Below are 250,585 nucleotides of genomic sequence, written 5' to 3'. Positions count from 1 at the left end.
CACATCCTCGACAGTGAAAATAACAAATAACACGTTTTACAGTTTAGAGTAAAATTCCAATCATTTATATTTCACCTCTGTAATATTCTGGATATTGATAATTGGAGCTTTTTGTATATATTAGAGCTATTTCTTATATTTTGTAAACTTTGTAATATATTGTATTATTTAATTTAGTTCAGTCTGTTACTGTTGTTGTCTTGGAGCAACTGTAACCACATAATTTCCTTAGGGATTAATAAAGTAATCTGACACTAATTTCAGCAGAGTAATGCATCTTGCTACAAACTAAAAATGGTCCAGGAATGGTTTGAGGTTCACAATAATGAGTTTGAGGTGTTGACTCAAACTCATTTTTTTAGTCAACACCACAGTTGAGCATCTGTGGGATGTGCTGGAAAACAAGTCCTTCCATGGACATTCATGTCAAAATATATGCGAAATATATGAAACTATCTAATCTCTACGCCTGGTACTGCTTGAATCCACAGCACTCCCTCCTTCCTCTTACTCAAACTGAACAGTTTTGCAATACAAAATCCTGTCAGAGTGCTCTGCAAACCCAAGTTTTAGCATGCATGTTTTACTACAAAGCAAGGGAGGGCGTGAGTGGAAAGTAGGAAACAGAACATGATCTTGCTCAGCAGGAATTTACTCTTAACAAGCACCAGAGAACAGTGGAGAAAACAATTCTACATACAGTGGAAAGTCATCAGGTATGTGTGCACTAAAAAGTGTTTAGTTTAGTGCTTAATTTACCAGCTATATCATATGAAGAGTATCAAGTGATTACTTCACTAGTACTTTATAAGTTTATGTTAAGAAAAGTATTGTTACATTTCTTCCATGCTGATTGCTGACATGTCACAGTGAAATGTTTATAAGTTTATAAGATCATGATACAAAGCAAAAGCATGTAGTGAGGTTAATGTGTTAAGTTACTGCTCAGTGTGGACAACAGTACTGTGAGCTCAGAACATCACACTGTAACTTTAAGATGTCCAACTAGGGCTGCTGGAGTCTCCTGTTTACTTTGGATAAAGGCTGCACAGAAGAATTACTGAGGTATCTGGCCCAATCAGCTGTACTGAAATTATGTTAGAACACAAATAAATTATTGCTGGTTTAAAGGGGCAAAACTATGCAACCATTACTTGGTCTGTAAAGCAGTTTACAACAAACCTGAACAAGCTTAGAGGAACTGGGTAGCTTACTCAGGATAAATAACTGGACAACTGGTCCCCCAGTGCCTTTTTACTTCCTTCCACAGGAAAGACTAAGAAGTTCTATTGTATGACATCTTGATTCTTTACTCCACACCCTGTGTTCCCTGCAGTACAGTACAGTACAATACAGCCTTTTTGTGAGTTGCTAACACAAGTTTACTCTTCTTGCTTCAGGTATGTGCTTTTCAATCTTTCCAACATTTAAAATTTTAAACTTGTTTCTGGATTGTGTAAAGTGTTAAAGAATTTTTTTCTGTCCACATTTGATCCTGCAGTGCTTTCTTTCAGAAGAAGAAGAGAACAAAAATGGGGTGCAGAAGAAAAGTGCTTCTTGCTGCAATAATTTTCATGCTTGTCTGCTATAAAGTAAGAATTGTGTTTAAAAAAAATATTCGAAGGTTAGAAAAATTATACATTTAAAAATGTCTTTTTAAATGTGATACACCTCACTTAAAGGTGGCCGCAAAGGATACAAGATTACTGGATGTCCAAAAGACCACAGATGTTGTAGATGACCAGTACAAAGGATGTCGTGAAGAGGCCATGAAGAAGTTCATCGAGTCAGACGTGTTAAAAAAAGAACTAAGCAACAGTGAAGGATTTCAGAAAGCGTGGAATAAAAGTAACGAGTGTTCAAAGCAGATCCCTGGAGGAAGAAAAGAGCATACTGCTGCACTTTCAGTCTATCTTAAAGGAGACCAGCCTTTCATACTAACACTGAACAAAGCAATAGAGACAATGGGTGGAAATGTTAGCATCTATAAAAACCGATTCCAATTCAAGTCTCTTCATTTCCTGCTGATGGACTCCATGAGGCTGCTGAAGCCAAAGGAGTGCAAGAACTTTTATGTTTTTCGAGATGGTAAAAACAAACCACAGAAAGGCTCCACAGTGAGATTTACAAGTTTCACTTTAGCTTATTCAAACTATGAAGAGCTAAAGAGACTTGAAGATGTCAATGAGAATACTATTTTAAATCTCACTTCTTGCTTCTTTGTCAACCTGAAAGACTATGTGTGCGGTCAAGAACAGGATGAAATACTCTTATCTCCAGCAGAAGTTTTCACTGTGCAACGAGTGAAAACAAAAACTACATCGGATGATGACGAATACCTTGAGATTGTTTTAAACCACTCAGGACTGAACAGCTCACACAACTGTTACATGTTTTCACGGTAAGGTTCATATTCTCTCAATTAAAGTGAAATATTTTTCATATTAATTTCACAAATTTTGATCTTGGAACTGCAGTGTGGTGTTAAAGCTATAAATGTTTACCATTTAAAGCACATGAAAACATTTCGTATGTCCAGCTACTTAAAAATGCATATGTATCTCAAATAAATTATAAATTTCAACATTTTCTGAATCTCAGAGGTTTTACCATCTGGAAATGTATCATGTTCGTGTTTTAGTAACTAAAAAAAAGATTTTACAGTAATCCCCCTCTCTGCTTTGTTTCCATGTCTTCAGGTCTCCTCCAGCTGCTGTCTCCACCCTGTGGCTTGTATCAGTGCTTGCGGCCTCATCTTTGTTTTCTTTAACTGCTTAGTAAGAACATTTTCCTGAGTGTTATCATCTACAGTACTGCTTTGTTTATTCATTTTACAATTTGTTGGCACTTTATTTGGCAGATTGTAGTATCTATCAAATAAAGTTTTAAAGTAGGCTGCCAAAATATTATCAAATATTCTTTTCTGCTTGTCATATGTTATGAATTACAGACCCAATTCACATATATTATTTATGCATGTGTTTATTATTTCTTGTACTTGTGTACTTTAAAAGAATGAAAACAAATGAGAGATGGGAATTACTTGCAGCTGTTCCAGGATAAATTGAGACTGAGTATTGTGGAGCTTTAACTCCTCACAGCAGGAGTGTTTCCAGGATTTTTTTAATGGGCTGTCATGAGAGGACTAAAAACAAGGCAGAGTGGCACATAGAAAATCCAAATAATTGAGAAATTTAGTTTTTAGGTTCAGAAAATTGGTGTAGACCATGCTGGGTTGTCACATGTAAATAACCTGTGAGTCTGACGGATGAACTGAATCTTTGAACCAAAAAATAGAATTTAGAATCTTAGGTATCAGTTTTCTCTCTTTCTTTAATTAATCTGTGAATTCATCCATTTTTACATTTTTGTCAGTGAACATTTTCTAAGTTGAATATTGTTTACAACTTCCTTCAGTGTGTATATATCTGTAAATTACTAGCTCACAAGTTTTAGAATGCTTTTTTTAGTCGTTACAGTCAGCAATGCTCTCCCTCTCAAACTGCTTGTAAAGACACCACGCCTCAAGGATTCCTTCTGTTTCCCTATCAAATAAACAACATGCAAAAATCAAAAGGCTTTATAACAAATTTAATGTGATCACACAAACATTTTACCTACAATTAACGATTTTTTTTGTTTTGTTTTTACAAATATACACATTAAGTCCTACTTCCCCAAATTAAACACCATAATACGTCACTCACCCAGTAGCCGGACAATAATTACTGTCTAAATGTAACACTCATCATTAGACTTCACATTAATGACACACACAAACACACATTCACACTGTAAAGGCTAAATATGTCTTTTTTTTGTATTCATGTGTGAGTCAGCAGCAAAATATTTAAATATTATAATACATATTATTATTATTAACAAATTACTTACATTAATACCTACATACTGTTAGAACACCTATATACAGAAAAACCACACAGTTCACACGGCACATGCTTCCTGCAACTACATCAGCAAGCACTTGTGAATTAACATGTACAAACATGAAACACAGGTAACATCTGAACACCTCCAAAAACAGTGTCACTAAAACTGATTTAAAGACATTAAAGTCAGTAAAGCAACATTACTTTTGATGCTGAAGTTGATCAGAGCCACTGAGATCTACAATGATGTCAAATGTGTTAATGTAATCAAAACCAACAAGAGAAAATGAATTTTTTTTAGACCTTTTATAAAAAGTTCTCACTTTTTACCTCTGGGTACTCAGTAATGGAAATATTTAAAATTCTTTGTTATGCATTTATGAGAAATTAAATGTAGTCACAGTTGTATGGTGTGATTTAGTGCCTTCCCCCACCCCCCAAAAAAGGAAAGAAAAAAAAAAACCACCACATTTGTAATTTCTCACATGATCACATAATTCAATTTATACACATACGCCCACAACATTCATGTAGACAAAGCAACGAAAAATATGAAGTTTTGACATTTTATTAACAAAAATATATTCAGAAACATGTCATAATAAAAAAAATGAAACTATTAAACATTTTAATGACTGGAAGGCAGTAATAGTAAAGCAAAACATTTCATAGTTATATTTATTCTAAAATTAGAATTCATTCATTCATTCATTTATTTATTCATTTTCAGGCACAACAAATACCTATATTGAACATAAAATACACAAAACAAAAAACAAAACTTGCCTGAAAAAGGAGTGGGACGAAGAAAACTTATTAAATCCCACCCCTATACTCACTCATCAACAAAAAAAAAACAATAAACTTCCCGCAGCTACGCCCATCATTGCATACAGACCCATCAACAGCCCCGGGCAGATACAAGCATCTAAGCGGCAGCTCGCAACCAACAATTAGAGCCTTCATAACTGAATACAGAATATATAAATTATAAATTGCATTACCACAGGTAACAGGCAGTAATAACTACAAGTAACAGACACACATACATATACATACATATATATCTACACACACAAGTACATATATGTACATACATACGCACACTTTATTTTTTATTTTTTATTTTGGAATCCATACCAGCAATGGTAAGAGGACAGACATTACAGAGCACACTAAAACCCATCATTGAGTATACTGTGACCAGACCAACTGTTTGTAGAGAAATTTAAATCTATGAATATTTTTGCATTGTTTCAATTGTAAACTCAGACTGTTCCAGATTTTCACACCACATACAGACACACAAAAGCCTTTACGGGTTGTTCGAGTTCTGGGTAATTTGAATTCTCCAAAGCCTCTCACATTATAAACATTATAAATCTAGTTTGTAAATTTGCCGGTAAAAGTTTAGTAAAAGCTTTATACAAAATTATGGATGTATTGTAATTAACCAGATCCTGGAATTTAAGTAACTTTGCCTGAAGAAAGAATTTGTGAGTATGATCTAGATAACCAGCCTTGTGAATAATACGCAGTGCTCGTTTCTGTACTGTGACTAATGGATTAGTTGTATTTTTATATGTATTTCCCCACACTTCCACACAATATGTAAGATATGGAAGAACCAGGGTACAGTACAGAGTACGAAGTGCATCTTTATCAAGGAATTGTTTCACTTTGTTCAAAACTGCGAGGCTTCTAGAAATTTTGGTTTTTATGTGTCTGACGTGGGGTTTCCATGAAATTTTGTTATCAATTATAACTCCCAAAAATTTGTTTTCACTCACATTATCAATTGGTACACCTTCAATAATAATTGGTAATTCTATATTATATTTTAAATTACCAAAAAACATTGCTTTAGTTTTATTTATATTTAATGATAATTTATTTATGTCCATCCATTTTTTTTATTAATTTTAGCTCCCTGTTTACAGTCATTACAAGATCAGTATAATCATCGCTACTGAAAAATATGTTGGTGTCATCTGCGAACAGTATGAGTTTAAGTACTTGAGAAACATCAAAAATATCATTTATGTATACGTTGAAAAGTTTTGGTCCCAACACTGACCCTTGGGGAACACCACATGTAATACCAAGTTTCTCTGAATGGTAATGCCCTATGCTAACATATTGTTCCCGACCTGTTAGGTAACTTTTTAACCAGTTACCAGCTTTCCCTCGAATACCATATCTTTCCAATTTATCCAGTAAAATTGAGTGATTGATTGTGTCGAAGGCCTTTTTGAGGTCAACAAAAATACCAACTGCATATTTATTTTTATCCAGTGTATCAGTAATTTCTTCTACTGCCTCAATTATCGCCATTGAAGTGGTTCTTTGCGTTCTGAAACCATACTGACCAACATTTATTATTTGATGTTTTTCAAGGAATTTTTCTAATCTTGAATTAAAAAGTTTTTCTAGAATTTTTGAGAATTGAGGCAGTAGAGAAATAGGCCTATAATTGGTAAAACTGTGTTTGTCATTACTTTTATATAGTGGTATTACTTTCGCAATTTTCATTTTTTTTGGAAAACAACCGGACTGAAATGATAAATTACAGATATATGTTAAGGGACTAGCAATATTCAGAATAACCTGTTTAACTACAGACATATTTATGTCATGATAATCCATTGAAGACTTACTTTTACATTTTAATGTGATATTTATTACTTCTTGCTCATTTGTAGCTGAGAGGAACAGTGAAAAGGGATTTGATTTTATATTACTGATATTTTCATTTTTATGACACGGGATGTCCGCTGCTAGTTCAGGGCCAACATTTATGAAGAATTTATTGAACCCATCGACAATATTACTCATGTTGTGATTTTCACCATTTGCATCAGTAAAATATTCAGGATATGATGTTCCAGAAGATCCTTGTTTAATTAAGTTGTTTAACACATCCCAAGTTCCTTTTATATTGTTTTTATTTTCATATAATCTTCTTCTATAATAAAGTTGTTTGCTCGTTCTTATAATATCAGTCAATTTATTTCTATATGCTTTATATCTTTGTTCCACTTCTTTTGTTTTTACTTTGATAAACTGTTTATACAGATTGTTTTTCTTTTTGCAAGCATTAATAATTCCTTTTGTGAGCCAAGGACTTTTTATCTTTTTTTTCTTTGTCATGTGTTCGTTTACAGGACAATGTTTATTGTACCACATAGTAAAAATATCTAGAAAATTATCATAAGCCTTGTCCACATCTGACTCTTCATACACCGAACTCCAATCTTGTTGTGCTAAATCGAAATTGAAGGCATGAATTGCTTCTTCATTTATTGTTCGCTTTGCTATCATGATCTTGGTATCTATTTTTTTTAAATCACAGTCACACAAAGTAAAAACTGGTAAGTGGTCAGTTATATCACAGACAAGCAGACCACTATTAATTTGGAAATCCATGACATTAGTAAAAATGTTGTCAATAATAGTGGCGCTATGTGAAGTTATTCTGCTTGGCTTTGTTATTGTTGGATATAGTGATAAGCTGTACATTGTGTCAGTAAAGTCATCAATGGCTTTTAACCTTGTTGGATTTAGCAAATCAATGTTAAAATCACCACAGATAAATAGTAATTTTTGGTTCACCGAAGCAAACGTTTTTTCTATCCATTCATTAAAAGTGTCAATACTTGAACTGGGTGTCCGATATATACAACTTATTATAACATTTCTCTTTTTTTCATTCATAATCTCAATAGTCAAACATTCCAAAATTCCATCAATAGCCATAGACATAGTTGTTACAACATTATATTTTATAGAGTTATGAACATATATAGCAACCCCGCCGCCCGCCTTATTTAATCTATTCATGTATTTTAAATCATATCCATTCAAACAAAAATCTATTCCTTTATCGACATTGAACCAAGTTTCAGTGATGGCTATAATACTAAAGGGGCGAGAAAATTGTTGCAAATAGTCCTTAATGAAATCAAAATTAGAGTACATACTTCTGCTGTTAAAGTGAATTAATGAGAGCTTCCCGTCTAGGTTAATTTCTTTTTCATATTGTTCCTGAGTGAAATAATTACAATTTTTAACAAAAGAAGAGAGAAAGTTACTTTCAGAATCTATTTCTGGATCTATTATATTATGCTCCTTATATTCACAATCTAGATCAATTACTTTCTGTTGAAGAACTAATTTCAACGTGTCAAGAATAATCCACAAGAGTCTTCATCAAAAAATTATATGTCTATGATGTATGTGTGTTCAGGATTAATGCACCATCGCTTCCTTTGTCAGCTGTCAGGCACAATAAATGGCCCAAATCAACAGCCAGGGCTTTACAACTACATACCTGTTTTTCTTTTTATTGGTTTGTTTTTAACCACCAGCATAGAGGCTGTCATTCTTCTCGTTCTGCGCGCAATTTTAATCCTTCATAATAAGTAAGTAAAGATTATTTGTAGAGCACTTTTCACAGGCATTAAATTCACAAATCGATGTACAACAATTAAACAAAATTAATTACAAGAGAAGCATTTTAAAACAGAATCAAAATAAATAAAAACACACATAAAAAAAATTCATCAGAAGGCCTGATTAAATAAAAATGTTTTTCAATTTTGTTGTTTTTTTTTTTCTTTTTAAAAAGACCTCACAGAGTCTGCTAAACAAAGCCAGAGTGTTAAACTGTTTCAGAGACCCTTGGTGCCACAGACTGAAAAGCTATCTTCCCCCCTGGTCTCTTTTCTTGTACGAGGGGCAACTAACAGACTTTGAGTCATAGCTGGACTGGCCATCGGGCATACCGGGCACTTGCCCGGTGGGCCGCTGGTGATTTTTTGTTTTTAATGGACCGATAGATTTTTTTTTTTATATATATATATAGGAAGGGTATATATAATGAAAGGTGTTGGATTGGCCAGTTGGTCATGATCGACTTTGGGCTGGACCAATTACAGCCGAGGAGGCCGGATGGACCCTCCCCCTTGTTTAGCAATCACGTGGCTTTCACGCATTGCATGCCGGGAACTCGTGGCAAAACAATCCAAGTACCGCATCAAATGCAAGCATTTGCAGCACCGCAAAACGTTCATTCTCCGGTTCCAATACCTTCTTTTTTTTCTTTGCCGCACAAAAAAGGAATGTACAAAACAAAAGGAGAACAATGCCGGTCCGTACAAAGACAGACTTGACGAAAAGACAAAGAAAAGATACGAGGAAAAATCAAAGGAGTGAAAGGGTCAGACCCTTACGAGCACACAGAGTGGACAAAAGACGTCAGCGTGCTGCCCAACTTTCACCACGCTCATATTTATAATTATACGGTTCTTGGAGTGAGTGCATACACTCATGAAGTTTAGTAACTTCAGGTCACTGCAACAAGCCCAGGTACAGTTTGCCGACGGATGGGTGCAGGACCTTGAAATGCACCGTGTAGAACGAAAGACCATCGTACCTATCATAAGTTTACCAGTCTCACAAATCGTCTTCATAAATACACATTCGTTAACCGTTTATTAATAGGACCTTTGAGCTCAACGGTAATTAACTAGTAGTGGAAATAATCTCTGGTAGCATCACAGAAATGTAGCAGTGACAATAATATTGTATGTTGTAATCGTACTGGACAATTAGTGATACAAAACAACTGTTTTATCCTGTGAATAAAAGTATATGTTTTTGTCAATGTACCATGGTAATAACAGAAGCGAAGCGCAATATTGTGTCAGGACAATTTACTATTTATGCACAATAAATAAAGGAGCATAGCGCGACAATTTCTGTTCAGCGCCAGACTTGCTTGTAACCTATATCACCAATTATGTTATAAAAATGACGCATTAAATACTACAAAACTCTGACCTTTGTGGGAATGCTTGGAGCAGACTAACATGTGAGCTGGAGTGTTCTGGGACGTTATATTCGGCATATCCAGACCATCCGTCTGCTCTTACTTCGGAAACATGGCTTAAAAAATTTCTCTTCAACAACGTAATCCGATAAAAAAAAAAAGATCTCTCTACCCGTCGGCTTCCCGTGGCTGTCATGCGACCGGCTATTGCAGTTAATAATACAACAGCTTCTTGACATTTTTTGTGTTTCTTTTTATCGCTGTGTAACTGAATTCAATTGAAAGCCTGCGTGCGCTAGTACCTCTTGCCACAAGTTCCCAGAATCCTTTGCGGTTTTACCCCTGAATGACGTCACATTTTCAATCTTTATCCTGGTGGCCCGGTCTCTAGTCAAAATGCCCGGGCCGATTTTTTGTCCCAGTCCAGCCTTGCTTTGAGTTTGTGGTTGAAAAAAAAAATCCACAGGAAAAAAAAATGAAGCAATCAGTTCAAAATAATGTAAATGAAATAAATAATCCACAAATAAATAATTCACGTTTAGCTGGAGTGCGCTCATTGGATCAAAAATACCCTAACTATCTTTATTATTCAGCTCAGAGTTGGGTTTTGACCTGTTTCCACGAGTGCTCTTGTCTTTGCTCAGGATGCTGGTGCACACGCTGCTCTGGTGACACGGTCGAAGTCTTGTGCTTTGGAGCTCCAGCTCATCGTAGCTCGACACCCGGACAAAAGGACACCAGCGGAAAACCTGCTTGAAACCAGCTCGAAACCTGCAGCCAACGAAACGCTGACATGCAGTTATGCTCTGATTAGTGTTGGTGAGGTGATGACTGACTTGGACTCACCTGCTATTGAGGCAGCAGTAGATGATGGGATTGTACATGGTGGAGCTCATTGCAAGCCACAGCACTGACAGGTAAACCTGCTGGATGTACTTCCACTTGCTCAGACGCTTGTTGAGACCCGTCGCGATGAAGTAGACATGATACGGCAGCCAGCAGAGGGCGAAGGTAACCACTACAATAATCATCATCTTCACCACCTGCAGGACACAAGCCATCAGCAGGAGGGCAAATCAGTAGGCGGGCCCCCGCCCCCAGAAGACATTCTGACATTTCACAGGAAAGCGGAAAAGGAGAGGCACCAGTAATAAAATGAATGATGGCTTAATTCCGTTCAGCTGCTTCTATTTTTGGGTGCTGGTATTTTGCATGCTGGCTCGCTGCCACACTGTCATGTCTCGCTGGGGCACTTGAAAAGAACAGAGCCTTCATTAGTGTCAGGAGTGACACGTGATTTTCCTGCTGTCAAAGTGCTGCAAACGGGTCTGTTTTACAGCACAGTGATTTTTGACAGACAGCCTTCTTCAGTGTGCAAAATGGCAAATGTAACATAAGTAACTGCGAGAAAATGTGCTGGTATAACATAATAACACAAAATCCTTGTCTGGGGAATTATGAGATAAACTGAGATGTGGCATCTGAGACAATACAACATGGGAAAAAATAATCAGAAGTTTTGCAGCAGGCTGGTAGCATCACAAAAAAACTACAAAAAAATGTTTTAAAAAAATATGTACAAATGACTATATATCATAATCCGAACCATGAGTAGAAACAGGAATAAATTATTCTTTCCAGCTTTAGTTTCTTAAAGGTACAGTAAAGGTGTCTTTAAATCACGGTGGTCTGGCAAATCTAAAGCAAATATTTGATTGCACAGGATTTTATTATATATGGGGATGTACCAGTGCAGTGAAGGATAGTTGCAATTTAAACTGGAGCTGAGAATATCTGATGTGCTGAAGGAAACCAAGACATCGAATCTTTTTAACAATAGTCTTTGCATAAATGATAGAACACTGACACAAGCCCTTCAACTGGAAAATTACCAGTTATTATTATTATTAATACCAAATGGTTCCAATTGGTATCAGTCAGTGAGGTTTTGATTAGGAGGAATTCCACTAGTGCTGAATGTGTTTTTTTTATGTAAGCTCTGTAGCTTGGGAACGCCTTGGGGAAGAGATTGAGACCATTTAAGTTGTATAACTCTAAAGATGTAAGCGTGCAGCAGAAACTCAAATGGATGTGGGTAATTTGTTTTCTTTGTTTTCGTTCTGGTGTGTGTATGACCTCCTGCCTTGTTTGTGTATGTCTTGTCTTTTACCCCAGAATGGCTCTAATGAGAATGAAAATAAAGACTAAAGAAAGAAGTAAGCTGCTTTATTTGTCTTCCTCACTAGACAGTGAAACAAAAAAAATCTACATCTGAGTTGTCAGACCACAGAATATCTGAATAAAAATCTGATGTTGAGTTTGTAATTACCTATTGGCTGCTCACTGGGCTGAAACTGAGCTAAACAAAAAAGTGGAGGATGTAAAACTGAATCTGAGCTGATAGATACAGAGAAACGCTGTTGGATGATTGATTTGTCACTATACTTTATACCTTTCACACTACATATAGTTTAAACCGTATCCAGCAAATCTTCATATTCAAAAGCTACATTTTTGCTACTTTAGATTAATTCAACTTTGTCACACTGAGCAATTTTTCCGTATTCAAACTTCCATACTATCCATACCTGCATCCTAAACATCATTCTTAGCAGGAGAAATATCAAATTATGAGTGCAAACATTTCTCTAAATGCTACTTAAGCATGCAATGTCTGGCACCGTGGTAGCTCAATGCACAGCGTAGGAAATAATGAGTTTATTGACCATTTTTATCTCTCTGTAATTATAATTTCGATTCATTGAGTCCAGGATGGCTGTCATGAGGAGAGGGAAAGGTCAGGGATGACGCACCAGTACCCAGGAGGTTTCAGGTAGGATGAAAGAGAGAGCACCGCAGAACGCATCAGCAAGTTACAGCACAATGCAAAGCTGTGGGGGGTTAAAAAGAAGCAGGCAGCGATTCATGAGCAGAAGTGCATCTGCAACAGCATGCTTTCTTATCTGATGCAGTGCCATGAAATATTCTTAAAAGACTCCTGCAAGCAACAGACTTTTTTTTTTAACTTTATAGAAGTATGTGGTTGTTTTGTTTTCTGTCCCCAGTTTGCAGGAAAAAAGTGCCAAATATGGCTAAAACCATATATGAGATCATTAAAATCAAGCTGCATGGGAAACTGTTGCTGGGTCAAAGACAAACAAAACCACAGATTTATTCCTTTTAATTCCATCCAAAACACCCTTAATCAATGAATACTTCCAGTGTCTGACCCTTAGGGTCCCTCTTTGAATAATCCTACATGGAGCATTTATCAATGAACTGACTTTAATCCCAGGCCCATCTTGATAGACGCTCGTCATGACATCTGCAATGACCTTAATCCCTGCTCAACCCAGCGCTCACAGTAGCTGCTGGAAAGTACACTGTGCCGTCTGGCTGAGGAGTGAATCGATTGCCTCCGGATCCCATCCTCTGCTATCAGGATGTGGCCAGTTTCTTTACTTCTGTGTGATCAGGCTGTTTCGACGTGTTGTGTTTGCAAAGGTCAACATTAGTGCCCGGCAATAAAGAGATAGCTTGTGCCGGTGCATTTGTCCTGGTTTTCAGATAAAAGCTGAACCTCTGCTGCGTCACATTTTACTGATCAAAGCTGGAGGCAGTCAGCAGACATGCTCGTATTTATTTTTTTATATATTTCGTTTGATTGTTCATTGTGTTAGGATTTCCTTTAAACCTGCAGATGTGTTATCAAACATCTGCACTCTTATAGTTGTTGTGCACTAGCATATCATTGCTTCTCCGGGGATGTTTTAACACAGTATTAACTTAAAGCATTTCAACATTTCATTACTTGTTGTATCAAATTTAAGATGGAAAGACTTTGCATGTTGCATTTCAGTCACAGAGCTGGTAGTTTTCCACTCTGGTTTAGGTAAGTGTTTTTTTTAATATATATATATATATACATATTCTCAAATAGGAGAAATAACTTTGCCATTTTTCTTGGTTAGCTACAGTAAACGTAGAAGACCTAACATTTGTCTTTTCTGTAAAATGTGATATTTTTTCCTTCACGCAAAACTGTGTTTTTATTACAGCCATTTACAAGTTATGTTAAATTCAAGTTTGTTTTTCCCCATAAACATTTTACACTATTAATCAAAAGTAAATCGTTAAGGCAGAGGATGAATGCATTGGATGAGCACAGTGATTACCTTCCTTTTGGCCTGTAGCTGTCCTTGGTAGTTATCAGATGAATCTCCAGGGATCTCACCTCCCCATAGTGTCACCCCCACAATGGTATAGGTGATGCCCATCACCACTAAGGGCAGTATGTAGACCAGAACTGTAACTATGATATGATACCTGTGCAAATAATGAAGCAGATGCCAAGCTTTTAAAGGAAGCTGTCTGACGTTGCTTGACCAAAGCAGCTTTAGTGGGAGTGATAGCAAGCTAAGAGAAACAAGACAGCTGAAATCTGAATTGATAAGGATGGTTAAGTTTTCAGAGAAAAACAGAGGAGGGTGTCAGTGTGATCTCACATGAAGGAGTCTTCGGCCATGCGGGGCCAGGCCACGTAGCAGACGGTCCTTTGGGGCAGAGTTCGGATGGTGGAAAAGTAGCAGAGCGGGAAGGCCAGAACCACAGCCAAGCTCCAGATACAGACAATGACCCCCAGAGTGGCTTTAGCAGGCAGACGAGGCTTCATAGGGTGGATGATCGCCATGTACCTACAACCGAGAGCCCACAACTTAGTGAGTGAGTGAGCTCAGCTATCAGTTGATGCCCACAAGTGTGAGTTTCTCCATGGTAGGTGGGATGCAAACCCTGAAATGGCCGTTACTGTGGCAGAATACTATGATTTACCCAAGACCTCATTAGACCCAAAGACCCATTTTCAGGCATTTAAAGCGTGTAATTCATCAGCTGTAGTTTATTTTTAAAGTCAGATTAAAGATGGGAAAAAATAAAACTGTAACAATTTTAAAATAAGTATTTTCAGACCAAATTCAGACAAAAAAAATAAACGAAACAGTAAATAAAATAACACTGAACACCACTGTTCAGCTGCAACTTATATACAGCGGGGGGGAATAATCTAACTAATCTAACCAAACTGAAAAAAAAAAAGTGTTCGTAAAAAGAGGTCACTGAAAGGGCTCTTGCGTCTCTCCAGCTTAATAATAACACGGCCGTACCTGTCGATGGCGATCGCGGTCATGGAGTAGATGCTGGCAAACACGGCGGTGACTGGAAAGAAGTTGTGGAACCTGCAGTACACCTGGCCGAAGTACCACTCTCCGTGAGCCGCGTAGATGAAGTTGATGAGCGTGTTGAAAGCGGCCATGGAAACGTCAGAGAAAGCCAAGTTCAGCAGGAAATAGTTGGTGACAGTCCTCATCCGCTTGTGAGCCAGAATAATCCAAATCACTATCAGGTTCCCGAAGACCGCCACGGCCAGTACTGTGCTGTAAGCCACCGACCACAGCGCGACGCGCCACGGAGGCTGCACGAACTGGTTGGTCAGACCTCTGGTTGTGTTTTCCATTCCTCAGGTGTGCTCGATCCGATCTGTTTCGCTCAGTCTGCTGCTGCCAGAGGTCTCTACAAAGATGCGCCACAGACGCGCGACGTGCTCAAAGGACATGTGACCGGTGAGGCAGAGAGAGTTCTCCACATGCGTCTGCCATCGTTCAACAAATCAAACAAACATATAAACTCTCTGATCGTAGTTTTCACATTTTAGTCTGCACAATTAAACAAGCACACAGATTTTTAATGAGAAATTGATACTTTATTCTGTTCTGTCTGTGTCTGTTATTAGAAACACACATTGTTTTTGGTTGAAGTCATGGACCTCTTTAAGCTAAATCACATAATTCAAAGGCAAATAAACAACTAATTTAATAAAATGAATAATAATAAATTTAATAACTGTTATTGGCTACTTGCACTTCCGCAGTACCATCACATCCACATTACAAGCCTTTGGAATTGATCACATTCCTAATTTCATATGGAAAAAGTGACAGACAACGAATCTGAAAGACAAGGAAATGTTCTACATTCATAAATTACAGACTGCTAATCACACTGGTTTAAATGACGATTGAGATTTTACAGTTTTTGTTTGTTTTTACTTTTCAAATTTTGTTTGTCCCTAGAAATGCATTTGTATTATCTGTGGTTGATGGTATTGTATGCTGCTTATGTACATTTGGTTTAAATGTAATAAATATTTTGGATATCATGTTGACACCCTTTTGGTATCCTGCATCCAGGTTTTGAAAGTTCTTTCTATTGGTGGAGCATCGCTGGTGGACGCTTACCACTGGTGGAACATGAAGATCCAGCATTTCGATGAACTGTGTTGATGAAAGCTTATCTGCTTAAAGATGTTGGAGTATTCTTGGTCAAACGTGACAATAAATGTTAAAACAAGTATATTTTTTTCCTTTTTTTTGCTAAAATTTTGGTCATAACTCCAGGAGAAATCAAATAAATTTCATTGTAAAACATAAAAAATGTTGCTGTAGCATTAGATCTGTCTGAAGCTTTAAATCAGCCTGAGGGTGATACTGTTAAATCCTTAATAACTGTTTCATCCAAAGCAAAGCTCGTGGTGTCAGGATTTTATGGGTTTGTCTGTATTATGTAAGAGGTTTAGCCAATGTGAGAGCCCAATAGGTTAGCCTGACTTAGTGGTTCATGTACAGAATCTGTTTGTAGAGAATAAAGCTCAGTAAAACCAGTAAGTGTCGAATATAGTCTCTTTAGGGTGCTACATACAGTATCTCACAAAAGTGAGTACACTCCTCACATTATTGTAAATATTTTGTTATATCTTTTCATGGGGCAACTTTGAAGATATGACACTTTGACACAATGTAAAGTAGTCAGTGTACAGCTTGTATAACAGTGTAAATTTCGTGTCACCTCAAAATAACTCAACATACAGCCATTAATGTCTAAACTGCTAGCAACAAAAGTGAGTAGGTGAAAATGTCCAAACTGTGCCCAAAGTGTCAACATTTTGTGTGGCAACCATTATTTTTCCAACACTGCCTTACATCTGTTGGAAATTGAGTTCACTGGAGCTTCACAGGGTGCCACTGGAATCCTCTTCCACTCCTCCATGATGATATCATGGAGCCGGTGGATGTTAGAGACCTTGCCCTCCTTCACCTTCCATTTGAGGATGCCCGACAGATGCTCAATAGGGTTTAAGTCTGGAGACATGCTTGGCCAGTCAAGTACCTTTACCCTCAGTTTATTTAGCAAGGCACTGGTCTTTTTAGAGGTGTGTTTGAGGTTGTTATCATGTTGGAATACTGTCCTGCGACCCAGTTTCTGAAGGGAGGGGGTTGTGCTCTGCTTCAGTATGTCACCGTACATGTTGGCATTCATGGTTCCCTCAATTAACTGTAGCTCCCCAGTGCCAGCAGCAATCATGCAGCCCCAAACAATGGCATCCCTCTACCATGCTTGACTATAGACAAGAAATGCTTGTCTTTGTACTCCTCACCTGCCACACACCCATAACGCCATCTGAACCAAATAAGTTTGCCCTGGTCTCATCAGGCCACAGGTAATCCATGTCCTTAGTCTGCTTCTCTTCAGCAAACTGTTTGCAGGATTTCTTGTGCATTATCTTTAGAAGAGGCTTCCTTCTAGGATGACAGCCATGCAGACCAGTTTGATGTAGTGTGGCGCATGGTCTGAGCACTGACAGGCCGACCCTCCACACCTTCAACCTTTTCAGCAATGCTTGCAGCACCCCTACATCTATTTTTAAAAGACAACCTCTGGATATGACGCTGAGCATGTGCACTCAACTTCTTTGATTAACTATGGTGAGGTTTGTTCTGAGTGGAACCTGTCCTGTTAACCTGCGTTATGGTGTTGACTACTGTACTGCAGCTCAGTTTCAGGGTGTTGGCAATCTTCTTAAAGCCTAGACCATCTTTATGTAGAGTAAAAAAAATTTCAGATCCTCTGAGAATTCTTTGCCATGATGTGCTGTGTTAAACTTCCAGTGACCAATATGAGAGAGTGTGAGAGCAATTACACCAAATACAACACACCTTCTCCCCATTTGCACCTCAGACCTTGTAATACTAACGAGTCACATGACACTAGAATCGAAAATGGCTAATCGGGCACAAATTGGACGTTTTCACCTAGGAGTGTACTCACTTTGGTTTAGGCAATGATGGCTGTATGTTGAGTTATTTAGAGGGGGCAGTGAATTTACACTGTTATACAAGCTGTACACTGACTACTTTACATTGTATTAAAGTGTCATATCTTTAATGTTGTCCCATGAAAAGATACAACAAAATATTTACAAAAATGTGACGGCTGTACTCATTTTTGTGAGTATTTCTTGTTTCAGATTAAGGTGAAATCCAATCTTTTTTGGATGTAGGAGTAATTTATGAACACCTCTATAAAAGATCTATTTTCTGTCTCTGAGCTTCTTCATGACAGTAGATTAAAACAGCAATTGTTTTAATTTTACCTTGGTACATCGCAATGATTAAGGTCAAACTGTTATTAAACCCAAACGTTGCATTTGTTAATAAAAACTTACTTTGTGTACTGAAAGTTTACTCATTCTCACAGGGTCAGACTTCCGGCCTATTCTGACGTGATTTGCTTTTCATTGATCAAACTTCACACAGAGATCAGACACTTGACAAGAAGACACATCCATACCCCCCCCCCACTGCCGCCCCCTACTAAATAACTGATGCCTGAATTATTCAAAGCAAAAAGAGGGTGAAAGTTTAGGTTACAGCTAATGATACTATCAGCTGTTACTAAATAGCTCCTGACCTTTTTAGTATGGGAGTAAGGGCGTGTTTACAACAATTTCGAACACTGACATTTTAAAGAGGGAGTGGCCCAGAAGAGGTGGCCTCTGGGTAATGAGTTCTTGCTGAGAGGAAACAGACTTTCTGACCTTCTTTTGGTCTTTTCACAGTGTGCACAGCTTAAAATGGCCCACAGCCTCTATTATAAAACCCAGCAGAGTGCAGCCTTTCAATAAATACATATTGAAAACAAGTGAATATGGAAACATCAAACAACCCACGTCACTGAAGAGCTCATAAAAGCAAGATTGCTCGAGGCGCTTTTTGAGGTAATTGCAGTCATACACAGCAGGAGAAAAACAAAACACTTACTGGGCATTAGAATTGTGACGCTGATGTCTGCGTGGCAACACATCAAATAACTGATTTGTTATTAACATTAGACAACCTCAAGTGAATAATGCAACACGCAGCACTGGCAAAGCACAAAGCAGGATTTTACAAACACAGATTTCAAGAGTCCTCCGGATACACTTGTCTTTTTTAATAGTTTATTCATGATTTTATTTAGCCAGAGTCAGTGAGACAATGTGGAGGACTAGAGGACAGTTGCAAGGAAAAAGGAGGAGTCAGAACGTAAAATACGATTTTCTTATTTTTATATATTCATATCAGCTGATATTATGAACAGGCTCAGTATTTAAAAAATGGTTTCAGTTCGCCCTCCCTCAATCATAAAATCATGCCAGAAATACAAAAGAGCAAAGAAGAGCCCGTAAGTAGTAAGAATGTACTACTCAAGGTCAAGGAAGCATTTCCAAATGCATAAGTGTATCCAGCTGACCTGGAGGTAAAATACAGCTGTCAAAACGAGGTATGAACAAACTGACCTAATTAAGTGAGACACAACATTATACTCACTGTTGAGCTAGTTAATAGGTATGCCCTCGTTGTCATCTGTTGTGATTTTATTTTGAAAGGATGCTTCCTGTTATGCTGCAGAGTGCACGCGAGAGTTCAATAATAAAAACTAAGTGTTGTTCCGGTGAAAAGCCGATGCCCCACGTGTGATTATTCCTCCGTCTAGACAATATAAGTATCTTCAATATTCATGCAGATTCCGCTGGAAGACCCGTCTCTGCTAACAGGTTATGGGCCCAGGAAAACATTGAAGCTACGCCAGGGGAAAGTTTACCACCAGAAAAGTCGCAAAGTACAGCGTGTTCGGTGAGGGCTAGCGTGCTAAGTTAGCACCATGAATAAGCGTGCTGGTGAACCCAGTGGCCGATGGGCAAGGTTGGTTTTTGACGGAGATGAGAAGAATTATGAACTGTGGGAGACAAAATTTTTGGGACATCTTAGATTACAAGGTCTAAAAGACACAATATTGAAAAGCGATGACGACGAAGATAAGAATGCCCAGGCCTATGCAGAGTTAATACAGTTCCTGGATGATAAGAGTTTATCGCTCGTGATGAGAGAAGCTGCCGATGATGGACGCGAGGCACTGAAAATTTTAAGAGACTATTATGCAGGAAAAGGTAAACCAAGAATTATCAGCCTTTATACCGAACTGACTTCTCTGAAGAAAGCAAGCAGTGAGAGCGTCACGGAGTACATCATACGCGCAGAGACATTTATTACCAGTGTTGGTCAAGTTACTTGAAAAAAGTAATCAGTAACTAATTACTGATTACCTCCCCCAAAAAGTAATCCCGTTACTTTACTGATTACTTATTTTCAAAAGTAATTAATTACTTAGTTACTTAGTTACTTTTTAAAAACACGATTTACAACCTGAAGAGGTGATAAAGCGATAGATCTTTCAGCCCAATTCTACTTTTTCTGCATAATCCATCATACAAAATGTAATCAAATGGAAAAGTCTCTTTTTAACTTGTTTTATTAGTTTTAACCTTTTAACTTTATGCATCAAGCAAAAATTTAATTATATGCAACATTCTCTGACTGGAAGAAATTAGTTTAACATTTAAACCTATTTTCTGCACATTCCACCACATAAAATAAAATATTTTGTGTGTTTACACTCAGTCTTTCAAATAGATGCAAGTAAAACACAGCAGAAAATAAATAAAGTCAAAGACTCAGCGGTCCTGTTGCTCTATTTTCACCTGTAAAGCAGGAGTTGGGTAGGCGGAGGTTTACCCTGGTGCAGGTGTGCTGCGGTCAGTGGAAGGATATGGCAGCTCTGTGAGTTTCCCATTACGTCGTAGCTACTCGGTGCTTCCTTGGAAGTTTAGGGTTTTTTTCGCTGTAAAAAGAAGTTTTCTTCCCACGCACAGCGGACACTAATGTTTTTGTCACTTTTTATGGAATCAAACTCAAAGTAAGGTCAGTACTTCCACGTTTTAAACGCTGCATGCTCATACTCTCTCCCACAATCGATATGTGATCCATTGTTGATCTGCACACAGCTGTTGTCACCAACGGCGCACTCGCTTACGTCACTGTCGTGAGACATTCTCGCAAAAGATTCACGGTTTTAGTAACGCAGTAACGCAGCGTTCCTACGGGAAAGTAAAGGTAATCTAATTACCGTTTTTGCAATAGTAATCCCTTACTTTACTCGTTACTTGAAAAAAGTAATCAGATTACAGTAACGCGTTACAAATAACGCGTTACTGCCCATCTCTGTTTATTACAGCCCTGAGAAATGCTGGAGAGACACTTAGTGATGGTCTGCTTGTAGCGATGGTGTTAAAAGGTTTACCAGAAACATTTAAACCTTTTTCCGTTCACATTACGCAAAGTGAATCAGAAATCAAGTTTGCGGAATTTAAAACGAAACTCCGCAGCTATGAGGACACTGAGAAAATGCGCTTAATGGAACAAGAGGATAACATCATGAAGGCGAGAGTGCAACCCAGCGTGAGACCCGCAGCAGCTGCTAATGACCACAGGAGAGACATGTCAGACATGGTCTGTTTTAAGTGTGGCCAACGGGGACACAAGGCCAGAGCATGCCGCTACAGACAGTGGTGCAGTCACTGTAGGAGCAACACCCATCGAGAGTCGACTTGCAGGAGACGACAACGGAATGATGAAGCACGCATAGCCTCGGAGGAGGGCGACAACGCAGAGAGCGACGACACCTATGTCTTCCGGATGAGCGATGACTACGCGGCACCTCAACAGCCACAAGACATCAGGACCAAAGGCCTAATGGTGGATACTGGCGCAACATCACACATCCTGAATGATAAAACAGCGTTCAAGAAATTTAATGACGACTTCCAGCCGGGAACGCACTGTGTGGAATTAGCTGATGGCACCAGGTGTAAAGGAGTGGCTGAAGGCAGAGGAGATGCAGAGGTGTGCTTGATAGACAGCAGAGGGAGACAGTGTAAAACAACACTGAAAGACGCCCTATGCATTCCCTCATTTCCACAGAATATCTTCTCTGTGAGAGCGGCCACCACGAACGGAGCCACTATCATCTTTAAGAAAGGAAGGAACGTCCTTCAACACAGAGACGGTACAAAGTTTCACATCCATGAGCACAACAGACTTTATTACCTTGAGACTGTAAGTGAGTACGATGATAAGTGTAATAATTGTTTTGATGTGCAGACATGGCATGAAATTTTGGGACATTGCAATCATAGTGACATTCTGAAGCTACAAAATGTGGTTGAAGGTATGAAAATCAAAGGGAAAACTGACAAAGAAAGTTTGAACTGTGAGGTGTGTATTCAGGGAAAATTTGTCCAGACTAGGAATAGAAACCCTGACAGGAGAGCTGAGAAACCTCTCGAGCTGGTACATACGGATCTAGCAGGGCCGATAGATCCAGAATCACGAGATGGACACAGATATGCATTATTGTTTACCGATGACTTTTCCGGTGCAGTATTTGTATATTTTCTCAAAAACAAAAGTGAAACAATGCAAGCAACTGAAATCTTTTTGGCCGATACAGCCCCACTCGGGAAGGTAAAGTGTATCAGGTCAGACAACGGCACAGAGTTCATGGCAAAGAGTTACCAGGTATTGTTAAACAAACATGGAATAAGACATGAAACTTCAGCCCCATATTCCCCTCACCAGAATGGTACAGCGGAACGTGGCTGGAGAACACTTTTTGATATGGGGAGGTGCATGCTTATTGAGAGTGCCATACCAAAGGAATTATGGACGTATGCAGTTCAAACAGCGGCTATCGTGAGAAACAGATGCTTTAACAACCGGACAGGGCAGACACCTTACTTTTTGCTGACTGGGCGGAAGCCCAATCTATCCAGAATGCGAAAGTTTGGGTGTGAGTGTTATGCTTACAAGCAAAACAAGGGTAAGCTGGATTCTAAGTGTACAAAAGGGATTTTTGTAGGCTACGACAAAAACAGTCCAGCATACAAGGTTTATTTCCCAGACAGCGCCAAAGTGCAAAAGTTTAGGCTGGTTAAGTTTGTAACCAAACACAATGAGGAAAAGCAAACACAAACTGATACGACATCTGAGGATGAAGACATACAGGTGAGGGAGAGACCAAACGTGAACAGGGAAAGCCCCAGTACCAGTTCACAGGAACCAGATACTGACAACCAACCAGAAGTGAACAGTCAGATGCCACTTAGTGATGAGACTGAAAACTCCAGAAGGTATCCTTCTAGAACAAGAAAGAAACCAGATTATCTAAATGAATATGAGTCAGGAGAAGACATTGATGATCAAGTGCTGACTAACATAGACTACTGTTACAGACTGATAAGTAACTCACCCGTGACATTCAGTGAAGCTGCAAGGTCACCCAACTCTAGAGAGTGGAAAGCAGCTATGGATGAAGAAATGCAATCCTTAAAAGAGAACAACACCTTTACCCTAACAATCTTACCTGGGGGAAAGAAAGCAGTGGGGGGTAGATGGGTATATGTGAAGAAAAACAGTGGTGATGGATCAGAAAAATATAAAGCACGGTACGTAGCTAAAGGTTACAACCAGTGTTTTGGGATAGACTATGATGAAACTTTTTCTCCGACTGCTAACCTGACAAGCATAAGAGTATTGATGCAGTGTGCAATACAAGAAAACCTGATTTTGCATCAGATGGATGTAAAAACCGCATACTTGCATGCACCAATAGATTTTGAAGTGTATGTTGAGCAGCCAGAAGGCTATGAAGTAAAAGGAAAAACAGATGAGAAACTGGTCTACAAGCTGGAAAAGTCACTTTATGGGCTTAAACAGTCAGGCCGAAACTGGAACAGGACATTACATGACTATTTGATAGAGAACGGTTTCATGCAGAGTCCTGTAGATCATTGTGTTTACACAAGGAAAACAGGAAAAGAAAAAGTGATCATGATCATATGGGTTGATGATATTATTATTGCAGCCAGTGATGAAAGGGTTTTGAAAACTGTGAAGGAAATGCTAACTGCAAGATTCAAAATGAAAGATATGGGGAAACTCAAACATTTTCTTGGTATTGATTTTGAGCAAACCCAAGATTGTGTAAAAATGTTACAAGAGAGATATGTAGAGAACATACTGGAAAGATTTCAAATGCAAGACTGTAAACCAAGATCAACTCCTTGTGAACAAAGGTTGAACTACAATGATGATGCTGAGAAAATGAACAATGTCAGAATGTACAGAGAGGCAGTAGGTAGCCTTATTTACTTGACCTCTTGCACACGACCAGATTTGAGTTTTGTTGTAAGTAAGCTGTCACAGCACTTCAAAGAACCAGCTGTGGAACATTGGGCTACTGTGAAACATGTTCTAAGGTACCTGAAACAATCAAAAGACAAGACATTGTGCTACAGGAAAAGTGACAAAGATTTGAGAGTACAAGGTCACAGTGACTCAGACTGGGCTGCGGATGTGACTGACAGGAGGAGTACTACAGGTTACTGCGTAAGCCTGAATGAAGGAGGTACTTTGGTGTCATGGCGAACAAAGAAGCAGCCAACTGTTGCCTTGTCAACTTGTGAAGCAGAGTACATAGCTTTGGCAGCAACAACACAAGAATGTTTGTACTTGACACAACTGTTGCAAAGCATGTATGAGCATCAAAAGAGACCGCCAAAGATTTTTGAGGACAATCAAGGGACTATTGCATTGGCAAAGAATCCTGTTAACAGACAGAGGTGTAAGCATATCGATATCAAATATCATTTTGTGAGATCAACAGTTAATGCTGGAAATTTGATATTGGAGTATTGTCCGACAGGTCTGATGGTGGCCGATGTTATGACAAAGCCAGCAACAAAGGGGAAGTTATTGAAGTTTGAGAAATATATGTTTGGAGTGTAAACAAATAGTAAAGAAAAACTGTTTCTTTTGGAATGCATGTAAAGCTGACAACGTGAGTGCAAGTGGGGGTGTTGAGCTAGTTAATAGGTATGCCCTCGTTGTCATCTGTTGTGATTTTATTTTGAAAGGATGCTTCCTGTTATGCTGCAGAGTGCACGCGAGAGTTCAATAATAAAAACTAAGTGTTGTTCTGGTGAAAAGCCGATGCCCCACGTGTGATTATTCCTCCGTCTAGACAATATAAGTATCTTCAATATTCATGCAGATTCCGCTGGAAGACCCGTCTCTGCTAACACTCACAAATCAAAACATTTAACAGCCAGAGGTGAAATAAACACCACCCCCCTGCTGTCACCAATGGCGTGTCCAGCGGGGTGGCCTGGGGGGGCACAGGCCACCCCCCAAACCAGACTGGCCACCCCAAAGGCAAAACAATAAAATTCAATCAAATATCAAATGTCCGATTATGTTTTCACGGTGACGCTCAGATATCCGAGTGTAAGTGAATGCAGCATCGCTTCTGCGCTATGCGCATCACGTTAGCAAAGGTAGGAGAGGCAAGCGCGAAAGATGGCACTGCAGGAAACAATTTTTCGGTGAAAGAAAATGAGGACAGAATAAATGTCCCGGTAAGTAATATTAAGTTTGCTGAGTTTAGTAAACTTCGGTGAAATTAGAATACCAAGGAAAAAAATAACACTTAAAGAATTATTGCAGCTGTGGAATATTTCAGACAGTATGCTACTGAGGGCAGCTAACATAAGAGTTATGCGTTATAAGATATAATCTAAGTCGTAACATTGCTGTATGGAGCTGCAGATTTGGTTGCAGGTTAACATAGCTGGACTGGCCATCGGGCATACCGGGCATATCCCCAGTGACTTATTTTTTATTTTTTTTGTAATGGCATGAACAATGAGAGGTGGTGGATTGGCCAGATGCAGGTCGATGTGTAGAAATAACTCCGTTGTTTGGTGGTGGCTATGACGGGGCTTCCACAGAGGCAACAGGTGGATGAGGGAAGGGGAGGCAGGAGGAGAGACCCGAAGCAGCCACCAGTCCGAGTGTCAGGTGAACTGAACTTCAGGTAAGAAGTTATGACCTGCAGTCTATCTGGGTCAGATATAAACCAAGTTTAGGTGGAGTTTATTTTCATGTTGCTGACTTTTTACTGTCAGTTGCAATAACTCATACTGCGTTCTAGCCAGTTTGACGGAGTTTTTATACAGCTGGGTGGGTGCTATGATGTTACTGATAGTGAACTTTATTTTATTCATAAGGTTAGTAGAGTTGCCAACGGCTCCTTAAAAAAATGGAATGGTCCCTCATTCAGAGAAAATATTACACGTTTCGTATTGAGCTGGGAAGAGACGCAGTTTGTCCCGGACTTTAGCTAGAATGGAAAAAAGGCACAAAGCTGGATTTATTCTGTCTTTATGCTGCACAGCTGCCTCTTCTTCTCTCATTCTCTCTCCCTCCCTCTCCTGTTGCTACTTCAATCATGAAACTGATCAATGATCAGCTGATCGGCTTTTCTCTCTTGTTTATCGCCCACTTTGCGCCAGAAAGAGGAAACCAGCAGATGTTGCGCTAAACAACAGCAGCACGTTTAAGCTTGATCGGCTGTTGTTAGAATGTATTTAATATTAATTTCTAGTATCAGCTGATGTTTGCTGGAGCCACAGCTGTAAAGCTGCTGGTCATGATGTCTGTTTAGATATGTGGTGAGAGGGAAACATGAAGATGAAACCAGGAGATGTCCTTACTGAACCATCAGAGCTGAACAGGTGATGGAGAAACAGGTTTACCTTTTAGGTGACATGAATGAGTTGAAGGGAAGTTATGAACTGTTTCTGAGAGACAAATAACACCAGGATCCTTTTTTATGTAGCAGACAGCTGGTAACTGTGCAGGGGCGGGTCTAGCAAAGTTTTGCCAGGGGGCCAGGTAGGGCATTAACAGGGAAAGGTGGGCACAAAGAAATACTTTTCTTTCTTATTCTCATTTAAAATACCTAGTTTTTATTAAATAATTATCTAAATCTTACAACCAAAGTTTTTATCTGACGTAAAATGTATAGAAATCATACATATACCAACAAGACTGTACATCACTGTCACAACAGGGTTTGTTTTCAGTCAAAGTCTTTATGGCTTTACTACCTGGTGGGTCGGTCTGTAGTAAAAATGCCCAATTTTTTTGTCCCAGTCCAGCCCTGCAGGTTAATACTGGCAGTGTCACCATGCCAGCTGACTGTATTTTATCATCAGCCAGTGTTGTTCTTTATCAATATTACCAAAGTTTACGATAAGGCAGCATAGAAAGTATTTACTTGCTTTCAGGTTTCATTCAAATGTTAGTCTTTTCAGTTGTTTCCCCACTTTTTTCCTGTTTCAAAATCAAACACCAGTTTGTGAGAAGATTATCTTCTTTTTTTAACAGGCAGATAAAGTTTTGCATTGGCATTGGCTAATTTGTCAATTGTTTGTTACAAATGTTCGTATTTTAATTTTCAAAAATGTTTTTGCCCAAAACATATGTGCACTATATGTCAGTAAAAATACTATGCAAATATTGTTGTCCTTGACTGCTGAGTAAACACTGACAAAGCACTGATTGTATCTCTTGTACTTTATCAACGCAGTATCTAAAAACTTTGCACCGTAGTGGTTAAAATCTCATTCTAATAAGAGTTAAAAGTGCATTTGGTTATTAGGTTTATAGGATTATTGAATTATGGTTAAGGGTTGGTAGAATTTTTTTTTAAAACATTATCTGCCAATTAAATCTGCCACCCTTCTCCAAATCTGTGCCCCTACCTGGCCCCCCCAACAAAAATTTTCTAGACACGCCACTGTACACAGATGGTCTGAATTTGTGAAGCGAGTGGTATCGCATTTATCGAAGTCGGCTCCTCGTTGTTTTTTCTAAGCCACGATTAGGCTCATTGAGAGCAGGCATGTGCATGCAGACAGTGTTTGTTTTTACATCTGGTGGGTAACGTCCCTCCCTATATTTTTGGAACAGTACCTCTGAAGCTTGATTTAGATTTCTGCAGGAAATTTACGTTCTAACTTCAGATGTAACACCTCTTAACACTAAACCGGTCCATCATGCTGTTGTTTCCAGTTACAGCGTATATTTCCTGCTGAAGCATATTTCAGGCATAAGACAGAAACATTACAAAAATATACACCTGCAGGCCACTCTATTGTCTTTATTTGACTAAATGCACTAAATTGCTGCCACAAGCTTTTGAACACATGTACCTAATAAAGTGGCTGGTGAGTGTCCTCAGTCCCAGCTCGGATACAGATGTGTCGGTGTGTCTTTGTTCCCTGCAGTAGTGCCCTCTCCAGCTCAGTCATCATCCACATACCCCAGGACACTGTCCGAGCCAAAGAGATCATCGCCTACGTCAACACGCTGAAGACTCAGGTCAGCTATTACGCAGAGAGGCTGTCTCAAGCTGCCAAAGACCAATCGGCCAGCGGACTGGAGTGGACGCTCGCCAGTCTGGTTGACAAGGTACTAAAAGTGTTTGACGTTACGTGGGGACGCTTCATATTTCATTCATACCCTCTTCCTTTCAGACCCGTCAGCTGGTGGCAGTGTGCGGCTGCAAGCTGCTAGCTTCAGCTATTTAGGCCCTGAACGCAGTACGAGTACATCGCAACCAAAGCTTCTCCTTCCGCTGAGTCTGAACAAGTAGTGCTCCGCAATGACCAGGATACGCTGAGAGCAAAGTACAGCGATCACAACAGCCAGTCGTCACTGCACGTGGACTGGCACGAAGAGGAGTGGGTGAGTTGATCAGCAGTTATTGGCTGTTTTCTGATTCCAGATTTTTTATTTCTTTAGCATGACAACAGACAAGCTTAGTTTCTTGGCACACATTGTGGATACAGCTTGATATCTTAACTACACTCTGAACTCTGTTTTTCTTTTCTTGTTGCTTCTTCTTCTTCTTGAGTCATCCCTCTCATGTTGATTTCCAGCTCAGGTCACTCCTTACTTTTAAGAAGTTGGAGGATTCGTGAGCAGATTTTTCCTTCACCATATCAGCCGACTTTATTCTATGAGAAAATACTCTTAAATGACTCGTCTTTAAAAAGTGTTCAGTGTTTTATGTCTGGTCTGTGTGTCATCTTTGTCTTTACAATGTTGCAGCAATACTTTAGTAATGATATGATATGATATGATATGATATGATATGATATGATATGATATGATATGATATACCTTTATTAGTCCCACAAGGGGAAATTTAAATGTTGGTTTAGTGTAAGCTCAGCTTTTTAACTAATGTAAGAAGTGTTATGACTGACTCGTTTTTAATACCTAAATCTGGCCTCAGTGCACAAACCTAAATGAATCGGTACATATGAAAGCGCCCAAGTCACGAGCTGTGTTCAAGGACATGGATAAAACAAAAAGGTTCAAATTTGTGCCCAAAAACCCCACAAATCAGTGTCACTGTTTTAAAATCTGCTGCGAGACCGCTCTAAATGTCAGCTTTTTCTTTACGTAAAGACTGGGGTCTGTAACATATCAGCTCGTTTCTTATTTATTAAAGAACATGCCTGACACCAGGCTTTTGAGTTAACGGCTCCATTCGATCTCTGCAAGTATTTTTAAGTATTTTTAGGTTCTTTCCATCAGGATTTGTGGCTAGTTCTGGAGCTTGACCCTAAAAGATTTCAGTGTGTCGGTGCTTCTGCTTTCCCTGTTGTCCTTCTCTTCCGTCTTTATTTCTGTTTCTGTCAAATTTAAAAACAACTGCACTCTGAAATACACACTCTTTGCAAGATGTTGTCTAAACTAGTGGTTGGAAGGCATATTTGTGTTTGGTCTCTGATGGTTTATTTACACTTTTTGCAGGCCACGCCCACAGACTACAGCGCCATGATGAGCAACAAAGCCAAGAAGTCTATTGACTTCCTTCTGATGCAGGACACCGCCCCGACGATAGCCACGGACGTGTCACTGCAGTACCGCCTCGACATCGTCTTCTGCCAAACGGTCACCTACACATATTTTAATTATTGTATGTCTGAGCTGATGCGTTTATCCTGGAGTGACTCAGAGTGAAGGAGAAGGCCAAGAAGAAGTGTAAATATCATAGAAGCAAGGAGTTCAGAGCTCTACGACTTAGTGTCTTTATGGTATTTATGTGTGTAATGGAGACCAGGGGTTCCATTACCCTTACTTGTATTTTTATTAATTGACTGACTGATTTGTATTTAAAAACCGTAATGAAGAAAAACACACACTGGTTGATTGTGATTCTTTATTAGGCTTTTTGGGTTGTTATTTAAGTGACTCGTTAAAGGTGAAGAGACAGGGGGACTGGCCATCCTACCTGTGTCAGGAAAAGAACCTGTGTTAGAGCTGTTCACATTTAATCATTTGTCTGTAACCTAAATTAGTTGTATATGTAAAAAGAGAAGTGTTAACAGTACTCACTTTGTAAAGAGTAAAAGCAGCTCAATCACCTGCTTATGAGCTCCTGGAGAAAACCAATGTGCCAGGCTAGGGGAGTGTGTGTTGGAGTGATTTTGTTAAAAGTTGTCATTATTGTGCTTGGACCTTGTCTTGAACTGTATGTTCAGATATTTTCTGTTCCTCCCCCACATGTAGGATGTTGGGGATGTTACTAGCTATAGTTTTCAACTGCAGGCACAATCTATATAAGATTCTGGTTTCCTTATTTGGTAAGGAATGTTCACTTCCTGCCCTTTATGGGCTCACCATGTAAATGGTGGACTGTTAGAGAGGTTAAGCCATATACGAGGTTGAGGGGAGATGACCCTTTTATGACTAGAGATGCGGTTAAAACGTTTGTAAGCAGGAAGTCACGTATACAGACACACATACACTCTCTCTCACTCACACACACACACACACACACAGTGCCTTAGCTTTTACCACACAACATATGGGGTTTACAATGGGCGGTTGTGTAACTGTTTTCATTCAATAAAAGGCTGCGAGTGGAGGCTGGAGTTGGAGTTGTCTGAGTTTGGGTGTAGAGCTTGCAACTCTGAGAATCCGACCAGGCTTCCCCTGCACAAGTAAAAACCAATCGAACTCTGATTGTCTTACTTTGTTCTGAGTCAGCGAGGGCTGAAACCTAACTGTGGTTAAGGTGTTTTAATGCAGCGGTCCCCAACCGCCGGGCCACGGACCGTCGTTTGGTCGAGAGATGAGGCTCGGGTGTGAAATGTATGGTTTTCAGAGTTTTTAATCGTTTTTTATCGTTATTTTGTTATCGTTTTTATCGTTAACTCTGTTTTCCTGGGTCTTTCACGTGTGTTATGAATAAATCTTCTTTTTTTCCGGTACCGGTACTAGTTTTATTTTGTTGTATTTATCTGTGACACCTTAAAGGCCGGTCCGTGAAAATATTGTCGGGCATAAACCGGTCCGTGGCGCAAAAAAGGTTGGGGACCGCTGTTTTAATGTATATAGAAGAGACTGAAGTTTATATGTTATGGAGTTATTTATAGGACTTGTTACAAATCTTCATATGTCTATGTGTTGGTTATATTGTAGTGGTTTTCTTATGGGGAGGGTTTTGTTTCCCTTTGGTTTGCTGACCCCCAGACTTGGTCTATTCCAGATGCTCACCTGAATCAGGTAGAGTATAACAGGAAGCCATTTGCTTTTCAGAAGGGTTGGATTCTTTGCTGTATCACCATGTGTTCTCATTAATAAAGTACATTTTACTCCAGTCTCGTGCTATTTTAGTGGAAGTGACCCATGACCGTCGGCCAAAACTGACAATATGACTATTAAAAGTCTGAGTAATACTGTAATTTTCTGCTGCTCATTCCTGTGCAATATCCCATCTGACCTCCCGTCATATTTCTTTTCAAGATTTTCTTATTTAATCACTAGTGTACATATATTTATAGATACATATATATATATATTTAGTCATCTTTTCTCTTTTACCACGTCTTTCAAATATTTTGCTCTTTACTATTTTTCTATTTTTTATTTTATTTTATTATATTTTATTATATTTTCTTCTACTGTACCATGCTGCTGAGTGACTGCTGCTCGTCAAACACATTTCATTGCAATGTTGACCCTGTGCTAACTTGCATATGACAAATAAAACTGAAAACTGATAAAACTGAAAACAGTAAAGGCAAAGGGAACACATCAAGTAAGGATTTCACACTCCCACTCACAACGGCACTTTCAAAGCATAAAGCCAAATGCTTCAAAATTTCATTTTGAAGCATTTTAAAAATGAATGTGTTTGAGTTTCATTGCTCCAAAGCAATGTTTTCATATAAGCAAGATAACAACCAGTTTGCAACCATGTAAGTACAGTCCTCTATTGTGAACAGACGTGTTGGCAATCTGTCTGCGTTTATAAATTAGACAACAGTTATTTGCAGATCTTCATCAATCTGCCTGAGAGTGATTGCAGTCGGTCAGGTTGCCTCCAAGGAGGCAGTTTATTATTTTCCTTTCCTAGTTGGACAGATGGCTGTTGTTTTGTTTTTACTGTAGTGTGCTGGGCCATTAATGGCTCAGGGGCTGCAGCGTATCTGCGCCAACACCTAAGGCCAACGTGGAATCACCGGTCAGACTAACATAAAGAAAGAATCTGTTAAATTACACATTTGTATTCATTAAGTCACAGACAATGAAAACAAGCAGAAATCAAGATGTAATATTTTTATAATTTTATTGATGTTAAATTAAAGTCCCAGCTTAGTTATGTTATCAGTGCAAGTCACTTCAATCTGTATAGCACCAAAGGAAACAATGGTGTTTTCAAGGTGCTTCACACTGTAAGGTAACAACTTACAGTATTAAAAAGAAAACCCCAAAAGAACAAACCCCTCTGAGCAAGCACGAGGCGACAGTGGGAAGGAAAAACTCCCTTTTAAGAGGAAGAAACCTTCGACAGAACCAGGCTCAGGGCGGGGTGGCCATCTGCCGCGACCATTCCTGGGGATTTCAAAAATGACTTGATCTGATCTAAATGTAAAACTAGCTCATTTAAAGTGTCCAGTGAGTTTTAGAAAATATTTTGCTGTTGATATCACGATGTCACTATAAAGTGGAAACTTTGTTTCTTCCCTTACACCTCCCAAAAAATGCCCGCACCGATGAGAAGCACTTAGATATGCAACTTGGTTCTGTGAATATCTTTCTTTTGAAAGTTTTAACAATATCTTCATCAAGATTTTGGAAGTTTAATTGCCAGAATGTCACCAAAGATGCATGCTTCCATCTTTTACAGAGGGATTTGAAAACCCTCTCGCTGAGTTTCTTGAACTTCTCTGGTGGGATTTTGTCGTATCTGGCCCTGATTTCAGTCCAGATTTTCATGGTAAGCCGGTTGGAGATAGCTTCAGCACTTTCAATGCTGAAGACTGTGCCTGATTTTTTTGAAACCTGGGAAATCAGTCCTTCCACAAAGATTTCCACTGAAAATCTGCATCTTTCTTTCTTTTCATATGATTCCAGTCTATCAGTAACTGTTACTGCCAACAGGTGTTCTTGGAATACTGAAGTAGTTATGATATTAAATATTGGTTGTTCCATTAAATTCATTGAATCCTCCTCCCCACTCCTCCCCATTTCCAATGATATTAGTGACAATTTATGTAATTTGTCACAAATATCAGTGAAAATCGCATTAGCAATGCAGTCAAAATAATTCTGCACTTTTCGGTCTAAATGCAAATCCATCCCCTTGAATTTGTCCAAGAGTAGATCCAACAAACGTTTTTGGTGAGAATGAGGGCACTTTAAAAGTTTACCAAGCTTTGAAAGCACAGCCTGAATTAATGTCTCTAACCATCTTTCAAAGTCTGTTTTTTCAGGTGGCTCACAGTCTACAGAAGATCTGTGATGCTGTATCTTTTTATATGACTCCGTTTGACTTACGTTTGTTAACGGTGGGATGCTGGCTTCATGTTCAACACAGGATTTCTGCTGCTGGGGATCTGGAATTGGATTGTTTTCTGGTTTTGCAGCACTGTGTTGGTCAGCATTTTGACAGCTTTCTTCTGTGTTAGCTGTTTCTTGGCTGTTAGCATCTATATTCTGTGCTGTATCAAACTCCTGCTCAGCAGAATCGTCCAAAAATTTCACACGTGACAAAACCGTTTTGCCAGTAGTGGTGTGGACAGAACAGTTTTCATGTACAGGGGAGTTCTGGGAAGACCTCAGCGGTGATACTGCTAGTGACTGTTCACACAGGTCCATTACGTCCTCTACAAAACCTACAAGCCGCTTAGCGGTGACGCAATCCGGATAGCCTGAGGTAAGCTCTAACAACTGCTTGTTCGAAAAACTACTGACCAAGTTATCCAAGAGGGATACCAAAGCATGTACTGTAGAATTATCCCCATTGGTCTGAACTGTTTCATCATTTGTCATTGTGTTACAGTTCGAGCTTGCCATTTCACTTTTTTGTTTTTTATGTCTAAAATGTTGTTTTGTGTTAAACTCCGTGTTTGAACGTTTAAAGCGCTGCTGTCCCGCTGTGTGAATGCGTTTCAACTGAACAGCCAGGTCTATATATAAGGTCGGTTTAAGGTTTCTTTGTAACGTCACCTGACGTTTCTTTGTAACGTCACCAGTCAAAGGACTGGCCCGGCTCGTCATAACGAAAGGGGCGGGACAAATCTGTTGCTTAGCAACTGAAAAAAAGGCACACCGCGCTGAATGCTACATCCGGCCTGCGACGGTACACCGCCTCCGCACCACCGTTTAAACATGAAGTGTGGATGTTAGAAGATCCCAAATATGGTGAGCTACTGGGAAATTACTCACGTTTTTGTTCTTGAGAGTGAGCGATAATAAGCGACATTTTATTGAGAAATTACAGTAGTCTGTCTACAAAAACTACAAAAATGACCTAAATAAGACAGAAGTACACATTCATTTTTATCGTTTTGTCAACAACAGGGCGCATGAGGTTTGTTCAGTATTTGTTGTGTCTACAAGGCTCAGGCGCCCCCATGAAGTGTCTTATTTGTATAGTTGAAAGCATTATAAAGGAACGCAAAACTAAATTACATATAATTATAATTCTTGGCACTTTCTGGTGTGTGTGAGTTAGTGTTTCTCTTTTATGATTTGTGGGTCCAGCATCAAATTCAGAATCCTTCCCATCACACATGAGGTCTTGAATAATCATCTTATTTTAAAGACCTCGTAGTTTGATAGTTTGCTCTCAGACTGTGGGCTTCCTTGTGGTTTTTAGGATATTTAGAAGTAGAAGGGGATCATCCTTCTGTGGAACCAGCTCCCAGTTTGAATGCAGGAGACGGACACTATCTCTACTTTTAAGATTAAGTTTCAAAGTTACCTTTTTGCCAACGCATATAGCTAGGGCTGAATCAGGTGACCATGAATCCTCCCTTAGTTACCCTGGGACTACCCTGCTGGGGGATTCCCACCATGTGTTTATACACCTCTCTGCATTCAATAATTAGTTCTTGTTCATCTCTGGCTCTCGTCCACAGTGTGTCTTTTGTCCCCTTTTTCGTCTCCTCATCCCCAAAGGGTCGCAGCGGGCTGCCCCTCCCTGACCGTGGTTCTGCCAGAGGGTGCTTCCTGTTAAAAGTGAGTTGTTCCTTCCCACTGTATTGAGGTTTTTTCTTTTTAATTGTAGACTTTCTACCTTACAATCTATACCACCTCGAGGAGACTGTTGTTGTGATTCAGCTCTGCATAAATACAATTAAATCGAATTAAGTGGGTTCAGCTGTTTTGTGAAATAAATGTGAGTGACATGGTAAGTAATAGCCTGCATGTAACTCATGGTAAGAAGAGCAATATCGCCCCCTCCTGGTTCAACCTTTTTTTCTTTGCAGTAATCTTTCCAATAATAATACATATGCACTAACCTCATGCTTGCTGTTAACAATAGCCTAAAGACACAAAATCAAGTTTAGTTTTTTCCTTAAGTTTATGTTTTTTTTTATATGGTTGGCATTTATTTTGTTTCTTTTTAATAATTATATTGATTCTATTGATTGTTTGCCAAGCACTGAGGTCTCTGCTTAGACTGTGCTACTGGGATCACTGATTTAAAAATGAGGCAAAAGCACCAAAGTTGTGCTCAAAAATAGTACAGTGAGCTACAAGCTGTTGCTGTAGTAATTCTAACACACTTATTGTTTTTAAATACATACATGTTTAGTTCTTTTAAACCTAATTATATATATATTTTTTTGCAAAAGTGTCACCTAAACACCCAAATATACGTAATTCAAAACTTACTTTAATTATTACCCATTTGGCTGGTAACATGGACCCAGTCTGATGGATAGTTACTGAACAGATAGTCTTTTCTTTAAAGGCTGCATTCAGAGCAAATCATTGTAAAAACAAGACAAGTCAATAAAAAACAAGTAATAACTATAATACTAAACTACAATAGAGAGAAAATCCAGTAAATATAATTATATTATGTAAAAAATATACAAATATTTACCTCTAATTTAAAAAGACATTACAAGGGTACTAGTTTCATTTTAATCTAAACATAATCTAAATTGACACTAAATCAGTTTAAATATTACAGCTGAAGGTGATTTTAATAAATGTACTGCTGCTTGACTTTGTTTTACTACTGCAGTATAATTTATCATGTACAAAAGCTCCAAATGTTGTTTCTCTGACTTAATGTTCTGATGACGTTTGTGTTACTTTGCAGGAAATAGTCAGGACCCAGATGAACCTGTGCTGGAATTCAGTGTGGGTGAGTAATATGAGCATTTATGAAGGCTGTCCATGACCTGTAATTAAATTTAGCGTCATTAGTGCCACTCATTGCAAGTGACAGTGCACATGCTTTCAGCATGGAGTCTGCTCTTATGGTAGCAAAATAAATTCAGAAAATCTCCATCAAAAAGCAGCTCAGCAGCAGAAATATATATGGTCAGCTGGTTGTGAGTTAATGAGCATGTGAAATCAGTGTGAACATTTTGAAACAACAACTCTCCAACCTCGTAATTGTAAGACTGCCTGTGCAGCCACAGGAGCCTTCAGAGAGTCTTCCTGCTTGTCTCTTGGGTTGATTTGCTCATGTTTTCTCACCCAGTCAATGACTGTAAAAGGGCTGGACTAATTGGAGGCAGGTGTAATTGATTGCACTGATATGCTAGTCTACTTATAGCCCACATTACAAACACTGCTGTGTTATTTTGTCTCTCAGTGCAGGTATGTAATGTGACAAAACCTCTAATGATCTGATATGTTTGGGATGGATGGGCTGTGAATTATATAGTGAATTGTCTTATTTTGTCGCTCTGTGCAGGCTTTCTACTTACAGGGTGGTGGGTCTCAGAGGACAATTGCTACCCCTGTTGAAGTGAACAACGTGTGGAGTGCAACTGGCTTTGTGGCATAGCTGGCTCTGGCCTTGGACTGTGTGTTTTTACTTTGTACCTAAATGGGACACTGGACTTTTAACTACTATTCATTGTGTTTATAAATAAAATTTTAGAATTTTATTGACTGTCATCTTTTTGCCCACGGTTGGTCAGACCTAGAATCTGTGTGTGTGTGTGTGTGTGTGTGTGTCATCAGCAGGGTTTTGCATAAAAGAGTGTGAGCAGGTCAAAAGGTCAATTCATTTATTGTAGTTTTATGGCAGCACCCTCTAGTGGCCTTGAAGCAAACAGTCTCCTAACTAAGCCATGGCATCTCTGGTCTCTCCTACTTTTGTGTGCTCTGCTGGAGGAGCAGCATTGGATCTAGTGATACTGAGTAAGCTGATTAGGACAGGCCTGGAGAAATGTGGTTTGCATGAAGTATCAGGAAAAAAACAACCTTGTATTGTAAAATAATAATACACGAATAATAAATACTTTTCATGACATTCAGATTTCTGGACTCACGAGTTCATAGAACATTAATGTTACGAAACATTGAGAAGTCTTAAAACTACATTGTATACTTATTATTTATTTACTTTAATCAGATTTGACTGGTATTTTTAAACATTACGTTTTTGTTCCTTCAACTATTGTATTTAAGCTTATGACTCACTCACAGTATGTTTATATAACTGCCTAAAAAACGGTGAGGATGTGGCCGCAGTGGCTGAGAAGCAAGAACTTTGCTTTGTCTTTTTTTTTTTTTTTTAAATTGGGAAGCATAAATGAACATACCAGAAAACCCTGCACGAAGGAGCCATATTTGTTTTTTGTGTGTGCATAAGATGACGCTTTAGTATTATTACACATATAAGGATGTTAGCATGCAACACACAAACTCAAGTGGTGTTGCCAAGATAGTTGCTGACTGGCAAGAAACTTCTAGAAGAAATCTGGTGACAGTCCAAAGCACAAATTAGATATTCACTGAGATATTCAACATCTCTTTATCTCAGTCGGTGATCCCCACATGCTTCAAAGAGTCCATCATTGTTCCTGTCCCGAAGAAACCCCACCCTGCTTCTCTCAATGACTATCGCCCTGTAGCCCTCACTTCAGTAGTGATGAAGTGCTTTGAACGCCTGGTCAGAGACTTCATCATTTCTTCACTACCAGACACACTGGACCCACTACAGTTCGCTTACCATCCAAATCGTTCCACAGACGATGCCATCTCTCATCTCCTCCACACATCACTCACTCACTTGGACACTAGAAGGGGGAATTATGTTAAAATGCTCTTCATAGACTACAGCTCTGCATTTAACACCATAATTCCCTCCACACTCACCACCAAGCTGGAGCATCTGGGACTCAGCTCATCTATGTGTCAGTGGATCTCCAACTTCCTAACTGGCAGACCACAGGCAGTAAGGATGGGCGGACATGTCTCAGCCTCCACCACTCTCAGCACTGGAGCCCCCCAGGGGTGTGTTCTGAGCCCCCTGCTGTACTCTTTGTACACATATGACTGTGTGGCCACTACCAGCTCCACCACCATCATCAAGTTTGCTGACGACACCGTCGTGGTGGGCCTGATCTCTGATAACAACGAGACGGCCTACCTGAAGGAGATTAGGAATCTGGAGAACTGGTGCCAGAGGAACAACCTCCTTCTAAACGTCAGTAAGACAAAGGAGCTGATAGTGGACTTCAGCACTAAGCAGGAGAGGAACTACCAGACCCCCGTCATCAACGAGTGCCCAGTGGAGAGAGTGGACAGCTTCAAATACCTCGGAGTTCACATCACGCAGGACCTGTCATGGTCCTGTCACATCAACACCGTGGTGAAAAAGGCCCGACAGCGTCTCTACCACCTCAGACGCTTGAGAGACTTCCAACTGCCCTCCAAGGTGCTCAGGAACTTTTACTCGTGCACCATAGAGAGCATCCTGGCGGGAAACATCTTAACCTGGTTCGGGAACAGCACCATGCAGGACAGACGAGCTCTACAGAGGGTTGTGCGGTCAGCTGAGCGCACCATCCGCTCCGAGCTCCCTGACCTGCACTCAATCTACAGCAGGCGGTGCTGGACCAAGGCCAGGAAGATGGTGAAGGACCTCAGCCATCCCAACAACAGACTGTTCTCTCTGTTGAGGTCAGGAAAGCGATTCCGCTCCCTGAAGACCAACACAGAGAGACTGAGGAGGAGCTTCTTCCCGCAGGCGATACGGTCTCTCAATCACACCACCACACAGTACTGACCCACACATGTGGTTCTTACACACACACTGGACTTTCTGGACTTTGTTTTTGCACAACACTGGTCACTATATTCTTCATTTCCGGTTAATACTTGTACAGCTGCTGTTATTGTGTATATATTTATTTATATTTAGATTTCTTCATACATTCTTATATAGTTCTATATTGTGTATTGTGTATTTTGTTGTACAGTTATTTTATTTTCAACTTTAATTTATATACACTCAACAAAAATATAAACGCAACACCTTTGTTACTGCTCCCATTCCCCATGGGATGGACGTAGAGACCTAAAATTCATTCCAGATACACAATATAACCATCCCTCCCAAACAGTGGTCACAAATCAGTCCAAATGTGTGGTAGTGGGCACATCTGCTATATTGAGATAATCCATCCCACCTCGCAGGTGTGCCACATCAGGATGCTGATCTGACATCATGAGTAGTGCACAGGTGTACCTCAGACTGCCCACAACAAAAGGCCACCCTGGAATGTGCAGTTTTTTGCGCTATTGGGGGTCTGGGGACCCAGAACCGGTCAGTATCTGGTGTGACCACCATTTGCCTCATGCAGTGCAACACATCGTCGCATGGAGTCTATCAGATTGTCAATTGTGGCCTGTGGAATGTTGGTCCACTCCACTTCAATGGCTGTGCGAGGTTGTTGGATATTCGTGGGAACTGGTACACGCTGTCGTACACGCCGGTCAAGCACATCCCGAACATGCTCAATGGGTGACATGTCCGGTGAGTATGCTGGCCATGCAAGAACTGGGACATTCTCAGCTGCCATCTGCCCTGAACAATGTGAACCATGATTCATCCGTGAAGCGCACACCTCTCCAACGTGCCAGACGCCATCGAATGTGAGCATTTGCCCACACAAGTCTGCTACGGCGACGAGCTGGAGTCAGGTCAAGACCCCGATGAGGACGACGGGCATGCAGTTGAGCGTCCCTGAGACGGTTTCTGACAGTTTGTGCAGAAATTGTTTGGTTGTGCAAACCAATTGTTCCAGCAGCTGTCTGGGTGGCTGGTCTCAGACGATCTTCGAGGTGAACCTGCTGGATGTGGAGGTCCTGGGCTGGTGTGGTTACACGAGGTCTGCGGTTGTGAGGCCGGTTGGATGTGCTGCCATATTCTCTGAAACGCCTGTGGAGACGGCTTATGGTTGAGAAATGAACATTCAATGCACGGGCGACAGATCTGGTTGGCATTCCTGCTGTCAGCATGCCAATTGCACGCTCCCTCATTGCTTGTGGCATCTGTGGCATTTTGCTGTGAGACAAAACTGCACATTCCAGGGTGGCCTTTTGTTGTGGGCAGTCTGAGGTACACCTGTGCACTACTCATGATGTCAGATCAGCATCCTGATGTGGCACACCTGTGAGGTGGGATGGATTATCTCAATATAGCAGATGTGCCCACTACCACACATTTGGACTGATTTGTGACCACTGTTTGGGAGGGATGGTTAGATTGTGTATCTGGAATGAATTTTAGGTCTCTACGTCCATCCCATGGGGAATAGGAGCAAAAAAAAAAGTGTTGCGTTTATATTTTTGTTCAGTGTATGAAGACGTGGATTCTCCTTTTCACATGTTAGCATGTTGTTTGGCTAGCTGTGGCTTACATTACCACAGCTGTGATAAAATTATCAGGAGTACTTCTATGTCTATGAGGGGAAAGCTTTCCTTGTTTACATATAATATAATAATGATACAGATAATGAAAGTCAGACAAAGTGGATCATGTCTTTTACAAAGTGCATAAATAAATCAAGCAGATTTTTTTTTGGTTGTGGTTTCTGAGTTGTGAAATGTCTGCAGCTCCGGAGTGGACTGTATTTGATTTGTCACATTGAAAGAGGGCCAGAAAATTACATAATCAGTGAAGCCAAACACATGTCTCTTTCCTAATATGGGCAATGTCTTTAGTAAAACTCAGCTGTAAGCATGTCTCCAGGCTCTGAATTGAAGGATTTTAGCACACAATGTTATGTGTTTTCAAACTCACAAAATCATATTTTACGTTCTTGAAGCAATAACCACGTGAAACTGAAGTTTAAATACTTTTCTTCCCTACATCCTGTGTGCAAGAGTCAATTATAGCATCATTTGGAGAGTTATATTTCATTTAGCATGTTATCGCATATCTGAAGGGGACCTAAAATAAAGCACAGTTCAGTCAGAGGGTCTCTTATTGATTGAAATCAACTTTTCCTGCTTTTAGGAGATAACTGAAAGTATACATGAAAGTGCCTTATCTTTTATAACCACAGGTTTTTTTTTATAATGGGTGTTTGTGTAAACTGTGTGTCACGGAAATAAAAGGCTGCTGTGGCGTGATGGTTCTTCGTAGTGGTCTGACACCGAGGGCAGAGGGGCTGCTCTGAGATCCTTCCCTTGCTAGCATGTGAAAAACCGGTTGAGCTGTTCGTCTTGTTTCATTAACGGGAATAAGTCTCTAAAGCAGCGGGGCCTGTGGAAGCGCAGACCCAACACTTTCCAGTAGCATAAGATTTTTTGCCAAGAAGTGCGACAGCAAAGAACTGATTGTCCAAATATAAGTTTCCTTACTTTTTCTATGAAGTTTATATGTTTGTAAAAATAAAGTAAACCATCTGCTCTAAACAGGTTTACATAGACTCAAGATTCATTTTATCATTTTCTTGAAAATGTGTTTTTGGGGTGTTTTGCAAAACTAACTTTCCTCAGTCACACACTTTTTTCCTTCAGTTAAAAAACTTGTAGATCTGGCATATTGATCGATCACAGGTTTGATAGCTTATCTCTGGACAGTCAGCTTAAAGAAGAATTTGCAAAGTTCATTGTATTTATTTAAGATCATTTTTGACAGCCACAGCTGTGACACATCAATGATTTTTATAAGATATTTATCACAGACTGACAGAACTACGAGAAACACCTTTTAGTTATCGTCCTTTTTAGTCGTCTGAAAAGTTCATATAAAAGCAGAGGTTTCTCTGTTTTAAAGACACAGAACATTTTTAAGACACAATCACACAAGTAGATATTTCAAGAAGACAGTGTAAACAAACATTTAGGGGCTGTGGTTTCACATGTTGCTCCACCTATCATGCGTTAGAGTCACCTTCCAGTAAGTTTCCAGGTCACTTACCCAGTATATGTACTCAGACTGGAACCAGTATGTTTGAGATTCATACAACCAGAAAACTGTCTCCTCTGTTTATTATGTGAATTCACACTATTGAGATCCTGTTTCTCTTTAAACTTTATTCTACCTTATTCTAGTTGCTCCGACCTTTGCTGGTTAACTACTCCCTCCGTTTTCAGCTGATTTCCACCATTTAAACTTGAATCTGTTCTGCTCCCTGTGCTAATGCCAGCTGTATCTTTTGGTGGTCATACCTTTCATACTTTTTGAGATATTACAGTTTTTGCCCGTTGCTTGAACACTACAAACCCATGCTTAGACTAAAGTAACACAACTTGAAGCTTTTGTTACCATACCTCAAACACATGTACCCCTACCTTAAACAAAAGCGCTGCTTTGCACCCTAGTTGCAATTATGCAACACACTTACTCCTTTATGCAACACACATGGTCCTGCATGCTACACTCTATTTCATACATAAGACACTTTGTTCACAAAATGAAATTTCAGGGTGCCATTTGGAAAACACATGTACCCAAAATACAAAACACATCGGGTAATTGCAACCACTCAAATACACACCTGAAGGCACTTACTTGTAAAAATGAACACCAATTAGCCAACTACAAAAAGCCCTCAGTTTAGCCAATTCAAGAACTTTGCAAGCATGGATGGAGGGAGAGCAAGAGGAGGAGGAGGAGGATGATGAGGAAGAGGAAGAGGAGGAGGAGGAGGTCGAGGTCGAAGTCGAAGAGGCCATGCACGGACCCATATTTCTGATGATATAAGAGCAACTTTGGTGGACCATGTCATCAACCATGGCCTGACTATGAGGGAAGCTGGGCAGAGAGTCCACCCACATCTAAGCCGCTTCACAGTGGCATCTGTAATAAGAACATTCCGACTAGAAAACAGGTCTGTCTTCACCTCTCTACCTTCTACTCCACTCAGATGGTTTTTATAGCACTGTTCTACAGTATATACCATTACCATATCAAGTGTACAGGGTATTGCAGGGTGCTAATGCTCCTTTTGCAGCCAAAGTGGTAGTTTCTGTGAAACATAGCATGATTACTTATATTGAAGTACAGTGGATGACACAGTACATACAGTAAAGTACTGTAAGAAAAATAAGCAAAGCGATGACAATATGTGGTTGTATTTCTCTAGACTGACTCGAAGACCTTCTGGGGGAGGACGCCAACGCCTGTTCACACAACAGCAGGAACTTGCCGTTGTGGACCTAGTGAGGGCAGACAATGCCATCCGTCTCCACCAGCTACGAAAGCAAATACTTGCAGACAGGCAAGTGTTCAACAGCATAAACCATGTGAGCATCACCACCATCAGACGCATCTTGGGAAAACACAGCATCACCATGAAGCAGCTCTACAGAGTCCCATTCGAGAGGAACAGTGACAGGGTCAAAGGACTTCGAGCTGAATATGTACGGGTAAGTGTAACTGTCCTTTAAATGTACAATACAGTATTGGTGAAATCCAGTAGCAGCTGAATATGTACCATATCAGTACCACATGGATCCATTCTGAGAGCTACACAGGTACCTGTGTGATGGGGTTCTGTATGTGTAGCACTGTAGTACAGTAATATGTTCTCTTGGCCATGGATGGAGTTGCACAGCCTCATGAATTCATTTTCATTGATGAAGCTGGATTCGACCTGTGCAAAACAAGACGACGGGGTCGTAATGTCATTGGTCAAAGGCAATTGTGCACGTCCCAGGGCAGCGCAGGGGAAATGTCACATTGTGTGCCGCCATAAGCCTTCGAGGGCTTCTGCATCATCATGCAAAACTAGGTCCATACAATAGCCAACATATACTCACATTTCTAGATGCTCTCCATAACATAGTTGTACAGAACAGACCAGATCAGCCCAGGTTTGTTTCCATCAGGCTGCTCTGGTCCAGGCCTGGTTCTCCAACCACAACCAACTTGAAGTGGTATACTTGCCCCTTACTCACCATTTTTAAACCCTATACAGGAATTTTTTTCGGCTTGGAGATGGCGTGTATATGACCGCCAACCACATGCCCGCATGCCTCTTCTGCAGGCAATGGAACAGGCCTGCGGCGACATTCAGGTGACAGCAATCCATGGATGGTTTCGACATGCAAGAGGATATTTTCCCCGGTGCCTAGCGAGAGAAGACATTGCTTGCGATGTCGATGAGGTCCTGTGGCCAGACCCCAACAGACGGCGGGATCCATGAGCCCACGTATGCACAATTGTCATGATTTTTTGTGTTTACAGTATGGTGTTTTTTCTATTACTGTATTATGGGGTTTTTTGGGGGTTTTTTTGCTTTCTCTGAATTCATGGTAAATGGCCTGCATTTGTATAGCGCTTTACTCAGTCCCTAAGGACCCCAAAGTGCTTTACACTACATTCAGTCATTCACCCATTCTCATGGTACTGCAATGTACAATACTGAGTAGGCCTATTTGTTGTTTTGGTTGTTTGAAAATGTGTCTCCTGAAAATATGCCTTCTGAATAAACAATGAAAGACTGCAGTGTTTTATATAAAGTAGACTAGTGTGCTCCCCCTGATCTGTAAGTGTTTGCATATGATGCAAGTATGTGTCATTTTGTCAACAGTTACATTTTGACAAAGGAATGTTAGGTTTTGATAGCAGAGTTTAGGTTTTGAGAGTTTCAATTTGGCACAGATGTGAATGGTATATTTCCCAGTGTTGTGTCGTGTGTACCCAGAGGTTGCCCTTTGTTACAAATTAAAGTCTACAAATCAATGACATCACACTGGCCTATGTTTATTCAGTCTATGATTACATGTCAGTGAGATCTTGGAGCTGCCAGCATGCAAAGCTGCAGCTTTAGAATTTAGGCTCTAATCCTTTTTTCCACCATTTTTTTTATTTTTCTTCTTCCTTTGTTTCTCAGACATGTATGTTTTTTTTTTTTTTTTTTTTCTCCCATCATTTCCTCTTATTGTCCCTTTACATACTCTTTGCCTCGCTCCAGTCTACTGCCAGAGTTTCAGTATTTTATTCACTTAATAGCAGGACAGAATACCACGTGACTGTGGCCTTGTGTTATACCCTCTCTGCTGCAGTGATGCTGCAGACAAACACAAACATCGTGATCAGACATTTAAGAAAAGCCTCTTACAGATGAAGGTCTGTGTCTCTTGACCTAAACACATAATCAAGTTAAATCTAATTTATGTTCATCAGTGCCCCTCACACTGTAACTTAAAGTAATACATTTGTTACTGGTTAATTACAGAAGCACGTTTGTGAGCATAAAGATGTAAGCCTTGGACCATCGGGATGAAATGTGGTTGGGAAACTTAACAAGCATTGATAAAGCTTCATCAGTAGTTCGAACAATGCCTCAAAACCTTCGCTCACCACAGGTGGTTAGCAGACTGTGGTTGTACCATGCAGCCTAATAACATGCAGTAAATTGCAGGTTAAAGCAGTCTGCTTACACATTGTTAAACGAGGGAAGGGAACTAATGTGGCTGTCACATGACCCTTTTGTCCCATTTCATCCCAGCATTTGATTAAATTGCTGCTCACTACTTAAAACTGATCACATAAAACTATTTTTCTTCATCTTTTAATGATTACCAAAGTCTGTGAATCCCCAAATTGTTCAGTTGTTCTTTTTGCTCCCTATGAGGTCACTTTTACCATGTGACAAAAACAACACCCCACTGTACACACTTGAGCCACCAGCAACTTTATAAATCCCCAATAAAAAGCTGACAGGTTGCAATGATGTTCCAAATAACTTATTAAGAAAACAACTAAATACACAGAAAATATTATGAAAACTGGTTTATTTTATATCTCCTAGTTTGAAGTGAAGCAATAAAAACATGTATAAAACATCACAAACTGTAATATTATACAAATGCTTACGTCCTGCTGATGCAATGGAGACATCTTCCAGTGACAGTCTTCATCCGTGTGAGTGTGAGGAGGCTCCTAAACCCACCGACACAGAAGTGCATGTTCACAACTCCCTCTGTGCAGGTGGGGTCAGGGCCCTCCTCACCCTGGGTGAAGAGGGGTGGTGCTGTGGCCAGTCAGGTATGAAGTGCTGAGAGTGGATCTTTGGTCCTCTGTGCAGCTCTGTCCACTCTCAGCTGCCCTGCAAAGCAATAACACGAGAAAGACGTCATTTTAACACAAAACAGCATTTCCATTGTTGGTAGCTGCAGCATGTTGTTAAAATGCAATTTTAAACTCAACATATACACACAATAACTATAACTAAACTTAAACCTACAGTACTGTAGGACGATGATTTACACCAGCTATTGGAAGGATTTAGTCTTCAAGACAGTTTGTAGCCAATGTGAGGTGATAACTTACATAGCTGGAACACAGCACCACTCTCCAGTTTGTCATTTGGTCATCCATCCTTCTCATCGGGTTGGGGTAAGGCTGTCTTCTGGGTGGAGTATCTCTCTGTGTTAGCTCGGTCCTGGGCGTTGAGTGTCTGAAGTGCTGAATGCTGGGAGAGGACAAGTGTAAAGCACCTGAAGACAAAAAGACAAAGAGAAAAGCATGAATTCACAGATCACAGAGTTGTTCACTTTACTTTTCTTCTGTTATGTGTTTTTACCTTACCTCTGATCCCTGAGCCACAGGCTATACCTTATGTAAAAACAAGAGACTACAGTCAGTTCACGACATCATTTTAAACCTTTTCTACTTATTTGTGTTGACATTAAGTACGGACTTACCTTTGTCCTGCATGGTGAGCTAGAGCTTGAGAAAAAAATGTTAGTCATTTACAAACACTGCAAAGGCCAACTTAAACATTTAAAGCTTAAAAACAAGTTCTAACATAATCTAGTCAGAGTCGCTGTCATCAAGTGAAAGGTTAAAAGGCCTTTCCCAGAAGCGTCTGACACCAACAGAACCCGAGGATGTTGAAGGGCCATAAAACGTGTCATCACTTACCTTGCACCTCTTTGCACTTACCTCATCAGTGCAGGTGTCGTCTCCGCTTCTCTTTGCTGAGGAGGTGAGAGCTGAGGTTGAAGGAGAAGCTGAGAGAGTAGCGGAAGAAGGAGCAGGAGAGGAAGGAGCTGAGGGAGCAGGGGAGGAAGCAGCTAAGGGAGCAGGAGAGGAAGCAGCTGAGGGAGGAGCAGAGGAAGCAGGAGAAGCTAAAGGATCACCAACCGGGAAGAGTGGGGCGTTGGCCTGGCCGAAAGGCGGCATGGCGAACGGGGCAGCACCTGGAGCAATAGGATGTTGCCAATCGTGCCAAAACGGCTCTGGAGGGAGCTCCTGGATGAGAGGGGAATCAGCTCTCTCATCCATGGTGTCATACCCCGAGTCGTCACTAGGCCAATCGGCCCACTCTTCTGAGTTGTTCCAGTCAGAGGAATTGTCAGTGTCTTCACTCACCTCTTCGACGTCCTCAGGTATGTAGGGAGGGTACTCACCTTCCTCTTCACTGTCATCAGGATCCTGTGCTTCAGGAGAAGAGGGTGAGGATGGGAGAGGGATATACTCACCATACTCACCTTCACTGACACGCTCGGTATCAGAGTCATCCAGGATCCTGATGACCTCTGGAAGGCCTTCTTCTGCAGGACGCTCAACCACGTAGTCGAGACGACCTGTGAGGAAACAAGTTTAAAATAACATTAAGAATGTAATAAACATCAAGTGCTAAAGGAACAGAGCTACATCTGTTAGTTTGAGCAGACGATGAGAGAAAAGCATTTTAGGCTACATTTATGTCAGACTGAATGACACTTCTACTTGTTCATGCAAGCAAAAAACAGCTAAGTCAACTAAGTTCACATCATTAACTGCTATATAATAAGATATAGTAGTGGCATAACATAAGGATACCATTATTACTACTGTACTATGATTACTGTTTTCATATTCTTTTTTATATTCATTTATTTTTGTTATTTTTTATTATCATGTTTTGTAGCAGGGGAAAAGTTATAGTTTATTTCAATAAAGCCTTTGATCCAAGAAGAACAGGATGTTAGGAAGGGACCGGGATCTGGTGTGTTTACACCTGTGTGTTCTGACGTCATGACATGCTGAAGATGCTGTTACCACAGAGACTGATTTTGGGGCATTTTACAAATTTTAGTCCGTTAAGCTATTTTTAACCAAATCATTAAAAAAGTGTCAAATTTGAAGCCTTCAAATCAAAGTAACACCTTTTTTTTCAAATTCATACACCAGTCGTTAATAATTTCTACACCTCTCCCGGAAAATTTAAAGCATACAAACAATTTACGGGGAAAAATATTGGAATAAGCATATTTTGATAACATTAAAACTTGATATTCACACTGGAACTTATTAAATTATTACAGTCATTTAGTAGCTCTTAAAATAACTGAAGAAATGTTAAAAGTACCTGCAGCGAAGTCCAGGGGGCTGTCGAGTCCACGACGAGCCATCTTCAGGCTTTGCTGTATGAAAAACAAGTACAAACAATCCAAAGATGAAGTACTTGTTGTGGCGAGCAAGTCAAATCCGCTTTCAGTAAATATTTTCCCGAAAACTTAACTTTCCACAGGCTGAGGTTGGAGCAGGTCAAAACAAGTCCAATAGCAAGTGTAAAGGGACGAATGGAACCTTGTGCAGCATTTATATACCCTCCGCAGGCCATGGTTACGGTTGCCAACATTTTTCTTTTAAAAGCTAACAATAACTTAGCGTTCTCGCTACTCACTATGCTGTTAAACAGCTATATGTTAGCAATGACAACATTTAACAATGCTAGCCGTGCTGATTAGCCTTAGGATTGCTTGAGGTTGTTTCCAGCTCTAGTGGTCATAAGCGAACTTAGTTCTGTGCCAGCTTTTAGCACGAAAATCAATCTTGTAAAGCTCACTATTAAACTGACAAAGCCTTAGAGCCTAGAAACTATGATACTTAAAACTGTGCTATGTTTGTCTCATAGCATATAGCAAGACCCCATAACTGACCTTTGACCTCTTCTCAAGATTAGATAATGCTATATAGAGCTATTTTAACACTATGTTTCTTACTGCCATTGTTTGACAACATATAAGCATAAAGGAAATGATATATGGAGATTCTAAATATCAGGTTATTATGACTTTATTATAAACTTTACAGTAACAGTTCGGAACTATTAAGCAAGCTTAGTTTTGGAAAAATCCCATTTGTGATCAAAACTTTTTACTTCATATTTATTACTAAATAATTCAATAAATTATACTCAAGTACTGAATAGTCACAAAAAATAGTAATTATGCTGAAAATTATGTTAAAGTGGTTTTCGACTGAGCATATAAACAAAAGCCTGGGAAAAAGTTCTGTTGAACAACACACATATGTTACCAATATTGTAGCCGGTGTTATTTAATAATTTGTTTTATTTTTGATACAATTTCAAACTTTATTAACCTTTTCAATAAAACAAAGTCTCAGATTTAATTATTCTGAAACTAAGTTTAAGCTTCCCAGAACGTTTTGTTGCAAGTTACATTACTGATATAAGAAATATAAAATGTTTGTATTGTTCACCCACAAGTGCAGTCTCTGGCTCAAACACAGAAGCTTGATATGTTTGGTTGTCAGTCCAGACATTCCTAAAGAAAGTTGTCCTTCTTCAGCTCCAGACCTTTCTAGATAAAAATGGCATTAGTGAAGTATTTCAGTCTGGTTTTAAAAACGCACCACAACACTGAAACTGCTCTTGTAAAAGTTTTTAATGACCTTTTAACTTTTCTGACTTGGGAGATTTTGCCATTTTAATACTGTTAGACCTCAGTGCTGCATTTGATGGGATTCTTATCGCTCGGCTTGAGCACTGTGTCAGAATCAAAGGGACTGCTTTGGAGTGGTTTAAATCTTACCTGTCCAACCAAAGTTTTTCTGTTAGATTGGGGGAAACATCGTCCTCAGAAGCCTCACTTTCTTGTGGGGTCCTCAAGGAGTCCAATCTTGGTCCAGTTCTCTTTTCTATTTATATGCTCCCCATGGGTTCAATTTTTTGAAAAACATGGGATCTCATTCCATTGCTATGCAGACAACTCACAGATTTACCTGCCACTGAAACGTGAACCTGTGAGTCGTCTGAAGGGTTTGCTAGATTGTTTGGAGGATGTTGAGGATGGCATGGATGGCTTTTAACTTCCTTAACCTAAATGAACAGAAAACAGAGGTGATTGTGTTTGGTCCCTGTGACCGCTGTGACTTTGGCCCTTTAGGAATTCATAATAATAATAATAAAAACCTTTGCAAGGAACCTAGGAGTGTTTTTTTTTACTCTAATCTAATGTTTGATAAACAGATTAATGCTGCCTTTGCTGTAACTGCTCCTAAGCTCCCTTCACGTCAGGACTTCCCCAACATTGGACACTTTTAACTGACCATTCATCCTCCTCTTTCTCTCATTTTTTACATTCATCAGGTCCTCAGAGTACTCGTTCCATCTTCCCAACACACTCTTTTCACTGTTTAGCACATTTCCATCTTTATCCATCTTACTCCACAAATAGTCTTTTCCTTCGGGGCCGACAAACTGACAACTTTCAACATAATCCATTTGATTTCCAGCTTCAAACTCGTGATAATGACGGATACTCTCTTCACCCTGAAACAGCATTCATGAAATCTTCCTTCAAGATTACAACTACTTGATTTACAGTGGAGTGAAAAAGTCTTTGGCTTCTTCCTTATTTCCTTTTTTTGTATGTTTTTCACATGTGAAAGTTTCAGATCAATAAACAAATTTAAATATGAGGCTATTTAAAAAAAACAAACATCAATCATCCAAACAATTTATTCAAAAAATGGAATTTTGAAACAAGTGAGCTGTAAATACAAAATTGCAGTTGCACTAAAACACATTTTTGCATTGTCCAACTTTCTTATCTCTCGTCTGCTCTCACAGTGAGTCACACACATTTGTATTTACAGAGCACACTTTGACAAGTAGTCTAAACTCTGGGTGAAGTGTGTGATCACACCGAGTCCCAGCTGGTTTGAGGAGCAGACTGAGTCTCTGCAGGGTTTAAACTCAGTCCCTGGAAAACAGACACAGTCCAGTTATATCTGGATGAAAACTGTCTCTGTGAAGGCAGTTTTGTTTTTGTTAACACTCCCTCAGAGAGGGACAGCTGGTTCATGTTTATTTAATCCCATTATCCAAAGACACTTCTACATCATCATCCACAGTTATGGGTCAATGACAATATCAAATAACAAGATCAGAATAACAACCTTAGGATTATTGAGATTTGTACTTACTGTGGTTTCATCCATCTGAGTTTTGTTCCCTAAAATGAGAGAAGAAAGTCAATTTCAGTTTTGTTTTAAAATTCAAAATCATTCAATCTTAAATGTACCTTTATGTCTTGTCCTTATATTGACTGTTGCAGCAGTTATTAAAAGCGCTGCTAATCCCACAGAGACAACAATGAACCTCAAAGAAACAAAAAATCTGTCAAACACAAAAAATGTGATTATTAAAATTATTTGGTTGCAGTTTTCTGTTCCGTGTAAATTCCTTTCTTTTAAAAATGTAACAGCATTTTATTAATAAATGTGCAAATTTCTGTGATATGATTTGTATTTAAAAGTATTTATATACAAAGTTAAAGTGAGTTTTCATTTGCATATCATTTCAAAAGCTCAAATAAATTTAAAATAAACAGATATTTATGCAACCAGCTTAATCTTCAGTCCTGCTTTTGAAGGACTCTTCATTGTTGGGGTTGTTTCTGATTTTGTGCTTATTTCAGTTTTTCTGGCTGGATTCTTTGTTGTTTTTGTGTCACCTGAATAAATGAAAAAGTAAAAGCACAAAAGTTTTTCATGTTTCTCATCTGATGTAAACATGAGAAACAATATTCTACTTTCACACTTGAAATATTTAAGTAAATGTTTGATGTGATTTTACTTATATTAACAGCTGATCCTGATCTCACCTGTTTCCTCACCTGATGGCTGACGGTCGAAAGTAAACAGCTGCACTCTTCTTGTGTTAGTGTCAGTCACTTCACATTTCAATATTTTATGACGTGATGAGTATAAATAATTATTCTTCAGAAAAGACACAGTGGCAGCGCAGTGAGTCTGTGAAGTCACTATTTCTTTGTTCTCTTTGTCCACATCTCGACCTTCAAGCAGCCACTTCACTGTGTGATGACACTGTTCATATGTCAGCACAGAGCAGCTTAACGTCACCGTATCAGTGTCCTTATGTTCAGTCACTGGTGAACATAATGTAACAAAGTGAGACAAACAGAGCGGAAATTAGTCAAGTTATCTTAATCAGTTTCAGTATGATTATTGAGCATTTTATGTCCTGAAAATGTCATGATTCGGCCGTGTGGCAGGCAGGATGAGGACCCAAATTGCAAACTCACAGACACGGGGGATAAACTCAAAATGCAGCTTTATTGCTGACAGGTGATAAACAATAACGATGATACAAAAGCAATGCAAAACTACACTAAACTGGGAAAAGCTAAAGTAACATATACCGGAAGACACGGGGAGAACCACACACGGCATGAGGGAGAACGCGACGCCGAACAGAGGGAGACTCAGACAGAAATACACAGAGGGTAAACGAGGAAAGTGGGAACACACGGGGAACACAGGTGACACTGATAATCATAACGAGACAGGGCGGGGTGAACTGAACATGACATGTACAGGCACAGAGGTTCAGACAGGAGGAGAGAGAGCACGGGGAAAACACAGACATAACGGGCTGGGGAAACATGAAACAACCACAAAGGGAGACGAGGGCTCATAAATACATAGAGGGCACACAGGGGGGAGAGAGAGCACGGGGAGAACTTAGACATAATGGGCAGGGGAAACATGGAATAAAACATAAGGAGAGACGAGGGCTCACAGATACACAGAGGGGCACACAGGGGGTAAAAGCCATGAAGGGAAAACACTTAGGGAACAACACAACAGGGCAACTCAGAAAACATGGCCTAAATAAGGAACGAAATACAAAAATACAAGGAACTAAGAATACTGGGCCCTCATGGCCCAGGACCATGACAGAAAAGATTTGAACTGAAAATATTTTGATGTAAATACTCACAGGTAATAACAGAGAGATCAACCAAAGACTGATGAACCAGAGTATGTGTAGATTGTATTTTGTCTAATTTGTATTGTCGACAATAATAACAACCAACATCCCCGACTGTGAGCTTCTTTATGAGCAGAGAACAGTTCACTGTAACTCAGTCTGTCTGATTTAGTTTTAGCTTGTTCACCAATCTGTCCAAGTGTGATCAGCTCTACGTAGTCCCATCACAGTTATTCTGCTCATCTATCACATTCACACAAGGCAGAGTGACGTCATCTCCAACTTTAATAAACATGGAGGCTTCAGTTACAGATACTGTTGAGAAGATTGAAGAGAAATATGATAGACATTAGAATACAGCACTTTTACAGTTAGAGTGAAGATATTTTAGACACAAGTTCATAAACAGAGCATGCTCAGCTCTCTTATTTACTGTAAAGGTTGTTGACTGTAATAATATGAACAATATTTAGTTTGACTGCTATTTAAGTGTTTCCTGTATTCTTACCTGCGATCTGAATCATGAGCATCAGACATGAAAACATTTGAATCCATCTGAATTCATCCATCGTGCTTCTCTGTCTCACTTCTTTCTTGTTCTTGATCTCGACTGTCACACCCTCTGAACTGATGACTCTGTAAGACTGTTTGTACTTCCTGTCATCAGTGAGATGTCACTTCCTCATCACAGCTTTAGGGATCCAGTTGTTATTTTTGCTGATGATAATGTTTCATAGGTTGAGTATGTCAGCTTTTCATGTGTCTGAAATTCATGATTTTTATAAACATAATTTATTGTAATGAGAAATCACATTCAGCAGGTGCACTTTGTGTCTATTCCCACAGAGCATTTGTGACAGACTGACAGTGATTTAAATACTGATTGTTAGGATGAATTGAAGATGATTAACTGATAAACAGAATCCAGTCAAGCTATTTGGTGATTGGACTCTGATGGCCTTCACGGCTGATTGGATTCCAGCTGATGAAAGAATTTAGGCAGGACCCCCCACAGTCCAGACATGGTGGTGGTTAAGATGGAGAATTGAATGGAGCGCTGAGTAACATGTCTGGAAGGGAGATTGAAAGATGAGCAGGGAGATTTAAAGTACATGAAGTGGAGGCTGATTGTCTTGAAGAAGGCCGGGAGAAAGACGATTGGACTTGACCAGTGATGTCAGCAATCAGCTGGACAGTGTTCGAAAGTGGAAGTGATGAAAAGCTCTGGCCACTAAACACCCAGGAAGTAGACAGAAGTGTGATTATAAGTCTTCCTCATTGTACTCGTGAAGGCTGAACTTAAGCTTCATGTGTTTCACTCCCTGAAAATAAACAGACGACTGAGGAAGTTGAGTGTGTGAAGTTTAAGATAAATGTTTCTATTAATGCAGCTTCTCTTTCTTTAAAATGTAAGAAAATGAAAGCACATAACAAGGTTCTGTTGAAGGGTCAAACACCTCCGCCACCACAGTTGGACTTTTGATGTCTAATAGATCATTTGATTACACAGCTGCAGCTACAGAACATAAAGCAGGTCTGAGACGCTCCTCTTCCTCATTGTTGAACTGAAGACGTTTCTGAGAACTGAAAGTGTTTTGGTGAGAGTGTGGCTACAACAGCAGCAGAGCTCATGAGGTTTGACTTTATAATAACGGACAGTTAAACATCAGAAACACAAACTATTATCACAATTGTTGAACGCTGACAGTATGAAATCGGTTTAAGGGTTTAGAGAGTTTGTGTTCAGTCTTTCACAGTTGTGTGAGGAGAGCAGGAAGGAGGCAGGACAGACTCAAACTATCTGTTGGTGTTTTATTGATATATTTAAAACAGAAATTGTGACCAAGCAAGCAGAAGATGTGTACCAGGGTTGTGAAGCAAAAGTTTCTGGACACATCTGTGCATCCTTGATTATAACTCCTGCAGCAAGTCTCCTCTCCTCTCTTTCCTCTGAGTTAAAACATCCTTTAACATGGTTTACTTGGTTTACTGAAAATGATTTGCAGCTCATGAGCAGGAGGACACAGGAGATGAGGAGGCACAAAATTGAAAATTGAGACAAGTCTTGGGAGTGGTGTCATTAAAGCTGCTGGTAGAGTGCTCAAAGCCTGCGCCGACCAGCTGGCTCCTGTGTTCACCAGACTATTCAACCTCTCCCTGACACATGCCTCTGTCCCTCACTGCCTGAAATTGTCAACAATAGTCCCAGTCCCCAAGTCCACCACCATCAGTAGCCTCAGTGACTACAGACCCATCGCACTGACTCCAGTGGTTGCAAAGTGCTTTGAGAAGCTCGTCCTAAAACACATAAAGGACTGCCTCCCACCCAGCTTTGACCCCCACCAGTTTGCCTACAAGGCAAATAGGTCCACAGAGGATGCAATTTCCACTGCTCTCCACTCCGCTCTGCATCACCTGGAGAATCCTGGGACATCAGTAAGGATGCTCTTCGTTGATTTCAGCTCAATACTATCATCCAAGACATTCTTATAGACAAGCTGGTAAACTTGGACTCCCCCCCTCCACATGTGCATGGATCAAAAACTTCCTCACAGACCGTTCACAGTCAGTCAAGGTTGGCAACCAGCGATCATCCACCCTGACACTGCTGTTGATCATCTATGTGCAATATCTCAGTCTTTCCATGTTCTGTGCAATATTTTTGGCTCATGTGCAATTATTTTGGTCCCAGTCTGTTTCAATGTTTCCTACACATACACCATGTATATAGTTCCACTCACATATGTATACATATACACTGTTTTTTATTTTATTCTATTTATTTAATTATTTATTTATTTTCCGCCTTCGTTGTATATTGGTTTCTCTTCTTACTTTAGCACCTTTGTGGTTCAGCTACCCAATTTCGCTGTGCAAGAAACTGCACAATGACAATAAAAAGCTCTAAGTCTAAGTTTCTAAGTCTCTAACAGGTGACTGTGCAAATACTGGAAAACTGAGGACCTCTGGCGGATAAAAGGAATAATACACAAAAAAGTGCTCAGACATAAACTGTGAGAGTTTAAAATTTGTTCTGCAAAAATAGAATTTCACCAAATTAATAGAAATGCATATTTTCCAGATTACATTACTATAAAAAAGAATATTCAAGATATTGATTCAGATTCTATTTAATCATCATGAAAGACATGTTATAAAACTCATACTGGACTTTTGACACTGCACATATTTCACTTACACAAACTATAAAGGCATTAAAGGCATTTAACAACAGTCATATTATAAGAGAGGATTAAGACTTGAATACACATCTTCTATCAGATTAAAATAACAACAGCGTGAAACACAAAAACTATTAACATTGCTTTAAAGTTCTCATCTAGTTTATATTTACCTATAAAACCAGATGAGATGACATTGATAATATAACAGCAGTTTTCTCTGCTGAGTTGATGTTGCTGATCAGTGGCTGGATGACAAAAACAAAACATAATCAGAATCAGAAAAATGTATTAATCCCTAAAGAAATGATGTGGTTACACAATGATAATAACATCATAAATGTTGCTTTGGCTCATTGACCTCAGGTATTTGAATTTCTCCACCTATATTACCTCTACTCCCTGCAGCATCTCTGTTAAACCTGTCTCCCTCTCATTCACACAACTTCTCTCCAGAACACTCCTCCACCGCTACAGGCCGTCTTTCACCTGTTTCTTAATGTTGTCCACAAACATAATAGACCAGAGACTCCTGCCTGACCTCAACTGTCAACCTACCCATCATCATAAAAATGAGAACAAAATAAAGAGCATAGATTCCTTTCAATACTTTGGATTTCTTTTCTTTTGACAGAGGAAAAATTCAAAATAAGATGAACAGTAAAAACAGGTAATAAATAATAAAAATAGAAGCTAAGGAAGATCTTCAGAACACAAATTTGAAACTCAAATACAACTCAAAACTCTAGGACCATGGCACTGAATCCTGTGTGCTGTTCAATAGTCTAGCAATAGCAATAGTTTTAGTTGTATGTTTTCTATCCAGCCTTCTCTTAGAGCAACTGCTCATATCCATAGCAAAGAACTCCTGGTACCAATTATATTTTCATTTAAAAAAAGGAAAAATTAAGTGTATTATAATGTAGCTGGGCACTGTCCCAAAAACTGGTGTTTCTTTAAATCTGTTGGACCCATAAACAATATTCAAGAATTGTCTTTCCATTAAATGCAAATTCATTTTTTTCAACAGCTTGAACTATGTTATTTTAAAATTGACACTAGAGCAGAAGTCACTGCATCATTTCATCATCAACACGACCTGAAAAAAGCTGTCTGATATATAGATAAAATAATAACAAACAAACAAACATATCACTAAACAAAACACCTTATCTTGGTTTTCTAGGTGTTGCTGATGGTGACATAGGAAACTTCAGGATCCACCTAAACAATGAAGAGAAAAACATGCTGACTCCTCAGTAATATCCATCCATCCACTTATCCTTTTTAGTGTCGCGGGGTTGCTGGAGCCTATCCCAGCTGTCATAAGGCGAGAGGTGGGGTTCACCCTGGACAGGTCGCCAGTCTGTCGCAGGGCCAACACACAGAGACAGACAACCATTCGCACTCACAACGCAAAACATGCTAGGTGTGTTTTATCATGATTCATATAATACTGATGATGGATTTTTAGGCTAATAGTTAGGCTAACACATATACCACTCATCTTTTCTTTCCTCACAAAACCGATAAATCCTCCACTTCTTTTAAGTGTCTCCCAGCGCAATTCTTAGCATATTTGGTTCCTGCAACTGGTCCGTCGGGTTATTGTCTCCCCAGAAACACGTTGTGCTTTTGGAAATCAGTTTTTTCCTATTTCCGTTGTCGTTTTTCCTCTTTTCGTTGTGTTTTGTGTGCTTTTGCAGCATTTTTCTTATTGCTGGTGTTTTCTTAAGTTGCAGTGGCCTCTCAGGGCCACCGTACAACTGAGTTGCTAGTCTCCACTATGGCCTAATCTCCTCATGTGTATTTAAAGCCCCAGTTTGCTTCTGTTCTTTGTTATGTTCTATGTTCCTTAGAGGCTAGTTTGTGACTTCCAGGTTTTTAGTGTTGCCTGAATTATTTTGTGTTTTGCATTTTGGCCTGCTAAGGTCAGCAATAAAGCTGCTTTTTGAGTTTAACATGGATTTGAGTTCTGCACTTGGATCCTACTTTGCCAACAGCTATCCTTGAAAATATGTCTCACTGTAATGCAACATAAACAACTCTTCATTCATCACTTTAATTTCTCAGAAATGATGTCTCAAGATATTGCATTTGTGTTTTGACCTCTTACTTCAGGTTTTACGATTCATGGTGTGGTCTACTGATTTTATTTTTGGCCTAACTTTCTTATCTTTTGGATGCTTTTTACAGTTTTCAAACTTGGCTTTTTCAGTTTTTTCAGGCATTCATTTAGAGCAAAACTAGTTGTGGGCAGATAACAAATGAATAGAAAAACATTTTATCTCCAGATGACATTATTGTAAGCAATAAAAAGGAAGAAACTGATACAGATTTAATGGTATTTAACGGTCAATAAACTCATGCTACAAAACCCATAACGGTCATTTAGAAATCTAAAACAAACAAAAGCCGAGCGCTACCCCCAACTCACTAATTGAATAAACAAGAAAAAAATGATAGAAAATAATAAGGCAGTTCTCTCTTTCTGCTTCAGTGCTTAGTTAAAAGTCAAAGTATCAACACACTAAATACAAAACTTGGCAGTTCTCTGAAATCACACACCCAGATCTGTCATAGATGGTTTGGAGGCCAAGGACGGGCCTGCTGCTGCTGTCAGCTACTGCCGGGGAGACTGCTGGAGAGGATTTTTAAAACAGCCACTTGATGATGGAACCAATCAGCAGCTGCCAGCAAAATCCAGCCACTGTGATTCAAAAGATGGCCAGAGCCGTAACAATAGGATTAAATCTATTAAACTAGATAAGATTATACTGATAATACAACAGCAGTTTTTTTCTGCTGAGCTGATGTTGTGGATCAGTGGTATCTGACAGAAACACCAGAGCCTCCAGTGCTTTCATACTTTATTGAAACATCAACTTTATCATAATGTACCTGTGAAAAACAAGCAAAAAACCCAAAACCAAATGTATCAGATTGTGAGACAAATAAATTGGCATTGTGTTTATTATTACCTGTGGTTTCAGTTATATTCTTTCCATTAGTTCTTAGTTTTCTTTTCTTTTGTGTTTTTGAGTGTTAGGTTGAAATTGTTAAATGTTACCATTATTGTACTGCCAAGGTCTCCCCTTCCTAGCAAGTAAAAACCCGGTTAAAGCTGTTCGTCTTGCTTTGTTCACGGGAACAAGTCTGAACTAGCGGGCCTGCTGAAGCGCAGACCCAACATTGAGTGTTTCTTTTCTCTCTTTATTTTACTGAGAGGAGAAAATGCACCACAATGACGTCCAACAAAACAAACGATATAATCTGAGGTTTTTTATGCAGTTATTTTCACTTTTATTTTGAAGGTTTGTCACATGGCTTTTTGTGTTATTGCTTCCTACTTTAACTGACCTTATCTGTGCTTTTCATCTTTCTCCCTGTTTTGTAAATATTCCAGAGTTTTCCTTGTCCCTTTCTCCTGCTGGATTTACTGGATTTTGTATTGTGTCTGTGTTTTTTACTTTTCTCTGTGTTTGCATGCGAGATAAACATAACTTCACCGTTAATTTATAAGCAGTGTTAATTTAATTTTCCAAAACTCTCACGTATGGTTTTTCATATCCTCCCAGTTGTAGACATCTGACTCTCGATTATCTGCTGAACCACTTAAACTCAGGAAATCCAAAATAATCTCATGAACATCATCTGCAGTTATTAGAAAATAACAAGGATGAGAAAAACAACCAAAAGACTTTTAACTTGCTGAGTTACTTACTGTGGTTTGATCCATCTGTGTTTTCTGACCTAAAATGAGATAAGACATTTTTTCTGTTTCAAATCAAACTTAAAAATCATTCAAATTCCTCAATATTAAATTTACCTTTAGTTCTGCTCCATGTGTTGACTGTCACAGCAGTGATTAAAAGTGCTGCTAAACCCACTGAGACAATAATGAACCTCGAAGATACAGAAACATCTGAATAAAAGAAAACATCCAAACTTGGCATTACATAATAAAAAAATCAATAACTTTATATCAAACAAATATTTTAAAATAAATGTGATTATATCTCATGAAACATTTTCATTTTTTCTTCTTATGTCGTCCTTATTTAGGTTCTTCATTTATTTAATCGGGCACATTTAAATCGAAATTATTATGTTCCACTAAATATTATCATTAAAAAGGATTACAAGAGTTTACATGACATAAGGATGTGTTATGTAAGTACCTTGTGAATCATCCTTCATTGTTGTTGTGGTTGCTTCTGCTTCAGTTGTGTATCTCTTGGTTTTTCTTGTTGGTTTCTGTGTTGTTTTTTTGTCATCTGAATAAATGAAAAAAGAACAATCAAAAGTTTTTTCACATTGTTCGCGTGTTAGAAATACATCCATCCATTCGCTTCCGCTTATCCTTCTTAGGGTCGCGGGGGGTGCTGGAGCCTCTCCCAGCTGTCATAGGGCGAGAGGCGGGGTACACCCTGGACAGGTTGCCAGTCTGTCGCAGGGCCAACACACAAAGACATCATTCGCGCTCACATTCACTCCCGCATTCACACCTATGGGCACTTTGGATTAATCAATTAACCTATCCCCACAAGCTGACAGAGGCGAGGCTGCCGGACACTGGCGCCACCGGGCCCTCTGACCACCACCAGTAGGCAACAGGTGAAGTGTCTTGCCCAAGGACACAACGACCGAGACTGACGGAGCCGGGGCTCGAACCGGCAACCTTCCGATTACAAGACAAACTGCCAACTCTTGAGCCACGATCGCCCCAAAATTATAAACACAACAAAAGCTATTTTGCCCAAACACCTGAAATACATCTAATTAATATTTTAGCTATTTTTAGTTGTTTTAAACAGCTGATCGTGAGCTCACCTGTTTCCTCATCTGAGGTCTGACAGCTAAAGGTAAACAGCTGCACACTTCCTGTGTTAGCATCAGTCACGTCACACTTCATTTTCTCATATCTTGATGGATAGATATAGTGAGACTTCCAAAGGGTCACAGTAGTGGAGCAGTCAGTCTGTGAGGTCAGTATTTCTTTGTCATCTTTGTTCATATCTTGACATTTAATCAGCCAATTCACGGTGTGATGACACTGTCCATATGTCACCACAGAGCAGTTTACAGTTTTTATCAGTTGCTTTGGTGCATTTCTCACAACAAAATTGATCTCTGCACCACTACTAAGGCTCTTCTCAAAACAATTGGTGCAAACTGCAAAACATGGTGGATAACTCGCAAAAGTGAGTCACCTCATCAAAAAGAAAAGTCAGTTGCTCAAAATAAGTAGTCAATGCTTCAAAAGCAAGTCCCTTAATCAAAACAGATAATATATTCATCAAAAGCAAGTACTTATATCAAAGTGTCAGGGCTGTCACAATTACAAGTCATTACACCAGCACCTTTGGTCACAAAATCAAATGGTTTGAACAGGTTCTCATTGTGACGGATTTCTTTGTAGGTGCTTCCCAATGACTAATAATAAAAAGATTAACCTGAGACAGATGAACCAGAGCGTTTAGAGTTTGTATTTCTCCTAATTTGTACTGTAGGCATGAATAAAGACCAACTTCCTCAAATGTGAGCTTCTTAATAACCAGAGAACAGTTCGCTGTAACACTCAGTCTGTCTGATTTGACTTTGTCTGTCCAAGTGTGATCAGCTCTACTGTTGTTTTGTGTCTTGAAACAAAGGTCCATTCAGTACTGTCACAGTTATTCTGCTCATCTATCACATTTAGACAAGGCAGAGTGACGTCATCTCCAACTTTCATAAAAATGGATATTTCAGTTTCAGATACTGTTGAGAAGATTGATGAGAAATATGAAAGATAAATTAGAATGCAGCAGTTTTACAATCAGAGCGAAGATTTTAGACTCGGGTCTGTAAACATGTCCCATATTTCTCTAAAACAACAGTACATGCTCAGCTTTCTTCTTTACTGTAAAGTTTATTGACCATAGTAATACTGATAATATTTAGTTTTGTTGCTAATAAAATGTTTCCTGTATCCTTACCTGGAATCAGAATCATCAGCATCAGAGATAAAAACATTTGAATCCATCTGAATTCATCCATCGTGCTTCTCTGCCTCACGTCTTTCTTGTTGTCGATCTCAACCGTCACAGTCTCTGAACTGATGACTCTTTTTACTTCCTGTCATTAGTCAGATCTCACTTCCTCACTGCAACTTTAGTCATTTGTAGTTCTTTCTTCTTGTTGGTATTGAGTATGTGAGCTTTCTCTGAAATTGATGAATACATTTAAATATTAAACAAAGATGACACAAATAAACACAAAATGCAATTCCTAAATGAAGTTGTTTATTATTAAGAGGGGAAAAACCTATATGGCCCTGTGTTAGACCAAGTTAAATGTGCGACAGTGTCAAAGTGCTATAGACAAGGATGCAGGGATCAGGTCTCCAGGGAATCTGCAGGGAAAAGCAGGGGGAACACACTCACTCTCCTTCTGTCTCTCTTGGCGTCTCACCAGTCTCTCACTCCTCTCTCGTACCAGAATTTCTGTAAGGAACAAGGGCAGGTCCAGGGTGTCTGTACACAGGGAAACGACGTGTTAGCACAAGATTCAAAATCCAAGAGAACTAGATTACTAGTGTCCTAGCCAGGACTTCACTAACATGAGTCAAGCAACAATCCAGCAAAGAGCAGTCTAACTTCTTCCCGTAAGTAGAGGCTGGTTAATGAGACGCAGGTGTTCACCATCTCCCAGGTATGTAGGCCAAAGGCGGGAGCCCACAATGGCCTCCGCCCAGGCGATAGAGGGAGAGAAAAACAATACCAAAGCCCACTTGTAGCAGAATATTTCTCAGGCAGACGGTGACACTATAGTTTTTAAACATAACAAAAATCAGACGACGACTGGTTTGATTTAACTGTGGTGATGTTTAGATTGCTCGAGTTGAAAAACGTGTTGCCGTCCAGTTTGTGTGAAGTCAGCATTACAAAGCAAATGCAACAACCTATTAACAAAAAGTCCTTATATTTACTGTGATAGTTGACCTGCTGCACTCTTGGTCTTAAAGCAAATTAGTGTTGTTTTAAGCTTTAGAAAATGAGAAACAGTAATGTTAAATATATATGTATCACAATGGAGTGGACTTTGAGAGATAGTTTTATCTACTCTGCAGCATAAGCTGAAAAACCAAGGCAGGATCCATGAAGCTGAAACACGTCAGCAGAAGGAGGAAAAGGTGGTGAGGCAGGAAAAAGAGACTAAGAAGGTACCTCAGGCCACCAGGGTGGAGAGAGACTCACGGTTGAATTATGAGGTACAGTAAGCCTGAAAAGACAGGAGTGCTTCAGCTCGCTGTGTCGTTGTCAAAGAATGACAAAGAAAGAATCTAGTTGTCGTCCTGCAGAGGCAGCCCTCTCCGCCCATCCCAACCTTGCAGAAAAAGCTGGCAAATCTTGCGCCATCTAGGCCCTCCTCTGTTTTTAGCCAGCGCTCGTCTAGAACTCTGAGTAACTCATTGCAAAGACTGCAAATTTTTTCACATTTTGCCCTGTATGACAACTCTATAAATAAATAAAAATGCATTCACAGAATTGCTCAGTGTCAGCACCAAACCACCCACCACCCAATGAAATTCCCAGCCAGCAGGGTAAGATTTGTGCAAATTATAAACCTTTATTTTCCTGATCCCTGCCCTGCCTTCAGTCCCCTGTCGTGCTTCAGATGATCAACAGGAAGTGTTCAGTTTGCTGTCAGCCTTACGTTGGTGTCTGAGGAAAGAGCGGTGACAACTGGAGGTTCAGATGGGTTGCACAGATTCACACGAGACCCACTACAATCTGGTAAACAGGTATTGCAGTCAGGCACCACTGAACAGCAGGGTAATGTGTGCAGGAATAAGATGCCAGAACAACAGGGATTTCTATCTTTTGTGCCAGGCTTAGAATCAGTCATTTAGAGACGCTGCTATGTTGAATTTAACCCAGTTAACCCCCAGATGTGGTGAGGCAAAGACACGATACTAACTCTGGGCTGTTAACGTGTGATCTTAATTTGATATTCGTAGTGAAGAATGTATTCAGTACAATGTTTTACAAGACATTTATTCATCTGTGCTTGTATTCAAGTTTACAGCAAATCATCTGAGAAATGCCTTTGAACTGGTGCCTGTTTCTGGGCTTTTCTTTTGTCACAAACTGCTCACAAAGAAGGACGAATGCTTTAGGAAACAAAAGCTTTAGAATGTATTCTGCAAGTACAGGTCAAACGTAATAGCCTCATTGTTTTATAGCAATGCTGAATTAACTTATGTCACTGCAGGACAGTGCAGCCAGTGGGGCTGATTGTTATAGTCACTGTGCACGACAAGAAAGCATTTGACATGGTGAACTGCTGCCACGGTTTTAGAGAGACGTCTGTTTGTTATTAGAAGTAGTTGTTCTGTTTAATTTGGGGTTTTTCTCCTTTGCTTCTTCGTAGAAGACGACCAATCTGCACATCGAGAAGCTGTCCTGTCTTCAGCTAGGAGTCCTTCTCCAGCTGCTGCACATGCTAACAGGCAAAACATCAGGGAGTAATACAAGCTTTTAATGCTTATGTGAACCACAGGCGTGCTTATAATGTATCAACCTGCAGTGAGACTGTAAAAGCAAAATCTTTCTTGATTTAATTTTCATTGCACAAATAATAACAGATTCAGGAATGTATTCAAGGAAGAGACTGGCAAAGAAAGAGTGGGATAGTCAGGGAGCTGAAGGAAGGAGTACTAAAAGGCTAGGTGCACAGCAAAGAGAGAGGTGTCACTGGCACAGGAAAAGGCTTGTAGTGAGTTGTATGTGAGGCTGGACACTAAGGAGAAAATGATTTTTAATGAATGGCAAGGCACATAAATTGTGCTGGAAGAGAGTAACCAAGTATAGAGATGGAAATGTGCTAATGTGAAGAAAGTGTGTTGAGAAGGGAGAAGGAGTACTTTGGACGAAAATTGAATTAGAGAAGGAAGTGAGGCAACTCTGAAGAGGATGGAGACGGGAGGCATAGAGAGGGTAGGAGTGAAGGCTATGATAAGGTGCGAAGAGAGTAACTGTGGTGCTGCATAAGAAAGTCCTGAGGGGCAGAGAAGTATGTGATGGGTTGAGATTACATCAGAGAGAGGCTCTGAGCCCCTTCTTGTTTGCACTGGTGATGGAGAGGCTGACAGATGAGATCAGGCAAGAGTCTCCGTGGATGATGTTTTCAGACAACCACAGAAAGGATTTGTGGATGTAGTGAAGGTGGACATGCAGGGGGTTGGTGTGACTGAGGAGGATGCTAGAAATAGAGAGATGGAGGCGGATGATCCACTGTAGCGACCTCTAAAGGGAGCAGCCGAAAGAAGAAGCAGCACAAATAATTCTAATCATGCTTTTCTTTTATTCTCAGTACTAAGCTATGTAAAGGAAGTCAAGGTTGTTTCCTCCTACAATCACTTTGGTCATGCTGTTCTTACAAGTGTGGAGGTGCCAGATGGTTTAGACTTGTTTAGATTGGTGCTCTGTCTCCCTTTATCCAAACTAAAACTTTGATGAGGTTTTTTATCTTCACTAAACACTTTTTTGCTTTGTGTTTATTATTGTGCTACTGCAAGTATTTCATATATTAATCAGTTGATTGTTACTGTAGGGCAGCTCTAGGACAATCCCTGATGTGATGTAGCTTGCTTTTATCCAGCAGATACGACATCTCATGAGGAGGTTCGAACCCTGTACCCTGACCCTCCTGCTGACGCACAAAGTCTGGACATCCAGCAGCAGGCCCTTCTACGTGAACAACAGCACAACAGTTTCTATTTCTTTTAATATTGGAAGTCAGTTATTCATTAATGAATACAAATGGTGACTGAAGTTATTTAGACAGGACATTAAACAATAAACTTCCAATAAATTATGAACAATGTGTGACTGAATGTGTTCAGTGAAAGACTTTGAAAATATCGCAGCATAAAACCAGTGTAAAAGTACTCAGACTACTTTTGGGGGTATTTATTTGATGATGCAACCAGAAAATGTGCAGGTTGTGAGTTTAACATTTTCAACACTGGAGAAGAAGTACATGTACACAGACTAGCTAATGACAAACATTTTTTTTTAAATTAACCTTTATTTAAACAGGTTGTTCATTTTTCTGAGCTTATCTGGTGTCCAGTTTCGGTGGCAGTAGCATAAGCAGAGAAGACCCAGACCTTACTCTCCCGAGCCAGCTCCTCCATTATTTGGGGGACACTGAGGCATTCTCTGCTGAGTGCTGTGATCTCCCCAACATGTCCTGGGTGTGTCCTGTCTGTCCTGGTGGGACATGCCTGGAACATCTCACCCAGGAGGCGTTCAAGAGGCACCCTTGTCAGATGCCTGAACCTCCTCAACTGGCTCGTTTAGATGTAGAGGAGTAGCAGTTAACTCGGAATGAGACAGACAGCACCTACTGCTGGGGTGGGCCTACAGGAGGGAGAGCTCATGTCGTCTCTTCAGGACACATCACTGGACCCCAAGAAGCTCTCCCCTGAGCTCCCTTTGGCTGCTGGGGTCAGCATACGTTCAACTTTAAAATCACTCTTGGTTCTTGGCTAGCTTTGTGTTAGCATCCTTTGTGTACTGATGCTTGCAAGAAGCTAAAGTTGCTTTGGCAGAATTTTCTTTCTCATATATGCACACATAAGGAGAGAGATGTTTTATAAGCTTTAGTCATCACCGTGCACTTTTCCTGATTCACACAAAATACAGCAATCTGGCACCTTCCCACAGGGTCTTGCACGAGTATTAAACATGTTCATTTGTGCTTTGGACTGTCACCAGATTTCTTCTAGAAGTTTCTTGCCAGTCAGCAACTATCTTGGCAACACCACTTGAGTTTGTGTGTTGCATGCTAACATCCTTATATGTGTAATAATACTAAAGCTTCATCTTATGCACACACAAAAAACAAATATGGCTCCTTCGTGCAGGGTTTTCTGGTATGTTCATTTATGCTTCCCAATTTAAAAAAAAAAAAAAAAAAAAAAAAAGACAAAGCAAAGTTCTTGCTTCTCAGCCACTGCGGCCACATCCTCACCGTTTTTTAGGCAGTTATATAAACATACTGTGAGTGAGTCATAAGCTTAAATACAATAGTTGAAGGAACAAAAACGTAATGTTTAAAAATACCAGTCAAATCTGATTAAAGTAAATAAATAATAAGTATACAATGTAGTTTTAAGACTTCTCAATGTTTCGTAACATTAATGTTCTATGAACTCGTGAGTCCAGAAATCTGAATGTCATGAAAAGTATTTATTATTCGTGTATTATTATTTTACAATACAAGGTTGTTTTTTTCCTGATACTTCATGCAAACCACATTTCTCCAGGCCTGTCCTAATCAGCTTACTCAGTATCACTAGATCCAATGCTGCTCCTCCAGCAGAGCACACAAAAGTAGGAGAGACCAGAGATGCCATGGCTTAGTTAGGAGACTGTTTGCTTCAAGGCCACTAGAGGGTGCTGCCATAAAACTACAATAAATGAATTGACCTTTTGACCTGCTCACACTCTTTTATGCAAAACCCTGCTGATGACACACACACACACACACAGATTCTAGGTCTGACCAACCGTCTCCACCGTGGGCAAAAAGATGACAGTCAATAAAATTCTAAAATTTTATTTATAAACACAATGAATAGTAGTTAAAAGTCCAGTGTCCCATTTAGGTACAAAGTAAAAACACACAGTCCAAGGCCAGAGCCAGCTATGCCACAAAGCCAGTTGCACTCCACACGTTGTTCACTTCAACAGGGGTAGCAATTGTCCTCTGAGACCCACCACCCTGTAAGTAGAAAGCCTGCACAGAGCGACAAAATAACACAGCAGTGTTTGTAATGTGGGCTATAAGTAGACTAGCATATCAGTGCAATCAATTACACCTGCCTCCAATTAGTCCAGCCCTTTTACAGTCATTGACTGGGTGAGAAAACATGAGCAAATCAACCCAAGAGACAAGCAGGAAGACTCTCTGAAGGCTCCTGTGGCTGCACAGGCAGTCTTACAATTACGAGGTTGGAGAGTTGTTGTTTCAAAATGTTCACACTGATTTCACATGCTCATTAACTCACAACCAGCTGACCATATATATTTCTGCTGCTGAGCTGCTTTTTGATGGAGATTTTCTGAATTTATTTTGCTACCATAAGAGCAGACTCCATGCTGAAAGCATGTGCACTGTCACTTGCAATGAGTGGCACTAATGACGCTAAATTTAATTACAGGTCATGGACAGCCTTCATAAATGCTCATATTACTCACCCACACTGAATTCCAGCACAGGTTCATCTGGGTCCTGACTATTTCCTGCAAAGTAACACAAACGTCATCAGAACATTAAGTCAGAGAAACAACATTTGGAGCTTTTGTACATGATAAATTATACTGCAGTAGTAAAACAAAGTCAAGCAGCAGTACATTTATTAAAATCACCTTCAGCTGTAATATTTAAACTGATTTAGTGTCAATTTAGATTATGTTTAGATTAAAATGAAACTAGTACCCTTGTAATGTCTTTTTAAATTAGAGGTAAATATTTGTATATTTTTTACATAATATAATTATATTTACTGGATTTTCTCTCTATTGTAGTTTAGTATTATAGTTATTACTTGTTTTTTATTGACTTGTCTTGTTTTTACAATGATTTGCTCTGAATGCAGCCTTTAAAGAAAAGACTATCTGTTCAGTAACTATCCATCAGACTGGGTCCATGTTACCAGCCAAATGGGTAATAATTAAAGTAAGTTTTGAATTACGTATATTTGGGTGTTTAGGTGACACTTTTGCAAAAAAATATATATATAATTAGGTTTAAAAGAACTAAACATGTATGTATTTAAAAACAATAAGTGTGTTAGAATTACTACAGCAACAGCTTGTAGCTCACTGTACTATTTTTGAGCACAACTTTGGTGCTTTTGCCTCATTTTTAAATCAGTGATCCCAGTAGCACAGTCTAAGCAGAGACCTCAGTGCTTGGCAAACAATCAATAGAATCAATATAATTATTAAAAAGAAACAAAATAAATGCCAACCATATAAAAAAAAAACATAAACTTAAGGAAAAAACTAAACTTGATTTTGTGTCTTTAGGCTATTGTTAACAGCAAGCATGAGGTTAGTGCATATGTATTATTATTGGAAAGATTACTGCAAAGAAAAAAAGGTTGAACCAGGAGGGGGCGATATTGCTCTTCTTACCATGAGTTACATGCAGGCTATTACTTACCATGTCACTCACATTTATTTCACAAAACAGCTGAACCCACTTAATTCGATTTAATTGTATTTATGCAGAGCTGAATCACAACAACAGTCTCCTCGAGGTGGTATAGATTGTAAGGTAGAAAGTCTACAATTAAAAAGAAAAAACCTCAATACAGTGGGAAGGAACAACTCACTTTTAACAGGAAGCACCCTCTGGCAGAACCACGGTCAGGGAGGGGCAGCCCGCTGCGACCCTTTGGGGATGAGGAGACGAAAAAGGGGACAAAAGACACACTGTGGACGAGAGCCAGAGATGAACAAGAACTAATTATTGAATGCAGAGAGGTGTATAAACACATGGTGGGAATCCCCCAGCAGGGTAGTCCCAGGGTAACTAAGGGAGGATTCATGGTCACCTGATTCAGCCCTAGCTATATGCGTTGGCAAAAAGGTAACTTTGAAACTTAATCTTAAAAGTAGAGATAGTGTCCGTCTCCTGCATTCAAACTGGGAGCTGGTTCCACAGAAGGATGATCCCCTTCTACTTCTAAATATCCTAAAAACCACAAGGAAGCCCACAGTCTGAGAGCAAACTATCAAACTACGAGGTCTTTAAAATAAGATGATTATTCAAGACCTCATGTGTGATGGGAAGGATTCTGAATTTGATGCTGGACCCACAAATCATAAAAGAGAAACACTAACTCACACACACCAGAAAGTGCCAAGAATTATAATTATATGTAATTTAGTTTTGCGTTCCTTTATAATGCTTTCAACTATACAAATAAGACACTTCATGGGGGCGCCTGAGCCTTGTAGACACAACAAATACTGAACAAACCTCATGCGCCCTGTTGTTGACAAAACGATAAAAATGAATGTGTACTTCTGTCTTATTTAGGTCATTTTTGTAGTTTTTGTAGACAGACTACTGTAATTTCTCAATAAAATGTCGCTTATTATCGCTCACTCTCAAGAACAAAAACGTGAGTAATTTCCCAGTAGCTCACCATATTTGGGATCTTCTAACATCCACACTTCATGTTTAAACGGTGGTGCGGAGGCGGTGTACCGTCGCAGGCCGGATGTAGCATTCAGCGCGGTGTGCCTTTTTTTCAGTTGCTAAGCAACAGATTTGTCCCGCCCCTTTCGTTATGACGAGCCGGGCCAGTCCTTTGACTGGTGACGTTTCTTTGTAACGTCACCTGACGTTACAAAGAAACGTCAGGTGACGTTACAAAGAAACCTTAAACCGACCTTATATATAGACCTGGCTGTTCAGTTGAAACGCATTCACACAGCGGGACAGCAGCGCTTTAAACGTTCAAACACGGAGTTTAACACAAAACAACATTTTAGACATAAAAAACAAAAAAGTGAAATGGCAAGCTCGAACTGTAACACAATGACAAATGATGAAACAGTTCAGACCAATGGGGATAATTCTACAGTACATGCTTTGGTATCCCTCTTGGATAACTTGGTCAGTAGTTTTTCGAACAAGCAGTTGTTAGAGCTTACCGCAGGCTATCCGGATTGCGTCACCGCTAAGCGGCTTGTAGGTTTTGTAGAGGACGTAATGGACCTGTGTGAACAGTCACTAGCAGTATCACCGCTGAGGTCTTCCCAGAACTCCCCTGTACATGAAAACTGTTCTGTCCACACCACTACTGGCAAAACGGTTTTGTCACGTGTGAAATTTTTGGACGATTCTGCTGAGCAGGAGTTTGATACAGCACAGAATATAGATGCTAACAGCCAAGAAACAGCTAACACAGAAGAAAGCTGTCAAAATGCTGACCAACACAGTGCTGCAAAACCAGAAAACAATCCAATTCCAGATCCCCAGCAGCAGAAATCCTGTGTTGAACATGAAGCCAGCATCCCACCGTTAACAAACGTAAGTCAAACGGAGTCATATAAAAAGATACAGCATCACAGATCTTCTGTAGACTGTGAGCCACCTGAAAAAACAGACTTTGAAAGATGGTTAGAGACATTAATTCAGGCTGTGCTTTCAAAGCTTGGTAAACTTTTAAAGTGCCCTCATTCTCACCAAAAACGTTTGTTGGATCTACTCTTGGACAAATTCAAGGGGATGGATTTGCATTTAGACCGAAAAGTGCAGAATTATTTTGACTGCATTGCTAATGCGATTTTCACTGATATTTGTGACAAATTACATAAATTGTCACTAATATCATTGGAAATGGGGAGGAGTGGGGAGGAGGATTCAATGAATTTAATGGAACAACCAATATTTAATATCATAACTACTTCAGTATTCCAAGAACACCTGTTGGCAGTAACAGTTACTGATAGACTGGAATCATATGAAAAGAAAGAAAGATGCAGATTTTCAGTGGAAATCTTTGTGGAAGGACTGATTTCCCAGGTTGCAAAAAAATCAGGCACAGTCTTCAGCATTGAAAGTGCTGAAGCTATCTCCAACCGGCTTACCATGAAAATCTGGACTGAAATCAGGGCCAGATACGACAAAATCCCACCAGAGAAGTTCAAGAAACTCAGCGAGAGGGTTTTCAAATCCCTCTGTAAAAGATGGAAGCATGCATCTTTGGTGACATTCTGGCAATTAAACTTCCAAAATCTTGATGAAGATATTGTTAAAACTTTCAAAAGAAAGATATTCACAGAACCAAGTTGCATATCTAAGTGCTTCTCATCGGTGCGGGCATTTTTTGGGAGGTGTAAGGGAAGAAACAAAGTTTCCACTTTATAGTGACATCGTGATATCAACAGCAAAATATTTTCTAAAACTCACTGGACACTTTAAATGAGCTAGTTTTACATTTAGATCAGATCAAGTCATTTTTGAAATCCCCAGGAATGGTCGCGGCAGATGGCCACCCCGCCCTGAGCCTGGTTCTGTCGAAGGTTTCTTCCTCTTAAAAGGGAGTTTTTCCTTCCCACTGTCGCCTCGTGCTTGCTCAGAGGGGTTTGTTCTTTTGGGGTTTTCTTTTTAATACTGTAAGTTGTTACCTTACAGTGTGAAGCACCTTGAAAACACCATTGTTTCCTTTGGTGCTATACAGATTGAAGTGACTTGCACTGATAACATAACTAAGCTGGGACTTTAATTTAACATCAATAAAATTATAAAAATATTACATCTTGATTTCTGCTTGTTTTCATTGTCTGTGACTTAATGAATACAAATGTGTAATTTAACAGATTCTTTCTTTATGTTAGTCTGACCGGTGATTCCACGTTGGCCTTAGGTGTTGGCGCAGATACGCTGCAGCCCCTGAGCCATTAATGGCCCAGCACACTACAGTAAAAACAAAACAACAGCCATCTGTCCAACTAGGAAAGGAAAATAATAAACTGCCTCCTTGGAGGCAACCTGACTCAAAACAGTTGCAGTCCAACTCAGACCGACTGCAATCACTCTCAGGCAGATTGATGAAGATCTGCAAATAACTGTTGTCTAATTTATAAACGCAGACAGATTGCCAACACGTCTGTTCACAATAGAGGACTGTACTTACATGGTTGCAAACTGGTTATCTTGCTTATATGAAAACATTACTTTGGAGCAATGAAACTCAAACACATTCATTTTTAAAATGCCTCAAAATGAAATTTTGAAATATTTGGCTTTATGCTTTGAAAGTGCCGTTGTGAGTGGGAGTGTGAAATCCTTACTTGATGTGTTCCCTTTGCCTTTACTGTTTTCAGTTTTATCAGTTTTCAGTTTTATTTGTCATATGCAAGTTAGCACAGGGTCAACATTGCAATGAAATGTGTTTGACGAGCAGCAGTCACTCAGCAGCATGGTACAGTAGAAGAAAATATAATAAAATATAATAAAATAAAATAAAAAATAGAAAAATAGTAAAGAGCAAAATATTAGAAAGACGTGGTAAAAGAGAAAAGATGACTAAAAATATATATATATATGTATCTATAAATATATGTACACTAGTGATTAAATAAGAAAATCTTGAAAAGAAATATGACGGGAGGTCAGATGGGATATTGCACAGGAATGAGCAGCAGAAAATTACAGTATTACTCAGACTTTTAATAGTCATATTGTCAGTTTTGGCCGACGGTCATGGGTCACTTCCACTAAAATAGCACGAGACTGGAGTAAAATGTACTTTATTAATGAGAACACATGGTGATACAGCAAAGAATCCAACCCTTCTGAAAAGCAAATGGCTTCCTGTTATACTCTACCTGATTCAGGTGAGCATCTGGAATAGACCAAGTCTGGGGGTCAGCAAACCAAAGGGAAACAAAACCCTCCCCATAAGAAAACCACTACAATATAACCAACATCATAGACATATGAAGATTTGTAACAAGTCCTATAAATAACTCCATAACATATAAACTTCAGTCTCTTCTATATACATTAAAACAGCGGTCCCCAACCTTTTTTGCGCCACGGACCGGTTTATGCCCGACAATATTTTCACGGACCGGCCTTTAAGGTGTCACAGATAAATACAACAAAATAAAACTAGTACCGGTACCGGAAAAAAAGAAGATTTATTCATAACACACGTGAAAGACCCAGGAAAACAGAGTTAACGATAAAAACGATAACAAAATAACGATAAAAAACGATAAAAACTCTGAAAACCATACATTTCACACCCGAGCCTCATCTCTCGACCAAACGACGGTCCGTGGCCCGGCGGTTGGGGACCGCTGCATTAAAACACCTTAACCACAGTTAGGTTTCAGCCCTCGCTGACTCAGAACAAAGTAAGACAATCAGAGTTCGATTGGTTTTTACTTGTGCAGGGGAAGCCTGGTCGGATTCTCAGAGTTGCAAGCTCTACACCCAAACTCAGACAACTCCAACTCCAGCCTCCACTCGCAGCCTTTTATTGAATGAAAACAGTTACACAACCGCCCATTGTAAACCCCATATGTTGTGTGGTAAAAGCTAAGGCACTGTGTGTGTGTGTGTGTGTGTGTGTGTGTGTGTGTGTGTGTGTGTGTGTGTGTGTGTGTGTGTGTGTGAGTGAGAGAGAGTGTATGTGTGTCTGTATACGTGACTTCCTGCTTACAAACATTTTAACCGCATCTCTAGTCATAAAAGGGTCATCTCCCCTCAACCTCGTATATGGCTTAACCTCTCTAACAGTCCACCATTTACATGGTGAGCCCATAAAGGGCAGGAAGTGAACATTCCTTACCAAATAAGGAAACCAGAATCTTATATAGATTGTGCCTGCAGTTGAAAACTATAGCTAGTAACATCCCCAACATCCTACATGTGGGGGAGGAACAGAAAATATCTGAACATACAGTTCAAGACAAGGTCCAAGCACAATAATGACAACTTTTAACAAAATCACTCCAACACACACTCCCCTAGCCTGGCACATTGGTTTTCTCCAGGAGCTCATAAGCAGGTGATTGAGCTGCTTTTACTCTTTACAAAGTGAGTACTGTTAACACTTCTCTTTTTACATACACAACTAATTTAGGTTACAGACAAATGATTAAATGTGAACAGCTCTAACACAGGTTCTTTTCCTGACACAGGTAGGATGGCCAGTCCCCCTGTCTCTTCACCTTTAACGAGTCACTTAAATAACAACCCAAAAAGCCTAATAAAGAATCACAATCAACCAGTGTGTGTTTTTCTTCATTACGGTTTTTAAATACAAATCAGTCAGTCAATTAATAAAAATACAAGTAAGGGTAATGGAACCCCTGGTCTCCATTACACACATAAATACCATAAAGACACTAAGTCGTAGAGCTCTGAACTCCTTGCTTCTATGATATTTACACTTCTTCTTGGCCTTCTCCTTCACTCTGAGTCACTCCAGGATAAACGCATCAGCTCAGACATACAATAATTAAAATATGTGTAGGTGACCGTTTGGCAGAAGACGATGTCGAGGCGGTACTGCAGTGACACGTCCGTGGCTATCGTCGGGGCGGTGTCCTGCATCAGAAGGAAGTCAATAGACTTCTTGGCTTTGTTGCTCATCATGGCGCTGTAGTCTGTGGGCGTGGCCTGCAAAAAGTGTAAATAAACCATCAGAGACCAAACACAAATATGCCTTCCAACCACTAGTTTAGACAACATCTTGCAAAGAGTGTGTATTTCAGAGTGCAGTTGTTTTTAAATTTGACAGAAACAGAAATAAAGACGGAAGAGAAGGACAACAGGGAAAGCAGAAGCACCGACACACTGAAATCTTTTAGGGTCAAGCTCCAGAACTAGCCACAAATCCTGCTGGAAAGAACCTAAAAATACTTAAAAATACTTGCAGAGATCGAATGGAGCCGTTAACTCAAAAGCCTGGTGTCAGGCATGTTCTTTAATAAATAAGAAACGAGCTGATATGTTACAGACCCCAGTCTTTACGTAAAGAAAAAGCTGACATTTAGAGCGGTCTCGCAGCAGATTTTAAAACAGTGACACTGATTTGTGGGGTTTTTGGGCACAAATTTGAACCTTTTTGTTTTATCCATGTCCTTGAACACAGCTCGTGACTTGGGCGCTTTCATATGTACCGATTCATTTAGGTTTGTGCACTGAGGCCAGATTTAGGTATTAAAAACGAGTCAGTCATAACACTTCTTACATTAGTTAAAAAGCTGAGCTTACACTAAACCAACATTTAAATTTCCCCTTGTGGGACTAATAAAGGTATATCATATCATATCATATCATATCATTACTAAAGTATTGCTGCAACATTGTAAAGACAAAGATGACACACAGACCAGACATAAAACACTGAACACTTTTTAAAGACGAGTCATTTAAGAGTATTTTCTCATAGAATAAAGTCGGCTGATATGGTGAAGGAAAAATCTGCTCACGAATCCTCCAACTTCTTAAAAGTAAGGAGTGACCTGAGCTGGAAATCAACATGAGAGGGATGACTCAAGAAGAAGAAGAAGCAACAAGAAAAGAAAAACAGAGTTCAGAGTGTAGTTAAGATATCAAGCTGTATCCACAATGTGTGCCAAGAAACTAAGCTTGTCTGTTGTCATGCTAAAGAAATAAAAAATCTGGAATCAGAAAACAGCCAATAACTGCTGATCAACTCACCCACTCCTCTTCGTGCCAGTCCACGTGCAGTGACGACTGGCTGTTGTGACCGCTGTACTTTGCTCTCAGCGTATCCTGGTCATTGCGGAGCACTACTTGTTCAGACTCAGCGGAAGGAGAAGCTTTGGTTGCGATGTACTCGTACTGCGTTCAGGGCCTAAATAGCTGAAGCTAGCAGCTTGCAGCCGCACACTGCCACCAGCTGACGGGTCTGAAAGGAAGAGGGTATGAATGAAATATGAAGCGTCCCCACGTAACGTCAAACACTTTTAGTACCTTGTCAACCAGACTGGCGAGCGTCCACTCCAGTCCGCTGGCCGATTGGTCTTTGGCAGCTTGAGACAGCCTCTCTGCGTAATAGCTGACCTGAGTCTTCAGCGTGTTGACGTAGGCGATGATCTCTTTGGCTCGGACAGTGTCCTGGGGTATGTGGATGATGACTGAGCTGGAGAGGGCACTACTGCAGGGAACAAAGACACACCGACACATCTGTATCCGAGCTGGGACTGAGGACACTCACCAGCCACTTTATTAGGTACATGTGTTCAAAAGCTTGTGGCAGCAATTTAGTGCATTTAGTCAAATAAAGACAATAGAGTGGCCTGCAGGTGTATATTTTTGTAATGTTTCTGTCTTATGCCTGAAATATGCTTCAGCAGGAAATATACGCTGTAACTGGAAACAACAGCATGATGGACCGGTTTAGTGTTAAGAGGTGTTACATCTGAAGTTAGAACGTAAATTTCCTGCAGAAATCTAAATCAAGCTTCAGAGGTACTGTTCCAAAAATATAGGGAGGGACGTTACCCACCAGATGTAAAAACAAACACTGTCTGCATGCACATGCCTGCTCTCAATGAGCCTAATCGTGGCTGCAAGTCACCGGGCCGTTTAACCTGCAGTTAATTGCAAAGGTAAGAAGTACATGGAAATACTGTTAAATGCTGTTGCTGAGGACGTGAATTTAAATTGTTACTCAATGCTGATACTTTATGTAGCTTTCTTACAGTATTTTCCAGATTCCGGTAATAAACAGAGTCAGATTTAGGGAGACTAGTCTTCTTCTTCTGGCATTTAAGGCTGAACGGGGAGTTGTGGTATAAAAACGTATAGTTTTGTAAAGTTGGCACAGTTGCTCAAATTAGCCAAGCATGATCGACCTTTTTAATCCCCAACCTGCTGGCAGAAATGTCCACCTATTAAAAAACACATATCTCTCTTCAGAACTATGACGCCTAAATAAAAAAACCTTAGTTTATATGGTGAAAAATTATTTGAGAGAATCTTGAAGAGCTGCTGCTCCTCCACATCGAAAGGAGCCAGATGAGGTGGTTCGGGCAACTGACAAGGATGCCCCCTGGATACCTCCTGGGCGAGGTTTTCCGGGCAGACCCAGGACACGCTGGAGAGATTATATCTCTCGGCTGGCCTGGGAATGCCTTGGTGTTCCCCCGGATAAGCTGGAGGAGGTAGCTGGGGAGAGAGAGGTCTGGGCTTCTCTGCTTGGGCTGCTGCCCCCGCGACCCGGCTCCGGATAAAGTGGAAGAAAATGGATGGATGAATGAATCTTGAAAATGAACAAGTCTTCCAGTACAGAGTAAAATGTGAGAGTGAAAATATTGCGTGTACTTAAAACCCCTGGAGGGTCTTGGGTCGATTTGTGGCTATTTTCAAATTTTGATTACATGCCATTTGCACAGTGTTGAATGGACTATAGCCAAATTCTCCAAAAAAAAAGTTTGATATGATTTTATTTCAAAATTCAAGTCTGACTTCCTTCAATTAGCTTCAGTGGCTAAGCTACAGACAAACTTACACTATTGTGCTTAGTGGTCGATTTGTGCCCCATTGAAACCCATTATAAACGCTATTTTTCACTGCAAATTAATTACGGTCAAAGGGATGGTTGATGTTTAGCGTTCATTTTCATTTTGCAGGACGGGCCTTAGAGTTGTAATTTTTTTATTTGTCCACCGGGTGGCGCCCTTGCTCCACATTTGACCCCGGGCTGGAAAACAGCGGGCTGCTTAGATAGACCTGCGGGAAATGAAGCCTCATTTCCGGCGTGCAGCAGCGGCTTCGCCCGCTGATCGGGCGGGACAATTTTTTGGTCCCTAGGACCGTGAGAGGGTGCTTTTTTTTTTTTTTTTAGTCAACAGGAAATGACGTATTTGTTGTCACGTGGTATCGGGCGTGTGTGCTGGAAAAACGGGTCCCCGGTGATCGTGCCCCGGTAACAATGGCGTGTCCAGCGGGGTGGCCTGGGGGGGCACAGGCCACCCCTCAAACCAGACTGGCCACCCCAGGTGCCACCCCAAAGGCAAAACAATAAAATTCAATCAAATATCAAATGTCCGATTATGTTTTCACGGTGACGCTCAGATATCCGAGTGTAAGTGAATGCAGCATCGCTTCTGCGCTATGCGCATCACGTTAGCAAAGGTAGGAGAGCCAAGCGCGAAAGATGGCACTGCAGGAAACAATTTTTCGGTGAAAGAAAATGAGGACAGAATAAATGTCCCGGTAAGTAATATCAAGTTTGTTGAGTTTAGTAAACTTCGGTGAAATTAGAATACCAAGGAAAAAAATAACACTTAAAGAATTATTGCAGCTGTGGAATATTTCAGACAGTATGCTACTGAGGGCAGCTAACATAAGAGTTATGCGTTATAAGATATAATCTAAGTCGTAACATTGCTGTATGGAGCTGCAGATTTGGTTGCAGGTTAACATAGCTGGACTGGCCATCGGGCATACCGGGCATATCCCCAGTGACTTATTTTTTATTTTTTTTGTAATGGCATGAACAATGAGAGGTGGTGGATTGGCCAGATGCAGGTCGATGTGTAGAAATAACTCCGTTGTTTGGTGGTGACTATGACGGGGCTTCCACAGAGGCAACAGGTGGATGAGGGAAGGGGAGGCAGGAGGAGAGACCCGAAGCAGCCACCAGTCCGAGTGTCAGGTGAACTGAACTTCAGGTAAGAAGTTATGACCTGCAGTCTATCTGGGTCAGATATAAACCAAGTTTAGGTGGAGTTTATTTTCATGTTGCTGACTTTTTACTGTCAGTTGCAATAACTCATACTGCGTTCTAGCCAGTTTGACGGAGTTTTTATACAGCTGGGTGGGTGCTATGATGTTACTGATAGTGAACTTTATTTTATTCATAAGGTTAGTAGAGTTGCCAACGGCTCCTTAAAAAAATGGAATGGTCCCTCATTCAGAGAAAATATTACACGTTTCGTATTGAGCTGAGAAGAGACGCAGTTTGTCCCGGACTTTAGCTAGAATGGAAAAAAGGCACAAAGCTGGATTTATTCTGTCTTTATGCTGCACAGCTGCCTCTTCTCTCATTCTCTCCCCCTCCCTCTCCTGTTGCTACTTCAATCATGAAACTGATCAATGATCAGCTGATCGGCTTTTCTCTCTTGTTTATCGCCCACTTTGCGCCAGAAAGAGGAAACCAGCAGATGTTGCGCTAAACAACAGCAGCACGTTTAAGCTTGATCGGCTGTTGTTAGAATGTATTTAATATTAATTTCTAGTATCAGCTGATGTTTGCTGGAGCCACAGCTGTAAAGCTGCTGGTCATGATGTCTGTTTAGATATGTGGTGAGAGGGAAACATGAAGATGAAACCAGGAGATGTCCTTACTGAACCATCAGAGCTGAACAGGTGATGGAGAAACAGGTTTACCTTTTAGGTGACATGAATGAGTTGAAGGGAAGTTATGAACTGTTTCTGAGAGACAAATAACACCAGGATCCTTTTTTATGTAGCAGACAGCTGGTAACTGTGCAGGGGCGGGTCTAGCAAAGTTTTGCCAGGGGGCCAGGTAGGGCATTAACAGGGAAAGGTGGGCACAAAGAAATACTTTTCTTTCTTATTCTCATTTAAAATACCTAGTTTTTATTAAATAATTATCTAAATCTTACAACCAAAGTTTTTATCTGACGTAAAATGTATAGAAATCATACATATACCAACAAGACTGTACATCACTGTCACAACAGGGTTTGTTTTCATTCAAAGGCTTTATGGCTTTACTACCTGGTGGGTCGGTCTGTAGTAAAAATGCCCAATTTTTTTGTCCCAGTCCAGCCCTGCAGGTTAATACTGGCAGTGTCACCATGCCAGCTGACTGTATTTTATCATCAGCCAGTGTTGTTCTTTATCAATATTACCAAAGTTTACGATAAGGCAGCATAGAAAGTATTTACTTGCTTTCAGGTTTCATTCAAATGTTAGTCTTTTCAGTTGTTTCCCCACTTTTTTCCTGTTTCAAAATCAAACACCAGTTTGTGAGAAGATTATCTTCTTTTTTTAACAGGCAGATAAAGTTTTGCATTGGCATTGGCTAATTTGTCAATTGTTTGTTACAAATGTTCGTATTTTAATTTTCAAAAATGTTTTTGCCCAAAACATATGTGCACTATATGTCAGTAAAAATACTATGCAAATATTGTTGTCCTTGACTGCTGAGTAAACACTGACAAAGCACTGATTGTATCTCTTGTACTTTATCAACGCAGTATCTAAAAACTTTGCACCGTAGTGGTTAAAATCTCATTCTAATAAGAGTTAAAAGTGCATTTGGTTATTAGGTTTATAGGATTATTGAATTATGGTTAAGGGTTGGTAGAATTTTTTTTTAAAACATTATCTGCCAATTAAATCTGCCACCCTTCTCCAAATCTGTGCCCCTACCTGGCCCCCCCAACAAAAATTTTCTAGACACGCCACTGGCTGTCACACATGATGGTCTGGTCCTTTTGTTAGGCCTCAGTGTACTCCACCCTTGCCACGTCAGAAGCGCGAAACTAGTAACTGAAAGATTCAGCAACGTAGCGCGTGTAAACTACTGACAGGCCAACGTACAGGCCTCATTTAGCACCGCAGTATGTTAAAAAAGATTTAAAACATCTGTTATATAAGTTAGGTAACTACAAAGGTGACTGAGTATGGTAATGCTGTGTGAGAGGGTGAACCCAAGATCTGTGTTTGACTCTGTTAATTAATGGATGAATATTGCTCAGTCGTTCGTGTTTGTTTTTTGTTTTGTTTTTTAACTTTATGCTAATATAGCTAACAATGAGTCGGGCAGCACATGTGCATTTTTTTCCAAACCACACTATTCCAGCCTAGTTTTTTGTCACTGTGAACAATGTTACCCATGTTTGTTGTTGAAAATACCCTAGTTTAGAAGAGAGTTTAATTATTTACTTTAAGTTAAGAGAAAAAACTTTTAGTGTTCTTGGAAAGTAATATTGTTAATTTTTATTCTGACCTCGTTCATCAGAGATTAACTTTTGCCCTTTGGACCAAATCTGAAGTGTCTCCTTTTTCAGAGACACTGACACAGCATGAATTTGGCCTATATCTCCTTTACTTTAAAACAGCAAACACACTGTACAACATTTGAAAAGCTTTTGCTTTAATATCTATGCATATCTACACAATGCCTGGTTTATTATTGTTGAAGCATTGTCAGCATGCACTTCACAGAGGCTAGAGCTCAAAGGACCTGCACCATACACAGGGTCCTAAAGGGCAAGGCCTCATTGGTAGCAACAAGAGCAACATTACTATTTATTCACTTAGCTGATTTAAATATACATTTTGTACTTCTGGCAACACTTCCAGCCATGTTTAGATCACTCCCATATCGACTTGCATTTGCTCATCTACATGTAGGGTGACTCTCCAGCTTTAGTTTTAGTTTGCGTCTCCACAAAATGTCATGTGATGGGACAGTTGCAGACACCAAAGTACAGGTTGTGTTTGCCAGATTTCACAGTATACACAGATGCACAGTTTTACCACAGAACATACCTTAATATGGTGTGTCTAATTCAGACATATAGATCTTCTTTCAGCTGTTTTCTTATCAACAAGACAGGTAGTTCTGCATATTTTATTTATTTATTTATTTGTTTTCCAGATGCCCTTCCTGACCCAAAGAGACTTGTGTCTGCTCCTGGAATCAAACCAGGGATCTTTCACTTATTAAATGTATTTGTATACATATATGTACAGTATTTGTATAGCGCTTTTCTAGTCCCTAAGGACCCCAAAGCGCTTCACATCCAGTCATCCACCCATTCACACACTGGTGATGGCAAGCTACATTGTAGCCACAGCCACCCTGGGGCGCACTGACAGAGGCGAGGCTGCCGGACACCGGGCCCTCTGACCACCACCAGTAGGCAACGGGTGAAGCGTCTTGCCCAAGGACACAATGACCGAGACTGTCCAAGCCGGGGCTCGAACCGTCAACCTTCCGATTACAAGGCGAACTCCCAACTCTTGAGCCACAATATTAGAAAAATGAGTAAACCACTATTCAATGGAGCCACTTTGTGAGCTACTTCCTGACAAATAGATATAAAAATTAAAAAAGAAAGCACACATTCACACAACCAAAAACAACCAACAACATAAAAACAAGGAAAAAAGGAAGAAATACAGGAAATCAGAGCACCATTAGCCAGCAAAGCCTGCGGGGTAAAAGCAAAAGATAAAATCAAGTGAATTGAATTGAACTGACAGACAGAGGCGGAGAACGAGAAAGAGAGAGCGACAGAGTGAACGAGTGAGAGGAAGCAGCTTATCATCAAGCGACGGATCAAAGAGGATTACATCTCTAAATGGAGCTTAGGTCTTCTTTCGAGAGTTGCAGGGTGTGAGAAAACGTACGGTGGTATGGAGAAGAAAGATTGCAAAGTTGTGAGGTAATTAACATTTTTAGACTACAGATTCATCAACTAGATTCATTCATTTGAATGATTCGTATGATATTGATGAAATAGATGTCCAAGAACTGCTGCTGCTAGAAAACTACTGTAATTAAATCCTACCTATATCACTTTAGACTGCTTCACCTTTCTTTAGGCAATAAACTAAAAAATTAAGCAGACTTTTTCCCAAAAGCACCCATGCTTTTACTGTTTGTTTACTAATAAATTATCAGATATATATATTTATTTATAGTTAGCAGTGGTGGTGGAAATGCTTGGAGTGTTTTGATACAGCTGCAATAAAGCATCTGCCGAGGTTTGGGTTCCTCTGAAGTGAAACATCTTATGTGCCATTTACTTGTTGTTGTTGTTGTTGCAGCACCTCAAAGTTGCACCACAGGCCAAAGAGCAATGAGAGCGGCTCCTGCTGGTTTAGCAGAAAACAACCGAGTGACTTCCTGTTACATCACAAAAATGAAATTTGAGCTGAAGAAACAGATAGAGGAGGGCAGCTGTAAGAAGGTACAAACATAAGGAAGCTTGAAGGCGGGCGCAGTCAATCGAAGCAGTCTGTACTTGCATGTGGGTTGGTTTGTACTGTGTGAATTGTGAATAGCTAAGCAGCTGCTGTGGGCTGAAAAGTGTTTTTTTTAGGTTATGAAATAGCACACTTCTGCCCCGACACAACTTCCCCTCTGGGTTCAAAGGTTGATGAATCCAGTGAATGCTAAACAAGGTTGAATTTTGACGTGAAAGGTAAGACGTGGAGTCAATTTAATGTAGTTTTATGCTTATTTTATTGGCTGTATTGACAGAGGCAAGCTGCCAAAGTCTTAAAAACCAGTTTCTCAGATTTTACTACTTTATTTTTCTCATTTACTGCTGCTGCTGTTGTAGTAGATGTAACTATGCACTTACTAGTGCTTACAGTCACATTGTAATATGATTGTATGACAGCACAGTGTGCTCCTATTTATATTTCTGCCATCACTTACATTGTAAATAGCAGATCCAGTTCTTCAGCTGGGATCATATCTGTGATCCAAAACCTGGAGTATAATGAGTATAATGACACTGCAGCATTGAGATGGTGTGTGTGTGTGTTTGAGTTTCAATCTTTACATGTATATTTCTGCTGTTATTTATTTATTTTTTTGTTGGAGGTGAACCTGAATTCATCATTTGTTCCACTAGGAACACCTTGATTCTGTTCCAGCTTTCCTTAAGCTGCACCTCAAAAAGCTCAAAGGTTACACTCCCTTTAGTCAATGAATGACTGCCAGGACATCATCGGTACTTTTTTTTGGTTTGTTTGTTTGTTTATACAACAGAAAAAGAGAATCCAACATTAACCTAGCACCCTCTTTTTTTTCTCGTGGAAACAGATGGAGTCTGTGTCTTTCCCACTGCTGTCCAGGGTTGCCGTTTGTGGTGGCACTCATGGAAATGAGATGACAGGGGTTTACATGGTGAGACATTTGCAGAAAGAGAAGATAGATAAAATTGGATCTGTTTCTGTCTCCACTGTCCTGACAAACCCACGGGCTGTGGAGATTTGCAGGAGATACGTAGAAACCGACCTTAACCGCTGTTTCACAGAAGCCTTGCTAAAGTAAGTTCAAAAACGAAACTGATGCCAAAGCTTTATGTAGGTAATGAAGTTTTAAAGGTTTTGGCTAACTGCGCTACACTGTGAGAGCAAAGTAAAACTTTTCAAATCTGCCATGTGTGAGAGACGTCTTTGTTTTATTTTCCCGATTCTAGTTCCCCTGTAACAGATTCATCACCCTATGAACTGAGGCGAGCTCAGGAGCTGAACGCTCAAATTGGGCCCAAAGGAAGCAAAGAGGCCATGGACCTGATCATAGACATCCACAACACCACTTCCAACATGGGCCTCTGCTTCATCTTTTACTCCATAGACTGGTTCACCCTGCACATTCTCAAGTACCTACAGGTACAAGAGTACTACAAACAGATATTTCGAGTCATGCACTTGGAATTTGCACCTATAATGTTTCTGATAAAGAAAATATGCATAAACTGTGAACTACTAGAGGTCTCATATCTTCAAGTTCAAATAACTTAAATTTTGCTAAAAGTCAGGTTAATCTTCGCAGTGATGGTATGGTGAGATAGCAGCAGCTGTTTTCAAAAGCAAGAATGCACAAGGCAAGGTGGATCCATGCCTTTATGTTGTTTGAACCAAAGTCTGACCCTACTATCAATATGTTGCATCAGAAATCAAGACTCATCAGACCAGACAACATTTTTTTAAATCTTCTGTTGTGCAATTTTGGTAAACCCATATGAATTGTAGCCGCAGTTTTCCAGTCTTAGCTGATGGCAGCAGAAGACCACACTGCAGAGATGCTGTTCTGCATACCTTGGTTGTAACACATAGTTATTTGGGTAACTGTAGCCATCTTGTCAAATTGAAGAAGTCTGGTTATTCTCTGCTGACCTCTAGCATCAACAAGACATTTCCATCCAGTAAAATGCTGCTCACTGGATATTTTCTCTCATTCAGGCCATTCTCTGTAAACCTTAGAGATGACTGTATGAGAAATTCTCACTAGATCAGCAGTTTCTGAAATATTCAGATAAGCCTGTCTGGCGCCAACAACCATAATATATTCAAAGTCATTACCCTATTCTGATGCTCAATTTGAACTTGACATCTCTACGTGCCTAAATGTGTATTGTTGCCATGTGTTATCATGTCATTAATAGCACAGACAATAACAGATACAAATACAATCCTGTCAGTAATCCTCCCAAACACCAAAGTTAACCCCATTAAGCTGTATAATGTGTTGTCTTCAAGCACCAATTTTAACTAAACTGTCTGAGGAATTTTTCTTAGTCTTTGTTTTAATGTTTCTACTGGGTAGTAGTATTTTCCAATCAAAAAAATTAAAAGTATGTCTGTGTTGCTTGTACATCACTCATGCAATTATGTTCTTAACTCAATAAAATCAGGTTATAAAGCTATAATCAAAATCCGGGATAAACATGTAGTTTATTTTAAAGCTCAGCCTATCGTACCTAAGCACAGTGTGCAGTCGACAGTAAACATATTTGATTTTCAGAGTAAAATGGCTTCTGTGGAAGTTAGAGCAATCCAGCTGGACATACCGATCGCTGAGGCTTATTCTTTAGAATCGGTCGGCAAGCATGGCTTTGGTAAGTGTGTCTGTGTGCATCTTTTGCAAAGCTGAGCTTATTAAATATTTAGATGATTGTTCCCCTTGTTCTTTGCAGCAATAGAGGCCGGCCCACAGCCCAATGGTGTGGTCAGAGCAGATATCCATAACATGGTGAAAGAGGCAGTGGATCATATATTCAGTTGGCTTCAGGAATTTAATTCTGGTAAGATGCTACCGCTTTTAAAATGCCCCTTCTTATAAGCTTTGGTTGAAATATTTATTTAAATAATTTTGTAGTCTGCAGTTGTTCAGTTAGCTGCATTTTTTTACAATTGCCATGGCAATATCTTCAGCTGTGGCCAAGCTTTTAATTGCTGCATGCAGGAGAGCTATCACGTATCACACAGAGATTCATATAGTCAGCAGATAACATAGTTGAGCAGGCTACACCAGGTCACAAATCTAAATATGAGAATAAACAAGAATGTTTCCCATTACACAAACAAACAAAATAACGAGGTGAAACATATCGGATGCATATGCTTCCCCACATGTGTAATGTACTGTGTAATTAACCAATTAATTATAGAATACATCCTGTGGCTGGAGCTTCACCTCACCTGATGTTTCAATGGGAGCAGGGCCTAAAGTGGCCTCTGCAATTTGCTATATATAAATATTTGGTTAATGGCACATGTTTTTTGTCATTTTGCTGCTGTATGCTACAACAGTTGGTTCAAACAGTCATCACATGAATAAAGTGCAGACTTTTTACTTTTATTGAAGAAGTTTATCAAAAGCATTGCATTAACTTTTGAGGTATTACAGTCGTTTTTCAACACAGTTCCCTCATTTTCAGAGGGGTAGCTTCACTGGAGAAGCTTTAAGTCATCACAAATCAGTAAATCAGACAGTGGGGTTAACCGTGAACAATTATGCAATGGCAAACAACAACATCAGGTGGACCTACAGTGGCAAAATCAAACCATAGCTCTTTGTGAAATGACTCCATTAACTCTGCAACTTTTATCCTCATCAGGAAGCACATTTGAAGGGGGTGAAGTGGAAGCATACACCTTGGTGAAAAGCATAGATTACCCGAGGAATCCAGTTACTGGGGAAATCACTGCTGCCATACACTCCCAGTTACAGGTACAGTACAAGATGGGTGCACGTTTTATAGTCTAAGCTTTCACACTTTTCATTATCTGAGTCTAGGTCACAGTTGCAGCAGTTTTAGAAGCACCTAGGTGCTTCCAAGCTAGCTGAGAGACTTAAAACCTCTCCAGTCTATCCGTCTAGCTTATCCTTATCCTCGGGTCTCCTGCCCATTAGACATGTCCAGTGTCCACAAAATAAATACTGAGTCCTTTGGCAGAATCCCTCACACCCTCAAGTATCCTTGAGAGGTTGTCTAAAGGTTTGGCCTTAAACAAGCCTTCCTAACCTGGTTTCATCTGAACATTTACATTCATGAATTCAAAGACTGTCAAGCAGTAAATGTCGTATTTGCATGTCTTTCTCCAGGATAATGACTTCAAGCTTCTGCAGCGGGGCAATCCGATATTCATGTCATTTTCCGGGGAGACAGTGAAGTATGATGGCGAGGACCTCTACCCTTTCTTTGTCAATGAGTGCGCCTACTACGAGAAGAAGATCGCTTTTCATTTAGCTCGAAAGATAAAGTTGACACTCCCACCCATAAAAGTGACAGGCTGAGAGTGCTAAATTTAAATATCCCAATTTTAAATTATAATAAAGTAGGAAATGAGAATTATTCTGATCATTTGAAATATGCAAATGAACAAACGTGATGTCATGACTGACAAATATAAGGTGTCTAAAACATAACTCCATCCTCCAGTGCAGTACAGGAGCTCTGCTAGTCCCTCTGTTAATATGTAAAATGAAGCTTATTCGAGCTTTATCTGAGTGGTGTGTTGCACAGGCTCTAGAGTTGGAGTCCACGCATTTTATGTTTTTTAAAGCTAAATTTAACGTGCAGAAATCCTTTTTGAATGAATGACTGAATAAATGAACATGAATGAATTTTAACTATAATCTTCTTAGCATTGTGTATTTGATTTGGGTTTACATAAAATAAATGGATCAGCTCAATTATCAGCAGGAATATGCTCATCGGTCAGAGCAACTACATGCTCCAGTGTGTTTATCAAGTACACTTTACAACATTGGTTTGTCCTAACTTTACACTGTGAGTGATGAAATGATCAATGAAAGATGCAAAAGAAATCTATCATATTTATCTACTGTGCTTAAAAAAGACTTTGATGATTTCAGTTGTCTCTGTATACCTTACACACGTTTTTAAATCTTTCAACAGACACTTTATAACTGTGTTAATGAAAATTTGTTATAAATAAAGTTAATTGTATAATACAAGCATGTAGTAAGTGGTTCTTAACACAGTGCACAGCTGCAATTGAGAAGCCTTTGTTTTAAAGTAATGATCAAAAAAGCCCATAAAACAAAGAATTTTACTTTGACCTTGAGCACAGTTCAGATGAAGACCCATTAAGTGGTCACGGTGTACAACTTTGAGTGAAATCTGACTAAAACTCTGGGATGAGAAGTGATTCTTGTCAACTGTGGACGAAACAGATGACCGACACCTCTCAGATCATCAGCAATATCTTAAATATTTCTACAATCAGTTCCAAATGTGCAAACACTTTTTTAACTACTTACACTAAAATCTGACACTGCAGGATTAGCTGTAGGTCCTGTTCTTTGGAGCAAGCTGCCTGCTGACCTGAGATCAATTGGATCTTGAAAAACCCTTCTTTTTCACACTCTATAGGAGTGCATTTTTCTTTTTCAAATTTTCTTTTGTTGTTTTCACAAAATATATCAAATTGCCATTGTTCTTCCTGAAGATGTGTAAGACAAGACAAGACATTGTAAGCTTGTAAGTAAGAACTCATCATCTTTACTCGTCTCCTTTAACCTCCTAAGACCCAAACTCTTTCATGGCATGCATTTTTAATTTCTGTTTGCTGATTGGGATCTGATGAATGTAAAAACAGAATTACCTGATCTTTTTTTTTTTTCTTTTACCTGATTTTTGTTTGAGAAAAATTAGATCCACATAAGAGGTCATTCATTTAAAATTTCGATAGAACAGTGGCAGTATGTCCTCGTAAGTGGATATCAGGCCCTTGTAGAGCAAAATTTAGTATTTTGGTCTAGACAACCCAAAATGTGATGACCACATATGTGAACGCCAGGTCCTAGGAGGTTAAAAGGGATTACATGAAACAAAGATAAAAGTCAGCAAATGCCAAATTTATTAAGACATAATCAGTACAGTGTGCTTCTGGATACATAAAAACATTTACAAAAAGCCAGAGTGTATACACGTCAGACATGTAACAAATCATTCTGACACAAAACATTACAGTTTGTTTTGTTCAGTGCTGACATATTACTCATTTTGGACTTTTGTACACACAAAAATGTGTAAGTGGTCACAGATTCAAGAGGATTTGAACTTTTTGGAAAATTTGATTGTTATTTTAAAAAGTCACACTGAAACGCTGACATACTGTATCAACAGTAAACATCTGAAAGCTTACCAAAGCCGTCAGACAAGTAACTGTTTGAAAGGATGGGCGAACCGACTTAAACTCCAGCCTGCAAACATTTAGGTGGTGTTGAGCAGCAAACCCTGTGTAAAATGGCAGTATAGCAGATCATTTGGGGCTTAAGGTCACAGGTTTGTGTGGCATCACTTTAGCTTTTTTGTTTGTCTTTTTAAATATTCAAACTAACTAAATTAATACATCTACAAACACAGGCGACAGATGAGTGGTCACATTTGTGATGACACTTAGAAAATACCACAGGCTGAAATGAACAATCACCACAGACGATGATGAAAAGGCATGCACAGGCTGGATATTTTAAATTATGTAAAAACAGAACTGCAGGAAAAAAAAAAAAGTAAAACAAATAAAATAAAATAAACTCTTGTTTAATATTTTTTCATGCACAGAGAAAGCTACCATGTCCTGGATAACTCCAGGTGTGAAGTTAAGGGCAATGTGGTGAGCAGCTTCAGAAGAAAATGGCAACCAAAAAGAAGGCAATAAAATAATGCACAAAAAAACATGGTTTACACCAGAAATAGTAAGTGATCTGCAACCCTTAAAGATTAAAACCATTAAGAACATGCTTTGGGTAAAACACAGGTTAGAAATGCAAGAAAAAGCACTGGTTAAATAACTCAAATGGTATTAAACCAACACTCCTTTCTACAGGTCTGAGATACTGTAAATTTTTTTTTTCCTTTTTTTAAGTATGAAAATTCTGTTACAGATGAAGTGAAAAGCACCCTTTATCCTAGTTACATCCTCTCCTAACAGGAAACCATTTTCTGAGGATGTAATGAAACCCGTAAGCTGTCTTAAACTGTATGATTGTCAGTCTCTCTTTTACGCTACCCTGTAAGCGGTCATGCGAGTGTAATTTTTGCGGTGACTTTTGGCCGCCCACAGGAACAGAGCAGCTGCCATCATCTGCAGAGGGAAGGATATGAGGGCAAGGTAAAGAGACCAGCCCAAAGTGCCCTCCACCCCATCAGGCAGAGGGAAATTCTGGTGGACCAAATCCACCCCGGCCAGGAAACAGCAGACGGTGCCCAGAGAACACAGACCTGAGGAGTCAAAAGCAGTGATGAAGGAACGGGATGAGATCATGTAAACGTTTATGTTTGTGGTCATTTGGAAAAAGGACTAAGCTTCTAATGCAAAGCAGAAACAAATCTAGCAGATGAACTCCACCTTCGTTGTACTCTGGCTAAGACCAAAGTAAATGAATGAAAGCAGAGGGAAGTTTTTTGTTGAACAAATGTTCTGTGCAGTGGTTTTCAAAGTGGGTTCTGGGGACCCTCAAAGGTCGTCAGTCTCAAAGCCTCAGGAATAAGCACCGCTGGTTTTGGATGATTTGCATACATTTTGACTTCTGTTGTGAATCTTTGTAGAGACTGCGATGTAACCTGGCTGACATTGGTGCTGACATTTATCTCGGGGCAAGTGCATTATTTGTTAATTGCCGTGTGGTCGTGTCCGAGGGTTTTACACGCACTGCCAGCCAAGATCAAAACAAACAGAATTCTGAGACTTTTTTTCCCCTCCTGGGTCCCCACTCGTTGTTATGGTCAGTTTTTTATGGGGCAAACATATTTGTCCCTCAACTTTTTCCACTTCTCCCCTCATGTCAATTCCAATAGTTTCAACAAACTCCCTCCAGGAACTTGGTGACAATCATACCGATGCTATGATTGTTTTCTCTCACTGATAAATTAAGTAAATAAGTAGCTGGAAATTCACAGGAGGAATCGATGGCACTAAACAGGACAATCACAGTGGTTGCAGGCTGTGTGAACCAGGCGTGTAGTTACATTTCTAGGAAGGTGCACATCAGGTTAAGCTGTACGTTATGGTGTAGGATTTTATAGGGTTCTGGGTATCTATAGCCCTAGTAAGCCATGCACAGCTGAAGCCGAAAGTCACTACAGAGGGGTGTACTACCAAGTATGTTCATAGCCAGGATTACTTTGTGTAAGCTAGCTTCACAAAAGTTAAAGGTCCACTCAGAGATAATAGGTATCACACTGGTGGGCATTGACCATCTTTGTTCAACCGGGCTTTGTGCTTCAGGTTCTCACATAAAAAAGGTCATTTGACACATCATTGGACTCCTCTTCAAAATGGATTGGCTGAATCAATCGGAGATGTTATCAGAGAAACGGGTAACAGGGACGTAAATGTAACAATATGGTGGGGAAAAGAGGATATTAACACTTGCTGCTCTGTGTTTATTTCTACCTTATAGCTCCAACTCTAAAACTTTAAACTGGATGCAGTGAAACATTAAAGGTTTCTCACTATGGTCAGTTAAAACACTGTCTCAAAGTCATGTGGAGTCATGTGTATAAAGGGCATTTGGAAATCACCTTTTAATCACTTTTTGTTGCCTGATCAAAGAGACACTAATTGTATTGAATGCACCTGTAACTTGTAAGTTCAAAACTGCATGCCAGTAGCTGCAAGTCCAGCTGTGTAAATGACATTCAGCAGCAGATAAGGACCAACCATTCAGTCTGCTTGACCTAGAACTGATTGTGCCACTCGTTTTTGTCAACATTACTCATGCAGTAAAAATAGTAAGAAATTAAACTGTCAGTTCAGAAAAATGCAAGATATTATAGTTTTTATGCTCATAAATGTGTGTGTTTCTTTCACCTGCAAGAAGATGGAGCACTCCCACACAGAAGGTCGGGGTAAAGCTGCGGCACAAGCAGGCACAGACCCCAACGAGGACACTGAGGAACACCAGTGCCAGAGACACCAAGGGCAGCAGAAACTGGCACCTCCACAAGTCTGCACAACAATCATTGCAGGTTAAACTCAAACTCTGTCAATAATTTCTAATGTTTAACAAATGATGTGCGAGTAAAGACAGTGAAGGGAGCAGATGTGACCAAGATGGGTTAAAAAAAATGTAAGAATCGTTTAGTAAAATGAAAAAACAAAAACAAAACAAAACATATTTTATGAACTACAGGTCTCCCTGGATAGATTGAGGGAGAGTAAGGATACACTCACATGTTCTTAGCAGGTCTTCTTCTTCCTCATTTCCAGGTTTATACTTTGTACCTAACTGATCAGAAAGACTAAAGCTTGAACAGCGGGTTTCCATCTTCCGATCTAAAGCCAAAAAAGTCAGAGAACACAAATCCAACTAAGTCTTCTCATTAATTAACAATGTAAAGCATTTAACATGGGACTGGGCATTATAACAATCAAGTGCACTGGTTAAACCAATGCTGAGTGCAGAACAGTCAGTGACGTAAATCAATGTGCAGAATTAATCTAAATAAAATTCCTTAAAGTTAAAAATAGAGTTTAACAGACAAATCTTGTTCCAGATTTTCTTCTTAAATTTAGAAGGCAGCACTATCATCAAACAAAGTATTGGTCAGTGAGGACGCTGAACAGGTGTGCCACTGTGAGTAATACCTGGAGATTTGAACCAGTATGAGGGGCTGGCTACCAGGATACACCTCCACCATAGTGCCCGAGTGCCGTTGGGGTATACGGGTTCGCTGTGCGTTGTATTATTAACTTCTGGGGTATTGTACTCATACCAGTGCTGAGTCCCCACAGCCACGGAGAGGTACACTGTGGCCAGCAGGCTCAGCACGGAGCCGATAACCAGAGCTGTGGCGTACCGGTTATCCACCATGGTAGAGAAGAAGACAGCTCCTTAGGAGAACAAACACAGTCTGCAGTGTCAAATGAGGTTTGGCTTCCTGAGATGGAAGGCTAACAATTAGTTGTCGGCTTGTTGCTTTGGCTCCACGGCATGTGGTCAGTAGGCACTGGAAGTGTCACAGTATCCGAGCATTGTGCTTTCTTCAGTTAAGCTGCATGTTTGCTGCAGTTTCGATTAGGTCCACAGAAGCGTTCACAGCCTGCCGAGGAATCCAACATAAAAAATACATAAGCAACAAGTACGCAATACGAGGTGGTTAGCGTCGTTTGTAGCTTAATTAGCCAGTAATTAGTGATCATAACTGCTTTGTACCCATAATTAATGTTATTAACGTTAACTCTGCTTCACATTGCTAACAATAACAAAGTGTTATTGTCAGGAAGTTAGCATCCTACTTGCCAGCTAACGCTAAACATAGCTTCTTGCAGCAGAGTGCGACATTATCGAGTTATTTAACAGACACCTGAACGTTACAGATTTCACTCGAGCTCTTTTTTTTTTTTTTTTTTTTTTTTTTTTTACCTCATTATTGGCCAAAACCTTCCAGTTATAGCCTTATCTTATCTTCTCTGCTCTATCAATTTGTAGCTGACCACCGCCTTCTTCTTCGCCTGTTTTTTCTTCTTCGTTTGATGGAATGAGTTTGTGCATTATGGCCACCTTCTGCTTCGGAGGAGAGGTGTCGCGAAATCTGATGATAATCCCAGGTAAGAGAGTTCGCAATAACAGTATTGTCGCGATATCTGTGGAAAGGGTGACGCTTTAATAGTAATCAGCCAGATTCCGTCATAATTTAAAAAAAAATCATAATTCATAGTATAAAATATGTTTTAATTATGAATGAATCTGACTAACGCAAGATAGAGCGTTGGAAACTGAATGTAGAAACCATAACCAAGCGAAGTGCCTACAAACTATAACAATTATAAATATTACATAATACATTTGAAACTACACTTATTTATAAATGTAATCTTTTAATTGTCGTGGTTATGGTAGATATTGCATCACATATAGGAGACCAGACATTATTCAATTTATGCTTAGTTCAATTAAATGTGATTTGTATGGCACCAAGTCACAAGAACAGTCATCTCAAGGTGCTCCCAACCAACACTGCCTTGACACAAACTGTTTAGGTTCAGGAATAGTCACAGATATGTATGCAGTTGGTAAAACCTCAATTTTACTCCTAAAAAACTTTAACACACACACAAAACCTTTTCTAGTCTTGCTTCAACATGCTGAACAGAAAATAGTGTGTTTGTGTGTTATTTAACCCAACATGTAACTGGTGCTGGCAGACCCTTTGTACATATGAATAGTAAATCACTTTTTCCTCCATCATCTGACCTGCTGCCAGACCAAACCACTGGCTCAGTCTTAGCTGTTCCTAATCCCATAGTCCTGACATGAGCCAGCCCCACTGATACCTAAAGTAGGGGAGTTGTCTTTTGTAATAATAATACATTGTCATTATAAGCCACATAAAAAGAGCAGTGTAAGTGCAACTGCATATATTTTGCACACTGTGACTGTTGCAGGTGGTGAGATCTTTCAGTAAGCTAAATCAGTTTAAAAGCTATTTGAGCTTCACTAGGTCTCAAATCAGAAACATATTTTATTTTGCTAGACTTTGTTAGAAAATTAATATCCAAATGATTATTTAAGTTATATTTACCAATACTTTATATAAAAATACAAGTTTTTCTTTTCTTTTACACCATTTAATAGATGAGAATTTAAATTTACTTACCAAAAAGTATACACATATGTACCAGTCAATGTAAAAAGAAAATCTAATAACACTATAAATGGATAACACATATCTCATCAATCTTCTAAACATCTTCTCATCTTCTTTCAGAAAATTGATCCATGTTTGCAGTATTAAAGTGGCAGGGTCGAAAGTGATATATTTTTCATGGGACTCCAGATCCCTGGTGGCAAAAGAGGTAAAATCAGTCGAAAAGTCCAAGGTGCTTGTCTCAAGGAGGGCTATCATTTAAAACAGGCTACATCAAAACACATGCGTGCAGCCTGGGACAAGCGGCCTGATAACAAGCAAGGAGCCTCATGGGAGATATTTTTCCTGCTTTACCAAACTGCTTTAAGTTACCTGGTTGAAGATTAAGTTTGCACTCTAACATGTAGTGGTGGTGTCTTTATGAACTTCTAACAGGAATGACGCATAATGCCTTCTCCTAAAGATTAAACGTGACCCTTCACATCAAGCTGCACAGAGACCCAATAAAAGGCATCATTTTTTATCGGGTTATATCTAACACATTATATTTTTACATTAATGCTTTCTGAGAGTTTTAAATGTTTTCTTAAAACACCAAAAGTCTGAATATTTGCAACAAATTGTACAAAGTTTATATCCTAGTTGTTTTGTTTAGTAACTTGAAACTAGTGAGCTTATTTGTGTAAACAAAAAAACGATGTGATCCTGTGAGAGGTTTGAACTAAAAATTATTTCAACTAACCAGTGAGAGCAGATTCTTTAATACTCAGTATATGTGGAACTTTACCAATGGTATTTATTTTACTGATATTTGGGCACAATTACATGCAAAAACAAATAAGCCACCTTTAGCAGTAATAACTTGAAGTAATTATTTTCTGTATGATGTTATCTGTCTGTCACATCATTGTGTTGATCTGTGGAACCCAGTACTTAAAATCTGGACTGGCTCTCTGTTTAAAAAGTCTAGTCTCTGATCCCATCGATACTACCCAGAAGGCAGTGCAGAGCTAGGATGGAGCCAAAGGGTGAAAGTATTCACCCACTTCTGCCTATCTATCCTGCCTACTCTGATAAAGTATCTGGCGCTAGGTAGCCTTGCAGGTCCGGTATCCTACTTTACTTATCTTTACTTTAAAAAAAAAAAAAAAGAATGTCCACAATTTAGACTTTTTGAATGCTGGATATTTTATTAGAGCAATTTAACAGGAGAAAAGCTCGCTTTTCATACTCATTTACCCATTTGCATCTCCCCTCTTTCACTTTTATCTTTAGACATCCAATCACCATTGTTGACATACAATCACATGACTTCATAATACAACAGAACCAGGAAACAATATTTGATTATATTTCACAGATACCACATTCTGCCATATAAACTATGCAAAACAATTACACAAATAAGCAAAGCAGTATTGTAGAAAACAATAACTGTTTTTACTAAACAGATAAGGATAAGGCTGCAAACACTAATACAAGCCACAAGGTGGAGACAACAGCTTGAGGAGACCTGAAGACATGGAAGCAAAGCAGAGAGACAGATTATTACTACTACTAATAATAATAATTTACTTTTTTGTGTGTGAAGTATTTTTATTATATTTTTATTATATCGAATTGGCACATGTGACATGTTTGTATCTCCTTTAAATATTTAAATACTAGTTGAACTAGCAGTTCTAAGCTTAATATTTGAAGAATGAATATACAAAAAAACTCACTTTAATTGAGAGAATATGAATCTTACCGTGAAAACATGTAACAGTTGTGTGAGCTGTTCAGTCCTGAGTGGTTTAAAACAATCTCAAGGTATTCGTCATCATCCCATGTAGTTTTTGTCTCTACTCGTTGCACAGTGAAAACTTCTGCTGGAGATAAGAGTATTTCATCCTGTTCTTGACCGCACACATAGTCTTTCAGGTTGACAAAGAAACAAGAAGTGAGATGTAAAATAGTATTCTCATTGACATCTTCAAGTCTCTTTAGCTCTTCATAGTCTGAATAAGCTAAAGTGAAACTTGGAAATCTCACTGTGGAGCCTTTCTGTGGTTTGTTTTTACCATCTTGAAAAACATAAAAGTTCTTGCACTCCTTTGGCTTCAGCAGCCTCATGGAGTCCATCAGCAGGAAATGAAGAGACTTGAAGTGGAAGCGGTTTTCATAGATGCTAACATTTCCACCCATTGTCTCTATTGCTTTGTTCAGTGTTAGTATGAAAGGCTGGTCTCCTTTAAGATAGACTGAAAGTGCAGCAGTATGCTCTTTTCTTCCTCCAGGGATCTGCTTTGAACACTCGTTACTTTTATTCCACGCTTTCTGAAATCCTTCACTGTTGCTTAGTTCTTGTTTTAACACGTCTGACTCGATGAACTTCTTCATGGCCTCTTCACGACATCCTTTGTACTGATCATCTACAACATCTGTGGTCTCTTGGACATCCAGTAATCTTGTATCCTTTGCGGCCACCTTTAATTGATATATCACATTTAAAAACCCATTTTTAAATTTATAATTTTTCTTACTTTCTAATATTTGTTTGAATCATGATTCTTACTTTGCTGCAGGCAGCTGTGAAAATTATTGCAGCAAGCACTTTTCTTCTGTACTCCATTTTTTGGCCTCTTTGTCTTCTACAGAGTGCAAGAAAGCCCTGAAACATCAAATATGGATAGAGAAAGTTCGGTAACACTTTACATGGTCCAGAAACTTGGAAGTGACAAAATCTAAAAGACTGAAAAGACTAAAAACTTACCTGAAGCAGGGAGAACAGCAAGGGGCCCATCAAACTGCAGGAAAGCGAAAGCGAGGGTTTGAGGAACTGGAACAAGTTATCATACAGCGCAGCCCTTTAGTCTTTCCTGTGTAAGAAAGTAACTTTAGTGAGGAACATTACTGTGTTCCTGTAAGCTGGTTCAGGTTTAGCCCCTTTAAGCTCGACCATAAATTACCTTTATAGCTCTGATCTAGCATGGCTTCAGTATAGCTCATGGGGGCAAATATCTCAGTACCTCTTCAATGCAGACTTTATAAAAAATGAACTGGAGCCTCACAGATGAATATAAATAACATTTAGCCTTTACAGCGAATGTGTGTGTGTGTACGCAATCAGCTTTTATTTCATTGATGTGTAGCTTAATGATGAGTCTTACATTTAGACAGTAGTTATCGCCCTGCTGCTGGACCAGCGATGTAATATGTTTTCAAATGTAACATAAGAAAAAAAACTTACTGATGTCTGAAATGTCTGTGTGATAAGATTAAATTCATTGCAAAGCATTTTACATTTTATATGCTCTTTATTTGTCAGAGAAATGGAAAGATACATCAAGGTGTGGTTTCTTTAGAAGCAGGAAGATAATCACTAACTCAGGAAACACACTGACGGCATGTTTATCGTAAAAATCCGCTCCCTGAAAAATCGTCACTGAGGAAAATGTAAAAAGTGAAGAAGTTCACTAATGTTGAGAGAAAGTTCAATAAAGAAATTGATGTTGAATTTAGTTTTATGGATAGAAAATTTCAGTTTTTCTATCACAGTCACAGTTCATTGATAGGCGGCATTGGCTATGCTCAGGAGCCTGAAAATTGAACCCAGTGTATTTTATGCCAATTTTCTGCACCCCTTTATAAATTTTTAATAAACGTTCTGATTTTCTATGTGCCACTCTGCCTTGTTCTTGGTCTTCTAGTGCCAGCCCATTGACAAAATCCTGGAAACACTCCGGCTGTGGGAGTTAAAGGTGCCACCATAAACTCCAGAATACCCAGTCTGAATCCAGCTGGGAAAAGCTGCAAGTTATTCCCATCTCTCGTTTCTTATCATCCTTTTAAAGGCACACAATGCTTAACAAGAATCATTGAAATTATAACACATATTATCCATGAATTCAGCCTATAATTTTAACATATGACAGAAAAAGAAAACAATATTTGATTATATTTTGGTAGCCTAATGCAACACCTTATTTGGCAGATAGCACAATCTGCCAGACAAAGTACCAACAAACTGGAAGAATAAACCAAGCAGCATTGTAGATGATAAAATTCTGAATGATAACTGTTTTTGCTAAACAGTTAAAGAAAACAAAGATAAGGCCGCAAGCACTGACGCAAGCCACAGGGTGGAGACAACAGCTGGAGGAGACCTGAAGACATGGAAACAAAGTAGAGAAAGAGATTATTGTAACAGCCATCCATCCATTTTCTGCCACTTGTCCGGCCTGTAGATATGGAAATAAAACTGTAATAATAATAATTTACCTATCTCTCTCTGTGACAGTTATGAAAGGTTCCAGTTCTCCTGAGACCCTGAATTATAAGCAGAATATAATACTTTAAGCGATGTGCTGATGTGTGCGTTCGTTTACTAATGCTGTCAGCATTATCAGGCCAAACTATTCAAACCACATCCAAAACCCTACCAGGGTTTCATAATCCTGTTTGGGTTTTTTCACTTTTTATGTCACCTCATGCTTTCCAGCTGGGAAATCTTTAAGTTTATCAAAACCTCGAGTATAATCCAGTCATTTCTTTGTATTTCCAGCATTTGTTACATCCTGTAACGGAGCAACAGGCTGTTTTATACAACACCAATTATTTTCCCCGCTTGTTAGAAGTGTTCAGCTACATTTAAAAAAAAAAAAAATTAAATACCTATTGAGACAAATAGGTATATTTTACAATTTTCTTGTGTGTCTTGTGAAGTATTTTTCTTATATGTACTTTGGACAAGTTAAATGTTTGTATCTCCTTTGTGTGTTTAACACCACAATGAAAATTATTTAAGCGCTTCAAAGTTTAATGTTTGGGAAATGAACCTACAAAATATTTCACTTTAATTGAGATAATATGTGTCTTACCTCGGAAAGATAAAACAGTTGTGTGAGCTTTTCAGTCCTGAATGTTTCAAAACAATCTCAACATATTCTTCACCATCCTCCACAGTTTTGCTATTTACACCATCCACAGTGAAAACCTCTGCTGGAGATAAGAGAAATGTATCCCCTGCTTTAGTGCAAGTGTGTTCTTCCAGACTGACAAAGAAACAAGATTTGATATTTAAAATGATGTCCTCAAACAGATCATAATAATTGTTTGGCTCTTCATAGTTTGAATGAGCTAAGGTGAAACTTGGAAATCTCACTGTGGAGCCTTTCTGTGGTTGGTTTTGACCACTTAGCAGAACATAAAAGTTCTTGCACTCCTTTGGCTTCAGCAGCCTCATGGAGTCCATCAGCAGGAAATGAAGAGACTTGAAGTGGAAGTGGTTTTCATAGATGCTAACATTTCCACCCATTGTCTCTATTGCTTTGTTCAGTGTGTTTATGAAAGGCCGATCTCCTTTAAGATAGACTGAAAGTGCAGCACTATGCTCTTTTCTTCCTCCTGGAATCGGTTTTGAACACTCGTTACTTTTATTCCACGCTTTCTGAAATCCTTCACTGTTGTTTAGTTCTTGTTTTAACACGTCTGACTCAATGAACTTCTTCATGGCCTCATCACGGCATCCTTTGTACTGGTCATCCACAACATCTATGGTCTTTTGGACATCCAGTACTCTTGTATCCTGTGCGGTCACCTTTAATTGAGGTGTATCACATTAAAAACTCATTATTTAGTGAATAATTTTTCTAACCTTCTAAAAAAAAAATTTGTATGAAACACATTTCTTACTTTGTAGCAGACAGCTCTGAAAATTATTGTAGCAAGAAGCACTTTTCTTCTGTACTCCATTTTTTATCCACTTCTTTTTCTAGAGACTAAAAGAAAGCATTGCAGGATCAAATGTGGGTAGAAAAGAGTTCAACACTTTTCACAGTCAACTTGGATTTGGAAAGATGTAAATAATCTAATATTTGTTTGGTTTTCTTGGAATATGTCAACTTAAAAATGTAAATGTTGAAAAGACAGAAAATCACATACCTGGAGCAAGAACCAAAAAAAAAAAACTTGTCTTAGCAACTCACAGAAAAGAGTCTATCCAATTTCTGAGCAGCGATGAGCACAACACACTCTGGGGAGTAAAATAAGTTATCCTACAATGCAGCTCTACAGTTTTTCCTGTAGAAGATTGTAACTTGTCACTGTGGGAAATGGTGTCCCCTTATTGGCTCTGCCTCAGATACTGAGTTCCTGTAAGCTCCTTTTTTTTTTTTTTTTTTTTTTTTTTTTTTTGGCGTAACTGGTGAGGCCAAGTCCCACAGTACTTCTTCAATGTAGACTTTTTCTAAAATTGAAAAAAAAAAAACTCAAGCAGTTCCATGCCCACTTTTAAATTTTGTACTTTTTCCCAAAAAAAGGGGTTAACTACAAAATTGCATTTGTTACTGTTTGCTAAAGCTAAAGCTCAGGTCGGCAGAGCACTTTGACAGCACTTTTTATTACTAAACTCTACAATTTGGGCTACTATTAGGTGGATTCACGCAATGTCAGGTTTAGAAGACAGTCAGTGAATGGTAATTTTGTTGAATAATAGTATTAGTAATGATGAAAAGATGATAACTAAATTAAAACTAATTCACGAGGACAAAAACTATGATGAAATGTAATGACACTTAAAAATTAAATAAAATTGTTCTGGAGAGATAAGATCCTATTATAACTAATGAAGTTGTGTAGAAAGGCAGGATGAGTTTGGAAGTCCTTGTGTAGTAAATTTAGACAAAAACATTTTGATCCACCCACCCAGGGTGGGGAGGGAGGTTCAGCTGACTAAACCTACTGTAATCTTAGTAAACTAAAATTAGACTAAAGCTAAAAAAAAAAAAATTAAAAAAAAAAAGCTGTTTCTATAGCTATAATAAAACAAAGTAAAGTGATTTCAGGATTGGTGGTCCAGACAGGACTTCAATTCAGATGTTTAAAGTTGTGAATAAGCAAACAAAGACATGTTTGGTGTACTCGATTTAACATGCCTCCAGAGCTTTTAAAAAGGTCCCAACAAGTGATAATCAAACAGTTGCTCCCCGCATGAGGTGGAAACCTGTGTCTGTCTGTGTGTGTTGTGTGTCTGTGAGAGAGAGGCTTTTGTATCACTTAATTATAAGTGTTACATTTAGGCAGTCATTACTGCCCTGCTACAAACCTGTTGGACTTTGTAAATGTAACACAAGGAAAAACAAATGTATTTGTCTATTTGTGTGATCAGATTATATTAATTGCAAAGCTATTTCAATTTTCCATGTTGTTTATTTGACCGGGAAACAGAAATTCCTGGTGTCTTTAGAAGCAGGAACATTTGCTGCAAGTTATTCCCATCTCTCATTTCTTATCATCCTTTTAAAGGCGCACAATACTTGACAAGAAATAAAGTTTGCAATATATTTTTCTAACATGCATAAAAACAAGATGTAAATTGAGTCTATAATTCATAACATATGATAGAAGCAAAAAACAAAATTGCACAATACTTTGGCAGCCTGTTGTAACACCATATTTGGCACATACCACAATTTGGCAAATAAAGTGCCAAACAATTATATGAATAATCAAAGTAGAATTGTAAATACACTCAACAAAAATATAAACGCAACACCTTTGTTACTGCTCCCATTCCCCATGGGATGGACGTAGAGACCTAAAATTCATTCCAGATACACAATATAACCATCCCTCCCAAACAGTGGTCACAAATCAGTCCAAATGTGTGGTAGTGGGCACATCTGCTATATTGAGATAATCCATCCCACCTCACAGGTGTGCCACATCAGGATGCTGATCTGACATCATGAGTAGTGCACGGGTGTACCTCAGACTGCCCACAACAAAAGGCCACCCTGGAATGTGCAGTTTTGTCTCACAGCAAAATGCCACAAGCAATGAGGGAGCGTGCAATTGGCATGCTGACAGCAGGAATGTCAACCAGATCTGTCGCCCGTGCATTGAATGTTCATTTCTCAACCATAAGCCGTCTCCACAGGCGTTTCAGAGAATATGGCAGCACATCCAACCGGCCTCACAACCGCAGACCTCGTGTAACCACACCAGCCCAGGACCTCCACATCCAGTCTCTGACCTGATGACCTTAGAGATCGGGAACCGGAATGTGGTTTCAGCAGGTCAAATATGTACTGGGGCTCTTGAACATGTAGGGCCCTAAAGGTTAGAACTAAAATTTTTAAAAGAAATGTAAACCTTACAGGCAATCAGTGAAGGGAGGCTAAAACTGGAGTAATATGAGATCTTTTGTTGGTGCCTGTTAAGAGTCTTCCTGCAGCATTCTTCACAGTCTGAAGACTATTTAAAGCTGATTTCTTAAAACAAGTAAAAAGACCACTGCAATAATCCAAATGGGAAGGGGAAAAAAAGCATGAATAATCATCTCAAGTTCAGCCTTTGACACCATTAGTCTGAGTTTTGAAACATTCCTTGGATGATAAAAACAGTTCTGGACCCGCTGTTTGGAATGTTGCTCAAGGGAAATGGAGCTGTCAAATATGGCACCAAGGTTTCTAAGGCTCAATTTAGCAGAAGGCTCTAAGCTGATATGCTGCCTAATTTCTGAAATCATATTGTTTGGAGCAATAATTAAAGTTTGTTTTATCACAGTTTAGCCGGAGTAAGTTGTCGTTTAACCATTGCTTGATTTCTGTCAGGCAATTACTTAAACTAGACAAATTATAAAGCTCAGAGACTTTAAAAGAACAGTATAACTGAATGTAATCTGCGTAGAGATGATAGGACATATTATTGCAGCTCCAATTTAATTTGGCCTAGGTGGAATAGATATAAAGCAAAAAGAGAATTGGACCCAGGACAGATCCCTGAGGCACCCCACAAAACAAAACTGTTGATTTGGATCACTTGATTCATACAAGCAGTAAAAGATCTTTCAGATAAGTATGACGTGAATCATTTTGACATTGTATGAATAATTGCAGCAATATTATAGATGATAAAACCCTGAATGATAACTGTTTTTGCTAAACAGCTAAAAAACAAAACAAAGATAAGGCCAAAAGCACTGATGCAAGCCACAGGGTGGAGACAACAGCCGGAGGAGACCTAAGGACATGGAAACAAAGCAGAGAGGGGAATTATTGTAATATTCATACATGCACACATTTTCTGTGTGTATGTATGAATATTACAAGCACAAGTTATAACAGATGCGACAAACATTTTATTATATGCACTTACATCTAAAATTAAAAATTTTTTTAAAATATTTATATCTTTAAAAATATTTTGAAGTTTGACTTTGCATTTCGATACTAAACATTTGTAAAACTAACATGGAAATTGTCAAACTTTTTCCACTTTAATTGAGAGACTGTGACTCTTACCGTGAAAAGATGTAGCAGTTGTGAGAGCTTTTAAGCCCCGAATGTTTCAAAACAATTTCTACATATTGAGAATCATCATCTGCCTCCACAACTTTGCTATTTATGTCCTCCACAGTGAAAACTTCTGCTGGAGATAAGAGTATTTCATCCTGTTCTAGACCGCACACATAGTCTTTCAGGTTGACAAAGAAGCAAGAAGTGAGATTTAAAACGACCTCCTCATACAGATCAGTTTCACTTTTTAGCTCTTCATAATCTGAATAAGCTGAGGTGAAACTTGGAAATCTCACTGTGGAGCCTTTCTGTGGTTGGTTTTGACCACTTAGCAGAACATAAAAGTTCTTGCACTCCTTTGGCTTCAGCAGCCTCATGGAGTCCATCAGCAGGAAATGAAGAGACTTGAAGTGGAAGTGGTTTTCATAGATGCTAACATTTCCACCCATTGTCTCTATTGCTTTGTTCAGTCTTTGTAATAAATTGTGATCCCCATTAACATAGAGTGAAAGTGCAGCACTATGCTCTTTTCTTCCTCCAGGAATCCTCTTTGAACACTCGATACTTTTATTCCACGCTTTCTGAAATCCTTCACTGTTATTTAGCTCTCGTTTTAACACATCTGACTCGATGAACCTCTTCATGGCCTCTTCACCACATCCTTTGTACTGGTCATCTACAACATTTGTGTTATTTAGAAAATCCAGTAGCCTTGTTTCCTGTGCGGTCACCTTTAATTGAGATTTATCACATTTAAAAACACATTTTTAAGTGAAGAATGTTTTAACCTTCTAATATTTGTTTGTACAAAACTTAATTCTTACTTTGTTGCAGGCAACTGTGAAAATTATTGCAACAACAAGCACTTTTCTTCTGTTCTCCATTTTTTGTCTTCTTGTTCTTCTACCAACTGAAAGAAAGCACTGCAGGATCAAATGTGGTCAAAAAACAGCTCTGTGACATTTTACATACGAAGGACATACACCAAGTCTGGACTGGATACTACAGTTCTCTGTATTTGGGTCTTGAACACTCATCTCTCCATTGCATTCAAAATTCAAAATGTTGCTGCAAGTCATTTAACCGATATTAAAGGGACGATTACGTCACTCATGTACGTAGTCTTGATTACATAGCTTAATTTTTTACCTTGGCTTTTAAGTTCAGTTTGAGTCCCATCGGGGGTTATTTTATGTTGTGATGCCTTAGTTTTACTTTGTTTTGAGTTTTAATTCATTGTCTTCATTTTATTGGTTTTACTATTGAAATGTGCCATCCAAATAATATTAAAATTGACATTGACACAGTCCAGTAAATTTGAATCTTTCTTTTCTACCTCCTGGAATTCAGCAAGTTAAAAAATTTAAATGTTGAAAAGACTGGGTACATACTTGAAGCAAGGAGATTGAACTCATATTAGCAACTGCTGGGAACCAATAAGAACAACAGCCTGGGAAGTGAGACAAGTTATTTTACAATGAATTCCTTAGTCTCAGTCTAGTTCCCAAAAGCTTGTTCAGATTTGTTGCACAATGATTTATAACCAGAGTAACACTTAGATAATTTAGCCACTTTAAGCCCAGCCCAGTGATAGCATATCTTTGTATCTCTGTTCTAACATGATTTTAAATACCTCAGTGCTTCTTCAGTGCAGTTTTTGCCTAAAGTAAACAGGAGGCACCAGCAATCATAGTTGGAAAATCTGGGTATCTTGAAATTGAAGGAATGAAAATGCACCAAACAATGTGAATAATCTGGTCTCACAGAACTGTTCACCCCACTGGGCAGTAACAAATTAACTTAACTGAAAACACTCTGATGTTGAAATATCTGTCCACTTCTACATTTTTCTGTTTTGCCCACCTGAAGAGCTAAACTAGAAACTTGGAAATGTTGAAACATGCCCTGATTCAGCTTGGATGAAACATGCCCACTGACACTTTTTCAGTGCACTTTATATTTCACCCTGCTCCACCCTGACCTTGAAAAATGACTGACAGTCAAGCACCAAATCTTGATTTAATTTCTTTAGTGGAGAGTACTCACAGACATCCAGCAGAGGTCTATACTCCGATTGCAGCTGATTTTCTGGAACTACCAGTTGTTTCACACTTCTGTCTGTAGCATTACAAAGGCTGGTACACATTCAAATCCTACTCTGCCTCTCCACTCACTCTCCGGTGTCTCCCAGTGTCTCTCATCCCGCCCACTAAACCCTTTTTAGTCCTCTGGCTGATAGACGTCTGTCCTGATTGGTTGATGCCAGTGTCCTTCAAGGCCATGAGCTCACACAGGTGTGAGCACTAAAAAATCAACAAATTTGCAATGAAAGCATGCAATAAAATTCACAACAGTTAAAGATGAACTCATGCAATACAAAAAACAAACAAACAATAAATCAATAAGAAGACTTCCCCGACAGTGCTGTTGTTGGCAATATCATCATCTGCTGGCTCAGTTACAAACCAGTCTATCCTACAGCCTTACCAACACATTTGAAGACATTTGATACTTTATATTTAGACATTAAATGCTATTTTGTAGAGTTTTATTTGTTTATCATTAGATCAAGATAAGGATGTTTCTGGTCATAAGTCTGAATATTTGTAAGAAATTGTGCAAGCGTTATAAGTTGTCTTTTTTTAGTAACACATAGGTAGTGGGCTTTTATTACGCAGCATATATGGTGCTTTAAAATGGGACTTTGTTAAAGACTTCATTACAATAGTCACAGTCTAATGGAAAAAATGTCTTTGCATAAATGTTTTTAAAGGTGTTTACTGTATTTTATAGGAGAATTGTTGCACATTGTCAGGTGTGTCTGTCTGTCACAAAAGTATCCTATAAACATTCATTATTATTTTTACTTTAACCATAAGGAATAAAACCTTGAAGTCATATGCAAGATCGTATGCTGACAGCATTTAGCTCTACTGTTAAACTTTTCGAACTGTGGACTCGTAGCTTCTTTTTAAACTGTAATAAACTGTGTTTTTGTCTTTTGGATGCTCACCTGTCCTTCATCTTTCCTCATGTTTGGTGTCTCACTCTTAATTCTAGTCTGCACTATTAATCTCCTGTGCTCTCTCCCATCTTGGTAGTAAAAAGAAAGCAGTTGTTTTGTGAAGACTGTCTTTTCCCAACTGTTGTGAGTACAATAGATTTTTCAGAATTGTATATAAAAGATTATACACATATTTGCAGTATTGAATAAAGTAAACAGGCAGCTCTTGCACAAAGCATCAGGGATATTAAATTTCATCAGTTTATTCTGGCTCTACTTGTAAATTTTGTAGTGCTGTCAAAATGAATGCGTTAACGCAAATTAAGCCACCATCGCAGTAAACGCGATTAAGATTTTTAACGCAATTAACGCATCTGGAGTGAAGAATGACTCAAAATCCCTGAAATTTCTCTTTCAACGCATTTCGGGCAGTTTGTCCAAGTAGAGTTACCTTCGCACATGCGCAAATGGGCAGTTGATCTGGTAGTGACGGGCAGCTGAACAAATCAACTCAATATGGAAGATGATAAACGCACATTGGCCCTCTTGATGGGAAATTTGTGTGTTAAAAACAATAACAAGGCGGAACAGTCGACAGACAAAGTATTATGCACATTGTGCAAGAAGGATTTTCCTTTTCACTGAAGCACTTTCAGCTGAAAATATCACATTGCCGCGAAGCATACGTTAGTCGGGGATGCTGCAACACGTTGACTGACACAGTTGTCAAGTGGATTGCAACAAACTGCAATGCTATTAATATCGTTGAGAACACGCGCTTGACGCAGCTTTGGTTCCTCTTTTCAAGGACTTGAAGTGCCTCCCCAAGAATGACAGAGAGAGAGTCGATAAATGTTTCAGTTTTTTTGTTAACATGAATGTTCAAGATGTTCAATAAACATGTTAAGTGTGTATATTTTCCCTTTTTCTCGAGTCTGTTTGCTCATGCAAAATGAAATGCGATTAATGTAGAATAGAAATTAATGGTATTTAATCGTGATTAATCAAAATTAATCCACAGTAACCCTGTGATGAACCTGATTAAACACTTTAATTGTTTGACAGCACTAATATATATGATATACTTACCTATTAGTATATAGGTTTTTTTATGTTTTATTTCACTGGAAAGAACCTGTGTTAAAAGACTGAAGAAAACTATTCAAATTCTCTTTGAATGTAAGCATACATTCTTTGTGTTTATTCTGCATTTACTCCATTATATTGCATGAATGTCAGTTACAAGCTTAAATATAAAGTTGAAAAAAAAGTAATTGCAACCAGGATATTGATCAAGTAATTGTGATTAATCAAAATTAATTACAGAAAATTGTGCGATTAATTAGTTATTCTTTTAATCTATTGACAGGACTAAAATGTTCATGTCTTTGTTTACTCACACAAACACGCTCTATATGTAGTGAGGTTCACTGTTTCTCAGGGGCTGTGATTAACTTCAGTGTCAAAAGTAATTTACTGATTTTAATGTCTTTAAATGACATTTTAGTGACACTGTTGTTGAAGGTGTTAATATGTTACCTGTGTTTCATGTTTGTACATGTAAATTCAAGTGTGCTTGCTGATGTAGTTACTGTTAGCTGCATGTACCGTGTGAACTGTGTGATTTTTTTTCTGTATATTTGTGTATTAACAGTATTTAGGTATTATATTTAAAAAATTTGTTGCTGTCTCGCAGACAAATACAAATGTCATTTAGCCTTTACAGTGAATGTGTGTGTGTGTGTGTGTGTGTGTGTGTGTGTGTGTGTGTGTGTGTGTGTGTGTGTGTGTGTGTGTGTGTGAGATCATCTTTAATACCAATAATGTGAAGTCTAGTGATGAGTGTTAGTAATTATCGCCCTGCTACGGGACCAGTGATGTATTCTGTTATTTAGTTTGGAGAATCTGTTGGAATTTTTAAATGTAACATTAGAAAAAGGAAAAAAAATACATATTTGTGGGTAAAATGTTTGTGTGATCAGATTAAATTCATTGCAAAGCCTTTTATATTTTGCATGTTGTTTATTTGACAGGGAAACAGAAGCAGTTTGGCAGGAAGAGCATCAGCGACTGTTTAGGACAGAGCGCTGTTGTAGGTCCTTCAAATCAGTCAAACTGTCAGTCAAGTGTAGTTTACTGTAGCAACATATATAGTAAAAAAAAAACAGGCAAAATAAAAACCATATATAGTAAAAAATACTTTTCTATAGTATTTTCGTTTTTGAATTGTACACTAAAGACTGTAGCTGCACGTGAGCCTGAAACGCAGTGTATTTCACACTAACCGGCTCGGACAGTCTCGGTCGTTGTGTCCGTGGGCAAGACACTTCACCCGTTGCCTACTGGTGGTGGTCAGAGGGCCCGGTGGCGCCAGTGTTCGGCAGCCTCGCCTCTGTCAGTGCGCCCCAGGGCGCAGGGCGGCTTTGGCTACAATGTAGCTTGCCATCACCAGTGTGTGAATGTTTGTGTGGATGGGTGGATTACTAAACGTGTAAAGCGCTTTGGGGTCCTTAGGGACTAGAAAAAGCGCTATACGAATACAGGCCATTTACTAACATTCTGCATCCCTTTAAAATCTTTATCAAATATTCTGAAGTCATGGAGTCTATAATTCATAACATATGACAGAAGCAGAAAATTGCTGCTAAGACAACTAATTCAACACAGTGTGTCAGATAACATGTAAAACAATTGTATGAAGAATCACAGCAATATTGTAGATGATAAAACTCTGAAACTCTGAATGAAAACTGTTTTTGCTAAACAGCTAAAGAAAACAAAGATAAGGCCGCAAGCACTGATACAAGCCACAGGGTGGAGACAACAGCTGGAGGAGACCTGAAGACATGGAAACAACGCAGAGAGACAGGAAGAGATTACTGTTGTTGTTGTTGTTTGTTGTAATAATAATAATAATAATAATAATAATTTACCTGTTTCGGTCTGTGACAACTGTGGTAGTCTCATGCACTCCTGGAACACTGAATTAGAAAAGACGAAATAAATCAACTGATGATGATGATAATAATAATAATAATAATAATAATAATAATAATAATAATAATAATTTACCTGTTTTGGTCTGTGGCAACTGTGGTAGTCTCATGCACTCCTGGAACACTGAATTAGAAAAGACGAAATAAATCAACTGATGATAATAATAATAATAATAATAATAATAATAATAATAATAATAATAATAATAATAATAATAATAATTTACCTGACTTGCTGTGTGACAGTTGTGGTAGTTTTCTGCCCTCCTGGAAGACTACATTGGAAAAGAAGAAATAAATCAACGGATAATAACAGCAATCATAATAATAACAACAACAATAATAATAGTAGTTTACCTGAATTGCTCTGTGACAGCTGTGGTAGTCTCTTGCCCTCCTGACCTCCTGAATTGGATAAGCAGAAGAAAATACTTTAAGTAAAATGTGCTGACACATTATCAGGCCAAACTATTCAAACCACACCCAACTCCACTGGAGAAGTATCGTCCCTGTTTTTGCCACTTTTCCCCCAGTTATTACTGTGTACTTACTCCATAAAAACCAACATAAAAAACATATTTATATATTTAACATTACATTGAAAGTTAACTTTGCAGTTTCAAGTTTAATATTTGTAAGATAAAAAAAAATTTCACTTTAATTGAGACAATATGAATCTTACCGTGGAAAGATGTAACAGTTGTGTGAGCTGTTCAGTCCTGAGTGGCTTAAATCTATCTCAAGGTATTCGTCACCATCCGATGTAGTTTTTGTTTTCACTCGTTGCACAGTGAAAACTTCTGCTGGAGATAAGAGTATTTCATCCTGTTCTTGACCGCACACATAGTCTTTCAGGTTGACAAAGAAGCAAGAAGTGAGATTTAAAATAGTATTCTCATTGACATCTTCAAGACTCTTTAGCTCTTCATAGTCTGAATAAGCTAAAGTGAAACTTGTAAATCTCACTGTGGAGCCTTTCTGTGGTTGGTTTTGACCATCTTGAAAAACATAAAAGTTCTTGCACTCCTTTGGCTTCAGCAGCCTCATGGAGTCCATCAGCAGGAAATGAAGAGACTTGAAGTTGAAGTGGTTTTCATAGATGCTAACATTTCCACCCATTGTCTCTATTGCTTTGTTCAGTGTTAGTATGAAAGGCCGGTCTCCTCTAAAATAGGCTGAAAGTGCAGCACTATGCTCTTTTCTTCCTCCAGGAATCTTCTTTGAACACTCGATGCTTTTATTCCACGCTTTCTGAAATCCTTCATTGCTGCTTAGTTCTTGTTTTAACAAGTCTGACTCGATGAACGTCTTCATGGCCTCTTCACGGCATCCTTTGTACTGGTCATCTACAACATCTGTGCTATTTAGAAAATCCAGTAGCCTTGTTTCCTGTGCGGTCACCTTTAATTGAGATTTATCACATTTAAAAACACATTTTTAAGTGAAGAATGTTTTAACCTTCTAATATTTGTTTGTACAAAACTTAATTCTTACTTTGTTGCAGGCAACTGTGAAAATTATTGCAACAAGAAGGACTTTTCTTCTGCACTCCATTTTTTGTCTTCTACAGGCTGAAAGAAAGCAGTGCAGAATCAAATGTAGTCAAAAAACAGCTCTGTGACATTTTACATACGAAGGACATACACTAAGTCTGGACTGGATACTACAGTTCTCTGTATTTGGGTCTTGAACACTCATCTCTCCATTGCATTCAAAATTCAAAATGTTGCTGCAAGTCATTTAACCGATATTAAAGGGACGATTACGTCACTCCAGTTTTTAGCAAGTTTACATTGGATGCTTGTCCATTTTTATATTGATTTGAAGATTCTTTTACTTGCTTTCAAATCTTCAAATGTTATGGTGCCAACTTTTAAACCAAACTGCTAAACTTACATGATCCGAGAAGAGCACCAAGATCATCTGCCCAGATGTTTTAGTGCAGCCGAGATCTCGATTTAAGCATAGAGAGTTGAATCCACTAGACTCTCATATAACAGGTCATTTGATATTCCTACTGCAGAGTCTATGTAGTCTTTAAATCCTGTCTTAAAACCACATTTTTTTACCTTGGCTTTGAATCTAAGTTCATGTTGAGTCTTATCAAGGGTTTTTTATGTTGTGGTCTCTTTATTTCAGTTTGTTTTTAGTCACATAATATTGTAATTGTTTGCATATATAATATATTGTATTGTCTTTATTGATTTTGCTATAGAAATATGCCATATAAATAACATTAAAATTAACATTGACATTGAAATTTGAATCTGGCAAGATTTAAAATAACAATTATCTTTTCTACTTCTTGGAATTTGGCAAGTTAAAAAATTTAAATGTTGAAAAGACCAAAAGGTACATACCTGAAGCAAGGAGATTGAACTTGTATTAACAACTTAGCGAAAAGAGTCGATTAAACTGCTGGGAAGCAATGAGAACAACAGTCTCTGGGAAGTGAAACAAGATATTTTACAATGAACTCCTTAGTCTTAGTCTAGTTCTCGAAAGCTTGCTCAGATTTGTTGCACAATGATGAGTAATACTTACATCATTAAGCCCATTTTAAGCCCAGCCCAGAGATAACTTATCCTTGTATCTCTGTTCTAACATGATTTATGTATGTATTTATTTAGTATGATCGTGGCTCAAGAGTTGGGAGTCAGAAGGTTGCCGGTTCGAGCCCCAGCTTGGACAGTATCAGTCGTTGTGTCCTTGGCAAGACACTTCACCTACCGCCTGGTGTTGGCCAGAAGGGCCGATGGTGCGATATGGCAGCCTCGCTTCTGTCAGTCTGCCCCAGGGCAGCTCTGGCTACAACTGTAGCTGCCTCCACCAGTGTGTGAATGTGTGTGTGAATGGGTGGATGACTAGATGTGTAAAGCGCTTTGGGGTCTCTAGGGGGGACTAGTAAAAGCGCTATACAAATATAGGCCATTTACCATTTCAAATACCTCAGTGCTTCTCTTTACTAAAGTTAACCGGACGCATCGTAGTTGGAAAATCTGGGTATCTTAAAATTTAAGGAATGAAAAGTCACCAAACAATGTGAATAATCTGGTCTCACAGAACAGTTCACCACACTAGGCAGTAACAAATTAACTCAGCTGACAACACTTTCATATTGAGAGATGTCATGATCTATCCACTTTTGAAGTTCTCATTTTTGGGAAACTTGGAAATGTTGAATCATGCCCTGATTCAGCTTGGAGGAAACGTGCCTCCTAACGTAGGTTTCCAGTGAACTTGTGTGACGGTACTTTTTATTTCAAAACTTTTCAGCTTGAGTATGAGGAAGTGGGTACTACTGGGAAGATTCAAGGCATTCGTAAAAAATCATATACTTATATTTCTGTGGAAACAACATCCTTCATATTTCCATGAAGCCTGTTCTTTAAAGTGTTTTGAGTGCTCATGTACAGTAGAAACACACCACTCTACTTGCCACCTCGCCAAGTGCTGCACCCCCAACCTTGGAAAACAACTGACAGTCACTTGATTTACTTTAGTGGAGCAGTACTCGCTGGAACTGCCAGCTGTTTCAAACTTCCGTCTATAGCATTACAAAGGCTGGGACACAGGCATAGCCTGCCCTGCCTCTCCACTCTCTCTCCAGCAGCTCCCTTTGTCTCTCATCCCTCCCACCAAACCACTTTTAGTCCTCTGGCTGAAAGAGGCCTGTCCTAATTGTCTGATGCCAGTGTCCTTCATGGCCATAAACTCCACAGGTGTGAGCACTAAAAAAACATACAAATGTAACAATAAAAATCAAACAATACAAAAAAGAAATAAATCAATAAATCAATAAAAAGAAAAACAATATTCCCCGGGATGACTGAGCAGATGAAATGACATGATGTAAGAAGGGGAAAAAAACATATTTGTGGGTAAAATGTTTGTGTGATCAGGCTAAATTCATTGCAAAGCCTTTTATATTTTGCATGTTGTTTATTTGACAGGGAAACAGAAGCAGTTTGGCAGGAAGAGCATCAGCGACTGTTTAGGACAGAGCGCTGTCGTAAGTCCTTCAAATCAGTCAGACAGTACAATGCGCACACATCACAGATACCTACTAAAATACATACGTGTATATGTTATCGGTCCCACTGCACTTTATATACATATAACATAATCTCTGTGACATGTCTTGCAGTGTATTTTACTACAGTAACATACACTTTTCTATAGTATTTTGTTGTTTTTTTAATCTGTATACATTTTTTCTTATTTCTTTTCTAATCTATATCAAATTCACCTTTTTTCTTGCTGACCCCTGTGCCGCTAGAACAAATGAACTGTGCAGGCTTAATAAAGTCTATAAAACCTATCAATATATATCTATCGATCTATGTGACCATAAGAACAAATAAAAGCATCTCATGATTGCAGATTATTTCTAGTTGGTCTTGACAGCAGCTGCACATGAGCCTGAAATTTGAACCCACTGTGTTTTACACCAATTTTCTGCATCCCTTTAAAATCTTTATCAAATATTCTGAAGTCATGGAGTCTATAATTCATAACATATGACAGAAACAGAAAATTGCTGCTAAGACAACTAATTCAACACAATCAGTCAGATAACATGTAAAACAATTGTATGAAGAATCACAGCAATACTGTAGATGATAAAACTCTGAAACTCTGAATGAAAACTGTTTTTGCTAAACAGCTAAAGAAAACAAAGATAAGGCCGCAAGCACTGATACAAGCCACAGGGTGGAGACAACAGCTGGAGGAGACCTGAAGACATGGAAACAAAGCAGAGAGACAGGAAGAGATTACTGTTGTTGTTGTTGTTGTTGTTGTTGTTTGTTGTAATAATAATAATAATAATAATAATAATTTACCTGTTTCGGTCTGTGACAACTCCTGGAACACTGAATTAGAAAAGACGAAATAAATTAACGGATAATAATAATAATAATAATAGTAATGATAACAATAAAAATAGCAATAATAGTCACCTGGATCGCTCTATGACAGCTGTGGTAGTCTCATGCCCTCTTGAAGTGCTGAATTGGATAAGCCAAAAACAGTAATTGAAGTAAATGTGCTGACACATTTTCAAACCACACCCAACCTCAACACTGGACATGTGGAGAGATAAACCTCACTTTTAAAATCCCGTTTTTGCCACTTTTCATGCCACTTCCACTCACTTCATGCTTTCCTGACAACACCTATGATTTTTCTTAGTAGTTTTCATTGTTTAGGTGTATGCACATTTATTGAGATAAATAAATATGTGTTACTAATATTTTTGTTATATTATATATATATATTAGGGGTGCAACGATACACAAAGTTCACGGTTCAGTTCACTTCACATGAAAACCAAGATAGTTCCAAACGCCAGATCTGAATGAGGGTGGGGGAGGTTCAATTTCGGGTAGCATTGAGGAAGTTGCCATGTTGCAACGAGCTTAGCTTCTGTCTTGCTAGCTTGCGCTGCGCTCAGTGGATCTGCGCTCGACAGTGCAGCCTAGGCGGAGTAGTCGAACGCAGATCCACTGAGCGCTCAACACAGACAGCATCGTCAGAAGAAAAGTTGATGAAATAAATAAAAAATGTTGTATTGTTCGATACATATGCGCACTGAACCGAAAGCACTGTATCGAACGGTTCAATATCGATAGGAGTATCGTTGCGCCCCTAATATATATATGTTATATAGAAATACAGAATGTATGGGGCTTATGAAGTATTTTTATCATATTTTTATTATATGCACTTAGACTACGTAAAATGTTTGTATCTCCTTCGAATATGTTAACACTCACATGATAAACATCACATTAAAAGTTAACTTTGCAGTTCCAAGTTTAATAGAAAAATATTTCACTTTAATTGAGAGAATATGAATCTTACCGTGAAAAGATGTAACAGTTGTGTGAGCTTTGCAGTCCTGACTGTTTCAAAACAATCTCAAGGTATTCGTCACCATCCGATGTAGTTTTTGTTTCCACTTGTTCCACAGTGAAAACTTCTGCTGGAGATAAGAGTATTTCATCCTGTTCTTGACCGCACACATAGTCTTTCAGGTTGACAAAGAAGCATGAAGTGAGATTTAAAATAGTATTCTCATTGACATCTTCAAGACTCTTTAGCTCTTCATAGTCTGAATAAGCTAAAGTGAAACTTGTAAATCTCACTGTGGAGCCTTTCTGTGGTTGGTTTTTACCATCTTGAAAAACATAAACGTTCTTGCACTCCTTTGGCTTCAGCAGCCTCATGGAGTCCATCAGCAGGAAATGAAGAGACTTGAAGTTGAAGTGGTTTTCATAGATGCTAACATTTCCACCCATTGTCTCTATTTCTTTGTTCAGTGTTTGTATGAACGATTTATCCGCTTTAAGATAGACTGAAAGTGCAGCAGTATGCTCTTTTCGTCCTTGAGGGATCTGCTTTGAACACTCGTTACTTTTATTCCACGCTTTCTGAAATCCTTCACTTAGTTCTCGTTTTAACACATCTGACTCGATGAACTTCTTCATGGCCTCTTCACGACATCCTTTGTACTGGTCATCTACAACATTTGTGCTATTTAGAAAATCCAGTAGCCTTGTTTCCTGTGCTGTCACCTTTAATTGAGATTTATCACATTTAAAAACACATTAATAGAGATATATCATTTTTAAAAGCATTTTTGGGAGGATAATTTTTCAAATCTTCTTATATTTGTTTGTATGAAACATAATTCTTACTTTGTAGCAGACAGCTGTGAAAAAAAATATTGTAGCAAGAAGCACTCTTTTTTTGTACTCCATTTTTTTTCCTCTTCTTCTACAGACTGAAAGAAAGTACTGCAGGATCACATGTGGATAGAAAAAAGTTCTTTAACACTTTACATGGTCCAGAAACTTTGATGTGGAAAAAATATATAAGTAGAAGACTAAAAAAAACTAAAAGGCACTTACCAGAAGCAAGGAAAGTAAACTTGTGCTAGCAACTCACAGCAAAGGGTCCATCAAACAGCCGGGACACCCAATAGGGTCTGGAGAAGTGAAGCAAGTTATCTTACCATAGAACTTCTTAGTCTTTCCTGTGGAGGAAGTAACATGGCACCGGGGGATTTGTTTTCCACTGATTTTTCCTGTTACTTGTCCTTCTGGAGCTACTGAGTTTCTGTAACCTTGTTTAGATTTGTCAAGTAATGTCTGCATAACTTAGCTCTTTTAAGCCCAACCAAAGCACCAAATTGCCTTTACATCCCTGTTCTCACATTATTTCAGTATAACTGATGGGACCAAATACCACAGTCCTTGTTCCATGCAGATTTTATCTAAAGTAAACAAGAGACTCTAGCAGCCCTACTTGGACAAATGAGGGCATATTAAAGTTACAGGAATGAAACTGTATGAAAACAAGCTGTTGTATAACAGAACTGCTGTCCACACTGGGGTGCACCTTAACTTTATGTACGTAATGTAGGAAGGAGTAAGAGCAGCACATTTAAAAAAAAGTTCATTTTGAGATTAAAGTTGAAATGGGCAGATTACAGTTATTGTTTCAATTCAAACAACTGACACAATTCCTATACCCTCAACAAATTTCCTTGTGTAGATCAGTTAGTGAAACAACTTGATCAGCTGTGTTATTGTGTATTCAGATACAACATACATCGTCCTTATTGCACAAGGGTGTAAACATCAGTATTCTTGCATCTGTTCATTGCACAATTTCCTGGATGCCCTTATACTCATTACCACACTGTGTTTACGCGTTAAAAGAGCAATAACTTCCTTGCTACTAAAACTGATTCTGAAGTATGATTTCACTAACTCATGTTGTATAATAGATTACTATTTTGAGTAATGACCCCAACACTGAATACAACCTTTGCCATTGTCTGCCATCTTTGCTCTACACCTAGTTTCCCAGTACTCCTGTCTACTTTCTTCATCTCCCTCACTATCCCGCTTTTTCTTTGTTAACCTTTGTTCTTTGAATATTTTTCTTTGTAGAGCACCAAACATCTTGCTGCCAGTTTCCCTCAGCCCTGCAGCTGTCATCTGCTAACTCTTCGCTACTCCTCAGAGGCTGTCGCAACTCCTTCATGAACTCTGTGTGACATTCTTACTTCCTCAACATTCACCATTTAATCCTTGGCTCAGCCTTCACTTGTTTCCATTTCTTGATTTCTAAAGCCATGTGACAGCCTACCATCCACAGCCTAGCCACATTCTCCCCCGACACCACCTTCCAGTCTCCTCTGCCTTTCAGGTTGCACCTTCTGCAACAGATATATGGTGCTATGCATTTACTGCCTTCCTGATTTCTATTTTTTTAAACCAAGGAGATTCTGTTTTTAGTATTGGGTTTGCATACTCTGTTTTCTTCCCATCTACTGGAGAGAGAGAGAGAGAGAGAGAGAGAGAGAGAGAGAGAGAGAGAGAGAGAGAGAGAGAGGTGCAGTTGCAAAGGTCTTAAGCAAACCCTCAAATCTTTATAAAACAGAAAGTTGACACAGTGGTTTAGTGAAATATGTTTAAACAGCCACACTACAGTCAGTGACCAGAGCTGTGGTCCACCATTGCAGAGAAGAAGACAGGACAAACACATCCTGCAGTGTTAAATGAAAAAGAATGAGGTCTGGCTTCCTGTCAGGCTCAGGAAGTCTCACAATATCCGAGCATTGTCTTTTATTCAGTTCAGCAGCTTCTTTGTTGCATGTTTTTCAATGACGTCCACAGAAATGTTCACAACCTGCTCAAGAATCAAACATGCACAGGTTTCGTGTTAGCCTAGATTCTCTCGGTTAAGTGATGTCTGGCTGGGTGGTTGGCATCAATCGATATTTAATTAGCAAGTAATTAATTATCAAAAAAAAAGCAAGAATGACCCTACCAATTAATCCAGATTGTCTAATAAATCAAAAAAGCTATGGCAAGTACAATTTTCTGTCAATATTACTGTCTTAATTAGGGATGGAAATCGAGAACCAGTTCTTCTAGAAAACTGGTTCCCAGTAGTCCAATTCCTTGGAATTGTTCACCTGCCTATCGATCAGGCTTATTGGTTCTTGCGCTCGCACTACAATCAACCGATATCAGTTCACGTGTCAGAGGAAGAAAAAAGTAACACCGTCTAGTGTGGACATGGACATTTAATTTATTTTTATTGCACAAAAAGACAAGATAAATGGCAAAGTGCAAAACTGCATCCAGGACAGAAATAACCGCATTATGCTGCTGACACTAACTTCAGTACTTTGCAAGCATCAGCCAAGATAGCATGCTAATGCTAAGCTAGCCAAGAACCCAGAGTGAAAGCTGAGTGAATGCCGACCCCAGCTGCCAGACCCTGAACCTTGACAGGTAACAAGAAGATGAGCAGTTAAGCTGCAGCTTCACTTTCTACCTGTTTATGTTTCTAATCAAAATCCCTGTGGCCCTTTTTGGTGTTGGTCTTCTTTTTCTTTTGGTGTGTGGTCAGCTTTGTATTCTACTACGAGAAAGATGTTAGAGACGTGTGTCCTCATTAGGTATTTGTGTTGGTGTGTATAACCTTAGCCTCAGGTTATATTGTTAAATGGTGATTATGAGTCAGTGGGTTTCAGCTGTTTTACAGAGTAACAGGAAAGTAACGTAATGAGTAGTAAAATGAATTACTTTTTCCTGGCAGTAATTAAGTAACGTACAGCTTTAGTTTTGAGAAAAGTGTTCTGGGTAATATGTGCAGTAATTACTTTTTTGAGTAACACTGATCACAGCAAAGTGAGGAAATACCTCAACAAACATGCACAAATATTTGACCCACAGCAACAATTAATTTGCATGAATGTAATTTAAGTTTATAAGTCTGAATATTTGTAACAAATTATACATAATTATTATTTTTAGTTATTCGGTTTAGTAACATGAACGAAGTGGGCTTATTTGTGTAAACAAACAAAATGATCACGTGAGAAGTTTCAGTTTTGTAAAATCTCCAGTGAAAGCGAATTTATTAACACAGGATATATATGAAACTTTAACAATGGCAGTTCATTCATACACTGGGACACACGAAAAACGAATTCAGTTTGAATAAAATGTTATTTATATGGCACCAAACCACAACACGTTGCTTTATATTGTAAGAAAAATCCCTACAATAATACCAATTAATAAAGACTAAACAAAACCAAAAACCTAAGTATGCCCATGATTCAGTAGCTTGTACAAACCCCTTTAGCAGCAGTAGCTTGATATAATCATTCTCTGTATGACTTTGTCAGTCTGTCACATCATTGTGGAGAAATTTTGGAAGTTGCTTCAGTTTCTTGAGGTTTGCAAAAATTTGTTCATGCACAGCTCTCTTAACAGCTCAGCATTTCAGGTAGATTGTGGTCTGGACTGTGACTGGTCTCAGTGCAACACCTTCATTCCTTTCTTACTCAGCCATTATGTTGCAGATTTGCTGCTGTGCTTGAGATCATTGTCCTGTTGCATGAGCAAGTTTGAGTCAAACTTTAAATGTCAGGCAGATGGCCTCACATTTGACTCTGGAATATTTTAGTATACAGATGAGTTCAAAGTCCACTCAGTGACTGCAAGTGTTGGGTAGATAGCTTGTACTGGAAGGACTGTAAGGTGCTTGTTCAGGTTTGCAGCTACCACTCCCCGGAGTGTCGGCCAGAACACTGCTCAAGGCCCGGATGAATGTTCAGAAGGGAGACAATGAAGACACCGAGGATAGTGCAGACTCTTGTATTGACTTCACACAGTTGAAGGTAACAGGGATTGTCAGAGGAGCAGGTATTGCATACAGGTTTAGGTGCGTGGGCATGGGTGTGTGTGTGTGTGTGGTCTGTTGCTCATTAACGCACACTTCTCACGGAATAACCAATTCTCTGCCGGTAATCTGGAGCAGAAAAGCTCAGGTGCTTTGCCCACGTTTCTCCCTGGACATAGTCTCTCATACAAAGCGGTGGGGTGACCTCTACTGGCCACTCTAAAAACTACAGGTGAACTAACAACTGAACAGAATAAAACCATAACTACGGGGCCTTTTGTACAGCAAGGTTCCCAGGTCCTGTGACTACAAAACAAGCCAAAGCAGCTTTACAAATCTAAGCTGTGCTTCATGATGTTTTTAGATAGAAGAAGCTTTATCCTGGCAAAACCTTCAAACAACCTTCATACCTGTTCAGAGTTTTTCTAATTGTCCTAAAGTTTAATACAGTGGAACCCTGACTTACGAATACCCCGTTTCACGAAAAATTCAAGTTACGAAGGCACTGAACGGCAATATTTTTGCCTGCCTGCCGCCAAGATGCGGTTTGTGATACATGTGGCAAGAAAGTGAGGTGTTGTGGCGACACCATTTACCTCGTCAAACACCTCAGAGTAAATCATATCACAGAATATGACAAGCGTATGTTGAGGCGAACTAAAGACGAGGAGGGGGACAGGTGCTGCTAGGGCGAGACAGACGACTCTCGAGGAGTCCTTTAGTGCTGCAGGCAGGCAACATGCTCAAATGGCGCACAACTTCAGTTTTCTGTATGATAATTCTGCATTATTAAGTGATAAGAACAAGTAATCTGACGTCCTGTAATCATTATGAAGCTATAATTTGAGATACAATAAAAGATACAGTAAAAAAAAAAAGTTTTTGTACAGAGTATCGGTATCGGATCAGTATCGCCGATACCACCCTGAATTATACTTGGTATCGGGTCGGAAAGAAAATCAGTGGTATCGCACATCACTACTGAATGCCACTTACCCTAATCAGTAAGGGCGTATTTAGTTTAGTCCTGTGAATCATACATTAAAGTTTTCCTGAAAGTCGTTTATGTTGTAATATACATATATTAAATATAATATACAATCATTTTCCAGAATTGCATTAAAGAATTATTGTATTTCCATTGTTGAATACTTGGAGGTACACCAGAAGCAACTGTACCAAACCTTTATTCTGACCTTATCGACACATATCGGCTTTTTTCATTCCCATCACTCATTTCCTATAATCATTTTAAAGGCATGCAAACCCTAACAAGAAATAATAAACACATACTGTATATATATTTCAAGTATGCTGTACATTTTTCTAGCGTGCATAAAGAAAATAAAAACTGAGTTTATAATTCATAATATATGACAGAAGCAGAAAACTGTATTTGACTATATTTTGACACAATACTGCAATACTGCAATTCACCACAATCTGCCAAATAAAGACCTAAAAAAAGGTGTATGAATAATCAAAGCAATATTGCAGATTATAAAACCCAGAAAACTCTGAATGATAACTGTTTTTGCTAAACAGCTAAAGAAACAGAAGATAAGGCTGCAAGCACTGATACAAGCCACAGGGTGGCGACAACAGCTGGAGGAGACCTGAAGACATGGGAAAAAAGCATATTATTATTATTATTATTATTATTATTATTATTATTATTATTACAAAAATAATCATTAATAATAATAGTTTACCTGTCTCGCTCTGCAACAGCTGTGGTAGTCTCCTGACCTACTGACATCCTGGATTGATAAAGGAGAGAAAATACTTTAAGTAAAATCTACTGACACGTGGTTTTATTTAAACCACACTCAACCCCAGTGGAGATGTGGAGAGCAATCCTCACATTTTAAAATCCTCTTTTTGCTACTTTTCACATCACTTAATTTTACATCATGCTTTCCAGAGTTTATAAAAGCTTTGATAAGCTGAGTATTCCCCAGTTATTACTGTGTACTTACAGCAATAACAACCACTAAGTTATAACAGAGTAACAGACTGTTTCAGACACCAATATTTCCCTCTTTTGATTTATGGGGCTTAAGTATTTTAGTATATGCAACTAGAACTTTTTTTTTTCAAATACATAAAAAACATATTTATATATTTAACATCACACTGAAAGATACATTTGTAGTTCTAAGTTTAATTTCTGTAGAACTAATAAAAAAAAATTCACTTTACTTGAGAGAATATGAATCTTACCGTGAAAAGATGTAACAGTTGTGTGAGCTTTTCAGTCCCGACTGTTTCAAATCAATCTCAAGGTATTCGTCACCATCCGATGTAGTTTTTGTTTCCACTTGTTCCACAGTGAAAACTTCTGCTGGAGATAAGAGTATTTCATCCTGTTCTTGACCGCACACATAGTCTTTCAGGTTGACAAAGAAGCAAGAAGTGAGATGTAAAATAGTATTCTCATTGACATGTTTAGGTCTCTTTAGCTCTTCATAGTCTGAATAAGCTAAAGTGAAACTTGTAAATCTCACTGTGGAGCCTTTCTGTGGTTGGTTTTTACCATCTTGAAAAACATAAAAGTTCTTGCACTCCTTTGGCTTCAGCAGCCTCATGGAGTCCATCAGCAGGAAATGAAGAGACTTGAGGTTGAAGTGGTCTTCATAGATGCTAACATTTCCACCCATTGTCTCTATTGCTTTGTTCAGTGTTTGTATGAACGATTTATCCTCATTAATATAGACTGAAAGTGCAGCACTATGCTCTTTTCGTCCTTGAGGGATCTGCTTTGAACACTCAATACTTTTATTCCATGCTTTCTGAAATCCTTCACTGTTATTTAGTTCTTGTTTTAACACATCTGACTCGATGAACTTCTTCATGGCCTCTTCACGGCATCCATAGTACAGATCATCCACAACATTTGTGGTCTTTTGGACATCCAGTAGTCTTGTTTCCTTCGCGGTCACCTAATTGATATATCACATTTAAAAAGACATTTAAAAAGACATTTTTAAATGTATAATTTTTTAACCTTCTAATATTTGTTTGAATTATGATTCTTACTTTGTAATAGACAGCTATAAAAATTATTGCAGCAAGAAGCATTCTTCTTTTCTGCCCCATTTTTCTGCCTCTTCGTCTACAGACTGCAAGAAACCACTGCAGGATCAAATGCGGATAGAAAAAAGTTCTTTAACACTTTACACAGTCCAGAAACATGGAACTGACAAGATGTGAATGATCAATTATTTGTTTAGTTTCCTTTGAATATGACAACTTCAAAGTGTTAATGTTGAAAAGGCTGAAAGGCACATACCTGAAACAAGGAGAGTAAACTTGCCTTAGCACCTCACAAAAAAGGGTGCAACAAACTGCAGGGAAGCCACAAGCACAGCAGGCTCCAGGAAATTTGGAAAATATATATTATGCAGCAGTAAGTGTCATAGTAATCCAGAAGTTAATAAATTGCTTGTAACTGCATACGGTAAAGTTTGAACAGGATGTGAAACTCATGATCATGGGCCTCATAACGAGAGCAACAGGAAACAAAACAGAGTGAAAGAGCGTTGAGACTGTAAGTGAGGTGTGAACATTACTGCCTTAGAGGGGGATGAAGTTAACTGTCACTGTTGCATGATAACATACTTTGCTTATGCAGACAGTGCGTGTTCAGCCCTTTAAAATAGTGAAGCCTGTGTGCTTCCAATTTGAGATCTACCGGACTGCGCTTTGGGTGGTGTCGTGTGGATCTACCACATATATGTGCTTAATAAATAATTGTTGTTGACCGGACCTGCTCTGAGTATTTGTTGTTTATTCTCAGCCCATCATAAAAGAATCGGGACAGAAATGAAATACATTATCTTACTATGCAGTTCTTTAGTCTTTCCTGTGTTAGGAAGTAACTTCTCACTGGAATACCTGATATCCAGTCATCCTGCTTTATCCACTGAGTTCCTGTAACCTTGTTCAGATTTGTTTTATAACCAGAGAAATCGCCACAGCGCTGTGAAAAAGTATCTTCCCTTTCCTGAGTTTTTCTTCTGTGTGTGTGTGTCTTTTTCTCACACTTACATGTTTCAGATCATCAAATAACTTTTAACAATTCTGTTTTCAAGGATTCAAGGAAGCTTTATTGTCATTCTCATCGCATGTTTACATGAGATGGAACGAAATTACATACCCACAGGTTTTCCACAGGTTTTCCATAAAAACAACAGAATGACAGGTAATAAAATAGTACCAAATAGTAATAAAATAATACAAATAAGTAATAAATAATACAGATAAGTAATAGAATAATACAAATTAAGTAAAGTGCAACAACCTGAGTAACAGTATAAAGTATAGAAGTGTAGGTATAAGTATTTTAGCAGCAAAGTATCTGTAGTGATTACACCACAGTAGCAGTTTCTTGTCCATTATGTATTGAGATGTCTCACAGCTTCTGGAATGAAGCCGTTTCTCAGTCTGGGGGTTTTGCATTTAATGGTGGTTTTGTTTTGAAACAATGATTCCATATAAAAGAAAAGAAAAGCAAAGTTATCCAGCCTACTGTGTAAAAAAGGTTATTGCTCCCTAAAGCTAATAACTGGTTGTGACACCCCTGGCAGCAAGAGCTGCACACAAGCATTTGGCAATGAGGCCTTCACATCTTTATGGATCAATTTTATCCCACTCTTTTTTGCAAAATTGTTTTAATTCAGTCACATTTGACAATTTCAAATCATGAACAGACTTTTTAGGACGTTCCAAAGTGTCTCGGCTTATTTCAAGTCCAGATATTGACTTGGCCACTCCAAACCCTGTTTTGATGAGCCATTCAGAGATGGACTTGCTAGTATGTTTCCAATCATTGCACTGCTGCATAACCTGAGCTCTTGAACGTCAGGGCATAAACTGATGGCCGGTCATGCTTCTTCAGAATTTTTTGGTAGAGAGCAGAATTCATTCATCCATCAAGTCGTGCAGGTCCTGCATCCTGACACAAGGATGGATGAATCCATTGTTTTATATCCAATTCTGACCCTAGCATCCAAATGTTGCACCAGAAATCAAGATTTGTTAGAGCAGGCAATGTTTTTCAATTCAATTCAATTTTATACAGCGCCGAATCACAACAACAGCCACCTCAAGATGATTTATATTGTAAGTTAGACCCTACAATAATACATACAGACAAAATCCCAACAATCATATGACCCCTATGATTAAGCACTTTGGCGACAGTGAGAAGGAAAAACTCCCTTTTTAACAGGAAGAAACCTCCAGCAGAACCAGTCTCAGGGAGGGGCGGCCATCTACCGCGACTGGATGGGGTCAGAGAAGGAAGACAGGACAAAGTCATGCTGTGGAAGAGAGCCAGAGATTGTAAAATACTACCCAATCTACTTATTGTTGCCTTCCTATCAGCTGGAGACAGTCTGGCTATTCTCATCTGACCTCAAAACACTTTCACTCAGAGAACCGCTGCTCACTGGGTTACACAGTTTTGTGCAGGAAAATCCCAGCAGACCAGCACTATCTGCAATATTCAGACCACGTTCAGTCACTTGGACTTTATCAGGTTGTTTTCACCATGACTACATATCTAAATGCTTTGAGTTGGTGCCATGTGATTGGATTATTAGACATTTGTATTAACAAGCTAAGTATATCTAATAAAGTGGCCATAATGGCTTTGTTCGCCTTATGGTGATGGATACATCACACCCAGTATTTCCCACCACAAACAACGCTTACCTTTTATAGAAAGGACATGTTTTTGTGCACTTAAGTGCAGCCTCACCCAAGGCCACTTCAGAAGAACCTACAGCCATGTTTTTGGACACAGACAAGCCTCGGCAGCAGATCCCAACCCTTCCAACCACTGTACCACCACAGCAGCCAGGCGGACTGGTATCTTTTCATACAAAGACAAGACAAAGGGGATTTCTGAAATTCCAAATTATTTGGTTTTTATTTGAAAGGTGTATAAAGGTAAATCAAACTCAGAGTGCATGTAATGTAATGTAAAAGAATAAAAGCAGCAATCCCGCAGTAATTTAAAAATACAATAATTCCCTGATCTGAGTTTTGAACAACAAAGAAAAAAAAAAAAAACAGCTTTCAGTGGCTTTCACTTCATTCCCTTTTTGAAGAGGAAAAAAAGTCTGTGAATTTGGAATCATGTGGAATCAGTGAGGTAGAGAAACCCGAAGTTAATGTGCTGATAAAAAACAGGCTAAAATAATTCAGCAAAATGCACAAAAACACACATCATTGATATTATTTCCCAAATTTAACCACTTTTCATAGTTTAAAAAAAAAAAAGAAAGATTGTTGAGGTGACCCAACAAGTGCTAAATCAATGAGTCTAAATGTGCAAATAGATCCCTTTTGTGCAGCGGAGAGTTTTCTTATCGTCACAGTAAATCCTCTTTAACAACTGTGCTGTTTGTAGTCAGACTGGACTGTTGCATTGAGGATGGGGGTGTTGGTGAACTCCACAGTGCACGCTTTAGAGCCGCAGAGAGCCCCTTCAAGCTCCAGGACGGTCACATTGTTTGGTGCAGCTGTACTGAGGATGTTAGCAGGGACAAAAAGTGTCATCTGAGGCCCTCGAGTCGGCCAGTAACGTCCTACATTAAAGCCATTTATCCAGATCTGTCCCTGAAAAACACAAAATCACAAAGACAAGCTACTTAGCCCATTTTTCATCAAAATAAAATTAAATAATTAACAAAAATTAAAAATATCTTGTGTATCTATCTAGATGTCAAAGGTCTAATACACCACCTGGTCCTAAAAGATTGTACACAATAATTTCATTTACCAGGATGCAACTAAAAATGAATATTCAGTCTGTATACAGTCACATAAACACATGTACTTTGAGGTCAAACTGTCACCTTCTATCCAGCAGACCCTCTAAAACCAAAAATATTAAATGCATAAGAACATTCAGCAGAGAAAAGCAAAACCTGTCTTTTGACAAGTTAGCACCAGTGCGTGCTATAAAACATGTCACATGCCTTTCTCCAACTGCTCAGCTTGATGTAGGTGTCCTGAGGGAGGTCTGGGATGCCGTCGGGTATCACGAAGCTTCCCCCGTAGAAAGCTGGAGGGGAGAGATCAGCTGGCTGAGGTGGATCAAAAAGTGCAGGCTCTTTTTCTCCGAGGAGGCCCTTCATGACTGCTTCATCAATACTGAGACTGTACATGGTCCAGTCGGTGAGAAGGTCCGCCCCCAGGGTCAGATTAGACACCAAGCCCTGTGATAAGAGAAGAGAAGATCTCACGGGACTGTTTTTTTAAACAGCTAACAATAATAATAATAATAATAATAATAATAGATAAACAGAAAATAGTTTTGTTTGTGTGTCAATTATTATGTTTTATTATCTGATCTCTGATTGATGAAACTCTGAAGAACCAAAAAAAACCCTACATGAACCTCTGGACAATTTTTACAAAAGTGACCAAATTCCGCATGACCATAGACCTGGGATACTTACACAAACACTAAAATGTCCAAAGGACAAACATCAGCACGACATGTTGTAGCACAGAAACAAACCTTGAAATCGTTGATCTGTTTTCCGTAGTTTACTCGGCCCATGTTCTCCACCAGTATGTCCACCTGACTTCGAGCCTTCCCGGTTACATTGATGCTTAAGACTTTATCCCTTTCAAGAATTCCTACAGCCAGCTTGAGAAGAAATAAAAAAAAAATCTGTAAAAAAAATCCAGATTATAGCAGAAATAATCACATTTTCTTGATCAGTGCAAAGCAGTTTTTGGGGAAAAAGTGGAGATTATATCAAGTTTAAAAGCTTAACCTGTTTTGTTTACTAATCTATCTTATTATACTACCTGTAGTTTTAGACTTAAATGAAAATGTAAGAAAGATTAAGAACCACGAGGAGGTAACGGAAATGGCACTTTTAAAATATTATTTTCAAAATAATAATAACAAAAAACCCCACACCAAGTATCACATCTGAAAAAGATTTTAAAGGAAATTTGAGGGAAAACTAAACATCTAGAGCTCCTTTTTCTTTTCTTTTAATTTCAGTTCTTTTGAGATGAAGGAAGAAGAATCCAGATGCAAAAAAAATAAATAAAAAAATAAAACCTACTCAGTGAAAAAGGAGAGAATGATTTAAAGGTCTAATATATATATTAGGGGTGCAACGATATTCGTATCGATATTGAACCGTTCGATACAGTGCTTTCGGTTCGGTACGCATATGTATCGAACAATACAAAATTTTTGATTTATTTTATCAACTTTCCTTCTGACAATGCTGTCTGTGTTGAGCGCTCAGTGAATCTGCGTTCGACTACTCCGTCTAGGCTCGACAGTGCAGCCTAGGCGGAGTAGTCGAACGCAGATTCACTGAGCGCTCAACACAGACAGCATCGTCAGAAGGAAGAGCGCAGGGCATTCAGATCTGGCGTTTGGAATTATTTTGGTTTTCATGTGACGTATGACCCTGAAGGTAAGCGAGTCATGGACTAAAGTAAAACAGTATGTTTGCCATGCAATGCTCAATTACATGGGTGGGAGCTAGTGTGTTAGCGCAGTTAGCTCGTTAACATGTTGGCCATCTAGCCCCATGCACGGGGCGATCGGCGGTAGCTCGTTAACGGAGATTTGCCGTGTTGTGGCGTTAAGGTCATTTCAACGAGATTAACCTGAAAGCACTAGTGGGAACACAACGAATATGACTGCACATTTACGCCGACATCATCCTAGTGCAAAGACAAAAACAACAAGCATGCTACTAACTTTAGCCGAGTCATTTAGACAGCTGTTGGCACATGATTCTCCTTATGTGTTTAATATGCTGCTGAGAATATAGCCCAGAAGAAGCGGATAGTATAGCTTTTATTTTGGAAAGAGCCATTTCTCTGTAATAAACTCTCTTTTCCAAAGATGAGTGATTCCTCAATCAGATACAGGGCTCGCAATATCGCTAGCCCAACGTCCCGGGGCTAGCGATCTTTTCAGTCGGGCTACCAAAATCTATCTCTTCCCTGCCCGTCGGGCTATTGTAGGAAAAATATATGTCAATGCTTTTGCATTCTTTCAGAAATGTAGCTGGGTAATTATGTCATTGGCATCGGTGAGCCACTGTCAATATGTGACATATTGAAATCGCGTTTGAATTTGCGCTTGTTTTTTTGCTTTCACTTTGCAATCGTGCGAACTGTGTATAGAGAGCGACAGCACTGATCTGTGAGTGATGATAATTTGTGCACCAATTCCTCTGACATCGTCTTATTAATTGTTAGCTTACTATGCAAACATGACAAGTGAAATCTCCCGCAGCAAGCTTAAACATGTGAGAGGTTGATCGCGCAGAGAATCGCTGAGCTTATGTGAGTGAGCGTGTAAAAGCAGCAGGATATATATTTGACTACGATGACCTGGATGACTGAGAACCTTCACAGACAGATATATATTTTAGTTCTGCTGAGCCAAATAAGACAGGTCAGGGTGAAGAAGTGACAGCCAAAGAAAAGCTTACCACAAAACGGAGAAGTTATGACAAATCAGACTATAAGGCAAAAAGAAAGTGCAGCTTTATGGTTTTATGGACAAAAGAATTTCTGTGGCTGCAATATGACGAGCTAAATAACCAGGGCTGCACATAAGTGGTCCGCAGGTGCGCATTCGCTGTCAAAATAAAAAACACGCACAAGGGTTAGGGTTAAATTTAAAAACTGTACTTTTGAGTTAAAATATATATTTATAATTTTAATAAATGACAAATTAAAAATGCATGAACATTTTTTTTGTATCGAAAAAATATCGAACCGTGACACCAAAGTATCGAACCGTGAATTTTGTGTATCGTTGCACCCCTAATATATATATATATATATATACACACATATATATAGCCCACCGATGCCTTCTTGTTCCAGTAGCCCACTTTTCGTCAGGGTGCCCTGGTTCCTCAACACCTGACGCGGACCTTGTTGATCCGGGCGACGTCCGAGCCGGCATGCCTTCATATTTATCTGTCTCGCTCATGTCTGCGGTAGGCTTGCTTAGCATAGGGGGTCTAGCCTTAGGACCCTTACTGGATACAGACGCCCCAGGCAGGAATCGAACTTGCGATCCTCTGTTCCAAAGGCGTGTAGTCTAACCACTACGCTATCCAGCTGCTTGAAACCTGTATCCCCCGTAGTCGGTTACCAAGATTACGTGAAGTACCCTCAGAAGGTCTGCTAGATGATGTTAATGCAGCACTACGGACAATACCTACAACCACGATTACCGACACTAACAAGCTGATCTACAATACGGCAGCAGTGATCAGTGAGATGCTTGGCTACAAGTTGAACAGCCACAAGGGGCAGTACCCTCCATGGAGAAGGAGGCTAGAGGGCAAGATCAAAGTAGGAGGGAGGTTAGCCAACTAATGGAGTTGCAGAAAGGTGCGACACAGAAGGTGCATAAGAAATACAGCAAGCTGTCCATACCTGAGGCCTTGGAAACTGCCAAGCAAAGACTCACAGCCTTGGCCAGCCGCTTGAGGAGGTACACCAGAGAGATAGAAGGCAGGAGAATAAACCAGCTGTTCTCCACAGAACCAGCAAAGGTGTACTCTCAGTGGCAAGGGAACAATAATAATAATAATAATAAGAGAACAGCACCACCAAGGCTGGAGACGGAGCAATACTGGAAGAGCATATGGGAGAAGGACGCAACCCATAACGGCAATGCTCAGTGGCTAGTGGATCTGAGGGCAGACCACAGCGACCTCCCTGAACAGGGTCCAGTAACCATCACAGTGGCAGATATCCAAGAAAGGGTCTCCAGTATGAAGAGTTGGACAGCACCAGGGCCCGACATGGTTCACGCCTACTGGCTGAAGAAGCTGACTGCACTCCACGAGCGTCTGGCAGCACAAATGAACCAGCTGCTAGTTAACGGGAGACACCCGGAATGGCTAACCGAAGGTCGGACGGTCCTGATCCCCAAGGACCCCAAGAAGGGACCGGTCCCCTCCAACTACCGACCAATAACCTGCCTCAGTACTACATGGAAGCTCCTGTCAGGCATCATATCGGCTAAGATGAACAGGCACATGGGTCAATACATGAGCGGGACACAGAAAGGGATTGGCAAGAATACCAGAGGCGCAAAACACTAGCTACTGGTAGACAGAACAGTCAGCCGAGATGCAAGACCAGACTGACCAACCTGTGCACTGCCTGGATTGATTACAAGAAGACCTATGACTCAATGCACCACAGCTGGATACTGGAATGCTTAGGGTCCCATTGATCTTGTACAATTCTAAGAGCCTTTATCAGGAACTCAATGGGGATGTGGCGTACAACACTAGAGGCCAACTCCAAGCCCATAGTACAAGTCACCATCAAGTGCGGGATCTACCAAGGAGATGCTCTGTCCCCACTGCTGTTCTGCATAGGCCTGAACCCCCTCAGTGAGATCATTAACAAGACTGGCTACGGATACCGACTACGGAACGGAGCAGTTGTCAGCCACCTCCTGTACATGGATGACATCAAGCTGTACGCCAAGAGTGAACGAGACATCGATTCACTGATCCACACTACCAGGCTATACAGCAATGACATTGGAATGTCATTCGGACTGGAGAAGTGTAGTCGGATGGTAACAAAGAGAGGGAAGGTAGTCATAACTGAGGGGATTGAACTACCAGAAGGCAACATTGCAGACATAGAGGACAGTTACAAGTACCTGGGGATCCCGCAGGCGAATGGGAACCATGAAGAGGCCGCTAGAAAAGCTGCAACCACCAAGTACCTGCAGAGGGTCAGGCAAGTCCTGAGGAGTCAGCTGAATGGTAAGAACAAGATCCGGGCCATCAACACGTACGCCCTGCCCGTGATCAGGTACCCTGCTGGGGTAATAGGCTGGCCAAAGGAGGAGATAGAAGCCACTGACATAAAGACAAGAAAGCTCCTTACCATGCATGGAGGGTTTCACCCCAAGTCCAGCACCCTGAGGCTGTACGCTAAGCGGAAGGAAGGGGGCCGGGGACTGGTGAGTGTCAGCACCACAGTCCAGGATGAGACAAGGAACATCCAAGAATACATTGGGAAGATGGCCCCAACTGACCGAGTGCTCAGTGAATACCTCAGGCAGCAGAAACCCAAGAAAGAGGAGGGAGACAAGGAACCATCATGGAAGGACAGGCCCCTGCACGGTATGTACCACCGGCAGATAGAGGAGGTGGCTAATATCCAGAAATCCTACCAGTGGCTGGACAAAGCTGGACTGAAAGACAGCACAGAGGCACTAATCATGGCAGCACAAGAACAAGCTCTGAGCACAAGTTCCATAGAGGCTGGGGTCTATCACACCAGGCAAGACCCCAGGTGCAGGCTGTGTAAAGATGCCCCAGAGACAATCCAGCACATAACAGCAGGGTGCAAGATGCTAGCAGGCAAGGCATACATGGAACGCCATAACCAAGTGGCCGGCATAGTGTACAGGAACATCTGTGCCGAGTATAACCTGGAAGTCCCGAGGTCAAAATGGGAGATGCCCCCAAGGGTGGTGGAGAATGACCGAGCTAAGATCCTGTGGGACTTCCAGATACAGACGGACAAAATGGTGGTGGCTAACCAACCGGACATAGTGGTGGTAGACAAACAGAAGAAGACAGCCGTAGTGATCGATGTAGCGGTTCCAAATGACAGCAACATCAGGAAGAAGGAACACGAGAAGCTGGAGAAATACCAAGGGCTCAGAGAAGAGCTCGAGAGGATGTGGAGGGTGAAGGTAACGGTGGTCCCCGTGGTAATCGGAGCACTAGGTGCGGTGACTCCCAAGCTAGGCGAGTGGCTCCAGCAGATCCCGGGAATAACATCGGAGATCTCTGTCCAGAAGAGCGCAGTCCTGGGAACAGCTAAGATACTGCGCAGGACCCTCAAGCTCCCAGGCCTCTGGTGGAGGACCCGAGCTTGAAGGATAAACCGCCCGCAGGGGCGTGCTGGGTGCTTCAACTGTGAGAGACAGAATGTGAAAAAAAAAAAAATCCATGAATTCACATGGTAGGATTTGTAAAGAATTTATTCGTAAATCAGGGTGGAAAATAAGTATTTGGTCACCTCAAACATGGAAAATCTCTGGCTCTCACAGACCTGTAACGTCTTCTGTAAGACGCTTTTCTGTCCCCCACTCGTTACCTGTATGAATGGCACCTGTTTGAACTCATCATCTGTATAAAAGACACCTGTCCACAGCCTCAAACAGTCAGACTCCAAACTCTGCCATGGCCAAGACCAAAGAGCTTTCGAAGGACACCAGGAAAAGTATTGTAGACCTGCACCAGACTGGGAAGAGTAAATCTACAATAGGCAAGCAGCTTGGTGTGAAAAAATCAACTGTGGGAGCAATCATCAGAAAATGGAAGACATACAAGACCACTGATAATGTCCCTCGATCTGGGGCTCCACGCAAGATCTCATCCCGTGGGGTCAAAATGATCATGAGAACGGTGAGCAAAGATCCCAGAACCACACGGGGGGACCTGGTGAATGACCTGCAGAGAGCTGGGACCAAAGTAACAAAGGTCACCATCAGTAACACACTACAACGGCAGGGAATCAAATCCCGCAGTGCCAGACGTGTTCCGCTGCTGAAGCCAGTGCATGTCCAGGCCCGTCTGAAGTTTGCCAGAGAGCACATGGATGATACAGCAGAGGATTGGGAGAATGTCATGTGGTCAGATGAAACCAAAGTAGAACTTTTTGGTATAAACTCAACTCGTCGTGTTTGGAGGAAGAAGAACACTGAGTTGCATCCCAAGAACACCATACCTACTGTGAAGCATGGGGGTGGAAACATCATGCTATGGGGCTGTTTTTCTGCCAAGGGGACAGGACGACTGATCCGTGTTAAGGACAGAATGAATGGAGCCATGTATCGTGAGATTTTGAGCCAAAACCTCCTTCCATCAGTGAGAACTTTGAAGATGAAACGAGGCTGGGTCTTCCAACATGACAATGATCCAAAACACACCGCCCGGGCAACAAAGGAGTGGCTCCGTAAGAAGCATTTGAAAGTCCTGGAGTGGCCTAGCCAGTCTCCAGACCTCAACCCCATAGAAAATCTGTGGCGGGAGTTGAAAGTCCGTGTTGCTCGGCGACAGCCCCAAAACATCACTGCTCTCGAGAAGATCTGCATGGAGGAATGGGCCAAAATACCAGCTACTGTGTGTGCAAACCTGGTAAAGACCTATAGTAAACGTTTGACCTCTGTTATTGCCAACAAAGGTTATGTTACAAAGTATTGAGTTGTATTTGTGTTATTGACCAAATACTTATTTTCCACCCTGATTTACGAATAAATTCTTTACAAATCCTACCATGTGGATTCATGGATTTTTTTTTCCACATTCTGTCTCTCACAGTTGAAGTGTACCTCTGGTGCAAATTACTGACCTCTGTCATCATTTTAGGTGGGGGAACTTGCACAATCGGTGGCTGACTAAATACTTTTTTGCCCCACTGTGTGTGTGTGTGTGTGTGTGTGTGTGTGTGTATATATATATATATATATATATATATATATATATATATATAAAATATTTATAAATATATAAATATATATATATATAAATAAAGTTCAGTTAATAAACTGAACTAATAAAGACGAAATGACTTTATTAGTTCTACCTTAATTGTGGAATATCTCTTTTTTATTTATCCTGCTGTTGTTTGGCAGTAAAGTGTGCCGTCCTTGTCGTGTCATTGTATGCGGTTGTACTTTGTGCTTATTGCAGATCAGTTCTTTTCAGTGTTTCATTTCTGTTTTCATCTTTTGTAACATATCCAGCTGCATCTTTAATGATTTTATTATGATTTTTTTTCTTGTTTTATCCACAGCGGTTACTGCAAAAGAAATTATGGGTTTTGATGCAAAAGACATCGAAGTTTGTTAATGAATAAATAAGTGACTTACTAAACATGAACACAGGAGCCTAATCAAAAAAAACAAGACAACTTAATGAAAGCAAAAGTTGTGTAAGTTTAATGATGCATACGTTTGGCTTCCACCGAAATATTTAAGAACAACAGCTAGTCTAAACTTGAACTGACTGAGCGAACTGTGATAAAGTCTGGCTTCATATGAAGAAGAACCTCCACCTAACATCTGATACTCACCCCGTCCACTGACACGTATGCTCTGTCATGGACCCCATTCAGTGGAGATGACAGTGGAGTTGGTGTGGTGCAGTCCATGGGCAGGATGGTCCTATAGAGCATAAAACCAAAAGCCTAGAGGAGCATAAGAGACTCGTTAATGACAGTACAAAGTTATTATTGCTGATAAAACGGGAAAAACGGAACAATTACTGGTACCTGATTCAAGTCGATGAAAGTCTGAGGATGGATGCTTCTGACAGGGCCAGAGAGAGACAGTACGTCTAGGGCATCCGACACGGTCTGGAGCTGCAGGTGGCACAAGGTCAAACTTTAATCTTTAATTTTCATCAGTCCATAAGCTTCATTATCCATTTTTTAATAAAGCAATGTGAAAATCATTATTAAAGTGCTAAAAAAGTAGCTGTTTGTCAGAGATTTACAGTTAACAAACAGTCAGGTGAATAAACAACACTGAGACACTCGAGATAGTTAACGTGCTGCACGGGTGAATCTCAGACAGAGCGACACCACGAACTGCAGCATTCGTTTATTTTTATAGGTTACATCGTCAATATGAAAATATAATCACATTTCCTGTTACGCAGGTCCTGATGCTGTCTGTGTGTAAGCTGTGTGTGTGTGTGTGTGTGTGTGTGTGTGTGTCACAAAGTGTGTGTGCTAATAATGTCACAGGGTGAGCTTCCTGTTTCTGCAGAGTTGGTACATTGTGTCTGGTGAAATATGTGAACATAAGTATAACATAACATTTGAAGCATAATCCAATAAAACAGTAAAAACTAGGGCTGAACGATTATGGAAAATAATCTAATTGCGATTTTTTGCCCCAATATTGCGATTGCGATGCGATATGCGATTATTTTTTAAGGTCTTTGTCTTCTGTATTATTAAACAAAGACAAGCAATACATCATATAGTATGGCCAATACTATATTACATTAATTTTAAACTGTTCTTTCCTGGAAGACAGACCTCTGTTATGATGACATGAGGTGATGCATGAATTGATGACTGACATTTTTATTTAACTTCTTCAATCACAACAGTATATTTGAACATACACAATAGTTTATTTTTAGCTTACAAACATCTGAGCATAAAGTGCTGACAAGGAACCCTGGTGTAAACATTAAAATGAAAGTCAGTACAATGTGCAGATTGCAGAAATATACATAAAAAAAATCAGTGGCTTTACCACACTCAGTTTTTCGACATCTGTGAACTACTAGACAGTCATTCAATTAAAAAATAATATTAAATAAATAAAACTAATAAATAAAAAATACACACATCTTACTGATCTCTGCAGTCAGTAACATTACACATAAAGTGCAAACATAATAGCAATTGTATAAACACACACACAAACACGCCTTTAAAGTTTAAAGGCGTGAAATTGGACGGTCTAGCCTTCTGATTAGCTAATCAGAAGGCTAGTTCTGATTAGCGTCACCGCTGTCTCGGTGGAGTTTAATAAACTCGGCCGTCTGCTTCTTGCTATCTAAAATATAACCAGACACTGGTGTAAATTCTCGACTGTCTCATACTTCTGTTTAATAAGTTTTCTGTTTGACGTTTAGTCAGCTGTGTGAAAACCAAGGAGGAACCCACCCGGGGGATTAATAAAGTTTTATTTTATCTAATCTAATAACTTTAATCTCAGCCAAACCGATTTACTCACGAACAAACAAAACACTGAAAAAAGCCCAACAATAACATTTTTAGGTTGTCTAAGTGACTTATATATTACGTTTAACCCGAGCAGCGAAACTCCGCGGTGATCTGAAAATGATGTGCCGGGAGTTGTGCCGTTCTCGGCCGCATCAGTAACCCTCGAGCTCCCGGCTAGCTGTCGAGCTGGTGGGTAGCAGACGCCTCTGAAAACGTCGAAGCACTTTTGCAAATATGGGATATCTTGATAAACCGAGCAGATATTTGATGTTTACACAACTACTTTCTCGCCTGAAAATATGTTAAAAGTTTATTTTGTGACCCAGAAAGATTAGTATGAGTAATTTTAAAACTTAGTAGCGGCCGCCATTGCTGGAAACTGGAGTTTGGCTGGGCCGCGCTATGAATTCTGGGATATGGTAGTAATTTGGACAGCCTTCGGCGCGTCGCTGTGACGTAATCGGTCTACAAATGCGGCCTCAGGAGGATGCAGCCCATGAATTGTATAATATAATCGCAGTATAATCGCAGCCTTTGCGGTTAGAAAATTGCACTTGATCATGTCGCGATATTATCGCAAATGCGATATATCGTTCAGCCCTAGTAAAAACTCTATAACACTGTTTTAATGACTTTATTAAAGGTGATGAGTATCACCCACCTTCTTCATTGTTACGGCACCATACGCATACTTTGGAGTTGTTGGTGGTATCGGCCCTTCTGGTACCTTACTGTACTGTTGGAAAAATGCAAGTTTGTCAAAATGGCTTATACAAGAAAACCATACTCAAAAGAAACAATGAATTACTTATTGTAACTACAGTTAGCGTATGCTAATGAAATGCTGCCACAGTGTTTTATTACCTTCACAGATATTAGACACTGTAAAAGTAGAAGCTTACGCTTGTTCGTACCATTTTGATCACCTCTCGGATGGCAAAATATTTCTCTGTGAGGTCTCCGGCTTCTGTGAGCGGAGCATCGTAGTCATAGCTTGTAGGCTGTGCAGCGTATGGCATATTGGCCCCTGAGGGTATTAAGTGACAGTCAGACAAAAGGCAGTGTTTTGTCAGAAGTCATGTGAAACAATCATCATCTCAGCAGATCAGTTTGTCAAAGTGGACTCACCATTCCAGTATCCAAAGTTGGTTCCTCCTATGAACATGTACCTGTGTGAGGAGGAAGGAAGGTGAGTACCGGTATATAAGCTAAAATATGCACCTGCTGTATTTGCAAATGTAGAGCAATTAGCTAGTATCCAATTATTTTACATAGCAATGTGTATATTCTTACAATAATTTAGCCCATTTCAATCACTGTTTGCCATAGTTGCAAACTCAAGATGGAAATGTTCAAGTGTGGATTTAAGATCAGACTCATTATTAATCACACACTACACAGAGTAATAATGTTTTACAGATCTGCTTCTTTTCACCTGCTCCCTGTAGATGTCACCTAAGAAGCTCATATGCCTCTTTGTTACCGTTATTCACAACTGTGTTGTCAAAGGAGATGTCTTTTTTTTTTTTATTGTAGAAGAAACATTTGGCTGAAACTTTTTGATCACACCACCCTGACACACTGTGGAAATGTAGAATGGTGTATAAACACAAGAGAATGAAAAAGGTAAATGAAGGAGAAATGCAAAGTGCATTATGGGATGGGGTGGTAGATCGGTACCAAAGATTTTTGTCACTTAAGCCTGTTGCAAGGTTGTTGCTAGGAACATCTAATTTAATGTTTGTGTGGTAGTTGTAAAATTAAAACGATACAATACCAGTGCATAAATCATTTTAGCATCTTGCTAAGTGGCTGCTAAGCAACATGATGCTGCCATAATGTCTGATAGATAAGAACCTTCTATCATTTACCTGTGCACCATGTTTGGCCAATCACTGTATTAGGTGGCAGTTGTAGCAGTGGATTGATCCCTGGAGGCATCACTTCACCAATACATTTCTAGCTTTAGATGATACAGCCCTTCACTGTCTCTAACAATCAGTCTCTGAGATCCATAAACTCACAAGTTGACGTTTGCTCCCATGAGCAGCATCTCGCTGAGGACCTTAGCCACTCGAGTGGGCGACACAACCGAGTGATGTGATCCCCAGTGGTCCAGCCATCCAGTGTAAAATTCAGAGTTCACCTGTGAATTAAAAACAGCACCGTGAGCACCTAAAGAGAAAACGTACCATGCTGTGAGAACATTGTGAGGGCAACCCTTACCAAAGGCCCGTGAGGTTGAACTTGTCTCTGTGCTTTAAAGGCAGCAGTAACATTAGCACCTAGCAAAAGGAAGAGACAATAATAATCATGCATTTGTTTTTGCTACTTCCCTGTGAATGACTAATGAAATGTGACAAGGAGTCAGTGCAGAAAAAAAACAAGAAGTTTTCAGCTTAGAGTGTTCACCTCACTCTGCATTTTACCGTTGACAGATACCTACCCGGCCCAAAATCCACAGTGGCATAGAGGTCTTGTATTGAGCCACACTTGAGGTAGCCCAGCCCAGCCCCATCTGTAGTGAACAGCACCACCTCATCACCCAGGTAAGAGCGGAACAGCTTGGACAGGTGACGCATGTAGTTGTAGTCACAGGCAAAGTAACTGCCGTATTCATTCTCCACCTATCAAACAGGTATGTAATGATGATGTAAAACATAACAACAGCAGCTAAAGCAGGTACAAATCCAAACACCAGGAAAGTCCTGGACTCACCTGAACAGTGATGATCGGACCACCATTCTGATAGAGATACGGCTTTATCATAGGCAGCAACTTCCCCATCCATTTATCCACTGCTGCGATGTAGTCTGGAATACACAAATGACTCTGTTGCGAATTGTGCTGTATATACAATTTCTACTGGTTACATTACCATTTGCTTTTGTTTCTCACCTGAATCTGTAGAGCGCAGTACGATGTCTTTCTTTTTGAGAAGCCAGGCAGGCAGACCACCCTGGTTGGCAGAAATACACAAAAATAGATAACGTGAAATAAAGTCCAGTGAAACTTAAACAGCAGAAATATAACTTGCAATTCATACTAACATTAAGAAATTTTTGCTAAATGCATGTTTAAAGCTTTGAGGCATGGCATAGCATAGAAACTCAGTTTCTATTCGTTGCTAAAAAAGACAATTACTATGGGGACCACAGAGTATGTATTGCAGTAGAGGTTAATTATGAGGCGTGATGGGTTTCTGGGAATGTTATGATGCTTTGCACCAAAGGTTGGGAAGCTTTGCAATTCGGTTCATCCAGAGGGAAATATAAAATTTTACAGCGGTGTTCCGGGTCCCGAGAGGATCAACTCAACACTTGAAATTTGTTACTTATCCTTTTATCCATCAATTATTCATCAACAGTTTCTGACCAAACATTTAAATAAAAAGAAAATCACTGCTATCTGATTCATAAATTTCTGCAGATGAAGATGAAGATGATACTAAACTGCACAGTGCTTCTGTTATAACAGCATGACTTTGCAGCCTGGATGATGAACAGGCTTGACTGCCTTCCAGACTTCTCACCATCTAAAAGCATTTAGCTTTAGTAAACCAAAAATACTGCAAAGAAGACCCCCAGGGCTGTTGAGCAGCTAGATCTGATATGAAACAAGAGCAGGACAATAGTCCTCTCCCTAAAGTTGGTCACATCAGTTCCCACATGTTTAGAGACTGTAGTTAAAAGAACAAGGGATGCTACAGAGTGGTAAACATGGCCCATCCACAACCTTTTTGAGGCATATTGATAACCTTCAAATCCAAAATTACCTTTTTTGTGCTCAACTGTGAATAAAAACATCACCAAATCACTGCACTATCCGGTTGTTAAGTCTGACGTCACTAGCAGTGTCTGGACCTAAACTCCGCTGCAGGTCCATATATCAAACGATCACTATGGCATTACTGAGAGTTGAAAAACTGTCTAAAGTCTTTCATCTTTAATAAAATGATCAGCGTTCTGCTCTACCAGGTGTAACAATTGAGTTTAACATCCAGGCATCCATGAAAACGGAATTTATGACATTTAACGGAGTTAGAAGTAGCAGGGAGTTAGCTCGCTAGCTTCTATCTAAATACAATATAGCATGTCCTGACTGCGGGGTTTTGGAAACAAATTAAAACGTACAGCTCTGTTATCACTTCCAACATAAATGAAGACAGAAAACTAAACAGCAGTGACGTTTGTAGGGTTACTGAAGTTGGGCTAGCTGGTATATAATGATGTGCTACGTGACCGCTAGCGACACAGCTATGTTAGCATAATATAAACAAGCTAACTTTTTTTCCACTCGATAAAAGTTAACGTGAGTGTTCACGGTGGTCAGGAACAAATGTAATCGCATGGCAGGATGCTGTAAAAGGACCAAACTTCAGCCAGGAGAACAACTGAGATAATCCATCCACAATACGAGGTTAGTCATTCATATACTGCTGCATGGGCTGGGCTGTAGTTACTTCCTAAGGTTTTAAAAACTGAGCTTAAATAAATGATTAGTGGTAATAAAAGCCGAGGGAGGTCAACAGTGATCACTGACTGTTTTAGGAGCTTTTTGAGATCAAATAGAAGAAAATACATAACATTAAACATGTTAACAACACAAAAGGCATATTAAACGCAGACTACTTTAGGCCCGGAAGTAGGATTCGTCACGTCATCACTTAACGACCGGATACACGGCGTCCCAGCTTTTTTGGAAACGACTGTGTAGATGACCAGGTAAGAAGCGGTTAAGGCTGATGGAGGGATTAGACTCTCCACATTATTAATAAAAGGCAAGTGCATGTTTTAAGTGTCCTGTAATAGTTTATTATAAAAACACAGTCAACAAACACTTTCACTCACCATGTCCCACTCTGCACATATGTACGGTCCTGGCCGGAGGATGACCAGCAAACCGATGTCCTGCGCCAGCTTAAGGAAATGCTCCAAATCTCTGTCTCCACTGAAGTTGTACAAGCCTGGAAGCGCTTCATGGTAGTTCCAGGGAATGTACCTGCAAAGTGACTGAAACGTCAGTGTCATCCAAACAAACAGGAAACCTGTCAGATGTGTTTGTGCTTTCATTAACATGAAGCTTTAAATCAAATCATACATCCTTAGTTCTATAACTATTTTGTCATGATTGCGCCATAAATTAATTTGGATTCACTAACATGTAATCTATTTACAGTTTAGTTTATAGAGCATCATAGTGCTAAGATTATGTGTTTGTTTGCATCAACAGAGCAAAACTGCCACAGTTATTAACTTATAAGCTGAGTTCATTCGCTTCAGTTTCCACATCAGTTCCACAGATATGTGAAGATTACAGAGAGTGAGAGGAAGTAAGCCTACGTCTGGATGGCGTTCAGGCCTGCCATGTACATCTTGAGCAGCCGATCTTTCCAGTAGACTCTGGGTATCCTGTTATAATGGATACTTCCTGATATGTATTGAAACTTCTCCCCATCTTTACGGAAGCAGTCATGCTGGTAGTCCACAGTGAATGAAGGAGATTCCCCGAGCTGCAGACAGATCACAACACAACAGATTCACATCTGAATCTTTTTTCCCCTTTTTTTTTTTTCATATTTGTCACACTTAGATGTTTCATATCATTTTACAATTAGACATGGATAACCCAGCCACATACAAAATATTCATTTTAAATGATCATTTAATTTCTTAAGGGAAAAAAGTCATCTAAACCTACCTGGCGCTGTGTGAAAAAAGCTATTGCTCCCTAAACATAACTGGTTGGGCCAATCTTAGCACTAACAGCTATAATCAAGCATTTGCGATACCTGGCAACATCACTGTGGAGGAATTCGGCCCGCTCTCCTTTACAAAATTGTTTTAAATCACACACATTGGAGGATTTTCGAGCATGAACAGCCTGTTTAGGGTTGTGCCAAAGACTCTCAGTCGGACTGAAGTCCAAACTTTGACTTAGCTCAACAAAAGAAACCTTCATTTCTTTTTGTTGAGCCATTCAGAATTACTGGTGTGTTTCAGATCACTGTTCTGCTATGTAACTCCGGTGAGCTCGAGCTTCAGATATTCTCCTTCAGAATTTGCTGGTTGAGAGCAGAATTCATGTTTCTGTCAATTACAGCAAGTTGTTCAGGGTCTGAAGCAGCAAATCAGCCCCAGAACATAACAATAACACCACCATGTTTGACTGCTGGTATTATGTTCTTTTTATGCAGACCTTCCAAAAAGTTCAGATTTTGTGTCATCAATCCACAGAATATTTCCCCCAAAGTCTCGGGGATCATCAACATGGTTTTTCAAATGTGTGCCTTTGTGTTCTATGTGTTGGTGGTTTTCTCCTTGAACTCTCCCATGGATGCCATTTTTGCCCAGTCTCTTTCTTATTTATGGGGCGATTGTGGCTCAAGAGATGGGAGTTCGCCTTGTAATCGGAAGGTTGTCAGTTCGAGCCCCGGCTTGGACAGTCTTGGTCGTTGTGTCCTTGGGCAAGACACTTCACCCGTTGCTTACTGGTGGTGCTCAGTGGCGCCAGTGTTCGGCAGCCTCGCCTCTGTCAGTGCACCCCAGGGTGGCTGTGTAGCTTGCCATCACCAGTGCGTGAATATGTGGATGATTGGATGTGTAAAGCACTTTGGGGTCCTTAGGGACTATTAAAGCGCTATACAAATACAGGCCATTTTATTTCTTATTCTTGAATCATGAACTTCACTGAGGAAAGTGAGACCTGCAGTTCATTTGATCTTGTTCTGGGTTCTTCTGCGACCCCCTTCATGAGCTGCTGATGCGAGGCCGTACACTCCTGGGAAAGTTCACCACTGTTCCACGTTTTCTCCTTTTGTGAATAAAGGCTCTCACAGTGCTTCACTGGAGTTTATGTGTTTCTTTAGATTGTCCCATGATGTGTTACTTTTGGAGATTGTCAGACTGGTTCTGTTTAAGTGATTTCTTGAATCAGCAGGCCTGGCAGTAATCAGGCTTAAGTGTGGCTAATGAGTCTGTGTATATTCATAATTTGAGAACGAAGGACATTAACTTTTTCACATAGTGCCAGGTACATGTGGATAACTTTTGTTTGTTTGTTAAAAAATGAAATGATCAGTTAAAAACTACATTTTGTATTTACTCAGCTTATCTTTGTCTAACATTACAAATGTGTTTAATGATCTGAAACATGTACGTGTGACAAATATGCCAAAATATAAGCAAACCAGGAAGCGCTGTTTCTTAGCACTGTATATTGCAGTGGTCATAATTTAGCAAGTTCGTGTTTTTATGGCACAGGGCTGACATCTCAGGTGATCTCAGGATGTCTCAGTAAAAGATGTCTCATTAAGATCCTGTAGTTATCCCAACATGGTTTTAAATGTTTCAGCTCTGCTAGACATTCCAGTGTAACCTATCGACCATTCATCTTTATAGTCTAAAACTCTGACAAACAACAACCGATACATGAGCCTGACACTACTGATGTTAAAAACCTTTATGATCTCACATCACAGCACCCAATTTCATGTTCGTGTAATGAGGCTGCAGAGTATGCACCAGACAAGTTTAAAACTTTATCTTTAAAAGCGTAGTCTACTCACTGATCGTCCAAAGAGCATCAGCAGAAGCAGCACGCTGCCAGTTTTGAGCACCAACATGATTACGAGTCTTCTCAGGAGTCCTGCTGCTCTGTTTCAGGCTCGGAGCGCATCCAAAGTTACCAAAACATGCAGAATTTATCTGAACACGGTCGGCGACAGACCTTACGTCCCTGGATCTACTGCGCGTGAGTCGTTTCATTTGGGCTCGCGGAAGTGAAATCATGTGATATGCTGGTGGAGTGTGGACGCTTTTACATCAGCAGAGGGCAGTGTTGAGCTTTTTATTCAAAGGGTTTGAAATAATGACAGTCACTGTTTTGAACTATGGGATAGAAGCCTTTTTTTAAATGTACAATCTGACAGTATAGAGTAAAAATACAATATACAGCAGAAGGAAATATGGGTAAGAGAACGACAATGTATTAAATCCGCAATATTTTTATGTCTGGAAATCATGAGAGAGGTGAGGAACAGATGGTCTGGACCTGTGCGGAGGAGGGACAATGAATATACTGGATGAAGGATGTTGAATAAGGAGCTGCCAGGCAGGAGGAAAAGAGGACGTCCTAGTTTTATTTATTTATTTTTATTATTATTTTTTAAAATATTATTATTATGGTGGCGTATGGACGCTTTTAAGCCAGCAGGTGGCAGTGTTGGGCCTTTTATTTAAGGCACTGAAGACGTTTTTTTTTTTCTTTTTTAAATATTCACAATGTAACATTTTACTTTAAAAGGTGTGTCAAGTAAGCTGTTTCATTTGGACTGTGTGTGTGTGTGTGTGTGTGTGTGTGTGTGTGTGTGTGTGTGTGTGTGTCTTTTAGTTACCTGCATTTTTCTCTACTAAGTAAAACCCAAGCAGATGAACCTATGAGGGACACTGTGGGGTGGCCTACAGATACTTGGCCTTGTCCTCGGTGTGAGCAGGGACACTGTGTGAGAAAACTGTTTGGATGTGGTTTAACTAGAGATAAGAATGTGGAGATAAAGACTTTGTGCAAGTTTTTGAGAATTTTGTTAAAAAATAAAAACAGTGGAGGTTCACCTCTGACAGGTGAGATCCCACCCTGAAAAACTTTAGAACAAAGTCAGGCAGTACAGTCACGAGTTCTTGGCCCTAAAGTTTTTACACCAATTGGTCAGGCACAGTCTAATTCTACTTAAAGCTTCGATCTTATCGCAGTTAAAACAAAATATTGAATTCTTTATAAGCAATATAATTATACAGAAGGCTGATGAGCCTATGAGCGGTGGGATGGCCATGTGTGTGGAGGGAAAACAAGTTCAGGTTCCCCTGTGATGGGCAAGATTCCCCTACAAAACAACACCCATGAACACTTGAAAACACTTGGCCTGTTTTCTGCTGTGAGCAGTAACATGTGCAACAGTCTATCTTCTGGGACCTTGCAAAAAAAAATAAAAAATAAAAAGCTTTCAAATTTACAGCAGATAGAAGTGAGAGGGGGCAGAGCTGTGCTATTTAAGAAGGCTTTGGTACGCTTTGACGTGGATTGACTTTATTGATGCCCGGGGCTTGGAGTGGCAACTTCTAATATGCTTTTTTCAGGTGATGCATCCTTATGCTGAAAAATACTGACAGTTAGTGTACCAGAGACTTGGATCAAATACAATTATTAAATTAAATTACAATTACAACAGCAAATTAAATTACAACAAGCAAACCTGTCTCAGTGTTCCTGTCAGTACCTGGTTAATAATCGATTAACATGCCCTTTATGGTTGGATTAGACAGAAAGGAAGCTTTGGGAAGGTCTAAAAAGGTGAAAGGTCAAATCATGTCATAGTTTCCTGTCCTCCAGGTGCAGTTCTGTTGTCTAGCTCTATAAGTTGCATGCATGTTCTTTTCCAGGAGTCGGTGTGGTCGAGGGAAGACTCAAGCAGGCAAACCTGTTTCGCATTTCCACTTACTGACAGCACTTTCCTGTCCCAATTCCTCAGTCTCATCGGAGACTCCTCTGTTCTGGAAGGTTAACTGCAAGCCTTACCCTCCCAGTTCCTATGGAAATACTTGTCTGAATCCATGTTTTGGTAACACTTACCTGAGGGAAGTCCTGGTCCTTGGAAAACTGCTTGTGAACATTGTGTGCTGTTGCACATTCCTGAAACTGTTCACTGAAACCTGTTAAATGGTTCAGCTGTCTCCCGTCACTGTGGATCTTGGGTAACACCTAAACACTAACACACTTTGCCAGGATAGTGATGAAGTCACTCTGGCATTAAAGTCAGACTCTTCCATCAGGGTCTGAAGGGTGACTAAATGTAATCACATCAATGAAGGAAGAGGATTTTTAGTTAAGAAAAAATGTTTTCACATCTCCCACAGTTAAGGCTCGGCTAAGGTTAAATGGCATGACTGAGGTCTCAGTTTTAATATCTGCTTCTAATAACTTCTGGTATTTATACCTGTCATAACTGCACTATGAAATATAAAAATACAACAAATCAAAAAAGGGGGTTGCAAGCTTTACTACTTGCATGGGTGTGATGTGATGAATCCAAACAAAGCCCTATTCCTTCTTTTTAAACTAAATTTGCTGCCCTTAAGGGAAAAAAAGTGTAAAATTGTTAGCTTATTTAACTTATTCAGTTGCATTTCTGAAAATTAAATCAGTAATAAGTTTGTAAATCGGGATCAGGTTGAGATCAGTGAAGCGCAAACTGATTCTGAGGGTTCAAATCTTTAAGGACCTCTACTGGTCTTTTTGGCCTCAACCCAAAAAGCTCAAAAAGGCCTCACAGCAGCTACTTACATTACTGAGGTTTACATGACATTTGATTTGAAATCCCCCTGTTTTAAATTTAGTAAAATATGAAACAAATTAAAGTTTACATATGAAGTCGGCCTATGAGGTTCTTCAGCCTTCATCAAATACTTTGACCACTTTCCTCTTGTTTGTATTTTAGCGTCATTTCAGGATCTTTCTCTCTGTGTTCTGTGGTTCACTTCCAGCAACCTCGCCTTAATAAGACATGCAACCAAAGACACTGACTTCTCAAATTTGATTGTGGCTGTAAAGAAAGAAGACACCCAAAATCCAAGTGTGTTTAATTAGTGTATATGTGAACTGTGACAAGCTAAATTCACTCACTATCTAACTCTAGAGGTATCGCTGAGACTGACTCACTGATGGAGCTAACTAAGCTACACATTGATGGTGTCACATTTATATGAGCATTATTACAAAGAGCAAACACCACAGTTTTCATGATAAAAGCTAAAGCCAAACAATGGCGCTCCTTAGAGGAAGTTCAAATTTGTAGTTTGCCCTCCAGAACTGGAGGTGGCGGTAATGTGAAGCCATGTTGTTTATCGTCGACACCGGAAATAACGCGACGTACACAACGCTGGGAGAGCTCACACGTGGAAACAGAAGTACGGTTTAATAATGAGCTGTTACTTTATTTAAAAATATGCCAAAAAGAGGAAAACCCGTGTCAGAAGAGAAAGCCGCCGATGAGGCGGAACCGGGAGCGGAGCAGGTCCAGGAACCACCGGCGGAGGGCAGACGGACCCGCAGCGGCCGCACGTTCCGGACTCCAGCACCGGTGCTCGGCTCTGAAGCCCCGGTGAGGACTCCCAGCCGGAGGAGCAGGAGGTCAGTCCTCCAGGAGCTACCGGTAGAGGTGGAGGAAACAAATACAGAGGAGAAACCTGTGAGTCCGGCCGAGGACAGGTCCAGCATGCCAGCGGAACCAGAGCCCTGTCCCGGGGCAGAGCAGCCGACACCGGAACCAGCTGAGCCACAGACAGTGACTCCAGCGGCGGATACAGAAAACAAATCCACAGTTAACGGCAGCGGAGACGCTCCTCTGTCCAGACCTGTTCCAGCAGAGCCGGTCCCGAAGAAGCCTCACCTAGCTCCCAGTGAGAAGCCCCGCCCGGCCATTCCTCTGGGAAAACCGAAATCTGGAAGAGTGTGGAAGGACCGGAGCAAGGCGAGGTGAGGACGATTATTATTATTATTATTATAAAGTACTGTATGTGAATGAAAAGTACGTACATGGCAGTTAATGAGGATGGTGATGAGAGTTCTTGGTAATAAGGTTTCGTTTATAATGAGATGTCTTGTACAGATCGCCCTAAAGTTTGTTGGTAAAACTTTAGTGTGAACCTTTTTTGTCTTCTAAGGTTTTCAGCTTTAGTGAGAGACAAACAATTGTGCTCCTCTTGGGAAAAGAAGATGGAGGCCAAGCGGGAGAAGGCACTGGTGAAGCAGTATTCTTTGCAGCTTAAGGATGAGAAAGCTCGGCAGAAGGAGGTAAGGAGGCAGGCTGTGTGAGTGATGCAGGTCTGCTTGACCATTGTGTTGTCAACGCATTGCACCTCACTTGTTTTTGTGTTTTTGCCTGTTTTAATAGGAAAAGAGGAAAAGAAGAGAAGAAAACTTAAAACGTCGAGAAGAGAACGAACGCAAAGCTGAGATTGTTCAAGTGGTATGTCGACTTGTCTCCAGCTAAAAGAAATACTGGCATATTCTTCAGTCCCTCGTGTGTCAATGCTTTCTCGGTTTATTGTAATATTCCAATCAGCTCATATTTGACTTTTATGTCTCATTTGTTTCTCAGATCCGGAATACGTCAAAGATCAAGAGGATGAAGAAGAAACATCTCAGAAAGATTGAGAAGCGAGACACGCTGGCTCTGCTGCAGAAGTCACAGAAGCAGAGCGGCAAACCCACAAAGAAACAGAAGAACTCTGACCAAGATTTAACTTAAAGTCCAGAAATAAATGTGATAAAATTTATCTGTTCTGGATTTTGACTCATTCTTGTCTTCCACTCATTTATTTATTAAAACTTCACTGAGGCTGAGGGGGAGCACTGGTGGCTGACAGTATTTTTATATCACTACAAACTCATTTCAGTGCAACTATAATAATGCTGGTTTTATATTTGTGAAACTGTGTTTGATGATTAATGGGCTGTGAACTGATGGTTTATTCAGAACTTCAGAAATGGGAGTCTGAGATCATTTATGAGCAGATTGTCCTCCAAAAGTACATTTTTGAACTATAAAAGCATCGCGTTCTTAAGATTTAAAGTCTTGCTAGTACTGAGTTTGACCCCCTTTTTGCCTTCAGAGCTGTTTTAATTCATGGCGTAGATTCAACAAGCTGCTTGAAACATTTCGTCAGAGATTTTGGTCCATATCACTGTCATGTCCTGTGGGACGCAGCCATCTGAAGATAGGTGCACTGTAGTTTGTTTTTTTTTTTTTTTAAAAAGAGTCCAATTCAATCAAAAGATTTTTCTTTGTGTCTGGAGTTTTTGTTCTGGAGGAAGAAGATCTAACATGTTTTTCTCCAGACAGCCTAAGAAAAATAGAAGTTGTTTAAGTGCAGTTAAAAAATGATTATATGAATAAAGCAGAATCATCCTGCTGTAAGAGATGATGTCCACTGGATGAGTCTGTGGGACTTTTCTTCTAACCTTGGTCGTGACACGTTAACGTCACCAGTAAGTATGCATACACAAGACATGGCTTTAGCATGTTGAACACACGCCCTGCTTCTCTTCACCTGCGACCAACCCGATTCCTTTGTAATCTGTCAATAATCTCACAATCCTGGAGATGCACGCATGAACAAAGCAGTTTGTTAAACTTAGGTGACTGCTGTGAAAGGAATGGCCATCCTTCAAAGGTGTCTCTTTCATGTCATTCCTCATGTCTGCCATTCACAGTATAAAAGACGGGAAGAACTCACAGCTTGAGGCGAAGTTGCTCATCTGAGGTGCAAGAAGACTCGGCACTGAGACAAGTTCGCAACTGAGCTGAGAGAAATTAAAATACAGGAGTGTTGTAAGTAACACACTTTTAATAGGTTGTTCAGCTTTCTCTTTTAGACCGTTTGCTTGTTAGACAGTAATGTTTAAAGTCAAAATATTACAATTTTCCTTTTGGTTTTCAGGCATTACAGAGATCAAAAATGCTTCTGACCATTCTGATACAGATCCTGATCATCGGCGAGTAAAACACAGTTTCTCATTTATTCTCTTTCTGTCTCATACGGATGTTTTACTCATCAATCAGCAGCATCAGCAAATGCCCAGACAAATTCCACTGTAAATTCAACCGCTCCCACCTTTGCCACTGCCACGACTGCAACAAACATGACAAGCACAATCAGCACCGCTACTGCGAACAACACTGCAACAACATCTAACAGCACTTCAAGCAACGCCGCGGTGGCCTCTCCCACTGGGATCATGTTCATGAGCAGTCTGGCTGTGTGCTACTTCACTGTCTCACTCTTTAAGCGCCTCCTTCCTGTTTAGCTTCTTCTTGTGTTGCCTTCATCTGATCTTTGTTATTCACAGAGAGGCATCGCACACAATGTATCCTTAAATATCAAACAGTGTAATCATGACATGAAGCACTTCTGTTGACAGGTTTTAAGATCTAGGTGATGCAAAGTGGTCACGTTTTAATAAAAGTGATCAAACCGAAAGTTTGTTGTTCTTTTCTCTTCCTTACTTTAAATATATGTTGAAATGACCTTTTTGATCACTTTGACTCAGATGGAGTTATAACACTGTAATAAAAAATCTTATTATTTCCTGAAATAATTCTGAAAATCGATTTTTATGTAATTGACATAAAGTAAGGAAGTCTACCTTCGATTATCTGAATTCAAGAAGAAAATAAATCAGATCATGGAGTCTTTTGAAGCAGATTTTAAAAACAGGATAGACAGTGGAAGACCGATCAATAGTGTGATCCCAACAAAACCGGGACATGAGGTAAAGTGGGCCATCTTATCGCTTTAAAATTCAACAGAGAGTAATTGCAAACCATTTCAAACTGTTGCCAAAGCAACACTGGATGTTCAGCATTTAATTGATTTTGGTCTGAGGTGGCTGAGAGGACCAGGCCTAGTCCTCGATTTCACATGAGTGGGCTGATGTATCTATGCTAACTTGTCAGTTTTAGGGTTGATAATTAAAAAAGACAAACAAACATCTATCTATCAAGTAATACATCATAATCTATGTCAGGACAGCCCCTTGTTAAATAAAATACTGATATTATACTGATAAACTGCATTTTACGAAAAAGCATTTTTAGACACTGGACCAGTTTCCCATCATGGGTCAGATCAAATGAGTCGTCTATTGGAGTTTTCACAGATATTCTGATGGTTTCTCTTCTTAAAAACAATATAAAAATATTTGCTAGCACTTTATAATAATGTCACACTATTAAGTATTAAATAAGGCATTAGCAAGTGCTTAGTTCATCTTTTACAGAGCATTACTCCTCCTTAGTGTGTCATTTATAAATATATAATCATAATGATGTATCTGTATTTATAAATGTCATCATAAATGATGAATGAAGCTCTTACTAGCACTTTACTAATATATTACTAGTGCTTAATAGCGTGACATCATTATAAAGTGCTAACTAATATTTATAGATTTTAAGTTTGTGGGTGCTAGTTTGTATGTCGTATGACACAAATTCAAACGCTCACTAAAATGTGCACACAAGACATGAGTTCACAGTCAGATAAAAGGGAGAGGCTGAAATAGGAATGCTGACATAAAAGTGATTGGTGTTGAAGTAAAGTAGCATTACACTAGCATTAGGATAACAATGTCCTCAAACTTGAGACCATTTTACAGGGTGACAAAAACAAGCCACACCAGTACTTTCTCAGCCTGTTCTCTCTGTCAGTTATTAACATGTGTATGAGCCACTGTTTACTGAAACAGACACAAAACAGACTGAGTGTGCTGTGCCCTGATGAAGGGTTTCTAACATGAGTTAAAACCAGCTGCTGTGTCGAAATGCCGTGTGGCCAGATGTTACTGAGTGCTCCCATTTGTTTAAGTAGAAACAACCTTATAGTAGCCACGACAACAGTGGATGAGTCCTGAGGACGAGAGGCTGGGGACAGGTTAATTGAATTTTGACATCATCCCTTGATGCAATAAATGCATATATTCTTACTGACAGGTAAAAATATTCAATTTAAAGCACAAAGTGAGACTGTTAGAGTGTCCCTGGCTGTAACAGTGGTTGGGAACATTTTCCACTGTATTTCAAATAAAAGGACACCTACGAAGGGTACTGTAAGTCCAAGTCTTATGCACTCAAACCACTTTTAAAAACCATGCAAATCAATATTGAAATTAATATTTTAGATAGACTGAAGGCCACTATATTAGGTAAACCTGTTCAGCTGCTCATAAACCCAAATATCTCATCAGCCAGTCATGTGGCAGTGACTCCGTGCATTTAGGCATATAGACATGGTCTAGGTGACCTGCTGATGTTCAATCTGAGCATGAGAATGAGGAAGAAAGGGGATTTAAGTGACCTTGAATGTGGCATAATGCTGGGGCCAGAGTATTTGTAGTCTGATTATTGTAGTAATCTGAGTATTTCAGAAACCAATGATGTGCTGGGATTTTCCTGCACAACCATCTCTAGGATTCACAGAGAAGATTCTCACAAGCAACAGTAACTCCAATAACTTAATTGGATATGCCTAGAAGCATCTCTGAATGCAAAACACGTTGATCCTTGAAGCAGATGGACATACCGGGTGCCACAACTAAGGACAGGAAACTGAAGCTACCATTCACACGGGCTCACCAAAATTGGGCAACAGAAAATTGGAAAAATGTTGTCTGGTCTGATGACTCTCGATAACTGCTGAAACATTTGGATGGCAGGGTTAGAATTTGGTGTAAACAACATAAAAGCATGGATCCAGCTTACCTTGTGTCAATGGTTCAGGCTGGTGTTGGTTTAGTGATGCGGGGGATATTTTCTTGGCACCAGCTGAGCATCATTTAAACACCACAGACTACCTGAGTATTGACCATGTCCATCCCTTTGTGGCCCGGTGTGTAGTACCCATGTGTGTGGAAGAAAAATGTTTGCAGCTACATCAAAAAAATGTATCAATTTTGTCAAAACTTGTTATTAAAATTGTCCTGCTTCCTTTCATATGCAGGAAGAATCCTACTGGGCATGCCCAGTGTCATGATTCTAGTTTATTTCTTTTTGGAGAAAATAAAAGTGTTACAGTTGCCTCTCGTCTGTCCTGCTCAACAACCAGGACCGCATCCACCTGCAATACCAGGAAGTATGCAGTCAGCAAAAAATTATTATATTGTAACTGAAAATGCAGTTTAAACATTTGAGTATTTAACCAGAAGGTGGCGCTGGTGCATCATATTTACTGGCAAACAGTCCCAACAAGGAGTAAATGATATCAGTGAAGAAGAAAAAACCCCAAAGACTTAAGCAGAGGTGGCCTTAATTTTCTGAAGCCATTGTCAGTCACCAGGATAACAGTGGAACATAATTTTTATTTATATGTATAATTTTGATTTAATTCAAATCAGGTTTATTTATATAGCATCAAATCACAATAACAGTCGCTTCAAGGTGGTTTAAACTGTGGGGTAAAAATCTCTAAAATATTCTGGAGAAAAATTTAGACAACTAAGCATGAGCAAGTTTGTGGATTTAACAGGAAGCCAATACAGAGAATTTCTAGTGTCACAGTATAGTTTTGGATCAACAGAAGGCTTTCAGGGAACTTTTAGAACACCCTGCTAATACTGAGTTACATCAGTCCAGCCAAGAGGTACTGAATGCATCTTGAGACAGGACATACAAACATTATTTTTCCTGAGTTGTCAATTTAGTGATACATTTTGACTACATCTGGAAGAGGAAAAGACAAAACACAACAAACATCCTTCCAAAACTTGGAAACTTTATTTACAGTTCAACTCAAGTCACATGCAACATTTTCTTGAAATGAATACCCATGAAATTAGCAAAAAACAAGAAAAAAAAAAAAAGCATATTATTTTCTCCAAAATAACAATATACAAAAATAGAGCTTACAAATACTGACTGTCTCCAAAAATATTCTGGCTGCAGAATTCTTAGTTTTACAAACAAATGTCTGTGAAAGTCCACAAACGTAATCAGTGTTAACAAAAAAGAGGCAAGAGGGTGTGTTCAGGTACGCTGCTCAAGCTGGGAGGTGGGAGGATTTGTTTGGACATTTAAAATAAAAACGGGGGGAGGGGGGGAGTATTGGTGGGTAAGGAGGTCACTACTGGAGCAGTGGTGAAATAAATAGCACACCATACAAACAAGAAGAAAGTTCACTTCAGGGCGTCAGTGATAGAGATTTCAAAATAAAATTAAATGGTCTGGTCGCTAAAATCAACCACGGAAATGTAACGCAACCCTCATCTGAAAGGAAAAGGTAACAACTTGACTCTTTTATGAATAAAACTGAGTCTGTCACATTCCCCCATCAAACGCCTTGCCCTAAAGGGACAATAATAAAAGTGGCTTGTGAGGCCGTCATTCGGAAGCTCTCCACTCACAATACGAGTAGATTCTCGGTGTAAAACTGTGCTCCTGACTGTCGTCTATTTATAGCCCGAGGTAACTCAGGAGCGGCGCTGACGTCAACGGTGATTTCAGCGGTGGGAAGTCGTTCATTACTATATTCATGACTGGCTCAGCTTCCAGCCTCTTCTGCTCACAGCCTCACAGAAACTCCCTCGCATCTCTTTGCTCGATCAATCTGATTCACCGTGGGTTGGCGCGCTCTCTTTTAGCGGGATCGGGACGGCACGCGGGAAGGAAAAAAAAAATCAGGTGGAAGGTGTTTTACAATCGAGCAACATTTAAGATAGAGCAGACTGCGGGGAAGTGTCAGCTGCCGTTCAGTTTACAGGAAGGAGCTTTTTCTTCTTTGTGCACCGTGTGTAAATACACTATTTACGTTACTAGCATCTACATACATCTAACAGTGGTGAAACAAAGTGGCAACTTGACTACGCAAAATAGCACATTTTCACATTAAATCTCTCCTTTTTCTCCTGAAACATACATTCAAAGACAAATCCACTAGCAGGAACAAAGCATTAAGACTTGTGTTATTACCAGCGTCTATCGGGGGACAATGGAAGAAAGATAAAGTGAAGATCTGGGATTAATAGAAGTGCAGAAAAACAGTCACAGCCTTTTTGTAACCGAAACCGAGAAGAGAGAAGGCAACAAATTCTGCCCGTCACACGCTGCAGGATTTGATGCTGCTTCATTTGTTCAACATAAAACTCTTTTGAAGTGGAGATGTTGTCTGATACACGCCCTGCTCACCTAGTGTCCTAATAAGTCTGTTTGGGATTGGCCAATACGTTTCAATCAGCCTTAACATTTTTATGTAGCACCGTGCTGCTTCCATGCAGGAGGAGTGACCGTCACACAAGACAGAAAAATAACCCTGTTTTTGTTCTTATTTAATGTCCACAGAGGTCAACACTGCGGTGTGTGTGGCCTGACATTCAGATCAAAGCAACAATGGAAGAAGCATCGTCCACGTATTGTGAACCTCAACCTTTGTGTAATAATTGAGAAAGAAAGCAGCCAGAAAACAGAACAATCAGTTAGCATGTTAGCCCTGACAGAAAGCTCACTTTTTGTAGTGGGGGCTCATTTTTTGTTGCTGTTGTTTGTGCTTCTAAAAAAGGTAACACACAGCTGTTACTGAATATCACACATCATTGATAAAATGACTATCTCTAATTCATCTCAGAGTGATGAAGCTTTTTTCTTTTAGCCCAACAACATATTAACAGGAGACAAAAACAAAAACACAAAGGTCAGGGGTTCAGGGTTAATGTATGTGTGGCACGAAACAAAAGCACCCTGTACTATACAGAGAGAGGCGAGGGGCGAAAGCGCCAGAATACCACGGCCAAAAAGCTGAACCTGTGTGCGCGTGTGTGAATGAAACTGCTGCTTCATTACAACCTGCTGACTGCTACCTCTGTGGGTGGGGGCCAGAGGGGGGTTCGCGGCTCGAGCCCCTCCCAATGTATGTGTGGAAATGTTGCCTGAAAGCTATGCTGAGTCCACTAACTCGTTCTCTCTATGAAGCTGTACCGAGATATCACAATAAATATATATATATATATATATCTATTTTAAAAAAGCATAAATACTAGAGCGGAAGCAAAAACAAATTCAGCGGTAAAAGCAGCGTGCTTAAACTCAGAAGTCATTCAGATTCAGATTCAGAGGGACGTGCGGTGATATTTCGAGTGACGCCGACTCGACCGTATGACACTTTGTTTCTGTGAAATGTTTGCGAAGACGAGTCTCTGCGGCACCCGCGCAGCTCGGCTTCAATGAAATAAAAACGCTGCGAAGCAAAGCGCAACATCTGTGTTAGTTGGGAAACGTCTGAGTGCTTGATTACTTCCGTTGGGTCTGTTTAACTGTTTAAAGATTAAGCATCAGTGCATACACACCAACACAATTTGAGGTTAAAACAGTGGGCACTGTGAAATGTTGATTTCCTGTGACTGATCCCAACTGTGAGTAATGCCTGGATTGTGGAGGGCTGACAGTATCCACACATGGCTGATGCTATAATTTGTTCACTGCATCATCTTTATGTGTTTGAATCCTTACAAAAAAGGAGAACTGTAACATTATGAATGAGTAATGATGTGGGAACAAATTCTTCATGTTTCATCTGAATTGTGTGCGTGTGGGTTGTGTGCGTGTAAAAACCTTTCACATTCAGTCAGACATAAAGTCGAGGATACTTTGACTTCGGTTTCTTGTGTGTGTGTGCAGCACAAACTAAACAAACTTTCCAAATTTTCCCTTTCTGATGTGTATGTACATTTTGTTTGTTAACAAAAAAAAAATCCAAAATGACCTAACCCTGGTTTATTTGTACTGTACATGGAAATGAGCGTTAATGATAAAATATATTGACCTTGGGACTACGAGCCACATGCAAATTCAGGTTTGCCTTTCTCATAAAGTGCTTGTTAAATAAAAGAAAAACTATTGAGATTTTAGTGTACTGTAGTTCTTTTGTCTTTTCCTTCTTCCTCCTGGTCTTTCGCTGGTGTCCCCAGAAAAGTGCTTTGGTTGTGAAAAAGTTATCGACCGTCTCGGTCGAAAAGGAAAACTTCTTCGTTATCAGCTCTTCTTCATTGTCCGTGAAAATAAAAATACATGAAAACACATGACTCTCAGTTAGAGCAGATGTCAGGAAATCCTTTTGTGAACCGATGCAAAAAGATACGAGAGGTGGCGATGGCGGCAGATTCGCAGCTTTTGTGTAGATCTGAGCATTAGCTCCAGTTTCTCCAGTCTGTCCACGCACTCATACCAAAAGTGTACCTGTACAGGTAAGAGCATGAGTGTCGGGATGCGTGTGTTTGTAATGTACTGTGAAGGAGGCCGTCAGTCTGCTACACCAAGTTCTCAATACCAGGCAAAGGCTGCTCTATCTGCACAGCAGGGTCTGTGCTGCCGGCCTGCTGGGCGAGCTGCAAGACGGGCATGTTGCACAGCGGGCACACTTTCCTCACCTCCAGCCACTTAATGAGGCACCTGAAGGAAAGAAAAAGCACAGCGCTTATAGTTAAAGGCAGGGATGAAAGAAGTGAGTGATTCAGAGGGTACAGGAAATATAGGATAGCAGCTTGTAAGCAGGAAAAAGCATCAAAATCAGAATCAGCTTTATTGATTATTATGGGTTCACATACACGGAGATGGGCTCCGGTTAGCTCTTAGCTCTCAATGTACGTAACGGAATTGATAACTGACAACAGCAATACGTATGGCATATTTATATTTACATGTGCAGTGGTGCCACAATGTTGTAATAAATTATGGAATAAACAAAATGTGGTATGTTTAAATCAATTTAGAGAATGTGCCATGACAGTTTTTCCACCAGTGGGCGCTAATAAATCGCATGATGTAGCCGTTAAAACATTCGCTTTACGGCAGCGGTCCCCAACCTTTTTTGCGCCACGGACTGGTTTATGCCCGACAATATTTTCACGGACAGGCCTTTAAGGTGTCACGGATAAATACAACAAAATAAAACTAGAACCGGTACCGAAAAAAAGAAGATTTATTCATAACACACATGAAAAGATCCAGGAAAACAGAGTTAACGATAAAAACGATAACAAAATAACGCTGAAAACCGATAAAAACCCTGAAAACCACACATTTCACACCTGAGCCTCAACTCTCGCGGCCCGGTACCGGTCCGAGGCCTGGGGGTTGGGGACCGCTGCTTTACGGGGGTTACACTTCTTTATTAAATCTACCCCATAGGGTACGTCATAACCACAGACCCCTTTGATGGAAACGAGATGGTAACGAAGTATGAAGAACTATGAAGAAATGCACTGACACTTTTGTAAACAAATAAAAACAAGACAAAATTTCTCTGGAGAGACGAGATCCAATCAGAATTAATCTCCTGCAGTAAGGTTAGACGCACACGTTTGATCAGCCCCCCCATTTTTTAAAACCTAAAACTAGACCAAAACTACAAGAATTTAGATGCCTAAATTATGACTAAAACTAAGTATGAATTAAAGACTTGCACATGAGTCTCAGGAGGGGTCACAAGTTAGTGATGTTTTACATGATAAATTACATCTGGAAGACCATCTGGTATAAAATCTATCCCAAATTTAAAAAAAACAAACAAACAAACAAAAAAAACCCACGCAGAGTGGAAAATAAAGGGGGCAAATAAATATAAACCTCATATACCAAAGACAACTTTTTTTTCTGGGTTTATCCTAAAATATTTGTGTCTGCATGTTCTCCACATGCTTGCGCGGCTTTCTATCCGGTTGTTCAGTCTGACGTCACTAGCAGTGTCTGGACCTAAACTCCGCTGCAGGTCCATATATCAAACGATCACTGTGGCATTACTGAGAGTTGAAAAACTGTCTAAAGTCTTTCATCTTTAATAAAATGATCAGCGTTCTGCTCTACCAGGTGTAACAATTGAGTTTAACATCCAGGCATCCATGAAAACGGAATTTATGACATTTAACGGAGTTAGAAGTTAGCAGGGAGTTAGCTCGCTAGCTTCTATCTAAATACAATATAGCATGTCCTGACTGCGGGGTTTTGGAAACAAATTAAAACGTACAGCTCTGTTATCACTTCCAACATAAATGAAGACGGAAAACTAAACAGCAGTGACGTTTGTAGGGTTACTGAAGTTGGGCTAGCTGGTATATAATGATGTGCTAGCGACACAGCTATGTTAGCATAATATAAACAAGCTAACTTTTTTTCCACTCGATAAAAGTTAACGTGAGTGTTCTCAGTGGTCAGGAACAAATGTAATCGCATGGCAGGATGCTGTAAAAGGACCAAACTTCAGCCAGGAGAACAACTGAGATAATCCATCCACAATACGAGGTTAGTCATTCATATACTGCTGCATGGGCTGGGCTGTAGTTACATCCTAAGGTTTTAAAAACTGAGCTTAAATAAATGATTAGTGGTAATAAAAGCCGAGGGAGGTCAACAGTGATCACTGACTGTTTTAGGAGTTTTTTGAGATTAAATAGAAGAAAATACATAACATTAAACATGTTAACAACACAAAAGCCATATTAAACGCAGGCTACTTTAGACCCGGAAGTAGGATTCGTCGCGTCATCACTGAACAACCGGATAGGAGTTTTATTTCCACCTGGCCTAATGGGGGCGCCCTTTTAAAAGCGTTCTTTGCCACAAGTTTCATCTCATAAGTAAATACGTGTTTTGTTTCTCAGTCTTTTGGTCATTACCCAGAGCTCATAATAATAATTAAGTGGTCAAATGTAGATCACCAGAGGTTTGGCTTTCTGTCTTCCAGTGGCTGTGTTCAAGAGGAAAATATGAAACATATATCAGCTCATTAACCAGCAAAAAAAACAACACATACATTTGCAAACCGTCGCACATCTATTCCTAGAGCCGCTCAGACCCAAGTGTAGCCAAAATCCTCATAAAGAGACAGCCAGGTGAGAGGAGATTTATTTCCAGCTCTCAGAGTGCAACACTTTAAGCCGTTAATAACCACAAACAACATCTACAACTGTATGTACACATCCACAAATCTTGATACAGATTTTGATTACATGCAAGGATCAAGACAAACATATCTCTAAATTCACAAATAATTCTGCACTTGCATGACTCACTAGCACTTCTTTTATTTTATTTCTTTTTCATTAACCAAACATTCACTGGAACCCTATTTTTCTTGTATAATTTGCCTCTCTTCTCATCATTTGTAAAAAGATCTACCCAGCAATACCCTCCTCAATAAACCTTTTCCTCTGCACAGCGGCATGCCTTTCCTTACCTTGCACTAGAGCAGAGCAGTGTGTATATATAGAGGTGAGAGGTCACTACTCTTGCAGCAACTGCAGAGAAAAACTAGGCCAAGGGAGGCATCGTGCTGTTATAATGAACTCAGTTGAAGTAGGAGGCCATGGAGGGAGGTGTGGGACAAACAGGCTGAAGCAATCCAACATGTCATCTGCAGTTCCCAATTCATAAACACTGGGCTTTAGTTTAGTGTCCCAAAAACATGCAACTCTGAGGCATTTGTTATTGTTGGCTTCCACACAAACGCAACAAGCTTGACAATAATTGTTCACCCTAAGTCTCTGAAATTGCAGAACATCTAGCGATTTGTATTTACTATACCTAAAAAGTGGGAAAATCAATGGAAATACACCATCCAGATAAAGAAATCTTTAATGACTTGTTTGTCCTTGACTGGATGTGTACAAACGTGTGTGTCTGTGTGTGCTTGTGCATGTCAATAAGACCGTGTACTTACTTCCTATGAAAGGCGTGTTTGCATGGACAAATCCCCAGCTCATCTTTCTGTTTGAACTCCTCCAAGCACACTGCACAAATCTGAAAGAGATCGGGGGAGTTAGGAGGTGCTTTCTGTATAAAGCCATGCATCATTTTAGCTTTGTGTTAGTGAAAAGAACAAACACACACACACAAAAAAAACCTTTTACCAACAACACCAAAAACTTAACAAAAACCCACCCCAGAACAGCCTGAAAAAAACCCCAAAACCACGGAAAAAAGTCCAACTGACCAACTATGCCTGTTGTATAACTCTGATGCAACACTCATGGGGACTTGTTCCGTTCGCGGCCAAGAGGCCACACATTACAGTAGTTTTGGTTTTCCCCTTTTCAACAGGAAAGCAATCAACACTGTAATGCAGATGGTGAGAGATTATCAGTTCATTTCTGGAGTCGTAAGTTAGAAAAGCTGAGAGATCTTCAGATCTGGTTTGAATGAAACAAGAAAGCATACTAAAGCCCACACTATGACTACAATTCAAGACTTTAAACTCGATTGTAAGACAGTAACCATTTCTGGGCAGTTCAGCTCAAGTTCCCTGAAAAAAAAGTCCTTGTCAGGGTCATTGAGAAATTCCCGATGAGCAGGATGTGGATGCCATTTTGGTTTAAACAAAAACACTTTCAACTAGCGTAACAGGTCACCTTATAGTTTTAGCTAACTGTTGTGGTTGTGTGGAATTCTTGGAAATTAGGAAGTGAAACATGTGGGGATGGAAAAAATAATATTCCACTGATCCGTTCACCCCTCCACCGCCTGCAAATTCTATTTTGGTGGCTTTAGATGAGCGTGATGATGAGCCCTTGGCCTTTAACTGGGTTAAGAATAGATCCTGGGTTCGTAATGTTGTCACAATCGATTGCAGTAATATTATGATAGCCTATTATGAGCAACACTGGCTCAATCATCCCCTTCCCCCTGACTTTGAGTAACTGCAGGCCTTTCATCAAAGAAACAATGCAGCCCTTTCATGTAGTCGCTGGAATTCAGCGCTCATCAAAATTCCCCTATGAGAGACCCAGCAGAGAACGTTATTTCTAAAACTCCTACACTGTAGGAGTTTTAGAAATAACGTTCTCTGCTGGACCTACAGCATCCATCCATCTATACATTTTCTTCCACCAATCCGATTCAAAGTTGCAGAGTTACTATAGCCTATCCCATCTGTCATAGGGTGGAAGGCAGGCAATTAGTTTTCCCCCATACAATACTGAGTTTAAATTAACTGGCAACTCAAGAAAGCATTGTTAAACCCAGATTTATCTTCATTACAACTGCTTGGGAAGGCTAGGAGAGCTTCCTAGCCTTCTTGGTAGTCTTGGTAATGTGGCCAGACTAATTTAAAAACGGTTGCCATTACTCCCCAACTGTTTTACATGGATTACGACTTTTCTGCACTTAGAGTAACAGGTTTTCTTCACTTCACCCATCTCTTTTTTGCTTCATTTCATACATATGGAAGGGAACAGACATAAGTATATTACTCCAGAAATAGAAAACTAGACTCTGAAATCACATTAGCTTCTGTCTATTTTCTCTCTTTTTTGTGTTTGATCAATGTAGCTGACTGACACGCACGCTCATTTTAAATTTGTGCAGAAGTGCAAGCATTGAGCGATGCCTGTGCATGACCGTCGGTGACGCAGGTCTTATTATGATGGAGATGCTGACGCGAATCTATGGTGGGGCAAATTATACAGTTCACAAACACCCAAGAACCACACGGCACACTAAGCGCTATTTGACGTGCTACTTATTTCAGGCATGCTGGCTACATTTGATCAATTCAGATGCAGATGGATTTCTCTTCCAGTAAGAAGAGTGCTCTCTCAATTTAATGTTGCTTGAAACAAATTAAAATGAGAAGTATCCTGCAAGAGTCATCGTTCCCAACCGTTCCTATAACTTGCAGCAAATCTTACTACCTATCCATGCCATCAATGGCCAGCTGGGATGATTTCACAGTGGAGGTAAAGTCTAGGGAAGTATTGTGAACTCTGAAATAGATAAACTGTTGGTCTATGAAGCCAATTTTCATACAGCCTTTACAGTAGAAGCTTTTAATGAGGGGCTCACTGGCTATTCAAACTCGACGACATTTTCTCTCTAACTTCTATTTTACAAGTGCTGAATGGATGACTGTGGATGAAAAGAACAGTATGGGGGGCTTTAGCTTCCACTCCTGAGGAGTTTTGGACACACAACACTTCTCTGTTAAGATGTCTGCTTTGGTCTCTTGATTGGTGAATAGATCAGTGTTCTTGTTTTTCTCAGTGCCTTTTTCTGTGGCGTCACCCTCACGGCTTAGATGTGACACTGTCGGCCAACTTTTGACAGAACCTATTTTTTCACTGTTAAGTGGATTAATCCTGCAAGCTTCCAAAAACTGTACAAAAAAACCCCAAAAGACACTCTACCCTCTTGTTGATTTTATTGAAGCAAGAACAGTACATGAATGCCAAGCAATGCTCTGCACGTACAAATTTACCAGACAAAGAGCGTTCTTCATTCAACTCAGCCAAGCAACAGAAAGAGATCAAATTAACAGGTAGAGAAAAAGACCATCCGAGGATCAGCGTAATGCTTAAAACGAAATTGTGAGAAAGAGCAGACGTGTGAAGGACTCCGATCTCCTCATCTCTAGTGATGAGAACATGTTGCCTAGCACGCTGGGACCACAAACTGTAATTACCACCCACAGTCTTACCACTTTCTACTGTGTAAAGAGGTACTAAGAGGAACATTAATACCAAGAGTTTCACAGTTTCCCCATCTGCAGACGTTTACTTTCATTTCAATCTCTGCATGTACACTTTTTAAAATTAAAAGTTTAGAGGAAGCTGAAGTTTATGATGATGCACTTACATTAAAATCAGGTTACTAACCTTTAGCCATCATTTTTTAACAGGAACACACAACATGTAACATACAGTTAAAAAAGATTTTTTTAAAAAAGCTCCACCAATGTGTAAAAGAAACAAAACACTCGCCAAAACCCATCAGTGACAAACAAAATGACGCTATAATGTATTAGATGTATTCTTTGAATTTAATGCAGCAAACATCTCTAAAAGAAAAGAAAAAAAAAAGCAAAATAAACTCCTCACAAAGCAAAACGAACCCTTACAATGCCAAATATTTGCTACATGAGTTTATGATACCTCCATATTATCAATCTAATTCTATTTTTTTAAAGATACAATGTAAACAATAACTTGCCCAAATTCCAAATAACACAAATTAATTAATTTCGTATTTGTCAGAAACTTCAATAAACACTCTAGTTTCAAATAATTTTACTTTTCTGGGCTTTTACACGGTTAAAACAACTGAATGTTTACAATAGGCAGTTGCTGCCACTTGCTAACTGTATTCTTGCATACATATTCCCAGGCTATTCATCCAGCTCAACATCAATAACTCTCAACATATGACCAACAACCATATCAAACTGATAAAGCAAATTACACAGCACTAGATAAGATGAATGAAAGATAAAGATATGAAATCATTACCTCTGCCCTACATAGATAGGAAAATGCAACCACAGCAAATAGACACAGTGTTATGTATTGCACTGCTGGAACATGACAGGCATATTTCATGCAGGTCTCAAAGCGTGACTTTTAGTTTTTTTTTAATCAAAGTCATTCAGCACTGATGTGTTTGTGCAGCTTTTCCTATTTTAAAAACGTCCCAAAAACAACACGATACACTTGGGAGTTGGGGGGAGGGTTTCCAAGCATCTGGTATATTTTTAGATGTGTGCACTTGTTTATAACTACAAATACACACACACACAAAAAAAAAAGTCTGAGAAGACACAGAAGCATGAACTTCATGTGATGCTATTACGACAGCCACTCTTTACATAAAACCGACATAACATGTAAGACTGGGATCAAAGCCATGCTAAAAACAGCACCAGCTTAGGATGGTGCTGTTCAAGTTACAGACTTATATAAACACTCAGTGGGTTCCATATTACACTGCTATGCTATATATATAAAAGACCAAATCCACGTAGCTTAGGCTGTGCTCATTTCCACCGGGTAATCCTGTGAGCCTGGAACTGGGTCAGCCTTGTGTGCATATATATTATTGTCCTTAAACACAGCTTGGTTACTCTGTCACGCGCTTCATTCACACGACACTTTGTGATGCTTTCTCCCTCGATTCCTAATAACATAAATAAAACCCCGAAGCCTGATGGGACAGCAGGAAATTCCAGCACGGCTGATGAGAAAATATGGCCATGCCTGTGCCAAAGCACACACGAAGATGCTATTTGTTGACATTTCATTTTCGCTGCTCTGTTAAAAGGCTGTCCGCAAGAAGCGATGCAGCTTTACTTCTGCGTTTGTAATTTTCCAACCACACTGAGCTGACACCGAGCATTACGTAATAATAACAGGGAGGACGTTAATGCCTTAACTACACCTTTTCACATGACAATGAGTGAAGACACATGTTGAATGTTGGATGACAAACAGTGCGTATCAGTCATCACTGTTGTCAAACCAAATCTTAACAAACCCTGTTCAAACACGGTGAACGTCTGTTCGCGATGTTTATTGCATAACATCTTTGCGGACGTCGCACTCGTTTTACATTGTGGGCCACATAGGGATCACTTTGATGTTAATCCCAGAGATATCTTAATATAAAAAAGACATGCAATTCCAACAGCATGTGTCAGTTTCTCTACACGATAAAAAAATAAATGTTTGAAATTACAGATAAAGTTTTAGTTAAAAGACTAAAATCTCTGCCCTCCTTCACTTGTTCCAAAGCCATCCAGTTGGCCAGATTGGAGTCTTTGCCAGGCCAATTCTAGCCCCTGGATCTTATGTTTGATACCTCTGCTCTAAACTTTTTTTGTAACATTAAATTGTTGCTTCACAGGCCCAGAGCTCTGGACTTTGTTTTAAATTAAATGACGACCCAGGACATCTCCTATGCAAGTACAAAACTAAGAGGATGAGATTTAAAAACCTGAATAAAAACACACGGTGGGGCTACAGCTAAGACGTTTGTGACTGACAGGTTTAAAATTGACAGAGAAAAGTGTCTGCTGCTGATACTGCGTGACAAACTGTTGCAGTAGACGCAGCAAGCCTTGACAGTGATGCCTGATATTAGCCAACGAAACAGAAAAGCACTTACCTCATGCAAATTTAGCTCTTTGACTTTTTCCTTCTGAATGACCTAAAGGTGCAACAACAGAAGAAGAACCATTAGTTAGATTAACACTGTATGAGAATAATTATAACCAGTTCCTGAACAGAAACATCACAATATTATACACTAAAATGTGTGATTAACAATCAGAGAGACACAACGCACAAAACATGTGTTTATATTCTGTGATGCCATGTTTGGATGCTTTTTGCATGCTGGTAATATGCAGTATTACATAATGTAAGTTTGTTAACACCTTCCATCTCTCTTTCTTTCTTTACACGCTATTATCTGCTCACATCTTTCACATAACCGTGACTTTTCCGGAAGTGCTGGACGTGCACGCGTGCTTACAAAAAACACAAACCCTTTAAAATTCTTGCTGCTGCCTAAGGAGTCAGCAATGGGAATTTTAAATGATGGCCAATGCACAACTGATATAAACTAGACACTGCAATGATACTTCATTTCTGCGGTGCATTTAGCTACAGATGATTTCCTATCTCTGAAGTGTGTGTGTGTGTGTGTGTGTGTGTGTGTGTGTGTGTGTGTGTGTGTGTGTGTGTGTGTGCGTGCGCTTTTTCTTACTTGTTTGTAAGCATATAGCTCTTTGTGCGCCTGGTGCCGTAACCTGGGGAGAAGTAAAGACAAAACACCTTTTTGATTAATAATTGGCCTCCTTCACTTGACTCTATAACACAGAAACAATCCACATGTCCTGAAAATTTTTTTTCCTAGAGTCAGTCTACTCTAGTTTATCAGCAGGGGTGCTTTAATTAAAAAGATAAACACTGTCATAACTTGGTGTACATAACTAGTTCAGAAATTATTTCGCTAAGAGACAGAGCAGTGCGCAACCATAAGATATGTTTGGGTTGTGCATTTTTCTCGTGAGTGCACGAGTCCTGCTTCTGGCAAGCTTCACCCCCTCACACAGGGTAAGTAAAATATTTCTAAAGCAACATGTTTTTAAATCTTTTTGACTAGCAATGCAGAAGCTGAGAGCAGGGAAGAGAGCCTGGAGAGCTGGAGGTATGCAATGGAGAGGAGAAAGAGTAAAGGCAGCAGAAGCGAGACAGAATACACGTGTGTGAATGAGAGGGCAAGTGCAGGAAAGGAGACCATGCAAGGATGAAAGGCAGTGAAGGTCGATGAGTTTAAATACATGGGGTCAACCATCCAAAGAAACAGACAATGGATAAGAGAGGTGAAGAAGAGAGTGCAGACACGGAGATGTAGTGAGACCTACTATGATGTATGATTTAGAGACGGTGGCACGGACAAAAAGACAGGAGGCTAAGCTGAAGATGCTAAGTTTTTCACTGGGAATGACCAGCAGGGATTAGAAACGGGTACATCAGAGTTTGGACACAAAGTTGAAGCAGCAAAGCCGAGATGGTTTGTTGCAAAGGAGGGCTAATGGATATATTCATAAAAGGGTGTTGAAGATGGAGCTGCCAGGCAGGAGGAAAAGAGGAAGATCACAGAAGTTCATGGATGAGCAACAGAGGACATGCAGAGGGTTGATGGAGGCAGACGAGTCGCTGTGGCGACCCCTAAAGGGAGCAGCCGAAAGGAAAGAAAGAAGACGTTGAAGGAGAACGCAGTAGTAAGCAAATTACATATTAACAGATACTCTTGGTTTCCTGTCAAAACAAGCACTGAAACTAAGGTAAAATATCAACTCACATCACCAAAAACACAGCGGATCATACATTAAAAGCATTACTGCAGGTTCCTGAGGCACTCTATAAAAGCACAACAAGAGTACCGGTCGATACAACCCGAGTTTAAGCTACAAAAAACATTCAGACAACAGGAAGAACACTGGATAAGAGGTTCTAGGTACTGAGAGGCAGAATAGCATATGCAAAAACAAACAAACAAATAAATAAATGAAATAAAAAATTAGGGAAGGAAAAAAAGAGCAAAAGAGATAGGAAAAATTCATAGGTTTGTAAGATTTACCTCCATTACAAGTAACCTTAACCTCTCGCAGCAGAGTGAGAGGGATCTGTAAAACAAGCAGCACAGTCTAGGAGAGAAACTGACATTTTGAAAGAGGTCAGCAGGTAAAGGTGCAGAGACTCCCAGGGGTAGGGGACAAGATCATGGGAGGGTGGGTCATAGGTGACTGATGGGGGGGAGGGAGGGGGGGGTGCTCATTAACCCACAAGTACAATGTAAAAGTGGGCAAAAGTGGGAGAATACTTAATATGAGAACCAGGTGCCAAATAGGATGGAATTACGCTGCAGTCAGTGCCACCTACATAAAAACATGTATCATCTGCCCTGTGGTATCATGAGCACGTAATGAATATTATAAACTGCAGTGATGACTAACAGATTCAAATATACTTGCCGCATTTGTTCAGTGCTCCTTTTCCACGTTACAGAAACACCCAATACTTAAGACTCTTTGAATGTTTGTGCAAACTGAACTGCATATTTTGCACCTGTGTGTGTATGGATTAGAGACTCGCTGAGAGATGTGGTTGCGTTTCTCTGTGAGAGTCTGCCTTCTGTCAAAATGTATCTGCGAGTATATGTCTGCTGGAATCTTGCGAGTGAACTCTAACGTGTTACTTCATCTCTCCTTTCTCGCCCCTGCCGGTGATGCTTTACTGCACAGAAACCTTAAGATTCCCCCTTCATGGTGGTGTGAGCCGTGTCCACAGAGCTCCACAAAGTATTTCCCAAATATGGAGCAATCGTGTCATTTTTTTTAAATTATCGGACACCATGAGAAAATTTATACATATACTCATAACTGATTCACCCTTTGGGAGACTGCATCTTTAGAAGTCTTTTTATGGAGCCAAAATCGCTCATTTGCATTTAGAGAGTGAACCTGGCAATGTCAGCTTTTAGTACTGAATCATGGGACTGCATCAAAGTCATTAAGTGTCTCTTTACAGTTAGATGAGGAATTGTAAGGACACAAGAGGAGTTAATCTACTTACCATTTGCCCTGCAAGACAGGACATGACAAGACGGCGAGGGGAGAAATTTTTGAGCAACTGCTGCTTCTCACTGTTTTAGATAAAAAACGCTGGGCATTATTTGTGTTCAGTCTGCTGCTGCTAGGATAAAACCCGTGTTGCAACAGCAGCCGGGACAATTTGATTAGGCCAGTCGGCTTACAAAAGGAGCTAGCAAGGGAATGAAATCATGTCCACACTAATACGTTTTCATTTTAAAAAGCAAAACTTTCTGGATGTTTATAGCTAGTGTCCACATGGCCCTGACTCCTACAGCAAAGTTCTGAAAATGCTGCTGGACACATCTTAGCTTGTGCTTTTTTATTATTCAAACTAGGAGCGCCGCAGATCAAACACAGTTTAATGTCAAGTCCAGCTAATTAGGATCTTTTAGCTAACGGCCCTGCTAGGTCATTCCTAGAATAGCTTAGTGTGTGGGATAGGGCTGTTCGATATAACGATATATATCGGATGACGATATAAAAACGTCTATCGTTTCATTTTACGCTATCGTTTGTTTCGTGGTGTCGCAAAATAAACTGTTTATGGCAATATTTTTTTATCGTTTTGATGGTCACTGTAGTGGCTATATTAATTTCTTAAAGTTCTCTCTTTCTCTTATATTTTATATAACCAGTGTTGGGGAGTAACGGAATAAATGTACCGCCATTACGTATTTAAAATACAGAATATGAGTAACTGTATTCCGTTACAGTTACCGTTTAAAAAGGTGGTATTTAGAATACAGTTACTTTGTTGAAATAAATGGATTACACGGCGGTATTTTCCTGTTTCATATTGTGGCGGGTCAGGACTGTTTGGGCTTTGTTTGACAGCTATGTTCTGTAGTTCCAGGCGGCATCGTTACGGTTGCCATGGTGACGCAGTCTCTCTGCAACTGTGTGTTTCCTGGGTGAGAGAGCGCTTTTTTGTTGTTGTTGTTGTTGTTGTGCTAAGCTAATAGGCCTAATGAATGTAGCCTTATGGCAGTGTAGTCCGTGCTGCAGGGAGAATGGACTGCCATACCAGTTATGTGTCTGTGAGCGCGAGGAGGGAGAAAAATGTGAGTGGAAAAGTACGAGCTGTCACCGAGCAGAAACAATAATAACCACTTCAGCCAAGAAGAGTGCCTGACGAGCCCAGTTGTAAGTTAACTATTAAGACTCGACTGTACACCGTGTTCGTGTTTTCCTCCGAAACAATAAGTTCCGTTGGAGCAGCCTTTCAACGCCTCTCTCTGTCTCTATTTTTCGGCTACGAGCCCGACACGGAACCAACGTATTAGTCAGAGGTCCCTTTACTACGGTTCGGAGCCACGGACCTTCAGTAATAGTAATAAATCACACAGCAACAGTACATTCATGCAGTTGTAAAAAGCATGATAATATATCCAAAGTAATCCTAAGTATGCAGAATACGTTACTCTCATTGAGTAACGTAACGGAATACATTACAAAATACATTTTGGGGCATGTATTCTGTAATCTGTAGTGGAATACATTTTAAAAGTAACCTTCTCAACACTGTATATAACCACACTACGGACGGACAAGCGCCTGTTTTTATGCGTTGTCGTTAGCAACAACGACGGTAAAACCATCGCGTGTCCGCTTGTTTATGTTCCACATAAACCTTTCACAATAAAGCTCAAGATCCTGTTGAGACTTTTCAAAATAAACTGAATCACGTGAAAGAGCAGATTATTTACGGATGAGAAGTAAAAAAGAGCCAGCAGGTGCTAAAAAATAAACCTTAGACTCAAACGTTAGAACAGGCAACCCGCAGCACGCCGTGTAATAAATACAAAGAAAACGGCGGCCGGTACAACTTATGTCTAAAAATGTATCGTTTCATGCATCGGTTAAAACACTCGACTCCGGGTAAAGGACGCGCAGCTGGAAACACTTCCCGCAAGTCGAGCTGCCCGAGATTCACAGAATTTACAGAAAATGTTACATTTTTGTGATTTATATCGTTATCTGGACGATAAAATTCTTATATATCGGGATATGAGATTTTGGTCATATCGCACAGCCCTTGCTGGGGATGTTTTAAACTCCCCAAAAGAAACATCCTGTTTTGTTCTTCTGTTAAATGAACATTACGCTGTCTCTTCACATTACAGACAAGCGGGACTTGCCATGCTCCAACATTACTGCTATCTTTCTATTAACTAGCTACAGCCGCTAACTCAATGATAACTTAACGGAAAAGACATGTGGCTGTGTGGTAACATTTAACTGTGTGCACTGGCCTGGTTAATATGTACGTTAACAGTTGGATACTTGTCAGTGTCTCAGCTGCTTTGCCAAGTCTGTTGCGTTGCTGTGGCTGCGTGTCCGTGAAGATCGCACCATTAGGATGATTGCAAACGAGTATCTAAATTTTGGTACTAAATGCTATAGTAAGAATTGGCCTCATCTGGACAGCCAGACACGCATTTGGAAGCAGTTAGTATTTGCTGTCCTCTACCTCATGACCTTCTCTAGAGAACAAAAAGACATCAGCCCTGGCTAACTGGACACTTCAACATGGATTATGAATCACAACACGTTCACGCCACTTCTGTCAACACAAACAGTTATGCGATGTACGCTTTTAACCATTTCAGTAAGTCCAGAGATGGTTTTCGTAACGTTACTAAACAGATGAGTGTTCATCTGTTTAGGGATGTTTTTTTGTCAAAAGCAGCGTATCAAAATGAAAACGTATTAGTGTAGATGTAGCTGGTAAGTAGCAATCTCTGAATTTTCCTTTAAAGGAAATAATTACACTAAAGATGCTGTGCTTACAAAGGGGCTTAAAAAAAAGATTAGTTACAAGCAACATGTTTAAACACCAGTGGAAGTTTAATGCATATCCTAAAGGTTTAGGTTAGGTTAAGTGGCAATAAAGCAGCAAATAAATAAATGAATAAAAAAAGTTATTACTAGTTTCTTTGACATGTAGTGCCATGATCATCATAATGTATCAAAAAACCACTTTGGATATCAGCCATTTTTAAATATTTTTTAAGATATCAAATTGTTATATATGTATATCAGAGAAACTTTCTCCAAACTGTGCTGTTGAAACATTTTCCCCCACTTGTGAGAAAACTATTAGCAAATGCTTATTAACACACATTTCTCAAAAAAAGGAAGAAAACAAGAGCTTTTTTCTTTCCCCACAAAATCTCAGCCTAAAGCGGCAGTGACAAGTGCCATACAGTATGTTGTTAAAGGCTACAAGGTCATGTTATGTAACCAGCTCGCACGTATGCACAAGCATTTCCATGTTTCTGAATTACTAGTTATAAAGAACTCATTAACATTAAGCCATTTTCAGTACTCAACATCTCCTCACATTATGCAAAAATATGGACAGAGCTAAAGTGAAACAGTACAAGGGGAATTCTGAATGAATGTGAGGCAAACAGACCTAGAGAAAGAGCTATCGTGCCGTTGCATAATGACAGTTTTCAAGTGTCAGATGAGCACTGGCGCTGATGGTTTGGTGGTCAAGTGGTACGCTGTGTTCTAAATCACCATCGTCTTCGAAAACAAGCTTCACACAACCTCTTCTGGACAGAGCTGTGTGAATTACAAATGTGCGCGCAAATTCCAAGCCTGCTGGGGCTGATTTACAGGAATGGGAGAGTAATGATTGGAATTTGCTTCCTAATTTGCACATGTAAATGAATTTGTATAGGCAAATCTGGGAGCCTTCTCAGGTTAACTGATTTACAAATACCAACACAAAAATCAATAAATAATGAATGTATTAAAAAAAATACAACAATGTGTCTCTTTAAATGATTAATAAATGTTTGTATCTTCCATCCTAGCTTTTCAGAGACCACATGCGGTACTAGCACCAGATTAATCTTATGCACACACTAATGTTGCCTGTATGACACTTTATGCCACAAACCCGCATGGCAAAGCAACCATTTCTCTCTCACACACAGACACATTATAAAAATTCCAATCCTCCGCTGATCCCAAGCTAAAGTCTGCATGACTCTTACCTTATTAAGTAGCAGCAGAAGAGGAGGCTGAGGATGAAGACAAAGATGGCTGTCCCAAACACCACAATGTAGATGTTAAGGGGAAGGTTCTGGAACCCTATATTTGGCATCCTGAAACTGTAGTGTGGGAAATCGGAGCTCATGGATAGCCTGGATGGAAAGACACAAATGGACATAAGTACTTCCAGACACCAACACAGTCCACAGAAAGAAAAACCCTTTGTACCAGTAAGAAAACTAAATGACTCTAAGGAGCTGGAGCTGAGGGCATGTCATCATTTTAGAAGTGCTGCTTAACTGTAATACCATATATCTACAAGTGTTACAATTAGTTAACCTTGATGAAGTGATGTAAAATACAATGTAATGATAAAACACGGGTTAACTGGGACTTGTTGTCCAAAGACTAAAACCATCCTGCATGAAGGTAAACTTAAACCTCAGAATCTGCAATGAAAACAAACAGCAGGGCAATGATGCAACGAGTAATAAAGGGCAACTCAGAAAGCACAACTGTGACATTATAGCATTCACGACCTCTTGGTATCGAACCACTAAAGCTTTGTTTCTACCAAAACAAGGCAAGAGAACAGAGAAAATTGTTTATTTATGTAATTTATATCATTTAAAAAGAGTGTAAACACATGTGCAGGCAACTTTTGTTTAATATTTTCTTCCATGTTTGTACTTCTGATAAACTTAATCCATCAAATCCAAGGAACACTAACAAGGATAAACTGGCCAAGTGCTCTTACTCAACTTATGAAAAAGGACAAGACTGGGCATGTCTGAGCCTACCCACAGAAGATGAGGAGGGGGGACCGGAATAACTTTTGCTCCTTTTGGACCCGTGTCTTGTGCTCCTCCCTCTTCCCTAAAGGCTTCATTCCTGTACACTTCCCGAGTGGAAAGTTTTGGAGGTTTTACTGAGGCCATTAACAGAGTCACCTCCATATGGTGGGCACTTTCTTAGCTTTATTTCGAGGCGCTTCTACATGACATTACTCCAGCTGGTATTAGCAATCATGATAGCTGCCTTGCTCCAGAGCTGCAAGTCATCCATACATAAACGTGGTTGGCACAGCGTCTCTTTCTAGCTTTACACAAGAGCAATGCAAGGCACATGGTTTATGATACAGGAGAAGTAAAGGACCTGATGTTCTCCTAACAAATGTTTCAGTGGCTCAGCATGACTTTGAAACTGTCAGATTACAAAAAGACTGTAAAAGCTACGAGGACCGAGATTTATCCCTTAAATATAAAGAGCTCTGAGTGAACTGAGCACATGGAGTCACCAGTTTAAAGGGGGGTGAAATGGGAAAAATGTCCCAAATATTAGGCACAACAGCCAGGTCAAGCTTGAGTAGTATCTCAGAGGAAACTGAGCCCAAATTGTATGTGTAAGTATCACATCCCAGAGGATGGAATCCGGCGTTTAAGATAAGCATAGCTTAGATAAGGAATGAAGCTAGCGTGCTGTCTTCAGAAGAGAGGCTATTGAACTCAAAAGCTAACTGAGTTTTTTGTTTGTTTTTTCCTCCAAAGACACTTTGAAAAGACAATTGCTGACTCAGAATAGAAATGAAATTCTTGTGACTTTAACAACAGTTTCCTCTGCTGGCCTGCAAAACATTGTGGTGCATGTAGAGATCAGAGTATTACATGAACATCAGGGAAAGTCTATTATATTCAATTTCAAATATCCTAAACTCATAGGGCTCCCAGTGGCCCCGTGAGTTTAATCATTCATGAACGAGCAGCAAAAAAGACATTTCAGTTTAGAATTTTGCCAGCTAACTGAAGCTTGGTAGCCTCGCATGTGCAAAACTCAAGCCCCAAGCTCAACTGTCTTCTTCACAAACAAAGTCCAGGCAACTATGCTCTTGTTATCCGATAACAAACATGCCTCTGTGCTGCGTACCTTTGACACAATGTGAGAAGCACCTCCAGAAACACCTCCAAAACTTGAAAACAAAACACACACTTTCATTTACAAGATTAGTCCTCTGTTGCAATCTTGCGTCAGTTCACACAGTTAGAATAATTTCTTCGAGTAGTTCAAGCTACCAAGTTACACAACTACATGTTAATGAAATTATCTCCAGACTGCATCACTTATATTTTTGTTAAATATAGAATAAAGAAACTCACATATACATACCCTATTGGTGCTTTCATGCTGAAGAGCAGAAAAGTGTGCATCTATCTGTAACACAGGCCTTTACAAAGTGCCATGCTGTGTCCTTGAGAGCCTTTTCACTGAGTGCATCTGTTTGGATCATATCTGCGCCCTGTTCATAAAGGCTCCCTGCCAAACTCGAGCCCCTCTCTGCTCTCCGACTCTTTTTGGCTTCTCTGTATTAACAAGAGCTGAGCCGAAACTGAAGTTTTGGGGCCAATTCCGACTTACAAACTGTAGAGATGGAAGGTTGGAGACACGGCTCAACTCCAAACCGCATTGTGACGCATGCTCTGTTATTTGTGAGACTCTTGTAAACAAAGGAGCCAAAGTTGGCAAACTACTGTAACTACTGTAAGACACAGTTCCTTTATCTGCATTCAAGTTCAAAGAAAAAAAAAAAGCTTCTGTCTGACATATCAGGCCAATATTGGTCAACATTGTCCAACCAACACAGCCGCAGCATCATACCCGAGCTTAACTAACCACAGAAACATGCTGCGCAAACACCTCTGGAGAAATCTGAGTGCGACACACTGACAAACCTGTTCCTCATAGTAGATAATTAGGACAGAGGTCTTCAGCACAATCTGGAAAAACAGACGCTGGAAAATTGGAATAAAACTAAAACACTACAGTTTGGAAAACTAGTATTTAGTCGTATTATATATTTTTATATGTCTAGTATTATTTTTTATTATTAAGTTTTTAAATGTCATTCATAAAGAGTGGCATTTTGTCAATGGGGAACAGTTTAAATACAATAATGAGTTTCCACAGTTCCACAGTTCTTAAATATCGCAAAGTAAACAAAAGCACATAAACTGACATGTGACCCAAGCGCTGAACTTTAACTCTGTTTCTCTGAAATCCAGCACAGATATGGTTTTATTGCTTGCTATATGAGAGACACGTAGGTCAGGGATCTGGTTACTGGGATGTGTCTATTAGGTATGCTGGTCATGGCTAATACGATCACACTGAAAGATAGGTTTAAGAAGTCTTTTGCCCTAAACCATGAGGCTGTGTCTTTCACTCTGTGCAGCATCCCTTCAGTATCAAGATTCGCTGACTGACAGGGTCGTGGGTACATCAAGATCTTGAAATATAACCCCCTTGCAGTCAACAACTTACATACCTCCAACTTTGTTTGTGTGTGTGTGTGTGTGTGCGCGTGAGGGGGAGCGGCATCACGTTGTCAAACACAGGAGAGTATTAGAAAAGGAGCCAGTGTGAACTGGGTGATATAAATTATTCTTTTTGTATTAAATGTATCTGCTCTCCTCATTCCTCCCTTTCTTTCACCACCTGCCTGTCTCCCTCAGACATTTTTACACGGCCTCACCCTATTACGTAACCAGCAACAAGGCTATGCACACTGCAGATGCATTGGAAATGAAGATGAGTGGGAAAATCTTCACATTCCTTGTGCATGGCTTTGTGAGACATGATTGAAGAAAAACAAAGCAAAAGTAATTATTCTATTTTCATCAAGAGTAAAATAGAAAGGAATTCGTGCAAAGTACAAATGAGGAAAACATGACTTTTGATGTTCACCTTTTGTCTGACCTCTGATATTTTATTGTCCAGATTCATGTACGATGGGACTAGAAAGAGTTACTCCACACTGAGCTCCTATATGTGGGTTTCCTAATGATAACAGCATATTCTTGCACAGAGTTTATTTCAAGAAGTTGCATGATCCACACGACCAACCACAATTCTTCAGTTTAATGTCACATCTTGGGGATGAATACACACAGGAAGAGGCATGACAAGCAAAGGAATTCCTCATAAAATGTTCACAACTGAACACTGAAATGTCCAGTATTTTGCGTTAATGCTGAACACACGTAAGCTTGTGACGCGTGTCACAAGCAGCAGAATCACGCATCGCTATCGTCAAGCGGTTACATACACGACTATTTTAGCGTAACTGACTGCACAATGCCCAAAGTACAGTGCCGCAGCACAATGACTAAAGGACACAAAGGATACATTTTGCCTGCCGAATCATGGGATTAAAAAAACAAACAAAACAACAACATTATCGGGGTGTATCTGCAGAATTTGTTGTTTTTGTGTCAGCAGGATGTACTTAAACACAATACACAGGGCACATAACATCACGAATGTCAGCAGCAGACTGTAAAAACAACAACCATGTAATACGTGACAAGAGGAACAATTACACGCAAATTAAACTTGTGCGTCAGATCTACGTCGTAACTTACACCATAAGTGCAACCCCACCTAACCCTACGCCGCAACCTTCTACGTAACCTGGTGTGCACCTCCCAATAAATGTAACTACAATCGAGTCCATGGTTTGTTTGTTTTTTACATTGTGTTATGGTTATACAAACATAGTAAAATTATAAAGCGAGCACTGATAAAGCCAGCCAGCATGTGCAGAACATTTCCCTAACCAGAGAAAACTGAAAAACGTAACTCAGATTGTTTCCACAGTTTTATATAATGAAGATAAACATGTGTTGCCTAACTTACTGGGAAGTCTCCAATCAATTTTCTACAAAAGCAAGTCATCATAAGGACACGTGAAAAAAAAAAAAAAAAAAAATCAATGAAACTTCAGATATTTGTGTACATTTGTAGTCTGTGTTTGTTTTGTTCCTACCTACAACTGAGCCTGATTCTGATTTGATCACAAACTTTCAACTCCGTTTAATTTGAAGCAACAGCTCTCCTTAGACCCGAGACAAAAACAAGCCGGAAAAAATAATGGGAGAGCTGTTGCTTCCCATTTGTCGGAACACTGTGCTTCTCCTGGGGATAACATCAACTTCCTAACTAAGAGAGGAGCAAAGACAATGTCTCAGACTGCACTTTTTCATCTCTGCTGGCAGGCAGTTTCAACTTTTAAACTATTTCATAACTTTTTTGGGATTTTTTTTAACTGACTGCAGCCCATGAAGAAACTTTTCCAGTAAGCCAGTGACTCATGATTTATCTGTGCAACAGACTGAAAGCAAAACAATGTTATGCAGTTGTTTCACACTGTAAAACATTCACATCTACTTGAGTCTGATAGGTCAGCCTGATAGAAAAATCTACACGTACGTTAAACCCACTAAAACAAACCAGATGACAATGTAGCCACTACAGAATAAAGTCCTTATAAGAACGTTAAAAAGGGTCACCCTTGGATACAGACCTAATGTTTTCAATGAACAACCCAGGATAGGAACCTTCCCTTTCCATTCGCTCATTACCACACCTCCTGATGAGCATTGTGTAACTTATTAATGATATAACTCACTGTTTGTAAACCTTAAACGTAAAGGACACACCCCGCCTCCACCACCCACAATCCTGCCTTGAACTTCTGATCAATAGAAGCTGAACCTTTTTGAACGAGTACCACATGATCCCTCTATGTTTCTACTTTCTTTTGTCCAGCAGCTGGTGAGTTTTACTGCTACTGGGTTCCAAAGAGGAAGAAGTAGTTAAAACCTTAACAAATTAAAAAAAAAACGTTACCTATATAAATAAACACCAAACTGCTTTTAAAACAACGCCTAAACTTTTAAATCTGTTGTACAGTTTCTTATTATCAGCCCTCAGCATTATAATACACAAGATGCTGTATGAAGAGAAGTGGAAATTTCCACTAGCAGCCATGAACGGCCATGAGGTTTGCACATCTGAAACTTAATATGCCAAAGGGCAGCAACAAACACCAGGGCCTCACAGGCAGAGTAAGGGGCTCTTTAAAATGTGCTGGCAGCGAAAAGTGAAATGTCTGCACTCACATGACACTTCACTTACATATCATATTTTCAGCAGTTTAATGTTCAGATAACTGAATCTAAACACAGCTGATCCTTATGCCTTAAGACAAGAGTATGATACAAGCCTCAGCGTGAGAGAAGAAAGCTTTTAAACAGTAATTCAATGAAAAAGATGGATTATGTTTTGCATGCAGCAGATAAAGACATGGTTGTGCATCTCACTATTTACTTTTGGCTAGCAGTGCCCACAAACGTTTGCTTTTCCAAAGTTGGACCAGGTTCTACAATAAGTAGGTCACTGTAGCTGTAAATCTAGTTATGGAGATGTGGGAGACAGGGTTGTCAACGGGGGCGAGCTCATAGCAACTGATGACACCTAACAGAACTGCATGCGCACTTATACATTCAGAAACATGCATGAAATCCACACATATAACAAGCAGTCTTCGTCATCATTAAGTTTCCCTAGAAAGTGTTAACTGTAAGGCTCCTTTTCTAGTGCCGGAAATGTTGAGTATACTTTGTCACTAGCAAAGACGCCGCCCCTCATTTGCTGATCGGCTGTTCGATACGGTGTTAGCCTTACTTTTTAATCTACTTGTGCATATTTACCGACTCAACACATGTGAATCAGTGAGGAGGGCGTTTTTACAATAGGTAACCAGTCATTTGTAGACTCCTCAAAATAAATCACTCTTTATTAATTTTATCTCCCTGCAACAGAGACAGAAAGCCAGGAACAGTTTTATAAAAGGAAGTCATTAAAGAGACACTGGGGACTGGTGTGATTACTTAATAATAATAGATGAAACATGAATGCAGTAGTACAGGATTTTGAGGATTTTCTGGCATGTCCCAGTTCAAAAGCCAAAACGTTTACAAACCACAACTTTTAACCATCATTAACCAAAAAGAAAAAAAGTCTCCAGCATCAACAACCTCGTATTCACTCGACTTTCATATTCATATTTTTTCCCTGCTTGTCTGTACTCTACCTGCCTTGCCTCCACACCACAGCTTTAGAACCACTGGTGTAGTATACGGAAGGGCTGTATTTGCAGTAGGCTAATTAGAGTTTTATGATGTCAGTACAGCCTGTTCCCATCCCGCCAGCATTAATTACTGCATATTTGTCAAAGCTAGTGGCTCAGTCAGGTACAAGGTGGCCTTGGAAATCTTTGCTCCTGAAACACTGGGTCAAAGCACGAGTGAATCAGAGTGGTCACTCCCACCTCATCGTTTGTCACATCTTAAACTGAACCAAGCGGCTGTCAGTGCTGAAATATAAACAGCAAAATTAAAAGGCCTTGACAATTTGTTACAAGAAAACCAAATTTAACTATAACTTCAAGCCACAAGTGAGACAAAGGCTCATAGTAGAGGTGTCATGAGCGGGGAAATAACCTACAGAGAGCAAAACCACTTGTGTACCAGGCTGTACATGGGCGTCTGTAGTCTATAGGGATTGACTCCCTTTTGGCACCAGCAACAAATGGCCATTTGAAGCTTGGCATGTTTTGGCACTTGTGCTTTGGCTTAATGTTCAAACCCCAAAGGCTCACTTGTTTACAAGTTTCTTTGAGCGTTCTTTCACTTTCACTAGTCTACCACGCTGTAATTCACTCCTGTAATCGCAAAGATTAGAGTTTACCTTTATGGTTTTTTTCTCTATGGTGTTTTGCGTGCGGTGATAAGTTGTTATTTTTCACTCGGTTTAGTCTCGATAGTGTTGCTTCTAAATGAGAAAATCTGCTGCCTACTTCATGCTAACTTTTAGAGTATGTTTTTTGAGGCTATATTCAAGCCATACTTGAACATTTGATTGATTTCTCTTCCTTTTTAACCATTTTTGTCTGTCTCCGTCTCCATGAGCTCATCATCGTTCCTCAGTGGACTTTCACAGTAACACAAGACGACACAAATACGAGAAAACTGACACACACAGCTGCCTCATAGCACTCTTGCCCCTGTGCTTCTCTGCAGTTTCTTTTTTCACCCTCCTTTCAGCACTCCCTGCCACCTCATTAACCAGTTTCCATTTGACTGTCAAAGTTTTACTTTCTTTTCTGCTCTTCATTTTATTTGCAACTTCTCGGCTGTTTATTTGCCTTCTAAAAAGCAGCATGATCGCTGAACAGGCTCGTGGTTAAATTGTAGCAAGCAGCGTCCTTTTACAACTACCTACTTTAGGGAAATGGGACCCTTGGATGTGCAAAGTGCAGGGTCACAGCTAGTATAAATAACCTGTAGTCATGTGAGGGTGAGTAAGTCAAGTAGAAACATGAAAACAAGCTGAAGTCATATCAATTCTTAGCGTTATCTGCTATTGACCCACAGGGAATCAACAACCAGCCTATGTCAAGTGCAACTTTTGTAAAGAAAACAAGCTGTAAAACTAGTCAGTTAACCCATAGTTAGTATCAGTGAGTCCATACATAAGTGAATTTAGTACTTAGCACTTAAGTACTTAGTTGAGGCCAAGAGCCACAAGTGAATGATCAGTAGGTGAAATCTAAGCTTTAGATGATTTTCAAAGGGGATCATAAGTATCTCTCTTCACCATATACTCACTAATAGAAACCCTATATTTTGGTTTATTTACTATAATTAAATTGGTTATCATTTGTGAAGGCTTATTGTGATACAGATACATATGAGCACAGGAGCGTACACAAGGATTTGTGGATCAATTACATCTCAAGTGCTGCAGCCATCAAGCTTGTATTTCCAGATCAGAGAATATTTGGAACATGTTGGACAGGCTTTAAGCATACACCATGAATTTGTTAAGTCACTAGTCTATTTAACCTTTCCCTTAAGCATTAGAGCACTTGTGGGATGTGTGTGTGTGTGTGTGTGTGTGGGGGGGGGGGGGGGGGGGGGCCTTCCCAGCTTAATATGACAATGCTCATTTCCTGTGAAACAGGACAATTACACAAGAAGCATTAACACACTGTAAGGAAGCACTTAGCAAGTTGACTGGAGTATAACTACTTGCTTCAATTCAATTCAATTCTATTTGTATAGCACCATGTCACCCCAACAGTTGCTTCAAAGTGCTTTGTATTTTGAGGTAGAGACTCTACAAAAATACAAAGAAAACCCCAACAATCATATGACTCCCTACAAGCAAGTGCTTTGGTGAAAGTGGGATGGAAAAACTCCCCTTTAACAGGAAGAAACCTCGAGCAAAACCAGGCTCAGGAAGAGGCGCCATCTGCCGCTACCGGTCGAGGATGAGCGGATGAAGACAGGACAAAGGCATGGAAGAAAGGCAGAGATTAATATTAACAAACAATTAAATGCAGATGTGTGTAGACACATAGTAGGTGAAAAAGGTGACTGAAGAAGAAGTACTAAAGGCATCATGGGAATCCTCCAGCAGCCTAGACCTATTGCAGCGTAACTAAGAGATCACAGGTGGATGTTTTTGTATCTGTGACACAGCTTTGCCTAGTTTTTCTGAGTATCTAACAAGTCTTCAAAGAAGGCATTAAAAAAGCAGAACGGCCATTATTGATGCTCTGTCAGACAGTGAAGTAAGAGGAAGCCCAACCCCTTACTGTTACAGACATCCAGTGTTGCATCACCAGGTGCCCTTGAGGAAAAAAAACAGCCCACTTTTTAAGTAAACAGGCATGGACTTCACTCCTTCCCTCATGGAAAATTTCTGTGTAATCGGTTGCACCATCAATTCATTTCCTCTAACTAACACTATTTTTCATAGACTTACAAGCTATTACCATCATGGACTGTTCGCTGCCTGCTCTCACTGAATATTCACTTACATTTTTTGGTAGTAAACTTTTGTTACAATGTTTTCTTTTCTTTTTGATGGCTGAAACTGCACAGAATCAAACATGCTACTTCGAATGCTTGAAGGCTGTTAAAATAAGCTTTATTAAATGGATTTCACATTTATGAGCAGGTTAGTGTTAATGTACAACCAATCCACTTGAAGACTGAGTGATTGCTAATGCTACTATCTTTATCAATACGCTAGATATAGGCATTATACATACGTAACCCAATTATTACATTGTACAAATTAAATATCCCTGCTTGCCTTACTTGTAGAGGAAAGAAAAAATTGGGGGGGGGGGGGGGACTGCCAAGCCATTTTTACTCAGTTTTGTACGTATCATTCAGTCACATGCACCAACCTGTCATTAGTACTGGTGGATAACGTCTAAACTTTTGGAACAAGCCATTTAATTACTTCATAGCCCAAAGTCACAAAGCAACAGTTCATACAGCGTGCACAAGGACTCTATTCTTAGACCCCTGAACGTCAGGGAACAGTTGAAATATAAACTGTTCAATGCTGCGACTGCATGTTTTCTTTTCCTAGAATGAGTGGGTGATTACAGCGTTGAATGTGTGATTACACTTTACATTGTCTCGAATTGTCTACTTCACAGCTGAGACCACAGCTGCAAGTCAGGTTTGCAAGAGTCAGTGCAATACTGCAACATTGCATCTAGAGTTCACAAACGAGTTCAGCACAAAGACAGCATAACACTTTTTTTTTGGCCACAATCACCTATGAGATGCTGAACCATTTACGTAACCCATGTTAAACACACTGTAATAGCAGAAAAAAGTTAAAAATATGGTTTAATATTAAAATAAAGTATAATATATTGCTCATTAATCTTTTTGGAATATGTAGATAAACAAATCATTGCCTTAACGTCTTGGAAATTCACACTATTTTTCCTCAGTTATAATCAAAATGTAGAGTCATATGTGGGTGACCAGATACCAAAAAAATTTGTGTTTGTGTGGGGCCGTGCTGCCAGGTAGACTGATATTTTCATACTGAACTTAAAAATAAAAATACATATACTCTGCAGGATGCCAGATATGCACCTAAAGGCAAAATAAATTACATCTGAAAGCTACTTATCCAACTCTCTTGATGAGTAAAAACAATAAGCCTAAAAGGGGGAGTTGAAGTTTGCTCTTATTGTCTCATACTCTTTATATTATGTGCATTGTCTGTATTTTCAGCTGCTTTTCTGTCTGCTGATCATCACTGGAGCTCAGCAGGGATGCACCCATCAATCGTTGTGCTTTTTTAAAGCCATATCTGATGATTTTGATCATTTATGTGTCACTTCAGGCCACATTTTCCTCTGTGTGAAATTGAAGAAAAACTGTATTTCCCACTGTCGTTTCATTTTCTTTGAAGTAGTTTCTGTTACATCTCTGTGGTGTAACTGAGCCATTCATGATATGGTTGTTGCTCATTAAAGAACAGGAGACCAGTTGGGCGTGGGCTCCCAAGCTAGTAGCCGTCAGGCTAACCTTAGCTTCAAATGACATAGCATTACTTAACGTGAGCAGCCCCCCTCCACCCCCTTTCTTTTACTACTGAAAAACCATTTAAGTTCACTTACACAAATTCATGAACATTCAGTCATTTCCCTGAAACATTTTAAGTTGTTTTATAATAACTTGAAGAGTAATTTAGTGCAATACTGTTAGTTTTGGCTGGTTTTGAACTTAAATTGGGAGCATCAGTGCTTTTTACCAAGTTGGGCTCATTGGATGTTAACAGTTGACAGTAAGCTAGCAGCTACAGATAACAGGTTAATTAAAATAAAAAGAAAGTACTATCAACTCACCAGCGATCCCCCCAGCAGCCCCAGTAGTAGCCGTGCTTTTCTACAACGTGCTTCTTCTAATAGGCTTTAAAGAAAAGGCGACAAGTCGATCCAAACCGAAACTCGTCCTGGCAGCAAAGAGCCGTCTTATCTCTGCGTTACCAAATCCCCGCTGTAGGGCGACGATCTCATCACACAACCCCCCCGGCCTGCGGTGTTCACGACTCCTGGCTGTTGTGGTTATCACGATTCTTGATTCATTTGATTCAAAATCAGCGATGAGTAAGAGAGCAGCTTGCAGTGGCGAATAACTGTCTCAGAGGCGGGCGGTCTTAGTTTTTTTCCAGAGAAAAAGAGCGCTTATGGGAGTGGTAACCGAGCTTGGCAGTCTGCACGGTTCGCACGTAGTCGTTTGTTAGCCCACTACCACAACTAGCATATAGATCCCACCTCCTCCTGCTAGTCGGATCAGTGTGCACAGACCGAGACGGGCAACGCCACTGGAGGTTTTGAGGACAGCCTGTACGAGGGGAGTGATGCTAGGGATGGAGGGAGGGGGGATGCTGCACATGATGGTCACGTAGCTGATTGCAAAGCTGCACTCACAAATAATGGTTGGAGTCAGAACCGATGCTAGTTCTCTAAATGTTCATAGGTTTCATAGAAGTGCAGTCATTTCCTGATTTATCGACATAAATATCTTCTGAATTAACTAGGTTTTATGTTTTCTAAATATTTTCTTGTAAAAACAGAATATCGTCTCCAACTAAGTTCTGTTTTAATGTTTTAAAGTATTTCTATTCCCAAAGAGCAAACAATTACTTGAAAACTTTAATACAGTTTTTCTTGGTTCTCTCGGTGTTCTTGGTGAATTACTAAATTCAGTTGTAATAACAACACTTTGAGTTTTGTAACAAAACTTGTAATGGTTGAGTAAACTTCAAATACATATTACAAAATTGTTTTAGCTCCGGTCAAGCAATAATATCTCCATTTCTGTACATTCTGTAACCATAATGACAAAAAAGTAAACCTACACTTATTTTAAATTATTATTTATTGGCTTTGGTTTATTTTATACTGAGTATTATATGCATTGTAGTTCATTATATACTGCATGTAACAACTTTCAAAGCTTACTAGGTCACAAAACATTGGAAAGACCTTACATGAATTATATATCTCTTTACATGTTAGCCTGAATTTTAAATAACTAATGAACCGTATTATAGTGCACATTTGCTTTTAGCTACAACATATTTATTTCCTTTTGCTGTTTTAGTGCCCACAGGTGATATTATTATGTGTGTTTTACTTTGATTTGGTTGTGGAGGTTGTGCTCAGATCCTCAAGGTAGGGTTAGACTTAAAAGAATTTAAAGTAAAAATGTCCACATGGCCTCATATGATCAGTCTTTATAATCTGATCGTCGATTAGTTCTTTCAGCGTTTTACTCTTACAGGGATGAAACTGAAGCTTACTAGCCTGCATTTTATTTACTGAGCACAGCTGGCTCACAGATTTTTGAAGTATTTAAGTACCTTAAAGTGAGAGCTAAATAAATGCTCATCACTACAGATGAGGGTATGAGTCATAGCGTATATACTTAACATATTTCATTAAAAGCATACAAAGTTACTGAGTGAAAATCCATTAATTTACATGCTACTAACATGTTTAACTATAGTGACTCAACTGTTACCATGTTAAAGAAGCAGACACCCTTCAGTATTATTTAATGTTATTCAAACCTACAATTGTTTGTAATCTATCTCTAAATATCTAAAAGAAACAACTATTATTAGTCATCATGTCTGCAGTAGTGAACTGCATGCTCGGGTTTTTCTCAGATTTAAAAATAAATGTGGTTCTTGTCCTTTTTTTTTAGTGAGGGCAGAGAAGCAGAGCCGTAACTGGCAGTAATATCTTAAAATCACCTAATTTGGAGATCAGTGCCTAATTTTAGGTTCATTTTTACCGCACAGAAAGGCAAGTGGGGATTTTCTCTGAAATCAGTTTTATTTTAATGAAATCTAAAATGATAATAATACATGACAGAGCTTTAGAGACATTTTGGTAGGTGATTCATGCTTCATCAGATTACTAACCTCTTGATTTCCTTTGCTGCTAAAGCACTGACAAGCAAAACTTGTTGCAAGGGCTCTTCTTTCTTTGTTCATTTATTTTTATAGCAAGTCTCATCCTTTCTTATCAGCCAATGTTCGGCCTGAGGTCCTCAGATAAGATCATCTTTGAAAACTACTTTTTAAAAGATTCTTTTTAGCAGTTAGTCTATGTTTGTGTTTCCTTCTATATTTAGCATATTGCAGATGTTCAGTTTTTATCTTGTTCCTCTTACCCTGGTTTATGAAGTCAGTTTATGAGTTTTATCTACATATCTCTGTTCTGTTTGTTCAAATTGATTTTTTTTTTTTCATTTTATGGCAAATACCAGATTTGATTATTAAACTTGAGCACATAAAACTAAACAAAATATGTCAAATTTAAGGTTTGTTTGTTTGTTTTTTACATATAAAAGTGTATGTATTTGCAGGCTAAGAATTATTTATCCACCCACAGGTGACAAAATGCTGTCATTGGCAGAAAAATGAAATTTAAACACAGCAAAAGAAAATTTGTTACTTTGAAAACTTTAACTGTAACTCATTCTACACTCTTATGGTATTAACAAGACTATCGTTATCGTCATTGCAATTTGCCATTCATTCACAGTAGTAACGGAGTTAAAGGTTGTGGGAGGTTGGCATGTTACTTCTGCTGAAACTCGTTGCCAGCTCCTGACACACATTTCAGCACTTCCTTCCAAGAAATATGAACACCGTATCCAGGAAGCCACACTTTGGCCACCCAGCCCGGCACTTCATTTCCTTTGAAACTAGTGGAAGAGCACGACCATTCCCCGATGCACATCACCATGAGCGCATGTCAATGAGGTGCCAATGACAGGGCCGCATTGTGAGATAGGAGCAGAGTGGGAGTGCCATGTGACACTCCTGAATGGGCTGCCGGGGGTTGGCTGGGGGAGGAGGATGGCAGCATCCACAAAAGCCCATTGAAGGATTGCAGACTAGGTACAAGTCTGGCACTGGTCCTCCTTCCCTTCCATGGGACAGCAGGAGGAGGCTGCTGCTTGGTACTGCCTGAATGGTGGGATTATTTCGGAAGAATTGGAGAGAGGAGGTTTATTATCACCGTATTACACTTCCTCCAGTATGTCGATGACCATTATGCCCAGATCTGCATATACACTACTGTCTTGTGTGCTTCACCAGCATAGAAAAGACTGTTGTGTTAACGTATTTTCAGCAGTAAATGGCCCATAATGTGAGCCATGCACACACACTTGCATACATCCACCCTGTACCAAGGGCTTAAGTAACTGTGACACTCCTGTAAGTCTACTTTTAGCCATAAAATCACTTTGTTCAATCACCATAAACTGATATGTATGTTTAATGACTTGTAAAACATGCCTGAAGTTTGATATATTTTTTGTGAAAAAGTACATTTACCATGGTTTACTATGTCTAATGATCCTGGTAGTGTTTGTAAAACGAAAGCTTGCATAGAGGAAATAATAGTATAGTAAATAATATAGTAACTAATGGTTAATGGTCTGCCATTTATATAGTGCCTTTCTAGTCAAACTGAGCACTCAAAGTACTTTTTACTACAAGTGTCATTCACCCAGCCACACGCATGTTTCATGCAGCACTTTTATATGTGCCTAAGCACTTTGTCTAACATTCACACTCTCACTCCGATGGATTCAGTATCTTCAGGTCTACTTGGTGTGCAGAAAATCATAGCAAATCTCAAATCTACTGTAGCAGCGGGAACTATGACATATTATGGAGTTTGCAGATTGCCACAGCTTTTTGGATAATTAAGAATGAAAACCAGAGTTAAGTATCAACAAAAAACAAAACAGATTTATTACAGTACGTGAAGCCTTTATATATTTTTCAAAGGTTTTCATCCTGTTTTATTTCTTGAGGTTACAGGAATCTATCACAATCCACAAGTCCAGTCCAGGGCAGAGAAACATACCTTTGCTTGGTGTAACTTGTGACTGGTCCTCATGGCAGTCTTATTAATGCATATTTGCTTCCCTCCAGTGGAGATGATGGTGAATTACACAGGACCCAACATATTTCACATGTGAAGACGCTGTACATCCACTGCACAGAAAGACTGTCATGCTGACTGTACGTGAGAAAAATACAAACAGGAAAACACCAATTATTATCTGACATAATACCACCTTTCAGAAAGGGATCAAGACAAACTGTAAAAACACAGGCTAATTAAATTTCAAGGGTTTATCATATAGCATATATGATATATGATAAAAAAAGACCGTTTAAAGTAAGGCAGCACTGGTTGATAGCGGATTAAAAGCAACAGTAAACAGATAAGCCGTAAGGCCCAGTTGTATCCCAGATACAGTGCATTAAAAACTTAATGTGTAGTTTTGACTCTTAGAGAAAGTAAGCAGACCCGTCCACATGTTATGCTTCATAACAGATCAGCACGATTGGTGCTGTGCTTTACTGTATAAACCAAAAACATTTAAGACATTTAAAGTCAATGTGAGAAAAGAATGGGGCAAACTAACTGTGTTAAATTAATAAAAAGCCAAAGTTCAGTATGATGTCACTTCATTGTGCTTTTATTCTTACCAGCAATTACAGTGCCAGTGACACTTTAACACAAGGGACGCTGGGACTTTTACACAGAGAAAGTCATCTCAAACATACCAGAAGGAAGGTTAGAAAACATCAGTAGGAAACATGAAAGAAATGTTAAAGTTATTGGACGGATTTATCCACAGCAATGCTGAACTTTGCCTGTAGAGGGCAGAGTTGTGGTTTTTAGGCTGTGCTGCACTCAAAAAATGGGAAACCTGAAGGATTTAGTTTATGTTGGATCTAAAATATTTTTGAGAACATTAATGCAGTATTTCTATATTTCTGTGTTTGAGGACAGACCATATTTTCTGTCCTCAAACTGAAATACTAATAAAAAATATAATTTTTGTGTCCTAAAATGCTTCAGTTAAAACAGCCACGTGTTATATGTTACATACTGTTGCCCTTGCCCTCTGACATTATAACTTGCTGCATGTATCCTTTTAGAGGATGAAAGTGGGTGTGATGTATTCATTCAAAGGTGCTGCTGTCACTCCGTGTTTACATTTCAGAGACAAGTTGTTCTTGTACTTGTGCAAGTACAGTTGCCCTGCCCGCTTGGGTGTGTTAGCACTATACAGTCTTGTCGTTTACATGCGTAGATATTAAAATGCAAAACTTAGAGCAGCAATAAAATAGTTAATTTATACATGCAGTTTAAAAAATGTGCAGAATATAAACAGATGCCTGTATTTATGTAGCATATTGTCCATGGTAGCAACAGGAAAATGAATGTTGCTGTATTTTAATGGGATATAGTCTCAAGATGTTAATAATAATACTTTGGTATTTCTTAAGCAAAACAAACATAATTCATTTGAACTCAGAATTTCACCAAAAAAAAAATTGCATTCCTGCTACTTTGATGTAAATAAATATGGTAAAAATTTGATATCTTCTTTCCATAAATGATTTATCTAGTGAAAATAGACGGTTTGTAGTTGTATTAAAGGTTTTCAGCAGTGTCAGTTGTGCTTTACCATCACTGGCATCATTGATAGTATACTGTATGTTAGTTGCTGGGCTGTCAGCTACCTCACAAAACAAGTGAATCGAGTCTCACCAGCTGTCATTAAGGATGCCTGAGGCTAGGGTGGGGGGATTCCCATTCCTGCCACTCCCCACTGGCCGTAAATAAATAAAATAGAAAAGATTAACAAGAGGAGCCCACAGAGAGTGTATAGTGCTCCTATTGGGAAAACCAATGTGTTTGGCACAGCAACGCATTTTGCTGTGCCAGCAAGCAGGACGGTGTTTTAAAAAATGAAATAAAATAAAGGATGCCTGGGGAGCAACTGAACTTAAACTATGATAGGATGAAAACTGTGCCTTCTTTTTCAGCATCCCAAACTTGCCCTAATGGACTGTGATTTGGTGACAGTGGAGGACATCTGAGTACTTATCATACTGGAAGCAGCCAGCAGAAGATGGGTAAACTGTGGTCCTGAAGGGATGGACGTGATCAGCTCCAAGCAGTTGACCATTCACATTTGACCTCTGGCATCGATGAGGCATTTTTACCCATTAGAACTGCGGCTCACTGGATAATTTCTATTTTTTTCCAGGCTATTCCGTGTAAACCATAGAGATGGTTGTGTGGGAAAATCCTAGTAGACCAGCAGTTTCTGAAATGGTGTGTTTACACCATACACCATGCCACATTCAAAGTCACTTAAATCACCTTTGTTTCTCATTCTCATGCTCAGTTTGAACATCAGCAGGTTGCCTTGACTACGTCTACATGGTCAAATGCATTGAGATACCGCTATATAATCCTATTTTATATGAGGTTTTAAAATGTGTTGTGGCTCTTTAATAACGCTGTTATTGTCCAACTTTAACCTCTTAGGAGTCCACCTTCTTTTCATTAAAAGTTTGTGCTGCTGTGCAGATCACCCATGTTCAAGACTTTGTTTACAAAGCCGACGAGCTGTGATTAAAAACTTGAAGAACATGCAGCATGTGAGAGAGTCAGCATCTCCTGCAGTTTCTGTGACATTTAGAATCAGCAAGGTTGTTCAGCTGCAGTGCGTGTTTTGTAACAAGAGAGGCCTACAGTCAAATAACTGTGACTCCCAGTGGGATACACATAGCAGAGTGGCTTGTAACGAGGCAGCATATCCAGTGACAAACACAGCAAACACAGCCCAGATGAAAACAACAGTGTGTTTGTTGACCTCACGTGGATCAAAGAATGAAGGAGGGCGAGTACTAGCGATGCACAACTGTAGCTGTAATCCTTCTGTCCATTTTCTCTTGCTTAACCAATTCAGGCTCGGGAGGGGGGCTGAAGACTATCCCAGCTGTCATAGGACGAAAGACAGGGTACAGAACAGCCTGTAGCAGGGCTAACAGATAGAGACAGGCAATCATTCACACCTACGGCCAATTTAGAATTGCCAGTTAACTCATGCATGGATTGTGGGAGGGAGCCAGAAAGCCCAGAGAGAGCCCACACAGGCATGGAGAGAACATGCAGCCTCCACACAGAAAAGCCCCAGCTGGCCATGGATTCAAACGCAGCACCTTCTTGCTGTGAGGCGACAATGCTAACCGGCATTTGTAGCTATGAGTTAAATCTAATTCAGAGCCTGCAATCTATTTTTTGCATGGCTTCATTTTGAACATGTTAAAATACAATAACAACAACAATAACTAGAAAGTGCATTTTCTGAAGAAACTGCAGTGTGAATGCTTGAATCTGAATGTATGGACTGAAATGAATTAATTGCTGAATTTTGAGTTAAAAATCTTGAATGAGATAAAAAAACAAAAAAAACAACCTGAATTTAACCTGAAAACAAAAGTGCTGAACTGCTAAAAGCTGAAGGTTACACAGAAGAAGAAGTTGGAAAAAAAGCTGAAAATGTTTTAATTGTAAATTAGAAAAACCTAAGAAATGAGAAAAGAACATTTAGAGTCAGAAAACATCTGAAAGAATATTAAAAGGTCATATTCTTTGAATCACTGAATGACTAAAATGTGATCCCTCCACTTGGACCCACACAGTTTAAAAAGTTTACATCTCTGAGCTTTGAAAGACAAGATGTTGGAAAAAGAACAACGATGGCAACGTTTTGAGGGTAAAATGATGGCTGTAACACTGTGGACACAGCAGCAGTTGAAAGAGAAGTGCTTAAGATGAATCTTGGTACAGTGGCAGGCAGAGCTCGTTAAGCAGGCAGGTGTGAGCCTGGTTGCTATAGTGACTGCACCCAACGGCTCCATACACACGTACACAGACATGCGCCTCACTTTTGCTGCTTAAAATGAACAGAAAAGTCAGGCCGAAACAAATCGCTCCCAAATGAAAAGTATAGGTCGTATTGACGAAATTCTTTCACCGTGAGCGGCAGCAATGTCCAGTCTACCTAATTCTCAGTTTTCATGCCTGTGGAGTTTATTATATGGACGTGGTGATAGTGTAAAGACACCATGCTCTTCTGATTTTCAAACGAACCTTCTGAGCCATTTTAACATTAGAGTCTATGGAAGAGTTGGAGGGAGGAGGCTGTGCATTGGTGACATTTACGAAAGAACCATAACACCTAGGACAATAGTAAACACATTGGATGAAAGAGGACAGCGATGGCTACGTTTTGAGGGTAAAATCATACCTGTAGAGCAAACGCTGCGGACACAGCAGCAGTTTTAAAAAAGATTTTAAGATTAATTTTTTTGCTCCTCTCACTCTAGCAGTTGAGCTGCCTCACTCTAGCCCCAACATTCCGTCCCATACACACCCATTATAAACTCTGAAACGGGTGAAAAAACATCATGAAACTTAAACTGGAACTGAAGAAAAAGTATAATAGATATTGAAAAGATAAATACAAGTTGAATAGTTGAATGTCTTGTCTTCGTTTTAAAGTTTGAATGGTGGCTCTATGTGAACGTATGTTGAAGTAGTAAGAGTTTAAAAATGAGTAAGTTGAATGAGAATTTGAAGGGTCTCCCCATTGAAATACATGGGAAATTTTTGTTGAATAAAGTTGAATAAAATTAAAAATATAAATGTTAAAAATGAGAAAAGTAGAAGCAGTCATGTCCAAAAGAATAGGAATCTAATGGTGTTTGAATGGTTTTTCTAAGTTGAACGGTTTTGAAGGAGATAGATTACAAAAAACGTACGGAATAGATAATAATAAAATAGAATAAAGATTCGAATAACAATACTGTGAATGCTTTTCAAGCATTCACACTAATTACAATAATAAATTTAATAAGTTCAAAAAGGAGTAGGAAGCAACATGTGCTTATTTAATCCCACCAACTTTCTACAATTCAGTAACTACTAATCATTACATTTGTTTCCTTGTTTATGCCCTATCCTATCACAAATCCTTCTTTTCAATTTGTTACATTTATTTGGCTTTAATTCCAAGTAACATGCCAAGAGATAAACAAATATATAATCACATACAAAAGTATGCACACACATATACATACACATACATGTCCATACACACACATATGTCAGAACACTCAGTTTCCTCACTGAGCCTGTTCCTTGGCTTCATTTAACTTTTGAGTGTGGTAAATTTAATTCCCCCCTTAAATTGTATCCACCATCTCTTTTGGACAACAAAAGGATGACATTATGAGGAAGTAGGTTGTTTACTGTTCCATAAATAATTTGTGTCATAATTTTAGATGCAGCACATCATACCACTTTTTTAGGCTTTATAGCAATTGTTCTGTTTCACTGGATTCCAAATGCAGCAGGTCACTGCTTCTTCAGATAAACTCTACATTTAATCACTTCCAGTCAGAGACATGCTGGCAGGATGGAAAATGAAGACATTATTCTTCTAGACATTGTCGTAAGTTGAGCTGCAAAAAAGAAAAAATGAGTTAGTTAATTAGCTCTATACACTCTTGTCTTTTACATGGGTAGAGATATAGATATATTCAAAAGGTTAAACATGGAAGTTTTCCCTGCTACTGAGCATTGTAGGTTCACATATAGTTTATTACCTCGGTATTTTTCCATGACAGAGCACCAAAAATAACTGCTTTAAGGGGAAAAATACAGTAATTATATTTTAAATCCTTCTTATTTGTAATATACTGCCCTCCCAAACTTTTTGTCTGAGGTGTTGCTTCTGTTCTTAGCTGATGATTGGAAATGGGTTCACAGCTGCACTTCAGTGAAACACTGCATCTGGGTGTTGGTCACTCATCCTTTTCCTGGACTTCTAAAATAACCTCAACATGTGTACATGCCAGGTCAGCAGGTTACCGCTAGCTTCCCCCTGCCCTGTAGGAGCACCGGATGACTGACTGCAAAGAGCCTGGATGCTAATGTGATTATCATGCGTCATTTTTTTGTTCTTCAGGCTAAAGATAAAGCAGGAAATTGTATTCACTATCATTCCCGTCACTCTACATGTCTATCTTTGTCTACTTCCTACCTCCTGAAACTCAACATCCATCTTAGTGCTTATTTTATCTTTATGTAGCGACCCATTGAAGTGATTGTATCAGGAACCGCTTTTTTCACCTTGATTTATGCTGTTTTTTTCTACTGATTAAGTAAACAAGAGCTATTGTTTTAATAAATTAATTTATAGAGGTGTTAGCAGAAGGATGCAGCAATAATCTTTGGACTACCTAGTGCCAGTTGCTTTATATTTAGAGTACAAATAAATTTGTACAACGTTACTCAAAAAGCAAGCCTTATAGCACGATCTTAGTTTCTTCAGTTTGCTGTATTTGCTATAATGTAGATGTTTTGATTTTATAAGCCATGCCAACTTCATAGGCTGCAAGCCCTGTTGTTTGACAACAGGGGTGTCAAACATAAAGCCCAGGGGCTAGAATCGGCCCAGCAAAAAGTCCAATCTGCCCCGCTGGGTGTCTTTGGAAATTGTGAAGGTACAGATTTTTTTACTTTTAACTGTATTTTGATAAATTTTACAGCTTTTCCTACTATTAAAGACCTCTCCTGTTATTCATACCACACCAAAGAAATTAGAAGTCTTTCTGGCATCTCTTCATTGGCACCCTGTTTAATTTAAATGTTGGGAGGAATTATTATATAGCATTTTTCTACTCTCCCAGAGGATTCAAAACATCATGTATATATTAACATTTTTCTATGCTTAAGACCTTTTATCTAACAGTCACACCTGTTCATATTCCAATGGGTGTCAGTATCTTGCCCAAGGCATCCATACTGGAGCCAGGAATCAATCCACTACCTGATTAGTAGATGCTTTAGGTTAGGCTGACTGGTTTGTGAGAGCAATATGACAGCTGTGAAGTTGAGAACGACGCTGTGAGCAGGATTTGAACCTGCGCAGGGAATCCCCATTGGATTTCGAGTCCAACGCCTTAACCACTCGGCCATCACAGCTGCAAGCCAGCACCCTTCCCCTCACATACAAGGTCTTAAATAATGAGGTTTTAAATAATAAGGCCAAATCTTGTCTTGAAGCGCTCATAGTGCCATATCACTACAATAAAGTACTGTTGGGGCTTCCCATGATGCACCGAGTGTTTCCTGTTCACTCACCTTTTTTCATTCACTATGCGCTTACAAACCTCTTCATTTAATCAGTAGTTTTTATTTCTATCTGGCTCTCTTCCACAACATGTTTTTTGCCCTGTCTTTGCTCCCATCATCCCCATCTGCTTGCAGGTGGCTGCCCTGCCCCGAGCCTGGTTCTGATGGAGGTTTCTTCCTGTTAAGAGGGAGTTTTTCCTTTCCACGGCCACCAAAGCTGTTTCTCAAAGGGGGTAATTTCATTGTTCAATTTATGTAGACTGTCTGGGTAATTTACAATACAAAATGTTGCAGAACATTTTCTGTAACTTTACATGTGTTTATTCGTAGATACAGCACCTGCTTTTCTTTTACTTTTTTTTTTTTTTCCCCCTGTCCCATACCCAATGGATTTACTTTGCCAAATGGATCATCGTGGCATTGCCGTATTGGTCCATTTGGTCGATCTTTGTTTTTATTATTTATTATATTTTATTTTCAGATGTTACAGACGGGACAGACATGAGTGAGGGATAGGAAAGGGAGAAAGAAAGAGGAAAGAAAGGAAAAACAGAAGGGGAGAGGGACAGTGAGAAAGGGGGGGAGAAAAAAAAATCTCCTGGATCACCTGTTGAGAGAAGAATAGAAAACAAGCAAAAAAAGACAAAAAAAAAACAAAGCAACATACTAAACACAACACCATCGCATTAATCTAGCTAAGTGTAAACAGCAGTAAATACTAAATATTCAATGTTGTTGTGCAGCACGCAGGACAGATGTGCTTCGAAGTAGCAGCCAAGAAAGGTGTAATTTGGGTCTGCGAGCAGTGAACACCCGTGTGCATACCTGTGTGGATCAGCGCGCTTGTATTCCAAAGGTTTCTCCATGTAACGATCTGCTAGGGAGTGTGGGGGGGCCACAGCCCCGTCCTCCAGGGTGTGAAGCGGGTATGGAGGAGATCAAAACTCCAGACATCCAGAGGCCCCCCAGAACACAAGAGACCAAGGAAGACCAACAGAGGGGCAGCCGCGCCACTGTTCCAGTAAGAGCTGAGGAGAGTCCCAGATGAGGGCTCACTCAGCAGCCGCGGAGCAGAAGCCAGGGGGAGTTGCAGTGACGCGCCCATGAGCTCCGCCGGCCGCCAGCTGTGCCTGAGTGACCGAGCCCCAGGCCGAGAGGCCGGGGGCACCCCACCCCCGAAGGGGCCCGAGCGAGCCCCAGGCTCCAGGCCCCGATAAGCGGCCCCCAAGGAGTGAGCCGGTGTGTACCTGGACGCCCACCCCCAGACACAAAGAACCACCAACACACCGACACCTGAGGGAGTCCGCCACCGGCAGGGGAAGTGGTGGTGGGTGGAGATAGGCCTCCAAACCTTGGAGGGCCTGAGATGTCCCCAGAGAGGTGGCGTCTGATACCCAACCTGACATATAGACACAGACATACAGGCACACACAGATACAAACATCCATTCCCACCCTCATGCTCTCATATGCACTCACTCCACACTCAACCAACGTGGAGACAGACATAAAGAGACGCTGTACACACGATCACACTCCCCAAGCGTACTCTACAAACCGGGTCTAGGTACCCTTGCCCCTGGAAGGGGGAACTGCACCCAGACCCAGGTGGTGTTACCCTTTTCCCTGCGGTGGGGAGAGGCAGACCACCTCGACTCCGTAGCAGCAGGGAAGCCCCACACTCCAGACCACAGTCGGACGGCCAACTCCACCCAGCCCTCCCGCTCCAGCAGGCCGCAGAGAATGGGGGTGGGAGAAGACTCCAAACCTCCCTCCACCCGCTCATTGTAGTGTTGATGCATGTGTGTTCTAAGGTGCAATTAAAACCCAGGAGGGCATGGAGCTACCTGCCAGAGAGCAGCAGGTAAGCGCATGGTCCCTCCTGCTGGCCCTCAATGTCTAAGTGTATTTAAAATTGAGAGGTGGGCAACGACGCCAGGGGTGAGGTGTACACCCTGATGGTAATTTGGACTCCGTGATTGTGCCCACCCCCAAGATCCTATATGTATGTGTAATGAGAGTGTGAGTAATGTGAATGTCTAAGTTGTGGGATAAAATTGAGGCAGAGGCAGCCAGAAGGGGACGGGGGGGGGGTAGCCTCCTCTGCACCCTGGTGACATACCCCTACTCCAAGGCCCTGCATGTGTGGGTGGTTGTGGTGGCTCCCCCGCTGACCCCAGTAGGCACTCCCACACTCCGCGACCCGCCAGGGAAAGGGGGCCCAGGCCCATCCAGACCGGGGCCCAGTACAGCAGCGCCTTCCGGCCCCACAGAGCCCGGGACAGTCCACCCAACCCCACCACAGAGAAAACTGCACCCACCCCACCATCCACTCATCTTCCAGACTACATAAGACAGTAAACGCCCAGGCTGAGATCTTCCTCCACCTCTCCTGTATCTCCCCCTCCTGCTTTTCTTTTACTAACTGCAATTGAATGTGTAATTAAACATCTTTACACCACAGAAAGGGAGTTTCGCTGGTTGCGCCCACTTAGGTTTAGACGGGGTTTAATATGGCCCTCGATGTAAAATGAGTTTGACATCTCTGCTCTAGAATTTCTTTTTCAGAGATTCAAAGAGATAAAGAGTTACAGAAAGTTGTGGTTATAAGGTTAAGAAGCACAAAATAATCATTTTGTTCTTCACACTTCAGCAATTGCACCACCGGAACTCTTAAGGGATTTTACCTGCCAATACGTTGAGTAAGCTGCAGACATTTGAGTCCTTGCTGCCTAAAGGAGGGACTGGTCACCCTTATCATTCTGTCAAGCTGCTACGTGGGATCCCATAAAATCCGGCATAGACAGTCCAGTTGACTGAATAGTTCTTGCGTGGTTTAGATGTTTGCTTTGGGTCATTGGGTCAGTTATCAGGCTTTACTTTTGTCTCAAATCTTCTTTTTAGACAAATGCACCAAACTGTGACTGTTGTGAAAGCAACCCTGTTTTACCCTTCTTGTAAAGAAGACTTTTACAGCTCTGCAAAGAAGCAGCATCGTCTTTATTTCTAACATTGTCACCGGTGTGCTGCTATGGCTGTTATTAGGCTAATATTTGAGGAGCTCCAGAGTATTTGTTTCTCTATAGACTCTGACATATTGTCTCTGTTCTCAGATTTGTGCAGCACCTCCCACTTTACTTTCTATTCTGGTTCGAGCCAGTTTGTGCTGTCCTTTGAAGAGAGTAGTACAAACTGTTCAATGAAGTGGAAATTGCTGGGAAGTTTTATCTTCTTTTTTTTCCATTTCGTGATCACATTCAAGCACACACCGTCTCTGAAAGCTATATCTTCCTTAATCAGTACAGCAGCTTTTAGCTGGGTTAACATAAATGGAAAAGTGCCTTTTGATTGCTTAGTTGGAGTAAAAATGTGACAAAATCATCCTCCAGAATACAGGAGTGATGCTAAAAACGGTCCCATTCATTAGATGTTTTATTTTTTTAAATAATTAGGAATTTATGATAAATGTTCTGTTTTGGTTTTGGCTTTTTTCCATTCCTAAAGCTAAAAGGAAGACACAAAGAAAGAAATGAATTACATGACAGCAGTTGGAATAATGGGAATGTAAAGAGAAAAGATTTCCACTCACAAACAATCCATTATAGGCACAAACCGAATGAACCATTCTGTTGTTTCAGATGAATAAAAAACAAAAAGCTAGGCTGGATGTGTTCCTCTTCCCTCAGCATTTTCCTTTATCCTGTTTGCTTTTTAGTTTGGGTCAACAGACATCTTTAGCTTAAAAAATGCATCATTGCAGCATGTTCCGCTGATTCAGCTGGAGAAGTAAAAATGGGCCAAGGAATTGAATATGCTGAGTAGAAACAAACATCCAAGTGAACAGACACTGACAAAGTGAGCAGCTCAGTGTTACCACAGTGCACGATGTATTTAGAGAAATCCATCCATGCTTCTATGCTTGATTTTCTGGAGCGCAAAAACAGAAGCCTTTAAAAAAGCCACCAGCTGTTAGACTGGAACTACCAGATTAGACCAAAGAGAAACAAACAAACAAAAAATAGAGTGAGACAAACCACATACAACACTGTATAAGAGATTGCAGCTGTTCATTTGGTGCAAATCTCTGCTGGCATTATATCAAAAATGTCAAAAATATCCTTATGTAGATGTAGATTTTTTTCACTATGCAATTTTTAAAAAAACGAGTGGTATTGTTATTATTTTATTGTAGGGGTGCATATAAATACTAAAGTATTGTTGGTAAGAAACACAAAGTAGCCATAATATCTGATATAGATAAAAACCTTCAGGGATTTTGTTTGCTAAACTCCTGATCATGTAGGATGAAGTTTGAAATTTCCCCTCATAAGAGCCATTTAGTTTTGTCTCTTATATTTTTGTTACATGTGTGTTCCCTCACATGTAATATGACATTGTCACTTTTCAACAATGCTTTCCTCCAAAACTCCTTTTGTTTTAATTGCAGGGGAGATCATTACTGGTTCAGTGTAGACTCCTTCAATCCTGCAGCTTCATAGATTCATAGGCTCTTTGTAAATGTATAGTTTTTAGTATTGTCGCATATACCGTCTTTATTCTATAATCAAACCTGCAATAACCTGAAGCTGTGATTCAGAGATGTTCATGGCTGCCATGCCTTTGTTTGTTTTTGGCCATGGTTTTCTTTGCTTGACAGCGACTTAAAATGGGAACACCGTGGCCTCTAAAGCTAAATTAAATTAGCACATCGAGATCATGCGGAGAAAATAATCTTAGCACAGACGTAGTTCAGAAAAGCAAAGCGGTACATCTAATGGGAAGTCTTTATTTCCAAAAGCATGGATCTGGAGACAGCCACAAACCTGATGAAAACAGGTTAACTGTAGAAGAAATAAAAAGAAATAAAAGAAACTGAGAAATAACAAATAAGAATCTCCCACCCTTTCACTCATAGTTTAGCTGATGTTTAGAAGCCCTGATGTGCATTTATTGAAAACACAGTTCTAAATTGGGTAATTTAATCACCTCTTTCGGATTCATGTTCACTATAAAGAGTTCTTTTAGTAACACGTCTTTCACTTCCTATATCCTACTAAGCACATGTCCTTGCTTTATGTTTTTCTTATGAAATAAAAAGTAAGAGGGAGGGAGGCCAGGATAGATTTTTACAGCTCTGGTATAATAGTCTAAACTGAGCTGTGTTATTCTTTTGGACCTTCTCAACAGGCAGTTTAATAGTTAACATGTTTGATATAAGGCAACTTGAGACTAGAGAGAGCTGAGGAGGAGGGAAGCATCAGTTTCAGCGAGCAGGGAAAGATTTGGCCGAAACACTTCGTCACAGGGCTCCTTGTTACACTACAACAACAGAAAACTCAGACCTCTGGCCAAGACCTGTTGCATAACCGGTGGTGTGATAGTATACACAAAAGGGAGAGTAAGGGGAAGCAGGGATGAAAGGATACAAAGGAAAATGGAGCTGACAGTGAAGTCTCTGGAGAATTAACGCCTGCCGTGATTAGCACTTAAAACTTATACATTCCCATAGATGCTTTAACATGCTGTGGTGTGATTATACGATATTACTTAACTCAGCCTAGTCATGACATGAAAAATATCTATCTAAAATCTTCAGATGTCACTTTAAGTTGTGTAAATGTATGCAAAGAGGGTCATTCATTGTGTGAACGTGTCTAATTTTATACTGTGGTAAGACACAGCGGATGCTCTGCTTTGTTCTTGGACCACTCGTAAATGCAGCGGAAGCATAATCTGTGCAGGCAGCGGTCCAGGTGGGAAATGTTGCTGAATGCTTCCAAACAGATGGGGCTACTTGGAGTCAGGTCACACCTCTGCAGATGTCATTTCAACTGTTTTTTTCTGCCATTCTTGGCTCGGATGCAGGCCGATCTTGAATGCTGATATGATCTGACGCGATAACACAAATGAAATATCAATTAATTAGTAATTTGGAAATACTTACATTTACCAAAAAAAGGCACTTTATTGAGTGGCTCACATTAAATTACACCCTAATGTTCTGTGACATTCATATTGTTATATATCATGCAACATAACGTTACAAAACTACACCATGCTAAGTGCTCTTTCAGAGAGAAGAGGTTTTCTCCTGGCAGTCCTTCCAAATAATCTACACTTGTTCCATTCTTTTCTAATTGTACTTGAACTTTAATGTTTGACACGCTAACTGAGGTCTGTAGAGTCTGAGATGTAGCTTATGGGGTTTTTACAGTTTCTCTGAGCATTGCTCAGTCTGATCTTGGGGTGAATTTGCTGGGACCTCCACTGTCAGGAAGACTGTGGCAATGTGATGACACACACCTGAATGCTCCAGACCAGCAAACTGACCATTCTTGGTCTTTTACAGACACACACTTGCTGATGATTTGTTAATAAAGTCTATTTTAGTAAGATCAGCTGTTATTTAGCTTCTTAACTCCTAATGGAAGCAATGAGAATCAGAATACTTCATTAATCCCTAAGAAAAATATGTAAGCATTTTCTTGCAAGAAATGTGTTGTCAGAAGGGGGTTTTGAACCCACACCTCTAGGGGAGACTGCAGGCTAAACGCAGCGCCTTAGACCTTGCAGCCAGAACTCTTTTAGGGGGCTTTAATAGCAAATGTGAGCTGGATATAGTGTCTTCAAGCTTATCTTACATATCTAATAAAAGCAACAGTAGTTGAGGTGGGTAGGGCTTGTGACAAGGTAAATTACAATTGGACCCGGAGAATCCTCAGCTACTGTCGTTATTACACTGTTGCCTATTAATGATCAATCTGAATGTTGAATTAAGTCTCCCAATGCTAATAAATGTGCTAATAAATAAAATACAGCTTTTATAAAGGCCGACTTTTCATTTATTCCAGAAAACATTCGGGCCTCTTACATAAGTAAGGAAACTTGCTTTTCAAAATGTTCTGCACTGAATGCCCCGAGACTCAGTAGCGAATGCTCGTTTGAACTCAAAGTAGACCTTGAAGTCTGACCAAAGAAAAGTTACACTACAGCAATAAAGCCTGCTAGTAAAGATTGCACTCTGATTGGTCTTTTGCACCCTGGTCACTGCTTCCTGGAGTCACTCTGTAGTGTTCATGCAAGTTGCTTGTTGCTGGGAAATGGCTCAAGATCATAAAAGGCAGTTGTAGCCAGCTGACTGGCTCCCCTCTTCATTGAGTTCCTGTGCATGCTCCAAGTTACCCATGAATGAAAAGCCACTTTCTTCCTCTTCTCTGGTGCGTGGCTACGCAGGAGAGAGAAAGGGAGGTGGGAAAGCAACGGACAATACAGTAACCCAGCGCTGGCCTGACACACAATGTGAGGTCTCTGTGCCCTGGTGGACCAACACACAGAGAGGCCTTTCTCGTGATCCAACTGCTTCTCCAATCCCACGCCAGCATTTCTGTGCACTTTAATTACGCAGCAAGCACATGCATATTCACGTGCTAATCACGTCACCTCAGCAGAGACACCCTGTAAAGTAATTAAGACAGCAGAGGAACATGTGATCAAAGTGGATCAGCACAAAGAAAGGACATTAATTGTTTGGCGCTTATATAATACTGTCAGTCAAAGCAGGCTGATTGTTCTGTGTTGATATGTTTTGCTGTGACCAAAGGGTTTCCTGCTGTGTCCTTCAATGAGCTAAAATAGCAAAACAGTGATCTCATCAGCCCCCGTATTCAAGAAAGTGTGCAACATAACGTCCATTTACCTAAACTGCTGTTTATTAAACTACAAATTATTTGCACTTTGCATTTATACTGTGAGTTTTGTGCGAAAAACCTAAATTTCAATAACGCTGGAAGATGCTGTACAGACAAATTAAGCAAAGGCTGCTTAGTATATTACACAGGAACATATGTATGCATGATACACACAGGGCATCCTTCCATATAATATTCCACTAGACTGATTTTCTTGCACAGGCTGCTATTTTCAGTAAAGTTAGAGGACAATTCAGTGAGATGCTTCTATTCTCCTTTCATACAATAGAATATAAAGCACCTTACTTTATAACTTAATGGTAAAACAGCTCATCATTGGTGTGGCATCTGTTAAGGTACTGCTTTTGAAGTTACTTGTGCCTTTGTGATCAGTGTAAGGATTTTTACAACAAATTAACCATTTAAAAACTTGGGCACCCATGAAACTTAAGACATACGTATGATCATTCTTCACTGTAACATAGAAATATGTTAAAATGATATAAATAAAAATTGAAGCACCGGTTTTGAAGTTTTGTTTGCCTTGATGTACAATAATTAGCCACAGAGAATAGATTATTGTCTGTAGGAACAGAAATGAACTTTTACTGCATCCCTCTGTCCAAGATGTTTGCTACATGACTGAAATAAATAATAACATAATAAAAATAAACGAACCCTTAGATTTGCTCATGCTCAAAAAACCCTGCTGGAACCCCAGCACACAGCAGCACAGAAAGGCTTGTTCAGCAGAAAAAGCAGAGTAGTGTTGTGGCTGATACTTGATCTTTTATTGGATTTTATTTTCTGGGCTCGCACCCAGTTAGAAAAACAAAGACAAAATGTTTTGTTAGCTTGATATTCTGCAGGATGACAGCATGAAGTAGCAACACTTTGCCCTGAAATTTAATAGTACCATTTATATGCAAAGCCTCTTAAATTGAAGGCATTCACACAGTGGAGCTCTTGAAGCTTTCTGCTTCACAAGTTTCTGAAGACTCAGCTGAGTTGCAGTGCTTTGTGGGAATATAGCTTTGATGGCACAAGCTGCATCATTCCAGTAGACTTCTAGTGGAAGAAATTGTTGCACAAGTTTTAATTTTGTAAAACTTCGGGGGGGGGGGGGGGGGGTTTCTCTTATCAACACAGGGTAAAAAAATATATGCCTATAATCCTATCTGCAAATATAAACATCCCCATTATTATTTGTTTTAATGTCCCTCAGAAAGTTGCACCTGAACCAGATGCTTCCTATAGGCATCAATGAGACTCCAGTATAATCGTGACTGGATATTTCAACACGCTTCTTGAAAGAATTTGTAAAGTTTCATTAAACTTGGTTGGCACAAACTCAGTCCTTAAGCATAGTCCACAAATTTTCAGTATTTTCAGGTCGGCGCTTTGGGAAGGCCATTCCAGAAGTTTGACGTTAGCCTGCTTTATCTTTCAAAAAGCAGTTTTGATTTTTTGTTTGGGATCATTTTGACCATCTGACCATTAAACCTTTCTCCAGAAGGCATTTGGCCTGTCCATGTGGACAACTCCGATTTTCAGTTGAGCTTGAAGATGTCGACTTTGGAGCAGGGGCTTCATTTTTGGGGCAGCTCTTGGTGGTTCCTGGGTCGTTCCTAACTCATGCCTTCTCAGGTGTCAGTCCGTTAGTACAATAACTTGTACTTATGTACATTTTTTGGAATCTGCAGTTGTTTAGAAATAGCGCCAAAAGACCTGAATTATAAATCTACACTTCTCCTTCTTAGATCTTCACTGAGTTCCTTGGACTTTCCCATTGCTCTGAGTATCGGTCAATCCAATGAGTGCTGGCACGAAAATTATTTTTATGCTATGAAAGAGAAAATACCAATTTCTACTAGTCAATCATGATCACCAATGAAATAAACAGGCCTCGACCTGGTTTAAAGATACTGTAAAACCTTCATCAGCGCTTATTTAAAGATTTAAGTCAGTGTATGCTTACACAATAACATTCATGCCCATGATGAGTGCATGTATATTTCCTTTATTACTTCACACTGTGACTGGTGAGCTATACAGAGTTTTCTGAACTCTAACAGTTAAAGAGAGCACAGGTCATATACTCACACATTTAACACAGAACATTGTTTGAAATATGTGAACAACAGCAGAGTTTTATCAATTTTAGGTGTACAAGAGGGAACACACACAAACAGTTTTGTCATTGCTGCTTCAATGTAAACCTTCAGTGAAAGGCTAGGCTGGGGTCGGGTGGTTTCTGGCATGATTCAGTCATTTCAGTTCTTCAGAAAAAGGAAATACCTAAAAGAAACTAAGCCAAGACTGTTGGAGGTGCCTGCTGATAATTCCACAAAGCATCTAAACTGAAGGTTTCAAGGTGAGATTCAGGGAACAAAGTAAAGTAAAGCCTTAAACCTCAACAGGAAAGAGCAAGTAAACCAATTTAATGATTAGCGCACAACTCCAGTCAGACTAGTTACACTTTCACCAAACTGTCATTGTTTCACTGGCACAAAAAATATTGCTGGAAACATTTCTGAGTCTGTGTAATCCATTTCAGACTTGGTAACTTGGAGCATTGTTAAGAGAAATACCTCGCTATCATGCACAGAGAAGCAGTTTCCATTTTTTCAGCAGCATGATCATGCTTTATAGTTTATTTATTGAGGTTCTACTGAGCCATTTACTAATGGTGATTTACACACAGGAATTAGTCATGTGGTGTTAAACTATGTCAGATTTATTTACCAACATATTTTTGAATTATATCTCCACTTGTTTCAATAATGTCCTAAGAGTCAGCTGATATTTTTTTGGACTGGGACAATGTGCCTGAAATACTAAATCAGCACATTATGAATAATCTGCTGATTATTCAAAAGATTCAAACTTCCGTCTTTCGACTAAGCACCGAAAAAGCACAGCACAGGAAGGGTGGCATCGTGCAAGATCAACGTCTAAAATTATCAGCCTGAGAACAAACGCCGAAGACATCCGAGAGGTGCACAACTGAATCATCAGGATAACTTCCTGTTGACTTTTGGGTTTGGACTTGTGGACAAAACAGTCAGGGGTGGTCTAGAAGTTAAACTAAGGGTCAATCCATTAAACAAACAGCTCCTGCTTCCCATGGAATTTCCTCCTCCACATGAAACAAGTCCACTGCGGGGACATTGATTTATATACTGTGTCTTGTCACGGAGAAGACAGTCTCCACTGTGTTTAACGGATGTCTGTAAACCTCTCTCTTCTCCCCCTTGTGTACGTACTGATAACAATTTGAGCCAAATTTTGGATTTATCACTCCATAACAAGTGTTTCTACTGATTTTCCACCCAGTTCTAGTGTAATTTGCTATACCTCAGCCTTTTCTCCCTGTTTCCTGTCCTTAAGAATGGCTTCTTGACAGCCAACCTTCCACTGAGACCATTTCTGATGAAGCTTCAGTGAACAGTAAATGGATCATCTGAAGGTTCAGATGCATCATCCAGGTCGTGTGTCAGGTCTTTGTTTGGATTTTTCCTATTTCTGAAGGACAGGACTTTCAGATACTGTTCATCTGCTGGATATAATTTTCTAGGCCTGCCACTTCTTTTTTTGTCCTGCACTTGTCCAGTTTCCTCAAATGTTTCTAAGGCCACGCTGTACACCACACACTGAGATATGCCAAATTTTGGTTATAGCTTTTATTTCCACATCACTCTGATTGATACAAATACTTACTGACCTTGTATTGATTATTGACAAATACTACCCTGCTGCCCTTCAGTTCCTAAATTCTTTTTTGATCTCATCATTGTTTTATCACTGGTTCAATATTTCACCTCCCTACAAACAAGACGAACTGGTCCCTCTGTGGTATTTAAACCTCTGATATCTTTTAGTATTTACTCGTGGTAACTACAGTAAACTTCCCAGTTGTTATATAAACTTTGATTTTCTTTATGCAACTCAAACCCTGACCAAAATGGTTTTAGGTTCATTAAATCTTTCTTATGAAATGTAAGATGCTGTAGACTAGACTCAACCTGTGGGCATTGTGTAGATTTTTTAAAGGTTACATTAACCCCTTAACTGTGTTAAATCTGTTTGTTGTTTGATACTTTTTTCTTATTTTTAATGTTTTACATGCTCCTATTCACACCTTAAGAGGGAGTGCAATGGAAAAATGATGTTAAAGGGTAATAATGCACCTCTACTCTGCAGTTGTTTGTTTTGACTATTTTTATGACCAGTTCTTTGTGCACCACACATTATTGTGTACTTAATGATCCTGGTCCTATCAAAACAAATTAATCTATTTTAATTATAAAACCATGCTGGATAAACACCCTATTTATCTGTCTAATCTCCTATCATGTACCAACAGATGTTATAATTCACCCTCCTTAATAGCCACTTACCCTGGATTTACTCAGAACTATACAACATCTTTTTGTTTGCACACAGGTCAGGCAATAATCTTTAAAACACACACACACTGTAATGGAGGAGGTCACTGTAAGTGGGATGGACTTGACCTCCTGACTATGACTGATGTAGATGATAAGGTGCTGACTCTAAGAATCCACAATCTCAACAGGGTTGTCCGATAAGAACAGATGGCATATCCACAAAATCCACTGCCACTCAGGTATCTGTCGTTCACTCATTTATTTAGCAAGAATCCGAAGCACACATCCATAATGTGAGTGAGGGGATTTAACAGACTGTAAAATGCTATATGCCGTGTGATGAGTGATGGTGTGGTTTAGTCTCATGGACGCACACCGCTAACAGCATTAGAAGGAACGAAAATCCACACGGTGAGTAAACTCTGCTGACTCTTCCCACCTGCAGCTCCGACCGAACTCTCTGCGTCGACGTGTGCGTAGTGATGAGGTAGAATTGTGTCTTCTGATTGGCGAAGAGAATGGGTTGCCTCACCGCTCATTGGCTAAACGGCAGCAGTATGCTGATATCTTACTCCGCAGATGTGGCTCCGTTCATGAGTTCTGCGAACTGGCTGGCCTTTTGTACAGCCGCCCCCAACTTTGCGGAGCAAAGGTGCACTTCACTAGGAAGGTCAGGCAGTAGACTCCGGTGGAAGAGCTGGAAGTCTGATAAGTCGTGCCACTGATCGTGTATATGTCTTGTCTCCAACCTTTATCTGAACGGTTCGAACCCTGCCATCTGCTCCAGGGATTACTTGGCTGACCTTACCAACTGGCCATAGGGCACGAGGGAGCTGCTGGTCCACAATGAGAACGATAGTGCCAACAGTCAACTCATCTCTTTCCTGCTGCCATTTGTGCCGCATCTGGAGTGAAGGTAGATAATTCCGGATGTAGTGGATCCAGAATTGATCCGCCAAGGCTTGACATTGTCTCCACCTACGACGGCTCAGGAGTTCTGCTTCTGGGTAGACGACCTGTGGCATACCGGAATCAGGCCGCCCCATCAACAACATGTTGGGAGTGATCGGATCAATGTCTGCTACGTCTGAGGAGACATAACCTAGCGGCTTAGAGTTGATGATGCTCTCTACCTCGCTGAGTATCGTCCTAAAGACTTCCTCGGTGACATGCTGCGAGCCGAGAATAGTATGCAGCGCAGACTTGATGGAACGAATCTCCCGTTCCCAGGAACCACCGAAATGTGGAGCCTTTGGAGGGTTGAAACGAAAATGAATCTGCTGGCTGGCCAACTGTGACTTCAGAGCTGGGCCGAGTGCGTTGAAAGCCTCCTGGAGTTCAGAGCTACCACCTCTGAAGTTGGTACCTTGATCCGACAGCAGTTCGAAGGGCTTCCCATGTCTCGAGATGAAACGACGCAGTCCCATCAGGAATGAGTCAGTGTCCATGCTGGCAAGCAGATCAAGGTAGACTGCGTGGGTCGTTAGGCATTTGAAGATGATCCCCCACCGTTTCTCTGTACGCCGCCCCATCTTGACAAGGTATGGGCCAAAGCAATCCACCCCAGTTGAATAGAAGGCTGGGCAATGAAGTCTTAAACTGGATAATGGAAGGTCAGCCATCTTGGGAATGACCGGCTGGCTGCGCCACCTCCTGCATTCAGGACAGTTGTACTGGTGCTTCCGGACGGCCTCTCGTCCTCGAAGTATTCAGAATCTGCGCCGGAGCTCAGCAAAGACCCTCTCGGAGCCCGGGTGAGCAAGCTGGCGATCGCAATCCTGGACGATGAGCTTTGTGATAGGATGCTGAGGGTCAAGAACGACAGGATGCAAGATGTCTTGACTGAGGGTTTCACATCTGCGAAGCCGCCCCCCTACCCGAATCAGTTGAGCCTCTGGGTCATACTCAGGAGCTAAGGCAAGTAGGCGACTGCTGGCAGCTACCGGTTTGTGAGATGACAGCCGAACAAAATCTTCAGGGAAACTGTCTTCCTGTACCTTCCGGAGGAGTGCTAACTCCGCTTGCCTGTAATCCTCTGCCGTGGGTGTCGAGTCAGCAGCTGTCCCATGGACAGCTCGAACGTAAGCTTCCAGCAAGGTCTGGTAGCCACTGAAAGAACCAACATCAGGTAGATGTGGATCAGGTATTCTGGTGATGTTCCCACAGAAGCTCTCCTTCCGCAGCTCTGATGAATCATCAAGGGAAACGTGGTTCGGGAGCTCCGGGCAGTATGATGCCGCCTGCCAGAGAAAAGGTGGGCCCCGGCGCCACCGATGATGAGAGGTGAGCTGTGAGAGCCGTAATCCTCGAGTGATGTCGTCGGCAGGATTGTCGCCTGATCTGACATATCTCCACAGGCTCCCTTCAGTTAGCTCTTGAATATCTGCAACTCTAGAGCCCACAAAGATCTTGTAGCGGCAGGATTGGGACTGGAGCCAGTTCAGGACTGTAGTGGAGTCGGTCCAATAGACAATGCTTGAGATATGAAGGGTGAGTTCCCTCTTGAGGACGGCAGCAAGCTGGGCTCCCACATGAGCAGCACAGAGCTCCAACCTCGGAATGGACTGTTGACGGACGGGAGCAACTCGAGATCGGGCAGCTAGGAAGGCTACCTGGATTCCCCCCATATGATCTTCTGTCTGAAGGTAGGCTACAGCTCCATATGCCTTCTCAGATGCATCGGAGAAGATGTGGATGCTCTGCTTGCAAAGGGATGGGTCTGTCTCTGGCTGCACGTAACAACGTGGCAGGGAGACATCAGGGAGCTGAATCAATTCAGCTCCCTGATGCCACAGCTGCAGCAGGTCGATTGGCAGATTTGGATCATCCCAGTCTCTCCTTTTCCTCCAGAGATGCTGCACCAGGATTTTGGCCCGAGTGGTGTAAGGAATGAGAAGGCCAAGCGGATCATACTGCTTGGCCAGAACCCGATAGATGTTGCGCATTGTGGGCTCCACCAACTGCTCAGTGTGCCGAATCTGATATCTGAGCTCGTCAGACTGACAGTGCCATTGCAGGCCCAGAGTCCGCTCTGGTACATCAGTCCCATCGGGGGAAAACCACAGTTCACTGCTCTGTGAGACTGATCCAGGTGGCATATGACTGATGAGTTCTGGGTAGTTGGAAGCCCACTGTCGTAATTCGAAGCCACCGGTGAGCAGCAACTGCTGGATTTTGTTAACCAGTTGCTGGGCTTCGGGAAATGATGCGAAGCTCTGGAGGAGATTGTCAACATAGAAACATTTCTCCAATGTGTGACGAGTATCCTCGCTGGGGCTGCTGTGATCCAGAACGTGCCGCTGCAGAGCATAGGTGGCACAGCAGGGACTGCATGTCGTCCCGAAAGGCAACACTTGCCATTCGTAAACCTCTGGTTGCCTCGTGCGATCCATATCTCTCCAGAGGAACCGGAGGAAGGGCTTGTCCTGAGTCAAGAGGCGGACCTGATGAAACATCCCCTTGATGTCACTGCTCACTGCAATGGGATACTCCCGGAAGCGAAGTAACACACCCAGGAGCGTCGAGCCCAGGGTAGGACCAGGTAGGAGATGCTGATTCAGGCTGTTACCATTGTGCACGAAAGAACAGTTGAAGACAACGCGATCCTTGCCATTATGCTGAACCATGTGGTGTGGTATGTACCAGGTGCTACCATCCATCTCCATGTCTGCGATGGTGAGTTTACTCACATAGCTTGCATCCACCAGCTTCTGAATTTCCTGGTTATAGGTGGCTGCTTGTACAGGCGTCTTCAGGAGGCGCTTCTCCGTAGCTCGCAGGTGACCCAAGACAGAGTCCTTAGTGGAATGAAGCGGGACTGGTTCCTCTTTCCACAGCAACGGGGTGGCATACCGGTTGATACCATCCACCTCCACTCTAATGGTCTTCTCCTCTAGCATCTTGACAGCCATGGTATCCTGTTTTGAACGTGTGGCCACCTTCTCATTCTGGTATGGGAGAACATCCATCTGCCAGAGCTTGGCTACATTACTGAGAAGTTCAGCACTGGGAGTCAGGGTGCTTGTGAGTAGACACTGAGGAGTGGAGGCTTGATGTAGAAGAACCTTGGCTGGACCCTGCAGAGTCCAACCCAGCCGTGTCTTGAGTGCAGCTGGTCCTCCCCGTGGACCCAGATGGACAGGCTCTATTGGAGTCAGGAGATGTGGGTAGTCAGAGCCAATCAGCAATAATGGTTGAGCTTGGTGGAACGAATGAAGTGGAAGACTTCGCAGGTGGCGGTAGGACCTTTGCAGTGCATCAGCTGGATGTGAGTGTTTGGCAAGCCCAAGCTCAGTGGCAGTGAATGCTCTTTGGATCCGGAACCGTCTCCGAGGGTCAGTGGCGGAGGCTATAGAGAAGGAAACGGAATGTCCTTCCACCGTTCTAATATCTTGTCGGATGGTTCGGAGCGCCAACTCCTCCCTCTTTCCCTGAAGGCCCAGCTCTTGGGCAGCACTGTGAAGAAGGATTGTGCGCTCTGACCCATCATCTAGGATGGCATATGTCTCTAGCTTCATTTTGCCATTATAGAGGCACACCCTGACCATTTTCAGTAGCACACAGCTGGTCCCCCATGTTGGATCAACGTAGTACGTGACGGGTTGGACAGCTTCCTCCGCCGGTCTGTCAGAACTAGTGGATCGCGATGCATTAATCTCATGGAGTGTCTCCAAATGCACCTGATTGCATTGCTGGCATCTAGCTTTCAGGTAGCATTGCGCCTCTGGATGGTCCCTTCCACATCTCCAGCACCGCTTGCCTGTCTGAATCCAAGACAACTTCTGCTCTATATTGAGCTTCTTGAAATCTGTGCACTGATTGAAATAGTGCTGAAGATTATTACAGAAGGGGCAGAATTTCTTTGGCTTCCCCAATTTGGAAACTGGACGTGATGCCTGTTTTGGAGGCTCTGGGCCTTTAGCAGGAGGGTCGTAGCCCAATAAGACGGTTGTGGTTGCCGCTGCAGATCTCTGCTTGGGTCTGGCACCCTTCCCACGATCCACACGTGGCTCTCGAGGTTGCTGATGATGATGGAAATACACATCATCATCTTGGATGCGGACTTCATATTCAAGCCACTCTGCCAAATCTGCTAAGGTTGGGATGGGTGTCTGAAGAGGATTGATGAACCGCTTAAACTGCGCTCGAAGACTGTGTGGCAGTTTGGACAGCAGTCTGGTGACGTGTGACCCACACTCTAGTTCTGCTCTCCCCTCTTTCCCAAGCTGTTCTAACATTCCCACAAGAGCCCTCACTTTCAGGGCGAAAAGACGGAACGCTCGGCTGTCACCACTTCGCACCGGAGACTCTGACAACACGTCAGTGATCCGCTGCAGGGCAAGTTTGTGAGGTTGACCATACAGCTCTATCAGGGATGACATGGTCTGGCTGTATGGATAGCGACTATTGCTGTAGGAATCGGCAATAAGGAGGGCGTCTTCCAACTTGAGGTGATCGACTAGGATCTGGTACTTGAAACGTTCAGTTGCATCGTGAGGCAGGATATTGTCAAGGGCCATTCGCAAACGAGCGAACTGGCTGGGGTCATCAGACGTGAAGTATGGAATGTGTGGTGTTGGTCCCCGGTACACGGTCTCTGTACTTGGTAGAGGTTCGTGCTGACCATATTTCCTCCAGGCTTTGGAATCAGTTGGCGGCCAGCGAGGCGGGTCCCCAGTCATCTCCCAGAAGCTTTCTGGTTGTTGGCGCTGAAAGGTGTATGGCTCTGCATATTCAGGGGTGACCTGCCTCTTCACACATGCTCCAGGCCCATACTCGTCCTTCACGTTAATTTTCCCGACCTGTTCAGTCACAGGAAGTTGACTGTACTGATAAGGTGACGTACATCTGAAAGGACCTGAGGCTGCTGCACTAGCAGGAATTTCTGATACCGGAGGTGGTGGAACAGGGAATGGCTCAGCACTCTGAGGATCAAGTGGAAGTGATGCCTCTGGCCAAGGTAAATCCTGTATGTCATCCTCTGGTATGTGAAAGGAACGTACCGTGTGTGGGTAGTGTCTGGAGGCATGGTCAGGATGAGGAGACTGAGGCATGGAATCAGTCCACAAGGACTGCCTCTGGTCCTGGGTACGGGGGCCTAATGCAGAAGGTTGGGGAGCTGGTGACGTCTGGAGGGCTGAGGACCGGAGAGAGAGGGCACCAAGCAGAGTCTGAACCTCTCGTCTGAGCTGATTATTATCTTCCTGCATTTCTCTCAGTACTGATAATACCACGTCTGAGGTGCCATGCTGAGAAGTCTGGTCAGCTGGAGTGGCTGAGGTGTTGGGATGTGCCCCATGGTCATCAGGGGACTGGTTGTGCGACACATGCACCTGTGGTAGTGATCTCCTCGGCAACTGCACCAAGAAGTCATCGAGGTAACGAGGCCGATGACCATCGCGACGAGGACGAGGAGTGGATGAGAAAGCCATCTTGCCTGTGAAACTGTAAATCCGGCTCGAAGGACCATGTAATGGAGGAGGTCACTGTAAGTGGGATGGACTTGACCTCCTGACTATGACTGATGTAGATGATAAGGTGCTGACTCTAAGAATCCACAATCTCAACAGGGTTGTCCGATAAGAACAGATGGCATATCCACAAAATCCACTGCCACTCAGGTATCTGTCGTTCACTCATTTATTTAGCAAGAATCCGAAGCACACATCCATAATGTGAGTGAGGGGATTTAACAGACTGTAAAATGCTATATGCCGTGTGGTGAGTGATGGTGTGGTTTAGTCTCATGGACGCACACCGCTAACAGCATTAGAAGGAACGAAAATCCACACGGTGAGTAAACTCTGCTGACTCTTCCCACCTGCAGCTCCGACCGAACTCTCTGCGTCGACGTGTGCGTAGTGATGAGGTAGAATTGTGTCTTCTGATTGGCGAAGAGAATGGGTTGCCTCACTGCTCATTGGCTAAACGGCAGCAGTATGCTGATATCTTACTCCGCAGATGTGGCTCCGTTCATGAGTTCTGCGAACTGGCTGGCCTTTTGTACACACACGGTGCAAAATCTCAAATAAATTTTAAACTGCTATTCCTACTCTGGATTGTTCATTATGTACAATGAATCCAGCTCTGTGAAAAATATACAATATATTAAAAAAAAAAAAAGCCAAAGTTATGAACACTTACAGATAACAGTAAATTTTTACACTGAACCTTCAGGCCTGGTTCAACTAAAGGCCCAGACCTGAATACAAATTGAAAATTTGTACTGATGCTCTCAGCATTTTATTACATGGAGGGCACAAAATTAGTCTCAATAAACACATCCATCAAAGCCTCATCAGCCAAGCTGTGATTAAAACTACAAAAATAAAATAATTTTTCTATGAGTTAAAACTACAACAGCCTGGTTATGTCGATGGGCACATCCTTAAACTAATACTGTTGAAGTACTATTTCATTTTAATAGAGCATTCAGACTGTCTTCATTTAGCCACACTTGCCCACTCTCCCGTGTTAAAAGCGCTCCAGATCTGTCAGACTGTGAGGGCATCTCCTGTGCACAGCCCTCTTCTCACAGCCTCACAGATATTTCTACTGGATCCAGGTCTTGGTGTTAGCCTTGTTCTGGTGACGCCATTCTTTTCATGATTTGAAAGCATGCTTTGGATTGTTGTGCTGAAGGTCATTCAGCATCCTTTATGTAAGACTTCCCTCTTTACGAATAACGTTTTTAAAATTGCAGTTCAGCCAACATTTAAAAGATTTAGATAAAAAAAAAAATCACATGTAACACAGGTCATCAGACACGTGGCGAAAGAAATCACATGTAACACAGCTGACGCAAGACAGACAATTGATCAGACACATGTGGATAAATACCACTGTTATGGTAGCTGTGTGGTGGCCTATGTCACTGTGTTCAGTCTCATGCCCCTCCAAAGTCCAACACACTGTGACTTGGTGCTCTGACCCCCATGAAGTTAACTCATATGTTTATGACAAAATTTCATCAACAGCAAAATGCAACAAATCCTGGTGTAGAACACCAAAACCAATTTTGGCTCAAATTTTCTCTGTCAGATTTGGATAGCCATCGGTTGTAACATCTACCCATTTGTCCCTGTCTGTTCAAGCATGCAGTTATCTCCAGGAACCTTTCAGTGAGTGCATTGGTGCCAACTCCATAATCTCAAACTCATTTGTTAACCCACATACAAATATGAGTAACTAAGGTGTCTAGGGTACAATAACCAAAGGGCTGGATGTGACCCAGGGGCCGTGCAAAGCCCAGGTCTGATTATGTGACTCTGGGGCAAACTGTTCATGTTTTAATGATTATTTTCACTGTTACACCATATTTTCTCCACTTTTAGACGACTGTCTTCACTATCTCACACAGTATACCGTATCTAATGCCTTAGAATATCATTTGCACCCTTCTCCTGACTGATACCATATCTTTCAGCAATGCTTTGTAAGCTCTTTGTAAGATGCAACCAAGTAAAGTCAGAAAAGTCTCAGGACAGCTGATCTTTGACTTTAATCAGCCACACTGGTGGCAGGTGTGTTCTGACTACTATTTAACATGAATTTGAATCTGATTGTTTATTTTGAACACAGTCATATCCTGACAGTATAGATAGATATTGGTGTCTTTTTTTACATCACAAAAAAACTTCCATTATAACAGGGCTGTGCAGATCCTGATGATTGAAATCATACACTATCCATCAGATGCATGTAAGTAAAATCTATTTATATAGCTCTCTTTAAGACAAGAAACCAATCACAACGTGATTTACGGAGGTCTTAGTAAAAAAGACGACTACTACACGGTCAAAAATAACACACATGAACCAAGTAAAATGACGCGGAACGCAACGTTACCCGAATGTCTGTCTGAATAGATGAGCATGTGTGTGCTGTCTGTACAGCCCACAGCTCTATGGGCACAGGCGGAGCGGGGGGCAGGTCTGTCGTCATCGCTGCTGCTGCATTATTAATGAGGAGGCAGCGCCACGGAAAAACTGGCTCCTTCTGGTTTCCAGGCATAAATACAAAGCGCAGCCGGTCTGAGGAAAAAACGGCACAAAGGAAAACGGAGCGCTCTGAGGTTTTACAGCTAAAGACCAAGAGAGTCAGGTAACCAGCTCTTCTACTAAAGGGAAAAAACTGACATATTTGACAAGTTATTATTCAGCAGCGGGACGGTAAAGAGGACCGCCGTGATTTTAATTGTTAACGTAAGGGGGTGGAAAGAGGCTCTGTTATCTGTGGAAACACTGTGACAGCTCAGGGGGTCCTGAAGGCAACCGTACACACAAAACGTGACCCACTTGTTTGTGTTGAGAAAATATGAACGGGCACTGCTGCCTGTGTTTAAGCTCGCCGGTGGACGAGCACATCAGATGTTAGTTGATGTATCGCAGGTCTTTCTCTCTCTCTCTGTGTGTGTGTGTGTGTGTGTGTGTGTGTGTGTGTGTGTGTGTGTGTGTGTGTCGGGACAAAGTGCTCAGGCTGGAATAAGGTGGGTTTTTGCTTCTCGCTAAATGTCCGCTTTGAGGTGCCTTCAGGTGTTGTATGTTTGTTGTTGTTCTCACCATCACGTGTTGTCTTTCATAGATAATTAGTTAAAGTAACGCAGTAACGGAGTTTGCTTTGTTTCAAACTGCTGCCACTTTGGCATCACAGCTGAGCTATACGTGGCAGGGGGAGGCTTGTACTCCAGCTGATCCAAGCAGGATATCCACCAGGGAATCAAACAGTCGTGATTTCCACAGATTTTTTACCTTCTCTCTGCTCTGCTGCTTTTCTAATGATCTTTGAACTCGTTATCTTCAGTTTATCGGATTTTTTTCTAGACCTAATTAATTTTATTCTTAATCATTTACTTATTGATGAGTTCTATTTTATCAGCTTCTCACTTTCTCGTACTCCCCTTCTTTTTTTAAAAAAAAAATAATAAATTATCAATGAATCCATGAAAATGATTTAATAAATAAAGTTGTCCTTGCAGGTAAAAATGTTATATGTAAATCAAGGGGATTTTTACAGCTCGACAACCCCAAAAACAAAACCTGTTGTTAACCTCTGTCGTGATTTCCTACAAATATAGCTTAAAATACCTTTAATTGGTTTTCTCGCTTTACATGTTTTCTGATTTGTGAATTTTATGCTTTGACTCTATCAGTGGTCATTTGTATACCCTCTTTGTGCATCTCTAATTGATTTCGTTAATTATTGGATGCAGCAGCATCTTAGGGCACGGCTCTCCTCTTTATCTGCATTTGGAGAAGAACAGTGTGGTGTATAAAGGGGCACGTCGGTGGAGTGTTTATGTCTTTGTGAGCGGGGTGCCTCCGGTCCTTCCTCCCAGCTTGGGAAATGTAGAGATGGGAGAGAAGTGTGGAATGTCTGGCCTTTGGCAACACCCCCCGCCCGACTACCCTGCATTTTTCTTCCCCCATCTTTTTTCATGTAAGGATTTAGAAATGTCCATTTCCATGCTACTACTCGCATGGGACCAAAAGAGGAAATGCAGATGTGAGTGTGGACACAGCTGGAAAGGGCTGTGTTCACAATTAAAGCGGAGAGGAAAGCAGTAAAGATGAGAGCCATGAATGAGCTCAGACTCAGTGATTTAAGACATTCCAGCCCAAGACTCGCCCTGCAACTTGACAAGTCCACCAGCACGCACACTGTACTGTAGATTGCTATTTCTAGGTCAATGGTAGCCCTACCCCCTCCCCTCCCCGTCTATTCTCCTCACTCCACCCCACCCTCAGCCGTCTATCTACCCAAGGCCAAGCCACACATTAATCTGCTCTAGTGGTGTAAAGCCTGGTGCGGTGACATGTGGCGAGTGTATTACCCAGCCATAGAATTACATGCTACCACGGAGTGATGCGCAATCTGTCAGGTGTGTGTGTGTGTGTGTGTGTGTGTGTGTGTGTGTGTGTGTGTGTGTGTGTGTGTGTGTGTGTGTGTGTGTGTGTGTGTGTGTGTGTGTGTGAGAGATTAAATGCTTTCCATCAATTAGATCATCATCCGTTCAGGTGAATTTTAACAGTGAAATAGGATTTCTTTTGTAGGTCAAGCCAGATTTCATCAGAGTTATTCTAGATGGGTATGTTGCACTTACATTTCAGCACAAAGAAGAAAATGAACCTTACATGATTTCCAACATGGCCTAAACCTGGTTTGGGATCTTGTTTTAGGCACAAGTTCCCCCACGTCTGAGTGTCTTAGTCCGAGTGTGTGGGGAGGGGGGAGACAAAGCCTGTAAAGTCCCAGTTCTGGAATATAGAGGGTAGATAGAAAGCATTTCTGAAAAATTAACAACTGGGACTGTCACAATGTTGTCATATACAACATTGGAAAGTGCTGACACAAGGTCAGCGTATTAATGTGCGTCTCCTCCAAAGTGGTGGTCAGAGAAGCTGAGGCATTTATCATAATGTAAACAGTAAGTACAAGTCACACATGAAGGTGGGTCTTTATTGGTTGCTGGAGATGATTCACGTAGTTACTTGTGTTTTCTGTGGACTGTGTCTGAGGAAACGCTTGCGTAATTCATCCGTAGAAACTAGTTTAACATCATACACATTTGCATCATGTGAAATAAAGAATTTAGCTTAAAAGGTTTTGCACATACATACATATGATCAGAGGCAATGGGCTGCAGGATATAAACAAAAAGGTACCCAACTAATAGCTCACCAGCATCCTTTTCTCTTTTCTGTTGTTGTCATTGTGTTTTGTTTTCTGCCACAAATCAGTTTCCTGTGTGATGTTCAAACTTAACAGCTGCAGAATTAAAAAAAAATCAAAATCACATAATGCTACAAAAACGCATTTGTACACCACATTCTTAAACAAACTGCCTTTGAAGCAGCAGAGCAAAGAGACATGGTAGTTCCCGACTGGGTTTTAAAAAACCGAAAAAACCAAAAAAAAAAACATTTTTGAGTCCTTCATGAATATATTATTGTTCCAGAAATACATAGAGCAGACTAACACCAACCTCTTTTAAAGCCTGTGAATGAGTCCATTCATGTTGATGCTGAATTCATATTTCAATTTTAGATTCTGGGAATGTAACTGATGATTGGTGTCATTGTTAAAACCGTTTTCTTGTTGTTGTTGTTTCTGTGTGCAGAGAGTAAATGGAACATTTCTCAGCTCAAAGCATTCATGGCTGGGATTAGTTTCAGAGAAAAAGGCAAAACTGAAACTCATTTAATACTTACAAAGATGCGATTCAGTGTTTTAATTGGTAGCTTGTTCACAAGTGCTAATGGAGAATGGAGTCAGTCGAGCGTTGTGCATGGATTAACCGCTTAATATTCTTATATGTTAGTAATAATACAGTTTGAGAAAATCAATAGATTATGTGTCCATGGATACTAGGGCTGCCACAAATGATTATTTTGATAGTCGACTAGTCACAGATTATTTATGCGATTAGTCGACTAATCAGATCATCATCCACTGGACGTAAAACTACAGCTTATTGCACCAGCAGCATCTGCTCTTATATAACTATCATTAGCTTACAGCTTTAAGCTTTTAAGGTGCTAACTAAAAATAAAGACAAGATGATAGTTTATTCAATTTTAATGAAATTTGCAGATTGTTTCGGTAAAGTTTAATAAACTCCTTGCTATCTAAAATATAACAGGACACCGGAGTATATTCTCCAGCATCTCACACTTCTGATGATCAGCTGTCTGCTTGATGTTTATTCAGCTGTGTAAAAACTATAACTTTAATCTCAGCCAAACCGATTTACTCAGGAACAAATAAAATACTAAAAAAAAAAAAAAAAAAAGCCAAACAACAACATTTTTAATTTATCTAAGTGACTCATATATATTTAACCTGAGTCGCGAAAGACGGCGGTGGGTTTGAAAACAATTTGCCGGGAGTCCGGTGTTCTCACGGCGCTAGTGACCTAGCCCCCGGCTAGCTATCGAGCTAGTGGGTAACAGACGTCTCCGAAAACGTCGGAGCGCTTTTGAAAATATGTGGTGTCCTGATAAACTGAGCCGATATTTGAGGTTTACACAGCTATATTCTCGCCTGAAAATATGTTAAACGTTTATTTTGTGACCCAGAAAGAATAATAAGAGTAATATTAAAACTAACTAGCTACCGCCATTGTTGGAAACTAAGCTGGGCCGCGCTATGAATTCTGGGACACAGTTGCTTCTTCTTCTTCGGGGTTTAACGGCAGCTGGCATCCTTGTACATGCTGTGCTGCCATCTTCTGTTTCAGTCCGTTATTACACTCTTAAATCCTGCTATTATTCCTGCGTCTTTTGCGATCTTACAAAGCTTCAAACGACACGTCGACTATTAAATCAGTCGTCGACGATTTTGATAGTCGACGTAATCGTGACTAGTCGACAAATCGTGGCAGCCCTAATGGATACACAATATTGTTCCAGTTTACAGAGTGTATAGAAAAGATAGACATAGCTTCTTGGTCTGAAAAGTAAAACCAATGTAAATGTGCCTCGAACCTGCACTCGTCAGATTGGGAATTGTGAGTGTGACAATCATCTGATTTCAAAACACGTGAAAATCCCAAATCCTGTTTTTCTAACAGTACGTATTTCGATTGTTACCAGTGAACGACTGCAGAATTAAAGCACTTTGAAATCAGATGTTTCTTTTTGATACACCCTGTACTTTTCTAATTGCTTTATGGTCTCCAGCATCTCAAAGGACAATAAAGAAGCATAAGCGTTATGGCGAGCTTATCTTGTGATTTAGAAGTCGCTGTCATAAGATTGTGGGGTGTATCTCAGTTTGCTATGCCAATCACACCCATTTTCAAAAAAAAAAAAAAAACCCCAGATAGCAGCGGGCAAAAGCTCAGCTTCTAGGCAGGACGGTGTCAGTGGGTGATGTCGTGGCAGCTGCATCCGTCTTTATATACAGTTTATAGTCTAAATCTGTAAATTCCAGCAAAACAAATAAACATCATCCACGGGGGAGAGGAAAATAAGAAGAAAATTATTTTATTCACAGTGTTGCTCCGTGATTTGAAACATTGCTGAAAAAAGAACCCCTCAAACATAGTAAATATTGGAAGAAGCCCCTGTTCTACAAATCCAGGAAGTCTGACCTGTATTCACGAGGAGGATCATGAAGTCAGGCCACATGTCATGTACTGACGGGCAGATTTGAGGGTTTAACGCACATCTGTTTCAGCCGTCGGATACGAGCGTTTCTCGTACAGATGTTCTGTCAAAGCTTGTGGTTTCCTCTCTGACAGCCTTTTTGTTCTTTGATCAGCTGATCTTGCAACTGAACTATCACTGCTCACAACTTTCTTACAACACAGTTCCTCAAAAAAAACCCTCCAAAATCAAGTCAAAGTTTAATATCTGTGCAGAGGCCTATTGTGTGTCACAGTTATGTCTTTTTGCGGTCTGCAGAGTGCGTGTACGTCTTTCAGCTGGGTGGCCTCAAGCAAACGAAACTCTGTCTATTTTCTAAACAGTATATTATGTACTGAACTCTCTCCGGTGTTGCTGTGGTAACAAAGCAGGGAGTTTTTGTGTGTGTGTGTGTGTGTGTGTGCGCGCAGGATATGGGTTACCTCAGAAGACATTATGCTGATGCTTGTACAAGTCAGGAGTAGGAAAACAGACCTAAACGTTATCATATAATGGTGATAACTTTTGACCGATATATCTCCCATAAGGAACTACAGTGTTAGTTTGTAGTGACGTTCAGGAATGTCCTCCGTGCTGTTTCCCACACTCATCCACAGCTGTCCATACATCGATAGTGAACAGCCTTGTGTGGCTGAACAACAAGGTCGTCTGTGTGTTATGTCTTCACAGTCACGGTGTCTCTGAGCAGTTTCAGTTAAATTAGAGGGACTCTGGCAAGAAATGAGCAAGGGTTTGCTTTTGTGCCTTTGTATAGTCTATTCTCTGATGGAAATAACAGGGTTGTCTCATCGCTTCTAATTTGGCCTTGTGCTTAATAATAAACAGACACACTATGGGAAGGCAGAACATTAGCCGCATGGCATTAAGTTAATCACAGGTATAAACACAGCTGTAAATGTTGGTTATATTCACAGGAATGCCAATAAGCAGGACTTACCAGTTGTAAAATAGGTTGTGTGTGGCTTTATTTTTGTGTTAAAACAAGAACATACTTAGACCAACAAGCAGAGCACCAAAGAGGCCCAGATTTGACTCTGGTTTGAGGTCTACTGGTCAAAAAGTTCTGGTTTGGTTGGGTAGTGTGAATAAATCATCGTCTTGTGTATGCTACATTCGCTGAACAAGATCATTTTATTATCTTATTTTCACCACGTCCTTGTTATTCTTGTTATTCTGTAGGTGAAACTGGTGAGAGAGAATTTAAATTCCATTCTTTTTATATGTCTTTTTTTATATTTATCATCAATTCCTCTCCAAGGTAAACTGCCTTTAACAAACCCTGCCACTTTTTTCTGTCATCGTCCTGAGGGTGGTGAAGTCATGCCCAGGCAATACGTTTGTCAGGCAGCCAACAGCACAGATGTGCAGGGCACACCTGTAAATGTTTTGGGTTTCGAAAAGTCCTCAAACTGAAATCATCACATGGATAGTCGCCGCAGGCTCTAAAAACAGGGTTTTGGAAGCTAAGAGTTTGACAGACTTAAAGCTGATCTTTCTTGATGTAGAACCTCTGAGCAAATTGGCACTTTACGAACACACGCACGCACAGATATACACATGTTGTGTTGCTGTTACACTTGTTTTACATGTACATAGCAAATTTGAGTTAAATAGCTTTAGACTTTATTGTCCTCTTGGGTAGTTTTGCTCTAAAGGTTCCAGTGTCAAGTAAAAAATGCACTCTCAGTAGTTTCCCTAACCTTTCCTATACATAGCAAAACTACATAATGTGGAGTTTCTGAGTTTTACATGTGTATTTGTCACCCTCCTGTCAGTGTCATCATTTGTAACTTGGTTCTTGTTCTTTGCTCTGTCCCCAGCCTTCATTGCAGAGGAGTTTGGACGGCATGCAAAGTTGTGAAATTTCCTCAGACAGCACTGATGATCCTCTTAGTAGCGGCCTACGTATTCATCGGCAGCCTCGAATAGTAGTGATTGGAGCTGGCTTGGCTGGCCTGGCCGCAACTAAGATCCTACTGAAAAACGGCTTCACTGATGTCTCTGTCCTAGAGGCATCGGACCACATCGGCGGGAGAGTTCAGAGCGTTCAGCACGGTGGGAGGATTTTTCTGTCTTAACCCAAAAATTAGCATCACACACTAATTGGGTTAACGGGTAGAATGGAGATCTCCAGTTGATTAAATCATGAAGTTCTATGTCAAGTTATATTATACGATGGGGCAAAGTCTCTAGAAAACCATTGTGCTTACTGGCAATCATTTGAATGGATCATGGACGAGGTCACTGGTTAAGTCGTTTGGAAAGCTTCTCTGTTTTGATTTTGTTTGGTTAATAAGAAGTCACATTACCCACACGAGTGTGATTAAGAGTCTAAGTTGGCTGTTAAAGATATTGGAAAACAGTAATTTATCAGCCCCGAGAGTGTGATTGAATCAACTTTATCCACTCAAGACAACATTAGAAAGCTGGCTGTTTATCAGCATGAGCAACTAAATTAGCATTAGCTAACAGATCATTACAAACTGTTTTAACAGAGGTGGGACCAAGTCATTGTTTTGCAAGTCTCAAGTAAGTCTCAAGTCTTTATCCTCAAGTCTCAAGTCAAGTCTCAAGTAATGTCAGGCAAGTCAAAGTCGAGTCTCAAGTCACTGGTGTAAAAGTCCGAGTCAAGTCACAAGTCTGAAACTTTGAATTTCAAGTCCTTTCGAGTCTTTAAAAAAAAAAAACAACGAAAAAATAATGTTGCAGTTATGCTAAATGTAAATATTAGACCATGTAATTTTAAAATCTGTGTTTTTCTCAACACATGACAAAATAGTGAACTTAGAAAATATACACAAATTGTAAAATTGCACCTCTTTAAAATGCAGCTCAATTAAACCTAGCTCCAAGAATAGTTTTCACCGACAGTTCTGAGATAAGCTGCATGTTATTCTTGGATGCGGTTGTAGGACCAGCTTTAAAATCGCATGACAAAAATATCATACACATTAAAAAAACTGTATCACCAACGTAGCCTGGACAACATTTGCTAGTTAGATGAAGTCAGCTATCTCATCGTAGCATATTTATATGCATATTTATAATCATACGGTTCTTGGAGTGAGTGCATACACTCATGAAGTTTAGTAACTTCAGGTCACTGCAACAAGCCCAGGTACAGTTTACCGACGGATGGGTACAGGACCTTGAAATGCACCGTGTAGAACGAAAGACCATCGTACGTATCATAAGTTTACCAGTCTCACAAATTGTCGTCATAAATACACATTCGTTAACCGTTTATTAATAGGACCTTTGAGCTCAACGGTAATTAATTAGTAGTGGAAATAATTTCTGGTACCCATCACAGAAATGTAGCAGTGACAATAATACTGTATGCTGTAATCGTACTGGGCAATTAGTGATACAAAAAACCTGTTTTATCCTGTGAATAAAAGTATATGTTTTTGTCAATGTACCATAATAACAGAGGCGAAACGCAATATTGTGTCAGGACAATTCACTATTTATGCACAATAAATAAAGGAGCATAGCGCGACAATTTCTGTTCAGCGCCAGACTTGCTTGTAACCTATATCACCAGTTATGTTATGAAAATGACGTATTAACTACTAAAAAACACTGACCTTTGTGTAAATGCTTGGAGCAGACTAACATGTGAGCTGGAGTGTTCTGGGACGTTATATTTGACCTTTGAATGGCTGCAATCCAGGCCACCCGTCGCCTCTTTGTTACTTCGGAAACATGGCTCGAACAATTTCTCTTCAACGACGTAATCCGATAACAACCGATCTCTTTACCCGTCGGCTTCCCGTGGCTGTCATGCGACCGGCTATTGCAGTTAATAATACAACGGCTTCTTGTGTTTCTTTTTATCGCTGTATAACTGATTTTAATTGAGAGCCTGCGTGCGCTAGTACCGCTTGCCACGAGTTCCCAGAATCCTTTGCGGTTCTACCCGTGAATGACGTCACATTTTCAATCTCTATATAATATGCATGTTAAATTTTGTATTTGGGGTAAAATATCAAGTCTTTTCAAGTAAACCGGTTCAAGTCCAATTCAAGTCCCAAGTCATTGGTGTAAAAGTCCAAGTCAAGTCACAAGTCTGAGAACATTTTTTCAAGTCAAGTCTAAAGTCATAAAATTAATGACTCGAGTCTGACTCGAGTCCAAGTCATGTGACTCGAGTCCACACCTCTGTGTTTTAATATATGAAAATTGCTACATGTTGCACTTTTAAATGGATTTCAGTTTTATCTGTTAGCTAAAATATGAGGGCATCTAGCTTAACTTCACATAAACGGTGAATAAAATAGTTGGGCGTAGCCACCATCTCGTCACTCACACGTAAATGAAGTCCTGTTATGGTGAGCTGAGCATTTTCGCTGCTGCCGTCTTATTGTTCACTAAATGCACACAGTCCTGACCCAAGAAGGCATTTAGAATGAAAATAATTTACAAAATGTTTTATTATATGTAATCTGAAGCTAGTAACTGAGCTAATAGCCAAACAGCCCCTGTAGTTACGCGGCTGTTTGCTCAAAGGTCCTTGCCTGATGACCGTGTAAATGCCATAAGGCACTTCAGCACTGACTTCACCTGTCATACCTGGAAGCTACGTCCATCTTTATGGATGAAGCCCAAAAGCTTAAAAAAAATTTGATGAATGAATAAAACACAAAAACTTGCAAAATGGTTTCTGTAGGTAGCTAGCTACTAGCTTTAGGAAGCCACTTCACTTCACTGTTAAACAAAATGTGCTAATTAGGTAAACTGACCTAGCCATGTTCGTCTTAGCAGCGTCTTATTGATCTTATTTTAAACATACAGACCTGCATAAGGCCCCTTATGAACCCAATAACTGTACAGAAAAGGTTTTGAATTTTATGCCAGAAAAACTAAGTTAATAATTTTGCCCTATTTAGGTAAAAAAAATTTCCAGGTAACAGTTTAAAATCTGCTGAGGTTTTCCCAAGAAGACAATATTTGACATATGGTCAGTTTTTAACTTTGATTGGTTAGTTTCAGTTAAACTGTGCTGTTAATCAGTCATACAGTCGCACAATCAGGATTTCCTGAATATGCCAAAAACCGCACTTCCTCAAATGCATTTCTACATATTTTAGTGACGTTGTTGTGATTATCTTACAAAATCAACTGAACTGTGAGTCTTAGGCAAGAAAAATTTAGCCTTCCACTGATTTCCACCATGATGAATTCTTCTAACTGGCAAGAACAAACGAGCGGTTAATAAAAAGAGCCTGGCTCTGTGCGCATAAAAGGAGCCACATGTAAAAAACATGCACGCATTCGGTTACACGTAAGTCTATATGTTAGGTGCTGTGTTTGTGTGCTTGAGTGCGTGTGGTTACTTCTGTCGTTTTATCAAAAAGTGAACGCATACAGTGGGTTTGATGCTATTATCCTCAGAAAAGAAAATTCATGGTATTCCACTGGGGCTTTAGCTTTGGTATTTTAATTGCGTTGACCTACTTTTGAACTCTATAATTACCCAAAACTCCAGAGTGATTGTGCTTGAGCCAAGAAGACCGTATATACTGCATCACTCAGGGGCACTTAGGAGACCCTGTGTTCTTTAAATTAATCTCTATTGATTTTTCTGTACTACAGGAAAAGCAACTTTGGAGCTTGGCGCTACCTGGATCCATGGTGCCAATGGGAACCCAGTATACCACCTGGCGGAGGACAACGGGCTGCTTGAACACACCACAGATGGGGAGAGGAGTGTGGGACGCATCAGCCTGTACACCAAGAACGGTGTGGCTCACTACCAGACCAATGTCGGGAAGAGGATCCCCAAGGACCTGGTGGAAGAGTTCAGTGACCTGTACAATGAGGTGAGGGGACACATTTGCGCACAATTGGATGCACACATCAGCATGCAAAAATGGAAGTGTGCACGAACAGAGATGCTGGATGTTCAACCTGCATAACAACTCAATATGCAAGTGAAATTTTGCCACATATTGTCGGCAGTAGCCAGATTATATAAGGTCAGCAGTAACCATTGAAAAAACTCACTGTGCAGGCTCACTTTGTTCTAGCTGTAATCCATGATTTTAAATCCAGAATATGTTAGGCTGGATTAATAAGAATGTGGATTAAGTGATGCACAAGAGCAACGCATTTGTGCAGACATGGAAAAACAGGCTGGAACAGCTTCAATAAATTATTGTAGTGAGCAAGGTGATTTTACTGTAGCAAGTCTTCTCACGCTCATTACTTTTTCTTTTTCTTTTTTTTTACTGTTGTGTAAGTTGTTGTTTAAGTAGGTCACATCTGGAAAAGCACTTACAGAGAGAAGGTATAGCAGCACACACACATTTTTCTTTTCAGCATCTGTGCAGTGACGAATCTGAATTTTACAGCTTCGCAGATATGAGCAGAAAAAAGAGCTTTACATTATTTTAAAACCTGAAGATTTGTGGTGAATTGTCCTCTTACAGTGAAATGAGTCTATGCTGTTCAAATCACTCCAGTTTTCCAGCTCTTGTGAATATAGTGCATGCTTTGATGCACATTTGATTGCACAAGCTCTCTTGGTATTTGTGATGCGTATAAAAAATTGGTTTGACTTTGAAAGGGAAGCGATCCTGTGCAACTTTGCGGCCCGCAAAGTTGCACAGGATCACTTCCCTTTTACCACACGGTGTACTGTGATATCATCCAGCCCAGGCTGAGGAGTGATGTGGACAGGGGTGAACACTCTGTCACCCTTAATGATTATGGTCCGTGTCATATGAAGGTTGCTTCTTATGCCCTGTGCTGGGTTTCTCCTTGAGGTTCAGCATTGGTTACTGTCCCTTTCACATGTGTAATATTGAGTTGTTTCCTTAATGAATAAAGTTGAATATGTTTAATATTTATGTGGTATAGTTTAATTATTCTCTCTCTATTAGCTGTTAGGTCTTATTCATTCACTTGTAATATATTTATGCAGCAATCTAAAAGGTTTTTTTTATTGTATATCAAGTTAAATCAACCTTCATTTTTCACTAGAAAATCACTATGAAATGTCAAAAATCAGAATTTAATAAAAGCCAAATTCAGATCAGTGCTCCTGTCAGTTTACACTCACAGCACCTGCAGCCAGCAAAAAAGAAAAATGTCACAAGCAATGAAAACAAAAATAACTTCAGTGATTTAAGGAGCTTGGAAAGAAAAGCGTCTGGACTTCTTTAGGTTGCTTGAAGATGTTTCACCTCTCATCCGAGAAGCTTCTTTAGTTCTAGGGTCAAATGGTGGAGAGTCCCAGATTTAAACTTAGAGTCCCAGAGAGCAGCCATTTGGCTTTTCTACCTTTAAACCCTGTGGGAGTATCCCCCCCCCCCAAAAAAAAAGAGGGACAAAAGGGACCCCCTGATGATCCTCTACCTAATCACATGAGCCAAGGTGTGAAAACGGGTGTGGTTCAGTGATTATTCCTTGAGCGAAACGAAAAGTAGTTTGTAACAGTCAGCAAATAGCTCAGCATTGTGCACATGCTGATTTAAAACAGAGCTGGGAGAGAGATCAGAGCTAAGAAAATGACCAACACACATGCAATCAAGCAAGAAACCATCAGGCACAAGGGGAATTTGGGGGTTGGGAAGGTGAGGTAGAGTCAGGAAGTCAGTTGGAACCATTTGTACTTAGGCCCAAGCGTAACATTCAACCTGAAATGTCTAAACTCCAGTACATGGGCTGCATTCGGAAAGTCAGGGATTCATTAACTGGAAGTCGAGACAACAGCTTTGCGCTGTTATGTTTTGACTCAATACATGTTGATGCATAACTGATGTGGTCCTTACTGGCTGTTCTTTCTAGGAAATGGTTCATAATCAACATTGTGGAAGCACATTTTGTCAGCACACCAGCATTTCTTCATAGTGTCCTTTACCGCTGTCTTTGTTCTGCTTTTTACCGGCCTGTAATGTGTTGTAACTTGTTCTGTCTGTAGTGTTTCGCCATGATGCCAGTGTTTAGTCCTGCAAGTACAGAAATCTGGCCTGGACTGAAATAAACGGGTTTCTTTTAGTTCCTCATTTCACAATGCCCTGCTTTCTTTACATCGTTCCTTGCCTTTTGCTCTCGTTTAGGTGTACGAGCTGACTCAGGAGTTCTTCAAGAACGGGAAACCCGTCTGTGCTGAGAGCCAGAACAGCGTTGGCGTTTTTACACGAGACGTGGTCCGCAAGAAGATCATGTTGGATCCTGATGACTCTGACAGCACCAAGAAAGTCAAACTGTCCATGCTACAGCAGTACCTCAAGGTGTGCGTTGTTTCGTTTGAAGACAAACATTTGTAAATTTGGAGTCCTAGAAAATAACTGATACTCATGAACCCCGAAGCTTTGGTTTGTTTCCTTATCGCTGCCTATAATCCATGTAGCTATCAATGGACAAATAAATATTATAAATTTAAAAAAAAAAAGGCACAGTGAGCGGCGTAAGTACAACTTGCAGATAAATAAAAACAATCTTGCTAACATACGTCATTTACATGGGAATGGGGCATCTGTCTGGTATGATTGCCATAGCAACCCTAATCTTTCATTCATAAAGTAGGCTAACATTGCTGTGGTTAGCATTTAGCATGGGCTAGCTGCCTGTAATTCACTTTAATCAGTTAAATTGGGGTGACAAGTCACAGCAATGATCACATTTTCCAGTTTAATGTGAGCCTGCATAGTCCACCTCTCAGGATACTGCTTAGTGATCACCCTGGATTGTTTTAATTGGGCTGAGCGATTCATTTTCCTAGAGACTACATGAGAATCTGGGACTGTTACTTTAACCTGCTGCCATTAACGGTCGCATCGCAGTAGCAGATCCTCTGCCTCCATCTTCCTCTTTTGTTACCATCCTCTTCTGGCGCCAATTAGCTCATAAAGGGATGAAGTCAATAACATGGCATAACAGTCCCAGTGTGTCATGTGTCCCCTAGGGAGATTTACTTGACCACAACTAGATAGACAAATAGATCTTGATTGACTGTCGCCTCACATAGTTGTTGAAAACATTAATTTTCTATCAACCCTGCAAGTAGTACAAGCAAAGCTATGCTAACCTAGCTCATTAGTGGCCTAGGTACATCCTCATAGAACTGAAGTTATAGCCTGTATAACTTTATATTTCAAAGTGAATATAAAGTGAGTGCATGTGGAGAAACGCAGCAGGGAAGCAAATGGCAAACATTAGGTAACTGCTGCCATACTGGTTCACCAGCTAATGAGCCAGAAGCAGGTGTAGCTGTCCTCTAAACCCTGTGTATTCCCAGTATGTTTAAACTAGTTAATTCATGCTGATTTGTTGAGTGCAGTAGCTGCAGAGATGACTTGCTGACACGCAGTAAATACTTTAATGGCTGCAGAGGTTTGATTTTGAATGTTAGCATTGCTACTTTAGTGACACCCGATCCTCTATGTTGATGTTGCATCATGTTTCAGGTGGAAAGTTGTGAAAGCAGTTCTCCCAGTATGGATGAGGTGTCCCTGAGTGAGTTTGGTGAGTGGACGGAGATCCCCGGGGCACATTATGTCATCCCTGAAGGTTTTATGAAGATCATGGAGCTCCTGGCCCAGGACATCCCCTCCCACACCATCTGCCTTCGCAAGCCGGTGCGCTGCATCCACTGGAACTACTCAGCCCAGCATCAGGAGGTGATCACTAAGAGCAGCGACGACAACCACAATGAAAACAACCACAGCAGCCAGCCTGTGATGCGGGGTCACCCTGTCAGCGTGGAGTGCGAGGATGAGGAGTGGATCATGGCCGACCACGTGATCGTGACGACCTCTCTGGGCGTGCTGAAGCAAAACCACGAAGCCATGTTCTCGCCCTCTCTTCCCGAGGACAAGGTCCTCGCCATTGAGAAGTTGGGCATCAGCACCACCGACAAGATATTCTTGGAGTTTGAGGAGCCCTTCTGGAGCCCCGAGTGTAACAGCATCCAATTTGTGTGGGAGGACGAGGCCCAACTGGAGCAGCTGGCCTACCCCGAGGAGCTGTGGTACAAAAAAATCTGTAGCTTTGATGTCCTCTATCCACCTGAGCGCTACGGCTACATGCTGAGCGGCTGGATCTGTGGGCAGGAGGCGCTGTACATGGAGCGCTGCGATGACGAAACGGTGGCCGAGACCTGCACTGAGCTGCTGAGGCGCTTTACAGGTGAGGGCATGTAGACGCAGATGTATAGAGCTTGGACAGTTTTACGCTCATAACAAGATATGCTATTCTTATGACTTTTTAAAACTGCATTTAAAATAGGATCTAGTTTAACTAACAAAGAACTATTGAGGACAAATAAGAGATCTCTACTTTTATAATCTTCACTTCTGTGGATTTAATAAACCAGGCAAATTCAGCTGTAACCTCCTTCTTTAATTCTAGTGAAGCCTTCACTAAGAATCAGTCATCTAAAACTAACACGGTTCAGTCTGAGGCTGTGAGTTCAGTGACTCATTTGTACTATGATTGAGGTTGGGTCATTGTACTTCATAGAAAGGAAATGATGTCACCTTTCAGCTGTGATGTAAGCACCTTTTTTTTTTTCTGCAAAGAAAGGCTGAGAGATAATACCGCTGAATGACTCTGGTGCCTTCTTTGTGTTCGGTGAACAGCAGCTTACCAGTCTCGTGTCACCGCTCAGAGAGCTGATGTTGCACAAGGCAGAGAGTCATTTATTGTCACTGGGATTTTTAACCATCCCTTCTTTTATACATACACAAACAATCCAGTACTTGCTGCTACCAGTTACATGATGCACGTCACATCTTGCGCAACTGGGGAAAAAACAGAAGGCTGACTAACTGCTTCAAAGTGACTGGAAGCTAAAATGTAACACGCACTACTGTTTGGCAACTTGCATAAGGTAAGAAGTGCAGAGAGGAAAGGTCTCGGATTATATTCTACCTCAGAAGTAGGTCACAGAGACACTTACTGTCACTTCATGATAAGGTCAGTGGACTGTAATTTGCACAGAGAAGCCAAACACATACAGTCACTCCTCATTTAGGTCAGCGTGGTTTAATCCCTTCAGCTGTTTGCTTAATTGCATCACTCACTGGTGCCTCTCTGCTCGCACACAGTCACAAGTTGATTTGTGTTGGCAGATTAAACATCCAAGTGTAAAAGCTAGTCCAGGTTAGCTGCTGGTCTTTCATATAATTTTACCATTTTAGAGGTATCTGAAAAACATCTCAACAACTTGGAGTTGCTTTGAAATTGTTGTACAGACATTTCTTTCTTTCACACCTGATGATGATGGTGGCTCATGAAATGTCAACCATCAGTTATCGTTCTCTGCTTTTGTTGATTTAGGGATGGTTTTTAAATCTTAGCATCCTAACCCACTGACATGGTAGCTCCTAAACATGTTGGATCTGCCACAGTGAGAGCTGAGACGGATAATAAGAGCAGCTATTGTCGACTTGCTGACTGTCATTGTCTTTTTATCTCAGCTGACTCCTTTGTCTTTCCACCCTTTCGTCCATCTCCAGGGAACCCCGACATTCCAAAGCCCCGGCGCATCCTGCGCTCCTCATGGGGCAGCAACCCGTACATCCGAGGCTCCTACTCCTTCACCAGAGTCGGATCCAGTGGTGCGGACTGTGAAAAGCTGGCCATGCCACTACCTTATGCCAATAGCACCAAGGCTCCAGTAAGAACTGCTTACATTACAGTTGCTAGATATTTAGTTGTCATTTATTGATTAGTAGACATCCTTTTTTTTTTTTTTAATGCACTACACAAACTCTTTGAGTAGAACAGTGCCATGTAAGTGCCAGTCTATTGACCATTTTACCACTTTTATCCATATACTGTATGTTGACTTTACACTTTTTCTTTATAATTATTTCCACAGTTCCCTTTCTAGAAAATGTTTTACTGATTATTTTATAGTTTGAAATCTTATATTTTTTACTTAGAAGCTGAACTGTTCTGAGTGTAGACGTTTGGGATGGCAGTGTTTTTGCCCTCATGGTTTGTTTACAACCTTCGGCCACACTCAGAGATCATGTGCCCAGTGTGGCCGCGTCATCACATACATGTCAGAGCCCAGCTGGTGCAGAGCGAATACAGCTGGTGTCAGGAGGGTCCGAAGTGCTGATTGCAGGCCAAAAGTCTAGACCATGAAACTCGATGCATTCTGGGTGAAAGGGAGAAGGGTCTAGGAGTGTGGGGGTGGAGGATCCGTGTGTTCACTTGACACTGCTGAAGGAACGGCATGACCCCCTTCTGCTGAAGTGTACAACCCTGGCAAAGTGAAATCCCGAGCCCTCAGGAAAGTTTCTGTAGCCTCCTACATGTGGAGCACTAACAAGGGAGTGAAATAGGAGCGAGTGCCTGAGGAGAAACAGAAAAAACCAACATGATGACATTGATGGATCGTGATTGAATCTCATTTTTGTTCCCTCTCTGGTTTCCTCTCCTCCCCTCTTTGCTCAGCCCTTACAGGTCCTGTTTGCTGGAGAGGCCACCCACAGAAAATACTATTCCACTACCCATGGTGCTTTGCTATCAGGGCAGAGAGAGGCCACTCGCCTGATGGAGATTTACCAGGACTTGAACAGCGCGGAAACCACGAAGCCTAATATATAAAAATAAATGAACCTCTGACTAGTGAAAAAAATACAAACCTGTTGAGTTGAAGCTTTTCATCCTGATGATTAAGTTATACTTAAAAGCATAGCTCGGGCATTATTACACCTGTAACAAATGACTTTTGTTTCTATTGTACTGTAGATTTGAATCATGCTAAATTTTTATTTGAGATGTACTGTTCAGAAGTTGCCAATGGTGCTGTCATTTCATTTCTTTATCATTCTTTTTTTTAATCAGTAATTTAATGTTTATAATAACAGCATCTGTAATTTAACTTGTTTTTGTAAGTGCCTTCTGTACGTAATGCTATGTTATTTCGAAAATAATGAAAATACTAAACAAAAAAAATCGAAGGTTTTAACAAAATAAAAGTTTTATCATCATTTAATACGGTTTTGTTTTGTTTTCTTGATTCATTAAATTTATTAAACACACCAGTGGATGTGCAGATGTTCTCATTATTTTGAGTGAGAGGGAGCACAAAGTGGTGCACGTGGAAAGAAGAGGAAAAAGGCTCCAAAGTGACAGATGGTGTTAGAACAGGCCTCAGCCCAGCCTCCACTTCTGTTGGACAACACTGTCAATCCTCTTAATCAGAGACGGAAAAGACCAGGGAAGGTTTCAATTAACAACAAATGAAAACGGGTTTTAAATTCTGTGTTTACGCCCCACCGATCATCATTTTCCAGAGTCAGGTGGTCGTATGAAAACAAGCCCTCTTTAACTACAAACCCTCACCGCTTGTTAACACACAAATCTAACCAGCTAATCGCATGACAGCAACTGCATGATTCAGGCATGGTAGGTCTGAATCTGTCGCGATTGTTGGTGCCAAATAGGCAGGTCTGAGTATTTTAGAAACTGATGAGCAGCTAGAATTTTACTCAAAAATTTAAGGGAACTACTTAAAAAAATGTTTTAAAGTATTACAAAGAATGCTCTGAAAAAGAAAATGTCCAGTGAGAGGCAGTTCTGAGGAAAAGTGCCTTATTAATGTAAGAGGAGAATGGCCAGACTGCTTTAATGTTAAGTGGGGGGTAATATTAACTCAAATAACTACTGGTTAGAACTGAGGTATGCAGCAGAGCATCTCAAGATGCACCACAAGCAGCAGAAGACCGATTCACACATGCTGACCAAAATTGTATATTAAAAGACTGAGAAATGGGATGTGTCAGCGACAAAAGTTTCATCACATCAGGAGAGCTAAAATGACTAAATTTTTCATTTAAAAAAAAGTTTTTTAACATTTAGGCTATTTTTCATTAGGGGAAAGAGTAAGTGGCTTTTCCAACACTGAATATGGGAAGCTTTAAGGGGAAAAGTTCACAACATTGACTTTCACCAATTTATGCTAGCCATGTCAACAAACACGCTAACTGTTGGACTTTATAGAGCATGGAAGAAAATAACTTATGTGGAGTCTGGCAGGCAGATGTCAGTTCAGTGCATTATTTGTTTCAGTTGCTTGTAGATTGTTCAGAATTAATCTCACAGAATTGATAAATGGTTCAGAAAAGTGTTTTATTTTAAAACATTCACATATAATTAGAGAACTCCAAGACCGGCACAAAAAATAACTGCAGAGGAAAGTAACTCAAAATTGCCCCTCTGTGCTTTAAGGATAAATCGGTGCACCCTGACAAGCACCATGTCACGAATGGTTACCCAGAATCCATTACTGATCACATGTTTGGTTGGAAGTTTCCAATTAAAATCTACTTAGGCTGCAGATCTGTAGTTGTGGTCAGCTTTATTTAAGCCACATTAAGGAAGCAGCCGAAAGAAGCCTACAGTACTACATATCAGTTCTGCACAGAGACTTTTACCTGATTTCCAAAGTATTGCAAACAGTATGTGTTTCAGATTTTTGCCTCAATGTCTCTTTTTCAACCCAGACACTTCTTTTTTATTTTCCTATATGCCCCAAAACTTCTTAGTCTCAAAAACTCACAGAAATCCATGCATCAAACATTTGGCATTACAGGGTTAAAGCACAGAGACGAGATAATTTGAGGGTTGCGAATCTGCACCCTACAGGCAGCTCGGCTCTTATGGGAAACAGCTGAAGCACAGACTGACGACCACATAAGCAGCAAGGACACAGATCCATCTTCGTGATGTAAACTTGCTGCCAGATATGAAAATCAAGCAGCGTCAGATGGTGAACGAGAAGGAGAATAGACTCAAGTTCAAACGTGAGAATGACGTGCATCCAAGAGTTTAATGTGTCAGTGCTGAGGGACACGGCGCGCCCCCCGAAGATGAACAGACGACCCGTGTAGGCTCTTTAATTTTGTGTTTAAACTGTTTGGGAACTAAAGCCTCTAAATGGTCACGGGCCACCCACACAGGTGTTTTCACTTTGTCTGATTAGACCTCGTCTCATTACTGTGTGGGCAAGTGCAGACAGAGCCTGACTGAAGTCGCTGTTATTGCTCCTTTCAAGGTGGAACAATTCGTACTGCCACACAGAAAAAAAAAGGGAGCTTTAATTCACGACTGAGAAAAGATGTCTGTTCTCTAGCATGGGGTGCATTCTGTTCTCACTCAGTGCAATCCACAAAGACCATCACGCACACATTCAAAACAACATTTCAATGCATTCCCCAAATCTTGGAAAAATGTAAAAGCAGTAAAATTACAAAGTCGAAAGGCCCATATATAAAACTAGATAGTCGTAATTCCTGGTATCTAATAATAGTGTTGATATTTGTGCACGTTTGCTGCTTAAATGTATTTGAATTTGAACAAAGGTGACCTGCTGCTCAGCTGCAGTCCCCAGAACACGTTTCAGAAGTCATCAGCGGTTTGGCCTTCACAACAGACTTTCTGCTTGTAACTGCAGGAAAACCATTAAAAGCATTAACAATGACTCACTTCAATGCCTCTCTGTGAGCATGCAGGCACACAATGTCAGGACAATCCCTCAGAGAAAGGCAGTAATGGTTTATACATTATACACCTGTGTTTTTCTGCACTGAGCTCGAAGCGTCGCTTGTGAATGATGTCTGATGTATGTGCTGGATCGATGGATGGCTCGGTGTGAGAAAATGAGTTCCTCCTGTTCCTATCGTCTTTTAATTTGAGCAAGAGGCAGAATAAATATTCAACCTTGATCTTTTGTGAATCGGCACCAAGCCTCTGGGCAACTTTCAGCCCATCTAAGCAGAGGTGGAAAACCCCTGAGTGGGTTTGTAATTAAAAATGAGTGAAACCCTTCTTCCTTTTTCAATATTATGCAATTAACTGTATATTTACCTGTACGTGGGGCACTTAATAGATCAGCTAAAGCTAGGATTTGTAAGTAAATACATTTAAAGATTACCAATATATCTACTTTTTATCACCTGTTAGCTTAATTTATATTACATGCATGTATATTGTGCTTTCCTTCCTCCCTACTTGTGGAGCTGTTATGTGGTATTCTAGCTGACAGTTGGGAATGTGTGCCACAATAGCATGTAGAGACCAACACCTTATATTTGGGAAATACCGCTAAAATAGAAACACACTTCCTCATATTGAAAGGTTAGTTCATGCTTGTATTACTTCTAGGCTTGACTACTGTTATTCATTATTATATCACGTTGCTGTAAAAGCTCCCTGAAAAACATTCATCCAGAATGCTGTGGCAAAAGTAGACGTGCTCTCTGCTTTTAGGATTAGGCTTGAACGCTTATAGTTTGGGCTGGATCATCAGGCACTCTAGCAGAGACTAAACTTTTGAAAAACACATATGCCTGTGTCAACTCCACTGCCTGCTGTTCTCTGCTTCCCTTTGCAACAGGATGTTAGTAATTGCTTTCACTTCTTCCACTTAACAGAATTGAAATTAGAAGTACAATACATAAAGAGCAGCGCGGTGGTTAGCACTGCTGTCTCACAGCAAGAAAGAACAAGGTTCAAATTCACCATCTGGCCTGTGTGGAGTTTGCATGTTCTTCCTTTGTCTGCGTGGGTTCACTTCCAGCTTCCTCCCACAGTCCAAACACATGCAGTTAGTGGGGTTAGGTTCAGTGGTGATTCTAAACTGACCATAGGTGTAAATGCGAGTGTCTGTCTGTTAGCCCTGCAACAGACCTGGATCTGTCTAGGTTGTACCTCGCCTCTCGCCCTGCGGTAGCTGGGATAGGCTCCAGCTGCACCTCTGACCCTGATAAGGATAAGTGGAAGAAAATGGATGAAAATACACAAAGCATGAGCCGGGGGATTTTGTGTGTTTGTGTGTGGAGAAAGCTCGGAGAGCACTATGCTGATTGCTTCACTGATATGCTAACAGCTTTTACCGTGATGGAAAAGCAAGGCTCGTCATCATTGAAGCCAACCTCAATGCAGAGATATTGATGAGATTCTGCAACCAGCAGCAGTCCCATATCTCAACACACTATGACTGAACTCAGTCCACCGACATGACAATGCTCGCCCCACAGAGTGGGGTTTATCAGAGACTACGTTAAGTTTGGGAGTGGAGAAGACAGATGACTGCCTGCAGTCCTGATCTCAACCTCACTAACACTTGTTGGATTAGGGTGGGCATGCAGTTTGGGCTAGAGTTACCAGTACAACCACACTGGCTGACTTGCGGCAAATGGGGGAAGAAGAATGGGATCCCATCCCACAGCAGTGTGTGACCAAGGTAGTGACAAGGAGGTGGCAGACAGTTGTGTCTTCCACATGCTGTTGAGGCCTCTCTGTGTTAAATGAATAAACTGTTAAATTGCCAGTACCCTCTTGTTACTTTAGACTTCCAATCCTCCAATAAATACGGACACCAAGCATGAATAAGCTGTTCAGCATTGGCAGAGAAGATTTGGGGAGCTTTTCATGGGCTCAACCCACAAATGCATTTTGCTTACAAATGTGGTAACATTTAGTGGAAGTAAACAGGCTTTCCAACGGTATAGGATTTATTGCAAGAAGCTTTGGGACAACAAAGAAATAAAAACCAAACACAAATATCCTTAGTTTTTGTCCTCAGTTTGTTTACATAATGGTTTCTGTGGCAATTTTACTGTTATTGTGGTGTTCGAAGTTTTGATTTTCATGTTTGTTGACCTTTCAGTTTCTTGTTTTTATTATAGTAGATTGTGGTGTTTTTAAATTGTTTTTTACTAAAACAGGGGTTAAAAGAGAGATGTTTCGGGGCTCATGAGAGCGTTAAAGCACCTGCGCTGCCATTTCAGTAAGCGTGGGAAATGCATGCAAGTCCCACACACACAAAGTTTCCTGCCACTGCTTTGCATGCTTCAATAACCTTTCAATAAGAAGTTGTGATTGTTCCATTTTCATTATTTTCTTTAAGAAATAATATATCATTATGATTTAGCTGTTGTAGGAACGGCTCCAGAATATTTGTACCATTTTCACTTTCAATAAAATATCCTTAAATTATTATTATTGTCTGTTGTGTTTTTATGTTTTCCTTAACCTTCTGAAATATGAGATTATACCATACTGTAGTAATAAAATCAAAAGCTAAAGAGAAAAAAGAAAAAAAGTCTGTGCTGGGAAATTGTTTGTGTGTAAGAGGCAGCAAAGCTGAAACTTTGTTCTCCGTGTGCAGCGTACTCAGCCTCCTCCTCCTTCATTCAGACTGTAAGAAAGCAGAGAGGAAACATGGGGACAAAGTTCTGGCAGGAGTCCCGGTCCAGCAGGGAACACGTGAGGCTGAAGAGAGAGAGGATTTAACCATTCAGCTACATCTTTCCAGGCCAAGGCTAAAGTGATCTGCTCTGCTGTTTTGAGTAGCTCATTACATGTGGGGACGGTGCTTTTATTTCATTTCTTTTTTTCTTTTCAAAAGTATGCACACGTTGACAAGTCACATCATCGGGTGTTCCTTATCAATTTAAGTCACAGATTTCTAATTTTACAATAATGAATGACATTTTTATAGAAAATAGATGGTAAAATTTGATTTTGGGGTGGATTTAATACAGTCACGTGCATCATGCCCAGAAATGTACCAACTGAGCATCATTTAAACACTACAGCCTATGAGAGTATTGCTGCTGATGTCCATCCCTTCATGACCACAGTGTAGTCATCTTCTGATAACACACCGTGTCACAAAGCTCAAATCATCTCAAACTGCGTTTTTTAACATGATGAAGAGTTCACAGTACTCAAATGGCCTCCACAGTCCCCACATCTCAATCCAACAGAGCACCTTTGGTTTCTAGCAAGGTGTAGATAATAAAGTGGCCTGTGAGTCTAGGTCTAGGTACTGTAAGGTCTTCCAACCGTGATCTTTCTGTTTTGAAGGATTTTCTACTACATAGTCATATCTTAAAATCTTACTAGGATATGATTTTATTCTAAAATGACAAAAAAATTATTTAAAAAATGAGCCAGTACAATTTAAAGCAGTTTTTATTGATGACAACAAAATGAGTGAAAATGAGCAGTAAAACATTTTTATCTATTGCAGTCATCAGAGAAGGCTGATCATGTTTTGGGAAAGTTATTTGGGTTTTTTGTTGTTGTTGTTTTTCCAGCAACAGAATTAATTTCGTCTCAAGCAAATCGGATGAAGTTCATGGATCAGCCGGCGGTCAAAAAATAAAAGGAAAACAAAGATTACAAAGACAAACGGCACACTTAATTGCCCAGTTAAGTGTTGAGGTAATGTGTAAAATACTGTTCAGATGAATGGGCAGAATACAATCAATCACACATAAAATATGTACAGAGAGGTACATGAACACTCAGACACCATTTCTCTATTGCACACTATGATAAACTGGGGTAACTGCAACAGAGGACACTTGATTTAAATAAAACAAACAAAACAAAAGTGAATGAGAAAGTACCTTCCATTTTCAAAACAATGAAAAAACTACAGGATCATAACTCGAACCAAAAGGAGTCACTGGAGCATGCTTGGCACCTCTAATCTGCAGGTTTAGAGGGCAACAAAAGGGCTCTGCAACAACCTCAGCAGGCCAACTTCAAAATAAAGCAACTGATGTACTGATGGGTGCGCGCGTGAAATCGGCAAATAAAAGCAAAACTAAAGCAAATCAATTAAAAACGTTTCAAAATAGATGAGCGTAAGGTCATATCGGTAACCTAAAAAACACTTGAATGTAGCTGAATCAGGGTCGATCTTTTCCCCTTCCCAACATGAAGAGGTATGACAGATGAGAAACCGTATGTCTGTTCACTTATAGAAGATCGTAAAAGTATCGCTTATCGTGTTTCCGAAATCACCTTCCCAATGAAACCGACACGTAAGCGAAGAGTTCCTTTTTAGTAGCCCATCAGAAGGCGCCGACGGGCAGGCCGACCGCCGTCGCTCCCGACACAACCGACGACCGGCCGGCCGATAAAAGGGGGGGAAAGTGCATCATATTTCTGTTAAAATACTGAGAGATAGCTGAACATTAAAAACAACACTCTTATAATAAACATCTGAAATATCTTCTTCTTTTTTTTAAATCCTGTTTTGTTTTTCACTAGTGCAACAACAGACGGGTTGAAATAAAGATTATTAACCTGCAGGCAATCAAAGCTCTTTAAACATCGAATAATTTTCTCGCCACAGTAGCAGAACAGTAAAGAAGGCAACTCAATGACTGATGCGTGAACACAAACATGCCAACAGTATTACACATCGCTCTTTTTTTTATAGAAATAAATAGCTGATTATTAACTTTAACCTCTTCTTAAATAATTTCCATCTCTATATGACTCTGATGCACATTTAATATAAAGTATCTAGTACACAACTGCAATTTCAACACTACTGTTATACATAATATAATTCTCTCTGCTCGTCTGTCGTCAACCTTTGGAGAGAAAACGCTTACAGAGTGAACACCTGTAAACTTCAACTTTGCCACTCGTTAGTATGACCTTAATATTATATAACATCAAAGGTTGGTCATTTTTTAAGCAAACATTATGTACAGAGTAGCTGATAACCAAGGCAGGATTGTCTAAAACTGAAAAAAAAATCAACAAGTGCTTTTGTGTTTTCTCTATTGTGTCAGCAAACCTTTACATTTCCACATTTCCTTCACCTGCACCCAGCAAACATTCTGTGACCAGTGTGGGATAATAAATATGCGGTACTGGAAGAACACGGAGAAATGGACATCCACGACTGTTCCCGAATTGTCGTCACAACAATTTGCAGTTATACAAGTCTGCGTACGTATATCTGACTGTGAAGCAGAGCAGCTAAGAGCTTTGTTTATCTGGGAATTTTAAAGAGCTCACGTGACAGACACCCACACAGGGCTCCTTGAAAATGTCAACCTGCTCTGCTCTGCTGCTGTTCCGCCCACAAATGATGCAGCCTGGCGTGGCGAGGCAGGGCCGTCGGGCGAATAAGGTGTGTAAAGTGACAGAGTAGAAGAAGAAGTCATGTTCTGCACGTCTCTTGATTAATTTTGAAACTTGTTACAGAACTGTGCTCGTGATTTGTTTATAGCGAGGGACCTGCTATGCTTTCCTTTCATACTGCTCCTCATAATCGCTGTGAACCAAAAGCTAAGGCTTCAAACTAAACGTTTGGTTTCTGAAAGTTTATCAGGCTACAGAAGACATTTTTATGATGTCACCGAGAGAGCGGAAATCCTTGATACGGTCATCTGAGGCAGATAACTGTGAGCTCAGAATCTCCACCCACCTCTCACGTGACTTTCTGAATCTTTCTGAAGGCGTATTTTGCTTAGATTAAGCAAAATAAGGAGTTACTTTTGTCTGTGAATCATGCAAAGCTACCTAGTAGAGCCCAAGAATAAAAATATGGCGCTCTTTACCCTCAGCACCCAACCGGTGGCAGCAGATGGCTGCCCCTCCCTGAGCCTGGTTCTGCCGGAGGTTTCTTCCCTTTAAACGGGAGTTTTTCCTTCCCACTGTTGCCAGGTTCTTGCTCACTGGTAGGCGGGGGTGTCATATGATTGTTGGGGTTTCTTTCCAATATTGTGGTTTCTTCTTTACTCCACAACATTAAGCGCCTTGAGGCGAATGTTTTTGGGAATTTATATAAAATTGAATTGAAATGAGCATAATAGGTCCCCTTTAAAACTGATTGTGAGCTCCATTTAGAGATTTAGTATTGCACTTCCATAAAGTCAGGGAACTCATTAGAGAGACATTTAAAATTCAGTGCAGCAGAATTTTGGTCCATCAAGTTTCAAAAACTATAAAAAAAATAAAAAATAAAACAGTCCATTGCAGCACTCCGAAATACAGTTTTTTGGTAACCACCTACATCTTTTTACACCCACAGTTCAGATCCCAGGTTTTCTGTTAGAAATGTGAGATAACCACCAGATCACAATTTCTATTTTCTCAGACAGGACAACGCTCCTGCAGAGCCTCGGCATATATTAAGATACTGTTTTCACAGGCTGTGTTACTGTGTGTATCTCTGTGTGTATACGGGTGATCTGGCTGTATAAAAATCACTGGAGCTCCTCCCTTTTAAGCTATTTGCAGCACAGAAAGTGAACACAGTAAGTTTAACTACTGCAGGTATTGCTACTCATACTTCTTGAGGATTTCCAAAACATACGCTAAACTGTAGTCAGGTCGCTTTTCCAATTTTAAAGGTGACACCGAAGACCTGATCCCGTATGTCTGCAAAATGGTAAAAGGTGATCCTTGTTCCATGCTGCAAAGGGTACAAAGTGTCACGTAACGCCAGCTGCACGTCAGCGCTGCATCTGCATGGAATCACCAGCAGAGGGAGGCAGAGGACGTTAATGTTAAATGAATACAAATGAGGGATCACACAAGAGCTTTGGCCACGAGAAGCTCCGTGAACGGGAATGGCACTGATTCAGGTGGCAAACGAAGAAAGTCGGATGACGTCCAAACTCTACGACACCTGGAGACTTTGTCCCATATGAAACACAACGCCTTAAATTCACACACATTTAAATTAAACGTCAACACTGCTTTTGATTTTAGTGATCAAACACTTGGTCCCCCTTTCCCCCTCGTTAATGGCACATTGGAGAAAACGCTCACTGGAATGAGGACACTGTTACGAATGGCACCGGTAACGTCAGGTATTAAATCCTGCTGTCTGGGATGAAAAGGCCCAAATATTTAAAAACACAAGATTCGTGACCTTGTTTGTTTTTGTTTTTTTTAAACATATGGAAACAGAGGATGTTAGAGAAGAGGAGGCAAAATGCATCACTGCCAGGCAGTGTTTAGAAGACTGAAGGTCTGTGTGTGTGTGTGTGTGGCTGTCCTTTGCGCTCTGTCCACAGAACCCGCAGCTGGTGCAGCATATTTCTGTTCTGGGTGGAAGCAGTAAGTGTTCAAAGTCATCCATTGTCCAGTTTCAATGTACAGGCTTGATCCAGTACTTTGTCACAATTTCCATTTATGTGTTTAAGTCATCCACGCAGACACAAACACAACGTGAACTTGAATAAGAGAAGTCACATTTGCCTGTGATCATGGTCTGCAGCCCGTCAGCTGTTGGTGTTAGTCTACATCGAGCACTGTGTGGATGCGGACAGCTAAAAAGTGCTGTCGTGTGGCTTCAAGGGTTGCAATAAAAGGGATCTGCTCTGTGCAATGACAGAAACCACTTTTTTGAATGGAAAAAGCAAAAAGGTTACTGCAAAGGAAAATTTAGAGTAAGCTGTTGCGTTTCTTGAGTTTGTCAGGTTTAAAACAAGCCCCCCTTTCTGATACATAGTGCCGCTGCAAGTCAAACTGGCTAACCGATATTAACGAGATAACTGTATCAAGTTTTTCTGTCTTAGATTTGTACTTTAGCAAAATGCACACTGAGCCCTCAATACTACTTCACGATGCTGCAGACGCATTCAACTCCAGGAACAGCTGGGTCTTTTTGATTGACTGGAGCCGTGATGGCACCCTCTCCAAGGCTTGAGGAACCTGCACAAAAGACGTTAGCAGAGACTGTCTGCTTTCACGTGGAGGATTTTGGAGAAGCCGGGTCTCTTCTTTAGAGCCTGAAAGTAAAAGAGAGTGCGATATCATAATCTCGTTTCCTGTAGAGACACACGGTGTGTATGACTTATCTCTAAATACCTGCAAGCCAAATAGTCTATCCTCTATAAATCTCCATCTCGTCATGCTCTTTTATTTTCGTACAGATGCACCTTTTTTGCCCTTTATGCTTCACCTTTACATGACTTGTTTGACAGAACAGATGATTCACTTTGATGTTTCTTTCTCCACAGCAATCGTGAGGAAGGAGGGATAAAAGTGAATCAGAGCTGTTTGCACCTTTTGGAGAGAAAAGAAAAAAATACCTCAAACTAAACAAATCTCTTGATTCTACAGCTGTGTGTGTGTGTGTGTGTGTGTGTGTGTGTGTGTGTGTGTGTGTGTGTGTGTGTGTGTGTGTGTGTGTTAAGCTTCAACAACAGCCAGAGCATCTTGGCAGCATAGCAGCAGCACATCCACAACAAACCATCACTGGGGCTTTGAGGACTGAGTCATGGTCTAATGGTATGCAACTGTGATAAAGATAGATGCACTGTACCCACTTAACAACTATTGACCTAACTCTTAGTCATGTGTATACAGGACCTTTGTTACCAGATACAGTAACTACAATGTCAGACATTGACATTGCACAGTCGACCTTTGATGAATGAATGGCTGTTACTTTAGTAAAATAGTAACAGCTCATTCAGGAAGGCTCATAACGGGGGCTGACAAAGAGTGGGGGGTGTATATAAGGAGTTGTGTTTCCAAATTACAAATCATATTCACTCCTACATAAAAGTTACACTAACAAACAATAATACAAACTGATACTGTACAGTTATTTAAACAAAAACGTCTTTCTCTCATTGGCTAAACTCTTTTTATTTATTCTGGATGTTTGACAGAACAGCACTAAGTCAGCTGTGATAGTCAGCTTTGCCTGAGAGGAAAACGACAACAGCAGAAGAACACAGAGATGCAAAACAACAGCGAGATAAGGTGGCGCCATCTTGGCACATTTTCTGGTGCTCGTGGTTTGTTTGACAGTCACATTGTGTTTGGCTGCATGTTTTTAGAAGGAAATAACACAGAATAAAGTTTCCATCAGTAGCAGGCTCGACCTCCTTTGGCCTTCAAAACTGCCTTAATTCTTCAAGGTGCTGGTGTGATGATATGCCCATATTGACATGACACCATCACACAGCTGCTGCAGACTTGTCAGCTGCACGTCCATGATGTGAATCCCCTTTGCCACTGCATCCTAAAGTTCCTCTACTGGATTGAGATCTGCTGACTGTGGAGGTCATTTGACTACAGTGAACTCAATGTTACGTTCAAGAAACCAGTTTGAGATGGCACCCTGTGTGGTGTTCTGCTGTTGTAGTTGCGCTTCTGCATACCTCATGGTTGCCTTCCTATCAGCTCAAAGTAGTCCGGTCATTCTCCTCTAACCTCTGACATCAACAAGGTATCTTCACTGTAGGAGCTGCTGCTCACTGGATATTTCCTATTTTCCAGACCATATCTGTAAACTGCAGAGATGGTTGTGTGGGGATGTTTGAGTAAAAAAAGCAGTTTCTGAAATACTCAGACCAGCTCGCCTGGCTCAAACAGCGATCAGCATCTAAAGTCACTAAAATCACCTCTGTGTGAACTTCCACAGGTCACCTCAATCATGCACTGCATTTTCTAAAAATGGGAAATTTAATTTTAACTGAGAGGTTAGCAGGCAGGTTTGGGTTTCTGTTGGTTTCCTCCTCTTGAGTAATGAATGCCTGTAACTTGATTTTGTCTGAACAGTACTGGATGTCTCATCAGTTGAAAAACTGGTGTATCAAACTATGTATGTGAAGTGTGGGTGGACTGTGAGACACAAAGGTGCTGTTACCTGGAGCTTGTTAACCATCTCATCAAACAGTTTTCTAGCTTCTGGGCTGTTCGGGTCCTCAAAGTAATCTTCTATACCGATCTGAACCACAATGGATTTGAGGTTGCGGCAAACACCTACATAAATGGAAGGAGCGTTAACACACATAAGTAACAACACCGGCAGTAATGTAACAGCAAAAACATGGCTCTGCTTAGAGTTCTGCTTTAATATTATTGACTACACAGCCACACTAGTTAACTGCAAAGCTACTTAGCCTGATCTATTTTTTTTTTTCAAACTCACTGTTGAAGTGGAGCAGGGCTTTCGGGGTGACTGGTGTGGAGGTGAGCACCAGCATCTCGAGGCCCTTCAAGCCCTCTCTGCAAACCTCTGCTGCCACCTCCTGGTTGATTTCACTCACATGGTCCAACTCTAACACCTGCAGGCGCATGCAGTTCCTCGCTGCAGAGAGGGAGGATTTCAAAATAAAACACAGCAGAGGTTACTGCAGGACACAAAGACTCACTTATATTTATAGGAGCTGTAGCAGAAATGCAGGTCTTTTAAACTAAATAATGTCAGGACAACAAAGAATGGACAAGACTCATTTGGATAAAAACATCAAATACAAGAAAATACACAAAGTAATTAGATCAGTTAAGCTCAAACTCTAATTTGTAATCGCTAAGGAGTGGAATTATTATTCTAGTTTACCCAATGAGGCCAGTCCCTGAATCCCACACCCAGCACCGCCCACACCAAGAGCACGGAGGTGCGGCCAGCATCTTCCAATGGTCTGCAGACATCGGTTACTGAAGCGAGCGGGTTGTTGGCTGAAGGGAAAAGACTGGGTTTGAAATGTTCATTCATTTGTTTGCAATCCCATATTTTAACAGAGTTTCTGGGTATGAGATGGAGTGTGTTACCATGGATGTAATGGCGCCACCTGTAGGGATATAATGTCTCTAC

General features: G+C 40.2%; 18 protein-coding genes, 2 long non-coding RNA genes, 1 other non-coding gene and 3 pseudogenes across 29 annotated transcripts in view; 8 read left to right on the top strand and 16 right to left on the bottom strand.

The window, feature by feature from the left end:
* The first annotated feature begins 625 nt into the window (after nt 1-625).
* LOC146572520 (ecto-ADP-ribosyltransferase 4-like) lies at nt 626-3,576 on the top strand. Of its 2 annotated transcripts, none has more exons than XM_085276745.1 (5): nt 626-716; nt 1,337-1,400; nt 1,502-1,592; nt 1,683-2,401; nt 2,700-3,576. In XM_085276745.1, exons 3-5 carry the CDS (start codon nt 1,533-1,535, stop codon nt 2,776-2,778), a joined length of 858 nt encoding a protein of 285 aa, XP_085132871.1. In that variant the 5' UTR covers nt 626-716; nt 1,337-1,400; nt 1,502-1,532; the 3' UTR covers nt 2,779-3,576. The 2 variants fall into 2 exon arrangements, with proteins under 2 accessions (XP_085132871.1, XP_085132870.1); XM_085276744.1 differs by having other exon boundaries at nt 653-716; nt 1,271-1,400.
* A 6,586-nt stretch (nt 3,577-10,162) lies between these two features.
* LOC146572519 (neuromedin-K receptor-like) lies at nt 10,163-15,254 on the bottom strand. The gene is made up of 5 exons (XM_085278637.1): nt 14,883-15,254; nt 14,226-14,414; nt 13,896-14,046; nt 10,567-10,763; nt 10,163-10,491 (listed from the first exon to the last, which is right to left on the bottom strand). The coding sequence occupies exons 1-5, from the start codon at nt 15,230-15,232 to the stop codon at nt 10,293-10,295; spliced, it is 1,086 nt and encodes a 361-aa protein (XP_085134763.1). The 5' UTR covers nt 15,233-15,254; the 3' UTR covers nt 10,163-10,292.
* Nucleotides 15,255-25,282: 10,028 nt separating this feature from the next.
* LOC146572518 (inositol polyphosphate-4-phosphatase type I A-like) lies at nt 25,283-31,509 on the top strand. The gene is made up of 5 exons (XM_085276742.1): nt 25,283-25,405; nt 25,778-25,863; nt 28,121-28,304; nt 28,370-28,580; nt 29,658-31,509. The coding sequence occupies exons 1-4, from the start codon at nt 25,283-25,285 to the stop codon at nt 28,421-28,423; spliced, it is 447 nt and encodes a 148-aa protein (XP_085132868.1). The 3' UTR covers nt 28,424-28,580; nt 29,658-31,509.
* A 2,922-nt stretch (nt 31,510-34,431) lies between these two features.
* On the top strand, nt 34,432-37,645 carry LOC146572517 (uncharacterized). The gene is made up of 3 exons (XR_014892722.1): nt 34,432-34,559; nt 36,475-36,519; nt 37,093-37,645. It is a non-coding gene; the product is annotated as an uncharacterized LOC146572517 (long non-coding RNA).
* A 5,969-nt stretch (nt 37,646-43,614) lies between these two features.
* On the top strand, nt 43,615-45,059 carry LOC146572516 (uncharacterized; annotated as a pseudogene).
* A 221-nt stretch (nt 45,060-45,280) lies between these two features.
* LOC146572515 (uncharacterized) lies at nt 45,281-49,175 on the bottom strand. The gene is made up of 5 exons (XM_085276741.1): nt 48,935-49,175; nt 47,283-48,167; nt 47,167-47,193; nt 46,909-47,075; nt 45,281-46,684 (listed from the first exon to the last, which is right to left on the bottom strand). The coding sequence occupies exons 1-2, from the start codon at nt 48,975-48,977 to the stop codon at nt 47,392-47,394; spliced, it is 819 nt and encodes a 272-aa protein (XP_085132867.1). The 5' UTR covers nt 48,978-49,175; the 3' UTR covers nt 45,281-46,684; nt 46,909-47,075; nt 47,167-47,193; nt 47,283-47,391.
* A 2,127-nt stretch (nt 49,176-51,302) lies between these two features.
* On the bottom strand, nt 51,303-54,180 carry LOC146572514 (uncharacterized; annotated as a pseudogene).
* Nucleotides 54,181-56,507: 2,327 nt separating this feature from the next.
* Nucleotides 56,508-62,986, bottom strand: LOC146572513 (uncharacterized; annotated as a pseudogene). The gene is made up of 7 exons (XR_014892721.1): nt 62,772-62,986; nt 62,202-62,553; nt 61,627-61,894; nt 60,975-61,070; nt 60,623-60,718; nt 60,518-60,546; nt 56,508-59,694 (listed from the first exon to the last, which is right to left on the bottom strand). The product of XR_014892721.1 is annotated as an uncharacterized LOC146572513 (transcript).
* Nucleotides 62,987-68,014: 5,028 nt separating this feature from the next.
* On the bottom strand, nt 68,015-77,992 carry LOC146572512 (inositol polyphosphate-4-phosphatase type I A-like). Its single transcript, XM_085276740.1, has 5 exons — nt 77,326-77,992; nt 77,050-77,260; nt 71,006-76,002; nt 69,045-69,089; nt 68,015-68,568 (listed from the first exon to the last, which is right to left on the bottom strand). The coding sequence occupies exons 1-2, from the start codon at nt 77,536-77,538 to the stop codon at nt 77,207-77,209; spliced, it is 267 nt and encodes an 88-aa protein (XP_085132866.1). The 5' UTR covers nt 77,539-77,992; the 3' UTR covers nt 68,015-68,568; nt 69,045-69,089; nt 71,006-76,002; nt 77,050-77,206.
* On the top strand, nt 77,214-89,335 carry LOC146572511 (N-acyl-aromatic-L-amino acid amidohydrolase (carboxylate-forming) B-like). Of its 4 annotated transcripts, XM_085276728.1 has the most exons (9): nt 77,214-77,584; nt 82,994-83,783; nt 84,169-84,311; nt 85,175-85,401; nt 85,554-85,746; nt 86,882-86,975; nt 87,054-87,161; nt 87,978-88,090; nt 88,466-89,335. In XM_085276728.1, exons 3-9 carry the CDS (start codon nt 84,201-84,203, stop codon nt 88,655-88,657), a joined length of 1,038 nt encoding a protein of 345 aa, XP_085132854.1. In that variant the 5' UTR covers nt 77,214-77,584; nt 82,994-83,783; nt 84,169-84,200; the 3' UTR covers nt 88,658-89,335. The 4 variants fall into 4 exon arrangements, with proteins under 4 accessions (XP_085132854.1, XP_085132857.1, XP_085132855.1 ...); XM_085276729.1 differs by lacking the exons at nt 77,214-77,584; nt 82,994-83,783 and adding an exon at nt 84,984-85,082 and having other exon boundaries at nt 84,175-84,545; XM_085276731.1 differs by lacking the exons at nt 82,994-83,783; nt 84,169-84,311.
* A 734-nt stretch (nt 89,336-90,069) lies between these two features.
* On the bottom strand, nt 90,070-94,907 carry cldnd1b (claudin domain containing 1b). The gene is made up of 5 exons (XM_085276739.1): nt 94,760-94,907; nt 93,982-94,436; nt 93,568-93,669; nt 93,205-93,342; nt 90,070-91,613 (listed from the first exon to the last, which is right to left on the bottom strand). The coding sequence occupies exons 2-5, from the start codon at nt 94,205-94,207 to the stop codon at nt 91,393-91,395; spliced, it is 687 nt and encodes a 228-aa protein (XP_085132865.1). The 5' UTR covers nt 94,208-94,436; nt 94,760-94,907; the 3' UTR covers nt 90,070-91,392.
* On the top strand, nt 93,223-100,607 carry LOC146572508 (uncharacterized). Its single transcript, XR_014892720.1, has 3 exons — nt 93,223-93,362; nt 94,826-94,944; nt 99,677-100,607. It is a non-coding gene; the product is annotated as an uncharacterized LOC146572508 (long non-coding RNA).
* Nucleotides 97,070-98,816, bottom strand: LOC146572509 (ecto-ADP-ribosyltransferase 5-like). The gene is made up of 4 exons (XM_085276735.1): nt 98,740-98,816; nt 98,542-98,637; nt 97,735-98,453; nt 97,070-97,497 (listed from the first exon to the last, which is right to left on the bottom strand). Exons 1-4 carry the CDS (start codon nt 98,767-98,769, stop codon nt 97,428-97,430), a joined length of 915 nt encoding a protein of 304 aa, XP_085132861.1. The 5' UTR covers nt 98,770-98,816; the 3' UTR covers nt 97,070-97,427.
* LOC146572507 (ecto-ADP-ribosyltransferase 5-like) lies at nt 99,277-103,180 on the bottom strand. 2 transcript variants are annotated; one of them, XM_085276737.1, is made up of 5 exons: nt 101,910-103,180; nt 101,661-101,746; nt 100,847-101,565; nt 100,248-100,295; nt 99,277-100,132 (listed from the first exon to the last, which is right to left on the bottom strand). In XM_085276737.1, exons 2-5 carry the CDS (start codon nt 101,718-101,720, stop codon nt 100,054-100,056), a joined length of 906 nt encoding a protein of 301 aa, XP_085132863.1. In that variant the 5' UTR covers nt 101,721-101,746; nt 101,910-103,180; the 3' UTR covers nt 99,277-100,053. The 2 variants fall into 2 exon arrangements, with proteins under 2 accessions (XP_085132863.1, XP_085132862.1); XM_085276736.1 differs by having other exon boundaries at nt 101,661-103,180.
* A 155-nt stretch (nt 103,181-103,335) lies between these two features.
* LOC146572506 (ecto-ADP-ribosyltransferase 5-like) lies at nt 103,336-107,449 on the bottom strand. 3 transcript variants are annotated; one of them, XM_085276732.1, is made up of 4 exons: nt 107,312-107,449; nt 106,090-106,175; nt 105,272-105,996; nt 103,336-104,990 (listed from the first exon to the last, which is right to left on the bottom strand). In XM_085276732.1, exons 1-4 carry the CDS (start codon nt 107,409-107,411, stop codon nt 104,909-104,911), a joined length of 993 nt encoding a protein of 330 aa, XP_085132858.1. In that variant the 5' UTR covers nt 107,412-107,449; the 3' UTR covers nt 103,336-104,908. The 3 variants fall into 3 exon arrangements, with proteins under 3 accessions (XP_085132858.1, XP_085132860.1, XP_085132859.1); XM_085276734.1 differs by having other exon boundaries at nt 106,090-106,188; nt 107,312-107,447; XM_085276733.1 differs by having other exon boundaries at nt 104,937-105,053.
* A 2,822-nt stretch (nt 107,450-110,271) lies between these two features.
* Nucleotides 110,272-113,883, bottom strand: LOC146572505 (ecto-ADP-ribosyltransferase 5-like). The gene is made up of 8 exons (XM_085276727.1): nt 113,626-113,883; nt 112,760-112,836; nt 111,948-112,666; nt 111,623-111,670; nt 111,493-111,540; nt 111,342-111,389; nt 111,203-111,250; nt 110,272-111,107 (listed from the first exon to the last, which is right to left on the bottom strand). Exons 2-8 carry the CDS (start codon nt 112,817-112,819, stop codon nt 111,029-111,031), a joined length of 1,050 nt encoding a protein of 349 aa, XP_085132853.1. The 5' UTR covers nt 112,820-112,836; nt 113,626-113,883; the 3' UTR covers nt 110,272-111,028.
* A 1,304-nt stretch (nt 113,884-115,187) lies between these two features.
* On the bottom strand, nt 115,188-118,423 carry LOC146572504 (ecto-ADP-ribosyltransferase 5-like). The gene is made up of 6 exons (XM_085276726.1): nt 118,180-118,423; nt 117,967-118,065; nt 117,131-117,843; nt 116,227-116,274; nt 116,110-116,139; nt 115,188-116,002 (listed from the first exon to the last, which is right to left on the bottom strand). Exons 2-6 carry the CDS (start codon nt 118,027-118,029, stop codon nt 115,924-115,926), a joined length of 933 nt encoding a protein of 310 aa, XP_085132852.1. The 5' UTR covers nt 118,030-118,065; nt 118,180-118,423; the 3' UTR covers nt 115,188-115,923.
* A 2,775-nt stretch (nt 118,424-121,198) lies between these two features.
* Nucleotides 121,199-125,462, bottom strand: LOC146572503 (ecto-ADP-ribosyltransferase 5-like). Its single transcript, XM_085276724.1, has 5 exons — nt 125,271-125,462; nt 125,018-125,113; nt 124,202-124,920; nt 123,691-123,738; nt 121,199-123,594 (listed from the first exon to the last, which is right to left on the bottom strand). The coding sequence occupies exons 2-5, from the start codon at nt 125,075-125,077 to the stop codon at nt 123,516-123,518; spliced, it is 906 nt and encodes a 301-aa protein (XP_085132850.1). The 5' UTR covers nt 125,078-125,113; nt 125,271-125,462; the 3' UTR covers nt 121,199-123,515.
* Nucleotides 125,463-127,885: 2,423 nt separating this feature from the next.
* glb1 (galactosidase, beta 1) lies at nt 127,886-146,566 on the bottom strand. Its single transcript, XM_085276723.1, has 16 exons — nt 146,352-146,566; nt 144,127-144,296; nt 143,635-143,785; nt 141,683-141,743; nt 141,503-141,597; nt 141,231-141,411; nt 141,011-141,069; nt 140,809-140,930; nt 139,913-139,953; nt 139,699-139,811; nt 139,446-139,520; nt 137,312-137,401; nt 137,114-137,227; nt 129,513-129,644; nt 128,968-129,207; nt 127,886-128,605 (listed from the first exon to the last, which is right to left on the bottom strand). The coding sequence occupies exons 1-16, from the start codon at nt 146,406-146,408 to the stop codon at nt 128,375-128,377; spliced, it is 1,932 nt and encodes a 643-aa protein (XP_085132849.1). The 5' UTR covers nt 146,409-146,566; the 3' UTR covers nt 127,886-128,374.
* Nucleotides 146,567-149,666: 3,100 nt separating this feature from the next.
* On the top strand, nt 149,667-151,116 carry ccdc86 (coiled-coil domain containing 86). The gene is made up of 4 exons (XM_085276722.1): nt 149,667-150,313; nt 150,502-150,631; nt 150,732-150,806; nt 150,939-151,116. Exons 1-4 carry the CDS (start codon nt 149,784-149,786, stop codon nt 151,086-151,088), a joined length of 885 nt encoding a protein of 294 aa, XP_085132848.1. The 5' UTR covers nt 149,667-149,783; the 3' UTR covers nt 151,089-151,116.
* A 4,972-nt stretch (nt 151,117-156,088) lies between these two features.
* Nucleotides 156,089-187,284, bottom strand: rnf24 (ring finger protein 24). The gene is made up of 6 exons (XM_085276721.1): nt 186,815-187,284; nt 175,254-175,403; nt 168,852-168,894; nt 168,249-168,290; nt 163,039-163,118; nt 156,089-159,773 (listed from the first exon to the last, which is right to left on the bottom strand). The coding sequence occupies exons 2-6, from the start codon at nt 175,394-175,396 to the stop codon at nt 159,632-159,634; spliced, it is 450 nt and encodes a 149-aa protein (XP_085132847.1). The 5' UTR covers nt 175,397-175,403; nt 186,815-187,284; the 3' UTR covers nt 156,089-159,631.
* Nucleotides 187,285-197,781: 10,497 nt separating this feature from the next.
* trnas-cga (transfer RNA serine (anticodon CGA)) lies at nt 197,782-197,863 on the bottom strand. Its single transcript has one exon. It is a non-coding gene; the product is annotated as a tRNA-Ser (tRNA).
* A 21,207-nt stretch (nt 197,864-219,070) lies between these two features.
* smox (spermine oxidase) lies at nt 219,071-237,199 on the top strand. Its single transcript, XM_085276720.1, has 7 exons — nt 219,071-219,193; nt 226,059-226,293; nt 229,837-230,063; nt 232,305-232,478; nt 233,655-234,375; nt 235,707-235,867; nt 236,656-237,199. The coding sequence occupies exons 2-7, from the start codon at nt 226,086-226,088 to the stop codon at nt 236,806-236,808; spliced, it is 1,644 nt and encodes a 547-aa protein (XP_085132846.1). The 5' UTR covers nt 219,071-219,193; nt 226,059-226,085; the 3' UTR covers nt 236,809-237,199.
* Nucleotides 237,200-243,167: 5,968 nt separating this feature from the next.
* fbxo41 (F-box protein 41) overlaps nt 243,168-250,585 on the bottom strand; it is a 72,096-nt gene continuing 64,678 nt past the window's right edge. Inside the window, exons 10-14 of the mRNA XM_085276719.1 lie at nt 250,543-250,585; nt 250,331-250,449; nt 249,920-250,078; nt 249,635-249,750; nt 243,168-247,763 (exon numbers count right to left, since the gene is read on the bottom strand). The exon at nt 250,543-250,585 is cut by the window's right edge and continues 53 nt beyond it. Coding sequence (XP_085132845.1) covers nt 247,701-247,763; nt 249,635-249,750; nt 249,920-250,078; nt 250,331-250,449; nt 250,543-250,585 — 500 coding nt within the window. The 3' untranslated portion in view covers nt 243,168-247,700. The remainder of the gene's footprint in view (nt 247,764-249,634; nt 249,751-249,919; nt 250,079-250,330; nt 250,450-250,542) is intronic.

This window comes from Mchenga conophoros, linkage group LG6, assembly GCF_057382185.1.
Source record: "Mchenga conophoros isolate Kocher_MC1m ecotype Shallow Benthic linkage group LG6, M_conophoros_male_GT1.1, whole genome shotgun sequence".
NCBI lineage: Eukaryota > Metazoa > Chordata > Actinopteri > Cichliformes > Cichlidae > Mchenga > Mchenga conophoros.
The sequence above is the reverse complement of the archived record's forward strand: the minus strand, read 5'-3'. Positions and strand labels throughout refer to the sequence as shown.

Excerpts from the sequence above, each read along its gene's own strand:
- LOC146572520 (XM_085276745.1), top strand. The coding sequence starts at position 1,533 with ATGGGGTGCAGAAGAAAAGTGCTTCTTGCTGCAATAATTTTCATGCTT. Across the intron at positions 1,593-1,682 it reads TCATGCTTGTCTGCTATAAA|GTGGCCGCAAAGGATACAAG; the intron begins GTAAGAATTGTG and ends CCTCACTTAAAG. Across the intron at positions 2,402-2,699 it reads AACTGTTACATGTTTTCACG|GTCTCCTCCAGCTGCTGTCT; the intron begins GTAAGGTTCATA and ends CCATGTCTTCAG.
- LOC146572519 (XM_085278637.1), bottom strand. The coding sequence starts at position 15,232 with ATGGAAAACACAACCAGAGGTCTGACCAACCAGTTCGTGCAGCCTCCG. Across the intron at positions 14,415-14,882 it reads ACCGCGATCGCCATCGACAG|GTACATGGCGATCATCCACC; the intron begins GTACGGCCGTGT and ends TCTCGGTTGTAG. Across the intron at positions 14,047-14,225 it reads ATGGCCGAAGACTCCTTCAT|GTATCATATCATAGTTACAG; the intron begins GTGAGATCACAC and ends TTATTTGCACAG.
- LOC146572518 (XM_085276742.1), top strand. The coding sequence starts at position 25,283 with ATGCAGCATCGCTTCTGCGCTATGCGCATCACGTTAGCAAAGGTAGGA. Across the intron at positions 25,406-25,777 it reads AGGACAGAATAAATGTCCCG|AGGCAACAGGTGGATGAGGG; the intron begins GTAAGTAATATT and ends GGGCTTCCACAG. Across the intron at positions 28,305-28,369 it reads TCGCCAGTCTGGTTGACAAG|ACCCGTCAGCTGGTGGCAGT; the intron begins GTACTAAAAGTG and ends TCTTCCTTTCAG.
- LOC146572515 (XM_085276741.1), bottom strand. The coding sequence starts at position 48,977 with ATGGCTCGTCGTGGACTCGACAGCCCCCTGGACTTCGCTGCAG. Across the intron at positions 48,168-48,934 it reads CCCCCTGGACTTCGCTGCAG|GTCGTCTCGACTACGTGGTT; the intron begins GTACTTTTAACA and ends GTTTCCTCACAG.
- LOC146572512 (XM_085276740.1), bottom strand. The coding sequence starts at position 77,538 with ATGTGTCGGTGTGTCTTTGTTCCCTGCAGTAGTGCCCTCTCCAGCTCA. Across the intron at positions 77,261-77,325 it reads TCGCCAGTCTGGTTGACAAG|ACCCGTCAGCTGGTGGCAGT; the intron begins GTACTAAAAGTG and ends TCTTCCTTTCAG.
- LOC146572511 (XM_085276728.1), top strand. The coding sequence starts at position 84,201 with ATGAGAGCGGCTCCTGCTGGTTTAGCAGAAAACAACCGAGTGACTTCC. Across the intron at positions 85,402-85,553 it reads TTCACAGAAGCCTTGCTAAA|TTCCCCTGTAACAGATTCAT; the intron begins GTAAGTTCAAAA and ends TCCCGATTCTAG. Across the intron at positions 87,162-87,977 it reads GCTTCAGGAATTTAATTCTG|GAAGCACATTTGAAGGGGGT; the intron begins GTAAGATGCTAC and ends TATCCTCATCAG.
- cldnd1b (XM_085276739.1), bottom strand. The coding sequence starts at position 94,207 with ATGGTGGATAACCGGTACGCCACAGCTCTGGTTATCGGCTCCGTGCTG. Across the intron at positions 93,670-93,981 it reads ATACTGGTTCAAATCTCCAG|ATCGGAAGATGGAAACCCGC; the intron begins GTATTACTCACA and ends TTTTGGCTTTAG. Across the intron at positions 91,614-93,204 it reads AGTGCTCCATCTTCTTGCAG|GTCTGTGTTCTCTGGGCACC; the intron begins GTGAAAGAAACA and ends TTGACTCCTCAG.
- LOC146572509 (XM_085276735.1), bottom strand. The coding sequence starts at position 98,769 with ATGGGCCCCTTGCTGTTCTCCCTGCTTCAG. Across the intron at positions 98,638-98,739 it reads TGCTGTTCTCCCTGCTTCAG|GGCTTTCTTGCACTCTGTAG; the intron begins GTAAGTTTTTAG and ends TTGATGTTTCAG. Across the intron at positions 97,498-97,734 it reads AACTGTTACATGTTTTCACG|GTCTCCTCAAGCTGTTGTCT; the intron begins GTAAGATTCATA and ends CCATGTCTTCAG.
- LOC146572507 (XM_085276736.1), bottom strand. The coding sequence starts at position 101,720 with ATGGAGTACAGAAGAAAAGTGCTTCTTGCTACAATAATTTTCAGAGCT. Across the intron at positions 100,296-100,846 it reads AACTGTTTTATCTTTCCGAG|GGTCTCAGGAGAACTGGAAC; the intron begins GTAAGACACATA and ends CTTATAATTCAG. Across the intron at positions 100,133-100,247 it reads ACTGTCACAGAGAGAGATAG|GTCTCCTCCAGCTGTTGTCT; the intron begins GTAAATTATTAT and ends CCATGTCTTCAG.
- LOC146572506 (XM_085276732.1), bottom strand. The coding sequence starts at position 107,411 with ATGTGTACCAGCCTTTGTAATGCTACAGACAGAAGTGTGAAACAACTG. Across the intron at positions 106,176-107,311 it reads TAGACCTCTGCTGGATGTCT|TTGGTAGAAGAACAAGAAGA; the intron begins GTGAGTACTCTC and ends GCTTTCTTTCAG. Across the intron at positions 105,997-106,089 it reads TCACAGTTGCCTGCAACAAA|GTGACCGCACAGGAAACAAG; the intron begins GTAAGAATTAAG and ends TCTCAATTAAAG.
- LOC146572505 (XM_085276727.1), bottom strand. The coding sequence starts at position 112,819 with ATGGAGTGCAGAAGAAAAGTCCTTCTTGTTGCAATAATTTTCACAGTT. Across the intron at positions 112,667-112,759 it reads TCACAGTTGCCTGCAACAAA|GTGACCGCACAGGAAACAAG; the intron begins GTAAGAATTAAG and ends TCTCAATTAAAG. Across the intron at positions 111,541-111,622 it reads GCTGTCACAGAGCAATTCAG|TCTTCCAGGAGGGCAGAAAA; the intron begins GTAAACTACTAT and ends TTTCCAATGTAG.
- LOC146572504 (XM_085276726.1), bottom strand. The coding sequence starts at position 118,029 with ATGGAGTACAAAAAAAGAGTGCTTCTTGCTACAATATTTTTTTTCACA. Across the intron at positions 117,844-117,966 it reads TCACAGCTGTCTGCTACAAA|GTGACAGCACAGGAAACAAG; the intron begins GTAAGAATTATG and ends TCTCAATTAAAG. Across the intron at positions 116,003-116,109 it reads GTTGTCACAGACCGAAACAG|GTCTCCTCCAGCTGTTGTCT; the intron begins GTAAATTATTAT and ends CCATGTCTTCAG.
- LOC146572503 (XM_085276724.1), bottom strand. The coding sequence starts at position 125,077 with ATGGGGCAGAAAAGAAGAATGCTTCTTGCTGCAATAATTTTTATAGCT. Across the intron at positions 124,921-125,017 it reads TTATAGCTGTCTATTACAAA|GTGACCGCGAAGGAAACAAG; the intron begins GTAAGAATCATA and ends TATATCAATTAG. Across the intron at positions 123,595-123,690 it reads GCTGTTGCAGAGCGAGACAG|GTCTCCTCCAGCTGTTGTCG; the intron begins GTAAACTATTAT and ends CCATGTCTTCAG.
- glb1 (XM_085276723.1), bottom strand. The coding sequence starts at position 146,408 with ATGTTGGTGCTCAAAACTGGCAGCGTGCTGCTTCTGCTGATGCTCTTT. Across the intron at positions 143,786-144,126 it reads GGCCTGAACGCCATCCAGAC|GTACATTCCCTGGAACTACC; the intron begins GTAGGCTTACTT and ends GTCACTTTGCAG. Across the intron at positions 139,812-139,912 it reads CAACTTTGGATACTGGAATG|GGGCCAATATGCCATACGCT; the intron begins GTGAGTCCACTT and ends TAATACCCTCAG.
- ccdc86 (XM_085276722.1), top strand. The coding sequence starts at position 149,784 with ATGCCAAAAAGAGGAAAACCCGTGTCAGAAGAGAAAGCCGCCGATGAG. Across the intron at positions 150,314-150,501 it reads AAGGACCGGAGCAAGGCGAG|GTTTTCAGCTTTAGTGAGAG; the intron begins GTGAGGACGATT and ends TTGTCTTCTAAG. Across the intron at positions 150,807-150,938 it reads AAGCTGAGATTGTTCAAGTG|ATCCGGAATACGTCAAAGAT; the intron begins GTATGTCGACTT and ends TTTGTTTCTCAG.
- rnf24 (XM_085276721.1), bottom strand. The coding sequence starts at position 175,396 with ATGAGCTCCGATTTCCCACACTACAGTTTCAGGATGCCAAATATAGGG. Across the intron at positions 168,895-175,253 it reads TTCTGCTGCTACTTAATAAG|GTTACGGCACCAGGCGCACA; the intron begins GTAAGAGTCATG and ends ACTTCTCCCCAG. Across the intron at positions 163,119-168,248 it reads AAGAGCTAAATTTGCATGAG|ATTTGTGCAGTGTGCTTGGA; the intron begins GTAAGTGCTTTT and ends GATCTCTTTCAG.
- smox (XM_085276720.1), top strand. The coding sequence starts at position 226,086 with ATGCAAAGTTGTGAAATTTCCTCAGACAGCACTGATGATCCTCTTAGT. Across the intron at positions 234,376-235,706 it reads GCTGCTGAGGCGCTTTACAG|GGAACCCCGACATTCCAAAG; the intron begins GTGAGGGCATGT and ends GTCCATCTCCAG. Across the intron at positions 235,868-236,655 it reads CCAATAGCACCAAGGCTCCA|CCCTTACAGGTCCTGTTTGC; the intron begins GTAAGAACTGCT and ends CTCTTTGCTCAG.